Below are 288,358 nucleotides of genomic sequence, written 5' to 3'. Positions count from 1 at the left end.
GTTAAAGATATTATGGTAACAAAATCCCATGTCTTCAATTTTCTAACAAATGTTCCACAACAGCTTTACGAAAACTTGACCTTGATGGTTACTTTCTGATTTTTATTGGTAGCTCATTCCAAGAAGTTTTCAGTTGCCTACATAAGATAAACAAAGTTACTACAATTTTGTCTTTCGAAAACCTCAAGGCCCCAACAATCGAGTCGGGGAGGTGGGGGGGGGGGGGGGGTGCGGCCGTGCGGGGACCGAGCTACATTTTTTTTCTATGTATAGTCTTCATTGTAAGAGCGTTTTACAAACTTTGAAATCAAACCACAAAATATCAATATTACTATACTTCTTCAAAATTTGAAATAAAAACATTTGATATTCGAAACGATTTTCCTATTATTTTTCTTCTTCTCGGATGCAATGTATACACATTACGTAGGCTATAGGTCTACATTTCTTTAAAAATACATTCACATTTCTGAGTATTATTTTTTCCTATTTTTAATATGAATATTTATAGATCTACAACCAGAAGTGCAAGAAATGTGATAAAGAAAACAAACCTAAATTCGACGAATCAGTGTTTCGAGAAATGGTGCACAAGGCGCTTGAAATGTAAGTATTTCCCATTTCCTAACCGTTCATTTTAATATGGCTGTTTAAAAGTTTTCCTAATGTTATTTTTTCCGGGGGGCAACGTCAACTGAATGTGTTATTCAGAGCTAGCGCCACCAGGGGGGGGGGGGGGTAATGAGGGTGATTGCCCTAATGATTTTTCAAGTAGTTGATTACCCCCCCACCCCCAGAAGAAAAAAATAGGATAACAAAAGAATACAAATCAAAGCAAAAACAAAATAACCGCATAAAACAGAAAAATGTAACTTCATAATATCTCATTATTTCTATAATTCAGAGTTGAGAAAAATATGATAGGCTAATTTTAGATCATCTTGCCTCCTGACCCCTACATATTTATCCAGGCGCTGCCTCTGTTATGTGACTCACTATTGTATTTAATAATATTTGGAAAAAAAATTGTGAAGCGCTTTGAGCAGTCATAGATTGATATCGCGCTAAAAAGCCATTTATTATCATTTGATGATTTTAATTGTTATTATTATTTGTCTGTTTGTTTTATTTTTCACCATGCATTGCAAGAAATAAATTGACAGAATGTAATGTTACATTGGTAGTAATAACACACAGTAGGAACTATAAGCATAAACAAAAAATGTTTGAAGTGCAGAGTCCCTTAAATAACATCGTGTGTAAGTTACTTGTTGAACTAAAACATTGCTCGAAATAAGCATTAATGAAAACCAGAACAAAAATCAAATTAAAACTATAACTAAAATAATGACCCTATAGCCTATCATCATTGTTATTATTATTATTACTATTATTATTACCATTATTATCATTATCATCATTATTATTTCCATTGTCCACAACTTGATGTTCTGTTGGTATATTAAACAGCAACCGGACTTCTTCCAGAAATCTAGGGTTATTGTTCTATATTCTATCAAATGGGTCCTCTTCTCATTGTTCACTTCTCTTTCTAATTCAAGACCTTCCGTAAGATATGAGCTGTTCCAAGCAAGCTTGCCTTCTGTATCGTTTCAAAGGACACCTCAACTCCTAGAACAGCCAGAAAGCTTCTGTGTCTTGTTGTCACTGTTCCTAAGGCTCCGATGACTATTGGTACCACCTTCGTCTTCACCTTCCATATCCTTCTCAGCTCCCATGCCAGATCGTTATACTTCTGTATCTTTTCCTCCTCTTTACGCCAAGCTCTGCAGTCTCCCGGAATCGCAATATCTATGATGAGACATTCCTTTTCCTTCTTCTTTAAGAGAACGATGTCTGGTCGTCTAGCTTCAATGACCTTGTCTGTCTGGATATTAAAATCCCATAAAAGTTTTACATCTTCGTTCTCTACTACAGGCTCTGCCCGATGTTCGTACCATTTTTCCGCATGGGGTAAATGGTACTTCTTGGCCAGACCCCAATGAACTGCAGCTGCTACTCTGTCGTGCCTTCCTTTGTACTCTGTTTGTGCCATTTTGCTGCATTCACTCACCAGATGAGACACCGTTTCGTCTTTGTCATGACACATTCTACATGAGGGAGATGTATGCTCCTTTTCAACTTTGGCTCTTCGGTAATTTGTTCTAATTGCTTGGTCCTGAGCAGCAACTAGCATACTTTCCGTCTCCTTCTTTAAACTTCCTCGTTTCAGCCACTGCCAACTCTCTGGTCCAGCAAACTCCTCTGTCTGTCTTAAATGCTGCCCGTGCATCACCTTCTCTTTCCATCCTTCCAGTCTCATTTTCCTTTGATCAGCCTTCAGCTGTTTCGCTGTCACATCCTTTCCTTTCCTCATCGACTCTTTGACTGCCGTCATGATGGTATCCATCTGGCCTTCAATATAGCAGTATAGGCTTTGTTCCTCATATCTTACAGTCTCCTCTATTCCAGCCAGACCACGTCCTCCCTTCTCTCTTGACACATAAAGTCTATCTACATCAGACTTTGGGTGAAACATCCCATGCATAGTTAGCAACTTCCTTGTCTTCCTGTCCAGGGTTTCGAGTTCAAGCTTGTTCCATTCAACTATGCCAGCAGCATATCTCACTAGGGCTACTGCCCAAGTGTTAACAGCCTTCACCATGTTTCCAGCATTGAGTTTGGATTTGAGCACCTTCCGAATTCTCCTGATATACTCTGCCTCAATCTTCTTCTTCATTTCTTTATGTTTCAACTGATCTGCCTCTAATATTCCGAGATATTTATAGCTACCACCGTCTTCGATTGATCTGATCTCTTCTCCGTTCGGCATCTGGAAGTTGTTGTCATTGGCTGGTTTACCTCTCATGAGACTAATCATTGCACATTTATCCAACCCAAACTGCATACCGATGTCTTCGCTGAAGATCCGCACAGTGTTGATGAGAGACTCCAAGTCACTTTGTGTCTTACCAAACAGCTTCAAATCGTCCATGTATAATAGATGGTTGATTTTTGCCTTGCTCTTGAACTCATATCCTAGCCTGGATCTTCTGAGTACCTTAGTTAATGGTGTCATTGCCATCACAAACAGCAATGGAGATAGACTATCTCCCTGAAAGATTCCTCTCTTGATACCAACTTCTCCAAGCACTTCACCATTACTTTCCAACTTAGTTCTCCATCTCGTCATACTTGTAATGAGGAACCTTCTGATATTGTCTGCTACCCCTAACATTTCCATAGACTCGATGATCCAAGAGTGCGGAACCATGTCGTATGCTTTCTTGTAGTCAATCCATGCCATTGCGAGGTTCGTTTTTCTTTTCTTGCTGTCTTTCATAATTCCTTTGTCGATGCATAGTTGTTCTTTTGTTCCTCTACTTCCTTTTCTACATCCCTTCTGTTCCCATGGTAGTATGTCTTGATCGTCCAGGTGTTGATATATTTCTTCTGATATTATGCCAGTCAGTAACTTCCAGAGAATCGGCAAGCAGGTAATTGGACGGTAGTTTGACGGAATGTTGCCTTTGGTAGGATCCTTTGGGATGAGAACCGTTCTTCCTTTTGTCATCCAATCAGGGGGGTTACCATTCACGACAATCTCGTTCATTTGCATGCTCAGCCTTTCATGAAGATTTGTGAACCTTTTAACCCAGAAAGCTTGCACACCGTCTGGACCGGCAGCTTTCCATGGCGCCATTTTCCGAATGATCTTTTCTAGCTTGCTTTTGTTGATCGTCAGATCATCCTGTGCAACTATAGTTGCACATTCCTCTTTCGTTGTTTTCAACCACATAGCTTCTTGGTTGTGATTGTGTGGTTGGCTCCAAATGTTGCTCCAGAAGGCAATTGCTGCAGCTGGATCTGGTGGTGGAACTTCGTCTTTCATCTTTCCATTTATTTCTTGGTAGAACCTCTTCTGGTTGTTCTCAAACAAGGAATTCTGTCTATACTGTGACACTCGATCGGTGTACCTCTTTACTTTTGCTGTAGTGCTTGTTATTCTTTGTTTTAGTTCCTCCACGACGATCTTCCTTCCTTTCCTTCTAATACTGTACTTCTCCTCAAGGTACTTAAAATCATTGATATCTGCTTTGCCAAGGTTTATCTCTGTCAGTCTTGATAGGTCCGTCCTCCATCCCTTTATCTGATTATCAAGTCTCCTTTTCCATGGTGGTAGGCAGTGCTTCCTTGTGTTCTCCTGTTTTCTTACACCTAACCTCTCTGTTACCAGAACTGCTCCAGCATATATGAGATCATTGGTATCCTCAATACTGTCTGAGCTGATAAACTTCATAACATCGTTGACTTTCTGAGTTTCTATCAGCAGTTTCTCTCTTGGTATTCTCTTCAGATTAGGAGGGGTGGGGCGCTCTCCTTGTGTTAACCCCTCTTTTCTCTCCAATAATATCATCTTTATCTCTTCCTGCTCTTCATCCAATCTGTTAGTGGTTGGATCCAATTCTGATTGAAATTGAGTTGTTGCTTCTGTCTGCTCTTCTCTTCCCGGTCTGAGTACTTCCTCCTGCTCATCTCTCACAGGTTCATACACATTTCGTCTGATCCCCTCCCTCTCAACTTCAGTCAGTAACTCATTCCTTTTGATCACACGTACCTGATCTGCAAGTCTTTGCTCTGATGTTGGAAAAAGACCCTTCTCTTGCCAGATCTTGTACATTCTCTTGATGTAGCCTCTTTCCTGGTCAGGTCTGCTCTCATAATAACATTCCATGACATTCATATTGTCTCTTCTGCTCCATTCTCTTCTTTTTGAAGTTTTTGGTCCAGTAGTAGATTGACGACTGGATCCTGCCTGAGCCTCCACAGAATCCATACCGGGCGCGAGCGAACTATGCAGGCTAGTTCTCTCGTTTTCGCCGTTAACGTTTGTATTCAAATCTGTATTCATCATTTGCATGAGTGATTGTGCCGTATCCCTGGCTCGGGGAAAAGAGTTGGCGTTACCCTGGAACTTTACAATTAAAGTGTAAAAAAGTTTGTTCAGCTAGGCCGTTTATCTCCCAAAGTATCTCAATTCTCCACCATCATAATCATCTCCTTTCATTGTCTACGTCACTCAAAGTAGCGCGTAACAATGGTTGCCATGAAGCCAGCGTAGTATCATCTACTTGTTATCGTGCGCGCTTCTCGAATAACAACTTTCTATGAAATTTCGATAAAAAACATCATGAAACTCATTGATATGTCCTAATTATTCTCCAAACGCTAATCACGGTACTCTATCGGGTTCCTGGTGTTGTATTGCATCTGCTGATATTGCATCTGCTGATTATTATTATTACTATTATTATTACTATTATTATTATTATCATTATTGCTATTATTATTATTATCATCATCATCATCATTATCATTAATCATCGTCGACAGGCATTAAGGAGAGTTAATTGACTATAATATTGACCTGTACGTGCCTCAACAACAAGAATGACCACCCCAGCCTTTAAAATGTTAAGTTTCCCGGCGATTTTCACACCCTCTTTGTCTACTTTTCGTTTTGCCTCATCCCACATGGTCTAATCCTTCTTTTACTAAACAGCTAATTTTGGTTTAATAAGCCAGTTTGTAGTTCCTTTCTGCGCATGATCAAAAGATTCTACGCATGATCAGAGGAAGGTCATTTGTACTAAAGTGACATGGTGGTTTAAAATCTAATGAGATAAGCACCAACTTTGATGTCTTGATTATTCATATATTCTTTTGAATTGTGGTTTTCATTTACATCCACAAAAACAACAATGCGTCCACGAACGACTGGTATTTCACAGTTTGCCAAGTAGGCCTACATTGTGCAGCATGCTATGATATGCATTCAAAGTATATTATAGGAATGCAACAAATACCTTTTATAAAGTGTTCATTGGCAGGGGCGGATCCAGGAGGGGGCCGAGCCGGCCCCGGCCCCCCCTATTTTTTGACAACCTGCAGAATATAGGAAAAACATTAAAGAAAAGTAGGAAAGAGGTATCATACCCAGGATGTGTAATTTACAACCTCGTAACGGCCGGTCCGACCCCGAAAGGAAACAAGAAAAGGGTGAGGGGAAGAATTGGAAAAAGAACTTTATATAAAAAATTTCGCTCGCGCTTCGCGCTCGCATTGCCTGTGCCAATGAATCCCATTCAAGAGGGTTAAATGACACTATATATCCAGATCTGAAATCAATTTGCACACAATATTTTAGCTCGCACATCAAGCTTTAATTATTTTGTTTGTTTTACACAAATTGTTTATATGAATATTTTCAGCTCGCGCTGCGCGCTCGCATTGTTTGATTTGTGAATTACCTATCCTCTTTGGAAATTCTTACCAAAATTTGTCAAAATGCTCCTTTATCATGTCAGTATATAAAAAAATTGAGCTTGTGCTTCGCGCTCGCATTTAATTGTTTGAGACACACAGCTTTTTCTGTATTTAAATAAAAACGCGCTTAGACTGTCCAGTTTTCAGGTCGGAATATAAAAAAATTTGAGCTCGCGCTTCGCACTCTCATTATTTAATTGGTGATACTTGTATCCTCTTCATTAATCACTAAAAACAGTCCTAATTGAGTCCCTTTTCACGTTACTATGATAAAATTTCAGCTCGCACTTCGCGCTCGCATTGTTTAGTTGGATACTTATCTTTTTCATGATTATAAAATCTCCTCAGAACCTTCAGGTCTAAGGACATAAAATATCAAAGAATTTGAGCTCGCGCTCGCATTATATATTAAGACCACATGAGATACCTTATCTTGTTTATAATAATAAAAACTAACATATACTTAAAACTTCAGTCTCTAGTAAGGACTATCCCCTGAACCCCCCCCCAAAAAAAAAAAAAAAATTAAAAAAAAAATTATAGCTGCCAATCGAGAAAAATGTTGATGAAAATATTTTTCGGCCCCCCCTATTGGCGAAAGCTGGATCCGCCCCTGATTGGTGTGCTATTCTAGTCACCTGGTCTATTCAATTTCTTCACCCTGCTATGTAAGGCAAGCTTACATAATATCTTGCTTTGAAATCTGCCTATCATAATGAAAGAAATGAAAGGTCATTTGACCAAAATTGTCCATGAAGTACTATACGAACTGGCCCATTGGCCCATTCACGGTGCACCACCATGTACCTATCCTCCATGGGCATATGTTTGGTCCTCAAAAGGACCGCCTTGTTGGAGTTTTGGCAAATATGTTCTTACCGTCTTTAAGAGAATGGGCAAATTCTTGAAAAGCAGAAAATACTCGATTGGGTGCCGTACGCGATGTAGGGTACATTAAATGATCATTTTCAGGACCAAATAATATACCAACGGAAGGTTATACTGTGAAGCCTATACACATAGATTCATTTTCTGTTATTTCTAGTATATGGATTTACAATGTCTTCTAATATACACTTGGTCTAATGCGGATTAATGAACTGTTGCTGAACTAAGTTATTATTTGGCAAACAGGGCTATAAGAAAAAACAAGAACAATAATACCAATAATCATGAAGACGACAAGAACACACTTGTCGAAACGTCGAGATTGGGTGCGGTTTAGGACCAACACTTGCCCATAAAAGATACATGATGCACCGTGAAACCTACACTCTAAAACATATTGGGTAAAAGTGCTCCATGGGGGTAGTTATTTGTCCAACCAACATAGGACATTTCTTTGGGGCATTTTTTATTTATCCAGTGTGATGAAAATTTTGTCCATTCTAACGAAATTGCTGCTTATTTTTTTTACCTTACTGGACAATATGCTTCCTGCATTGGGTAAAATACTGCCCAGGATTGATTGGACACATAATTACCCTCGTGGTGGAAAAAATTTTACCCAATATTTTTTACAGTGGTATACTACACTCATGACACTACGAATCGGAAATTAGACTAACTTGGCAAGTGAGACTAAGACAAAGTTGGTACAAGTGTAACGCATGTTACAACCGATAATGTCGCAGCGACGCATAATGTCGCAATTGCGACATTATGCGTTGATTGTGACATTACGCGTTGGATGATTTTGGCATAATTCAACGCATAATGTCGTAGCTTAAATTACTAACGCATAACGTCGCAAGTCTTAACGCATAATGTCGCATCGGTATTTTATTCAGGATTCGATATAAGATATGTTTTCACTCAGTAATTTGTTCAAGCTCTGTCATTTGAACATTTTAGTAAGTGTGTTTCGTGGGACAGGCGCGAAAACAGGGGGGGGGGGGCATTATTGAATTCATTATGATGAAAAGTGGTCACTTTTTAAAGAATTAATATTTTATCGTTGTTCATGACATTTTAGAAAGAAATTATATTTCGTATTGTAACTCGGAATGTACCGTATGACAATAATTTTATAAGCGATAGGTCCTATACCAATTTCCTCCGGGGGAGAGGGGAGCACGTGATAAATTAAAAACGCGTTGGTAAGTAGCGTGAGGGGGCAGAATTAATGCCCATCCCCGGAAAAAGTGAAAACCTTTCTTTCTTACTGAAGAGTTTCACAAAATTTAATAAAATGTGCACGAAATCATTAAATATCACTTAAGATTCGTCTTTCACACTCCTCCTCACAGAATAAAATATGCGTATGTATTTCTTTAAAAAAACCGGGCATTACAATGTTTTACATGCATTGAAAACCTATTTTCGTTTCTCTTTTAAATAACAAGAGCCCCTGAGCAGTGGCGGCACCATGATCTTAAAACTGGTGGGTGGCAAAGGAAAAGAGGGGGGGGGGGGACAAAATTTATTTAGCCTGTTTCACAAAATGGAGTGTGAAGCGCGAGTTTAGTGACTAGGGCGCTGGATCCAACTAGTGGGTCCCTGCTGGAGTCCAGGGGCAGAGCACGCATACATACGTGTTTCTAATACAGTATATATATATACAGCGGGATTTCGCCAAAAGGGGGTGAGGCGCAGAATGTTTTCATTCATGTTTTCCCGATCGTCCGCCGCAAGCCATTTCTTGCTGTTGGTTTATAGATCGAGAGAGTAGTCCCAACTAAAGACTGAAGTCTTAAGTACACTTAATTAGCTTTATTCTTACAAACAAGATAGGCTATCTCACATTGCCTAAATAGATAATGAGAGCGCGAAGCGCGAGCTCAACTTTTTGGATATTTGATGCATTTAGACCAAAGCAATGAACATTCTGAGCAGTTTTTGGCAGTATAAGATATGCGAGCGAGAATCGCGCGCTAAATTTGTTAAATATTGATCGCACATTCCGAGTAACTAACAATGCAAAATATAATTTCTTTATCAAAATGTCAAAAACAACATTGAAATGTAATTAAAGTTAGATTTAATTTTCAGTTAGATGACTTTACTCTCTTGTAAAATAAGTTAAATTGCATATATAGCGATGTGCACAGATGATTGGTGGTATGCGTATACTTGCGTTTCACTATTATAGTCCACACATTAACATTTTTCAAAGTCCACCCCCTTCTCCTGACAATGATTTCGATACTGACCCCCTCCCCTGCATCCACACCTGCCCCACCAAACACGCTCTTCAAAAACGTTCAGATGACAGAGCTTGCACAAATAATCAGTGAAAAAATATTTGATGTCTTATATTTAACTCGAGTCCTGAAGCGAAAACCGCTGCGACATTATGCGTTAAGACTTGCGACGTTATGCGTTAGTAGAAAAGCTACGACATTATGCGTTGGACGCTCTTGGCATAATGTCGCAATCTGCGACATTATGCGTTGGTGTGACATTATGCGTTGCTGCGACATTTGGGACCTTTCGCAGTCCTCACGGACGCTAATATTAGGGTCCCCTAACACAAAAGTTAACGCTTAATCATACACTTGATTTTTAAGATTGATTGTGCATTATAGTCAATAGAATCAAACGTAGAAAACTGCTCTACCATCAATGCTAAGCTTTGTGTTACAGGGGGGTTACAGGCCCTACAGATCTGCTTTTCGTGTGCAAAATCCTTTTCCGCGACACCCACCATACATGCATGTATATTACGACTGATGGCTGGAGATATTCGAAATGCAGGACCTAAAATAGATTATGACATGGATAAGAAAGTGGTTTTTCAAACAAATTGAGTACATATTGAGTGAGGAAAAACTTACTGAATGAAGGCTTAGATATAGATCATTACAGTCCATCGAATCGATATTACATTTAATGTGGATTATTGGTGGATCACTGGCAATTGATTTCATGGGTCAGATCAACCTCTCCAGCCGAAAATTTCGCACGCGTTGATATGTGCACAGCATATGCAATACGTTTGAACTCGTTTCTTTTGTTTCTTTGTTTCTTTTGTTTCTTTTGTTTACTCCTTTTACACAAACGATATGCCTCTCGCACACGATGTAATGGGCTTTATGTTTTACTTTCCCCAGAAATGGGGGATTAGATTCAAATTCCGGGGGGACCACTTCCATTGATGAGTGGATACCAGGCACGACCATGAGGTTTCGAAAAGTACCCTAAACAAGGGAAGCAATTCTTTTCCAGATTATGAAAATGCATCTCTTAACAAGTATTTGGCTTGTGAAACCCTACAAGTATTGGATATATATCCCTTTTTTTCAGCATTTTAAACATCGTTTTGACACCCTTATTACGTTACATAGGCCTCTAAGTAACGTACCTGCCCACTCTGTCCCCTTTAACGCGTGTTCGCTCCTGGTATCCACTAATCAATGGAAGTGGGCCCCCCGGGCGGCCTCTCGAGCTCTAGGAGGAGTCAAATGTGGCTTTGGAAAGTCGTCCTCAATCGGATATATCGCTGTTACCAGAGTAGCAACCAGAATTTTGCACACGAAACGCATATTGAATGTTTCCGTCGCAGATGCGAAACGAAACAAATAATCTCATGTCACACAATTTGCATTGCAGGACAGAGTTTTACGACCATGATGACGGGCCCAAAAAGTCTCTTCCAAAATCAACTACCGTCGTAAATAAGCGTGCGCGTCCTCAAACGAAAGGTCGGGATTATCGGTTGTAACAACGCAGACCTATGTGATGTATTAGCTTATCTGGGAAGTCAGGGACCTATCACGGAGGATTAGTCTATTGTTACTGGGGGTGCTTAGCATTGTCACAGCACCACAGTAACAATAGATAATCCTCCGTGGCCAGGTCCATGTTGGAAGTAGCTAGACCATCTGCTCGTAGCCTAATACCTCGGTCACATTTGCTCTACGGCGGCCGTACGGCGAGTCGAAAACAGCTGTTTTAACATTTTTTTTTAACAGCTACATAATTATAGGTGGTTTGAATGAAAATGAATCAAACGGCTGTTTTCTACTCGCCGCACGGCCGCCGTAGAGAAAATGTGACCGAGGTATTAGTGAATCCATCCTTGAAACTATATTGTAGGCCTATTCTTTTTTTTACTGCATGCAGGGAGAAAAAGTTTCGGAATCCTCAAAAGGCATCTTTGAAGCGTCCAGGTTTCTATGGAGATGACGACGGGTATGGAGGACCTCCACACGAGAGCAGTCTCTGTGAGAAATGTGGCTACGGAGCATCCCCCTGTTGGAAAAGATCCAAACGCTTTTAGAACGTCCTACCGCCCCCCCCCCCCCCAAATAAAAAAATGAAGTAGCATTTCCTGTTTTTTTAATTTTATTGTAGTGAATATTGTGTGCACTTGATTATCTTTGTTTTATTCTTTATTTTTCTATTCTAGTGAATCGATAATGCACCATTTCCCCTGCTTGTATAAACTTTGTTATATTGTTCTTTAATTTATTTATATAATATGTAGAAACTATGATATAAAATATACAGATTCATTATCTTATAGCTTTGACGAGAGAGGTTGCACAATTTTATTCTAATTCAAGAGTATATCTGTGTAAATTTTTTAGAAGAGGGAATTCAAGAAATGCCTATTTGAATGATAATATCTCTTGCCAAGTTAGGCATTGGCCTATGTGTGTTTCTTTTCTTTGCTGTCGTAAATTTGTAATTAAGCGGGAATTTGCAGTAACACGTTATCTTTGAAAATCTGAAGGAGATGATTCCCCGTTTATAACTCACTGTTTGAGAATAATTAACATACGATATTGTATTGCATTAAGATTAAAGAAATAAGATGAATGGGGTTTCATTTAACTCCGAGATTTTAGGTACCTATACTTTCAGTCAAATTTAAATATCAGTCAGTTCTCGTTTCAGGTATATATAAACAAAATATATTTATTGTAGATTCATTATTTTAATCAGATATTTGTAATTTACACTAAGAAAATGTATATTTGATTTAAATAAAACAGCATAACTTATGATTGTATATTTGCGTGTCAAGAGTGTTTCTTCCCGAATGAGTGCAGCATTGTTGGATTGGTAGGTATATACCTATATTTATGTGCAAGCTGAGAAGCTGAGATAATCATGTTTGGGCTGGAGCCGGAGTACAAATTAAAAGGTCAAATCCACCCAACGAAAAGTTTATTCGAATACATAGAGAAAAATAAGTCAAGAACATGGAAAATTTAATCAAAATCGAATGTGAGGTGAGAAAGTAATGAAATATTTTTAGCTATATTTAAGTTTTGCGTATAATTTAACACAGTGGGTGGTATATGCCTAGAGAGATGCAAAGTGTTCCCTTTTGGAGGGTATACTGCTATATCGTGTATTTATAAAAGTGCATGTCTTGTGAATTTTTTTAAATCTTATCAAAACCATAAAATTATGTACACTCTTAAAAATGTCGGGCAACATACTGTCCACACAACAATTGGTTAAAATTTTATCAAATTTTGGGTAGTCTTAAACCAATAATGTGTGCTTTGGGTGAAAACTACACATAAGTATTGGTTGAAAACCACCCAGAGTTGGATAAATTTTTTAAACCAATCGTTGTGTGGACAGTATGTTGCCCAATACACATTATTATTGGAGACATTTGAAAAAAAAAATCACTTTTTTGCACCCGGCCCTGAAATCCCCTTTTTATCCCACGGAATATAATATTCTTAAAATGGGGTTGGCACCCCTCATATGGAATCTACTATGAGCACACACATTGAATATTATTGATATCGTTTGAATTTTCAAATATTTTATTTTTCCTCCAATACTCGTGATTCATCATGGATAATGTAAAATCATTATCTTCAAAATCGACAGAAAATTCAATATCATCGACATCTCTAATTTTTTATAGTCAAATACGAGAATCAGTGAGTATGTGAAATCATCGGCCATGATTTGCATATTATACTGAACAGGATGTGCACATTATAACTGTTTTGTTTAATAAAACCTGAAAATTTGACTTTTTTTAAAGTCTATTTTTACATTAATTTTGATGAATTTTCAGTATTATGCTTTTCGGATTTTTTTTTTCATTTCAACTTGTTGTTGTGGTGTACTTGGAGTATAATTGTTAGTGGATTTGAGTTCGATGTATAATCTACATTTTTGCTATTCAAAATTAGTCTCACAAAATTTAGCCCTCCTTTTCAGTGATAATTAGTTTTTTTTATTCAACTCAACTATCCGAGTGAAAAAGCTCCTGTAAAAGACACCTTTTTACCAAATTTCATTTGAAATTCGGTAGACCAAATAAAGTATGGTCTATACTAATTTGGGGCTAGCCTATCTCATATTAAAAGAGAATGAAAATAGAAAAGGCGCTAGTAATCTTTTCATTTCCCATCGAAGTCATGATCGGTTTAAAGCGCTGAGAAGGCATTATCATCATCAAGATCAAGTCCTACCGGAAAAAAAGGAAAAAACCCAAACAAGCATATAACGCTGAAATTTTATGTAAGATGGATTGTGACATCTAAAGTTTTGCTTGTTTTTCACAAAACACACAAAACAGTGATATGCACAATTAAGTGATATGCAAATGAGAGAGCAAATAAAAAGCAGGACAAATTAAAATATTTCAGATTTCAATAATAGAAAACAAAAAGAAATAATGAGTGAGTGATTTAATTTGTTTTTGACTCTCATATAATGCATTAGTTGTGCATTATGTAATCGTTGTGTAAAAATAAGCGAAAACATATCATAACTTTCTTATTTCACATCCGAATTTGATGAATTTTCAGTGTTGTGCTTGTTTGAGTTTCTCTTATATTCGAAAATAAACGTTTTGTTGGGTTCCAACTACAGGTGCCAAGAAGTTGAAAGAGGGGGGTGAAACTCCGCTTCTGCATCCGGTCAGAATTGAAGAAAATTTTGGAGGGTCAAAAGTGCACACTGCTCCCATTTTTCGTATACAACCCTATGGACACCGCCACTGTTTTGGTACACCAGCGAAATGAAGGCGTGGTCACGGAACGTCCTTCGCGCATAGCGTAAAAATATGTAAATTAGTATTTTGTCACTAATTAGCATAATGCGCGACCTGATTAATATCGTTTATGGTGTCTGTCAGTGATTACATCATGTCAGATCATTCGTTTTTTTCCTCCTCAGAGTTTTATTATTCATCTATTTTAATGATCTATTTGTTATTGCTTGATACGATTATTACTGCATCTTTGCTTTGTTTTAGCTGCAAATGGCCAGGATCTTTGCTAAAAAATATTACAGAGGAGGTTCCCAAAGAAAATGTTGCCATATACGATGACATCTCTTTAGGTTTCTGGAGCCCTTTTTTCTTTTTATTGCAGAAAACGAAATGAACCTCTTTTCATAATATAAACAAAGATAATAACAAATCAAATTCTTTTCCATAATTGCATGTAGTCTCCAATATAAGTCCTATTATGAATAGCAGTCCTCGGAGCACTTAATTTTAAATGGCGACTTCTATGTCAAACATCAATAATCATGACCTAGCTTTAGGGGGGAGGGGGTTCTCAAAATTAAATAGGCAAGAGAGCAAACCGATCGTAGGCTATTTCTTTTTTATTTTCAACTGAAAATGAATCTGGTGTAATTTTCATTTGGAAAGAAAAAATACATTTTATATGCAGGTTTCAAAAATTTGGAGAAATAATTAGCCCCCCCCCCCCCCGTGGCCGGCATGAACAGTATGGTCTTATAATTGCTTCTTTCAAAACAAACTGAACTTTCACCCCCCCCCCCATCTCTCTCTTTCTGTCTGTCTCTCTCTCAGAAACTGACATAACTATATGCATACAAGCAAATAATTCTCCTGTCATTTTACTTTCTTTCCCACTCTTATCCTTATTTTTCTTGAATAATATTTTAATTGACTGCTGTTTGATCTCATGTAACAGTGGCATCATCACATTTCAGTACAGTGCAACATCTTGTGACATTTGTGCATAACAGCTCAGAAGCAATACATCATCACAATTAATTGATAAATGAAAATTACCAAGATCAAAAAATTCAATTCAAAATTAACATGTTTATTAAGGAATCCATTTTCTAAAACATTGACATTAACATAAAAATAATCATTCGCATCTACCAATTATTAAATTGTATTTAAAAAAATGAAGGCAATGCATAGCTAAAAAGGGCTGTTACTGAGTAAGGATAGTATGGGGTGGGTATATAAATGTACAAAAATAGGATTAAGTACATTTTTCTACATTGTACAATGTTTGTTAAAATTTCATTCAAGGATCTCGATGAGCCTATAGTTAATATTCCATAAAAGAGCATAAAAACCTTTGATATTCGTTTATTTTCTTCCACAAAAGTTTGTCACTCAAAAAAATTGGTAAATTCCTTTCAAATTTGCTGACAAATAGTCTACTGATGTGAGAGCACTCCTCATAAGGGGGGGGGGGGGGGGTGGGACACAATGCCAGAATCCTAAAGAGTGCCTTCCCCATTCAATACATTAGCGAATCATTAACAAAATTTGATTTGTCTACTGTCACTGTGGTTAGAATTCAATCTATTTTTGAAATATAGTCTATTTATATATTATTGCAGTGGTAGCCCATTTCACATTTTTTAAAAAATGAAGATAACAATAAATGCAACTTAATAACCATACATAATTTATGAAGACTTGCAGTGGCGTACCGTGGGTCACGGCATCGGGGGGGCACCAGCAAATTTTTTTTAGACCGTTTCATATCTCTTCTTGGCACTTATGTTGTGATACCAGTACTTAAACAGCTTAGGAAGTGGGAAACCTGCAGGGTAAAATAGAGAAAAGAACATAATAAGCTGTAAATTATTTTTACTCATCTAGTCCAGTTTAGTAAAAAAAGATGTAAACTCTATTTTATATCTTCAGTGATAAAACAAGTTTGGCACATGCAGTCACTTTCGTCCCACATCCAGATAAATTCATATATCAATATAACTATCTACAGTATGTTTTGAAAATAAAGAGTGCAAATTAATTCAAATATTTATCAGAATTTTGTGATAACTGTTAATATCTTGGGTTTTTTATGCAAATGCATGTATAGACAGGAGATATGGATAATTAGTATGCAGTGTTAGAAATGGAAATACTGGTGAATCTGAATTCAAACAAATATTAACTCACAATGGAACTTTAACATTACATGATATCGCATCATGTTTCAGCACAATTGGCCATAGCCCACCCCCTCCCAAAAAGGGGAAATATTTATTTATTTGGTTTTATTATTTTTTTTTTTTTGGGGGGGGGGTGATGAGCTTAGATACAGCCTGTATATTATCAAAACAGTAAGCATACCTTGCAATTTTTTCCATTCAGATATCCTGTTCCTCATTAGATTGTAACTAACACTTGCTGATCGGCATGGTTCTCAATTTTGTACTTCTGACTAGGTGTGAACTGCTAAGAACTTGGTCCCATTGGATCTGCAATTGACAATTTAAATTTGAGAGTTTTAGAGATAAATAAAATTACTCTTCTTAAACAATATTTTTTAAATTTCCAGCTGCCCATATCCCAGGTCTATGAATGAATATTCCAAACTAGAACAAAAAAGTTATCTGGACCCGAAACTTCATTCTCTATTACATAGAGCCGAGGCATAGGCCTACCTCACTCTGTTTATAAAAGTAAAATGATTCCAACCACATATTTCTACAGCTGTATATAGCTGAATCTGGTCTATGCTGGGCCTGTATAACTTAAGAATCACATCACATTTGAATGAAGTAAACACTAAGAACGTTTTCAAATTACCACCCCAGGCCAGGCCCAGGGTATCCTGTTCAAATAGACTTGATTTAGGTCTAGGGTAGGCTACGCCATTTCATTCAAATCTAAGACTAAGAGTAAGACAAGTAACACTTAACATAACAGATATTAATGCTAAGTCAATCGTATTTCAACACTGATTATTCTGAAGTAAAGCGTTCCTGAATAAAAGAAACTGCTGAGAATTATACTTATTCATATGAAGATGAAATAGAGGGGACGGACTAGGCCTAAACTTCAACTTTCAAGCTTGAAGTTTGGGCCTAGTCCGTCCCCGCTATTTTTATACCCCATGACTACATCGACAATCTCGCTAGCCGGCTAGCACCAGCGATATCAAAGGCCGGATCCCGCTCTGACCATATCCCTACATTGACCTAAATTTGAATAGGCCTAAAATCGACAGTTTGTCGTTACTAAAAAACAGGAGGTCGGAAACAAGTCCACATCTACCCCTGATAATTGTCTAATCACAATAAAACTGAAATAAAGGTTTACTTTGGACCTACATGAAGCATTCCGATGAATGTCTAGATCTACGACAAACTATAGACCCCTAGATATAGTATTTTTTAGAAACTTAATGATCACACTTATTTGGAAGTCAGGCAAAAGAAATATTGAAATTGAGGTTTACATAGTGCGTAATACAGGATGCGATGAGCCCCGAACCCCGGCAAACACATTACAATTTGCAAGTGAGATCAAAACATGAAAATGAGCGTAACTTACTTTTATTCCTATGGAATGTCATTAGAATAGTATTGATGTTCCCTCCATGATTTTCCGCTCCAATGAAGTTCACTCAGAAACCATGATTTCGAACATCAATTCTATAAACAGATAATTAGTCTAGCTATTTCGTTTAAAAAAAAGAAATTCGCAGAGTCCAAAAGAACGACACTTCGCACAGATATCGTAGGGAATTGTGGGACGGAAAAAAATGTTTAATGCATGAGTACATGAATAAAACATTAGCGTTTAATCCAATCATACAAGTGCATTATGCGTATTTTGACGTCATTCTCATGAATAAAACATTGACCCTCCAAAATCATCCTTCAAATTGTCCGCCGGCAGCCATGTTGGCTATGTACAAAACCTATGGGCAATAAAAACGCGCGGAAAGAGTTCCCTCTCTACAGTCAGACTGCAGGTCCCAAGAAAGTGGCTTCTTTCATCCAAGTGATATTCATGACTTGAGATGTTTCGCATATTTAATGAGCTTGATGCGGACCAAAACACCTCTTTTTATTCGGTCATTGCTGCTCTAATTGTGCATCGAATTTCATGAATTTGGTACCATTGTAAAGAAGAAGAATCAATCTTTTAGGTCATGTGTTTGGATTTATTCAAAGATTTTGTAATATAGGTTAAAATTTTGATCTAAAATATGCTACAAAATAAATATTTTCACCTGACAAAAGCTGCTATTTTCACACTTTATTTTTGTTTGAGCCCAAATGATGTTTATATCATGATAAAGCTGAATATATATGCTTTGAAATGATATAGGTTTCAAAATAGGAATTGGTTTAATCGGGTCAAGATCACACTTTTCATTTGCCAAGTACATAAAGCAGTTTGAAAACAAGAATACTGCACTCTGATTGGTCAAAGAGACCACACAATGGCAAATTCCAACGGTCCCAGTGCCTGGGTTCGTGGGAAGGTCACACTTCCCATGTGGTAATCTCCTCAAATACCCCGCGCCTGTTGTTCTGTGAACCTTATCCAGCCAATCAGAACTCTGGATTTCTTGCAAGTACAAAATTTCAGAAATCTCGTCTTGTACCTTGGTGGGAAAAGTGTGATCTTGACCCGATTAAAAGGTGCCGCATATCAAGAGTGGCATTGTGAGAAAGTACAGAAGTTCAGCTTAATGGTGATATAGATATCATTGAGGCTCAAAATAAAAAGTTTTGCACAATTTGCAAAAGAAAACAGAGGAAGAAAATTCAGTTTTGAGGCACATTTTCAGGCCAGAAATTTACTTATTTAACAAAATATTGTATACAAAATAAATGACCAATATGAAAGAGTAACTTTTACTCTATCTGATGGTGCAATAATATCTCATTTAACTTGAGGTTAAAACAGGTAAATTCTTAGAGAAAGAAAATCTCACGAATCACGAGATTTTGCAAGGAGGAGGATTCAGCCGCGAGATGATTTGGATGAATCTGGCCTTTTTGCTCATTAGCATAGGGACCTGCGGTCTGACTGTCTAGCTCCCTTCGGGAGCTTACGTATATACGTAAGATCGTATCTCTGTGAGTAACGAATTGACGCGCGCCCTCTAAGCACGTACGTTTATAAATTATCTAAATAACATCTAAGAAAAAAGGACGAATGGAATGGCTTGTCGTTGCTAAGCCTAAGAAAGAAGCACGAATTAGCCCTTGCAAAGTCTCTCGATTGATGTGATTCCATCTACGATTATAGAAAATATTATGTTATCGTTTTAAGGTAAGATAATTGTATCGAATGCCGGTTTAAGAGATTTTTATGTGATGAAGATTGAGGTCCGAGGATTCGTTCTTCTTCATTGCCCCACATATTTATTTGTGTGTACCGACTACCGGTACTGTTGCAGTTGCGGTGTGTACTTTGAGTTTGAGATACAGACACTCACTGATCTGAATATTCAGATCAGTGGATGCAGATGAGACTGAATTTTGTCTCACATCTAACTAGCCAGCACTTCAATGATGAGACAATAATAATGATAATGAGACAATAATGATAATAATATTGTTGAGACAATAATAATTATTAATAATCCCAGACTCTTCCATGTAGTCCAATACATATTATGGCTAAAATGTAATTTTTTCAAAAAGTTTTTATTTCAAATTATATTTTTCTTTCATGAGGACATAAAACAATATACTACCTGGGTTATATTTAGATTACTGCCCCAGGGGAATGGGTACTTTAGGAGAAAACCACAAATCCCTGATAAATGTTTTTACTCTCTGGCCCAGAGAGTAAAATTAAAAACATTTATCAGGGATTTGTGGTTTTCTCCTAAAGTACCCATTCCCCTGGGGCAGTAATCTAAATATAACCCAGGTAGTATATTGTTTTATGTCCTCATGAAAGAAAAATATAATTTGAAATAAAAACTTTTTGAAAAAATTACATTTTAGCCATAATATGTATTGGAGTACATGGAAGAGTAGTCCTTGCCTTACAATACATCACTATGACATCCCATATGCGGCCAATTTGAAGTCTCCATGGGTATAGTGATTACCAATATTTACAACTTTTAAAAACTCATAACTTTCTTGTTGTTTGCCCAATATTGTTCAAACTTTCACCTATCAACTTGTCTGATTTTTCTTTTCCTTATAAAAACAAGTTTTTATTTGGGTTGGATTCCCCTTTAAACAGTTTTGTAAATCATAGATATTGAGCCTCATTGTGAGCATTTAAAACATGCTGGAAAAGCAAGCAGTGAGACTACGCTCCGAACAAAACGAGGAAATTAAGCAGGGAAAACATTTTGTAAACAAGGCAGAAATTAAAAAAGTAACAAATCCAATTAATAGAATAAACACTCAGAAAGGAAATGCAGTTTCTGATCAAACCGAAATGGAAATCATCTCGGATTCGCAATTTTCTACCAAAACAGAGGTGACAAGTAAAATGTCTGAGAATGTAGGCCAAACGCATAGTAATTTCTTGAAAGGTGCTTCAGACATCACACTTATTTCTTTCTTTATTAGACTAATCAGAATAGTAACAAAGCCTGACTGTAATCCATTTGATGAAATAACACATATTTTGAAAGATGCTCTGGGTTTACATCCCACAGACGTTGATTTACAGTCGATTCGCAGCCTATTCTACTAGTCTGATCACCCTCGTGGCATTCAGCATTCTCCAGTGGAATGCACAGGGTCTTGAATGCCACGGGGATGAGCTAAATAGATTTTTGAATCAACAAAAAAGACCCTTAGAAATTATTTGTGTACAAGAAACTTGGTTAGAAGAGGGGAGGGTCTTACAGATACCAGACTATATATGTGAATATAGGAACAGAAAAGGAGGGTTCCGAGGGGGTTGCGCTATATACGTCCATTCCTCACTAAACTACAAAGGTGTTATCAAACACGATGATCTGGAAATCATATCATTAGAAATTTTATTGGATGATGAGATTTTAAATGTAGTTAATTTCTACAACCCGTGCAGCAAACTTAGCACAGATTCGCTGAATGAACTTTTAAAAAATGTGAGGGGGAAAAACTTTGTAATATTGGGAGACTTTAATGCCCATAATACATTATGGGGCAGTAAAAAAACAGATGCTAATGGCAAAGCAGTGGAAGAATTTGCAAACGAGAGAAATCTTGTTATCTTAAATGATGGAAGTGCCACTAGAGTAGACTACCACACGGATAATTTTTCTTGTTTGGATCTAACATTAGCCCCTCCTTGTACAGCGAACAAAACAACGTGGCAGGTCCTGAACAACAGCTTTGGAAGTGACCATTATCCATTGTTAAGCCAGTTGAACATACTGAAAGGGAATGGTACGCAAACAAAGATCGACCACTCTCAGTCTATCAGTTCAATGTTATCCACAAAGAATGTAAATTGGGATGAATTTAGGCGGCAAACTGATGAGCAGTGGAATACCTTACAGAAAGGAGGCAAGGTCATAGAGTTCGATTCTTTCATGGAATCAATTAAGATTACCCTGGAAAATTTGAAAGGACATCGAGCTACCAAGAATATTAAGAAAAACCCAGTACCATGGTGGAATAAAGAATGTTCCTCTAAAATAAAGGAGAGAAATAGAGTAAGGAGCAAATTGAAAAGTTATGTAATACCCCCTCCAGATTTATTGGAGGATTTTAAGAAGAAAAGATCTATTGCCCAGAAAACTTTAAGGCAAGCCAAAAGAGTTTACTGGGAAAAGTACTGTCAAGACATTGATCGTTTTACCCCTTTATCCGAGATCTGGAATATGATTAAAAGGATCAATAATGATGGTATTTCGCCTAGGAAAAACATTGTTCTCATGAGAGAGAATAGTTCCGTTGTTACTGGCAATGACGTTGCGGATACTTACGCCAACCACTTTAAAAACATAAACGATAGTTTTAAGGGCAAAGTTTTTACCCCTGAACAAATAGATATTGTTAAAAAATATGAGGACATCATATCATCATTTGGTGATGCTAAGGGTAGTAGTGTCCTTAATGAACCCTTTACCATGTACGAATTGAGAATATCTTTAAAAAAATGTAAAGAGTCTTCTCCAGGTAAAGATGGCGTTGGGTATGAAGTATATAAAAATCGCTAGAGGGTATTCATTTGTCTCGCAATCTACTATGGTCAACAAGGAAATTCGTGATCACTCTCGCAAAAAGTGTTCACTGGCTTTCTAGGAAATTCGTGATCACTCTCGCAAAAAGTGTTCACTAGCTTACAATGGAAGGTTTTGAACAGAACGCTTTGCCCAAGTGTCCTTCCACATGCCACCCTCGGGTGTGGAAGAGATACGTCGATGACACTTTCATAATCGTAAATAGATCCGAAACAGACAGCCTACTCTCATACATGAATAGCCAGCAACCGTCCATCCAGTTCACTCTGGAGACTGAGCAAGGAGGGAAATTAGCATTCCTTGACACGCTAGTCCAAAGACACGAGGGCGGGAAACTTTCCACTTCTGTCTACCGCAAGCCCACTCATACAGACCAATACATACCATATGATTCTCATCACGACAAATCGGTCAAGAAGGGTCTTGTTAAATGCCTGTTCGACAGAGCAGCACGTATCATAACTCACCCACCTGAACTCCCGAAAGAAAGAGCACACATACGTGGCGCCTTGTACAGCAACGGCTACCCACGCCATTTTATCAAGAACACTTTCAAGAAAAAACAACCACCAAGGGATCAGAAGGTTTTCAAGACTTGCACAGTCTTGCCATACATAGATGGCCTCTCACAACAACTTAAACGCCGATTAGAAGGTCACGGTATCCGAACGGTTTTCCGCTCGGACACCACCTTACACAAACAGCTTGTACACCCCAAAGACCCTATCCCTGATCACAGACGTGATGGCGTAGTATACAACATTCCTTGCCAGGGATGTGACGGGTCTTACATCGGAGAAACAGCCCGACCGATAGTTGAACGCATTTCTGAACACAAGCGCGATGTTCGGTTACAGCGAACCGACACATCCGCGGTGGCAGAACATGCTTGGGAGAAGCAACACCACCCAGATTGGGAGGGTGTACATTGCATTGCCAAAGAGAGACATTGGTATACACGCAGGATTAAGGAGGCTATTAGTATACGTCTTTGTCCTAACAACTTCAACAGAGACAGCGGGATCGACATCCCCGACTTCTGGATGCGAACCATCCGACAGCACAATACCCCCTTACCTGGCAGTGCACGCCGACCCGATCGTTCCCGGCCCCGAACGAGGGACCGCTCAGCTAGTCAGCCCCCGCCCACGGGAAACTAGCGAGCCCGCCAATTTTGTCTAATTTGCACATTGCCGACCCACGGCGTATTTGCATATACCCCCGGCTTATTTGCATATACGGATTACCGGCCGTACCGCATCCGACGCAACGGATCAATGCCCACCTATTGTTCGTGCGTACGGTCCTGGAGATTAGTATAAATAGAGTACGTCATCAGATAATTTTCGTCACTTGATAAAGAGTTGCAGCGGCACTCGAAAGCTCGTGAACTTGTAAGCTAGTGAACACTTTTTGCGAGAGTGATCACGAATTTCCTAGAAAGCCAGTGAACACTTTTTGCGAGAGTGATCACGAATTTCCTTGTTGACCATAGTAGATTGCGAGACAAATGAATACCCTCTAGAGATTATTTCAATCCGCAACAATGAACCTATTTAGTATTATATAAAAATCTCTCACACAAAGGGAGAGTGATAATGTTAACTATAATTAATAGCATATGGGAAACAGGAATTGTTCCCCTCCAATGTAAGCATTGCGTCATAGTCCCAATATTGAAACCACACAAGGAAGCTACAGACGTTTCTTCCTACAGGCCTATCGCTCTTAATGACTGTTTCATCAAAATAGTTGAGAAAATCATCAAAGAAAGAATGGTTTACGGAAAAACATAGTTTGTTACCATCTTGCCACAGTGCTTTTAGAAAGGCAAGAAGCACAAAAGACAATATAACCCAACTTGAAAATGACATTCAAAAAAGTATTGGGAATAAAGAACATACCCTGGCCGTTTTCTTTGACATGGAGAAGGCTTATGATAGACTATGGAAGGAAGGCTTGATTTATAAACTTAATAAACTTGGTTTCCAAGGCAACATGGTCAAGTTCTTATGGAACTATTTAAGCGGGCGCTCTTTCCAGGTCAGGGCAAATAAGTACCTCTCAGTTATACAGGACATAGAGGAAGGGCTACCGCAGGGTAGTTCCCTAAGTCCCGTCCTTTTCAATTTAATGTTGTCGGACATACCAATGGACGAATCTGTCAATATTTCTATATACGCAGACGACTGTGTTATATGGAAAAGTGGAAAAAACATTGATTTTCTAAAAAGAAAAGTACAAACCTATGTGAATATCCTAAATGAGTGGTTCAACAGATGGGGTTTTACCCTTTCTAAAGAAAAATCTGTTACTTTGCTTTTTAGTAACACTAACAAATGTGTACAGATTGAATTAGATGAGGTCCCCTTACCACAAAAGGACGAACATCTATTTTTAGGAGTAGTACTGGATAGAAAGTTAACATGGAGACCACATATAAATATGATTGTAACAAGAGCAAAAAAGAAAATAAATATAATGAAAAGACTAGTGGGAACTAAGTGGGGAAGTAGTTATAAAAGCCTTTTGACTTTTTATAAAGTGGTCATCAGGCCATTGTTGGATTATGCAGCAGAAGCATATGATTCAGCTCATGATCATGTGAAGAACTTCTTGTTGACTATTCAATACCAGGCTTTAAAATTGTGCACAGGGGCGTTGCCGGGTACCTCCCTGGAATCCTTACAGGTAGATACTGGTGAATTACCACTCGATCTGAGAAGATACATGCTTAGCAAGGTTTACAAAGCAAAAATAAGACAAAACGCCAAACACCCACTCCAATCTTCATTGAAGAACTGTTGGCAATTTGAATACGAAAAAAATAAGAAAGCACGAAAACCTTTTGGTTTGAGAGTTTTGGAAGATGAGATATACTACACAACTGAATCTTTTCAGTCTTATACACCCATGCCTCCTTGGCATCTCTCTCCACCAGAAGTGTCATTGAAGCTGCATGAGCTTGTATCAAAAAGTGATAACGTTTTTTATCAATATAACACAACTGTGGAGTATATTAATACAAATTGGAGAGAGAATCTCCATATTTACACTGATGGTTCTAGAGACCCGGTGCACGGCAATGCCTCTGCTTGTTTTTACGTGCCTGCTATGCGGGTAATCGAATGTAAAAGAATGCAAAATTTTACATCATCGTATAGATCAGAATTGGTCGCCATTGTTCTGGCACTGCAGTGGTTGGAAAATTTGAATGTTTATAATAAAGTGGTAATTTTTACCGATTCTCTGAGTGCTATCGAAGCAGTGAAGGAAAACAACGATGATAATTTCGTTAGAGAAATCATAAATACCGCTACTTGTCTAAAATATAAAGGTATATTGATTTGCTTAGAGTGGATTCCATCTCACTGTGGGGTTAATGGAAACGAAACGGCTGACTTCTATGCAAAGGCAGCCCTAAAACAAGAAATAGAGATAAATAATGGTTTGAATATCCAAGAAACAAAAAAGATTGTAAGAGTCCTTGCAAGAAATGAATGGCAGAAGAGATGGGACAAGTCAACTTCAGAATTAAGAAAATACCAGAAAGTTGTATCAGAAAAAACACCCTTTGATTATCTCTGCACAGACAAAAGTGGTGAAAAAATGATCCACAGATTACGTTTGGGAGGTTTGGGTTTGAATGACTTCCTTTTTAAGACGGGAAGACACACAACTGGAAAGTGTGATTTCTGCAATGAAAGAGAAACGATATACCACTTCTTATATGTTTGCCCTAGATTTATAATTCAACGAGCCCTATTACTTGCTGAATTAAATGTTAACAATATCTCTGATGCGGAACGTAAAGTGGAGAATCTCGCAGTGAAGACCCAAAGTGCACTTATCAGATATTTCAAAAGGACTTATAGATTTCAATTTGGTTTCCAGGATGGCAACCATTACAATAGGGTGTAGTCAAGATCTTCGTGACCATAATACTTTTCTGAGCAAGGTGTATATATAATATTATTCATCTTGGGGGGTAATTGTTTATGATGTAATCGATGATGTTTTCACCTAAATAGTCTATGTGTGCACCTTTCTTGTCACTTTCACTTTATCATATGGCCCTTGAATGTCAGTATTTACTCTACTGTAAATGTTTTTTTTTTTGTTAAAAAGTTATAAAAAAAAATGTTAATATTGATCTGATCGATTTGACATAAATTTTCACCTGCGGAATTTTAAAATGGAGTTCTACGAGGTATCGGATAGAGCGCCACCTGCTCACGTTTGAGAGACATAGGGAGTACAATTTGTTTGTACGCCTGAGACGCCCTCGAAATGTACCTCGAGCGGGCTTGTCAGGATAACGTACTAATACAGGGCAGGAGAGGTGGTCTTGCACGATTTCCTAAGAACTTTTCTTTCCTATCTTTCCTTTACTTTTTTTTTAACTGATATAGATTGAACAAAGAAATCATTCTTTTTTGAAAAAAAAAGGGAAAGCAAATTTACAAGGCAACAATAGTCAAAACTGACTAGTTTGCCTATTTAAAATAACAACAACAACATTTCCTACCACTACACTTCACTAACGCTACCCTCCACTACACCGAGTTCTTTTCTCTTAAAAAAAAAAAGAGAAAGAGATCGGCATAATGGAAAAGTAGACCCTACATTCATACACTTGTTCACTGCAACCACCCTGCCTGTGGGGAATCTACAGGTTGGACTATGGCATGCCAATGCTGTACAGAGCATACACTTTAAAAAATCATTGAAATATCACTTTTATGACCAAAATTACTAATTTCCATACAGTTGCAATTTATTTTTCATTAGTAACTTGGGAATAATTTTTGTATTCACTAGAGCGCTCAAAAACTTGAATTTTTGGCATATTTTGTGTACGCCCTCTATTGGTGGAAAATAATATGGCAAGAAAATTTTCATTTTTTATCTCTATTTTTAATTAAGAAAAAAATAATTTAAAGAATCAAATTTACTTAAGGGCCAAGTTGTATGACGAATAGGTGTAACGGAAACTGTTAGTGTAAAAAAATCAAGCATTTGTCCCAAAGAAAAAGAGAAAATAAGCCAAACATTGCCATCCTTATTTTGCCACACATGGAGATATAACTGAGAACAAGGTTATATCATAACCTTGTTCATTGAATGAGTGCATTCATACAGGTACTGATGCGCGTGCAAGAGAAACAAAAGTTTTTTGTTTGTATACGCATGACGTAGAGATGGGTGTTTTCAGGGCCCTGGAAATTTTTTTTTTTAAGTGGGGGTGATGATGTACCGGTAATTGTAAATTTGAAAAGCAAAACAAAAAAAGAGTGTTCACTACAAAATGAAAGTCGAATTAGTCCCGAGAAATTTGAAAAGCAAAAAAAAAAAAGGGTTTCACTTCAAAATCAAGGTCATTTTGGTTACATTTATAAAGTTTTACACATCTTTGCATTTATATTTGTTGTTGTTTGTATATATATATATCCAAAGGAACTGTTGCTGGGCTAGCGCCATTTGTGTCTCTGGACGGTGTGTGCTCTCAATACGATATCACAATTATTATCTTCCAGAATACATGGAAGTTGTTGCCTATGGAAAATAATACACACAGCACCCCCATGGAATTTTTTTGGGGCACTACACCCATGGCTTCCCAGGGCCAAGGGTGTATTCCCTTCGTTTGAGCTCTGTGTAAGGAAGCACACTCGAGCAATCACAATGCCTTTTTACCCACAATCATTTTTTTTAGTGTAGTAGGTTTCACGGTACACCATGTACATGTATCTTTCTTGGGCAAGTGTTGGTCCTGAAAAGGACCACCCAATCTCGACGTTTCGACAAGTGTGTTCTTGTCGTCCTCGGGAGAATGAGCAAAATTTGTAAAAGCAGGCCTTATATACTCCGTCGAAGTGCCGTATGCACGGTACCTAGCAGGGTACATGTCTCTGATTGGCTAAATAAGTAAGACCAACACTTGCCCAAGAAAGATATATGGTGTACCGTGAAACCTACTACACTATTCTTCCTCGCCATGGAAACCTTCAGAAGTTAAATCATTTTTTTCAAACAATTTTAATTTCAATACTAAATAGGTTCATTATTGCGGACTGAAATAATTCCTAGAGGGTATTCATTTGTCTCGCAATCTACTATGGTCAACAAGGAAATTCGTGATCACTCTCGCAAAAAGTGTTCAATAGCTTTCTAGGAAATTCGTGATCACTTTTTGCGAGAGTGATCACAAATTTCCTTGTTGACCATAGTAGATTGCGAGACAAATGAATACCCTCTAGCGATTAATTTTAATTTTGTTAGATACTTTTGGGAAATCAGAGTGACACCATGAGTTCAGACGATTCTTTTTTCTCTGATGGAAGTCGATCTGACCGAAGCCCTCTATCGGACGATGAAGATAAGCCGGACATCGGAGGTCTAGGACTGAAGGTTGTGGATATACCAACAGGAAGTCAAAGCTCTCAGAGATCTCACCAAAGTACATCGGGGTAAGACAAATTTAGCCATTAGGACAGGTTTTAATATCTAGTATCTGTACGCAATCTAAGATAAACTCGTATTTTGTATAAGTAGGCCTATGTGAATCAAGAATGACATGACTTCATTGATGACCAGTAGGTCTACAGGATTATCTCACTCTGGTATACCAGATGTTGATATCGCAATGCTGTGCTTATTTATAACTATGTCAGTGCATTAAATACACCTATATGGATGACTATACGTATTTTGATTTATTGCCCCTCCCCCCCAAAAAAAAGTGGGCAAAGAGTTCATGATTTCATTTGCCTATATACATCTACATCTGTTGTCTATTAGCATCTGCTCTCTCTCTCTCCTGTGGTATTATTATTATGATTATGTTGTGGTTTCAGGAGCCCAGTCGTTGAAAGTCTGATGACTTACTTTGGCTCCTCCATATTCTTATTTAAACTTCCTTTTTGTACCTTTATACAGTTAATTGACTATTTTAATTTATATTGTATGTTTTTAATGAGATTTGAAATGGATTGAATAAAAAATAAAATAAAATAAAATGAAAAAGCCTGTGATTACTTTGAAATCATTGCACAATCATTCCATAATGAATTCCAGATCAGATGACTTCTCTGATGATTCCCCACGCCGGTCAGCTCAGCGCAGCACCAGGGAGACGCCCTCGCCGAGGAGGAGGAGGAGAAGAAAGAAACATGCTGTTGTGACCCTCAAAGACGGTTCTGTCCTTGACCTCACTCCCCCCGAAGAGTTGCTACCTCAGTGTGAACGCAAGGCACGTTACTACACAAGCAAGAAAGAGGTGAGTATCTTCCTCATCATAGGTCTTTAGCCGATTTCCATCATATCTTGGCATTAATTTGATAAAATATTTCTGAAATGACTCAAATTTGGCATTTAGATCGTGCACTAAAGCTATAAGAAAAGATAATATTTTCCCAATCACTAATTTTTAAAGCAGGGTTTTGTCATGTCTGATCACTGTGAAAAATGTTTTGGAGCCTTGTTGTATCATGTCTAAACTATGCTTGAGAAGTGCTAGCAGCATCATGGATATTGTTTTGTTCTCAAGGTTGAACGTCCAAGGGTTATAGGTCAATTTATGTTTGATTATTTGTAGGAAATATTTATGATATTCCCTTTTGGCATTTTCAGAGACTGACAAAGCAATCAGGTAGTTGTCTCGCTACACTGGTTTAGTGTTTGGAATTTTTGGTCATGAGGTCAAAGTTCCATGGTCAAAGGTCAATTGAACTGTGGTTATATCAGGAGAAAACTATTTTGTGATGATAATAATAATGATAGTACTTGGTTCTTTTATAATGCATTGAACATAGGAGATTGCATATCCCTATGTGCTCAAGAAGTAAGAGAGTATATGTAAAGTAAGATTAGAATAGTTTTTTTTTTACTTTTGGCCTTTTCAAAGACTGATAAAGCAATCAAGGAGTGGTCTCGCTACACTGCACTTTGTCGACTGGTTCATGGTTTAGAACACTGGAAGCTCGCCGAGGGATACGTTTTCCTGGCTCATGCCTATCTCACTCTGAGAGGTAACTATCTTTTTTTTTCTCAAGTAATGCTAATATTAGTAGTTTTATGCATGCATTCTGATGCTTTGATCAGGCTTTTTATAAGAAAGTACAATGATGAGTAGAAATTTGTCATTATGTCCGTCTTTGACCTTTTCCATCTCTTTATCAATTCTTTCCTAAGTCAAATGGGTGAGAGTTTTCACACGTTTCTTTGAGTTTTTGTGTATCCAAAATGTATGGAAGGATGTACTGTTCACCATATTTAGCCTATTAGAGGGGGGGGGGGCTTCCTTAGTCTCCCCCTTGGCGGTTTTTTAAAATTAATCTTTAATGCTAAATTATTGCACCGGGATGTTTCGTTACTTTTTAATTCAAGTCTTGCGCAACTTTCAAGACCACCAAATTTGTTACCTTACAGTTTGTAAGTGCATGTCAGGCCCAAAACTGCTATAAAAACTACATGATTTCATTTAAAAATCCAATAGTAGGCTCTGTATGTAGCAAAATTCAAAAATATTTCATTACTTTTACTTTTTTTGATTAAAAACAATTGTTTTAATGTTACTTATGATCGAAATAATGTTTCCAATGATATCAATTGACTTAAAAAGAACAGTAAAAAAAAAGAAATATATACCGTATGTAAAGACAATTATAAGAAACCAATAAAAATGCAAAATAGGGACAATTGATACTGCTATTGTTCAATTTTACAGTTGATAGGAGTCCTTAAAAGTGTATCCCGACCAAAATTTATTAGTTAGCTCCCTAGCTTAATTAAAAAGTTTTGCAGTTAAATTTCTGATTAATTTTGGATTAATCAGCATAATTAATTGATTAAAAATGAATTTGAATAACTTTGGTAAAATCTTATTTTGGAGATTCTGTTGAGGATGAAGTGCATGCTGATTTTGGTTGCGAACATGTAAACAACAGCCAACATCCGAAGGGGGGGGGGGCAAAGTTTAAAAACGAACATTTCTAATAATGTATGCTAAGTATTTATTTTGTCATTTTGTCTTCAAGCTGTGCGCACCGGAATCGGTAGACTAGCTTAGCCAGGGTAATATAGGAGCGCCTTGAGCACCTAGCAAGGTGGATACGTGCGCTATAAAAATCCTATATTATATTTATTATTTCAAATCCAGGGTTACCGGCACAAGCACAGGCCCATTCTGAGACAGCTAGGACTATCATGCTTAATGGTCTTCATACGTCGGAATCAGACGAATCCAAGAGTCAACTGATGGGAAAGCTTCTGCTCATGTACTATGTACTCGGAAGAGCCCTCACATTACTCAAGAAATATCCTTTACAATCGAACAGTGTGTGACATAATTTAACACATAATGGTATATAATGATACATTTCAGTGCATTTGACATGATACATTAAGACACATGACACTTTTTCACACTTTTTTGAAACAAAGTATAACATGTTATGAATGACGGTCACACTTTGCATTGCATATTTGTTTTAAATTTAGACTATTTGTGTAATATTTGTGTAATTTAAGCTATTAATTCCCAACATGTTTTCATGAATCTTGCTACCTAGCTGTTTGATGGACAAGACAACAATATTTTGAATTTTACTCATTTTGAGGCAAATAGTTGTAACCATATTGTCGGTAGATTTAAGATATAGATCTAGTATGTTTCTTTAACCTAATTCGGTGAAATCTCAGCCTAAAATCAAGCACACCGAAGATCACAAACACAGATGCGCACATGTGCGACTAAAGTGTTATTATTTTGCCCAGGTAAAGACCCTTCACTGGCAGGATATGCATTCTTATTTTGCTAATTTCTCAGCAATTACACATTTTCTATCAGGATCATTTGGCACATGATTGTTATTATATATGCATACAGACACTTGGTTGGTCATGCTAGTGGATACTGTTTAAAGCTAAATTACAGTAGTTGCAGTAAAACACTAATTTCGTGAGAAAGTCTGTAAAACCAAGGTTAAGTATGACTTTATCATCGTGGATCTAGATCTGGTACAGTTACATAAACTGAACTTTGTGAAATCATAAAATCTAAGCTGAAATACGATCACACTGAAGATCGCCAACACAGATAGGCGCACGTGGGACAGTGTATTATTATTGCTGGAATAAAGACCCGACGGAAGTGACCGAATCCGCGCTTATTTTGCTTATTTCTCAGCAATTACACAATTTCTTCCAGAATCCTTTGGCACATATTTTTTATTCATACAAACAGACACTTGGGTGGTCATTATATTAGATTCTGTAAAAAGTCATTTTGAGATCGTTACCAGAACTGGAAGTTACCTTTAATAGCACTCATTTTCAAATCATTTTCTCGACTGGCCTTTATGTTTCTTTAACAAGATTCTTACATATCAGGAGGCAGAGCAGAACCTGGTGAAAGCCGAGAGGGTTTCACAAGAACTCTCCAAACTGACCGGAGAGAGGGAGTCTTCAAGAAGAATTCAGTTGGATATTGACATTGCGATAGCTTTAGCCAAGTTAGTCATTCATATAAGCAAACAATGAAATAGAAAATAGATTATAGATTAAAAAATATATATATAAAGTAACATGAAGAGGTTTAGTGAAATTAAGCTAGATAGAACCATTTTTTACCATCATGCAAATTTTTGTGGCAGAGATCTTGGGGAGGGGTAGCAAGATCCCCTCCCCCCATTGACAAGTATGAAAATACTATTTTGGTTGAAAATGGGACCTCTTTCGTGACACATAAAAAAAAAAGAAAGATAGGTTCTTATAGTCATCTTATCATTTACAATCAAGGTAATGACATTATATCCACCCAACTTTTAAAGGTCTGCTTATGATAGCAGGCCTCTGTATTTAGCTTTTTGTTGAATCTTATTTACTTTTTAATCAATATGATTGAAAATATATATTCATTTTGTAAATCTAACTATCAAAATTGAGTTTACAATAGAAATATACATTTTTGTACTAGATTGTCTCAATAATGATTATAATTGATGATAGGCATTTATATAGCTCGCTCTGTCTAGAAATAATTTATTTTGAGGTGCACTACCGCTATTACCCCTGCTTTAGCTAAAAAAATGGAGAAAATTGTGCTTAAACAGAGGTGTTGTGGCTCAGTGGATATGAGTCCGGACTTTGAACCACAAGGTCCGGGGTTCAAATCCCACCGCAGCACTCGTGTCCTTTGGCAAGGCGTTTATCTACATTTGCCACTCTCCACCCAGGTGTAGTAAATGGGTACCCGGTAGGAAGAAATTCCTTGAATGCTCGAGTGTCTGATCAGGATAGCCGTTCTAAAGCCAGGATAATCGCATGCAGCGCTTAGAAACATTTGTATAAAGCGCTATATATATGTTGCATACTATTATTATTATTAAAATAATCTAACAGTAACTCGATATCAAATACCATTCTGTGTACTTTATATTTTTTTCAGATTGTATGCTAAACAGCAGAAGTTTGCACTTGGGTCCGGCTTCTACGAGAAAGCAATCCGACTTACAGAGGAACAGTACGGGAATGACAGTCCGGATCTGATACCCATCTATCAAGACATGGGAAGAATATCCTTTGTTCATACGCTGGATTTTAACGTTACAGGGTCCTGGGGAGCATTACACGACAGGACTTGTCAGATATGTTATCCGACAAGTCCAGTTTTATACGACAGTGCTTCTCAGCCAATCAAAATCAGGGAAAGTTTTCAGATCTGACAGCTTGTTGGAAGAAAATGTTGATGAAACGCTCCCCTGATCAGTCTAAGACTCCAAGGGTGGGCTCGTTGATCGGCTTACCGAGTTTCAAGGAGTTGCTTGATGTTCAACAGGGAATAATTCCCCTGGTATGGCATCGCGATTTGCTCCTCACTTTTCAAAGACTGCACAACAAAGAGTCTTTTGTGTCGTAGATTCCTACAAAGGATTGTCCAGAATTTAGTTGAGAGAACATTTCTCTTATGGCCCAAAATGCTAATAAAATTTGGGAGGCAAAATTCCCTGTGCAATTGCTGCTATTCAAGTACAAAAAATTACTCTTATGAGTTTGAATGTGATTTAGTGCATTAGATATTCATCGCTGCAACTTATTATATTATAAGGGAGACATACTATACCCTCATGTATGAAAATATGAATTTTTTATGAATCGATGTAATAACATAAGAAAAAGGAAAATGGAGACATGACATGATCAGCCCAGCTAATGAATATTCATGATGACATGCATATAACTATTTTTGCTAGACTTTGAAATTCAATAACTTCCTTATTTAGCAGATTTTGATGAAATTTTCAGCATTTTGCTTGGTCAATTTTACTTTATTTATTTAGATATAATTATTTTTAGCCTGAAGTACCCCATTAGAGTAAAAATATTGTTAATGCATCTTATTCAGATGAAGATTCCTTGACTTTTGAAATCACTTAGAACAGAGCAAGAAAGAGCATGCAAACCAAGACAAGGCAACGGAACACTTCTTGCAGGCGCATTCCATTGCTGTGGCAAGGTACGCACACTTGATGATCATCTTTCATTATCAAACTTTCAGAATCGGTTGGACAGTGTTTGTGGTTTAAAGGGGAATGAAACCTTTGAAACAAGTAGGTTTGTGTGGAAACAGAAAAATCAACGAATGAGATCAAAGAAAGTTTGAGAAAAATCGGACAAATAATGAGAAAGTCATGAGCATTTGAATATCGCGATCACTAATGCCATGGAGATCTTCCAATTGGCAATGCGACAAATATGTGGGATGTCACATGTGAACAACTTTCCCTGTGATGGACTATAAAATGCCCCCCAAATGTCTCTTTTTGCTCTTTCTTATTGTGATACAAACTCTTTATCCATAAAGTATTCTTTCAAACTCTGTATTACATGCCCTCCTATAGAAAGAATGTCATGATCTACTGATAAAAGAGGCAGTGTAAGTGAAATATATAGAAAAGTAATGGCGAAGTTGTTCACATGTGACATCACACATCTTTGCCGCATTGCCAATGGAAAGATCTACATTACAATAATGATCTAAAGTTCAAATGTTTATAACTCACTCAATTTTTCTCAAAATTTCATTTATCTGTTTCTTTGATATTTCTGTTTTTGCACAAGCTACATGTATCTTGTTCCAAAGGTTTCATTTTCCTTTGACTTTAAATTTAAGTACATGTAGTTGCAGCAGAAAATGATTTCATGAGACAAAGTCAAGATTAAGTGTCATCATATCGTTGTAGATCTAGAACTGATAGGTGTTTCATTAAGCTGTTCGTAAGTTACGAGTGACTTTACGAATTATTGGTGATCCTTTCTTAGGCACTATAAAATCAGCATCCATGAAAATGTGGTTTATATCATTTACCCACACGAAAGGATCACCAGTCGTTCGTAAAGTCACTCGTAACTTGCGAATAGCTTTATGAATTGCCCATCTGGTTCATTTTCATTTACCAAAGAGCATCAAACAGAAGCATCTTGCATTTACAAACCTTGGTAAGGAATATGAAAATCGATCACGCGGAAGATAATCAACACATAAGCACATCATGGACAGAGTAATTTCATTACTTGGAAAAGCCACGACGGCTGTATCTGAGTGAGGCTCTGCATGTAGCACATATTGAACTCTTGCAGTGTCATGAACAAAAATATTTTAGCTAAATATTTTTGCTATGTAAAACATTGCTCTATTAAGCTTAGGAGTCATTCCATGAAGCCGATTGTAAGCAAGGCACAACAATGCTCGACTGGTTAAATGTCCTCCTATTAACTAGGTACCCCATTTTCCCCCCTGTTTCTGTTTATGGCAGTGAGTCAACCTTATTCCAATAAAATAAGAAACTTTGCATTGAGATGCTTCTTAACAAGAAAGGGTACACATAATTTTTTGTGTGTGACTATTTATCCGAAATGGGGTGCCAATTCTGTACTTTTTTTTTCCAAATGGGACGGCGGAGTCTGGATGTTGTGTGAAGAACCTAAATTGACCTTTCTTTTGATCGTTTCTCTACATCATGCAGGTACAGTGGGCAGAGTGAAGAGGTTGCCGAGACAGCTCACGCCCTTGCCCTAGCTTATTCAGAATCGGCCACGGCGGAGGCAGAAAGTAAGCATCTTTGTTCATTGGTGAAATTGTAATACAGAACTATGATATCAATAATATTAGATGTGTATATCAGTCATGTATTTATTACCAAAGTTGGTGCAGGAGTACTTTTCATACTAGGTGCTAAGTAGGTACATCCGAACACACTGACCCGAACTCACAAAGGTGGATTTGAAAACCACCGGTTGAACCCATGGTTTATGCAGATTTTCTGTATGAGTTACGCTTTTAATTTTACCGCGTATACTGAAAAGTATCCAATACTGATGCACGCTTTTTTCACATTGTGCCTAATTGATGCCTGGTGCCATCGTTAAACTTGCTATTTTATTCATGAGTCCACTGTTTTGAAGTGTGGACTTATGTATTAATTTAAAACAATGGACTCATGAATAAAATAGCGCGGATAAACGTGGCTACAGGCGTCAATTTGGCGCACTGACAAAAGCGCGCATCAGCATTGGATATGTTGTCATATTTGCGCTAAAACTTATACAGGGAATCTGCATAAGCCATGGGTTCAAACGATGGTTTTCGAAACCACCTCTGTGAATTCGAGCCAGTGGTCCTGACCATTTCTGTCGGTACCCAGTTCGAATTTATTACAACCAGGGCACTCAAATTATTATTTGCCAGAGGTGTGCTAGCTGGAAAAAAAAATAGATAAAAAGGAAATGAATGAAAAAATCTAATATATTTCACTGTTCATTTAAACTGTTACACGGTATTACAAACTTTATGAACCCTGGAAAGATGATGTGCATGCTTGACTTCTTAATTTTCCTCCCTTGAAATTAATAGCCTCTCATGTTACAATATGATACGTTCTGTTTGGTGCCACCATTTTGTTTAAAACTTTACTCCTCATCCCCAGAGGGCTCTATATCATCATCATCATCACCATCATCATCATTCATCATCATGATCATCATCATCATCATGATCATCATCATCTTCATCATCATCTTCATCACCATCTTCATCATCATCTTCATCATCATCACCATCATCATCATCATCATTATCATTGTCCCCGCCAGTGAACGGGGCTGGCCGGATTCATCTCACACTCGCGGAATTGCCCTTACCCTCTCCCTCCTTTTTGCCCGATTCGGTCATCACCATCCTCACCCCGAACCTCCTATCGTTCTCCACTTGCCTCTTTCATGTCTTCATTGGCTTTCCCCTCCTCGAACCCAAAAGCCTTTCTTAAAACATGCCTGTCATTCCTCCTCAGCACGAACCCCATTCGCCTTCATCAACAGGTCCACTGCTTTTTCTAAACCGAACATCAGTCAGTTGTCAATGGGTTAATTGTTTTTTTTTTTATTCCTTCCTGTAGCTGCTGCTGAACAGTATCTGAACGAGAGTCTCGGGATCAGACAGGTTCTTTTTGGTCCTCATCATGCTAAGACGATATCAACCCAGGACGATCTGTGTCGGCTTCTCATCCGCACAGACAGGACAGATGTAAGTTCTTATATCCAGGGCTTGTTATAATAAAAAAAACAATATAGGATTTGTATAGCGCACGTATCCACCATGCTAGGTGCTCAAGGCGCTCCTGTATTACCCCGGCTAAGCTAGTCTACCGTTTCCGGTGCGCACAGCTTTTTAAGGAATTATTTCCTGCCGGTAGCCTTTTACCTAACCTGGGTTGGGTGCAGCACAATGTAGGTGAATTTCTTGCTGAAGGAAAACACGCCATGGCTTGGAATCAAACCCATGTCCTTCAGATTGAAAGACGAGAGTCTTAACCACTCGACCATGATGCCCCCATAAAGACTGTTTCATAAGGACTACAAATTATAGGTTTACTTATACGCTTAGACAGGACAGATGTAAGTTATCATATCTGTGGCTATTTTTCATTAGATATACATACTATGATAACTGTTCGCTCTTCCTTCCATTTCTACCGAAAATGGTGGGCATTCATTTGCCAATGCAGCTATGGAATGCACTTTTTAATTATAAGAGAAATAAACATGATTTAGGTAAGTTCAAGACTTCCCAAAGAGTGTTTATGACTTGGTGCCCAACACTCTGGACTAACTTTCCAATTTTGTATCGTGATAAGTACTTAATTATGTTTCATAAAATTCACAAAGGGATGTGCTAAGTTACTTGTATGTGGAATGCGCTATAAAAACTGAATGTCATTATTATTTCATTATTGATATTATTGTTGTTGTCATTGTTGTGGTTATTATTATTAATGCTGTTTTGGCTTTCACTTTTTACCATCACACTTACTTGATCTTTGTTTTCTTTCATATTAGGAAGCAGTTTCTCTGTTGCGGACCTTAATAACCTCAAAGAGCGCCACCTTTGGTGACCTCAGTGCCGAGGTCGGAGAGGCTTACAAGCTCTACGGATCAATACTCATGTCGCAGGGGCAGCTTGAGAAGGCTCTCAAGTTCTTCAAGAAGGTCAGAATTTCATTTTCATCCCGCTTTCATGTCAGAAGCGAAACACAGGCACCGCAAAAAAAGGAAATGTTTGATATTTCATTGTCATGAATTAGTCGACAACTACCACTATCGGTATATTGAATTAGGGAATGCAGGTGAGACATTCCGGAGATGTTCCATTTGTTGAATTTGGGGGTTTTTAAGAATTTTTTTAAATATGAATTTCCTTACATCTACATGCTAAGTATCCCCTGTAAATGTGACTGATGGTGGAGTTCGTATGGTGAGAACTTGGCGGCAAAAATATATATAGACTGGGACTGAGGGCTAAATATCCTCTGAAAGTTGCAAATAAGCCTTTGTGTATTACTATTTGATAAAAAAAGGCTAGTTGGAATAAGTAGAAGCATGAAAATAGCCCTCGTACACAAATATGGTAACGTGACATTTGCTCTTATGACAGTTGCTCCTCTGCTAATTTTTCCGAAGACATAAAGTGTGGGTTAGTGTTGTGATAGTGTTTTTGGTTCAGAGTCTGGTGATTAATAGGAGTAAGGTTGGAAGCTTGGGGTTTATGTTTTGTTTAATGTGTGGATTTTTCATTAGGAGCAATTGTCGAAACTATACCCTCCTCCTCTTTGGGTAAGGGGACAAAATCACCCTGATTGAATGTCAGGGTGATCAAAGAAATAAAAGTAAGTTCTTTTAAAAACTCTACATAAACTACGACGGACAAAAACATTCTCATTGAAACCGTGATCATTAAGAATCAACATCAAACACAAGGGATTTCTGACTCGTCCTTTATGCAGAAATAAATGTAAGTTCTTTTAAAAACTCTACATAAACTACGACGGACAAAAACATTCTCATTGAAATCGTGATCATTAAGAATCAACATCGAACAAAAGGGATTTCTGACTAGTCATTCAGTCTTTTATAAAGAAGAGCGTTTGCTCTCGAAATTCAGACCTTATTGCTCCAAGAGAATTACTTGTGATTTACAACGATGGCGGTTCTGCATTTTTTTTTCTACTCAGAGCTACAACATCGAGAGTACAGTGTATGGACCCGGTCATAAGAAAGCCAAAGCCACTCAACAAACTATTGATATGCTCCTGCAGTAAGTGAATCCCACTTTATCTCATTTTCTGTCTGCCCCTCTTGGACTTTCCTATCCATAAACATCTTCACTCTCTCTTTTCCTCTTTTTTTTATCCCTCTCTTCCATTGGTTGCTCTCATCTCCTTCAGTATATCTTTCTTGGCTACTTGTTTCTTTTGTTAAAATGTTGTTCCATTTGTTGCCCTTTTCTCCATTTATTTTGTGTTTTGTAATCTGTATCATCTTTATTCTATCCTTTCCTTTACATTTTATCTTATCGTCTTTTGCTTTTTGCCTTTCACTTCGTTTATTTCTCTTATTTGTTGACTTACTTGTTTGTATCTTTGTTTCTTGTTCTTGACCATTTTGTTCATCACTTATGAACTTTTTTTGTATACATACAGTATCTGAGAAAAACATTCTCATGAGACAAACACGAAAATTGACATGTTATTTGTGTATCATGATTTTACAGGTCTCCGATGCTGGCTGCCAAGGAAGGCCAGACCAGGGCGGGGCAACTCAAGAGCCGACCGAGATTCAACGCTACGGTAGGGAAGACTGCTCCTTCAGGGAATGTCAAGTCTGCCTGGGATTGATAAACACACCAATTATTCATAATTTGATTTTTATTCATAAACCATATTTACCTATTGCCAACTTTTTTTTTTTTTTGGGGGGGGGGGGAGAGCGGATTTGATCAGATCAATTGCTACTTTGGTAGATTTTTCTGGACAATTCATCCCTGGTTTTTGGTTTGAATTACATCAGTTTGAAATCAGCTTTCGTTTGCATTTGACTGGGGGTGGGATTGTCATCACAAGGTATAGATATTATGTTCTTGCAAAATCTTGTAAAAAGTGTTTTTTCATGGTTGGGTGATTGATGTACATGCATAAGGTGTCACTTACTTTTTACAAAAGCTTTAAAAAAAGTTCTTCAGGAGCTGTTGTGTCTGCCCTTATGGAAATCAGGGATTAAGTGGCTTCGTAAACTGTAGCCCTTGTAGTGTCTACTGGTGCCTCATAACGATCAAATTAAATATCAGCCCATTTCATGTACACAATTGTTTAGAAATCTTTGATATGAGTTCTTTTGATTTCTTCAACTGTACAACAAAAAGACGAACTGTAAAAGGAATACTGAAAATAAATATAGATGATAAAATGTACAACTGGATTGATTATGTTCCAATGAATATCATATTGTATCAGATATTATTGGGTTTTTCCTACTACTGTATTCATAGAAATGTGCAATCCCTTTATTATGAATTGTAAATTTATTAGTGTAATGTTGCTGAATGTAAATTAGTGATAATTACTTGTAGATACTTGCTTTGCTCTATTAGTGTCTGTATCTGCATTGTGGAATATTTTGAATTAAATTTGTCAAATTACTGTCAGTTGTATAGATTTGATAATTTCTTGTTTATGACTTCCTGTTTGTATATGTATTTATTGTAATTCTATTTATAACTTCCTTCGCCTCTTTTTATCATGTTGTGGAATGTTCTGATTGTAGATATGAATGAAAAAAATGTAATAGTGTTGAACTATGATTGAAACCATGAAAGAGTCTCACAAAGAGTCACAAAAAGATGTCTATACACACCTTGTTTGATGAAATTCAACTTATACACTGGGCCAAACACGGTTGAGAGGATAAAACTTTCCAAACACTGCAAATGGCGTGATATATCTGGGAAGCATTTCAACAAGTTTTCAGCAAGTTCCTTTGAGCCCAGTCAATTCACTACTCTCTGGAGCAAATACGGCAATTGTAACCCCAAAATTCTTCTTAGATTTGTTGCATTGTCTCCATTATCATTCATTATATATCACCACTCTGTGACACCAGGGCCCGTCTTACGAAGCGTTTCAATTGATCCGATCAACCACAACTATGGACGGCCAGCGCCGTCAACATCTAAAATGCAAATTTGTTCAAAATATTTTCTAGATATGATTGTATATTCATACATTCACCGTTCTCTTGAAGATTCAGTGTGATTCTTTTTGTTTACTAAGGAGATTGTATGGATGGGTTTCTTCCATACAGTTGAGATTGATTGGATCAATTGTAACTCTTTGTAAGACAGGGACCTGAGCTCCAAAGCTTATTGTCCCATTTGTTGTCGCTGTTAAGCAACATCATTAAGAGAAATTGCGTATGTACAGTCATATCAAAATTATCTTATGTAAAAGTGAAATAACCTCCGAGATTGATGCAGTTTTCCATAGCAGAACCAGAAAACTTGTATTATGTATTGTTTACCTTTTCTATAAGGTCAAATCTATTCAAAGTCCAACATCAGGCAGGATCCAGTTACACCAAGGTTAGCGATTGATCGTATGCTTGATTTTTACAATTGATTGTACATTGTATTCAATGTAATCAATCGTAGAAAAATGTTCTACGGTCATTGCTACGCTTTGTGTTACGGGCCCCTGGTCCTATTAGATACTAACATTGAGTAAAATCCTCCAGAGTACTCTTAAATATACATGTACATATTTGTATTAAAAATTAATCTTGTCTATATATAAATATTGTATATAAAGCCATGAGAATACCGTTTGTCTTTCAATATCTGTAGAATCTTGTGCAACTCTTTTGTGACCATGTTTTCGTAGCAATAAAATCTTACAAATTCAATTTTTTTGTCGCAGCCGTTTTTGTTTAATTGATAAACTTGATTTGGTGAAAGTGAAAGTATGAATAGCCATGTATACCGTAGACCATATGCATATGAAGTCATCGCATAGCGCCCTCTTCCAGAGGATATGGTAATGCACATAAATGGAGTTATCAGAGATGCATTACCTACAGATAACCAATGCATGCCAGGCAGCGGTGTCATCCTCTAAAATGGAGGCGTAATGATGTCAATGCACAATGTCTATGGATTGATCCTCAAAATAAGATTCAATCCAATTCAATCCATAAACATAGTTACACTAATGATGGACAGTTGGTGGTATTGGTGATGTTCTTTATTGAAATGAATTCAATTCAGCAATTCTGCTTTAGTTAAACTTGTGCAGAAGACCATCACTTTGGTCGGTCTATCGCAAACTTGATGTAGATTTAGTATCTAGGATTTCAGAAGAAAATGAAGTTTAAATGCTAACAAGGGACTTGCAGATTCTCACGTTGACAGTGGTGTTTTGGTCAAATCTTGTCCATGAAGATTGAGGATGCATGCATGGAATCAACAATCTATTAAGTCGCTCTGAATTTGTATGTTATATGTGCAACCGCGTTTGAAGTTGTGAAAACGGCCTGTAGCAAGGCTTGCATATTAAAATCCCTTTATCACCTCCGCATGCTGTGTTCCGAAAGTCGCGAGTGGAAACATGCTAGACTTGTTCTATAAGAACAGTGATCACGACAGTTTTGAAGTTGTACAGATACAATCAATCCTTACTGGAAGGAATTGTTCAAGCGACATTGACACAGAGGCATTGTAATTTTTAAATTATTGATAGAATAAATGCCATTGTCACCCATTTAAAAAAGGTTAAACTATTTAGGGTGCAGTTAATGTATTTTTTTAGTTACCAACCTTGTGCGACCAAGAAAAAAAAAATGGAATCAATGGCAGAAAAGAGTTTCCCAGGAAAAAGAAAGACATGACGAAAACCTCCATTTGAGAACACTATACCCCAGTTTCCCTTCTCATCAATTCTCTTCTCCAAGTACAACAAACCCTAACTGCCCCAAGCAAGCAATTTAAGTATCAAAACACCTGTTTCTTGACCTCGGTCCGAAGATAACACAACAGCTTGGTATATACAGTCACAGCAGGGGGCCACACACGATGCATTGCAATGTGTGTAGTTCTGGTGAGTGTCTAAGAGCCTGCTATGGAGTTCCGTGTATACACGTGAAAATGCAACTTTTTTCTTCTTTCTTTCTTTCTATTTCTTTCTGTCTGGCTGTCTTATTTTTTTTTCTTTCAAGGCCTATTTTTCTTCATCCACCCCCTTTTTACAGTACGTTTGCGATTAAAAAAATAGTTACAGTTATAGTTTGTATTTAAATTAAGAATAAGACTTTGGGGGGAAAAAGAATAATGATTTCTTATTTGTTTGCATATCAGCTGCATGATTATTCTACTGTGTATGTTGGTATGCCATTACTTCTTTTTTTCGAACGTTAGGACTGTATCAATGCGCGAGTGAACGGCATGCATCCCATATTTTCTTGCTGGACAGAAACTATGGGATATATAATGCATGCGCAGCGCTGAGCGCGGTCCCTGCAAAGCATGCTGTCATTTTTATTCGCTTACTTTCCTTATTTCGAGGTCGATTTTCTTTGTTCGAAATTGAAAATGGACTAACATTGGATTACTGAATACAATATGCCTTTGAAAACGTGATTAAATATCGAATACAATTATTTCATTCCGAAGGTCCTACTACAGGCAGAGAAGTCTTACGTAATAGCACAGCTGTTGTTTATCTTTTCGTCCTTTGCTCAATGCTCATATACTGGCCTGTGGAGGTGAAATTGAGACAGCAGGGATTACCCCAGGATTATCTGGCCAAGCACGGTTGATAAGGGCTTGGAAATTATTTTTGGGATTTCCAAATGGAAAATGGGGTATAAAACCACAGTTTGTAATCTGAACTGCGGTCTTTCTCCAAACGGGGGTTTGACGTAATGAAAAAATCCAACATGACCCTTAACCAATCTCTCTGGGAATGACAAACTGAATTCAGTGATTCTCAAAACTGTATTTTGAAATATTGACCCACAAATGACCTCTCGTCTATTACATTCATCCAATTAACCTAAACTGGTCCAAGTTTTATGAATTAGATTTTCTATTAAAAAAAAAATTTTATGAAGAAAAAAAAATGCCATAATTTGGTTGCAAAAACGGTATCAAATAATTACGTCAACGTAATAATGGTTGGCAACTCTGGTATTTCTACACATAGTCGGCAGCAGCGGGTGGTGGGGGTCCTGTCCCCCTTAAATTTGAGGTGTGGGGGACGATCCCCCCCCTAAATTTTTTGTTGATAACTTTTTTTTTCTTGCTTGTCAAATTTTTTACCTGTGTCCATCCCAAAATTTAAGGTGGACCCCCCTAAATTTGTTGGCTTTCGCCGCCAATGTTTCTACATATTTCTATCCAGCGTTGCTACAGGTGACTTGCCTACAGCTACTATCATATGTAAGAAATATTTTCCTCTAGGACCCATCACATCAATGTCTAAAAAAAGTATCTATACAAAATAGGGCTAGGAGTGTTTCATAAAACTATTTGTGCTTCCAAGCAATACTAGATCACATCCACTATATTTTTTTGTTAAAGGAAACCAAAACCCAAGTAGAGAAGCAATCTTAATTGGAAAGAGGAACAAATAAGAGGAACAATTTAAAACAAGTTTCATCAAAATTGGTTGTGAAATAAGCAAGTTATGGACGTTTAAAAAGTCTTGTACTTTCAATGTGGATCCTCAAATTGGCAAACATGCTTCAAAATGGCTGATTTTGTGGACAACTCTCCATTTGTTTTGTACACAATTTTTCAGATTGTCCCTATTATCTTTAAAATTGCATATTGCCTCATTCTGAGCATAACATGTCATGGGAAAATATAATTCACACCACATATGTCAAGGTCAGGAGATGTGAAATGAGTAAAATACAGGGGAAAATCTGAAAATTTGTATACAAAACAAATGGGAGGGTTGTCCACAAAATCAGCCATTTTGAAGCATGTTTGCCAATTTGAGGATCACCATAGAACGTAAAAGACTTTTTAAACATCCATAACTTGCCTATTTCATAACCGATTTTGATGAAAGAATAAATTGTTCTTATTGTTTTACTCTTTCCAATAAGATTGCTTCCCTTCTTGGGTTTTTGTTTCCTTTAAATATCTTTGGCCACAATATAAATTGATTGAAATTTACCAGTGACAATCATAACTCTATATAAATCCTTTACATTTCACTATCCTCACAGAAGCATTGATGCTTAATATGAATCAAAATGGACACGAAACCTATCGTTTATGATTGATTATGGGCAATTCCATGGTAACGGAATTACAAATCAGAGAAATTTGGCTGTTATTTTTGCTCACAGCATCCAGATATCTCAATATTTTCCCATTTTCTGAACTTGATACTATGCATGGCCACTTGTGCTATATTCTGAACCAAGATTTTTAGAAAAACCCTCACACGTTCAGATGAGAATGACGGATATGTGCAATGGTAACGGAATTACCAGAGAAATGAGTCACTTTGCAACACAAAGTTTAGTAAAAGTTTCTCTGAAATCTACAACACACTAGCTCCAAGTTAATGTCTGATTCAATTCATTATAATGTCAACTTTATTTTGAAAGTAATTTATTCACAAATATCATCAACAAATTTTCATGATTGGTCTTTCTTTTGGGGAAATACATGGTAACGGAATTACACATAATGGTAACGGAATTACTCCTCTGACATTTGTGAAGGAAAATAATATTTTCAGGCATTTATGACTGAAGAAATGCCTCAATAAAGCTTGTTTATATATTCTTCTCTAATACTTAACACAAACTAAGTACTTCACTTCTATAATATCAAATAAAATACAAGTATATAGTATGTTATAAGTGGCTCTACCATGAATAAACATAATTTTACAAAATATTAGGGATCAGTGGTAATCAAATTTTAGTTCATTTTCAACTTCAGGGGTATTAGGACTTACTAGCCACATTTTGCCTCCTGTACTGATGAAAAGAATTATGCAAAGGCCAAAAATCATCACTAATACTCATGGTAACGGAATTACATGGACTACAGTCATACATATACACATCAGGAATTTTACAAAAACTGAGGACAGCATGTGATCAGATCTGCATATTTAGTCAAAAATTTGTGTAGATGATAGTTTAAGATATTCTTAAGTCTTTGAATACTCAAAAGAAACATAGTTTCACATACAATTGGCATCTTAAAACAGTTAAACTGAAAATTTTCAATTTGATTGTTCAATAAATGTACTGAAAACGAGAAACAATGCTAAAACCACATGATAATAGTTTTGACATTTACATTTTGAAAGAATGTTGTGGACAACTAAGCAATAAATTGGTTCTTAATTAGTGCACCAATTAATCTAATTCTTTTTAAAGATAAGGATTCATTTTCTGTCTATATGTGGCTCACTGAGGACTGCAATTATAGCAGATCTGAGTATAAAGTCAATATCATTATCAGACATCTTCCTGACAGATGTATTTCCCAAATGTGCTCCTAAGAAACTGCAGTGATTTGATGATCATATTTCATATTCATGACCTGAGTTGGTTTTCTTAGGTGATGATTTTTTTATTTTATCTCTATTAAATTTTTTTATCTTTCATATAAAATATGAAAATTTATCCGAGATGAATTTTTATCTTCTGTATCTAAAGATATGTGACAAAGCAGTGCCTAGGATGTAGACATGTTCATCGCGTATCCAACCATTGCATCACAGATGATGTGCCTGTGCCAATATTCCTCTGAAGAAAAAAAATGAACTTCTAATTGGGTGGAGGCTATTCTCTCTATCCATTTTCAATTTAAGCAATATTTCTAGGTCAATTCGCTCAAAACTTTGAAATAAAAATAAAGGAAAAATAATAAATTATTTAATCATGAGAGTACTACTCTAACATTATTCTTTATAGATAAAGAAATATTTCAAATAATTTTATTGACTAATATTGTCTATGAAATGAAATGAGGTAGGAAATGATGTGATATTGACTTCTAAAATAAAGTATTGTTCATTTTTTTCAATTAAATCTCTGTAAGCACAGAATTTGATTTGATGCAATCTCACTCATTTGCCGAAACTCATGGCAGAAAGGCTTTCATTGGTTGAATGAGATGAGTGCTATAAAAAACGGCCTTTCTCATTGGAAATTGCTTCATAAATAGGTACGTGTCACAGAGATAAAACGAAGACAAAATGGTTATTAGAATACCATTTCGGAACGAGTTTTAGGTGATTTTATATCACTTATATTAATAGAGATAAAGTATTTTATTTTATCTCAGACAAATGTATCTCAGAATACTACCACTGTCTCTTTGCATTTCTTTCACAGCAGAATGCTGTACATTTCTACCCATTTCCAATTGAGTTTGTCTTCTGTTATAAATGTTGCTGTTCTCAGATGTTTTGTTATTGATGACACTGTTGGTCATTATCACCATCCTCTCCTTAGAGGAGTGTTCATTCTGTGTATCATCCTCACAAGTTTGAAGGGTCATCGTTGTTACTCACTTACTCCATCCCTGAAGCACTGACTATTGGATGATGCTGACTTTGCATGTTTCTGAACATCCATTGCATACGGGTGGAGAACAGTATTGGTTTGGTGCTAAATAAGACATCTTGAATATATTTGTCAAAATCCACCATACTTTTTTTGTTTTTGGCATGTGACTCTTGCAACATCTGCAAATTATGGATCTCTCTTCAACCATTTCCACTCATTACTTTTTACTGCTCGCTACACTGTTCGCTAATGCCAGTCTGGTCCCTCACAATGGCTTGTTGCAAAGAATTTCCAATCTTCCGATGCAAGGAGAGTTACACAGAAGATATCGCTTATATTATTATGCAGTACCATCTAAAAAATATAACAACTTCTTTGAAGCATAGAACTACTGCCAGCCATCCCAGAATTTTTTTACTGAAAAGTTCACTACAGACTGTTGAGGGTGAGTTGATCAGAGGCAATTACAAAATAATGAATGCCATTCTTTTCCAAGGCACACACAGTGAACATGGTCACTTCGTGATTGTGCATCCAGTATTTTGGATCTCATTAGAACTGGTTCTTGGCAGTGACATTTTTTGCAAAATCAATCTGGATGACAATTTTGTTTAGATCATCCTGCATAATCATTCTTCTACTCCTCCCCAAGAAGTGATTGCCCATTAATCCTTTGTAAGGCATTCACCTACATTGTATGCTCCATCAATATACTTTATTATTAACGCCAATGTACATTATCTTGCCTTTTTTTCTGAATATTATACTGAATGGGAGCTTGCTGTCAAGTAATTGTATAATCTCATCCTGATTTGGAGTGTAATTACTAAATCAGAAGGCTTTAATGTTTATAACTATGATCTACAGCTAAGATATCAACATGCCAATGGAACAAAATGGGCTAACGCACACCCCTTCAAAGATATGATAATGGTAATTCCGTTACCATGTAATTCCGTTACCACAGTTACAGCAGAATTAGAAATGATATTTCAAAAAAATGTTGCTAACTCATTAGTAAGTCACATGAAATCAGAGAATTCAGAATTATATAAAATTCAAGTAAGTATTTAGTTCATAGGAAAAACTTTTTCAGTTTTATGGTAACGGAATTACATCCGTTTTGTAGTAGATTGCAAAATTTTCTCTGAGAAATTTGAAAATACCCATGATAAAGACATTTGCTACTGGTAATTATTACACCTTCACACACAACATTAGATGATTTTGAACCAAAAGAGTAAAACATTTTTTAGTTATCAAATTTATCAAAATTAATGTAAAATATATGTTCTCTATTTGAAAAGGGTCATCAAATTCAAAAGATCGTTCAGCAAAAACCTTTAAAGATATTTGAAAAAGGTTTTCAGTTCCTTGAAATATAAGGTTTTGTGTAAAAAGGACATTCACATTCAGATGCACATTATTAATTTTGAAATTTACTGTTTTTACCCTCTCCCATGTGGAATTGCCCTTTAAATACTACAATTTAATAATATGTACATTCATAGAGCGCAGTTACATATACTAAACTGCGCTTTGATACTCAGTATCTGTAGCTGAGCCACCATATTAATAGGCGCTAAAGCGTTCAAGGAAAAATCCTACCAGGTACCCATTCACCTCACCTGGGTCGAGTGCAGCACAATGTGGATAAATTTCTTGCCAAAGGAAATTACGCCATGGCTGGGATTCGAACCCACGACCCACTGTTTCAAAGTCCGGAGACTAATCCACTGGGCCACAGCGCTCCGCGTACTATATACATTGCAATAGAAATAATTATAACTTTTAAAAGGGGAGGCACTTTGTATAACATATGAAACACACCACAAATACCAGAGTTAAAAATCATGTATAAATAAATGATTTATTTGAAACAAATGCATGTATTTACAAAGTTTTCTCTTCTTTTTGTGAGATGGCATAAAATAACATTTGTATATACAACAAAATACAAAAAACTTCGAAAGGTTATTTGAAACAGAATAACATAGGAAGTTGCATAAACACAAGTACTGACTCTTACGTGAAATGCTAATCGAATCTAGAGAGCTGAAATTTGTCTTTACCCCAAGATACATGTATTTTCATATAGAGTATAAGTATTTTCATTTTAAAAACATATTAAGTGCCATAAAATGAAGAAATAGGACTTTCCATTTGGTACATCATCTCCACAGAACAGGAAGCTTTGTAACACTCTATCAGTGAAGAGGGTTGGTTCTATGAATTGCAGTTTCAGGGGATGGACAAGGGCCCCCCTGTCTTACAAAGAGTTGCGATTGATCCAATCAATCGCAACTATGGATGGCCCACAATGTCAACATCTATTATGCATATTTGTTCAAAATATTTTGTAACTATGATGTATATTCATGCATTCATTGTTTTCTTGAAAATTCACTGTCTTTGTTTACAAAAGACCTCATGCAAATTTCATGAAGAAAAAATTATGACACTGACGGATTTCCATAGAGTTACGATGGATTGGATCAATCGTAACCCTTTGTAAGACGGGGCCCAGTTCTCAGACACCTTCCTCTAGCAACAGAAATTGTTAACAGACCAACAGAAAACAACTTGATGCTAAAAAAAACATAACAAATGAGAGAAAATTCAAATGACTTAGGTCGCACTTAAATGCCGACGCGTACGTGATATGCAACGCGCAATCTTATTGATCAATACGCAGTAGTACGCGGCCTTTTGGCATGATCTGACCAATACTGTCGTGCCTTTTCTGTAGCAATAAACTGTTAATGCAACTTTGTTGTACGATGAAACGGACCCCTGGACCTATAGAGCATACCATTGAAATAAATGTTATGCTATAGATAATCCTTTCATCTTATTAGCCGAGAGCAACTTTGTTAGTGAAAGTCACTGACAAGGCTTTTCATGAAATGCTCCTTGATGTACAAAGACGCCTCCGTGCAATCACTCGGTCGGGTACATGCACAAATTAAAATCCATACTTAAACTCGTACCAATCATTGATCACACAATGTGACATCTTTTCAAACTGAAAAGCTCCATTACGAGCACCCTATCAACTCCTTTTTTTTAAATTATATTTTGGGGCTTATCTCAGATGAATTATTCATGTACTTCTTCTTTTTGTCCACTGGTTACAAGAATTTCTAATTATGTTTCTGAACAAGTCTTTGCTGAAATACCTGAAAATTCTTGGACGTTGGGAGTTCCTACCAGTGTACCCTGGGGATTGTTTCATCAAGCATTTCTTCAGGACTATGAGAGAATGGTTATGTTCCTGTGCTAAACAAGACCAGGAAATCTTCAAAGGGCTTTTTGATAACGGTGGAACTGAATTTCCTACAACCCCAATCATATCCTGATAATAAACTTTGCATTGAGAAATGCTTTTAAACAGCAAGAATTTTAATTTACAAAGATCGTAATTCAACTTCACATGATGCCAATTAGAAATCTGATCCAAGCACAAGAATAGAATCTTGCCGTTTGGAAAGTGATGGGTAACTGAAGAACAGCTTTATGAAACCGGAAAAGGTTGCACTTGTGGATCATTCTGCTTTAGTGGCTCGTTAGGGTAGAAAGAATGTGCTTCGCATTTTGTGAGCACAGTGATGATAATCTTAATATCATGTCACATCATAATCTTATATCTAGCACACACACTGACGGATTTCTTTTTGTGTTCGTGCACCAAACCATATCTACACCAACGTAACAGCGCTTTGTAAAGATATCCTATATGTTGATCATAAAAGCAAAACATACATCTTGAGCCTCAAATCACAGACGGGCTCAACAAAAGTTCTTCAATTTCTCCAAAGGCTTGTCCCTAAAAGTGACAATAGTTTACATAAAAGATCACCCTCAGCCAAGACTTGCACAAGCAATGGCTCTGAGAAGGTCCCCTGGAGATTATCCATGATAAGACATCAAAACCAAAAACACCGGAGAATGTCTTTCAGAGAAGCACTTTGTCAACTTTCAACAGAAGACCTCGGAGTAGTATTGCTGCTGTGTGTCGTTCAAGTGCCATCCGCTCGCTCTAAGTTCAATGACCTCTAGGAGGAGAAGACGGGAGAAGTGGGAAGACTTGGGACCTAGCAGTTTCTCCTTCATGATGTTGACCAAGGTGTCCATTTGCCCAGACTTCAGGTCATCCAGAGTGGGTCCAAGCGACTTGAGCTACATGTAAGATAAGAATGGCAAAGAAACAAAAGTTTCATTATCTGGGTAGTGTTACATACAGCTGTTCATAATTATAATGACTTTATGTATGGCTTCATAATTATAGCTGGATTTGTAAAGTGCTTTTTGCCGGAGGAAACAAAGTGCTGCTATTATTACCTAGCTTTACTCGCGCTGCGTTCAATGAATTTCTTCTTGCCAGGTACCAATTCACTTCACCTGGTTCGAATGCAGCACAATGTGTGTAAATTTCTTGCTGAAGGAAAACATGCCATGGCTGGAAATCAAACCCATGTCCCTCAGATTGAAAGACAAGAGTCTTGACCACTAGACCGCAATGCCCCCACTATGGAAATGTCAAGCCAATAGGACTAAAAAATAATTTTTCAAATAGCTAAGAATTTAGTTATTTAGATGCAGAAACAAATTATTCAGAACAAAGCATTTCAATTAATAGGGTATTTTCCTCACAATTCAGTTGAAATTGTAGGAAACTTCTTTTGACTCTTTACCTCAACACCCCCAATATAATCAAATCATTCAAACTGATCTGTCAAGTGGTTTTTAGTCTCGACAACAGGAACACGACAGATGGAATAGAAAACCCGATAACATAATGCCTTCAGCAACACCAACGGTGGGCGGAAGCATAAAATGATAGAATGGTCAATATTTTGTTACTAAGGCTCACCTGATTGCACCCGCATTTCATTTCTTCATCACTGGAATCATCAGTTATTAGCTGTAGTGTAGGAAAAAAGATGAAGATACTTAATAAACCTTATTCAAAGTGTTGAAATATTTGAGTGGTCAATTCAAGGCTTGAAATTTCTGGAAAATAGCATGTTTTCTGAACCAGGTTGCAAAACATACTTCCTAGTGTAATGGGAATATTACAGACAGGATGGGAAGTGATGCTCACTGAAACAATTTACCAGCCAACCCTTAAGATTATACCTTGATCAGATACAAATCAATAAACTAACTTTACAGCGTTAAAGCTTTATCGATATATCCTTTAGTGAAACTGCCTGGTGTAATTAAAAAATGTTTACCAGCGGGCAGATCAACTTACTGTGTCAAGGCATGTATAAACAGGCTCCACCAAGGCGTTGATGTAGTTATCTCCAATCCTGAGATGCTTGAAGAGACAGCAAAGATAGCAAGTAAAGGCAAGCCATCGGCTCGGATCTTGGTCTTTCCACGTGGCACGGGATGTAAAATCGTCCTTCAAATGAGAATATTAATACGTGTTTTGATTAAATGCACCGATAGCTAAAATATAATACATAGCACATATCGCCACCTAGAGCTAAAATATAATACATAGCACATATCGCTAATGTTATTTGCTACAAGTATCTATTTATTATGTTAAACTAAAACAAGGTTGCCCCATCAAAAATCATAGCATTTTTTTTCCAAGGGGAGTATATTACACGAGTACGAAAAGTTGAATTTCTGATAAGAACTTTGCCTTTATTCAACATACCACCTTTGAACAGTGGCTTTTGTAATAGAGGGCCTATTCAGATTTCCCCCAATAGATGCATCCCTTTAGTTTGCTTTATGGTCAACCAAACTATTGTTAAGGTTTGCCATTCCCATTCATTACTTTGATCTTTTTAAGGATTAAGATGTGTTAAGCTGTCATGGGAAATTCGAAACCTAAAACGCATGGTGAATGATCTTGTGTATCCTCGATCGGGAGACCTTTGAGTACACAATATTTGCTTTTGCTATGAGTTTAAGAGCATTTTTCTTTGCAGTCCCTGCTGTAAAGCGATAAAAAAAGGTTTACCTGAAGTTCTTTTAGCAGAGGGCTTCTAAACTTGAGCCCCTCCGCCTCTAAAGAAGCTAGCCTGGAGCACAGTTTGGCCATCACTTCCGCATTCTTTTCATTTTCCATTCCAAGGTGGTACATGAGAAGGGCAAATGATCTCATCTGGGAATCCTTACTGATGTATCCTTCTGCGTCATTGTAGATCCCATCTGCAATGTCCCACAGGGACGATTCATTGCTACTCCTTGCTGCCTGCTGCACCAACACCATCGTCCTGTTGTAGAAATGCTGTGTTGAGAATCAAAAGGGAATAAGCGAAACACATCACTAACTTTGTATAACTGCGATACTAAGGTTCTCTAGTGAGAATAAATTAACTGTGCACTTCATTTTGGTCATCTTAACACTGCTCAAGAAAGTCTTAGAAATGCCTGAAGAATTGATGTTTCTAGTTAGTAAGCTCTTCCACGATGTCTGATTTTGGATTTTGAAATGAGAATGGAGCTCAGGGGCTTTCAAAACCATTCCGTCGCCCATGAAGCTAAAAAAGTTTGATAACGTTTTTGTCAGGCCCATTCTGAATTCAGGAATGTACAGGTTACAGAGACTGTCTCAGTTTTCAAAGATTCAATCTCCACACAAGAAATCCTGGAAAGTTTATTCACCCATCAATTGCCAACACTAATCAAGTCAATGTAAACATATATTTTTTAACAATATTATTTGAAGACGGGAAGTAATAAAAAAAAAGATGGTGAATTTTGGGATTCGAGTTAACTGAATCTAGTTTTAGCACTCTCAATTGCTGTCTATGTCCTGCAGGGGGGGGGGGGGAGTGAAAAAAAAAACTGTTCTCATAAACAAGGACAAAGACAATCTCAATTTTTCAAGACTACTTGGATCTAGATCTATCCTTATTTTCCAGGGTAATCCCAATTTTTGGACCAGCCCCTCTTCTGAGCATGAAATGTCTTCAAAGTTAAACAATAGATGCAGAGCCAATATGGCAGACTAATATGGGAGACAATTTCCCATATATGAAAGTCTAGTTTTTCCAAATGAAAACGAAACACCAAAAAGAACAGAATTTTTCCACCATAATTTTTGTCTCACTGTCATGTCAGAAGCCCATTTGTTTTGAATATGGACAACAAAAATCCTTGTGAAAACGGTGATTTTTAAAGCAGACAGTAAAACGGTAATTTTTCATGAGGAATCTACTTATCACATTTCCATTTGCTGCAAAATTATCCTTTTGCAGCAAATGTAAACAAAGGAAATTGGTCTCCCAAACTGGAGACTGTCTCTAAGTCTAACTAAGTCTAACCCAGATAACACAGGCTAGATCCTCACACTCACAGGCATTATTTTAATGCGATGTCATGTTATTCAAGTGGGGGTACCGGTTAGTTATACCCCCTTCCCCCCCTCTCCCAAACACTAAACGATTGCATGGTTATCTGCTCCAAGTCCAATCTAGACGTTTTCCGTACCTCGCCCAGTACCAGCACGTGTTCTTCTTTCATGTACGGGATATCACTTGATCTATCGCCAGAACTCCCGGGGAGCGATGCAATCCCACGATCGTTTGGCTGCTGCTGTTTCAACTTTTGACGACAGGCAGCCGATTTTAAGCCACCACTTATCTGTCGAGCAGATGCCATCACGATAAACAAGAGATAAACTATGAGGCTTCTCACAGAAACAGACAGAAAAGTTTGATTCTTGAATAATTGCGTCTTTTGGGCATCCGAAACGAAAGAGATTGATACCGAATTAGAGTTAGGTTAAAACTTAAACAAATCCTGTGCACAGGATGCGTAGCGTTTATTCAGGCGTCTGGTGCTGTACGTTCGCTGGATTTCGATTCGATATATATGGTGGCTTGGGGCTTGACGCTACACAGATTGTGATATTACAAAATTTAAGAGAATAAACTTCAATACTCTTAATTATCTTTTATGACTATTTTTGTTGGGTATTTTCATTTTACATTGTTCCCATATCCGTCAATTCTTGCCAATGTTGTAACTTGTATGTAGTTTAATGTAAGTTACTTGATGTAGACTAGCATCGAAGCACTGTGGGCACGATAAACCACTGATGCCGATGGATCATCACAACAATAATATTTTGTCCAAGAAAACTTGATCTTTTTGCGGAATGGACAGATATTTGATGTATTGAAGCTCACTGGTGAGTACCTTATTTCGTGTTGTATTTGTAGAATGGCGATTAAAAACTTGTTTTTTGTCCATTGAAAATATTTTGCCTTCGCTGTTTTGCAAGTGTTGTCTGTTGAAGTTCGGCCTTTTCGACTCCATTCCAAAGGTAAAGCCAAGGCGGACAAGCAGCTACTAGTGTTACACCGCGACACTGGCGCTGGCGTACACTACACTCTACGGAGGGGAGGGCTCTTGCTCCCCCCCCCAAAAAAAAAAATCATGACAAAGAAAAAAGGTAAGAATCGGAAAGAGATAAGAGTGAAATATGATTATTTTCTGATATTATTGTCAAAATCAATCACAAATTTGTCTTGTGACTTGGAAATTTGTAAAAAAAAAAATGTTGAAATTTTTGCTCGCTCGCTTTTTTTATTTACAGTTACACGATACGCCATATTGAGCACCCTCAAAACTTTTTGCTCTGAAGGCGAGCAGCAATAGACATTCTTCTTTGATCGATGAACAGGCTTAGTCCTACAACGTACAACATCGTTGGAGTAAACTAAACTAGGCCTAACTAAACTATGTATTGGGCCTACACCACAGTTGTCACTGCCTGACAGGGACTACAGTGTATTGTTACCATATTAATGCGCATGTGCAGATAAAATGGGATGTTGGCCTAGCCTACACAATTTAAAAACTTTGGCTGTGTTACATGTTTGCTGCATAACTGTCATACAGGTGGGAGGTTTGGGGTCCATGGACTCCCTAAATTTTTAATGACAAAGAAAACAAATAGAGAAAATGGGTTCTAATGGGTTTTAGTCTGAGCTCAAAGTCCGTTGACACTGCATTAGCTGCATGTAACTGCAGAGTGTGAGAGTTACATAATGCTGTGACCCATAGACATACACAACTTTCTCTCGCTCCATTGAGCGAGATGTCTACTGGATGGCACCAAAATACACTGAAATTTGGAAGGGCTCGTTTCATCGACTATTACCTTTCTACATTGATTCAGGCTTTAATGTTTTTTGATTGATTCCCCATACTATCAGCTACAAGAATAGGCCTACATGTATGTAAAAATAAACAGCCTCTTTGTAGCTTTTCTAATTTCGGAGAGAGAGCCCAAATAAGATTTCTGGACCCAAATTTGAGAGGATACTTTTCAATAAGCTACATGCTGATTGATAAGAATGAATTCATATTCAATCTGTCTAGATTATAAAAATGTCCAAAATATTGAAATTGATTATCCAACCGTAGGAAAGTGATTTTTGTGCACCATTGCTGAGCCTCAAACTGAACAAACTTTTCCTCTCGTGTTTTGATGTCGACGAGTTGATTCATTGACGGGGGTATCTTGAGGGGAATTTTGTGTGCTAGTCAACATTTTAAGACAGAAATAACACTTTTTCTTGTGAAAGAAAGAAATATTTATTGGTTCAAATCAGATATGAAAATTTTGAAATTCTGAGATCGTTTTGTGAATTAAATTTGAATAGAAAATGAATGCTCGTTCACGGAAAATTGACTTAATTGTCTCCTAACTTGTACTTTTCTAGTGTTGATTTTTAACTGCAATACGGAGGGTTTTGATGTAAAAATCAGTCATTTTGACCAAGGTTTTCCTTTCAGAAGTAAGCTCGTAGTGGCTTTGCATCATTCATTATATCAAAAGTCCTGAGCAAGAAAAGTGAGCAAGTCAAATTTTGAGGGTTTTTTTTTGTAATAGATTGTGATATATTAAAAAAAAAATAACATATCCTACCCCTTTTCTTTTCCTCTTTTTTTTCTTTCTTGTTCATGCAAATTTTTTTGGACATGCCCCCCAAGCCCCCCCCCCCCCTCAACTGGCACTATTGACCCTTGCTGTAATAATGATATACATTTTGGAATATATTGGGTCTACAGGTACAGCAGATCTGTTCGATGATTGAGTAGTTTTTAGACCTATTCATTATTTTTCATAATTTTTAATCACCATTATTTGCTGAAGTCAAGTTTGGGATGAAGGGGGGGGGGGGGCTCCACACCCCTTTTTTTTTTACAGATCCAACCTGTTCATGTCAGACGAGTAGATACCCAGATTTTCCATTTTTTAGTGGTCCAAACCTAAAATTTGCTGGTCCCCAAAGTTGAAAAATCAAGAAAAATATGAAAAATTCTTTTGCTGTCTTTTCTTGCCCCACCCCCTCCAGAAAAAAGACATGCAAACACACACACAACATAATACATGAGAGCCATTTCTCAGTTTTTAGAGAACCATTTTTTAAGACGCCAGAGTCTTTTTTTATAATTTAAAAAAAAAGGAGAAAATATCATTTGTATCACTTTGATATATTTTCAACTAGTCATGTTAGATCAGTAAATCTGGCTATTCTGAAAAGTTACTGGCCAGACAGCAATTTTTACTGGTCTAGGACTGTTGGACCAGTGCCAGTGTCACGCGCTGGGTAAGCGTGTTGGAAGGAATTTCGAATGCAAAGTGCTCAAGTATCGAGTAAAATAGTATCTAAGATAACACAGAAGCCCAGCAATTAGCACAGCATTGCAAAAATACTGGAAAACAAGCATATTTAATGATGAGAGCACTGCTTTATGCTTCATTTTCTTTTATTTTCTTTGTTAAAAAAATGACATACTTTGTAATCCATCATTTTGTATATTTTGTAAAAGTCAACACCCTGCCCCAACTTTTGATTATCACCAGGCGTTATAGTTTATAGCTTTGCAGCTTTCATGAAATTCATATGGAGGTTGGAAGAAATTACTGTCTTTCTGTCACATATAGACTTTATGGCACTTTATTCTTTACATTTGCATAAATTGCACTGTATCGATTGGGGAATTTTGTAGTTCTCTGAAATAGTTTTGTTTGAATTGTTCCCTCTAATCAAATCTATGTGTTTGCAGAGCCATATACTGCAATTTTAGATGAACTTTGACCAAAAGCCCTTTATTTATAAATATGATTTGAATGGCGGCCTTGGTTGTGAGTGTGAAATACAATTTAAAGGAGAATGAAACTCTTGGAGCAAGTTAGCTTTTGTGAAAGCAGCAAAATCAAAGAATAAGATCAACAAAACTTTGAGTAAAATAGGACTAGCAATAAAAGAGTTATGAGCATTTGAATGTCGAGATCACTAATGCTATGGAGATCCTCCCATTGGCAATGCGACCAAGATCTGTGATGTCACACACGTACAACTCTCCCATTTGGACACTGAAAATATACCCCAAAACATCTCTTTTTGCTCATTCTAATCATATGACAAACGATTCATCAATGATATAATGTTGTGAAACCTCTGTACTTGTCATCTCATAAAGAAAACACCTCACCTTGTGATAGACTCTATAAAAGTGAGAATATAAGTGAAATAAGTACTAAAGTAATGAGGGAGTTGTACGTGTGTGATATCACAGATCTTGGTCGCATTGCCGTTGGGAGGATCTACATGGCACTAGTGATCTCAATATTCGAATGCTCATAACTTTCTTATTATTCATTCAATCTTCCTCAAACTTTCAACAATATGTTTCTTTGATTTTTCTCTTTGATATGGATTCAGCTGGTTTCAAGGGTTTCATTCTCCTTTAATAATCTAAGGAGCGTTTCCATTTTACGATTCTTTTCTAAGATTCAAGTTCCTACATGTTTACTGAAAATGGTCATTGTTTTCTTCTAAATTTCTTCTACGATGTTATTTTGAATATTAATGGTTAATTTCTTTACATTAAAAAGAAGTGTCTGCTGTTTTATTTCATATTGTGTCTTTAGCGTGCAATGCCGTGTACCATATGCTCACTCAGTGCAAATGAAGTGTAGGACTATTATTTTTTGACGTTTGATTTGCTTTTATATATATATATTTTAGTTATTTGCAGTTCCAGATTCGGTATTTTGTTTACATTCTTGATGCTTCCGTTGTCATACATTTCCACTTTACTTTCAACCTGCTCCTCTCGTCATTTTTTTCCTATTCATTTCAGACGTGTTCATTCATTACATTCACACATCTGAGTTCCCCAAATCAGAAGATTCTGTTTCATAAGGGATGTTTTTGCAACCACAACGCAGACCTGTGCTTTCTGGAATATTAAGAACCAAAATTGTCAAAAGCCCTTCATGACCAATCAGTCTGTGTAAAAAAATTGGTGAATCAAAACAGACAAACGACATATATATTTGCAATTTTTCTTCAGCTCGGAATCTTAGGACGATCTGCTCTCCTGGTTCACCAATTTTTTACAAAGACCTCTAAGCTGTTAATTGTGATTTGACGGGCATTTACTATGTTCTAGAATCCATCCCCGCTGCAATTGTGAAAATTTGATCTTTGATTATATCAAATTTCATTTGAAGGAAATGGCATCAGCTACTGCATCCCACATCCACTGCCCCATCGGTCCATGGAAAACGTCCAGGCTCTAGCGTTTCTCAAGATTGTTCATTGATGTAAAGGAAGCCAGGTGCCGCCATGGCTTCACCCGTAACTCCGGAAGACGAGCGCATGCAGAAGAGCTTGCTCGACGAGCTGCTCCGTTTGAAGCTGCAGTTTGATCCATCAAGGCTCAGCGAGATCTTGTTGAAAATATCTGTACTCTGCGAACAAGGTAAGAATTAATTCATTTTAATATGTTAACTAAGAAAATGTTTTAAACATATTAGGTTTTCATGTGGTGTAGAGACAGAGAGATAAAGAGAGAGAGATAGCAAAAAAAATTAGAGAGAGAGAGAGAGGGAAGGGGGGGCAGAGTGGTGGGGAGTGAGGGAGAGAGAGTGAGTAGAAAATGGAATGAGGGAGAGAGGAGGGATTTAGCGGAGCATGTTATCTGTGATTTTGACTGAAACACTGTGTCTGATTTTGTTTATGAAAATTCACTGATCATACAGTATGCTCCAAGAAACACCTCCCAGGGTAAACAATATGAATGATTTGATATTATACTCCAGAAGATTAATACATGAACTAGAATTTAATTTGTTTGGTAATGTCTTTTAAGATGATGCGGCCTTTCCTAAAATACCACTTGCTCAAGTTCTAGCATAGAGCAAGGGAACTACAGTCAAAGTATGCTACCTGTTCCCAGACTTCAAACTGTACAAGTAGAGTAAACTCTAGTATTATAATCGTAGTCATTTATTAAACATGTGAAGTTGTTAATGATCAGAAATTTCATAGAGCTTCAATGACTTCATAAAGATGAAATGTATGTGATGGATTTACATGTGCAGCGGTGTATTTTTGATTAACTTTGCTCGCTCAACATCACCAAAACTTCATAAACATGTATCATGAATATATAGCAACCAATGGGGTGTTGAATAAAGGTTGTTGTTTCTGAAGTAAAATATTGGCCTACATGTACATGCAGTTTCTTTTTCAGATGGAATTTTGAGAAGACCAATAAAGCCCAAGCATGTAAATATATAGATGACATTACTTTTGCTGTGGGTGTAACTGTACATTCACTTTCACTTTTACTCTATTCTGAGTAAAATAGATTCACTCCCTCTACTGTTTGAAATATGTTTTTTTTATCAATTAATACAACAGAGCATCTGATGGTGTATATTCAAATATGTAGGAATAATGAAGTATCTTTGTTAGTGGGGGGGGGGGGGGGTTGGTTGACGCCTGGGGCAACATCAGTGGGAATTTTCAAAGGTCGAAAGGAATTAAAATACCCAATTGAGATTTGAACATGCACTGTTACATTTTTATCTAGCAGGCAAATAATAATTATTTTTTAATATTTTTGGTGGCTGATTTTTGCAGCCTACTGCCTAAATCGGCAACATTGGGCAAGCTTTAACATTGCAATGAATAAGAATATCCAGAGCTCCCTCTTTTTTCTCGGGCTTTGAGCATTTTGGGGGCTAAATTGCCCCCAGCCCCCATGTAATATTATTCCCGGTTATCCAGACAATTATATGAGAGAAAAATATACTGTACATGACAGTTGTCAGCATTATTCAGCATTTTTATTGCTCATTGGAAAAAGACACGTCTGTATTTGGCTTATTACCAAGTTGACTTTGTTCCCTGTGATCATAGTGAATGACATTTTGTCATTTTTATTATTATGCCAGTCAGGGGCGGATCCAGGATTTTCCAAAAGGGGGGGGGGCACTGTCCCGGGCACATACTTCCGAGGAAAAATTTGACAAGAAAAAAAAAAAAAAAAAAAATAGGCTATTGCGTCCCGAAAAAAATTAACAAGCAAAAAAAGAAGAAAAAAGGTCTTCACTTTCAAAAGGGGGGCACACTTCTGTTTTAACGACATTTTTACACTACAAATTTTAATTTTGCTTCTCTAAAGGGCGGAGGGGGGGGGGGGCGGCTGTGCCCCCCACCTGGATCCGCCAGTGATTGCAGTACAAACATGGACCTATTACAAATGGTACAAATAAGCAGTTTTTATAATGGACCTTCCCCACACTTATTGACGTTTATATTGACAGACCCAGATTTTATTTTTTGTTCATGATGTATACGTGTGGCTTTTCCTAAAATATGGTGCTCAATATCGTTTTCTTTTGTAAAATTTTGAATAATTATGTCACTATGACACATATAGTTTATACATGGACATTGTAATTTGTAAGTAAGATTACAACCACTGATTCCATTTCCTATAGGTAATATTAATATTTTTATTTTATTTTTTGTCATTGAATTTTCAAATTATGCTTCATTCTTTAAAGGGAATCCACCCTTGGTCGTAAAATGTTGTGATGGAAAGGAGAAAAATACATAAAACAGAATGGTGACAGTTTGAAAGAAATTGGACAAGCAATAAGAGAGTTATGGTTGCTTTTAAATTGAGATCCCTCAGACTACCGGTACATGTATGTACATTTAAAGGTCAAGTCCACCCCAGAAAAATGTTGAATTGAATAAATAAAGAAAAATCAAACTAGCATATTGCTGAAAATTTCATCAAATCTGATGTAAAATAAGAAAGTTATGAGATTTTTAAGTTTCGCTTATTTTCCGCAAAACAGTTATATGCACAACTCAGTGACATGCAAATGAGACAGTCGATGATGTCCCTCACTCACTATTTCTTTTGTTTTTTATTGTTTGAATTACACAATATCTCATTTTTTACAGATTTGAAAATAAGGACCAACTTGACTGAACCATATAGTATGTTAATTCCACATTTTCAGGGAGAAACTAATCTTTGTTTCACTTGACAATGAGGAGAAAATATCATATTTCATATAATAAAATACAAAAGAAATAGTGAGTGGATGACGTCATCAGTCTCCTCATTTGCATACTGACCAGGATGTGCATATAACTGTTTGGTGAAATTAAGTGAAACTTAAAAATGTCATAACTTTGTTATTTTACATCCGATTTTGATGAAATTTTCAGTGTTATGCTTCTTGGATTTTTCTCTTTTTATTCAAATCACCTTTTTGTTGGGGTGGACTTGTCCTTTAAAACTGGCAACAGCGTAAATAGATTATGACAAGGGGCAAGGACAACTTTCCTACAGGACATGGGAGGTACTTTAATTGGATGGTTTTGTCTTTCCTCCTAAGTACCCATTCCCCTGGGGCAGTAATCTAAATAATATAATGTCCTCATGAAAGAGAAATCTAATGTGAAGTAAAACTTTTGAGAAAATGACATTTTAGCCATTACATGGAAGAGTAGTCCTTGCCTTACATCATTATGACATCACATACATGTATGCGACCAATTTAAAATCTCCAATTCATAACTTTCTTATTGTTTGTTCAATATTGTTCAAACTTTCACCGATCAATCTGTCCAATTTCTTTTTTTCCTCTTTAACCAAGTTTTTATTTGGGTTGGATTCCTCTTTATTAAGTGAAACATTGCCAAGTTGATCACCAAAATACTTCCAAAACTTGCTGACTTTACTTTTATATTTTAGTGGTCCCAGTATGGTTGTTTGCCAATGCCAGTGTCTGCCAATTTCTCTTTAAATGAGTCATCAAAAGTACTTGAACTTTGAATGGATATCTCCAAGGTCGCAGGGATTAGATAGTGTAAAAACTAAAAAGCAAATTATTATAACTCTTGAAATGAAATAGGCAAGAATAATAATAATAATAGTCAGTTCTTGTACATAACACATGAATAACGTCTCTATGCGCTTCCAAAGGACTTGGATATTATTACCCCGGCTGTAGCTCAAGCAGCCTTTCCAGCGCTCGGCATTTCAAGGAATAAATTCCTGCCATTCACCTCACCTAGGTTGAGTGCAGCACTATGTGGATAAATTTCTTGCTGAAGGAAGCTACGCCATGGCTGGGATTTGAACCCACGACCCTCTGTTTCAAATACCCGGGAGGGGGGTAGTCAAATATATTGCTGTACACATGCGTGACCCAAAAACGTGTTTAAAGGGGTGTTTTTTCAGTTTTCAGATTTTCAAGAAAAAGGGTGGTTTTAAAAGACTGGTCACTGGTCACTCGCGGGGTCAAATGTATCTAGGGTATGTTTTTTTCCAAAGCTTTATATGCGAGGTCATATTCTGGCGATAACTTGTTTAGGGGCCAAATTGTGTAAATAAAGCCCGCAAAAAACTTGTTTAGGGGGTTATTTTGCACACAGAGAAAAAACTCGTTTAGGGGTGATTGGAAATAATTTGGTCACGCATGTATACAGCAATGCATTTGACTGTCCCCCCCCCCCCCCCCCCGGCAAGGATACCAATTTTATTTGGGAATTTTTGCTAACTCCGAACTATGAGATTTTTTTCTGGAAACAGGCAAGTGTTGAGCTACTGAGCTACTGTACAATATATTGTTAAAATATAATTGCTAAAATATCTTTAACGCTAGATTGCCATTTAGTCCCATCTATCGTACAGGGTTATTAAAGCTTAAAGGACAAGTCCATCCCAACAAAAAATTGATTTGAATAAAAAGAGAAAAATCCAACAAGCATAACACTGAAAATTTCATCAAAATCGGATTTTATTATATGAAATATGAAATATTCTCATTATTCCTCATTGTCAAGTGAAACAACAATTAATTTCTCCCTGAACATGTGGAATAAGCATTATTTAATACTATATGGTTCAGTCAAGTTGGTCCTTATTGCCAAATCAGCAAAAAATGAAATATTGTATAAATCAAACAATAAAAAACAAAGGAAATAGTGAGTGAGGGACATCATCGACTGTCTCATTCGCATGCCACTGAGTTGTGCATATCACTGTTTTGTGAAAAATAAGGGAAACTTTAAAATGTCATAACTTTCTTATTTTATATCCGATTTTGATGAAATTTTCAGCGTTATGCTAGTTTGATTTTCTCTATTTATTCAAATCATTATTTTTCTGGGGTGGACTTGACCTTTAATAGCCCATTTTCTTTTCACACAGCATTTTTGCAAAGTGGGCTAAATCTAATAAAAAAATAAATAAAGTACAGTTTGGCACTGTAAAAAAGCAGGGTTAGCCAACCAATCTTGGTGCTAGGAGTAATAGTCCGGGGTTAAGAGTCGCTTGTATAAAAAGAAACCTGGCTAAGCCAAGGATGTTGCTCGATATATGCCCTGGAACTCTGGAAGCAACAGAGCCATCGCTGTTGTCCAGTCGGAGACAAGCGCTGATGAATGGCTACCATTACTGAATTTTGTGTGATAAGATCAAGCATTTCCTTAGCCGGGGATAGGCATAAACCTTGGCCTGTGTAAAACGGAAAAAAATTAGTACACGTGATTAAGGATAGTATGGGGTAAGCTATAGTATGGTTTTAAGAAAATGTGGTGTAAAAATCCTACCTGACAATATTAAAGTTAATTTGAATAAAAGTAGAAATTTTAGAGAAAAATGTTGGTGAATGTTTGTTGAAATTTTGTGAGAGAATAAAATAGCTATGAATTATTAAAATGTTGAGTTTGCGTCATCACGAATGGGCTGCTCATCCATATGTTGTGCGTTACAAATACCCTAAATGTCATTCTCTATAAAAAGAGAATGGTTATATTTGTGTGGGGTAGATACATGTACCATCAGACTCATCATTTCATGTTCCCTAATAGAACTATATTAAAATAAATATATTTCTATTCATCTTATTCCATTAAAACAATTAATTTATGTAATCATGTGTGGGAGAGCAGCATTTATGTTCCAGTTGAAAAGCTTTAAAATTTGTGACTCTCATATTCCTCGGTGGATTTTCATCAAACCTTCAATATTTTTGTATACTTTCCTGCTACATATATTATGAAAACCGACTTTTTGGTGAATTTATAGGGTTCACTAATCATAACAAAAAATGTTTCGATAAATTGGTGACAGTTCCATGGAAAATAAACTTCATGATTGTTCAGAACACCAAGACTTAATGTGCTTCGTTCTAGATACAAGTGACTTCCGTTCATGTAGATCATCAAAAAGGCCCTTGCAGGTGTTCAACAGTTCTTTTTATGAAATATTGCTGAATAGTAAACGATGAAATATTGTGAAAGTCGTGTGCAGAGAAGAAAGTAAAGGAAGGAAGGAAAAGCTATCACCGCGGTGAGGATTTAGGAGTGTTTCCTTTCACACCTACACTGTAGATTATTAGAGTCTGAGTAAAAAGTAGCGGTTGGTGTAACACGATAGCGTTCTGCTTTTGTCTACCTGTAAGCTTCAAGGATGTTAGAAATGGGATTTTCTCACAGTTTTGGGGGCTTATGTAGCAGTGTTGGTTTAATACCTCTTTAGGCAGTTGAGTAAACTTTGACATGTGCTCTAGAACTCATTCCTGATGGATGGGAAATACTTGGTGTCCATACAGCCAGCCACCAGAGAAACGTGTCTGTTTGATTTCATGCGCGTTTCCCTCAGAGCAGCCTCGCCGTTATTAAGCAGGATTTATTCCGCACAGGATGAGGGATTTATTCTATACTTTGATTCTTTTCCTGTTTTTAATCCTTGGTCGATGTATGTTGTGTCGAGAATACCAGGCAGAGTATGTACTCCGATTGAAGCCTTGTCATCATGTGGGACCTCATAGTTCAAGGATCCAATGATTCTTCTCGTGCTGTGAAGTGAAACACTTTGAAAGAAATTGTTGGACAACATGGACAATTGATCACATGTTTACCAATATGAGATGACATTCTTTTGTAAACATCATCACGTTATTTTACACTCTGAAACGCTTGATAGTCTTCTATGGTTGTTGTTGTTGTATGCTGCTGTAGGAGGACATGAAGGGCTCTGAACCTTATTCTTTTGTCCTGTGGATTTTATCTTCCATAGGGTTTTATCATCCAACCATGGTGCTGTGAACACACCATTTCATTTCAATGAGTTTACCAGTGGTGCGAAAAAATTATCAGCTGTGGAAAATTGGTGAATGACTATTTGCTTCGGACTCTGACTTAAACAATCGTTCTATCGGCGTCCATTGAATATAACAAAACATATGAGCTCATGACCACATCAGACTCTGCACTTTTAGGTCGACTTTCCATAAGTCGAACAACGTTTCACTCGAAGCATTCTTACTTCAGACCAAACATGCAAAGCATGTGGTATTAACATCTTACGAGTTACACATTTTCAAATTCGAAAGAATTTCTGTGGCTTTTAGAGATTCGACTTAGGCAGCGTCACCTGTTGATTGAATTCTAGGCAATATGCATTAAACCTTTGATACCATCATCTTGTCTCAGCGGGTGTATAATTTACTTTACCTTCCTCAAACGTTACCATTGCGTTGATAGTATGTCTACTCTATTTACGATGGATTTTGCTACTTTATCAACCGAAATCCCTCCAGATGCTGTGGCGTCGACCCTGCAGGAGTACCATGCCCATGCCCAGGTACTGCAAGTGATGGATCAGCACACATACAATGCAGATATACAAGAGGTAAGCTTGAATATTTTCTTGTTTAAAGTCCATCCCAACAAAAAGTTGATTTGAATAATCTGTAAAAAAATCTGTAAAAAATGAAATATTGTACAATTCAAACAATAAAAAACAAAATAAATAGTGAGTGAGGGACATCATCGACTGTCTCATTTGCATGTCACTGAGTTGTGCATATATCACTGTTTTGTGAAAAATAAGTGAAACTTTAAAATGTCATAACTTTCTTATTTTACATCCGATATTGATGAAATTTTTAGCATTAATGCTAGTTTGATTTTTCTCTGTTTATTCAAATCAACATTTTTCTGGGGTGGACTTGACCTTTAATAATGTAACAGTTAAAGATTAAGTGATGATCAATGTAATTGTTTTCTTCTTCCTCTGTTTCCCCTCCACCTTATCTTTATCAAGTTATAGAACTACTTCTTCTTTGTTGTTGTCATCATCATCATGATCACTGCCACTTCATGCCATCATCTTTTTCTTCATAGAGGCCATTTTTTTTAAATGTATGAATTTAGATTTGTAGTGCCTGGCAGTAACAACTGGTGGTTTAAAACCTCGATCACAAGAATCCGTATTAAAAATTACAATAACTTAACAGGCTCTAAAATACCTAATTATTATTTTCACACCACCCCAAAAGGTACCCTTCAGGGGAAAGTTCTCAAAGTTACTAGCATGTGCACTATGGTGTCATAAGCAGGCAAGACGCAAGATTAAAAATCGCTAGCTCACCAGTTAACAGCCACCTGGCGCCCGCACCCAGCTTCACGCTGGGCCAAGAAAGTTCCTGTAATTTGCTCTCACACTGCCGAAATACCTGCGAACTTGGAAAAAATCCCAGGAAAATTTTGACAAGTATCTACTATATTTTCTTTCGGGGATATTATGCGTGATTTGCTTTCACACTGCCAAAATTACCTGGTATTTTCTGATCGGGGTAGATCAGGGCAAATTCCCCAATCTGAAAATACCTGGAACTAAAAAAAATTGAGATGTCTGAAATCACCTTGGCATATTGATTTGTACACCATTTGAAGTCCATCTAGTTTATTTCTATTTTCATATTTCTTATGAAAAATAACGACTATAAACAATTTGTCACCATATCATACAATAATTTCATTGGGGGGGGGGGAATGAAAGCTAGGATTCTGCCATTATGATAACTTTAGAGCAATAAAACCTGCAGGTGCATCCAGGGCCCCGTCTTACGAAGAGTTAAGATTGATTCATTCAATTGTAACTCTATGAAAATCCATCAGTGTCATAATTTTTTCTACAGGAAATTTGCAAAATGTCCTTTGTAAACAAAGGAGATCACACCAAATTGTCAAGAAATCAATGAATTTATGGATATACATTCATATCTAGATTTTTTAAAAACAAACATGCATTTTAAATGTTGACTTTGCTGGCTGTCCATAGTTGCGATTGATTGGATCAATCGCCACTCTTTGTAAGACAGGCCCCTTGAATGTGATTTGAAGATAGTGAATTCCAGTTTGTAATATTCTACCAATACTTCCTTATGCAACTTCATCATATTACAGTTTTCAGGGCAATATTGTGAGATACATGCATATTTGATGTTTCATTCTGAGCGATGTTCAGCCGTAGCAAGGGCTCAGTCTTAGCAAGTTTTTCTTTCCTTTTCAGCAGGAAATTCCATGGCAGTCCAAACTTGTGTGTAATTTGCAGAGTCTTTCCTAAATTAATTGCAACCATGTGTTTAAATCGTCAGCCAGACCAGTCAAGGAAGTACTCATGTGTTAGGAAGGAAGTTCGCTTGAACTTCTAGCTTATGCTTTACGTACGGTACTTGATCCACAAACTAAGTTTACAGTTTTAATCTTTTATACCTTAAAAGTACTTCGTGCATGTATCATTAGTTTTAATATGGAGTTTGCTTGTTGCTTGGTGTTGTTTCTAGAACCGATGTTCCCCAACCTCTTTTCTCCAATTGAATTCTGATTTCTTTTCCTACAAAAAATGTTAAAACACGGGTAACTGTTAACTAAAATAAAACTGGATTTCTTTAAGAGATCTTTGATACAGAACCTGTAAGTTAAATGATCAAGTTGCTCCTTTAAACCACTGAGCTGCACATTTTTAATAATTTGAGGGCATGGATGGTCAACCAGCCCTGAAGGCTTTCGAGGTTGCATCTCATCTGGAGGCCTGGCATGACAGGTTTAATAAAGGTTTACATCATCGTAAGGGACTCCACCCTTCTCAAGCCATACTTCACCTCCATTTGCTGGACAACACACAGGGGCAGTGTGGCTGCAAATGCCTTGTGTCTTGTTGCTATGTCAGGGAAATACTGATATACTTTTATTGAGCTTGCTGGGATTACCTCCATTGCTTTGTGGATGTTGATACACCGAGGCCATCATCTACCATGTTTGGACTGCAATATTCATGGATGTACATGTGTTGCTGTTGGTGGTCTTGAAGAAGTTGTAGGTGTATTGCTGCCTCGTGTTTGAGGATTAATTCCGTTCGTAGCCATGAAGTTATTTTTGTGTCTGATAGAGATAAGTCAAATAGCCTTATAAGTATAGGAAAAAAGAGAGCAATTTAGACTTGATGTTTTAAATGTTTGAATATCATGCCCAATTTAACAATCCAGAATTCAGAAACTTTGAGAAAGTGATTAAAACATTATTTGAAAAATACCAAAATATCAAAATTTAGTATAAAGTGCACTTGAATATTGTGGATTCATCAAGTGCTTCAATTGATTTTTAAAATGAATAGATGTTAGATTTCAATTTGATATGGATATCTGTATCAAAAATGATATGACACTTGTACAATAAAGTACTCAGATTAATATCAAGGCCTCGAATAAAGGGGGAAATATTGGATTTTTTTGAAATTACATTTTTGTTTTTTTTTCCTCTACCAGGCTGGTTGTACTGCTCTAGCAGCTATGATGCAAGTTAGTGATAAACTCAAGGATCTTGTCCACAAGAAAAACATCCACAGGTATGAGTACAGACATACATGTATGCATGGTCAAAATGGGAACTCATATTGTAGGAGTGAAAATGTTACAATTATTGTCATATTTCACAGTATTTCATCTAATCTATGGGGATAATATTCTTTAATATATAAAAAAAAACATTCTGCCAAGGATTGCTGTTCAGATACTACAAGTGTATACTGTGACAAAAATAGCACAAATTGTTGGGCTGAATGTTCATGCCACCTTGCTCATGCATTTCTGTGAGCAGTGTATGCGAGTCTTGGCAGAATCTAGTCAATATCATAACATTTTGTTGATTCCAAAGTCTTACAATCGATATTTCATTGCATTTAATACCAAAAGTCCAGTATTATGAAATTGTGGTAATGTTTTAATGAAATTTTGCTGAAAACACTTGACGACGGCCAATATTGTTTAGGGTAAACTTTAAATTCACCTGTTAGTATTTGGTGGAAAACTCAATTAATCTGCATCATATTAAACTCAACATGCGATAATGCATTGATGTATTTGTACAGCTGACGTTAGACACTACACCTGCACTTGATGTGAGAGATTATAGAAGCTACTTGAACACATTTATGGTTTCCATTTCACATTAACTTGAGAGCCTGTATTAAAAGCGATAGGCCTATACTGTCGTAAAACAACAGTCACGTAATGTGTAATTGCTGAGATATGTTTTTATGGTTAACCACATTTCCTTGATAGCCTTTACTAGAAATTCATCGGTGTGTGGAAAGTGATATTAAACTACAATTGCTCAGAATTTATCCAGATTTAACTTATCTTACATGTATGTTTGTTTATGTATGTAATTATTATAAATCATCTTGTATCTTTGTGGTCCAGATTTTCTTTTGAAATCATGATACAGACCATACCACTTAATGTGTAAATTGCATCAAAATTTCATATTACATGCTTATTTTATTCTCCTTTTTTTATGTCATTCCATCGATCACCTCCCTTAATTTCTCTTTTAAAAATTCCTCTCTATTATTTTTCTGGCATTCTTATGTACCCTTTCCATGTTTCTTTCTGCATCAAATTCCTTATAATTCCACTGTTTAAATCATTCTCTATATTTTGGGATCTTCTTTTCCCTCTGTTTTCCCCTTGTTTAATTTGGTTTTCCTTCCCTCTTCTTTCTCTTCTTTTGCTTTCTTGTATTTCTTTGATCTCTGGCTCCTCTCCTTTCTTTTCCTTTTTTTTTTGTTCTGTGTTCAAACTGCATACATATCGTTCTGCCATTGCCCCTTATCTTTATACTCTTCATATCCCCCTCTCCCCCTTTCTCTCTCTTTGTCTTTATGTTTGTGTTCCTGTTTCTCGCTTTCTCTGTTGTGTTCCTGTTTCTGTTTCTGTTTCTCGCTTTCTCTGTTTCTGTCTGTGTCTTTGGCTCTGTCTCTCTTTGACTGTCTTTTTGTCTTGTCTTTCTTTCTGTTGATCTGTATGTCTGCTTCTCTCTGTTATGTTTCTGTTTGTGTCTTTATATATATGTCTCTCTCTGACTGTCTTTTTTGTCTTGTCTTTCTTTCTGTTGATCTGTCTTCTGCTTATTTCTGTCTCTGTTTCTGTGTGTGTCTTTGTCTCCGTCTCTCTTTGACTGTTTTTTTGTCTTGTCTTTCTTTCTGTTGATCTGTCTGTCTGTTTCTCTCTGTCTCTGTTTCTGTCTGTGTATTTGTATATATGTGTCTCTCTGACTGTCTTTTTGTCTTGTCTTTCTTTCTGCTAATATGTCTGTCTGTTTCTCTTTGTCTCTGTTTCTGTCTTTGTCTATGTCTCTCTCCGACTGTCTGTTTGTCTTGTCTTTCTTTCTTTTGATCTGTCTGTTTCTGTTTTTGTCTCTGTTTTTGTCTGTGCCTTTGTCTATGTCTCTCTCTGACTGTCTTTTTGTCTTGTCTTTCTTTCTGCTGATTGTCTGCCTGTGTATCTCTGGATCTGCCTTTCTGTGTCTCTTTGTCTCTCTCTCTCTCTCATTCTATCTTTGTCATCATACAGCCAAGTGTTAGATATCATGGGTCAGCACAAGGACGATCCCAAGGTCCAAGCATCTGCTATGAAAACCATTGCCTTTTTGGCCATGGCAGGTAGGTAGAATCAAGATCCATTCACTTCAATACATATTATACTGATCCAGGTTACATAAAACTTAGCAATCAATCGTTGGACTTAGTTTTATGATCGATTCAACAGAATTGTCAATGCTATCATCGCAGATATCAGTCCCACAACCAGTCGCTAACCATTATGTTTCAGAGCTCTTGAAATGCAGAAATATTTGTGGTACAGGTAACTAATTTTTTTTTTCGATTTTGCGGAAAACAAAATTTTTCAAACTTGCAAAAAATATTTGCAGTTTCTTGTTTTTTATTAGTGAACTTGAACTTTAACTAAGGTTCTTCACAGAGAAATTGTTCTCAATATTAATAGTTCTTTATTATTTTGCTTGTTAACCCTATTTTTTTTTATAGAAGACACATGCATGGCCATGTTGGAAGAGGATGTGATAGGAGCCATTTTAGAAGCCATGAAAGTGTTCCCAGGTGACGCTCCGGTTCAGAAGAATGCTTGTAATGCCCTCAAGCAGTTGCTCACAGATGGTAAGTTACTGTGCAGGGAGTGGAATAGGTGTATGCATTGTGTGTGTGGGGGGGTGGGATGCAAGCCTGATTGGACCTGATAATGTGATTGATAAGATGTCTTTGATAAGTAATGATATTAAAGTACATTATCAGTGTCTTTAATGTTCTTGTTTATGGATGGTAAGCTAATCACAGGGAGTGGTGAATGTGTATGCATTGTGTCTTTGCAAGCTTGATTGAACCTTATGATGTGTTATACTGAGGTTCTTTAGGCCGCTGAAACTCGATGTTGAGTTTCCCGTCGCCCGCCCGCGTTATTAAATTTGGCCCACGGTTGAAAATCAAATTCTGAAAATAATTCATTATTTTACTATTTTGACATAGATCTAGATTCAAAACTAATATAAAACATTTAATTATATAAGATTTTCAGTCACACAATTACTTGTATATCTTGTAAATACCTGTAAATCTTTTCTTTCTTTCTTTTTTCTTGTGAATGGAATGACGCTGCATGCTCAACCATAGTCAAACTTGTAGAATCAACCCAGCCATGGCCATGCAACAATGCGCCCGCGCTCCAGCAAGTATGCACGAAGATTTATGTGGCCAGTGTTTTGAACAAATCACGCATGCAACAGCGATAGTACGCATGTACGTACATGTACAGTACGTGTACGGTGCAGGCAGAATCTCAATATGATCTGATCGCCGAGCAAGGACACGGACAAGGCCAAGGGCCTTGGATTTTTAATATTTGACGATGTTCTTGTCAGTGACTATTCAAAATCATCAAAATGGCAACACCCTGTTGCCATACACGATCACCTTAACATTGGTCAGACGGAAACTTTTTGTGACATTTTTAGGGCGATCCTCGCGAAGGAAAACTCATGTAGATGAGAATGCAAAAATGAATCGGTGTTATGTGTTAATATGTGACGTATCCCCTACCACTACCAAGCCACCTTGGATCTACAATTATGAAACAGAAATACAATCCACTCCATTTCAAACATAACTCAAATAAAGATACAATTTATAAACAGTGTATATGTTGAGATATTACATATTTATTGAGTGTATTGCAGAAAATGTCCAAATTAACAAATAAAAGTGCGTTAAAAGGTTACAAAAGGTCAAACTTTCATCTTCTGGAAAATAATGAATAATGAAATCGGTTACTCATTATGAGCTGGAAAAAATGGGACGGGAAACTCAACATCGAGTTTCATTGGCCTTATCAGTGCCTTCAGTGTTATTGGTTATATAAGCTCATCCCAGGGAGTGGTGAATGTGTTTGCATTGTGTGTGTGTGGGTGTGTGTGCAAGCCTGATTGGACCTTATGATGTGTTATACTGAGGTTCATTATCAGTGCCTTCAGTGTTATTGGTTATAGATGGTAAGCTTATCCCATGGAGTGGTGAATGTGTTTGCATTGTGTGTGTGTGGGTGTGTGTGCAAGCCTGATTGGACCTTATGATGTGTTATACTGAGGTTCATTATCAGTGCCTTTAGTGTTATTGGTTATAGATGGTAAGCTTATCCCAGGGAGTGGTGAATGTGCATGCATTGTGTGTGTGTTCAAGCTTGATTGAACCCAATCATATTGATATATCACTGTATTAAAGTGATTGAGGGAACAAAATAAATGTCTTCAGTGTTCTGCCATAATTAATGCTTTGATGATACAGTTCTTACCATGGAGTGGAGAAGTGTTTGCATTGTATGTGTGCAAGCCTAATTGAACCTGATGATACATGTAAAGTGATTTTACTGTAGGTACATAATCAAAATCTTACAGTGTTATGCAATTATGCAATAATGTAGACACATAGAAACTTTCTCCCAGGGAGTGAAAAGTTTATGAGGCTTAAGACGGTAAGATAAAAAAATGAATTATTCTGGATATTATTGTAGATGTAATTGCTATAAAACACTTGCATTTAACTCTGATAGTCAAAATTAAAGTTTTAGAGGATAAGAAGAATTACATTTTGGTCCTATATCATTCAGCCTTTACAAGAGAGTGTAAAAGTGGTGTCAGATCACAGCATGGAGTTTTATTGTTATATTTAACCACAGTTTGACATTCTCATTGTAAATCTATTTGGGCCTGTAAATTTCTCTTTTGTATTAATTTGGGGGTGAGTGATTTAATACTTGTAGCTGCATTCGTTAATTGAATGGTTTGCATGCACTTTTATGCAAAAGGAAGACCTTGTAGTGATGTCACAATAAAATAGTTGAAAAGAAAACATGATTATAGAAATTGTGCTATTTTCCTGTCTACTTTGTTACTTATTGGCTTTAAGTAGTACACTGTCATTATGATACATGTAGATGGCACGGTGTGTATGTATTGTATTATTAAACTTTCAAAGACTTTGTAATAGTTTTGATCATGACAATTGAAATAGATCATAAAAATATAAGCTATAATTTCATTTTTAGGTGCACTTGTTGAAGGCTATCCTTCTCATCCTCCCTGATCAAGTCTCATTTTCACTATCAGAGTTAAATGACAATGTTTCAGAACTATCATATCTTCTACAATATCCATATATTCTTTATTTTTATCTTGCCCTCTTACCTTTTAACTGTTCACTCCTTGGAGAGAAACTTATATATCATCTGTGTGAATTATTGCATAACACTTAAGATGTTCATTATGCTTTGTAATGCTGATTAAGAATAAAATGAAAATGAAATAAAATATTTCATGAAGGACTAGTTCCGTTCCAATAAAAACATTTTTGTGCCCAATTTCCTTCTTGGTCTAATTTTGGCATCAAACTTTTCATTGCCGACAAATCAGTCAAAGTACATGTACATGTAATTGCAGTATTTATAGATTTTCAAGTGTCATTTTCAACAGTAATTGTCCTGTGAATTGTTATTAGGGATTAGGAAATGTCAAGAAGTTTTTAACTGACCTTGGACTTTGGAGCAATGTGGGAGTGTGTTTGGAGAAAATTGTTTTTGAGCGACCTTGTTTCTGTCGTCGCAATCAGTGGCGTACCTAGGATTTTCCACAGGGGGGGCAAAACCGTCCGCCAAAAAATTTGACAAGCAAAAAAAAAAAAAAAAAAAAAAAAAAAAGGTCTTCAGGCTCTTCAGGGGGGGGGGGCAATAAAGGTCTTCAAAGCTTGTCAGGGGGGGGGGGGCAAAAAAGGTATTTCAAGCTCGTCAGGGGGGGCAGGGATACTTCCTTTGCATGGGTTGTGGCTCGTCAGGGGGGGCAGATTCATAAAACTTATTGTAATAACACATTTGTAATATGCTACTGAAATCCTTCAATCTGATTGGCTGATAGTAAAACTAGTAGAGAAATTGTGCATTTATTATCATAACAAATCTTTATAAGACGGGACCGTTGTAGTATTGAAATAATCATGCCGAAGCCATTTTGAATAGCATCAGCTTCTGTCCTAAACCATACAATTTGTGCATGTGCATTTATTTTTATTTATATCCAATAGAATGATACCAAATTTGCCACTTTCTCATAATGTTTGTTTCACAAACTTGTTGCAAAGAACCAAAGGGATTCCAGTATCCATCCAAATTCCCCCCCGCCCCAATTTTATGTTAATACTCATAGTCAGAATATATTTTCTAGTTATTTTATCTAAAGGTACACTTTATGTGTGTATTAAAGACAATTGTGCAGCACATGTAATGTACCTATTACAGACCCCTTCTGAGACTATACATCTTGAATGACCAATTCACATTTCATGTACTTTTAAAGTATAAAATACAAATTGCATGAACACGTCCTGTCTGTGCATGCAGTGTGGTGAATTTCCTCTTTTTTTTATCCCACTTTGTTCAGAACTTTATCTGGGGTCTATTTTTGGTTCCATGACATTTGCTCCGGCGACAATTGCTCAACTGTAAATTCCACACACTAACGGAATTACCAACTGCAACCCTTGATCTATTACACACTATACCCTACTAGTATCCTAAACCTAACATAAAACCCTATTGCAATCCTAACCCTATATCTTAGACGAAACAAAGCCCAGAGCAATTGTCGCTGGAGCAATTGTTGTGTCACCCCATTTTCCCACCGTTACCAATATTCCACTCCTGTCTCTTTCTTTCATTCCTTTGCCCTCATTCTTTCTGTCTCTTACCTGCTCCTCTTGCTTTCTCTCCTCACGTGTGAGTATTTGTTTCTCTCTATCTCTATCTCTGTCTGTCTGTTTCTCTCTCTTTCTCAGTAATTTTGTCACTGTCTCTCAGTACATCACATAATTCCATTTCTTGAGAAAACCTGGTTCCGTACTCTCTCTCAATGCTACATACTGTATATTACATGTACATGTAGATCAAGCTCATTCCCCTAGAGGTATGACGTATTGCAACCCTGGACTCGTCGAGGCGTGCTGTCTTTAGATCTTGTCATATGTCACTTGTTCGTTAAACCGTATTATGATCTCATAACCAATATTAAAGGAAGAAACCAGGGGTCCCGTTTCATAAAGGACTTGCAGTGATGGTGACTTTGCCATCATGGTAACTACCTTGGTAACAGGTCTCAGCAGCCAATCAGAATCAACCTATGATGTTTTACTATAATGTCAAAGATAACATAATTGTTAATAGTCTTTATGAACTGTGCCCTTGAGATCATATGCAGCATAGACGTTACCTTGTGTATTCCTTCATGAATTGAGAATAATTATCTCACATTGGGGATGGTTTTATTACCATCATATGTTTGTTGATTAGATGAGATAATGTAAAATCTATTTATTTAGATTTTTTTTTTAATTGTGAAACAAGGTACATGTATATAAGGTTGTACGATGAATTGGTGTATAGAGTCCAATTGTCAATTTCTACATGTGAAGATATGTACATGTATTGTTATTTATCATGTTACATTGTAACCTTGTTATTAATGATAAACATATTCTATCAACTCCTTTCAATTCAGAATAGAATTTAATATGTGATTAATACTTATTTATTTTTAATTTTTCTTTCTTAGAATTTGATCGTCAGGTTGAGTTTGTTGACAAGGGCAAGCATAGATTGATAACGGCAGCCGTCCATTTCCATTGCGAAAACCATGTAGTACTGGAGGAGGCATTCTGGCTCCTTGCTATACTAGCCATCCCTGGTGAGGACGAATTGGATTGTTCTAGAATTTTATTATTACATGTATTTTTCACATATAAAGATTTAAAGCCAATATGCAGTAGCCATTTTGAACAGAACCAGTTTAAAGACCTACATGTACATAAAACTACTCATCGCGTTCCTGGGTTTCTACATGTATGTAGGCTATTATTTGCCCATGGGATGAAATGATTGAAATTTTTCAGGTATTACAAAAAAATGTATGTGATGTGTTTTTGAAATCATAATTCCTGTATTTATTTTCCCTGCCCATTATACAGGGTATAATATTATTATAATAATATATAATATGTATATTATGTAATTTTTAAATGTTGTGCAGACAGGTGGCTTATCATTGTTATCACCGTCTCCATTATCATCATCATCCTAATCATCATTGTCGTCGCCATCATCATCATCATTATCTCCATAATCATCACCATCATCATCATCATCGTCGTCATCATCCCCCCATCATCATCATCATCATCATCATCATCATCACCATCACCATTATCATCATCGCCCCCACCATTAAATAATTATTACCATCAATATCACCACCATCATCGTGTCGGTCCGAGCAATAGAAAATGGTGCTAGCTACTAAACAGCGCACTCAAACTCTCATCATCATTATCACCGTCACATTTGTGTACATACCACAATATTTGCCAGAAAGCAAAATGGATACATTATGGTTCCAACCATTCTTTCTTTTTTTGTTTAATAAAGATCCAATGGCCATTTTCATTTTTACAACTAAAAATGGCCATGTATTTCTGGTTGGTTGTTGGAAAGATTATGTATCCTACATGTTGATCATCATCATCATCATCATCATCATCATCGTCGTCATTCATCACCGTCGTTATTCATCTTGGAACAGTAGTGTACGCAGGATTTTTGAAAGGGGGGGTTTCTGGTTGAATGAAAATTTTGACAAGCAAAAAAAAAGAAGAAAAAAAAGGGTTTTCACGGTTTCAAAAAAAATCTGAGGGGGGGTTTGAACCCCTGTAACCCCCTCCCCCTGCGTACGCGCCTGTCTTGACATGTATTTGAAATACCCTCTGTTAATTCTATCTGTGTGCATTATCTTGTAAATTGCCCTTGTTGAAATCCAGAATAAAATGATAATGATGATAAATATCACGTCATCATTGCATAAATTATGACTGCTATCATCATTATCTCATTTACCAACAGTCACTATCAGCATCATTACGTGATTATCTCACTTAAGTCCCTTTTTGTCTTCTTCATAGAGGAGTGCTATGATGTCCTACTCCAAGAGACCCATAAGGATATCATAGCGGCCATTAAGAGGTTCCCAGATGCCGTAGGAGTGCAGACGGCTTGCTGTGCCCTCATTGAGGCTTTAGCTCAAACAGGTAGAGTATTATTTATTTATTTATTTATTATCAATTCGGCAATTACAATAAACAATAAAATTTCAACAAAATATGAATAAAAGCAGAGCCGTAGATGGGTACATGTAGCTTAGCTGCCTGGGTATGGGAAAAGCTAACTTGATAACTGTGACCCGAGGGTCTCCCTCCCCGACCAAGCTACATGTACCCAGAATTGGTCTGTAATAATAATAATTGATAGAACATTAAAAGGAAGATAAACAACTAATTAATTTAAAGCAGAGAAAATAAATATAGACATGATTGATAGTGTGGGTTGTGTAAATTGGTGGTATACCTGGTGAGAACCAAAGGTTAATTATTCTGCAGAAAATGTTATGTTAAGGATACCATAGCAGCCATTAACGTTTCCTAATACACTGTAGGAGTACAGACAGCTTGTTGTCCTTTCATTGAGATATATATGGCTCAAACAAGTAGGGTATTATGTAATCAGTGAGTATCAAACGGGGGCCCTATTGCATAAAAGTTTATGGTAACTTTGCCGTCCAATGGTAACTACCATGGTAACCATGATCAACAGCCAATCAAAATGAAGGATTCCATGCAAGTTACCAATACCATTATGGTAACTTTTGTGCAATGGGCCATAGGGCAAGGGTGTTGAATTTGCAGAAAATGTTGTGTTAAGGATACCATAGCTGCCACTAAGAGGTTCTTACATGAAGTCATTATGTATACCTTTCACCTTTGACCTTTTTCAACCAACAGAGGACAGCCAGCAGCTCTTTGTGCTGAACGATGTCTCGGATCTCCTCATTGATGCCTTACGAAGGTTCTCGGAGAACGCCCGGTACCTGACGATATGCCTTAGTGTCATGGACAGACTAGGTAAGGATGCAGTCATGATGAAGAAGTGATGGATGAAAATCTGATCACAATCCTGTTTTCTCGAAACAATGCTATCATAAACTTCCATTCGGATTGGATAACTGTTGCATGCGCATTTTGTTTATAACACCAGGAACCAATAAGAGTGATTGTTCTATATTTGCAATTTATCGCAAGCCTTTATGTTACAGGGGTCCTGACTGGTCTTTGGAATCCGCCTGCTTTCCTATCTAGACTTGCTTTGTGGTTTCATTGTGTTAGTCTGTTTTTAGAGGGGAATGAAACCTTTGGAACAAATAGGCTTGTGCGGAAACAGAAAAATCAAAGAATAATGAGAAAGTTACGAGCATTTGAATATTGCAATCACTAATGCTATGGAGATCCTCCCATTGGCAATGCGACAAAGGTGTGTGATGACACATGTGAACAACTTTCCCTCTGATGGACTATAAAACACTCCCAAAATTCCTACTTTTTGCTCTTTGTTATATTGATACAATCTTTTTTTCCATAATTTATTCTCAGAAAATCTGGATTACAAGCCCTCCTATAAAAAGAATACATGATCTACTGAAAAAATGTGATAAAAGAGGTAGTTTATGTGGAAATATATACAAAAGTAAATGAGAAAGTTGTTCACATGTGACATCACACATCTTTGTCACATTGCTAATGAGAGGATCTACTGTACATTAAAATAAATGTAATGATCTGAACTTCAAATGCTCATAGCTTTCTTATTATTTATTCAATTTTTCTCACACTTTTGTTGATATGTTTCTTTGATTTTTATATTTTCGCACAAGCTACAGGGTTCCCAGCCCATCAGGGAAATCATGGAAAATTATTTTACTTTTTTCCAGTCATGGAAAAATCAGGGAATTCGATAAAAAATACCTCAAATCAGGGGGAAATGCCTCAAATGAGGGACAAAATCAGGGAATTTTGATCAAACCAAAAGCCGAAAGCACGGTGTAGTCAGTCACACTCTGTTATATTTTGTTGCATATCAAAACCAAATCCATTGAATGACTTGTTATGGTGGTACTAATTAGTGTTACATTATATTTTTATACTGAAAATACATGTAATTCACTGAAACAACTTAGAAAACATGCAAAACTGGGAATGGGTTTAAATAATTATCAGGGGATTTTTAAACTTCATCAGGGAAAAATCAGGGAAATATCAGGGAATTTTGTTTTTTTGAAAAGCTGGGAACCCTGAGTTATCTTGTTCCAAATGTTTCATTTGCCTTTAAGCTATTATTGATTCTCTTTTTTCATCTCTTGAACAGCGGAGGCCATCTTCACAGCCCCAAAGTGGTTAGATAGGATGCTGAATGATAACTGGATGAATGAAACTTTTATGGCGCTGACTAAACATCAGGATTCACCACCTTGCCTGGTGAGTTGATAACAATTGTGAAATTGATGGTGATAATGGTGATGATTGATGATGATGGTGGTGGTGATAATGGTGATGATGATGATGATGATGATGATGATGATGATGATGATTGATGATGATGATGATGATGATAATGATGATGATGGTGATAATGGTGATGATGATGATGATGATTGTGGTGGGTATGATGATGATAATGGTGATGATGATGATGATGGTGGTGATGGTGATGATGATGATGATGGTGGTGATGGTGATGATGATGATGGTGATGATGATGGTGGTGATGATGATGATGGTGGTGATGGTGATGATGATGATGATAATGATGGTGATAGTGATGATTGTATTGGGAAGATGATATTGATAAAAGTCCAACTACATGTATTATTTGAGTAAAAAACATATCACATTACATTCAAATGTTCTTTGTTTCCATGTTAGCATTTACCCTTTTTTTTCTTATTGTTCATTAATTTTTGTAGGAAAATGCTCTGAGGGCATTGACAACTCTGGTCAGTTATAGACCCGGCATGCTTGTCGAAATGATCACAGAAGAAAGGTGAGTGTGATAGTTCTGTTGTTGAATTCATGCAAGAGATTACTTAAAGAATGAGGCAAAATTGATTCATACACTGGTAATCTGAATGACCTTTTCCCCCTTCATTTCAGAACCATCATTTTGGAATCTTTATCTACTCTCATTTAGAGATTTAGTGGAAGAAACATTGCAAAGATCATTAAAAAAAAATGCTAACGAGCCATCCCTTTCTTATGCAAGGATGTCGTATCTTGACCGAATCCTGACAAATTTTTTTCTGCTGATTTTTCTTCTAATCTATACATGAACTGTCATATTTTATAGTTGAAATAACGAAGAAAACTTAATTTTTATTATCATGTATTTGAATTTAATTGATTTTATTTAGACAAGCAAGAAAAAAAAATTATCGGGAAAGACAATAGAGGATAAAGCAACCTGTAGGCCCTACAAGGGTGCTTCCCATAATTAAAACTAAACAGAATAAATGTAATATATATATTACTAAACTTAAAACCTGTACATGTGCCTGATTGGCTTGAAAAATATCAGAAAATTTAGCATATATTATTAGAGGCACAGAGGCATTCTGCACTACTTGAGTATTATGTTAGTTAGATATCATGATTTATTTTTTTTGGGGGGAATGGCACTACAGATTGATACATGTAGTTCTGTATTATGTAATTCTTTTTTTGTGTGGATTTTCTTTCAGTGCAAGTATGGCTGTAGATAGCGCAGTACTGATGAGTCTTAGACTTCATTCCAAGAACAGTAAAATCATCTTTGAGATGGCCTGTGATGCCATCCAAGCACTTGCTGAAAACTCGGGTAATATATTTACTTTTACTTGGATGGGACATAATAAGAGGGATAAATGCAACCCCACACCTCATTGTTACTGTCCATTCCCTTTTATTTCACCACATATTTTTTAGGAAGGAGCTGCCAAAGCTGTTGTACATTCGAGTTCTCACTTTAGTATAATTTCTTCTGTACATGTCCTGTATCCAAGCACATGCTTTGATCCAGCTGAGGCTTGGCAGCTTGTCATTGTTCAAAACTCATCTGCACCCGACAAAGGAAATTTGATTGGTGGGGTCAAAAATCTGTTTATCACTTGGCGGGGTTGGGCTCAATTACATTCCAAATACATTTCTAATTCCAATGAAAAGTTATTGTCAAGTTGATTATAATCTTGTCTTTTGCTGGCTTAAGCAGGTTTTTTTTAATATTAATTAGAAGCTGGTAAGTAGCTGGATCATCTCTGGAATTTTATTAGGAATGTATTTGGAATGTAATTGAGCCCAACCCTGTCTGTTGGTCGGTTGGATTGGTTCGCCCAAGCCACTAACTTGTCTCTATGGTGTAGTGGTTACGGCACCGGCTTTCTATGCTCGGGGCCTCACCAAAGTTTTTAAAAAGGAGGATAGCTCTGGGCAACCTTGATAAAAGCCACACCTTCCATTCTCCATTCCCATTTTAATATTTCACAATGTATTTTCAAAATAAATATTTACATATGTACATCAGACACCTGATATTAGATGATATATTGTTATAATTTATCTTATCAGATACCATGCAAAGGAGTCTGGTTGAGAAGGGAGTTCTGATTGATATTAAGTCAGGAATGCTGACGTATTCTCGGAGCCATGAATGTCAAGCTGCTGCCAGCAGAGCCATCCGAGGACTATGTCTTATTGTGTAAGTTTGATATACCTTTAACAGGGCTCGACATTAGCAGTGGCCCGGGCAACCAAACAGAGTTTGGCCACCAACATTCTGTAAAAGAAAACACTTGGTGGCTCGGTTGGGCTACCACAGTTTTGATAAATTGTAATATTTTCTTTTGTCCAGGGCCACTAAATTTGCTTTGCGGGCCACCCAATATATGAAATGGACGATTTTGGTGGACCGATTGGGCCACCAAGAAAAAATTTTAGTGTGGAGCCTTGCCTTTGATCATCCTAATGATAAATGTCAATCTAAGAAAAGTTCTAAGGAATAGTTCAAGTACATGTAAGCCATGACATATGGGAGTTTTAAAACCAGGCATGTTGACATATTAAAGAAGTCATGAAAAATGATAGTGATGATAATGATAATGATGAAAGCCCTGTATGTGTAAACTTAACGTTGATTGTAAAATATCCTTTTTTCTATTAAGAATAAGTTCTATGACATTTATTTCAATTCAATTCGATTTGCATTTATTTCATTTTCCCTTAAACTATGCATAACACAAGCACAGGTAAAAATGAAAATGACACTGGGAACTGCACGAATAAAGCCAAGAGGCCTTGTACAAGTGCAGTTCCCACAATATTGACCAAAACTTACTCTACGTGTTTAACATATAAAGTAATCATCAATGATGACATTGAAATTTGTTAAAATTCTGCACCCAGCGAGGACCGAGACGATTCCATTCACGTAGAGAACAAACAGGCTGTGACTGAAGCAGGAATACATACCTTACTCTTTGATGCTATTAGGGGATGCTCGGACAATGCAGACGTGCTCCTGGACATCGTCAACACCATCACATGTCTTGCTGATATGGGTCAGTACTAAATTGAAATAACATTTCTGGTATCCCAATGGAGAAATTCCATCGGATATAGTTATTATGATCTTATGATTATTATTCATCAGCCCATGCAATATGGCATGTTATACAACACATGGATAGATCCTTGACAGCTGATTGGATGAAAGCGTGTCACATGACAATTCAGAGGAATCAGCTATAGCACGCTAAGATATGCTAGCCGTGCTATAGTCGACTATTGCACGCTCATGCTATAGTCGACTATAGCACGCTGAAGTAAATGAGCCAGCACTGCAAGATCCCTGGGCACACTGAACCCATGGACATGCCCCGTACACGTTAAGTGAATTAGCGGCATACGCGCGTAATCACGTTTTCGTATCTCTGACTGATGTACATGTAAGTAGCACTGCACATACACGTTGCTAAGCTGAACACAATGCGCGTACGTACGTTGCTAAGCAAATTATTCCCAGGGTACGGCTTCGTACCTTCTGGATTTCCTTCTGGGTTTTATGGACTTCGTTCACAAATTGGACTTCATGGATCTATCTATGACTTTATGGATCTATGTTGAAAGTACTTGACTCTCCTGGGATTACTGGAGTAAATCTACTCGACGCTCATTTTTATAGTGTTTAGAGATATCTGATAAAGTGTAGATGTTACGCACTATTTATTCATATATTGGAGTGCACAGCTAAATATTGACCAGAAGTACATACATACATACATGTACTGATGAGGTCAATTGACAAATTCATGAATTACAATGTAATTACAATGTAAATAATGAAAAATTTAATTACAATATTTTATAGAATATATTCAAGTATAATTTTATTATTATCGTTTCGCCTTAATTTGCAGATGTTGTGAAGCATCAGTGTATGGTCGAAGGCATCCATGAGGTCATCCTAGAAGGAATGGAACAATACCAAGACGACCCTAACATCCAGGAACTCTTCCTAGAAACAATGGTAGTCCTCTCTTCAGCAGGTAAATCTTTTGGAGCATAAAATTGAAATGAGAGTATGAAAACTTGGTTTAAGAATGATTTCCTGTGAGTTTGGATTGACTAATGCGTAAATGGTAATGATAATAATAAAATAACATTTTTCTGAGACACTTTATATGGATGTGTGGAAGCATGCAGGTGGGCTAACCAACCTAAAAAAAAAAACCCACAACAAATCAAATCGTAGTAAAAATAAAAAATAGGTGTACTCTACATTTGTCACCCAAACTACTTGGCCTGAATTCACAAAGGTTTTTTTTTAAACCATCGGTTGAACCAATTGTTTATACAGATTTCCTGTATAAATTACGCTTATATACTCCGTCTATTAAAAAATGTCCAATGTTAATGCCCGCTTTTATCCATGCTATTTTATTCATGAGTCCACTGTTTGAATTAATGAGTCCACTCTTCAAACAGTGGACTCATGAATAAAATAGCGTACTTAACCACGGCAACAGGCGTCAATTTCGGGCAGTGTGACAAAAGCGTGCATCAACATTGGACAGTTTTTAATATACATGTACACAGTAAATGAGCGTAATTTATGCAGGATATCTGCATAAACAATGGGTTCAACCGATGGGTTTTAAAACCACCTTTGTGAATTCGGGCCCTTAACTCTAGCATTGAGCATAAGTCTCATATTACTTTTTGTCAGAAAGACAGTTTTCACATGTCATAGAAAAGTACAATATTCTTAAATGATGTGCATACCAAAATCATACAGCTTGCAGTGCTCACATTATGTTGGGGCTCCCTCAAACAGTGTTAAAAGTTGTAATTGGCACTGTTCTCCAGTATTCCTACATTGCTCCTACCATAAACTAACCCCATGTGTTAATTTTCTGCCCAACTTTCAGAGGGAATGATTGACATTCTTGTTGATGCTGGGATTCTCTCGCTCACTGTTGAAGTGATGGAGAAGTACAGTCAAATTGAAGGTAAGTTTCGTGTTGACCTATAGGTTTTAATGTGGAGGAGGCGTGGTCTAGTAGTATACAAGTAGCGAATAGGCATGAGTGCGATGGTGCGAGATTTCGCATGAGGTGAAAGGAAGATGCTCTATTCATCGAGGCGTTAGCACGAATAAGAATATTCGCTATTTGTGTTGTACAATGCCTCAGGGTTTAGCGAAAATATGAAAAACAAGTTTTTCCTTGCAGTAATCTATGTAAAGGGAGCAAAAATATTGAAAGCGAAAAGCAAAATCCCACAAGTGCACATGACCTTGGGCAGCATTGTGCATTTATCCAGCAGGCTTATACGCGTATTGCACCTTAATTATTACTGAGCGCAATGAATTAAATCGTATTGTGACGTCATCTCCTAAAGCCGTGCAACGGTACATTTTGGATGGTACCTCTTGTTTGCAACGGTACAAATGTTTGACATTCAGTCTCCCAATCGCTTGCGTACAACAAGCTAAGTAGGCGTTGTACAATTCTGACTCTTGCCTTGTAAACAGAGGGTCGTGCGTTCGAATCCAACCGCGGTCTGGCGTCCTTTGGCAAGACGTTAATCCACACTGCCACTCTCAACCCAGGTGCTAAATGGGTACCCGGTAGGTTGTGGAAGTCATTGTAGCTTGTCCAGTACTGTGTGCGCCTTACACGGCGACTGACTGGAATACTCCCCAGAATGCGGGAATGACTGATTGAATCCAATGACTGGGGTAATAATATATCTGTAAAGCGCTTAGCCACGTCTTTCCGATGTATTAAGCGCTATACAAAAGCGGATTATTATTATTATAATTATTATTAATTAATACCATAATTGAGTTACTATGCAATACATGTGAAATGGGATCAAAATGAAACTGATCAAACTTTTGTAAGGGCACTTCAGCATTGCACCAAACTTAAAATGCAGCTGGTACGGGGACAATTAATTTCACTCGGTGTTTAGATGTCAATAATTTGATCTGGATATTTTTTATAAACTCAGAATAGGTTTTGGAGCGAGGGAAGGCCTCGAACACCAATCACTAGCAGTGTGGGAGACCAGCTTCTTAGCTGATTTCAGCTATTTTCTCTAATTTTAAATCTTAATTTCAGCTTTTTGTGTACATGTACTTTGTACGTACAAATCTAAGTTTCTGTGATTTCGTTTTTTTTTTTTTTTCATGTTATTTTTGGTCAATCTCATACTCAAAATACAAGTGTGAATAGTGATCTGAGATTGTTTATATGAATGATTTTTGATAGATTGTTTTAAATTCATAAAGAATGGACCTTGCATGCAACACTGCATGCAAAGTTTTGGCGCCCTCTATGTTCATTTGGAAATGCTTTACGGATGGGAAGCTGATGAGTTTAGAAAAGAGTCATATCTCTATATTGCCCTGATGCATTAAATAAAAAAATTCATTTCATAGCTATCCAAGAGAATGGCACCATCTTGCTACAGACCATTGTGAACAAGAAGAAGTCTATTTGTGATGACAGGCTAGCCGAGAAGATTGCCAAGGCCATCATTAGCTCAATGAAGAAGTTCAGAAAAGCTCCTTCAATTCTGGCAGAGGTAAGACGGCTAGTTCCTATATATAGGCTATGCATTGCTTCAGATTTTAGTAATTCTTAAAATATAGACTATTATCATAAATCGTTTATGATAATACACTCAACATTGCATAAGTCAAATAATTGTCTGTGATGACCATTTTTTTTCAAATCATCTTCTCATATTGTACTATTTTTAACCCCTCATATGTCAAAGTCTTAGCTTACTTCTCGAGTCCCAACCGATTCAACTTTTGCAAGGTTGATTGTACTTCAAAATGTGATATAATTTGCTTGGTTTGATCTATATGTTTTTTTTATTGTTTGCAGAGTTGTGTTGCCATGCAGTTCTTAGCAGACATCTCTCAAGAGGTCACAAAGACTCTGGTCAATTACAATGCACACGAAGAGCTCTTCCATATCTTAGAGGCTTACAAAGATGACGATAGTAAGATATTAGTCTGTCTCATGCGCTTTTTATTTTTACATGGTATAGGCAACCTCCAATTGTATATTAAGTACTACATGTATTTGAACTTCTACATTTTAGTGATTGGTAATTAATTACTAGAATTGGGTCTATTTTGTTTTGCCAATAAAAATTAGATATTTATTGAGAACATTTTTATTTGTAATTTCAAATTTCTCCCTCCACTACTTTTACTGTCTGCCCTGTATAATGATTACAAAGCATTGTATAATTATCTAATCAGTGATTTCTTAAGCAACTGTGTTAATTCATCAATATCCTTGCATTGTTTTATTGAGAGCAAATTTTGTTAACGAAAAATCACAGAAAAGATATCTGATGAAATTGATAATAACAAAACTACTGTTAATGATATAGGTTATTTACATTACACACATATCCACCATGTTAGGTGCTCAAGGCACTTCTGTGTTGCCCCGACTACGCTCTGCTACCGATTCTGGTGCTAACAGCTATTTGAGCAATTACATACATGTATTCAGGGCATGCTTACTATTGGGGCTACTTTGAGCTTTCAATAACAAATTACATCATATGGGAGGTGTATGAGCCAGTGGCAATTGGCGACAGCGGCACGAATAGATGATTTTTTATTATTTTTTTTTTGTCATCTACACAGCTCTTGTGAACCTGGTTTGTGAGTGTCTGTATATCCTATGCTGCAAGTGGGAGTTCACAGATCAGATGCTACTCTGGGCATGCAAGAAAAATCTCATGAAGGTTAGCAGATAGAAAAGATTTTACACAATTACATAATGTGCTGTAGGGATGTAAACTGAAAAAAAAATGAAATCCATATTTTATTGTTCGAAATGAATCTGAAATAGAAATATTCATTTTGCCCAATCGATTGTAGGCCCGGCAGGCACTGTGCAGTGAAAGATCGACGTTGCTATATCCCTTAAATCGTTTGAACGCCAAACAGGGTAGCAGCAACTCCCATCTTTTAATGTCTTTCGGTCTGACGTGGCCGTGGCTTGAACTCCCGATTTCCCGGTTGTGAGGTTTCCCAGGTAGGACATTAAGTGGAGGCAAGATTAGAGGAGAGTCACCACCTTTGCACGTTAAGAACCCACTGCACTATTCGTATAAGAGTAGGGGGAAACCCCGGTGTAGTGGTCCACCTGCACTCCCCCAATCAGTTATATCGGGAGGAGAGACCTGCGGGTCACAGTGAGTCAGTTCGCTTTTCACCTCCCAGGCACAGGTGACGGCGAATGAATAACAATGATAATACTAATAGATATAAAAAACAAGTACCGGGTAGTTAATGGGTTAATTACCATGTAGATGTAGTACTCCTTTATGAATACATGTCTTTGGAGCGTTTTGGCCCAGTGGATTAGTCTCTGGACTCTGAAACAGAGGGTCGTGGGTTCAAATCCCATTTATCCACATTGTGCTGCACTCAACCCAGGTGAGGTGAATGGGTACCTGGCATGAATTTATTCCTTAAAATGAACTGAGTGCTTGAAGGCTGCTTGAGCTACAGCCAGGGTAAATAATATCCAATTCCTTCTGAAGCACATAGAGACGTTATTCATAATGTGATATGTGCTATACAAGAACTGTCTATTATTATTTATTTGTCTTTTTCTTCTTATAGGGAGTAGAGGTTCTGGTTGAGTTAGGTGCTGATGTCAACGCTGGTGAGGGTTATGAAACACCTATGTGCTTTGCTTGTGAGAACAACAATGTAGATATGGTCAAGCAATTACTCAAACAGGTAAGATTTCTATTTTTTATCATTGGCCTATATTTATTCATTTATTTATTGCTTATTTATTTATTTATTTATCTGTCTATCTATCTATCTATCTATCTATCTATCTATCTATCTATCTATCTATCTATCTATCTATCTATCTATCTATCTATCTATCTATCTATCTATCTATCTATCTATCTATCTATCTATCTATCTATCTATCTATCTATCTATCTATCTATCTATCTATTTATCTTATCTTATCTTTCTATCTATCTATTTATCTATCTATCTATTCATCCATCCGTCCATCCATCCATCTATCTATCTATTCATCCATCCATCCATCTATCTATCTATTTATTTGGTATTTATTCATTCATTCATTCATTTGTTTATTCACCTATTTCATTATTATTTTATTTATTTATTTATTTATCATTATTTTTATTTATTTATTTATTTATTATTATTTTTTTTTTGGGGGGTGTTGTCTTTATCTTTATGGCTGCACAATTTCCATATTTGGATACATACTAGTCAATGCTTGTAATTTGTAGATTTTGTTTTATACATGTACATGTATGTTTGTAGCTTGTTTACATACTGTTCAAGAAAACAGTGGTTAAATAAAGTGACCATATTTTATAGACCATACATGTATGGTGTAATCGTTTTCTTTTTCCTGTTTTCCACAGGGCATCAGCGACTTGCACACACCACTCAGTCTTAGCTTGAAGTTGAAACACCATCACATTATCGGACTGCTTCTCTATCAGATGGGATATGATAGACAAGGTATTTTATATATATATATATACAGTATATACCAAATTTTGAAAAAGTATAGCAGGGAAATATTTATCCAAGTTGGATAGGAAATTATTACTTTATCCAGGGGCAAAGTCTTCAAGGGGGGAAAGTACTGTAGTATTGCCAGTTCAACCGAGGATGAATAAATCCCTTTACAAAATAGGTTTAAGGATGTAGCCTATAATGAGTGTGTACATGCAAGTCACCTGTTCATGCCTTAATCCTACGCAACCTCCCAGCCCTGCCTTTTCTGTGCAGCACTATGCATTTTTGAAGTATCATCTCCCCCAGAGCACGTACAAAACTGGAGACACCATCTGAAGTATGCTTTCTATTTTCAGCTGGATCCTTGACCTGGAGTAGTCTTGGCCTAGCGAGTTTGAACCCTGAGTGGCTGTACAAAGTTTTCCTCGATGAGGAACCTCCAGACCCCGACAGTGCAAATGGTGAGCATCAACTCAAAATCTCTATTCGCTATACGCTGTTTCCATTAAGCCCCTTTCACAATTGGTGGTGCGACTGCTTACAACCGTTGCGATTCTGTGCAACATATATTGTGACCAAATGATCGCAAACGATCGCACAAGCAATTGTGAAAGCCCCTTTACATGTATGTACTACATGGAAAAAGTTTTGATACTTTATGCTGTGTTGAATCGGTCATTTGGAGCTTTTATCTTGCATGTGAAACTGAAATGAATAAAATAAAAACCTGGACCCTGCAACAACACCAACCAAAGCAATGCCTAACAATAGGACTGACTGATTTTATGATCACTTGCTAAATTATTGTATGGGGATAATTACTTTTGTCTACCTTCGATTTGATCCAGTCCATGTTCTCTTGTTCCTTCGAATAAAACTCATATTCTCCATTTGATCCACCTTTTCTCTTCTATCATGATCATCATCATCATCACCGCCATCATCATCATCACCATTGCCACCACCACCACCATCATTATCATCCTCATCATCATTATCATCATCATCATCATTATCCTCATCATCCTCTTCATCATTATCATTGTCACCATCACCACCACCACCACCACTATCATCATCATCATCCACAGTCTCCGGCCTCACCGAGGCGGACAGCGGCAACAGCTCCATCATCGCCAGCAGGATCCTGATGAAGCGGGAGACGCGACAGCAGCGGCTCAAGATCAAGGAGCAGCTGGCCAAGAACGACTTCACCAAGGTGTTGAAGTGGACGTTCTCAACCGCTTCGCTGCCCAGTCCTGGTGGGCCGCGCAACCCCCCTCCTCCAGTCCCAGTCAGGAGGATTCAGAGTAAAGTCCAGCAGCCCCCACCGTCTGGTAAAAAACACCTCATTGAAATTATTTCTTTTTTTGTGCCACTCCGCCAGTCCTCTCTTATGTGATGGTTAAAGCCTGTCTAAAGTTTTGGTGAAAATTCAGTCATGCGATTTAAGTTAGACTTTTACTGATCTGAAATCCGAGTTGTGACTCTGAATGTGGCTGTATCATGAAACTAACATCCTTGTCCTTTTTCCAAAAAATTATCTTATAGATTTCGTCAATATGCATCACCAAGCTGTGTACAACGATTTTGACCTTAAAATTTTGGTACCATCCCCTGCGTGAGAAGTGGTTTTATAGCCCCCCCCAAAAAAAAAAAGAAAAAAAAGAAAAAGGAGAGCTGAAAAGTCATCACGAATGAACCCAATTTTTTTAAATTATACATTTCCATTGTACCCACCCCAACAAACTAATAACAAATATTTATGGTCCCAATTTTTGTATTAAATTAGACTATCAGTTGTAAATTTTACCTGTTTTTCTTTTCCTCAGATTTTATGTCTCATTTTTTAACACTGCATCCATTTTATCTGGCAATGAGAACTCAAACTTTGAAAATTACGCACATGTATCTTTACCAAAACTTAATACTGGCCTTAAACACAATCTGCACATTCCCTTTTATTCCATCGCTGTTTGCTTCAAACTTTACTACCCCTATTACCTTTACATGACTGTACTCCCGCCCCCATTTTAATGTTTAGAAAATGCAATTCATAGTCCCTTTTGACTCCAGATCCAAAGACCCCTATTTATCATTCATTCACCCTTTATCTGTACATTGTGTTGTTGTACCTGCCTAATAGTTTATTAACCCTTGAAGGAAACCAAAAACCCCTTTCCCCCTTAATTTTACATATTTCACATAATCTCCTCCTGACGTTGACATGTGTGGTGTGAATTAGATTTTCCCATTACATATGTTGCGCTCAGAAGGAGGCAAGATGCAATTTGAAAGAAAATGAGGAAAATCTGAAAATTTGTGTACAAAACAAATGGAGAGTTGTCCACAAAATCAGCCATTTTGAAGCACGTTTGCCAATTTGAGGATCCCCAGAGAAAGTACAACAAGACTTTTTAAACATCCATAACTTGCTTATTTCATAACTGATTTTGATGAAACTTTTTTTTAAATTGTTCCTCTTCTTGCTTCTCTTCTTGGGTTTTGGTTTCCATTAAGTACTCCCATTAACATATCGTAAACAATGTTTGATTGATTGATTTTACCGTTGTGAGGGTATCGGTTTGTCTAATAAACATATGATACATTCACATGTGCTAACTATCAAATAACATTTTTAACATATGTGTGAATTAACCAATTAATAACTTATACAGCCCTATTTTCCGCACATTTGTTTGAAATAATCACAACACTTAAGAATCTGATTGATGTCATTTTCTCACAGATAGCTATTACAGTAATAGATATCAGAGGTTTGCTCCTGGGTAATAAGTCCATCATACGAAGAATACAAAATCATTATTCAATTTAGTTTACAAATACTAATTCAACACTGGACTTTTCAGGGCAATTAGCAATGCATGCATGCATCGTAAATGTGGATAACTTGAAACTAATGTGTTTTTGTATTGTGTTTTGTATATTCACACTCTGTACACCACACGCTATGCATTCTTACTTGACCCATAGAGGCAGTGGCCCGTATTCTGAAGTTGGGTTTAACTTAAACTCAGGTTTAAAGTTGTGGTTTAAGTATGGATAGCCAATTGTTACATAAATCACTAACAATAGAGGTATCATATTTCAGCTCATTCGGCTCTCAAATCATTCATAATTGTCAAGGAAGTATAAATAGATGATTGTCTTCACCATCGATGACTTAGAAAAGAGTACAGTAAACATAAGAAAAATATAACTTAATACAAATTTTGACACTTTTGGCTTCCCATACTTAAACCACAACTTTAAACCTGAGTTTAAGTTAAACCTGACTTCAGAAAATGGGCCAGTGTCTCTCTTTAGAAACACTTGGCAGTTTCTCTTTATCCTTTATGGTAGGGATCACACATTTCATACCATTTAATAGAAAGAGAACAAATGTACTTAATAATACAAGTCACATTGCAATGTGTCGAGCCTTTTCTACATAAAGGTTATTTTACCTCGGCTTTGTCATTACACACTGATTACACATAGGCAATGCATCGAAAACATCAAAATCACAAATACTTTTTAAAATATTAATACTGTTTGAAAATGAAAATCAGTAACTTGTTTCCAATATTTTGATTTGTTCATATATTTTAACTGCTATATTCATATTCATGTTTTATTTTTCAAAATGAAAATGAGTAGACAATAAATGGTTGTGGCCAATTTGAGGATCAGAACTACATGAATTTTGACCTTACAAAAGCCGAATACCTCTATGGGGTAAATGCACACTCACCATAGTTGCTAATTTTCCTCCCTCCCTATCGATTATTAGTCATCATTTCGGCTGCACAGTCGCGACCAAACTCAATGATTGAGACCACAGGACTTAGCCTATTGGAAAGAAGAGGTAAATACACTTTTTGTTTTACAGAATCATTCATCCATAACAACAATTAATATTTGATGTACATGTATTTAGTAATTATTAATTGAGGTGTCGGTTATGTTTTTTCTTGATGTTATTGTGAAGCATCAAACTTTGTCACACATTTATTAATATTTTTTATTATATTTTATACCTGATTCATGCCCCAAAATAATGGACATATTATGTTTGATATGTTAGGAAAAATGTATTTTATGAATGAATGCAGAAGAAAACAAAACAAATCAAATCAATTGAATTTGCAAAACAAATATGGAAAAAATATGAACAAATGCATGAAATTATGGAGTTATTGTTATTTAAATTTTTATTCTGAAAGCAACAACCAGCCACCTATATCATTGCTTTATTTTTGCGCATAATTCAAACATGTTAAATGATGATACCTTTGATAGTCGGAATGCAGTTCTATTCATGAAACTTCATGACAATCTGTCTTCATGTAATAGATTCTGTTGCATCTTTTAGATCATTCGTACTCTTTCTTGAGCAACATATTTACAAAATCAAATCAATTCTGAGATTTTTTATTTTTATTTTACTGTTCTTGCCTCAATTACTTAAAAAAAAATATCCTCATTTCCCTATGAACATTGCTCTCTGATTTCAAATTTTACTTTTGGCACAAACCCATGAAAACTTTCCTCTTGCCTCAAATTCTCAGAAACGACCACAATGATTGAATGCAACTTTTCTTAACAAATTTCTTGCCTTGCTATTGTTTATTTGTCTGTTCGAACATTATGTACTCTAATACATATTTGGGGAGCATGTCTGGATTAATATTGTGTGTTTATGTTCATGAATGTGTGTACTATGTTTCCGTATTTAGCAAGCGACATTAATCCTCCAAGGTTGCTCGTGGAGTCTGCCAAATTGGAAGGTTTTCTTCGTCGAGGTACGATGCTAAAGTTATCTGTGCGGCACAACTTATTGCTTTCAGTTATTCATTGTACTATTAAGCAGTTGAAATCTGCTCTTGTGCTATATGTATTGAAAGGTATGCCAAAATGTTCTCAACAGACAAAATCAAAATGGTTCCATGATTTTCGAAAATATTATGAATGATAAAACTATAAAAAAAAGTCTAGATAACAAAGGAGATATTTTATTGTCTGTCTTTAGATACAGTGTTTTTGTCAATACTAAAGGCATTTAGATGTTGATTATTATTAATTCATTTTAACTTATTAACTTTCACAGATTATTGTACATATATAGAACTCTTCATGATGCATATACACACACACCGTGTTGCACGAATCTCCCTCTTGCATCTCTTTGTGTCTAAATTATATAAAAATATATACATGTACTATGGATGTGTCTATTCTACTTTATCACATAATCTAATTTACCTTTCTATGTCATGCAAACCAACCTCGGCCTTCTGCTTGATATTCACAGTATATCGGTGAAAAATACACAGATCAAGCGTGATTCTTCCATCAATTTTGAAAATAATCATGCATATGTGACCAGTCACCCCCAAAACCACAAAAGATCGCCAGGGGAAGGTTATCTGGAAATAGCCAATATAGTAATTTGGTCTTCAAAAAGCAAAATAAATAAATGATAATAATAACCTATTTGAAAATATAATTATTCTCCTCATACCATCAAAATGTTAAGTTGTAAAACAAGATACAGGGCGATTCCATGCTAGAAAAATCAGCCATTTTCGCAAAAGTTTTCAAGCTACTGTCCAAACAAACGAGGAACTTCAATTTTGTTTTGTGGTAATAATAAAGTACTACTGGATAGTCACGTAAAAAAAAATTGACAACCAACAAAAATATGTTGTTCATGGGTGAATTAGAGGTGAAAATGTTGCGTGTCGTACGGGACATATCTGAGTCCCGTACAACACTTTCACCTTTAATTCACTCGTAATCGAAAATTTTTTGTTGGTAATCAGTTTTTCACATGACTACCCCCTTTAGCTTTATTATTGACCCAAAATGAATTTTTATTGCTCAATCAGAAATTGTTGTAGAAATGTCCCGTACGACACGTATGGAATCACCCAACAAGAGTTTTTTTTTACACAAGTGTTTGCAGAATGCTAAGAAGAGTCATTGAGATCACACAGTGTGCACATCTCATGCTTGAGTGAACCCTGGGCCCCGTCTTACAAAGAGTTACTTACGATTGATCCGATCAATTGTAACTCTATGGAAATCCATCATTGTCATGATTTCTTTCTACGAAAAACTTGCACAATGTCCTCTGTATGCAAAGAGAAGCGCAGTGAATTTTCAAGAAAACAATGAATGCATGAATATACATCATAGCTAGAAAATATTTTTAATAAACATGCATAATAGATGTTGACATTACTGGCCGTCCATAGTTACGATTGATCGGATCAATGGTAACTCTTTGTAAGACGGGGCTCTGAACTTCAAACATTATTTTCTCCTTAATTTTGTTGAAGCTCTTGCATAGTTTCTTCTGCATTCAGTCCAGTACTTGTGGAGGATACTGTTGATCAATTTTGACAAGCTGTATATCCTTTTGAAAAGCTTATGACTATCTATCAAACTGAATAAAAATCTGAAAAATCATTATGGGCGACTTTGGTTGGTTTTGGGGTGAATGGTCACATATAATCATGAAATGGCATGTTGGTGTACATACTTATTTATCCTCATAAATGTATATATCCATGTGTATATACAGTGCGTCCCAGAAACAACGAAACCGAGATTTATCGATGATTTATCATAACTTAATCACAAATACAATAGACAAGTGACCTACTATTGTAAAGCTTAGAATCTCCTCTTTCATCTGAAATTACTTAGATTAATCTTCATTCATGCATGAGTGAGCAAAAACAATTTGGAGAAAGGATACCAAAAACTCATGTGGCGGGGGTATCTGAATTTCTAAAAGAAAATCACATGCCTAAAAAGTTCAATATCTGCTCTTTTATTTGATACCTTAATCGTAGAAAATGGTCAAGAAGTAAAAAAGTTCTGTTCCCTCGAAACAATGCTTGTTTTTCCATAATTTCATTAAATAAACGTGTTTTCACCGGTTTCCCACAGAATATATCGCACGGTTAACAAAAGACTTAATGCATGGCTGATCGTCAACAAAACGGAGTGTCGAGTGACTCAGAACGCTAGCCTGTAAAACCTCTTCATTTTATGAAAATATTGGAATTCAAGCTTTATTTCAAATAACCAGAACTTTGCTATTTTTTGAACATTTTCTGTAATTGAGGTATCAAATTAAAGAGCAGATATTGAACTTTTTTAAAATGTGGTTTTCTATTTGAAACCCAGATACAGCCCGCCAAGTGACTTTTTGGTATCCCCTCTTCAAATTGTTTTTGCTCACTTATGTGTGAATGAGAAATAATCTAAGTAATTTCAGATGAAAGAGGAGATTCTAAGCTTTACAATGGTAGGTCACTTGTCTATTGTATTTGTGATTAAATTATGATAAATCATCGATAAATCTCGGTTTCGTTTTTTCTGGGACGCACTGTATAACAGCACCCATTCGTTCTCTTGCTATCTCTTCCTATAACTGATTGCCTTTATTATCCTTCTTCCTAATGCAACCCATCTAAAATAGCTAGCGCAGATTGTACTGCTGTTCCCATTCCCGAAGAACTTTTTGAAGAAATTTTTGAAGGTAACCATATATCTATCTATTCATTCATATTAACCAATGTTATATATTCTTTTTTTATATAGAGTACGTGTAGGATGCTTCAGGGGTAACAAAACCTCATCTCTCAATTAGAGGGAAAATTTCAGGAGGGGGGGGGGGGGGCTGTTTCACTGATTTCATTTTGATTCTAAAATTGCATTTGAATTCCAAACTTCATGCAGTACGTAATGCGTTTGAAATCAGAGGCTACACGTTCTGAAAATTCGCAGCTTGTGCTCTTACTGGATGCAAGCTGGACTGCTCACCAAACTAGATGAAGCCGATTAATTGCACCGAACACCTAGCCTACATGTAGCTACATATAGCTAGCTAGCCTGCCGCGTGGGCCGGAAGCCGGGGGCCAGGACGCCGTAGGGTATATCGTGTTCATGCATGCTGCAATTATGCGAGTGTTGACAGACTGAGTGAGGTGAATTCAAGCAAAGACAGCAGAATGCGGCAATAATGGATTCGTTAGGCCAGGACGCCGTAGGGTATATCGTGTTCATGCATGCTGCAATTATGCGAGTGTTGACAGACTGAGTGAGGTGAATTCAAGCAAAGACAGCAGAATGCGGCCATAATGGATTCGTTAGAGGCCGAAAAAAGGACAATAGTGCAAGGAAATAGATATGTCTTCTCAATGCTTACGAAGAGTGGGTCAGACAAAGGGACAGCTTTCATAAATCGCGGCCTAGAAGCAGGCTTGGGCGATTGCCCTCCGCCTTCTCCATCGCCATGGCTTGCAGGCCCACGGTTCCGGTGGCGATAGCTTGCACGCAGCTGCGTACGTGTTGCAGCGAATCGAATAGCCGAGCTATCCCATTTTCATTTAGTTTTCAATTTCGCTGGTCCTAAATATGAAGGTTATAATGCCCGCAGTCCAAAGAAAGCAAATTGCTCGCAAATACATGAATTACCTCTGGCTGGTCGCTTTAACTTTAAGTGAAACAGTCTTGATGCGGTGGAAAAGAAAAAATGGGTGCCATTACACTATATCCAATGGGAATTCCTTTCCTTTATGTTGGCATAATGCCTTCATTTATTTATTAATTCATTTATTTATTTGTTTTTATGTTTGTTTGTTTGTATGTAGGTTTATTTATGTATGTTTTCTTTTAAATAGAGAGCTTGGATGTAACCATAGCATCAATTTATATTTATGTACAGTATGACAGCTGCATTTATAATGTGTTTACAAAAACCCAAGTCACTTATATACATTTAACATAATAATAATTTCCTTACTGATAATAATATAGTGATGATTATGATAATAATAATAATATTATTAATAATAATGATAACAATAATGATGATGATAATAATAATAATTTTAATGACATACTTTGACATTAGGATATATATTTTTCACCTTATGTGCAATGAAAATACAGTCAGAAAGTGTTTACAAAGAACAGGGAGCCTTTTAGAATGGATGATAATACACACTTCCCAGGGGTAAATTGTCTAATCACATCTCTGATTACGATGATGATAACCTATGTATTTGATTCTTACAATCCTTTTAGGCAGCGACCAAGGTGGAGGCACTGCAACGCTGATGCCGTGTGGTGCCTCCACGCCTCAACGCCAGCGCCGTCCCCTCTCCGTCCCCGTCGGCTCCACAGCCGCCACCAGCGACACCGACGATGAGCTTGCCGAATACTGGAGAGATCAGCCGTCGCCATCGTTGGGGAGGCTTCCTTCCTTGGAGTCTCGATCGTCCCAGGGGCTGGATTGCAGGTACGCTCAGATACCGGACGGGCGGCGCTCGCCGTTACCGGATGGACGGCAGTCACCGCTGGCGGTGGAGACCCTACTGAGGAACAGTACTCGTTCCGCCTCGGTCTCGTCCTTCTTCGAGTCCTTTGACGAGACAGGTTGGTACACCCAAGTTTGATTTTTTTTTTCAATTAAAACAAATGAATGGCAGTCATTGTTGGCGGTTGAGACACAGCTGAAAACAGAGCCTCATCTTTGTTAGATATGGTGATTGCAATTTGTCAAAATTTTCCTTGTAAATCTATATATATTTCAAAAGGCTTGGTTTGTTTGTCTTTTTTCTGAAGATCAAAATAAGATTAATGATAGGCATTTACAATACAACTATAAACATGCCTAATCTTTATTACCCTAGATGTAGATGAAACAACAAGGAGGAAAAGACTTAGCTCAGGGTCTGAGCTCCCTCCAAGGACAGGTCGCCTGCGTAAGAGATCATTAAGTAGCGCCCAACTTCCTTTCTTGATGGACGATCCAAGGTGGACGATGCATTTAGAACAAAGTAAGTATTCAATATCCACAGCAAATACCTGTAATGTTCAAACCATGGTTGCATTCATTGGTTGATTCTTTAGTTGTAAAAGTAACCCCAAAGATTTTATTAGTTCATGAAGAATTCTTTTAAAAAAGTGATAATGATAATAATAATAATAATAGTAATAATGATGATGATAATGATGATGATTTACCCACGGTAGCCCCTTCAGTTCCCCAAAATTGTTCTCCCAGTCGGCCCTGCTACATGTATTATTATTAACCTGTCTTTAGATCTTCAGTCTAACACTCTCCCAACTGAGCTATTTTAGCAGATAGCTGGGCTGCATACATGTAGGTACTCAAGCATTCAATGAAATTTATTCCTACCTGGTACCCATTCACCTCACCTGGGTTGAGTGCAGGACAATGTGGGTTAATTTTTTGCTGAATGAAAACAGGACATGGCTTGATGTCGAACCCACGTCTCTCAGATTGAAAGATGAGAGAGGTAACCACTAGACCACAATGCCCCCAGGTCATTCAACTAAGAACAGAATGAAGGGATCGAAGGTCATCTAGGAGTCAAAAGATCATATTGCATACTTTGATTGTGAAATCAGACGAGACTCAACGTTTCGTGAACTACATGTACCTTACGGGTCATATAGATATCACCTTGTCTGTTGCTCTCTCTGTCTCTCCATATCTTTCTTTCTTCTCCCTCTCTGCTCTACCTACCTCTCATATCCAGATCTAGGCAGCAGCATCGAGCTATCCGGGTCGGAGTCATCTATTGCCATTGTTCCATCTAAACCAGTGCTTTCCAAGAGAGAAAGTATTATATCTATTGCTTCCACGGCTGATAGTTCTAGTATGTACCTTGCTGATGAAAGTTTAGCGGGACAGGTAGGTACTACTTAAGATAATTCATTATTTGAAGTCTATTACATTGGCTAGCTGTATATGCCATTGAACTCAATGTCAACCCTTGTTCATGTTGGTATATAATTTGTGTGTAAAAGTATGACATTGTTTTCTTCCCTTCACCCTTCACCTCCTTTGTCATAATTTACAAAAGTTTTTTCCCCCCTCAGTTTACATTGAAATCAATCAACATAATACATATCCCAATATTTATATATAGCATTATCCCCTTGATTATATTTCTGTAATGTGTAGAACCTCGAGTGCAATATTTAATCTTACTATTATGTTCTTATTATATTTTGTTAATTCGTAGGTATATAATTTAATGTATTTTTCCTTTTTTTCTGTTAACTTTGTATGTGTCAGTCTTCGGACTGTTTTACAATGTCTTTCATAATAAACCGAATTGAATTGAATTGAATTGAATTATAAGTTTACCAATAAAGCATGTACACCTTGCAGATATAAGTGTATCAGACCAAGGGGGGGTGTTTCACAAAGATTTAAATGTGACTTTTGGGGCGTTGCAAGAAACTTGCAATCAATTGCAAGTCTATTTTCGGCCTCTTAATGAATCATATGTCTTGGAATTGATTAAAAATTTGCGATTGATTGCTAATCTGCTTCTTGGAGTGTAATCTGATTTGCTACAGCTAAAATTGATCTATCAATTGTGAAATTACAACAGAATATTTGTAATTGATTGCAAATATTTTCTTGCAACACCTCTTGAGAATCATGGTTAAACACCAACGCACACATGTAATTTAACACATAATCTGACCAGTGCGGTGATGCGTTGTATACCGCACTCTAAGGCCCGTATTATGAACTTGGGTTTGAATTAAACTTTGGTTTAAAGTTAGGGTTTAACTAAGGATAACCGATTGTAGCACAGATCACTTTTAGTAAATATTTAATTTATCAAATCATTGACAATCAAATCATTCATAACTTGCTGAGAATGAAAAGTGAAGTATTTTTCTTCATCATGAAAGCAATGGGAAGCAAAATAGTAGGCATAAGAAATATATGATATGAAAAGAATTTCTGATATTTTGGCTTTACATAGTTTTAGCACAGAGTAAGACCGTGGTCTAATTTAAGCTGGGGTTTAGAATACGGGCCAAAGTCACAACTAAATCTTTGTGAAACACCCTCCAGGTTGGTACTATTTGGGATAATTCATAATTTGAAGTCTTTGTTTAAGTCAGCTTTCATTCCTTAAATTATCAATAATAGTATTTTCTTTTCTTGCTGCATTGTTACATGTATTTTCAATCTTTGTGAACCCAAAATTTTATTTCCTCCATGCTGCCATTACCAAAATGAAAAGTAACTCAGTTTATGTGAATTTCATATTTATTTTGTATTTTATAAACTGAATTATTTTTAAGGGCTTTGTATCAAATGTTATTTGATTAAATGACAAAATGTTGCTCTGTCCTGGATTGAGCTTGCCTTTTGGGATTCTGTTAGGAACAAATGTCTGTATTGAAAGAAAAAAAATCTTTGTAATGGAACAATTTTTCATTTTTTATTTTAGAACCTGGATGCCAGCAGTCAAGAAGAAAGAAGATTATCTGGACTCCCTCCTGGGAAATTCTTTCAGTTTACGAGTAAGTCATAATTGCCTATTGTGTTGCCCTTAAGGACGTACATGTAGGTTGATAGTACAAAAAGGTCTTATATACAATTTTTAAAATCCTGAACATTGATATGAAATTTTATTTTCAAAATTAATAGTAAAAATAACATAGAAAATCTTCATTTCATTTGAATTTATTGTTTTCAAATCTTTTTATGCTCGACTTTTGACTCCAATTTAATTGGTATACCAAATTCGATGACTTTTTTCGATTCTAAATTTGATTTTAAGTATTTGATGTAAAAATTTTTGATGACATTGATTCAAAGCATATAATCTCACAAAAAACATGCTTCCTCTAGGTTTTTCGTCCGATCAGTATGACAGCAGTACTGCAGATGATTTCTCTGATGCGGGCATGATTGCTTCTAATGTTCCTGATATAGTATCCCAGATTGGTGGCCAGAAACCTCAACGTAAGTTCAGGAAACAATTGATTTATACTGAAGCGCCATGGTGGAGCGGTTCTGACTCTCGCCTTATGATCAGAGGGTCGTGTGTTCTAATCCCACCATGGCCTAGCGTCCTTTGGCAAGGCGTTAATCCACACTTTGCCACTCTCGACCCAGGTGCTAAATGGGTACCCGGTAGGATGCGAAAGCCTATGTAGTATGCCTAGCAATTGAGTCTTGGAACTCTTGTTGGAATGCTCCCAAGGGAGTGGAGAAGATGCATACATTGTATGCGGGCATGCAAGGATCCGATGACCGGGGTAATAATATATCTGTAAAGCGCTTAGAGACGTCGTTCCGATGTGTTAAGCGCTATATAAATGCGGAATATTATTATTATTATTATTATACGGATATTCACACAAAAAGTGTAATTCATTATTTCATTCATTTGGCATTTTGGCAGCTGACTCAAGTGGTCTTACGTGTATGTATGAATCATAAAACATAGATAAATCATTCTTACATGTAAATTGTCTGTTATTCAAAGATTGTTCAAATCTCAGACTTATTCATGGAATTGGGTGAATTCAATACAGAATTGATATTCTTAAACTTTCTATCTGCACTTCAAGTGTCATTATAGGTATACTTATGCACTTTAAATCTTGAATTATATATTCTGACGTCAAGTTTTTAACATTAGGATTTACAGTGAGTGTTTGTTTATGGAGTAAAAAAAAAATAAGTGCTTTTCAAAAAAGTCTCCACCTTAGCTTAAAAAAAAGCATTTTTCAAGGGTACAACTGTGATCCAAACTGTTCCCTTTTTTGCATTATTTCCATTTTAAAAATAAAAATACTGCAGGTTTTATGACAAATACTTTTTTCTTCTCAAATCATATTATACACACTTGTCTTTTGAAAAAAGTTGGAAAACTCTTTTTTTGTACATTAAAAAATTCTTTTTTTTTCATCCATCAAAATATTGCAATTTCTTTTTTTGGGAAGGCATCCTTGGTATAATACGCATGCTCCTTTTATTATTTCCTTCTTTGATCCTAATTTTGTGTTATATAAAATTTGTGAGTAACATACAATTTTTGCAGAATCAAATGCAAGATACTCTAGGTTTGTTTTTTGTATTTACATTTTATCTCTTCTATCTATTTATCTATTTCTACTCTGAATGTTTTTGCAGGTATGTATCGTAACACTCCACAGCGGCAAAAGAGGCGATCATTGACAGCACCATCGGGCATGCATGATTTGCCAGAAGGGCCAGATGTCTGTATAAAGTTCGTTGACCTCTCCGCCAACAATGTCTCCGACCTGACCCCGTTGGCCAGAGCGCCTCACCGACTCCTCCAGGAGTTTCGGTTCCTCGAGAAGCTGGACCTCAGCGACAATGGTCTTACCGAGTTTCCTAGAGAGCTCACCGATGTAAGTGATTATTCTATTGATTTATTAGACTACAGGGCCCCGTCTTACAAAGAGTTACGATTGATGCAATCAACCTCAACTCTATGGAAATCTATCAACGCCATCATTTTTTCGACCGGAAAACAAAGAATGTATGAATGTGTAACATATCTAGAAAATATTTTGAACGAACATTCATTTTATATGTTGATGTTGCTGGCTTTCCATAGTTGCGATTGATCAGATCAATCACAACTCTTTGTAAGACGGGGGCCTGGTGTGTAATCTGAATTGACGGTTCTAAATACTGTTGCAGCAATACTACAGTTTATTTAATACTCTCCTGCTGTTAGTATAATTTCATATGATTTTGGATTTGAATTGTTTTGTTGATATTTAATGTAAATTCTATTGATATGTGGAATTGGGAAGAATAAACTTAATTGAATCGAATAAAATGTGTTTGCTCTTTAATCGTATACATGTACAGTGCATGCCAGAGCTGCAGGAATTGAATCTAAGATGCAACGGCATCACCGAGCTACCCACCCATCTGCTTAGCCTCAGCAAACTGACCTTACTTGACCTCTCCCACAACCAAGTGAGTTCTACTATCCTACTTCAAATAATGATAATAATAATAATGTGCAATATTTGTTGCGCTTAATACGATGTTTCTAGCGCTGCATACTATTACCCTGGCTTTAGCATGGCTACCCATTTTCGGGGGCTCGAGCATTCAAGGAATTTCTTCCTACCAGGTGCCCATTTACTACACCTGGGTGGAGAGTGGCAAATGTAGATAAACGCCTTATTGAAGGACTTGAGTGCTGCGGTGGGATTTGAACCCCAGACTTTGTGGTTCAAAGTCTAGAGACTTGTCCCCTGAGCCACAACACCTCTGCAAATGATCTTCAGCCATTTTGGTCAGATTCTTGGTCTGCCTGCTACCACTGTGGCTGAAAGCCTAGCTTTAGTAGTTGCAGCACATGATGATTTCATTTCTTTTTTAAATTAATGTCAAATTCTTAACATATTAGAGATCTAGTTCTAGTTCAACTTTCCATAAATCTGATGTTGACATTTTTGTGTAATAGACAACATGCGTATAATCATTTTTACGCAATCAGGAATTTAAAGTGTGACCTTAAAAAGGACAAGTCCACCCCGATTTTAATAAAAAGAGAAAAATCCAACAAGCATAACACTGAAAATTTCATCAAAATCGGATGAAAAGTAAGAAAGTTATGACATTTTAAAGTTTTGCTTAATTTCACAAAACAGTTATATGCACATCCTGGTGGATATGCAAATGAGGAGACTGATGACGTCATCCACTCACTTTTTCTTTTGTATTTTAGTATATGAAATAGAGAATATTCTATTTTTCTCTTCATTGTCAAGTGACAACGATTAATTTATCTCTGAACATGTGGAATGAGCATTGTTTAATACTATATGATTCACTCAAGTTGGTCCTTGTTGTCAAATCTAAAAAAAATGAAGTATTGTATAATTCAAACAATAAAAAATAAAAGAAAATAGTGAGTGAGGGACATCATCGACTGTCTCACTTGAGTCGTGCATATCACTGTTTTGTGAAAAATAAGCAAAACTTTAAAATGTCATAACTTTCTTATTTTACATCCGATTTCAATGAAATTTTGAGTGTTATGCTTGTTGGATTTTTCTCTATTTATTCAAATCAACATTTATCTGGGGTGGACTTGACCTTAAGTCCAGCTTATGGCAATTCTATGTAAAACTACCCCAGGTCCCATCTTACAAAGAGTTACAATTGATCCAATCAACCACAACTATGGAAAGCCAGCAACATCCACATCGAAAACACGTTTCTTCAAAATATTTTCTAGATATGATGTATATTCATACATTCATAGTTTTTTTTTAAAAGGACATTGTGCAAATTTCCTGAAGAAAAAAATTATCACGTTGATGGATTTCCATATACTTGATGTTGATCGGATCAATCGTAACTCTTTGTAATTCGGGGCCCTGATGACCCGTATGAATAAGGGCAATTGCATAAAATATTTACATCCTTCTTTTAGTATTAGTGTCTGTATTCAAATTCTCTATCAAGTAATTATAACTTGGGGAGTTCATGAAGTATTGTGAGAATGGTGAAAGAATGGGGTTCGGAGAGTTTGCACAATAAGATATGTGGTTTTAATTTTGCGTTTAGATCAAGGATCTGAACAAGACCAGGCCGGGAGACACTGCCTTCAAGCTTGCCGAATTGGATCTATCCCACAATGCCACAGTGCGGTTCCCGTCCTGGCTCAGTATGTTTGTGCCTTCGCTGCAGAAGCTCACACTAGCCAGGTATCTCTCCTCTTGCGCAACAATGTTGATTTCTGTCGTCAATGTCTTGGGATCTTATCCCACAGTTCCACATCGCGATTTCCGTAATGGCTCAGTTTGTTCGTGCCTTCGCGACAGAAGCTCACATTAGAGTGGTAGATGTACATGTACTCCCATGGGAAATTGTGTTTTTTTTGCCTGTAGTTCTCATCTGAAGTATTTTCATGTCATTACACAAAGGCGAGAGACAAAATGCATTGTCGTAAATGTATGTAAAATAGATTAGCTAATGGAAATTATATGGTATATAAGAATGTGGAACTGAAATGCATAAACATAATTATTCCACAATGTACTAAAATCGGAATGACAGTACCAATTTAGCATGTTATCTAAGAATCTAACTTTGTAATTTTAAGAACCTGGAGACCTTCTAATCTTAACTAAAGACCTATCTTTTCCAGCAACTGTGAATAATTGTGTGACATATTGTTTGAGCCAGCATCTTTGAATGTTTTTAGCAGATGAATGGTGCTATACAAATGCTGTCCATTATCATTATCATCATTTTATTGCTGTCAAATTGTTTTTCTTTCCTGTTTTGTTGAATGTAGCAACAAGATCGAGACTATTCCCAACAAACCTCTCAACCTTCAACTGTTGAAGAGCCTGGATCTATCAAACAACAAGCTCACGACGTTGACCCCCGTCTTCCTTCATGGTTGCCTGTCGTTGGAGCAGCTCAGCGCCACAAACAACCAGTTAGGTCAGTAGAAGGTTTAACAGTTTGGAGATGGTTTCAAACTGTAGTTGGAAACCATGGTTTATAAAGATCTCATTTATTATTGTGCTTAATTAAGGAGGGATCAACTCACTCCCATTCTAATTGTTTGTAAACACATGTATACCTTTGCAAGCTGGGATCAACTCAAATTCCAACTGCTTGTAAAAATTCATTCATCACTTTACAAATAGGGATCTACTCAAATTCCAATTGCTTGTAAAATTCATGCATACCTTTACAAATGGGGATCAACTCAAATTTCAAATTGTTTGTAAAGTTATGTATACCTTTACAAGCAGAGATCAACTCAAATTTCAATTGATTGTAAATTCATGTACCGTAAGTAACGGTGTATTAACCGCACCTTTTTCTCGGCGGGATATAAGCAAAAGTCTGGGGTGCGGTTTATCCACGGTGACAGGTCTGAGCCCGCCCGCGTAACCCCTCCCGAACATGTAAGAAGTCTGCCAGTTCACAACACATCGAGTGGCCGGGCGTAGCCGCCCAGGGCAATGTCGTTTAGAGGGGTATGAGCCGCGGGTAATGGGAAGCGATTATTACGATCTTAATCAAATAGTGTCCATAACAAATGCACCCACCTTCATGACACTAATTTCGACTTTATTCTCGATTCAAAGCAGCGAAGTTCCCTGGCTAAGTTCAAAGAGACGCCAAGCATTCTCGGTAATAATTGTCACAGCTGAGCAAGTGCCGAGAGCTAGCTTGCGTTGTATTGTGGTTTTAGTGCGACTTAAGCTGGCGCTATTCATTTTAACCCCTCAAAGTCCCGTTTCGCGCCAGCTTATTTTTTTCTTTCCTGTTTGCTTTTCATAAGATACCATGTACACCGTGCACCACGTATGAGAGAGACGGCACGAAGCCGTAAAACAACTGGAAAAAATGCCAATTTCTTTCTTTCTTGCTAACATTTGTAGATGAATTGATCAAGAACAGCAGATTTCCGCAAACCGGTAATCTTTTTGAATACTTTGAAATCTTGAACTTAGTTTTTGTTTCTTCGTACCTCAAATATGCATGTAAATGTGAGAAGGATTTTTTTTTTTAGTCCAAATTTGGGGGTGCGGTTAATACACGGGTGCGGTTAATACACCGTTACTTACGGTATACCTTTACGAGCAGGGATCAACTCCAATTCCAATTGGTTGTAGAATTCATGCATCCCTTTACAAATAGGGATCAACTAAATTTTCCAATTGTTTATAAAGTCATGTAAACCTTTGCAAGCAGGGATCAACTCAAATTTCCAATTGTTTGTAAAGTCATGTATACCTTTACAAGCAGGGATCAACTCATATTCCACTTGTTTGTAAAATCATATCGGATCAACTCAAATTTTGTGAAGCTATGTATACCTTTACTAATAGTGATAAACTCAAATTTCCAATTGTTTGTAGAATCATGTACATCTTTACAAGCAGGGATCAACTCAAATTCCAACTGCTTGTAAAAATTCATTCATTACTTTACAAATAGGGATCGACTCAAATTCCAATTGCTTGTAAAATTCATGCATACCTTTACAAATAGGGATCAACTCAAATTTCAAATTGTTTGTAAAGTCATGTATATCTTTACAAGCAGGGATCAACTCAAATTTCAATTTATTGTAAATTCATGTATATACCCTTACGAGCAGGGATCAACTCTTCCAAATGGTTGGAGAATTCATGCATCCCATTACAAATAGGGATCAACTCAATTTTCCAATTGTTTATAAAGTCATGTAAACCTTTGCAAGCAGGGATCAACTCAAATTTCCAATTGTTTGTAAAGTCATGTATACCTTTACAAGCAGGGATCAACTCAAATTCCAACTGCTTGTAAAAATTCATTCATAACTTTACAAATAGGGATCGACTCAAATTCCAATTGCTTGTAAAATTCATGCATACCTTTACAAATAGGGATCAACTCAAATTTCAAATTGTTTGTAAAGTCATGTATACTTTACAAGCAGGGATCAACTCAAATTCCACTTGTTTGTAAAATCATATCGGATCAACTCAAATTTTGTGAAGCAATGTATACCTTTACTAATAGTGATAAACTCAAATTTCCAATTGTTTGTAGAATCATGTACATCTTTACAAGCAGGGATCAACTCAAATTCCAACTGCTTGTAAAAATTCATTCATAACTTTACAAATAGGGATCGACTCAAATTCCAATTGCTTGTAAAATTCATGCATACCTTTACAAATAGGGATCAACTCAAATTTCAAATTGTTTGTAAAGTCATGTATACCTTTACAAGCAGGGATCAACTCAAATTTCAATTTATTGTAAATTCATGTATACCTTTACGAGCAGGGATCAACTCAAATTCCAATTGGTTGGAGAATTCATGCATCCCTTTACAAATAGGGATCAACTCGATTTTCCAATTGTTTATAAAGTCATGTAAACCTTTGCAAGCAGGGATCAACTCATATTCCAATTGTTTGTAAAGTCATGTATACTTTACAAGCAGGGATCAACTCAAATTCCACTTGTTTGTAAAATCATATGGGATCAACTCAAATTTTGTGAAGCTATGTATACCTTTACTAATAGTGATAAACTCAAATTTCCAATTGTTTGTAGAATCATGTACATCTTTACAAGCAGGGATCAACTCAAATTCCAACTGCTTGTAAAAATTCATTCATAACTTTACAAATAGGGATCGACTCAAATTCCAATTGCTGTAAAATTCATGTATACCTTTACAAATAGGGATCAACTCAAATTTCAAATTGTTTGTAAAGTCATGTATACCTTTACAAGCAGGGATCAACCCAAATTCCAATTGCTTGTAAAATTTATGCATGCCTTTACAATTAAGGATAAACTCAAATTTCCAATTGTTTGTATTACAATTTATATCTTTACAAGCTGGGATCAACCCAAATTCCAAATGGTTGTAGAATTCATGTATACTTTAATAAGCAGGAATCAACTCAAATTTTAGTTGTATGTAAATTCATGCATACCTGTACTTAAAGGGATCAACTCAAATCCTGAATTTCAAGTCTTAGTAAACTGCCTATCTAATTCATAAAGCCGCACACCGATCCCTTTACAAACAGGGATCAACTCGTAGTACATCATGTCTTTATTAAAGATCAAGCATAACAAAAACCAGGCCCGGCAACCTATCAGGTTGGCCGGCAGGTTGAATTTACATTATTACATGATACATAAATCAGATTACATTATACATTACGATCATAATACATTATTATTACTGTTTGATACAGTAATATAACGATTATAACATTAAATATCTAAAATACAATACAAATAAATTCAAACAACGATGAATGCATTCACATGGTACACAGTAATATAGAGAGATAGAGAAAAAAGAAGGGAAAAGAAGTAAGGGAGGGGAAGAGTGAGAGAAAGAAACAAAAAGGGCATTAGATAGATGGGATCGAGGAAGAGAGAGGGGGAGAAGGGGAGGGAGTGGAAGAAATAGAAGAAAAAGCGGTAAAGGGAAAGAGAAGAGAGATCGGAATAATATATCATTTACTGATCAGTACAATATATAACATTGTCATGAAATGGCAAAAATATGTGGATGTAGATTCAAACGGTCGTAACAATAAAGATTCAAACACGTGGCACTGGGGAGGTAGCATAAAGAGAAATCGGGAGGGGGAGAGAGATAGAGAGGGAGGGAAAGAGAGAGAGACTGAGTTTGGGTAGAAGTAAGGGGGGGGGGGGTAGAAAATGGAACAATACTACCGTAACTTGTATACAAACATGATGGTATGTTGGATTGAATGACAGATTTAAATATGCGTTAATATAATCAGATTGGCAAATTAAGGAACAGTAGATATATATTTAACTTTAACTTACATAAAAATCTATTATACTTTCATGTATTGGTCAATCTGCCATGTTGGCTCACGCCTGCCTTGAAATATTACGTAAGAATTAAAAAGAACAGTCTTGACTATTTGGTCCCTAAAATCTGGATATCTTTCTGAGTGGGTTCTGAGATTGAGTATTTCTTTCATTCTATATTTATTTTGGGGGGTTATTAGACCACGTGAACCAATTTCAATGCATATGAGATTGCTCTTCCAACCTGTTGCCGTGATGTCGTGTACGAGTCCTGCGTATCTGTCTTGTTTACGTTGATGTGCGTTTTCAATATTTGTTTCGAATGGTACAGTAAGTTCGATGATGGTGATGGTTTTATTATTGTTGTCAATGTAGCAAATATCAGGTTTTTGTTGGGTTGGTATTATGTGTGGTGGTACGGTGCCCCCGTTGATACTTCCCCCTTCGATGTCTGCATAAACTCTGTTGGTATTGCTTGTGGTGGGTTTTATGTTCTTTAGTATGATGTGTATTATGTTGTTATGGCGCCAGGTATATCGGTCGAGCATCTTTTCACAATTGTTGAGAACATGGTGTGAAGTACCAGTAGAGTTACAAAGATTACATTTGTCTGAGATTCTTTTCCCCCAACGGTACAGATTATTGTTTGTAGGGAGACTATCAATTGCTGCATTAACCATGAATTTCATAACACCCTGTGGTACATTATAGATAATCGATTTCCATGTCACATTGGTATTTTCCATGTGAACTACCTTCATGAATTCTCCCTGTACCAGAAGTGGTTCGATCAACTTTATCCACTTTTCTCTACAGTCTTCTCTAATTGATTTTTTTATATGAGTCTTTGCCTGGTTCCAATTCAAAGAGTCCGATACTTTAAGGTGAGTTTCATGTGCATCTACCGTGAAGGACATTTGCCTTGACCATTCACTTTCCCTCTCTAGTCTGCGGTCAATTGTTTGTAAAGTCATGCTCTTTACAAGCAGGGATCAACTAAAATTCCAATTCATGCATACCTTTATGGAAAGGGATGAACTCAATCCCCAAATATCAAGTCTTTGTAAACTACTAATCCAATTATTCATAAAGTCACGCATCCCTTTACAAACAGGGATCGACTCAAATTAAAAATGCTTGTGAAAGTAATGAATGCATTTTATTATCTATCTTTCAATCTCCCTACAGACTCTCTTCCTGGAGACCTGGACAACATCCTGGGCAAACTGAAGGTTCTGAAGCTTGCCAAGAATCATCTTGGCATTCCCGAGTCGCCCTTCATCCCCAAATTCATCCTCCATCTTCCAGTGTGAGTCAAAGGGAATTGTTGATCATTCAAGGCATTTCGAGAGTGAAATAACCTACTTCATCTACTTATATGAAAGTGTGATCAGACTCTCTGCATGCTTAACAGGGGGGGAGGCATTATTGTTTCTCATTGACTGTGTGCTATAAATAAACTAGTCTTAAAGTATGTCTTTTGAGATAATTATCAATAATACAGAGAAAAAAATAGCTTGTATTTGTATAGAGATACTAAAATCTTTAGAGAGGTAAACTACTTATTTTATTTTGCTACTTCAGATGACAGGCATATTCTTGTTTTCATTTCAGTTCCAGAATGTTGATAAAGCCCTTGAATTGTACACTGTTCCGTTAATATCAACCAGAGATATTTTCATCAGGGCCACCTTTCATAAAAAAGTTACTATTATAGTAACTTTGCCATCCAATAGTTACTACCATGGTTACAATGTTCAGCAGCCAAGCAAGAATAACAAATTTCAGTCAATTTTATTGGATGGCAAAGTTACTATAATAGCAAGACCTTATAAGTGGGCCCAGATTAAGGAACAAAAAAGATGACTTTGTTGATTGCAAGTTTATTATGTCACTTTTATTTTGATTTTTAGACTCCGAGATATTGATCTGAGTGACAATGGTATCATCGAATTCCCCCCTCCATCAGAATGGAAGAGTCAGACATTGAGGGAGATCATCATCTCACACAACAAGATCAAGAAGGTAAAAGTATCCCTGAACATCCTGTGCAAGTTTTAGGTCACATGACCAAGGTCAAAGGTCATGTAGGGTCAACAAACTTTGATAATGTTGGGGGTATTTTTGGAATTGTCATCATAACTTTAAAAGTTTATAGATCCAGTTCATGAAACTTGGGACATGTAAGAGTAACCATGTATATATCTTGAATATCCATGAATATCTTGTGCATGTTTCAGGTCACATGACCAAAATCATAGGTTATTTAGGGTCAATGAACTTTGGCAGTGTTGGGGGTATTTGTTGAATTGGCATCATAACTTAGAAAGTTTATGGATCTACACATGTAGTTCATGAAATATAGATATAAGGGTAATCAAGTATGAATGATTGTTTTGCACCTGCCTTAGGTCACATGATCATGGTCAAAGGTCATGTTGGGTCAATGGACATAGTATTCTATTATTATATGAGTGTTTTCTTTTGTGAATAATTATTTAATAGCTGTTTTCAAAGCCAGCACTGCTGCTATATCGATTCGTGTAATACAGGCGAGACTGCCAGAGGCGTACCACTTGTTTGATATATGCCATCATTTTCATAAGTTTAAGACCACCTGAAAATTTGTGTGTATAGCACATGTATGTAATCGTAATATACCGTAATGGTTTCATTGAAACTGGCCTATGAATTATCTATTAGTGTTGATTCCGTGTTTGATTTGAATGTTTGTTTAAAAAAATATATTGAAGTAAAAATAATTTTGAAAACATAATTAGTCAAGCTATTTGACAGTTCTTAATTCCCCTTTAGAACTAATTCCCCTTAGAACTAATTCCCCATTCATATCAAACACAGAATCAACACCTATAAAATAAATTAGGCCAGTTTTTAATGAAACTTACAGTTTATTTACAATTATTACATGTACTTTACACAACACTCGGGTGGTCTTAAAGTTTTGCAAATGATGTTACTTTTTTTTTTAGTGAAGTAAATACTGAGTCAGACAGTTCAAAACACATTTGCCCGAATTCACAAGAAAATATTTAAATAAGGAGAGGGTGCAAAACTCCTTCCTAGTTTCTTTGCACTAATATAAGTTCAAATAAGTACACATTGGCCAAGAGTGCAGCTACAGCTGCTGTATGATTTGATCCGTTCATTGTGCGTAAAAAAAGACGTAGGTTGGGTTTCCACCTGATGGGTTTTTATAAATACTAATGAATTCAGATTTTTCTGAAATATCTTTATATCTTTCCAAAGTCTTGAAGCTTATGATAGATTTTTAAAATGAAATATTTATCTCGATTTCATTTAAACTATTAGATGTTTCAAATCTGTGCTTTCATACAGTGCCTCAGGTACTCAGTAATGTCCTTTATTAATTTCTTTTTCTTTGTTATATTCTTTCATTCATTTATTGCTACATGTAAGTGTTCTTAAACATCTGCATGCACATACATGTACGAATATCAATGTCTGAAAAAAATCAATTCTACTCATTTTATGTGTTTTCTTTCTCTTCACTTCTAACTGCAGCTAACACTTGGTGATAACCTAAGGAGCTGGTCAAAGCTCGAGAGACTTATCCTAAGCCACAATAAACTTACCAAGGTATCGTTACCATTATTGTATAATCATGCTCTTTAGAAATTGAACAGATTTGTAGGGAACGTTTAACATGATTTCTTTTTAAATTTCTCGCAACGGTTTCATTTCGCTGTGTAATATGTTTTTTTTTGTAACGGATTATCAGTTTGTAAATGTAAATGAAAGCAGATATATGTAGTTTTCTCCTTTTTTCAAATATTTTTTTTAAAATGAAAATATATTGAATCTTTAATTTTTGTAAAAAGTTTAATAAAAAAAATGGAATTCAACTCACTGTTGCGACATTTCGCCAATTATCAATTGGCTTCTATGGGCAAATGACGATCCCAATGAAGGGGAGGCCCTTAAAATGTTTGAGATTGTGCAGATACAGTGCGCAATAAACTACATGTATATCCAGCGCGTGAAAGAATCTGAAGACTTCCAAGTCGTCTTTCGCGTGTTGGACATAGTTGGTGCGCACCGTATCTGCGCAATCTCAAACATGATAAAGGCCTCCCCTTCATCGGGATTGTCAATCGCCCGAAGAAGGCAATTGATAATTGGGGAAACGTCGCAACAGTGAGTTGATTTCCAGTTCTTTTAATATATTGATCACGACTACAGTAGATGAATGAGAAGAATTTACATTAGTTTATTCTTTTATCTTTGCTTTAACCTTTTGTTCAATTTCAGTCATACAGAAAAAAATCTAGAGGGGGAGGGGGATAACATTACAAATATAGTAAGACAAAGTTGCTCTCAGCCAATCAGATGCCAGGATTTTCAGTAGCTTATAACATCTGTCGGTGTCGGTGAAAATCACTGACAAATCTTATTGGTGAAAGGCTCCCTTGATTTGATACCCAAGAACATGTTCTAGTTATTTGCAAAGACACACTTCATTTTACAAACAGTTTTGTGAAACTGTCCCCAGCGAAATTATTTTGTGTTTTGTCTTTTCTCGTAACAGGTTCCAAAGGAGCTTGGTCAGCTGACATTATTGGCATCTCTTGATCTGAGCCATAACAAGTCTATCACCACCATTCCCGATGAATTAGGTCAACTCAACAAACTCTGGGAGGTATTGATGATTTTGAGTTTAATACATTTTTGTTTGTTTGTTATTGAACAAAAAGCAATGAAGGAATGGTAAAGATACAACAAGATAGATACAAAGAGAGGCCAGGACACAGCCTTGTTACTGGCTCAAGCAGGCAGACAAACATAAACATAAAGTAACAGTAATAATAATAATATTGTCATATTGTAACCAGGGTAGCCACTTAAGTTCTGAAAAACTGTTCTCCCAGCGGGCCATGCTTGTTAACATGATCACGTTATTATTACCCCGGTTTTAGCACGGCTACCTTGATCGGGTGCTCGAGCATTCAAGGAATTTCTTCCTACCGGGTACTCATTCACCGCATCTGGTAACATAAGTACCAAAAGAGTTACCAAGATAAAAATATAATAATACCCAATTAATGATAATGATAATAATATGCAACATTTATCTAGCGCTTATACCAATGTTTCTAAGCGCTGCATACTATTACCCCGGCTTTAGCACGGCTTTCTTGTTCGGACGCTCGAGCATTCAAGGAATTCCTTCCTACCGGGTACCCATTTACTACACCTGGTTGTAGAGTGGCAAATGTAGATAAACGCCTTGCCAGAGGATGCGAGTGCTGCGTTGGTTCAAAGTCCGGAAACTAAATTAAAGTAACTCATATCCTGCCTCACCTTACGGTCTAAATTGTATGGATCTAAAATAAATCCTGACTGACTGCAACTTGGAACCAATCGAATTCAGTGTCTAATTCGAATCCCAAAGAGATATTTAATCTTTGTTATATAAATGGTTCAGTTTTCTAATATACAACATGTTTCAGTTTATAAATCACTTCCTGAAGATGGTCTTACATGTTTGTTAAAGATGAAAATTGAAAAATATATAGCCATCAGTCTCGTCCTTGGCCTTGAGGTGTCTTAATGTCAGTTCTTTCAATGCCTTGGCCATGGAATATTGAGTATTCCTTAGCCTCGGGTGCTGGCACTTCAAGTCTTACTTAACTCATTGTGAAAACATCCACAAGTGTGCCTCCTTCATGATGTACACGTATGGTAAATGTAATTATTCTTTTATTTCCTTGTTCAATTTTATTTTTGTTAGTTTCCCTTGGATGGCCTAAAGTTAGACCTGGACCCGGCCATACTGAGAGGAAGAACCAAAGACATCATTGGTTTCCTCAACCAGAAGTTCAAGCGGGTGAGAAGAGATTACCTCTGTGTTTAATACAAAAAATATGTTCCAAACATATGAACATGAAGGGTAAACTGTTAAAAAAAATCTGAGCTTGTAATTTATAGTTTCCATATGAATAACAATATAAGTATTGTCAATTTGTTTTGTTTTAATATCAATATGTTACAAAGGGAGAAAAGAAATTTACCTTAAAGAAAGAGAGAGAAACAGGAAAAAAATAGATGAGGGTGGACTAACAATAGTTTAGAAGGAACATTATTAAGGAGTCCAGGGATTATCATTCAGATATGCATTTAAAATATAAGTTTTCAATTTGCATCTAAAATAATATATGGAACTGGAAGTCGGTTTGGAGATCATTCCAAAATAATGGACCTGTGACAAGAATTGTTTTACATGATAAAGCAGTACGAGTACGTGGAAGATGTTGATAATGACTTCGACTTTGACCTCTGTGTTTACTGTAAAGCATTCCAGAAACTTACAGTTCTCTGTGATTTATGTAGTTTTTGTCTCGCCTGCATAGCAGAGCGAGACTATAGGCGCCGCTTTTCTGACGGCGGCGGCGGCGGCGTCAACATCAAATCTTAACCTAAGGTTAAGTTTTTGAAATGACATCATAACTTAGAAAATTTATGGATCTAGTCCATGAAACTTGGGCATAAGGTTAATCAAGTATTAGTAAATATCCTGCCTGAGTTTCAGGTCACATGACCAAGGTCAAAGGTCATTTAGGGTCAATGAACTTTGGCCAAGTTGGGGGTATTTGTTGAATTACCATCATAACTTTGAAAATTTATGGATCTAGTTCATGAAACTTGGACATTAGGTTAATCAAGTACCACTGAATATCCTGTGCGAGTTTCAGGTCACATGACCATGGTCAATGGTCATTTAAGGTCAATGAACTTTGGCCGTGTTGGGGGTATTTGTCAAATTACCATCCTAACTCTGAAAACTTTGGTCAAGTTGGGGGTATTTGTTGAATTACTATCATAACTTTGAAAATTTATGGATCTAGTATATGAAACTTGGACATTAGGTTAATCAAGTACCACTGAATATCCTGTGTGAGTTTCAGGTCACATGATCATGGTCAATGGTCATTTAAGGTCAATGAACTTTGGCCGTGTTGGGGTATTTGTTAAATTACCATCCTAACTCTGAAAGTTTATGGATCTAGTTCATAAAACTTGGACATAAGAGTAATCAAGTATCACTGAACATCCTGTACGAGTCTCAGGTCACATGACCATGGTCAAAGGTCATTAAAGGTCAATGAACTTTGGCCGTGTTGGGGGTATTTGTTGAATTACCATCCTAACTCTGAAAGTTTATGGATCTAGTTCATAAAACTTGGGATATACATGTAAGAGTAATCAAGCATCACTGAACATCCCCTGTGAGTTTCAGGTCACAAAACCAAGTCAAAGGTCAGTTAAGGTCAATAAACTTAGGCCATGTTGGGGTAATTGTTGAACTGCCATCATAACTTTGAAAGTTTATGGATAGAGTGAATGAAATGTGGACATGGGTGTAGTTGAGAGTCTTAAGTCTCCGTTCAAATGTCATTTATGGTCAATGAACGTGGTATTATGTCATTATATGAATGGTGTTTTTGTGAATGATTATTTTATAGTAGTTTTCAAAGTTAGCACTGCTGCTATATTAAATTGCGTAATGCAGACGAGACTGCCAGAGGCGTTCCACTTGTTTTATAACCTCTTTATTATCCTGAAACTGATTCACGATCAGAAAGTAAATACCTGGGCCCATCTTAAAAAAGCTTTGATTGGTCTGATAAATATACACTATGGAAATCCACAAATTTAATGTCGTTAATCTTTATCTAGGAAATGTATAAAAGTATAATTATTTGTCTTGTTATGAGCTTTTGTAATAGGGTATACTGAAATATCGTATTTGACTAGCAGAGTAAATACTTGCTATGAACTTCTGAGTTCGGATTGTAAAAATAATTTCATCAAATTTGACTGGATGAGAAAAAAACTTGACATAACATCGTGTCTTTTGTAAAATATTCTCCCAAATTTTTCCCAGAACTTTACTCACAATTGAAGGCATATTCTCCATCATTTCATGTACTAGTATGTTTTTTTCTGTTATAATTTATGTAGATTTCATCATTGCGGTATGTCTATTAAAATCCATGCAGCATATTGTCTCTGGTTATGTTTTGCACGATTACATGTGAAAGATGCTAGTTTCCATTTCATGGATAAAATGTAAACACAAGTTTGATTGAATAGGCTTGTTGCACCCTCTTGTCTACAGGCTGAAGCGTACAATCGTATGAAGCTGATGGTTGTGGGTTACGGGGGTCGCGGGAAATCTACCCTCTTGGCTCGGCTTCAGGGACAGAAGTTTGAAAAGAAGGGTGACAACGTTGCCACAGTTGGGGTCGTCGTCAAAGAGTGGGTGTAAGTAAAAAAGATTACTCTACTTCTATAATAATAATAATAATAATATAGGATTTGTATAGCGCACGTATCCACCTTGCTAGGTGCTCAAGGCGCTCCTATATTACCCCGGCTAAGCTAGTCTACCGATTCTGGTGCGCACAGCTTTTTGAGGAATTACTTCCTGCCGGTACCCATTTACCTCACCTGGGTCGAGTGCAGCATAGTGTGGATAAATTTCTTGCTGAAGGAAAACACGCAATGGCTAGGATTCGAACCCACGACCCTCTGTTTGAAAGGCGAGAGTCAGAACCACTAGACCACGACGCGCCCACTATAGTAGTATCAAAGATTTTTCCTAAGAAATAATACAGTTTTTTTTTAACCCTTGCAGGGATAATTGTAGAGAAATTTTGATGGCAAGAATCTCTTCTTCTTTTTTTTGGCTGTCTCTTCACATGAAGCAAACTAAAATGATGTATTGTGTGAACATGAATATTGCTTATTATTTTATATTCATAAAATTATTATCATTAGACATAATCATTTACCTGATTTAATATATGAATGTGCTTGATGAATGAAAGATAAGGCGAAAATGGGGATCTTTATAAGTAAATTTGTGATGAAAATAAGGATAATGATATTCCACGTTTATTTATCAGCATGATGTCTCTGATAAAGTGCTCGACAGATATTCTGCATTGTATGTGTGGATTTGTAATTATACTGCATGTATACACCTGATTTGTATAACATGTATCTTATCTGAGGGGAATGAAATCAATCTTGAATCTTGACCTAAATGATCAAAATTGTCTTTTGCTTGTATTTTCTACATTTCTTGCAGCATCCAGATTCGTAAGAAGGACTTCTGTCTTAGTACCTGGGACTTTGCTGGCCAGGAAGATTTTTACAGCACTCATCCATGCTTCTTGACAGGCAGAGCGCTCTTCTTGGTAAGTCACACATTAATGATCAAATTCATTCATTTCATTTATTCTACCCTCGTGTAAAAACAAGAAAAATACATGTTTACAATATATACATTTAAATTGATCATTGATACATACATACTCTGCTGGTAAAATAAAGCACCGAGCCTATCACTAGAGGCCCAAACGGGGCATAAAAATCTATATAAATTAAGCAAGTACCGTATTTTCCGGTGTATTAACCGCACCTTTTTCCGTCGGGGAAAACCTCGAAAATGGGGGGTGCGGTTTATACACGAACACAGAGAAATCAGACCTCAGAAACTTGATTGACTTGACGAAAATTTAGCATATATAATGAATGTGTGACATGTTTGAAACGTGGACTTGTAAAAAGAATGAAATAAAACTCACTTTACATCATCTCTGTCTTTCTCTTTTCATAATTTAATGATTTTTGTCGTGGCGTTCGCGGGACGGCCAATCCATGTTCGCTGAGCGCTCCTCGGTAGCGCCTGCTGGCATGGCTGGCCGGCGCTGGGCGCACCGCAGCCTAGCGACATACAGGGAAACTGAAGGTGGAGCGTCGCGCAGTGCCGTAGACGTAGTTAAGATTTTTCCCTCATCTGTTTGACCGATCTGCTAGTGTAATTGACAGCTAATGTCATACCTCTAATACTGGACAGTAGGGCACTAAATTTTGAAGTTGCCTACTATCGCTTTTCAAAACCAAAAATAAGAAAAATCACAGAAAGATACAGAAATCTTGCTCGAGGCCTTTCTAATGTGCAGCTAACTAAACTTGAAGACTGTACGTGTTGAAGCGCCATCTACCGGTATTGATTGCATTTGCAGCAATGGAGAACGTCGCCAATGAAGTCAAGGAAGCAATGATTTTAGGCCTTATCTGCAGTTGATAAGATTTATATTTTCTTCGTGCATTAATGAAAATATAATTTTACATTGAATTTGAGTGATTTTTTAATTTGAAGTATCGTTAAAATATTGATTTCATATGAACAACGTCGACTCGAATTGGATATAGAAATAATTGAGAACAATTATATTATTATTATTATTGCTAGCATAAACTGGTATATGTAATAATTCGAGCATAAATAATATGTCATTTACATTTTTATCACAAATGTAAGAGTGCATTGATGAAAATATCAATTTTGTAATGAATTTGAGTTTTTGGCAAAAAGAAGCTGCTGAAAACTGCTTATCTAATAAAAGAGAGCCAATGGAGTAAATTATAAAGTCAAAAAGGGGCCTAAGCTTTCGATCCTAGCAGAATCTTCGTCGGAGGCAAAATGACAAACATATAAAGTGGAACAACCATAATATAGACCACAAACAAGCTACAGCAACACTAGAAACAAGGAGACAAAAGGGGCATTAGTGAGTAGAGAAGACCAATCAGGTTAGTGAAGGGGATGAAAGAAAAGGAGTAGGCAGACACAAAGGGAAGTTAGTGTAAGTAAGGACAGTAAAAGACCTCAAGCCAAGAGGGATTAAAATAATGAGGCAGGCAACATCAAACAGGATCTGGAACAAAACAGTGATAATGGGATGAAAAACAAGAGAATTAGTGAGAGGTGGGTCAAACAGGTTACAAAGAAAGGCTTAATAAACTGGTGCATAAGAGTGGGAAAAAAAAAAAAAAAAAAAAAAAAAAGGAAGAAAAAGAATGGGGAACAACTGATAATGTGCAAAAGACATATAAGTATATATGATAAAGCATTAAACAAACTAAGAGAAGAAGGTAAGTGTAAATATGTATCTATAAGTGATATGTATATAAATATATCCAAAAAAGAAATGTATATGAAAAAATATATAAATATATACACATATGTTGTAACTGATATGGTAATCCGCTAGGTGTGACGTAAGACTATAAAGTAGGAAAGAAAGAAAGAAAAAAAAAAAAAAAAAAAAAAAAAAAAAAAAAAAAAAACAACTGTATATGTGAAAAAGAGGAAGCAAATTGCCTAAAAAGGTAAAAGCAAATATAGAAGAGAGGGGGTGTATTATGAAGAAACCATAGTATACATGTAAATAAGCAAATGTGGTAAATCTAAAAGAGGTGAGTGGAGAAAAAACAAATATATATATATATATATAATAATTATTATATCGCCTGAATAAGGAAGGAAAAATTGGAGCTGAGCTTGTATGAGATATGGGAGGAAAGTAGAGTAAGAAACTATAATGTAACTATTTAAAAGAGCTGAGGGGAAAAATTATATGTATATATAAATTGAAGGTGGATAGGAAAGAAAAATCAGTCGTTCCCCTCTTGGATGTTCAGGCCATGAGGTTGGGTGGTGCGAAGTCGTCTCATCCAGAGCTTCTCCCTGCTAGTACGGACTGAGTCAGGACGGGTACCTAAAGATTCGATGCCCTGTAGCATCATGTCAGTGATGGAGTGGTTGGGGAGGTTAAAATGGCGGCCAACTGGAGTGTCCAGCTTTGCTGTGTTGACGGTGGATCTGTGCCAACTGGCAATTAACAAAGTTCGTTCTCTCCCCAGATCTGAAGTTCTCAAACCAAAAAGTGACAAGGAGACCACCGACAGAATACCGCTTGTGACCACCTTCCATCCCAATCTACCCCCTCTCCGCAAAATCCTGTTTGATAACCACCACATTTTACACACTTCTGATCGTCTCCAACAGGCCGTTCCCGATACTCCCCTTCTAGCATACCGACGCCCACCGAATCTCAGGGACCTCATTGTTCGTGCTGAAGTGCCCTCCCTCACTAACCATTCTTCTCCCATACAGCATGGCACCTTCAAATGCACCAGCAACAGGTGCATCATATGTGAAATACACCTTCACGAGGGCGATACTTTCACCAGCAACTCTACCAGCCTGTCTCACCAAATCAAGGGAAACATCACATGCACTACCACTAATGTTGTATATCTCATCACTTGCAGAGTTTGTAGGGTACAATACATAGGGGAAACCAAAACCACACTCAAGAAACGATTCTACGGGCACAGATCCACCGTCAACACAGCAAAGCTGGACACTCCAGTTGGCCGCCATTTTAACCTCCCCAACCACTCCATCACTGACATGATGCTACAGGGCATCGAATCTTTAGGTACCCGTCCTGACTCAGTCCGTACTAGCAGGGAGAAGCTCTGGATGAGACGACTTTGCACCACCCAACCTCATGGCCTGAACATCCAAGAGGGGAACGACTGATTTTTCTTTCCTATCCACCTTCAATTTATATATACATATAATTTTTCCCCTCAGCTCTTTTAAATAGTTACATTATAGTTTCTTACTCTACTTTCCTCCCATTTTTCCTTCCTTATTCAGGCGATATAATAATTATTATATATATATATATATATTTGTTTTTTCTCCACTCACCTCTTTTAGATTTACCACATTTGCTTATTTACATGTATACTATGGTTTCTTCATAATACACCCCCTCTCTTCTATATTTGCTTTTACCTTTTTAGGCAATTTGCTTCCTCTTTTTCACATATACAGTTGTTGTTTTTTTTTTTTTTTTTTTTTTTTTTTTTTTTTTTTTTTTTTTTTCTTTCTTTCTTTCCTACTTTATAGTCTTACGTCACACCTAGCGGATTACCATATCAGTTACAACATATGTGTATATATTTATATATTTTTTCATATACATTTCTTTTTTGGATATATTTATATACATATCACTTATAGATACATATTTACACTTACCTTCTTCTCTTAGTTTGTTTAATGCTTTATCATATATACTTATATGTCTTTTGCACATTATCAGTTGTTCCCCATTCTTTTTCTTCCTTTTTTTTTTTTTTTTTTTTTTTTTTCCCACTCTTATGCACCAGTTTATTAAGCCTTTCTTTGTAACCTGTTTGACCCACCTCTCACTAATTCTCTTGTTTTTCATCCCATTATCACTGTTTTGTTCCAGATCCTGTTTGATGTTGCCTGCCTCATTATTTTAATCCCTCTTGGCTTGAGGTCTTTTACTGTCCTTACTTACACTAACTTCCCTTTGTGTCTGCCTACTCCTTTTCTTTCATCCCCTTCACTAACCTGATTGGTCTTCTCTACTCACTAATGCCCCTTTTGTCTCCTTGTTTCTAGTGTTGCTGTAGCTTGTTTGTGGTCTATATTATGGTTGTTCCACTTTATATGTTTGTCATTTTGCCTCCGACGAAGATTCTGCTAGGATCGAAAGCTTAGGCCCCTTTTTGACTTTATAATTTACTCCATTGGCTCTCTTTTATTAGATAAGCAGTTTTCAGCAGCTTCTTTTTGCCAAAAACTCAAATTCATTACAAAATTGATATTTTCATCAATGCACTCTTACATTACTTACAAAGGCTATATCTGCCAGTAATGAGATTACGTAACATTACGCAACTTGGTAAACAACCTCATTACTGAACAATGGCCGTCCTAATCTAGAAGTAATGAGATTACGTAACATGACGTCACACCGTTATAGATTAATAACTTTAATGAAAGGAGTATCTCTGCTAATCCGGGTACGTCTTTTGTCTATTAATTATCTTCTGTTAATGAGTTATGATACTTCAAATGTATAAAAAAGAGACAGTTTGAGATGAAGGCAACCATTCGTTCTATCTAGTTCGAGGTATCCACATCGTATCAGAGTCTGCTATCTTCAACTTCAACGTCGATCAAAATCATCATCATGCCTAGAAGAGCATTTACCGCCGCCTTCAAGCTCTCTGTCTGCAGGTTCGCTGAGGAGTTTGGCAATCGAGCAGCTGGTCGTCACTTCGGAGTCGACGAATCTGTGATTCGAAGATGGAAAACCAACAAGCCTACCATCGAGTCCATGCCAAAGAAGAAGAAAGCTATGAGGGGCAAGTCGGCGCAGTGGCCAGAGTTGGAAGAAAGGCTGCTCGGTTTTGTGCGAGAGAAGAGGATGGCGGGCCTTGCGGTATCAACACTAACACTCCGCATTGAAGCAAAGAAGATTGCCCAGACCATCGGAGCCAGAGACTTCACCTCCAGCACTTCCTGGGCCTATCGTTTCATGCGACGTCACAACTTGTCAGTTAGGCGGCGCACCCACATCGCCCAGAAGCTTCCTGGTGAAATCGAGGAGAAGACGGAGAATTTCCAACGCGATGACGCCGGTGACTCCGAGTCCTCCAGCGATGATGATGCCGACCTCATTTACAACGACGAGAGGTTGCTTGACATCTTCAACGCTTCTTCATCCGACGAGGAGTTCCTAGGATTTTAAATCCTCTTGCCCATTTATATGGGCGGGCCCTTTTTAGGGCCACCAATTCTCCAAGAAAGAATAATCTTAATACCCCATATGAAATAAATATATGTAAATATTCAATGTTCCTTACAAAATAATAATATACGATATCATTAACAAAACTATATCAAGAAGACAACAAAACAATTAAAAAAAATATATTTCATCCACATCACATCATTTTTCTCATTAAAAAAAACCAACTAAATATCACTGCAAGATGCAATGCCCGATCGTCCCTTGAAATAAATATATGTAAATATTCAATGTTCCTTACAAAATAATAATATACGATATCATTAACAAAACTATATCAAGAAGACAACAAAACATTTAAAAAAATTGTATTTCATCCACATCACATCATTTTTCTCATTAAAAAAACAACAACTAAATATCAATGCAAGATGCAATGCCCGATCGTCCCTTCCCACCCCCCCCCCCCCTGGCTGCGGCGACTCCTCACGAGCGAGGTGGCGTCAGGATATAACGCAACGCGCATGCGCACCCTCCATGTATGCTCAGGAAAAAAAAAGTTAAAAGCCGACGTGACTGCTCGTCTCGCTCGGCCAACAGTCCGTTCTCAAATTATTTAGTCATGTGATGGTGTTGAGTTACTTAAGTAAACACAATCCCAATTCGTCGTCAACAGGTAATAAGTCTGTTTTATGAGTATTTATGCAAAATTCATACGTCAGGACGAATCACTTTGGACGCACCAGAGGCAGAGCTCGGGGAAGCCGCCGGGGCAGCCGGCAGCAGCCTGTAGTCTAGACTCGGCACCACGCACAGGCATTATCGCTGTGTATTGCATGAGCGAGATAATTGCGTCAAAATTGTCGAAGTGAAAACACTTTGCATCGAACAAATAATATCTTTTCGTATATTTTATTGCTTCAGTATCACGGAGAATGCATGAAGATATTCCTTCAAATATATAGAATATTACACAGATTTCACTATTTCTGGTTTCCTCAATTTTTTTTTTTTTTCCAAGAGTCAAAAATTGGGGGTGCGGTTTATACACGGCCGCGGTTTATATACCGGAAAATACGGTAAACATACAATGAGAAATAATTACATTGTATATGAAATCAATATTTTGTACAACTTATACAACATGGGCTAAATCACAAGACAATTACCAGTTAAACAAATAACAAACAATTAACTGTAATATTACAAGGAGGAACCGCTTAAGGTTAAATTTTTATATTTATGAATATGTAAATCTCATAGTTTTCTTTTAAATTGGGTAGCTGTTGAGCATTCTTTAAGGTCTTCAGAAAGAGTTGCGTTTAAACACAAGTAAAAAAATCAATCGCAAGTCCCAAATGCGCGCTGTTGATTGGTTGAAAATCAAGTTGCGCATGATTTTTAGAGTTGCGTTTGATTGCAACTCTTTCTGCAACGGGCCCCTGTTATGGTATTCCATATACATGTATGTGGGCCGTTGAATTGTAGGGAGTGGTGTGATGTGGTTGTACGTGCTAAAAACGAGTGATCACCTAAACTCATTCTAGCAAAAAGTTTGAATTTCATGTTGATCGTTGAGAGACCAGTCTTCTTCTCGGGTCACTACACAAGTTGTAGTAGAAATTGTGCAATGTGGTTGAAGGATGCCCAGAATGAAATCCTGACGGGGACTGCAACGAGATGAACGCTTCTTTCGTGGCCCCAAGATACTCTCTTTTTTTCGTAAGAATCGCTAGAGGCGCCTCGAGGTGTCGGATGGTCGATGTCTGCTTGATCCGCTCGGTTGGTAGTACCGTCGGCTGAAGCAGGTGAGCCTGGGAGTAATAACCCGCAGTGCTCGAAGGCGCTCTGAAGCAAGTTAAGTAGTTGTGAGGCCTGGCCATCAGCAGAAGAATTAGAAGGCGGACCGCCCGGTGGAACGGGGCTTACGGCCACGGATTTCTTCTTCTTCTTAAGCGGCTCCAACGGTGGAGCAGAAGAAGGAACAAGAGACTGGGCGGGCCTTTTTTTATTAAAGATTTTGTTGCTTCAAAATCAAATCACAATATACATAAATAATAGTAGCAATATGATAAATCATATACATTAGTAGAAAATGTGTAATGATTTAGCAAGAACATCTTGAGACTTGTTCAATGGATTCCATTTATCAAGGTGAACTAAAGGTTTGCCTTGTGTTTACTGCGATTGCTCGCTCTACTTTTTCTAAAGAAATATCATTTTGAAAGTGTTTGAAGACCAGCAGTTTTTCATTATATTTTTGTTTATAAATAAAGAATTTTGCATAAAATATTACTGTATTGATAAGACTATTTTTTCTTTTGACTCCAAAACAAGTATCCAAAACAGAAAACGGCAAAGTAAGAATGTTTAAATTGACTAACCATTTGTTACTTCATTCCACAATATTTCAACAACTGGACAACAGAAAAAACAGGTGGATAAGATCTTGTCTTTCGTACTGACAAAAATTACATCTAGGTGAATTTTTAACACCAATGCGGAACAAAAAATCATTGGTTGCAATTCTTCTATGAATGAACTTAAATTTGAAATGAACGTATCTTGTTACTAGTAGGTGGTAATTAGTGTTGAGTTTCTTGAGATATGTCTTGAGACAGTGATAGTGTGTCTCGTCATCGTCTCGGCTGATTCTGGGCACGAGTGTCTCTCTATCGCTCTCTGACATGTGTTGCATTGTTTCTGTCTCGGTATTGGTGTCTTGTCGTGTCTCATTTGAGACCCAAAATTACTGGATCCTTGATTGTACTACATGTATTTACCCATTTCTCATTCTTTGCGTGTAAATTGGTACTGTACGATTTGTACTCATTATTATTAATAATAGTTACATTTATATAGTGCTTAATACCTTACGTTTATATTCTAGGATTTCCCCGTCTAGTTTCATCAGAGTTGCACTTAAATGTCTTTTGATGAAAAAGTGTTCCTGTTCTTTCTATCATTCATAATAATGATAATCACGTCATATTTTACCCAGGGTAGCCACTTCAGTTCCGAAAACTGTTTTCCCAGCAGGCCCTGGTTAACATGATTATGTGACGAGCCAGAGACCATGACATGTACATCTGGGAGTGGTTGTACCATTGCGTACACTTTCCTGGTGAAATGGCAACAAGGTTCTGGAGAGCAGCCTCTCTTTGGATATCACAACGCCATTGCTGGAGGTTTACCCCTGCATCCTGAGCTGCCTGCCTGTCCCAGAAACGGAGCTTCCTCGCTGGCTGAGCCAGGGTCCTCTTTTACAGCAGCCTTGAAGGCAGAATGAGCCATTTCCGTCATGTTGAGGAAAGGAGAATAGGGAGGGAGAAGCCTCGTCTGGATGATGGGGTCGGTTCCTTCGGATAGCTTGATGCGGACATGAGGTCTTGCGTAGTCATAGATCAGATAGACAAGTTTGTTACCCGGAAGAAGCTGGTCATATCCAGCGATGTTCTCGGCGAGGAGTTCCTCAAGGTTCTCTCTTTTCAATGTTCTGAATGCGGTCCTGTGGTGGACGAGGCCAAGAGCAGAAAATGTGAAGGTGACCTTACAACTAGCCATGAACCATACTCCTAGCCATAGCTCTTCCTGAAGCTCTCCCACGTTTATGTCTGGTCCAGATAATGATGCCTGTTTCAGATATTGTACCCGGTTTAATCAATAAAAACGCAGTTTCCTACAATGCCATGGTCAAGAAACCACCTAGCATATTCCTGTTTCTGGTCAGAAACACAAGGGGTGTTTCTAGCATCTGGGATATCCTCTGCCATCTCACTTGTCAGTAGTACCCTAGCTACAGATGATGCATAGACTTGTCAGGGAGGTTGCACTCAAGAATCTCCTTCGTTTGGTGAAGGGTTAAGAGTGGGTTATGGTCTACGATGTTCTCTTTTTTACACAACAGCATCATCATCATTATTGGTTTTAATAAATTATGATATACTCTCCAACTGTATGATAATTGATCACAGCAATTAGAAATACGTTTTCTCGAAGTTATTGCTCTCTTCAATTACTTGGTTTTTTTTTAAACATGTGATGTATGACATATTGTACAACTGTATGATAATATCCATTATTTATTTATTGTTTAAAAAAGAAATCTGAAACAGAAATACATTAAAAATTTGTTTTGCCAAAATGATCATGGCCCCGGCGGCCACTGGACAGTGCTAGAATGACGTAGCTGTATCCCTTAAACCAAACAGAGTAGCAGCAACTCCCATCGTTTAACGTCTTTAAAAGATGGGAGTAATAATAGTATTTAATATTTCACCTTGATTTAAAAGAATCTCTCCCGGAATTATTTCTCTCTGCAACGACTGGGTTTTTGTTTCAATAGGTGGTGTACGACATAAGCAGAGGACCCGACGAGATAACGACCCTGCGTCCGTGGTTACTGACCATCCAGGCCCTAGCCCCATCATGTCCAGTTATTGTAGTGGGTACACACAAAGACAAGATCCCTAAAGGTATTTTATACAGTGTCTTCCCCCCCAAAAAAAAAAAGAAAACCAAAGTTTAGCCCTAATTTTTCCATTATCTTGAACCATTTAATAAAAAAAGACTTGAAAATTTGCAAATGGTATTTGTTAGCCTATGTGGTGCGGCTCTGTCTCACCATGTTGGATTGTACACCCAAATTTGAACCTCTATTTGCGAATTTATAAGCACATGTGGTGTGGTGTCTCACCATGTACATGTATGAGCACCATGAAAAGAATTGCTTTATAGCATCATATCTCAATTCAATTCAATTCAATTCAATATCTGAATGAGACTTGGCATTTCTTTCTCCATGGAACTTTGAAGTATTTTTAAGTCTGGTGATTGTTCTCAGGGTTCCCAGCCCTTCAGGGAAATCAGGGAAACTTATTTTTACTTTTTTCCAGTCAGGGCAAAATCAGGGAATTTGATTTAAAAATACCTCAAATCAGGGGAAAATGCCTCAAATGAGGGAAAAATCAGAGAATTTTGATCAGCCCAAAAGTCGAAAGCACGGTAGTCAGTCAGACTCTGTTCTATTTTGTTGCATATCAAAACAACATCCATTGAATGACTGCTTATGGTGGTTCTAATTAGTTTTACATGTACATTATTGTTTTTATACTGAAAATGCATGTAGTTCACTGCAACAACTAAGAAAACATGCGAAACTGGGAATGGGTTTAAATAATTATCAGGGAATTCTTAAACATTAAACTTCGTCAGGGAAAAATCAGGAAATTTGTTTTCTTGAAAACCTTGGAACCCTGGTTTTCTACACTGTTATGTGTGTTTTTGTTTTTATCATCAGACCATGCAGAAGACTTCATCACCGATATGCAGATGAGAGTCTTAGACGTGTGCAGGTCACCTGGCTTTCCTGCCATCAAGGGTTACATCGATCTCTCTGCCGTGACTGAGACGGGCGACATCCAAAGACTCAAGGGGATGATTGAAGACGTCATCCTGAAGTAAGTTCATGGGCAATTTCTCATGGGCCGTTTGATTCTGTTATCAAGAACATACAGTTGAGGCCAAAAGTTTGCATACACCCATGGAATTCAGTGAAATTTGTTCTCTTGCCAAACATCGTAAAATTTACTATATCTTCAAAAATATATATACTACCATGACAAATTTGGTATCAAATCAAAGAGCATATTTCACATAATCTCTCTTTCACATAACTGGGATGCCGTTTGGATTAAAGTATATTTCTGGTGGTATTTTCTTTGAAGAAAAAAGAGTAATATTCGTGCCAAATGTATTCTATTGCTTGTTGATATATTTTCAAACATCGTTTCATAGAAATATATGAATGTCAAATCTTTGATTTATATTACATTTTCTATCATGATATACATGTACCTGTATCACCACTGAACAAAAAAGTGTAATCTGAAATGTCTGTGTTGAGAAGTAATTAGCACAAATGCGAAATGTTTTGTCAAGTTTTTAGTTTTAATTTGTCTAAAATATAAAGATTTTTCGAAGAACAAATGACACCTAAATATTTTTCAGCTCCTGATGACAAAGCAATGTGATGAAGGGGCATGACATACTCATTTGTTTAATATCAACTTTGTCAAGATAGCACAAATATTTTATAGGATGTAGTAAATTTTATGATGCTTGGCAAGTGTCAACTTTTCTTTAAATTTCCTGGGTGTATGTAAACTTCTAGCCTCAACTGAATGTGACCTGCCACCCAATAAACAACAGTCACTGAAAATGAATTTTGAGATTTTTGTTGAGCTTGAACAAGCGCATCCTAAGCTGTAACGGTGAAGGGAGCAGCAAGCAGGAGGGCACCAGGCCTCACCAGGATGTATCTAGGAATTCCGGTGGGTGATGCAAAACTGTACTTGAAGTAACTTAAGATCTCTTTTGTTGACTTCATTTACATTTATGTTTGTAGTTGTTTATATGTATATAATATGTATCCGAATTAACTGTCGCTGGGCTAGCGCCATGAGTGTCTCTGGATGGTGTGTGCTCTCAATAAGACCTCACCATTATTATTATTATTATTTATTATTAAAATAATATACATGTATAACTTGTCAAAATTGATCAATAATGTATAGTATCTACATCTAAGTGAACGTAGAAGAAATTTGGTTAGAGCTTCAAGGAGATAACAAGGTTCGAAGTTCAGGGTTCACTTAAGCATTATATGTGCACACTGTGCAATCTCAGCTAAACTTCCAAGCAGTCAGTAGAAAAAGGGGTGTAAGAAGTAATAATCTTGTAACTCATCTTATATTCAAATGACATTTCAAAATTTGACTGTATGAATAAGAATTATTCTTTCAGAAAAGCTCATTTTACTTATGGAAGACCAAATTACTGTTTGGGCTATTTCCAGAGAACCTTCCCTGGCAATTTATCGTTGGTTTGGGATTAGCAGGTCTCATTTTATTGCCGAGTTGCTTCGAAGCAAGAATGATCTTTTCCACAACAATATTCTTTGGTCAACCATCACTTAGCCGTATAATATTCACTGATTTGAAAGCATGAAATTTCAGTGATTTTTTTTTCCTTGATTTTTTGTTATCATTACCAGTTGGGTGTTTCATAAAGCTGTTCGTAAGTCAATCTGAGCAACTTTAACAACAACTGATGTTCCTTTCTTGTAGTAAATGGTATACACCAAAATGATCATTGACAACGATTGAGCGCGTAAGAAAGGTTCACCACCCGTTGCAGAAAACTTTTTACCTGAGAAAACTCAGGTTGTTTTTACCGGAGTCTTTGCCCTGTGTTAAAGTGAATGGCAGAAATCAGACTAACCTTAGTTTTCAGTTTTACCAGAGTTTTCTCAGGTAAAAAGTTTTATGCAACAGGCCCAAGTCGTTCTTAAAGTCGCTCTTAACAAACAGCTTTGTGAAACGGCTCCCCGGCCCCTTTCACACTAAACTATTAAAAAAAAAAAAAAAAGATTACCACCTGACTACTACAAGTACTTGTCAAATTTGACTGAATGTTATAGGAGCTGGATTATACTTCATGTCATATTAAAAACTGTTGTAATTTCCTCTACTACATGTATTTTGATTGATATCAGTCATTACTTTTCTTTTTTATGTGCATTTTCTTGCTCTTAACAGTGAGAAGATCAAAGGTCAACCCATATTTGGTCAGATGATCCCGTATAGTTATTTGGTAAGTATAATGTGATATGAAGTCTTTTTGCAAATCAGAATATAAAGTGTGGAAGTTAATTGATTGATGTACATTGTTCTGAGTATGGTGTTGTAATCCTGATATTGAAGAAATATTTTTAGAAACCTTACAAAATGGAATCATTATATTATAAATGTAAATAATGATAAAAATTTATTGAAATAAGATATAGTATGATGTAAAGTATTTTAGTGAAAATCATTCAAGAAGGAGATTTTTTTGTAATGCTTGAAAGGTACATGTACATGTGTTTGGAAACTATATTTAGAGGCCAGTTTATTGATATTTATGATTATAAATGCCTTTGATTCACTCACAGAGACTTGAGCAGCTCCTGCAGGAGCAGGTGAAGCGTTTGAAGGGTGAAGGGATGCCTCCTGTGATGCTGCATAAACAGGTTATCAAGATGATCCGAGAGAATGATCTACAGCTGGATGATAATGAACTCTCGCAGGTAGGTGACATACATGTAGAGGAATGGCCAGCTCCGTTCGTGGCCCCGTTGCATAAAAGTAACTATTATGGTAACTTTGCCATCCAATTGTAACTACAATGTACCATGGTAACGCTGATCAACAGCCAATCAAAATCAAGGATTCCATGCAAGTTACCATTGGATGGCAAAGTTACCATAATGGTGAGATTTATACAACGGGACCCTAGACGGGTCCAGAGATTTATAGTTGTTCCATATTCTTGGCCGTTTTACTCTGTTCTTTCGCTTACTCTCTCTGTCTTGTTCCTTCTATTATCATGTTTTGTTTTTCAGCAGCAATGTCATAATCATTATAATTATCACAATAACCATCATCTGTTGTCATCATCACCAATTTTGTTATCATCCTCATCAACAATATCATTATGCTCATCCTCTTCATCATCACTATCATCACAATCATCATCATCATTATCATGATCATCACCACAATCTGCGTCATCATCATCATCCTCATCATCATCATCATCACCATCATCCTCATCATCATCTTCATCATCATCATCACCATCATCACCACCACCATCATCATCAATCATCATCATCATCTTCATCATCATCATCATCACCATCATCACCACCACCATCATCATCATCACCATCATCCTCATCATCATCTTCATCATCATCATCACCATCACCACCACCACCATCATCATCATCACCATCATCCTCATCATCATCTTCATCATCATCATCACCATCATCACCACCACCATCATCATCAATCATCATCATTATCATCATCATCATCATCATCACCATCATCATCATCACCATTATCATCATCAAGAGTCATGAATAATTTAATCTTATGTAAAATCTTCAATCAAATTTCTTTTCTTATCTGTATTGCCAACATACATGTAGTGCATCCGACCCTCACCCATCCTCATCCAATATTTCATTCTCGTTTCTGTGTACAGGCGGTAAGGTTCCTCCACGAGACCGGCGTCCTGCTCCACTACGATGACCCCTCCCAGCAGCTAAGGAACGTCTACTTCATCGAGCCTCAGTGGCTATGTAAGGTCATGGCTCGGGTCATCACCGTCAGGGAGATCAATCCACTCGTCAGCAAAGAAGGGGTAAATATTTTTCAATTTTTTTTCTTTCTTGTGGGATAAAATTTCTTGTTTGTTGTTGGTACGTGTATAGCACATGACCAATGAGGGATCTGCTCTTATGTGAAATTATGAAATAAAAACTTTAACAATCTAGAAGTCTGCTGTGTTTATTGAAAGTTGTCAGCACTGACTAAATTGTCGGTGCTGACAATTTCAGTGAAATCCTTGGTTTTGATTGGCTGTGAGGCACTTGCCTCTGACTGTTACTACGGTAACTGTCAGAGAAAACCAACTTGTGAGTGCTGACAACTTTCTTGAAATGCTCCCCAGATCTTTGGCTTTATCCCAAATTTTCAGCACTAATTATTTTTCTGCTTTTATTGAACCCAAACTTCATGCCAGGATAAACCTCCCCTTCTCCGAGTTCTTGCCTTTGGATCAAATCATCAAGTCTTGACACTGTTCTATTTTATTTTTCTTGCTATCAGATCATGAAAGTGAAAGACATTTCATTGCTGTTCAATGATGGAGATATACCCAAGGAACTCATTCCTCAATATCTCAAATTATTAGAAAGGTGAGTCATTTTCATGTCTCTTTTAATAGTAATGATTGGTTTATTTGATTAAGTGATTTGATTTGATTGAAGGTTTTTATTGATTATGTCTATCCTCGCAGTCGAAAGACTGAATCGCAATGGTTACAGATACAAAATCAATGGTGCAAATTACAGTTAAATGTGTGGTTCAAGTAATAAATAGTAGATAAGATAGTGACATATATACATAATTACATAGAATTCAATATTACAATCTTTTAAAGAGAATGTTTGTATCTTATGATAATAATAGTAATCATAATAATAGTAATATATTATTATTTTTTTATGCATTATATATTTTATGTAGTTCTGAATACATCAGAATGGCATTTCTAATTGCTTTTATAGAGATATATCATTACCCTGGTCATTATATTATAGAGACCTTTTATCTCTCTCTTTACCATTTTCTATTTCTATTGCATTCTTTTCCCCCAATTTATTTTATTTTTTACTGGTTTCATGCTCAAGTTGTCATTTTGTGTGTGTTAAAAAAAAAAACTATTTACAAGAATATTTTTATTAGGAGGCTGCACCCTACAAGCTCCGCTTTTAGCAGCCTCCTCCATTTCCAACCTGCTAGAATGATAATCGTAACCATAATTTTTGTACGTTATAAATGCTATGTTCTGTATTATAATGATTATTGTACGAAAAAAAATGTGATTGTTGGAAATGGAAATAAATGAAATGAAATAGGTCCAGCATTACAGATTCAGATTGTCATCTCATTTGTTAATCAAATCATGATAACTGAATCAATTTTCATCTCTATTATAACATGATGAAAGAGCACATAGATCATAAAAAACATGTAATTTTAACAATGATGATTTTGGCTCCTCATAATTTATGTTAGATCATGGCCTAATTTAACCCGATATAGCCTGGGCTTTTTAAAAATTGCGTAGCTGATTTAGCATGAGGGGGGGGGGTAGGTAAGCCCCCTCCCCCTTCACCATTTACATGTAGGGTTAAACCGAATTTCAGAAAATAATAATAATCTGTTTTATTCGATATTTTGGATCTGAGATTGTTTTATTTGATGTTTTAGGTTTGAGGTGTCTCTGCCGGTGAGTGATGATAAGATACTCTTACCCTGCAAGGTTCCCATCCAGAAACCAAATATAGCACTACCGATATCAGATGCCAGGCAAGGTAAGTTTGAACAAGCTGGGATGGATTAGTGGTTGTGATTGGTCAGTTTGAGGGAAGAATGTCTGTGATTGGTTGGTTGATTTATCAATCTAATGGATGAAGGTTTCAAGGTTCCCATCCAGAAACCAAATATAGCACTACCAATATCAGATGCCAGGCAAGGTTAATTTTCATACATGTGGGACTGATGAATAATAAAGGTTTGTGATTGGTCAGTTTGAAGGATGGATGTCTGTGATTGGTTGGTTGATCAATCTCATGGTTGAAGGCTGCAAGGTTCCCATTCAGAAACCAAACATAGCACTACCGATATCAGATGCCAGGCAAGGTAAGTTTGAACAAGCTGGGATGGATAAGTGGCTGTGGTTGGTCAGTTTAAAGGATGGATGACTGTGATTGGTTGGTTGATAAATCTGACGGATGAAGGTTGGAAACAGGCCTGGTGGGTGTTTCATAAAGCTGTTCGTATAAAGTTAAGAGCAACTCTAAGAACAACTGGTGAACCTTTCATATGGTAAATGGTATATTCATCGGCGATGGTTTAGCATGTAAAAAAGGTTCACCAGTCGTTCTTAAAGTCGCTCTTAACTTATGAACAGCTTCATGAAACAGCCCCCTGGATGGATAAGTGGTTGTGATTGGTCAGTTTCAGGGATTGGTTGATACGACTGATGTGTTTGAACAGGGTTGGATGTATAAATGGTTGTGATTGGTCAGTTTGAGGGATGGGTGTCTGTGATTGGTAGGATGATTAGACTGATGGATCTGAAGGTATGAAACAGGCACGGAAGGATAAGTGGTTGTAATTGGTCAGTTTGAACAATGGATTTCTGTCATTGGTTGGTTGATGATATCGATGGATGAAGTTTGAAACGGCAAGGATGGATAAGCGATGTGGAGCGTTGTGGCCCAGTGGATTAGTCTTCGGACTGTGAAACAGAGGGTCGTGGGTTCGAATCCCAGCCATGGCGTAATTTCCTTCAGCAAGAAACTGATCCACAGTGTGCTGCACTCAACCCAGGTGAGGTAAATGGGTACCGGTAGGAAGTAATTCCTTAAAAAGCTGTGTGCGCTATGAACGCCTAGCTTAGCCAGGTAATATAGGAGCGCCTTGAGCACCTGACAAGGTGGATACATGTATGTGCGCAATATCAATACCCTATATTATTATTATTATTAGTATAAGTGTACCGTATGTGATTGGTCAGTATGAGGGATGGATGTACATGAATAGGATTGGTTGGTAGATCAGTTTGTTCCAGTTTGTCATTTTTTCAGATCTACTTGCAGAATGCGACTTGAATGTGTAAATTTGTTGTCAAAGAGGTGGATTGGTAATCCATATTTATTTGGGTTAACTTTGTAATTTGTCATTTAGAGGGGTGGACAATTTGATGTGCGGATAGATTTACTTCATATTTGACTACCATACCTGCCTGGCTGGCTGACAGGTCGAGTTCATCGATTGAATTTAGAATAGATTTGAATGTGAATGCAAATGTGAATGCAAATGTGAATGTGAATGATCATTTTAGTGAAGAGATGCATTCATTTTATCAGTATGGTATATGTAGCTTCTTTTTTATGCCTTTTCTCTTACTATTTTGTTCTTGAGCCTTCTGTAATCCTTGTGTACTTTGTTATGTGATCCCTTTTTTTTCTTCTGTCTTTATGAAACTTCCCCCCTAGATATTTTGGTGCGTCTTTATTCCATGCACTATATCCCTATGGACCTATGGATGAGACTGAATCACAGTCTGCTTCTATACACCAAGTATATGTTGCCGAGAACGCCAAGAGTGAGAACCGAAAACCCCAAATTCTCGTTTAAATTTACTAACTTCTTTTTTTGTAATCTCAAGTGGTTAAACGTGATTAAACCATCATTATAACCCGTTTATTCAGATAACAAGTTGCGTTTGCATGCTTGTCTTGCAAAGGTATTGTACTTGATGTGTGTTCATGATGTTATGCAAACTAAATGGCCTAAACCATGTGCTATGTTGCTTCTTTTAACAAGGTTTCAAATTTGTCGATAATTTTATTTTATATATTTGATCGCTAACTTCAGCATGATGCATGATATGCATGAAACTTCTGTAAACATGTTTTTTTGTTTTTGTTTTTACTTGTTTTGGGAATGGAGCAATGTGAATTAAAATTTACTTTAGTATTTACATGTATGTACTTCACTTTCTAAGCGATCCTCTTTTCCCCCTTTTTTTTTGGGAAGTATTCAATAAACTCTCTCCTCTCCTCAATTACATCTTTTTTGTTTCACCAGTAAATGGCATTGACTTGACACAATCAATGTGATTTGATATTCCTGCATGTAATAATAGAGGGGGGTTCATTTTCAGTATCATACGTTATTTCTTTCAGGATAGAGGGAATCTTGTTGTGATGTCATGATTGCGGTAAATCTATAGATGGTGTGGTGATATTGAAGAATGAAAATGGCAATGAAATCAATACATCATGATATGATTTTTGGAAGTGGTCTTTTTGTTATATTTTTATGTTTCTGGTGTGTTTGGCCGTTTCATTTGAATTCATCATTATATTTTCTTAAAAATGGATTTTAACATTAATGTGAGAATTGATATGAAGAGAGGAAGAAATATCTGAACCATTTTAAATAAAAAGTTTAATATTATCAGCATTATCTGGCATAAATAATGTACATATAAATGTGTGGATTCATTATAATATTTCTCATTTGGTAAAAGAAATACATGTATCATTTATACAAAATGTGAAATAACAATTCATTTTGTTTCCCAATGTTTGTGATTTTCTTCAGATTTTGAAATAAAGAAAATTCTCTGATCAATAACAGTTTTAAATCATTAAAACTTGAGATTGAAATAATATTAGTAATATGATTTGTACAAAAACACATATCAACGTATATGTATATTTATAGTTCCTTGGTTTTTATTACATACTTTGTGATTTCTGAAACAGATGTTCTTCTGCGCTACTATGACATGCCGTACATCCCTCTCGGCCTGTGGTCAAGGATGGTCCTACGTCTTTTACTCTTCTCAAAACACATGATGAACGGAGTGAGACATTTTACTTAAAACTTGAAAGCAAACCCGATCGTCTGGTGATAATCAATAATATCATTGTTAAAGGACAATTCCACGACAACAAAAAGTTGATTTGAATAAAAAGAGAAAAATCCAACAAACAATAACACTTAAAATTTCATCATAATCGGATGTAAAATAAGAAAGTTATGACATTTTAAAATTTTGCTTAATTTCACAAAATAGTTTTATGCTCATCCTGGTCGGTATGCAAATGAGGAGACTGATGACGTCGTCCACCCACTATTTCTTTGTATTTTATTTCATGTATGTGAAATATGAAATATTCTAAGTTTCTCCCCATTGTCAAGTGAAACAAATATTAATTCCTCCCTGAGTGTGTGGAATTAGCAATGTTTAATATATACATGTATGGTTCAGTCAAGATGATCCTTATTGTCAAATCTGTAAAAAAAAATGAAATATTGTATAATTCAAACAATAAAAAACAAAAGAAATAGTGAGTGAGGGGCATCATCAACTGTCTCATTTGCATGTCACTGAGTTGTGGATATCACTGTTTTGTGAAAAATAAATGAAAATTTAAAATGTCATAACTTTCTTATTTTACATCCGATTTTGATGAAATTTTCAGCGTTCTTTTAAATTTTCTCTATTTATTCAAATCTCCATTTTTCTGGGATGGACTTGACCTTTAATTGAATAGATTAAGATAATGATAGTGATCATAGTGGTAATTCATCACTTTGTTTATTACCAAACAATTGCTAAATGATAATGATATTAATTCGATAATAATACTGATCATAATGATATTTATAATTATAACCAAATAATTATAGAATGGCCATGATATTGATAATGATTGTAAAAGTGTTCATGATAAAATTGATAAGTATATGAATAGCGATAATGAGAATGATATTCTTATGATTTATATAAAAATGACTATAATAATGTAATAAGACTCGGTATCTACCAAATCATATGAAGCTCTCTGAAAAAAAAATGCAATTCAAATATTCATGGGTATACTGCTGCTTGTATGAAGAGAAAGATTGATATCTAGAAGAAATTATTTATCTAGAAGAAGTTGTGAAAGTTGTTAGGTTCATTTTGATGAAAGCTTTAGGGTTTGAATATAGTTCCCTCAATTCTTCAGAAAGCAGTAAATATATGAATAAATATATATAAATCAAATAAATAAATTATGAAAAACCTAGAAGAATGAATAAATGAAAAAATAATAATCAAATAAAAAGAATAATAAATGAATGTAAAAAATAAATAAAGTAAAAACTGTGATAATATTTCAATTTTGATCACACCAAGTATTTTTTTATTGCTCTGATTAAATTCATATATCTATTCAATAATAAAAGATCCAGTTGATAGTATTTTATTCAGACGATCAGTTGCTTTCAAGTTTTCAAGAAATTTACATTTTTGAAGTGTTGTGATATATTTGCTGTGAATCAATTAATGGGCTAACTCAGTTTGTGTGCCTTTTTGATAGATTTTTGACAGAGGAATTTAAAAAAAAATAGAATTCACATTCTTTTTAGCTTTTCTTCCCCTTTTTAGTACCTGCTATTTTCCCCATTTTAGCATAGAATTCAAACCCTTTGTTTTTTTCCTTTATTCTGTTATATGTGCAAGGGTACTTCTTGCATAATATGAGCTTCACCACTCCTGGTGGGTGTTTCATAAAGCTGTTCGTAAGTTAAGAGCGACTTTAAGAACGACTGGTGAACATTTCTTACGTGCTAAGTAATCACCAATGAACATATTTACCACAAGAAAAGATCACCAGTCGGTCTTAAAGACGCTCTTAACTTACAAACAGCTTTATGAAACGGCCCCCTGAATGAACTTTCTTTGGATTCTTGATTGAAAAACAATCTTAGGAGTGAATCTGTCATCCATTTTATCGTTTAAAAGAAATCCCAAAACTTATTTTCTTCCTCTACTAGTCCACCCAATAGTAAATTCTGTCTGTTTTGTAGAATATGCAAATGATCCAAGTCTGACTTACATTCTATACTCTCTCTAATAATTATCATTCATGCTAACATTTCCTGCATGCCTTTAGAGCCTTTCTTGCTCTCCAACCATATCACTAACTGCTTTATTCTTCTAACCGCTAGGAGGAGGATCATGCGGAGACCATTCCCATTTGGCACATGCCTGTCTTGAACACACAGGGATCTGTCACATCTCACCAACAGGTTAGCTTACATGTATGTAGGGCCCTGTTGCAAAAAATGATGTGATTAATCACAACTTAAATTTAAAATAGAAATAATTCCTGTATGGCACATGTCTGTTCTGAAACTCAGGGATCCACGACATCCCAGCGGCAGGTTAGCTGTCTGGAGCCCTGTTGCAAAGTCTGTTGTGATTAATCGCAAAAAAAGAGAAATCATTCCTATATGGCACATGCCTGTCTTGAACACCCAGGGATCTGTCACATCTCACCAACAGGTTAGCTATGTAGGGCCCTGTTGCAAAAAATGATGTGATTAATCACAACTGAAAAAAAGAATAATTCCTGTATGGCACATGCCTGTTCTGAAACTCAGGGATCCACGACATCCCAGCGGCAGGTTAGCTGTCTGGAGCCCTGTTGCAAAGTCTGCTGTGATTAATCGCAAAAAAGAGAAATCATTCCTATATGGCACATGCCTGTTCTGAACACCCAGGGATCATCTGTCACATCCCACCAACAGGTTAGCTATCTGGGGCCCTGTTGAAAAAACTGCTGTGATTAATCGCAACTTAAAATAAAAATCATTGGTATATGGCAAGTGTCTGTCTGGTATACTGTAAAGGGATCTGTCACATCCTACCAACAGGTTAACTACCTGGGGCCCTGTTGCAAAAAAAAATTGTGATTAATCGCATCTTAAAAAAAAAAAGAAACCATTCCTACATGGAACATGCCTGTTCTGCACACCCAGGGATCTGTCACATCCTACCAACAGGGTTAGTTATCTGGGGCCCGGTTGCAAAAACTGCTGGTAAAGGTTGTAATCACAACCTTTACATAAATCAAACACAAGTTCCAATATTGGAGTGCCACCATCACTGTTGGAGCTTTCATCATTGGTTTATTAGTTTGAGGCCCTTTTCCAAGCTGGGAAACTTCATCATTTCATAATATTTGGTTTACTTGTATGACATCAGAACACAATAGATCTACATGTACATGTAAGCTAAGAATTAAACTTGATCGTAAAGACTTTCTATTCGGATTATTGCTCTTAGTCGTGTTTGGATTTTAAACACAATCACTAAAGTCGAGTGAGATAAGTTTTGATTGTAGAATAAACTTTTCTATTAATTAGCTGACAAGTGAGGAAATCAAATTAAAACAGAGATTTTGAAAATAGAGTAATAAACATTCAACTGTTCAGTGCTTACATACAGTAGGCTGATACTGTAATTCACAATTAAACTTGAAAATTCCCTTTTTTATAGTCTTAAAATAGCATTAAAACAGACATACTGAAGACATTCGACATGCACTCATCGGAGTGTGTGTTTTCATAAAAAAATACTAATGCTATTAGCCTGTAGTAGATTCAGCCTGCCTATACATGTATGCTGGCTGGATCTATGGAAAATGTGTGCTATATTTTAATTAGTAATTTTCGAATGGGTTTTATTTATTTCATTTTTATTTCATTTATTTATTCCAAATTCTCATTAAAAAACATACAACATACAAATCAAAGAATACACTATATACAAATAAAGATACAAAAAATAGAAATACATTTAACAAGAGAATAAATGAGAATATGAGGGAGCCAGCATAGGCCAATGGCCTTTCTAAGGCTGGGCTTCCGAGACCATAATATAATCATAATAATCATAGAAGAGAGAGAGAAAGTACTGTAAACATAATTATATGGGTGGATGATATAAGGCAATACAACTTATTTTCAAATTTATTTATAGGCATCAATAAGGAATTTTTTTATATCTGTTTTTGAAAGAGGCAAGAGATTGGCATCTTTTTATTTCTTTAGGTATTTTGTTCCATAAAATAACTCCAGCATATTTTACAGAATTTCTAGAAGATTCATAATTCAACAAAGGTAAATATAAATCACTGGATTGTCTTGTTGAATATGAATGGACATTTGAAGTCAATTTAAAGTATTTTGTGAATATAGGAGGAAGCAACTGGTGCTCAAACATGTACATAAAAGATGCTATTTGTAAATTGTAAATATCAAATATTTTAAGAACTTTAAACTTATAGAATAAAGGTCCAGATGGTGTTCTAGGGTTGGAGTTATTAATTGCTCTTAATGCTCTCTTCTGTAAGACAAAGACTCTGTTTAAATGTGTTTGAGCACAGCTACCCCAAGTCATTGTGCAGTAAGATAAATGTGGTAAAATGGTTGCATTATAAATGTATAATAGAATTTGACGTGGTATGAAATGTCTTATTCTAAATATAACACCAATAGCACAAGATATTTTTTGTAAAATTACATTTACATGAGAAGACCATGACAGGTTTTCATCAAGAGTGATTCCAAGAAAATTAATTGTAGAAACTTGTAATATGTTTTTATCGTTTAAGTAGATATCACTAAGATTGTCAAAAAGTTTCTTATTTTTTGTTTTGAATATCATATAATTTGTCTTAGAAGAGTTAATAACCAACTTATTTACAAGAAACCACTCTTCGATCCTACATGTAGGTATTTCTACATTCAGGATAGAATTTAAATCAACAATACTTTTACCTGACAAAAAAAAACTTGTATCATCTGCAAAAATAATAGGGCACAGTTGGTGACTAACATATTGGACATCATTGATATATAATAAAAATAACAAGGGGCCGAGGATTGAACCTTGCGGCACACCTGTGTTTATTTGCAGTAATGGAGAATTTATACCATTGATGGATACAAACTGTTGTCTGTTACTCAAATAACTCTTAAACCATTCTAAAAAAGTACCTCTTATACCATAATGATGAAGTTTATATAATAGAATTTTGTGATTTATTGAGTCAAAAGCTTTTGACAAGTCCAGAAATATACCTAATCCAATGTTTTTGTTTTCAAATGCAGTATTGAGATTTTCAATAAATTCCAACAGAGCCATGCATGTAGAATGTCCGGATCGAAATCCAAATTGTTTATTGTATAATATATTACTGTATGTTTGTTTATGAAGGACATTAGTTTGTTATAAACTAATTTTTCAAATACCTTTGAGAAAATAGATAAAAGTGAAACTGGACGATAGTTTGTACACAAATGTTTATCTCCTTTTTTAAATAAAGGCAAGACTTTGGCTATTTTCAAAGATTTTCAAAGCTTTTAATCTTTGTGTAATTGTTTTCTACTAATTCTTGTTTCATTGTGCAGTGTGAATGTATAGTGGGGCAGGTCCAGAATACTGAAATACAATTGTATTTGCAATGCTAATTATATACTATATGCAATTCTGCTCTAACCAACTTACATTTTACTGCTGGCTTTGGGAATTGTTGTTTAATGGTTTTCTAACATTAATCAAAACTAATAATCCTTTCTTAAGGCTTTTTGTAATTGTTCTCTAAACTTGCAAGTCAGAATTAGTAAATTATTGTACAGTGTATGCTGTTGTATTATTTCATTGCTGCTATTCAGCAGTTTTCCTGTCCATTCTTAAAAAACCTAACATAGTATTTTAGTATTTATGTATCTATATATCCAATGCTCATATGCGATTGCGACTTGTTAATAGTATAAGCTGTAAATATATTTAATCAGTTCAATAATTGAAAGCGTCTCTTTGATGTACGTTCAAAAGTAAGAATAATCCCCAAATGTACGGCAAAAATTTAAACGTATCGATTGGATGTAGATAGAAAAAAGTTCTGACATGTATTCATTATAGAGTAAATTTCTGTATGGATTAAATGCAACATGTTAATATTTCCCTTTTACCTTAATCCTTTATAGGACATTCCACAGTTTACCGTAAGCCATTTCTGTGATTATCCATACCATTACCACCATGCGAACCTTCAAACATCATTTGTTGATATTTGTTTTGTACATTCATTAAAATGGAACTTTGAACTTTTTTTCCATTATCCTTCAAAATCATGATTTTGAGTATATTTCATCTAGCTATCTTGGATGAATTACTTTCAATTAATTGAAAGTAATTTATGAAATATGTGAGAGAAGGAGTTAATTCTTAAATTTTTGGGAGGTTTAGGGGAGTGTTACATAAAACAAATAATCAGAATTTTTCACTGACCTTTGCATCTGATTGGCTCAGAGCAAGTTTGTCGGTGAAATCCCTTACTTTTCTTTTCATGTAATGCTTAACCCAGATCAATATTTTTACTCCCCCACCCCACAGAATTTAAGAGAATTACATGTACATTTATACTAGATTATCTATGTTACATGTATATTCTCTTGTTGTTTCTGCATGTTTAATTCTCAGTTTCGCATGAGATCACACGAGGAGCCTGAGACTGTGTTCTGGAGGGAAGGTATATATGTCTGCTGGTCGGAGGTGAGGAATGTTAATTACAGCAATGAATAAATATGATTAGACTGATAAATCTTAAAGGCTTAAATTATATGGTATGGTATAGGGCCAATTTCATAAAGAGTTACAACTATGCCATTATTGCAACTAATAATAATAATAATATACAGTTCATGTATAGCGCATATCACATAATGAATAACGTCTCTATGCGCTTCCAAAGGACTTGGATATTATTACCCCAGCTGTAGCTTGGCAGCCGTAATTACTAAGATTACAGATTACAGAATAAATTCCTGCCAGGTACCCATTCACCTCACCTGGGTTGAGTGCAGCACAATGTGGATGAATTTTTTGCTGAAGGAAATTACGCCATGGCTGGGATTCGAACCCACGACCCTCTGTTTCATTGTCAGAAGACTAATCCACTGGGCCACAACTACCATTGAAACCTTTATTGTGATATTGAAGCTGCTGATAGCAGTTGCCATATTGGGAAAGTTGCCATTCATGCAGTCGTAACTCTTTGTGAAATGGACCCCGAAATTAGGAGCCTATAACAGCAGCATAAGATTTGAATTTGAAAATGAATTTGATGCACCTTATAGAGTGGATATTCGTTGTTGAATGGAAGTCTAGAAGGTAGTTATTAACTCTTTTTTTGTTGTTGGTTTTTTTATGATATTTAATTTTTAGGAAGCCTTCTTCTTAATAGAGCCATTGAAGAAAGGAGCGGATACTCTCAAGATTACAGTTCCCAAGACGAAGCAAGGGTACAGGTACACAAACCAATTAAACTGATTGTATGATTGAATGTTATGATTGATTTGTGTATTGTGGTCAGTAGAATCAATCGTAAATAATTGCTCTATGATCAATAGCTGAGCTTTGTGTAATGGAGCCCTTGTCCCAAATATGAATTGTGAATGAAACCAACTGAAGGGGCCCGTAACACAAAGCTTAGCAATGATCATAGAACATTTTTCTACGATTGATTCCATGGAATACAATGTACAATCAATCATAAAAATCAAGCGTATGATTAATCGCTATAACCTTTGTGTTACGGGACCCAGGTTATTTTGGAAGAAGTTATTATAATGCTACTACTGGTATTCAGATATTTGAAGCGAGTTTTATTGAAATTACCAAAATGATAACTTTGACACAATTCTGCCTAGAGTTGGAGGCACTAAGTACGGAAATGTCTGCGTGTGAGCCATGTAGTTGTGAATATTCACAAGTTTGTTTCTGTTTATAATCTGCATTCAAGTACAGTGGTGCTCAAAAGTTAGTGAACCCCACCAGAAAATGATCATATTAAAAGTGTTCAAGTTGTGCCATGTTTTAGATATGTAATTGTGAAGTCATTACTTGTACATTCAATAAAGTTTGTTTCTCTGGGTTTGCCAAGCATTGTAGTGTGGTTGTCTACATTTATCACTCAGCATGAAGGAGTTCACAGACTTTTGAGCACAACTGTATATTTTTCTTCGAGTATATTCCCCCTTATTCGGCTTGGGGGCAATACATGTACCATAAAGATATCAGTCTTTTTTGTACGTCTGACCCCCATTTTTGTCTCACCTGCATAGCAGAGTGAGACTATAGGCGCCGCTTTTCCGACGGCGACGACGGCGGCGGCGGCGTCAACACCAAATCTTAACCTGAGGTTAAGTTTTTGAAATGACAGCATAACTTAGAAAGTATATGGACCTAGTTCATGAAACTTGGCCATAAGGTTAATCAAGTATTACTGAACATCCTGCCTGAGTTTCTTGTCACATGACCAAGGTCAAAGGTCATTTAGGGTCAATGAACTTAGACCATGTTGGGGGAATCAACATCAAAATCTTAACCTAAGGTTAAGTTTTTGAAATGTCATCATAACTTAGAAAATATATGGACCTAGTTCATGAAACTTATACATAAGGTTAATCAAGTATCACTGAACATCCTGCTTGAGTTTCACATCACATGACCAAGGTCAAAGGTCATTTAGGGTCAATGAACTTTGGCCGAATTGGGGGTATCTGTTGATTACCATCATAACTTTGAAAGTTTATGGATCTGATTCATGAAACTTGGACATAATAGTAATCAAGTATTACTGAACATCCTGTGCAAGTTTCAGGTCACATGATCAAGGTCAAAGGTCATTTAGGGTCAATGAACTTTGGCCAAATTGGGGTATTTGTTGAATTACAGCCATAAATTTAAAAGTGTGTTGGTCTAGTTCATAAAACTTGGACATAATAGTAATCAAGTATCACTGAACATCCTGTGCGAGTTTCAGGTCACATGATCAAGGTCAAAGGTCATGTAAGGTCAAAGAACTTTGGCCACGTTGGGGGTATTTGTTGAATTGCCATCATACATGTATCTCTATAAGTGTATTGGTCTAGTTCATAAAACGTGGAAATAAGAGTAACCAAGTATCACTGAACATCTTGTGCGAGTTATAGTAGTTTTCAAAATCAGCACTGCTGCTATATTGAATCGCGTGATGCAGGTGAGACGGCCAGAGGCATTCCACTTGTTCTCTATTCTAACGTCACTTCACTTCTCAAGCCATGATGATTTGCGAGCATTACATTTATTTGTATGACCTCAAGAGAAGCAAAGACAAATATCATGAGGAAGTCAGACAACACATTCATGGAATTTTCCTTGCATAATTCCTTACCATTGTCCCATCTACTTCTTTCCTTGTAGGTGTTTTGTAAATCTGTTTGTACGTCACGAGCAACCTTACGAGCGACTGGTGACCCTTTCTTAGGAGCTGAATTAACGCCAGTGGAAATCTAGTGCCCGTTTCCTGAAAGAGTCACAACTGTTGTAACTTTGCCATTATGGCAACTACCATGGCAACATGGCTCAGCAGCCAATCAAAATCAAGGTTACCATGGTACTTACCATAATGGCAAAGTTACAACAGTTGCAACTTTTTATGAAACGGGCCCCTGGTGTGTATTACTTATCACAAGAAAGGATCACCAGTCATCCGTGAAGTCACTTGTAACTTACGAACAGCTTCAAGAAACACCCTCCTTGTCTCCCTTGATCTCCTCCCAGACTCCTAGGCCTGGTCAGTGATCACCTTGATGACTTGATAGAGGAATGGTTCCCTGGTCTATGTGAGCTAGATCCTAGACTAGGGAGACCCTTGGTCCAGAGGCTTGTACCTTGCATAATGTGTGAAGGTAAGAAAGAGATATATCTTAGTATACTCTAAACAGCCCAGTTTTTTGCTTTCAAAATGCAAATTCTGTTTTCTCCGGTGCTCTTAATATCACATATTCATGTTGTTTCTCGTTAAACATATGATAAAGCAATTGTAAAATCTTAGAAAAACACAAGTTTCCATGTTCAGATGTAGCTTGGCAAACACATGCTCAACTCTGCAAATGGGTTTGATGGGCAGAATTTTCACTTATTCTCAGTTTTATTGAATTTTTCTTTGATTTTCACTGTATAATGTTTTCCCTGAATTCCATTTTTTTTAATGGAATGGAATACTTGGGACTCTAGTACACTCCTGTGTTTGATGCTCTGATACCAAAAAAGTGATTTTAGTTCATAAATGTCTACATCTGATTACAATTATTGATTAAGATCAATGATTACAATTCATCATTACTATCAATGATTACAATTGTTGATTACGATAAGTTGTATTTTTTTTTACATGGTTAGCAATAGACTAAATATAGTTGCAGTTACTTGTTAGTTGATTGAATTGATTGAATCTTCAATGTTCTTTGGTCATGGTCATTATTTTTAGATAATGCAGCACCCCCTTTACACTTATGTACTCATCTACTTTAATTCTCTTCCCAGGCCGTCCACATCTTCATGATTTAAGCGATCTGTTGGAACTTTCTGAGAAGAGTGATACCATAACATGCCCCAACCATCCAACTAGGAAGGTTCCCCTACAGATTCTGGTGAGTTAACATCATCGATATTAATAGCTGGATAGAGCTACATGTACAGTACAACGCTCTCCTTTGAGGCCATTAACCCTTTGAACCCTACATTATTTGGGGCGGACGTGACCCATACCCTGATTTAGTTGCAAGTATTGACCACATTCACATGCTTCCATGATTCGAGCCCCAACAGCATCTTGTCCCTGCTAGTACCCGGCCTGGCCCGGCCGAGCTTAAGTTGTTAAGCTGCTTGTAGACTTGTAGACCTAGTCTACAAGCAGAAATATCAACTTAATTGTTTGTTTTAGGCTCAAAACCACTGTTTTGACTAAAGTCAGATCTATCAAGAGCTTCCCCGTAGTCATCACGTGCCTCACCGTGCATTACACCATGTATCACCGCACATGCCACACGAGCCACTACAGTAGAGTAGCATATTTTGGCCATTTTTTATGCTAAAGCCTTCCAAAATCTCAATACCAATCTTGACTGAAATTATCAACTAAATATCTATACGCATACTAGAAAGATGACGTCAATTTCTAAAGATCACCTGACATTTAGAACCCATGTTTTTGAAGTCACATGGCTTCAGGCAGGTATTCCGGCCCATCGGGTATTTGCGCGTTCACTGGTAGGCTGGTATTCCAGCCTATCGGGTTCAAAGGGTTAAAAGTACTCCTAAAGGTCAACAGAGCACACTCTTTTCTATTGCGTGTGGGTTGAGCTGGCATGGAGTATGGTCCCATGTACTGTTAAATGTGTGATGGATTACTTTTCCTTTGCCCCAAGGTTGTGCATGCATGCTCCATCCAGCTTATGGATATCAATGGTTAACAACAGTATTCCTCTAGGCTCAGAGAGTTGAGATGGGTCCAATCAATCGTAATTATAGATAGTCATTGATTTCACACTGTTTCAGCCGATATTTTAGTGTACCAATATTCTTGTCTTTAAAAAAAATTATCTGCAGATATTCATAATTTATTTAATGATTTCAGGGGGGGGGGGGTACTTGAATACCAATATTTGACAATTGAAATCAGCAGAAGTTTCCCCTCGTTATGTACAGTATTTCATCAATATTAGTGTTTGCAGTGCCATTCCTTTTAAATCCATTCAGGGCTATGTATAATTTGTGACACTTTTTGATCAGCTTTTGTTTTCAAATTGGCAACATTCCTATTTCTCTTTTCATTGCTGTATATTTCCTTTTTATGCAGATATTTTTTTAATGAAAGTGCTGTAAAATTTCAAATAAACAATGGCAGTGTCAAGGTGTTTAACATTTGACCAATCCAACTTGGTGATAATCAAGTTGTCATAGAGATTGTATTGATTTGAAGTTGTGCAATAGTGGATAGAGCGATTGATGTAATGATCAAAATTTCTTGTCTCTATCAGGCTCCTGATGTGACCCTTGCAGACTTGGAGGATAAGTTTCTTCTTGATCCTAGAAAACTCAACTTCATTCAGAGGTCAGAAAATGACAAAATATCATTCCATTTTATGATAATATAATTTCATGATGATATAATAGAACTACTTGTAGTAGTATTTATGATTTTTTTCTTGTTGATAATCTGGTTGTGTTTTAGGAGCTACAGTGTCTAGGTTCTCAGACATTATAAAAAAAAAAACTATTTGAAGTTAGTGTAATTTGTTAAAAAATACAAGCAGTTGTATAGAATGTACATGTATAACGATCTGTAGCATTCAAAATATGGTTGCTATGACACTAGATTAACTTCATATTTGGAACTCATTTTTAAATGAAAGAAATATGCACAAGGTGGAGATATATATTATATCAGAGTTCAGCCCACTTAAAATAGTCACTCGTATCTCTCCATAGGTTATGTGTAAAGATAGCATGACTACTTTTACAGGAAAATTTAATGGAACACAAGATACATGTGCAAAATCATATGGATGAAGAATCTGAATGAGTCTATCATGTATACTTTCCTTAGGTCAGAGAATTTACTAGGAGATGGAAGCTTTGGTTCGGTGTATAAAGCAACATACAGAGACAAGGTATGGAGTATGTTTCTTGAAGTGTTTATTTTCATCCACGATTATTTAGTCTTAGGGGGCATCACAAGAAACTTGCGATCAATTGCAGGTCTATTTTCGGTCCCTAAGTCAATCATATGTCTTAAAATTTATTGTGAATTTTGCGATTGATTGCTGATTTGCTTCCTGCATCAAGGAGTATAATCTGGGCCCAGTCTTACAAAGAGTTCCGATTGATCCGATCAACCACAAATATGGAAAGCCAGCAACATTAACATCTAAAATGCATGTTTATTCAAATTAATTTCTAGATATGATGTATATTCATACTGTACATTCATTGTTTTCTGGATGATTTAGTGTGCTTCTCTTTGTTCACAAAGTACACTGTGCGATTCTTCTGAAGAAAAAAATTATGACATTGATGGATTTCAATATAGTTGACGTTGATTGGATCAATCGTAACTCTTTGTAAGATGGGGCCCTGATGCGCTACAGCTAAATTGATCTGCATGTATCAATTGTTAAATTACAACAGAATATTTTCAATTGATTGCAATTTTTTGTGCAACACCTCCTTAGACTATTCTTTCTACCCGTGGCTTCATTTGCTAGGGTTGTCAGCATAATTTTGTTGATCATTTGTCCCAAAAAAATTAGAAAAAAAAAAAAAATTCACTGTATTCAGTCATATTATATTTCTCATATAAGATGTATTCACCATTTGATTTGGAAACAAAATAAAATGAGGCAAGTCTGTTGCAGTCTTTTCAAATTTGATTTTATAATGGATATAAACTGCAGACCTATTTAAATAATGGAGAATTGTTTGTATTCAGTATACTGCAGATTTGATATGTAGTAGATAATTGCTGTGCATATTCATTCTAAATCCAGTAAAATGGCTTGATGTACATGTAGGCGGGTGCTGTCAAGCTGTGTAATTGAATTATTTGCGTCTTTCTTGTGTCTTGATGCAGTCTGTCGCAGTCAAGGTATTCAGCAAGGGCGGGGAGAGTCATCCACATAGACTGCTGCGTCAGGAGGTAAATCGATTGTGTTTTTCATAATTCATGCATGCAAGTTAAGCTCTTATCACCCATTCACACACCTCAGTTGGGCTGTCAATATAACGTTTTCCCTCAGGGCTGCGTCCCTAAAGGGAAGATGGTAATTGCCAGACCAACCTCAGATAAATATTTCCCATTATATCCCAGTAGTTTAAATCCTGTATAGTGATTGGTTCAAATAGCATCATGTGGCCAAATAGATGTTGAAACAAATCACCCATGAAGAAAATTGGCTGTGATGTTGAAACAACTATGATGTTGAAACAAATCGCCCGTGAAGAAAATTGGCTATGCCATGATGTCAATGATAGAATAGTCCATCATCGACGTCACAGATCATGCAATCTCTCGGATGCACAGGTTGAGAGTGAGGCACCTCAGATAAATATGTCCCATTATACACTGTACATTCACAAAGCCCTTATACATGTATATTAAACAAATACTGACGGCACTTTTTTTTGGGCAGTAGTAAACCCCATTACACCTCATTTATATTGAGACTATAGGCCTTCTGTTTTCAATCTTCATTATCAGGGAAAAACACAAGGCCTTCAGTCTCAAGATCATTTTGGGGCATTAATTTTTACCGTCGCCCTCGTGAGCAGTCAATATTTGTATACAAGTAAATGAACAAGATTGCACGTTGTTGCTCGTTCTTTAGGTTACCGTTCTAAGACATCTGCAGCATCCGAGCCTGGTCTCGATGGAAGGGGTAGGCCTGAACCCCAGGATCCTGGTCATGGAGCTGGCTACTTTGGGATCTCTCAATACTCTGTTAGCCAGCGGAAGGGTCAAGAACAGGAACCTACAGCATCGTATAGCGATGCAGGTGAGATGGAGAGAGGTGATGGTGGAGATGATGATGATGATGGTGGATGTGGTGGGGAGAGTGTTGGTAGAGGATGTGTTGAGGATGCTGATTGTGGTATTAGTTGTGGTGGTGATGGTGGTGGTGATGATGATGTTGATGAGGATGATGATAATGAAGAAGACGATGGTAGTGGTGGAGGTTGTGGTATTATATAAGTGATAATGATGATGGTGATGATGATGATGCTGATGGTGAGGATAATGATGATGATGATGGTGGTGATGATAATGATGATGATGCTGATGATGATGATGATGATACTGATGATAGAGTGATGATGATGGTAGTGGTGGTGGTTGTGGTATTATATTCAATGATGATGGTGATGATGATGATTACGATGGTGATGATGATGATGGTGATGATTATGATATTGATGATGGTGGTGGTAGTGGTGGTGGTGGTGGTTTTTGTTATTATTGCTATTATTATTATTAATAATGTTATTATTATTGATATTATTATTATTACATTGTTTTATTATTATCATTGGAAGTAGTACATGTAGTACTATAATTGTTATTATTTGTATTGCTGTTATCCATCTTATGCTGTGTAGTTAAGTACAGTAGTTGGATTTTTTGTGAAAAAAATTATCTCCTAACAAAAGATGATGATGGTTATGATAATTGTCATAGGGATGATGATGTTTAATGGCCACTCGATATTAACTGAAAAAATTAAAATGAATATTATGATTTTTCTACATGTATTTTCATTAAGATTCTGTTGTATCAATATAAAAAGGAAGGAAGTAACTGCAATGAATTGTATTTTTAATCCAAACCAATATTGATCACAAGATACATGTACATGTACATTTATCTTCTCGTTTCTTCTTGTTTCATGCCAGGTTGCTGAGGGATTGGCCTTTCTCCATAAGAACAGGATAGTGTATCGGGATCTGAAACCAGATAATGTCCTCATCTTCTCTCTCGCTCTCGGCACCCTGGTAAGATATATATATATATATGTGTGTATATATATATATATATACATGTATATATAGACGCAAAAGAATTCAGGCTGCGGTTCATTTTCCACTGTTGAATGGTCCCGAGTGCCTGCATTTAGTAATGAGCTCTGATCTTTTGTTGAGTGTGTGTTTGTTCGTGAAGATGAAGTTAATTTTCCTCAAGGCAAAGATTACAAATGCCACTCTTCCTTTTAGCTACGTTTGATTTTTTTACTACCTCCCATTTGGGTTTGTAGCCTGTTTTCTCACTTTTTAATTTCCAAATGTACTTCGAGAATTTTGTTTCATTTCATTTCATTTTTTCATTTATTTCCACAAAATTAAAATATATACAAAGCAATATAAAAATACATTTTGAAATAGTGGTGGACCAAATTAAAGCTCATCAGGCTTGTTTGGATGGCCCAAAATAAGATTCATAAGCGCATACATAATACATAAAACATAATACATACATAATCATAAAAATACATTCATATGGCATAAGACAGGACAGGAAAGAAGGAGGAAAGAAACAGAGAGGCTATGATTATTTGTCAAGAGAAAGGGGTTGGTCAGTGTAAAGTAAGTGTCGTTTGTAGTTAAAGTTGAAAAGTTTACATGTCTTAGCTGTCTGAAGATTAACCCTCAATCACCCGGGGTATTTTGATTCTTGTCATTCCCGGGGGGGGGGGGGGGCCATTATGGCCCCCCCTTAAGATCTCGGCCGCTGATCGCTCGAGCGACGCAAAAATTTGCATGCTGGTTGTGTGCGATGTAATCTACAAGGCTGTATGGTAAAATTTTCCAAAATAATGAGATTTTATTTTATATGAATTAATTATGCTAATTTATGCATAAATCATACTTTTTGCTCTAATTCACTAAATGAAGCTCCTAGAATGCTAATTTTTGGTTAAAATATTCTTTGTAGCATTCTTAACAACCGCAATTAAAAAAAACTTCGGTTTGGAAATCAATTTCTTATCTATTTTATTGTTTTATGAATTTCTTATGTATTTCGTTGTTTTTTTTACTTTTTGTTTTTTATTGTTTTTTCAATGGAAATCGTTCCAGACTTAATTCTGATCATAAGCAAGGCAAAATTAATTAAATTCAATCAGTAAAAGTAGAAATAATGAGACATTTATGAATTTTGGCTAAATACACAATTTGCATTGGATTTGTACATGAAATCACGTTTATGAGCAATTTTGGGTCTGACATGCAATTACATAATGTTGCGTAATGTCGTAACCGCGTATCCGGGCGTCACAAATTTGGTCTCAAAATTTGCGCGAGACTTGAAAGTAAAAAGTCAGTGAGCGGCGAGGTCAAAAAATTTTGCGCAGCGGATATATCGCGAAAATTGTCGAGGGGGGGGCCATTATGGCCCCCCCCCCCCCCGGGAGAATTAGGGTTAACAGAGAGATTGTTCCACAGTATAGGGCCCTGATAAAAAATGGTTGATTTGGCTAGCTCTGTGCGACACAGAGGAGGATGAAATTTACACCTATTTCGTGTATTATGGGAATGAATGGATCGATTCAATATAAAATAATTCAAAAGTGACGGTGGTATATTACCATGATAACAGTTATTCATGAATGAACCAGTTTGTAAAGAAATAATACTATGAATTGAAAGAATATTCATTTGTATATCTCTCGTGGCTGAATGATTTCTTATGATTGGCCCCACCGGTTGATCCGTAGTATTCTTTTTGCCCTGGCTCTAACGTGACAGAGGCTTTGTAAACTACCGCTTTGAGGAGACAGTTGGACTGAAGTTGGCATGCCGCCCTCTGTCGGCAATTGCAATTACATTTTTCGGCCGACTTACTGCTTTCCTTGTATTTCCTAATGATTCTGTCGTTTTTTTAAAATTTTTTTATGACAGTGTTGATATTCCTCATGCAACTGTAGCTTACTTTAATCGTGTTGTTTTTATTAAACATTTGGTGCAGTTTGTGGGCGACGGGGAAGTGCTTGGAGACATGGGTTAGGAATTCTTTCCCCACGTTTGATTTCACATTTGCACTATAAGGCGGGTTGAATTATGTGATACTCCTACTGCGGTTTCTCTTTTTCTTTCCATTTCCCTTCTTTCTCGTTATTCTCCTTGTATTTTATCTTGAAGTCGTGCCCGCTATTCTTTTAGGGCCTCGTTGTACGGGGTAGCCACATTTCTGAATGCGTCCTCGTTTGAAGAGAGTGAAGATATGCGCGGTTCTACAGTGATGGGTATTTGCTTATATATATAAGTGTGATCAATCTTGGCGATGTACGTGTACGGGTCTCCTTCATAATTATATTTGAGATCAAGAGTATGGAGAGGGCCGTAGCAAGGTCAATACCAGTCCTCATCAAGCTTTAGTAGGCCTATATTGTACATTGTATTTTATATATTGGTTTAGCTCCTGATGAAGGGCATGTGCCCGAAAGCTTGATGAAGACTGGTATTGACCTTGCTACGGCCCTCTCCATACTCTTGATCTCAAATATATATATATATATATATATATATATATCAGCCAGTTATAGCAATGTCTGTCTGAGGATGTGCCCTTTAATTATGATTGATCTGATCATTGTCATTTACTCCCGAAGATAAAGGAAGGCTCGTCGAAAATTGGAGGCTTACAATAAACATTTAATTGGCAAAAGCATTAACTGGATTCGATTTGTTTTGTTTTATATATTGAAGAAAATATGCAATTCGCCAGTATAGTGAGGAAAAAAAAATCCAAAACAAAAACGGGAAACACGGACGTACTGAAGCTATTTCACATGCCCTCATCAAAGTAAAATTGCATGAATGATATTGTTATGTACTTTCTTGCCTTCTGTTCATTCATTCATTCATGCATGTCGACAATTTTCAGTATGCCTGTGGAATGCCAGTAGCTGTCCCACTCATGAAGTACAAATTATTTGAATTGTGTGGAAAAAAAGTTGTCCAAAGTATGAATGATGCTGTGTTACATTTTATCTGGTATGAAATTGGAAGAAACGAGATCAAACCCTGCATTCTGTGGAAGTGTGGACTGAAATTCTTTATTTGTCTCAAGTCTGAAGCCCTCTGCTGAGGTCACTTCGTCCAATTGGTGCAAGAACACCCTTACGTCATTCACTTTATATGCGTGCTGCTAAAGGCATTTTTGCTCATACGCTGTGCGCGAAAGTGTGGTGTTAAGGGCGTTCTTACACCAGCATGACAACAACTTGGGCTCTTTCTTGAAAAATGTACAAGTATCTTCTACTGACTTTATGTCATGTCGTCAGTGTGTCAAAACTTGCTACTGAGGTACACATTTGGATTTTCAAGGATACCATAATGGATGAAATTTAAAAGGACATTATATGAACTTATGTAGAAGATCTACATGTACATGTATCTCCTGTCTCTCTCTTGCAGCAAAATGCAAAGATCTCAGACTACGGCATCTCTAGGTTTGCCACCCCCTACGGGCTGAAATCATCGGAAGGAACCCCAGGCTACAGAGCTCCAGAGGTCATCAGGGGTACTAGCAACTATAACACGGAGGTATATCTACTCTCTTCATTCTTAAATGCCACCACACACCTTACGACTGTTGCAATCCGATTATGGAACAAATCACATTTTGCTTATTTTCTGAAAATGTGAATGGAACATGACAGTTTATTTGAGGTTAAAATTAATTGAAAGAATACTAATATAAACATTTTGTAAGATTGTAAGCCTTTATTTTGGAGTAAAGGCCAAATTAGTTTCAAATCGTAGCCAATCGTACGACTGCTATGACGTCATTACAACTAGATACTAAATTTGCTTTTATTCTAAGAAGGATTATATCATAGTCACATATTTGAACATAGGGATTCCTACGATGATTTTGAATATTACACAGTAAGATATTCCAAGTCTCAATATTAGCATCAAATTCTACTATGCTTTATTCCAAAAATGAGTCGCAGACCAATCGCAAGGTGTGCGGTCGCCTTAAACATTTCAGTTTCAAGTTTTACCATGATTTTAGCTTTGTTTTAAGTTTATTAGAAAGGGTATTTAATTTTGCAAGGCAAATTCTTTGACTCGTTTGTTTTGCAAAAAGTGTTGCTATGTGCATTTGCCAGAAGCTAACTTTCAATTCTTAAAGCATCACCTTATTTCACACACAACAGTTATCTAAACAATATGCCTTATTCTCCTGAGCTATGTTGAGTTAGAAACCAATTGTCTTGTAGTAAATAATGTCATTCTAATTGGTAGCTAATACACTTTGGTATCACTTATCTAAAATGAAGTATATTCTTAATTGGATTTGAAAATATTAAATAAAGTAAAGAGGGAAATGTATTTCATGACCATTTTTTTTTAGGTTGATATATACTCATTTGGCATCCTTCTCTACGAGCTGGTCTCTGAGGGGCGTCGGCCATTTGAAGAGATGGAGTTTAGAACAGAGATTGATGAGGCAGTCATCAAGGTAATTATCATGTGTTTCAGTTTTCAGCTTTCATGTTTTCTCATTTCCAACAAAAATAAGTACAAAGTTTATACAAGTATTAAAAAAATATATATAAAGGAGGATAAATACAATACAAATTCTTTATTGATTGGAAATAAAATTTATAAATGATAATTGCAGTTGAATATTATTAATGTTAAGCTGGAAAGGAGGAGGTCCACTTAATAGAAAATAGAATTCATCTAAAAGTACATACAAGGGGAGGCGCGATAGCTCAGTCAATAGAGCGGGGGTTTCGGATTCCGGTGACCCGGGTTCGATTCCCAAGTGGTGCGCTAGTGCCCTTTGGTAAGGCATTTATCCTCATTACCAGGTCCCTCGGAGAGGACCTTAAGCCGTTGGTCCCCTGGTTGCTTGCTCACAGGCATTCGTGCTTTCTTAGCAGTCGGGTAAAAAAACCTCGGTATAAGTAAAAAGGGTATGATTTTTATTTGATTCATTTATATCCAGAACTCTGTATAAGCTTAGTGATTTATAATGAAGTTGAATTTTATGATTGATCGTACATGATAATCAATCAAAGAGGTAAAAGATAGTAGTTGCAGCAAACAATTATTTCATGAGATAGCTTTTTAAAATCAAGGTTAATTGCCACAATATTATCATAGATCTGGATCTGGAACATTGGAATCAACTCATCTTTGTGATAACTAACACAAAAAGGCATATGTGGGACAGTGTATTAATATTGCTTGGAAAAATGCCAGATATTTTATGGAATTCCATTCTTATTTTGCTCATTTCTCAGCAATTACATATTTTTTGTTTCCAGAGCCAATTGGCACATATTTTTTATTTATACATATGAACACTTGGGTTGTCATTGTATTGGATTCTGTTAACTAATTTTCAATAATAAAAAAAAAATCATGTATAATTATAACTTAATTAAGATACTGATATATATGTATATGTTATTCATTGTGTATTTGCTTATTTTTAGGTCATGCTGAAAAAAATAATTATACTTGTATACAGTATACTTATGTTGTTTGGAATGTGGAAATCAAATCACATCAAATCAAATCATAGTTTGGTAGAAGACTCATATTGCCCTCATCTGTTCTCTGTTTCCATGGTAGGGACAGCATCTTCCCCCCATAAGTCAAGGAGGAGTAGCCCCGTGGCCAGATCTACAAGAGCTCATCGATCACTGCACAGAGCATATACCAGAAAGCCGACCAACCGTAAGTAGCCTATATAATAGTAGACAGAATAATCTGTCTGTTTTTGAAGATTTAACATTTTTTTAAATGTTTTTTTTCCTCATACGCAGATAGAAGATGATGATTTTTTAATGTGCTGCTCGTTGACGATTTACTTTCAAGTCTTGCGCATCATTTGAGACCAATTGTGCGACATTCGGGTACGCCGTTCTGAAATTAAGCAATATTTTTTTAGTCATGTCAGACCCAAAATTACTAAAAAACGTGATTTCGTGTACAAAGTCAATGCAAATTGTGTGTTCAATCAAAAATCATAAGTGATTGATTATTTTTACTTTTGCTGGTCTAAATAGATTTATTTTATGCTGTTTATGGTCTCAAAAGAGTCCCTTAGAAAGTTCATTGAAAAAAAAACTAAAAAAGGTCGAAAAAAACGAAATACATAAGAAATTGCAAAAAACATTTTGATACATAAGAAATTGATCTGATATCACAATTTCTTACACGTACATTTGTTAAGAACACCACAAAGCCTTTCTGCACCAAAAATTAGGACATTTAAAACTGTATTTTAAAAGTGAGTTACAGGAAAAAGTTTTAAAAGTATTAATTGAGATTTTGAACCTGTATTTTTCTAGGCACAAGAGGCTTTTGAGAAGCTCAGTTCAGCGGAGATGCTATGCCTAAAACAAGCATCTGCCCTTCTGAGTGGAGTCAATGTGGAATGCCAAGCTGTCAGGGTGAGTGACGCATAAGTTTCATTTTAAAAGATATTTCATAGCTAGGAACGAAAATAATCTGTAACGTGATGATGTGAAATACTTTTATGCAGTGTCATGTTTGTATAATGTGATATTAGACACACTTTGAGGATGAAAGGGGAAGTTCTTTGAAAGTGGAGGCTGCATCATGGATTCAATTCAATGGTTTATTCCGTATAAAAATCACTACATGTGTCATACAGGTGATGCAGGTGAGGTAATTCTCGCTACCCCAAATAGGAACAATCATCTCATAATGCGCGAGACGAGATCATTTTCACTCCGTCGGGTCGTCATCACCACTTCCGGTTTAGATTCATGCTCGCGCGAGGTTCGCGATACTGTGTCCACCACGCTGAAATCGATGCCAATCAGCGTAATATGTACAGATTATAATACTTTTTATCTAATTTGGTCAGTTTTGATTCCATTAGAATTATAAATAAAAAATATATTTCACGTGAAAATGTGAAAGAGAAGGTTGTGATCACGAACTTTCCGAGCGAAAGCCACGTTGTGTTGTTGTGCATGACGGCACTGTTGATCTGAATGGCAAAACAGTGCATTGGACTTCCGATCAGGAAATTGTAATACCGAAAAGCTATCCCATAATGCAATGCGTGTTACAGGGATTTTAACGGATCTCGGCGAAATCGCTACTTGGGGTAGCGAGAATTGGATACCTGGCAGGATTTTAGTCCTTGAAATGCATGAGCGCATAAAAGCTGCCCTCAAAAGCATTGTGCATGATTGTAGAGCCCTTAAAGGGATGGTCCGGGCTGAAAGTATTTATAGCTTAATAAATAGGGTAGAATTCACTGAGCAAAATGCCGAAAATTTCATCAAAATCGGATAACAAATAACAAAGTTATTGAATTTTAAAGTTAAGCAATATTTTGTGAAAACAGTCGTCATGAATATTCATTAGGTGGGCTGATGATGTCACATCCCCACTTGTTCTTTTGTATTTTATTATATGAAATTAGGTTTATTCAAAATTTTTCCTCCAAGAACTAGAAAAATTGGATTGACAACTGATTCAGTGCATTAGATATTTATTGCTGCATTATAAGTGAGACATATTATTCACACAAGTATGAAATAATGAAAAAATTATGATTTTATGTAATAACATAAGAAAACGGAAAGTGGAGATGTGACAAAAGTAAGTGTTAGTGTTAGTGTTATACATGTATAAGCAAGTGATGATGATGACGACGACGACGACTCAATGAAGGAATAAAATTGTAAATGAATGTGCTCTTCTTCCTGTAGACCTATCAGAAGGATGATGAGGAGAGGACCGAGGTTTGGTTGGCCGGGGGAGAGAAGAACTCCACCATGTTCTCTTGTTTCACCATCAGAAATTCAGAACAAGATGCATCGGTGCAGGTTTGTTCCACTCATGAATGCCCATGCTGCAAGGTTGCACATTCGTACTATTGAATTCAACGATTGTAATAATTAGCTTTCTCACATACCTTTATACTGGAGAAGCTAATAGTTTCCCACTTCATGTTCATTTTTGTGCCTTTTTTTTTTTTTTAATCTTACTATCTATCTTTTTTTAAAATACTTTTTTGGTTTTTGTTATTGTTCTTATATGCTTAATGTATTTTAATGGACATGAATAAATCAATAAATGAAAAAAAATGAAAAAATTGCCATAGTTCTAAGGTATTATCTATACAATAATTATGTATCTATGGTACAATATGGATTTAAAGAAAATACTATTGATACCTTTGTCATTGTTTCCCCCCCTGAATTAATTCAGCATGCAAAGAATATCAGAGCATTATGTCTCCTATGTGCAAGAAGAGGGATGTATTTTGAACTAGTCTTTTATTAGGACTGAGCCATGTAACATTAAGCTTTGCGATTGATCTTTGATTTGATTATAATGTCTGAAAAAAGTGCAGTTTTATCATTTTCATTGGGTTGAAATGTTAAAATCTTGAAATATTTTGATAAAGAAATTATATGCTTGATTCTAAAGCTTTGGTATTGGTTCAATGATCAGAATGTTTTTTACTTTCATTTGTATATTCCAATTTTACCCAGTGATAATATATGTTGTATAACTATCTTTTTTTCCTGTGAATTTGGCTGTTGATTAGATTTAGTACCCACCCTCTGTAGTGTTGCAGGCTTGCAGCCCTGTGGAAAGTTATGTTTTACATTAAGTTTATCTTGTATGAAGAAGCTATATTTAAGATTGTATTTTTGTCATATTTGTGCTTCAGAAGAGTTTTTTACAAAAAGAAGAATGAGTAAAAATTTGGGATCCCCAACATTTTAAATACAATACAATTTTAGATCACATTTCAATACATGTTATTTATGATATACTCTTTATATCAGACAATGAAATCAAGTTTCAAAATGTGTTTTTCTTGGATAATATAAAAAAATAGATTGATACAGTTGCCTCCTAAAATTGGATGGTCCCAGTACAGAGCCCATAGGACACTGAGAATGCAGGGTCCCGTCTTACAAAGAGTTACGATTGATCCGACCAATAGCAACTATGGACGGCCAGCAACGTCAACATGTATTATGCATGTTTGTATAAAATATTTCCCAACTATGATGTATATTCATGCATTTATTGTTTTCTTGAAAATTCACTGTGCTTCTCTTTGTTTACAAAGGACATTGCGCCAATTTCCTATAGAAACATTTATGACAGTGATGGATTTCCATAGAGTTACGATTGATTGGATCAATTTTATCTCTTTGTAAGACGGGGCCCTGAAGTGGAGGGGCTAAATTGTTTCATCATCCCGTCTCTTTCCTACAGGGGATGATCATTCAGAAGGGACGAGCCTTGTGCATGGTGGCCATTGGTCCAAACACCATGCTGGTAGGGACCCAGTCCTGTGAGCTGGTCCTCATCGATCTCACCTCGAGCCCGTACCAAGTCAAACATACCTTGCCGCAGCTTTCCGATGCTGTCCTCAGCCTCTCTTGGCAAGCGAAGTAAGTTTGAAACGCTGTTAGTCCCTGTAAATGTCACTCAATTGACTTATTGTAGGCTATTGTTTGGACCGGGGTAATGGTCCAGAGCCATTGATCCAACTTCTGCTTTCGGGACCCAGGGGATGATCATTCAGAAGGGACGAGCCTTGTGCATGGTGGTCATTGGTCCAAACACCATGCTTGTAGGGACCCAGTCCTGTGAGTTGGTCCTCATCGATCTCACCTCGAGCCCGTACCAAGTCAAACATACCTTGCCGCAGCTTTCCGATGCTGTCCTCAGCCTCTCTTGGCAAGCGAAGTAAGTTTGAAACGCTGTTAGTCCCTGTAAATGTCACTCGATTGACTTATCGTAGGCTATCGTTTAAATTTGACTTGGACCGGGGCAATGGTCCAGAGCCATTGATCCAACTTCTGCTTTCGGGACCCAGGGGATGATCATTCAGAAGGGACGAGCCTTGTGCATGGTGGTCATTGGTCCAAACACCATGCTTGTAGGGACCCAGTCCTGTGAGTTGGTCCTCATCGATCTCACCTCGAGCCCGTACCAAGTCAAACATACCTTGCCGCAGCTTTCCGATGCTGTCCTCAGCCTCTCTTGGCAAGCGAAGTAAGTTTGAAACGCTGTTAGTCCCTGTAAATGTCACTCGATTGACTTATCGTAGGCTATCGTTTAAATTTGACTTGGACCGGGGCAATGGTCCAGAGCCATTGATCCAACTTCTGCTTTCGGGACCCAGGGGATGATCATTCAGAAGGGACGAGCCTTGTACATGGTGGTCATTGGTCCATACACCATGCTTGTAGGGACCCATTCCTGTGAGCTGTGGTCCTCATCGATCTCATCTCAAGCCCAAGTCAAATATACCTTGCTGCAGCTTTCTGATGCTGTCCGTAGCCTTTCATGACAAACTAAGTGAGTTGAATGCATACTAGAGCCCACTCTCTCCTAACTTCCACCCAATCGACTGATTGAAGGCTGTTATTTATTTGTAATGATGGTTTGGATTAGTTTTCCTAGGAGCAAAGCCACTGATCCAAACTCTATGCTTGTGGGAGCCCAGTCATGTGAGCTGGTCCTAATCGATCTCACCTCAAGCCCATACCAAGTTGAACATTTTGCTCTAAGCCAATCAGATGGAAAGATTTCAGTAGCTTAAAACAGTTGTCAGTGGCAATCACTTACTTTTTGTTCATGAAGTGATCCTGGAACTGAAATTTACATTATGTCCACCTTTTGTGAGTTGGAATATGCATGGTTGGTTGTCGATCCTTAATAAATTTTCCTTTGTTTTCTTCTCTTTTTTTTTATCAGACGTAGAGAAGATGGCAAAGTCTTTGCCGGTCTTGCCAATGGTACTATTGCTGTATTCTCTGCAAAGAAAATCAGATCAGTGAGTACTCACTTTGTTAATTATCCTCTACAGTAACTGCCTTTGTCTAAACTTGTACCCACATGTACCAGTGTTTACTGACAACATGAATATAATTTATTCTTACACTTAACTTAAACTTATGAGCAAAGTAATGAATTTATATTTTATGATATTCTGATATTCTGGTGCTTGTACCTGATGAATGGGAGGGTATGGGTTGGAGATCGGAGACAGGATGGAGGCCATTATTGAATATTTTCCCCGTCATTCACTAGCACTGATCTTTTACATCTACTATTAACCCTGATAGTCCGGGGAGGGGGGATATCATGACCCCCTTGACATTTTCAGGATAAATCTGTAACGTGAGAGGTTCGCGCTATACATCAAATTACTCCAGGACTGTAAGGGTTAAACTCAAAAGAAATTTATATATAAGCTTATCATACATCGAAACTTCACTTAAAGTACACTTAACAATACTTACAATCACATTCCCACTCATATTTGAGATTAATCTTACACCTAACAGACACTTATAATGATACACTTTAATCCAACACCTTTAAACTTGATTACCTGTACACTTACATTGTACATACACACTTATACATTCCTTGTACATACACCAACCCTTCCAATACTTACACCTATTCTATATGACGATTTTCCTGTCAGGATAAGGACTGCAAACCTGATCAATACATTACGGTTGGAACGTACCACGAACCGGTCAAGTGCTCCTACCTGACCAACAGCAGACTCTGGGTCGGTGTAAGAGACAGGGTCGAGGCCATCACGCTCAAAACTCTTAAATCGGAGGTCAAGCTGGAACACGATAAAAAAGAAACATCCAAGGATCCCAGGTGAGGAGGGGAAATTGTTGCCATGGAAACAGATGTTTTTTTTTTCCCTCAATAGGTAGAAAGTGAAGGGGACATTTTGTTGTTGTTGGTGGTTTTATTTTAGTAAATGGTCCCGCCATACCATAAAGAAGGCATTTTGACAGTGCTTTACATGTTGTTGCACTATTTCCTGTGATTTTCTATAAATGCTTTTCACAGGAAACTTGTGGTCTTTGAAGACAAGCGGTCCTTCTAGACAGGTGGTCACTATAGGTTGGACTTTATCAAGACTACTGCCCCAGTGTAGGAGCTTTTCTACGGGTACACTATTAAGGGGAGCATTGTGGCACAGTGGATTTAATAGTCTTCTGACTTTGAAACAGAGGGTCGTGGGTTCAAATCCATGCCATGGAGTTATTTGCTCCAGCAAGAAATTTTTCCATGTTGTGCTGCACTCGACCCAGGTGAGGTAAATGGGTACCTGGCAGGACTTCATGCCTCCGTCTGTAAAAGGCTGTGGGGCTAAAGCCAGGTTTATAATATCCAAGTTCTTTGGAAGTACATTGGGACATTATATCATGATGTGATATGCACTATACAGGAACTGCATTATTATTATTAAGAAATGAGTCCACCCTTAAGTTTGATATAGTGGTCTTCAATATCCTTCGTAATCACAGGAAACTTGGTCTGGTGAAGAGTGTGGCGCTTGACAAATGCCTGTGGTTGTGTCGTCATAACAGCAGTGTGATTGAAGTATGGAACACGGGCAAACAGCAGCTGAAGACAACCATCGACATCAAGGACTTGATAGGGTAAGAAACACAACAGTTTGAAAGGACTCTGACATTATGGCCTGGGTCCACAGAGTTGGTTTTGAAACCATGGTTTGTGCGGATTTCAGTAGCGTGGACATTTTAAGTTTTTGCCCGCCACAGACATAATCCCTCCTATGACACATTCATTTATGGTTGCAACCTGAAGAGGGGTTTTGCATGGACTAAGCTAATTCAACTCCCTCCATTTTCTCAGAAGTTTATTTTATAATGTTTATGATATTTTGCTTATATATAATACTCTGTTTTTTTTTACTTATAGAAAAATATCATATATTGCACATGCCTCAATTTATATTGTCTCTATAAGTTCATTGTAATTATTTCGACCATTTTACATGTACTTCGTTCTGTTGAAAATGAAATAAATTGAAATTGATTTTTTTTTTGAAAACTCACAAAAGCTTTTGATTGGTTTATTGTAATGAAAAGCCGTGTGTGAACACTGTACAATGTGATACACATGTCACTATTGTGTGTGTGTGTAGACTTGGATGTAATACACTCTGTGTCTATTGTGAATGAAACAGGACATGAGTCAAAATTAGCAGCCACTTATATGTCACTCTAGTTGTACAAAGGGGGCAAAGAGTTACAGCGCCAAATAATGAATGATTGCTTTTATCATCGCGTTTGACCTTTTTCTTCTTTGTAAGAATTGATGCTTGTTACTAACTAAAGGTTACAGCATACATGAAACCCACTGTCCACCGTTTATGTTGATTAGTGAAACAGTATCGTCACAACCATGTTGATTTATCTGTTTGCGACTCTCAGTCACTCCACTGCACAATTGCAGCGGAGAAACTTAAAGTGGTAAACTGAACTAAATGGCAGCGCCCATTCAACAGGTCGATAAAGTCAAGCTAGAAAATTGAGAAATAGTTCTTGGTACTCCTAGTTATACACATGTAGCTCTACTTGCTTGATTAAATGTTTGAATATGCTATCATGTGAAAGATTTGATACATGTATATGAATCTAGATGCAATACAGTAGGTCTGAAAATGGTCAATGTTCTTAGTCTTTTATGACACTGTAATTTGAAATTTCTTTACTTAAGCGGTATCTGGAGGAAGTTAGTTGCGTTGGTGACCGGCAGTGTTGGTCGGTCACCAGTGGACCCCCCGCTCCCACTATTAGTCCATATAAATGGTAATTACACTTACAAGGAAACTGAAAGAAAAGCTCAAGACAAGAAAAAAATGGAAATGATGGACTCATTCTGTACTGAACATGTCACACTGAATGAACACTATGGATGATGAATCCATGTCATCCTCTAATAAAGGCAAAGGAAACATTTCTTTTTTGGGGCTTTCCTGTAGTCCTTGTGAATCCTCACTCTTCTAAGTTGCCTTTATCTTTGTGATACACCTTTTCATCATTGCCTGTCCAAAGCAGAAACAAACAAAAAAACTTTTTCGTTCTGCTTATCTACCTGACAGTGATCAATTCCCGGGTGCCAGAATATCGGAGTTTGACGTCAAGTCCATGATGCTCCAGTCACGCACTGCATTGTGGGTAGGTACAGCAGCCGGTAAGCTGGTGTTGATCGACGTGCATACCTACCAGCTGATCACGGTCATCGGAAGGCACGTCTCTGGTCTCCGCTCCATCCTTGCTGTCAGCAAAGGTGTCGGTAAGGGTAAGCCCGTCCCGGTTTGGTAATTTTTCAGTAAAAATAACAACACACAACATTTGGATGGTGCTTATAGGTTAGCGTAATATATATCATGTGATTCTCCAAAATGCCATTTAAAAAAAAAGTGACTAAGAGTTTCTTTAATTTTTTTTTTTTTTTTGCTTTTGTTAAAACCTACTTCTCGTCGGGGTGAACTTCTCCTTTATCGCAATGTTTCTAAGCGCTGAATACTAGAAGTTTCAAATGTTGGTTTTGTGATGTCACATCAGCTTTTCCATGTATCATGTGATATAAGTTCCCCATAATGCCATTTTCTAACAAAATTCACCAATATCTTCCTCTTCTTTTTCTTTTATTAAAACCTACTAACATGTATCGTCAGGGGGAACTTCCCCTTTAAACAAATTTTCTAATCGCTGCATACTGTTACCCTGGCTTTTAGCACGGCTTCCCTGATCGAGCGTTTAAGCATTTAAGGATTTCCTTCGTACTGGGTACCCATTTACTACATCTGGGTGGAGAGTGGCAAAATTAATGTAAATAAATGCCTTGCCAAAGGACCCAAGTGCTGCTGTGAGATTTGACTCCTGGACCTTGTTCAAAGTCCAGAGACTTGCCCACTAGGCCACAACAGCTTGTTGTTTCAAAGAATCTGATAAGCTTACCACATAATAGATTTCAGAAACCTGAAAATTCATTGGGATTCTTTTTATTTCTCTCAATATTGTTTTAAAATAATTTTGCAAGTATATTTTTGTTTTTAACAGAATTCCAGTTTTTCATGGCAAAGTAACGTCTAACAAGTTATGAATAGTTTGTGTGCAGTGTGATTCATTTTGGTAATTGTCAGGCTGTCTGAGCAATTCCAGCATCACAAAATAATTGTTTAATTGATATTAAATTCGATAAGTTTAAAATCTCAAATTGACTGTGATTGACTTCCCTTTAGTTTTTTTTTATTGAATATATGCTTGTTACGAATATGTCAAATTACTTGTATTGAGATCTTGATTGTGTATGATTTTTTTTTTTTTTTTTTCTAGGTGGTGGGAAGAATGAGTCGGTGGTTGTGACAGCGGGAATGGGTTTTGTGCCGAGACCTGGTGTACCCCATTTAACAGGTAAGAAAGCAAAAAATTCTCCCTCTGGCCTTTCATTTTCAGCATTTGTCTCTGTTTTTTTTAAATAATTTATTGGATGATTTTAAAATCTGTAGGCGTTTTCTGTGAATTGTATGCTCCTAGGTTGTATTCGTTACAATTTTCTCATGATGTCATAGAATTTGAGACTTTGGTTTAGCCATATCGTCTGACTTGAGACAAATGTCTTAAAGCTTATAGAATATTGTAAGGGAAGATTTATATGACAAGCAAAATGCTAAGACAATTTGCTCAAACTTAAAAAGCAAAAAGCTGATCTCGTTTATGGAATACGGGCCCAGTCCTTTACCCTCTTCCATGGAGTGGGTGGAGTGGACAAATTTGAGTTATGGTGTGATATACTGATACTCGCATGCCTACCAATGTGCACTCATCATCAATGTCACCAACATCATCGTCATCATCATCATCATTGCCATTCTCACTACTGTCGTCTTTTTTTTATCATGACATTCATCATCACCATTGTCATCATTACCATCATCTTCATCATCATCATCACTATTGTCATCTTCGGCTTCATTGTCATTGTCATCATTGTCGTCATCATCATCTATCACATGTTCATCACCATTATCACCTTCCTCTCTATCATCAATATCACCATCATCTAATTCTCTATAATCATTACAATAATCATCATTATCATCATTATCATCATCATCACCATCACCATCATCACCATCATCATTATCATCATCGTCATCATCATCATCATAACCAACATCATCAGCAGCAGCATCATCACCATCATCATCACCATCATCATCACCATCATCATCATCATCATCAGCAGCAGCATCATCATCATCATTATCATCTTCATCATCATCACCATCATCAGAATCATCACCGTCGTCGTCGTTGTCATCACCATCATCATCACCATCATCATTATCACCATCATCATCATTATTACCATCATCACCATCATCATCACCATCATCACCATTATCATCACCGTCATCACCAGCATCAGCAGCATCATCATCATCATCACCACCTACATAACCATCATTATTCTGTTTAAAACTTTCAGTCATCACAAACCTAGGTGATGTCGAGCATCCCACATTTTCTTAAGTATTACCCTTTTCCATTCTTCCAACTTATCTTGATCAGAGACCAACTACAGCTATGCCCTGGTGTGGGATGCTGAACTCAAGAATCAGGTCCGCTACCTCCAAGCCGATGCAGAGAGGCGGAAGAAGACCACCGAAGGCAACACTAAAGGCTGGCATAAGGTGCAGGCAGCCATTCTTGCTAAGGCCTTCAAAAAGTAGCTATGATATAATGCATGCCTGAGAATGTGTAATAGAACTTGCATTGCCTGAAACAGTAAATATAACCTATTGTAACATTCCTCGATGGAACCAACGAAGGCAACACTAAATGCTGGCCTATGGCGCAGGCAGCAGTTGTTGCTAATGCCTTCAAACGGTAGCTCTGATCTGATATGAATGTGTGAGAATGTGTGTTGATAGTATTTGCATTAGTGAATTGCCTGAAACAGTAAATATAATGTAAGGTATCATTCCTCTATTGACCTACCGAACGTTTTGCCCGAGATAACTCAGGAGAGGATCTGAGGAGAATGAAAATCTATGTGTATTCAGTAAATATTTGGTAGTACTTCGGATGTGGGACAAGATAGGTTGTACCTCCTCCCCCCCCCCCAAAAAAAAAAGCAAACATACAGAGAAAACATATATGCTAACCACTTAAGTATGTGAAGGACAATAAAAATGATAGTGTTATTCCCATAATACATATAAATACTAATCTCTAATATATAAAGACCATATGTGCTTGTTCTTCGTTTCATTTTCACTTCAAAATAAAAAAATAATAATCGTGCTTTCATATCATTTTACAAACAAAGAAGGTAATAGATAATATCTTTGGTCGTAGTATCAAGCACATATATAGCTTGTAGGAAATGAGGATACAAAAACTATTTTTAAAAATAGATTAAAATGATTTAAAAAATGGAAATAGGATTATAGTGTATAAAATATACAGACTATATAAACAAAATAAGTAAGGAAGAGAAATTGAAAGTTATGAACAAAGTCGACACTGAAACAAATCACTTAATGGAAGATGAGCATGATATTTCGGTTACACTTCGTAATTCCGAAGGTTCTTTATTCCGAAGGTTCGTAATTCCGAAACACGTAAATTGCCTATACCTCGATGTTCGTTAATCCGAAAACGTAAAAGGGTCCGTTAATCCGAACATTTGTGGCGTTATTCCGAAGGTTCGATAATCCGAAAACGAAATAAGGTTCGTTAATCATTTCGTTTTCGGACTAACGAACCTTCGGAATTACGAACCTCATTTCGTTTTCGGATTAACGAACCTTCGGAATTACGAAACTTCGGAAATACGAACCTTCGGAATAACCGAACCTTCGGAATAACGAAGCTTCGGAATTACGAATGTATGCGGATAATTCATGGTTATTCACTCTTATTCAGGAGTGGGGGCATGGGTTCAGCGTTGAAAAACAAGAGTAAAGGACCACTGATGAGGAAAGTTGATATTGAAACTTTATAAATTATAGGATTTAAAAGAAATAGACTAGATCCCTGAGTCCTGTTGCATAAAAGTTACGATTATAGTAACTCTGTCATCTAATGGTAGCTTCCCTGAAATCCTGGATTCTGATTGGCTGTTAAGCATTGTTACCATGTCAGTTGCCAATGGATGGCAAAGTTACCATAAAAATAGTAACTTTTATGCAACAGGCTCCAAGGTCCCGTAACACAAAGGTTAGCGATTGATTGTACGCTTGATTTTCACGATTGATTGTACATTGTAGTCAATGGAATCAATCGTAGAAAAATGTTGTACGATCATTGCTAAGCTTTGTGTTACGGGCCCCTGGTCGCCCTAAAGTGGAAGAAAATGGAACATGCTAGCTCAACATTTTATGGAATTTCGTGAGGGAAATTATTATTCTCTTGAGTTCCAAGTTACTTGTGTTAAATTGTATCCATGCAAGACAACAATCTTTAAGGGCCTTTTCACACGTGAATCTTGAATCATCATTGTAATGATGATTGCTATTGTAACCATGTCTGTGATTAGCGTTCGAGATTCTAATTATGTTCTAGTTTGGTTTCACACGTGCTAAATATTCGTCATTAGCCTAATTTTTTCACTGGAACCATCATTGAAATTACAATTTTTTTTACCGTGTGAAAGGGCGGTTAGTCAAAATTAGTGTCGGTTGTTCGAGCCAAACACAGCTCTTGATATGATTATAAAAGAAGTGCCCGTAGTGAGACTCTGCACATTGAAAAATATACCAAAGATGGAATGGCCTGATAATTAGAATCATGAAAATGAATATAAAATTGTATATTATAGTCAACTAGCTCCTTTTGATCAGAAGATATGGATGCATTTGATGATACACTTATTTACAAAACAATTTCATAGAGGATCAAATCGAAATAGGGTTTCAAGTGTTGTTTTTTATTCTATTAGAATAAACATCTTTCAAAATCTACTACTAGTACATGAAATGCAAAAACAGTGCATTTTGAAAACTTAAGCTACCCTGCAGAACTGGTGGAATAAAAATCCATCACAAGTGGAATATGATCAGAAAGAGACAACAAATTTTATCTAAAAATTGATATCATTCCAAGTGCAGTATGTGGGGCCGATTCAGCTTAAAAGTTGTTTAACTTGAGCTTATCATTATACACACTCTAAATTGGGAACACAATGAAAAAAAGTAAATAGAATAAAAATGCAAATTGGTTACGTCTTGATGTTACTACTATTTTATCATCAAGTTTTAATCATGTTGTATCCATATTTATTTTTTTCAAGGTATGAAAATGAGTAGAAAATTGATGACTATTGCCAATTTTAGGAGCTAAACATTTTAATGAAAATATAATGTACAAACAAAAGAGTACTACCCCCACTATTTTATCCATTTTAAAGAGGCATATTCATATTTATATATAACTTTGATGTCTGTATGAGTGTTATTAATATAGTTCGCTTGCTTTCCTAATCTTGTCTTTCATCTCGTGCTGCATGTAATTTTTTTTTCTATATGTGCAAGTTGCATGAATCAGAGAAAATATATATTATGAGTTCAGTTTTACATGATGACATAATGTCATTTAACTCTTTGTGCGCTGGGCCGTGAGCCCCTCTGTACTGAATTATTTTCAGGTAGGGAAACAATGGATTGTTTGTTTGAGCGTGAAATGCGGAGTTCTCGCTGCACCGAGTTGGCATTGGTGAAGAAGTACACGTGGAAAGGGTTTATTTCTTATTGCATTACATGTAGAACGTTGTGGCATGAAATTTGCATGGTTTCTTTAGTGTAGCTTTAGCTTTAACTTTACAATGGTTTCATTTTAATTGATGCTCATTTGACTAATTATCAACTTTATAAAGAGAGAAAAAAAATGTTTTTCATCTTCTCTTATTTGATCCTCAACCACTACAATCATTAATTGTTACAATGTGTTTCATTGTGTGAATGTTCATGTTGGGAATTTCCTTTTATTTCAACGAGTATATTGTATTGATCTAAATTATAATAATAATAAAAATATTTGAAATTTATATAGCGCATATTAGTCAAAAGACTCTCTATGCGCCTTACAAAATATATTTAATTACTAAATTATACATTAAACCTTATCTAAGTTATACAATAAACCTAAACCTTAAACCTAAATCAATACATAAAAGTTAGAAACTAATGAAATGAATACTTACAATATATGACAACATAATGTATTGAACATTATAAATATTATTTTGAAAATTAGTGAGTTTTGAGCAGTACAGGGCAGATAAAGAAAGGGCTCTTTGACCATATGTATAATTTTGTGGAGGGAACAGTGAGGAGATGTTGTTTACATTAAATATCCTAAGATACAATGTACTTGTGTTGGTAGAAAAGGCACAAAGTGTACTAAAATATAGAAAATCTGAAAAGACGGTGTAAGAAACAGCGAATATAGATCTTTCAAGGAAGAAATTGTAAAAATAATGGACGATGAGGAAAAACTCTCATGATATAGAAATGGAATTATCCATAATACACATACGTGTGTATAGGGATTTCTGCCATTCTTAGGCAAAAGGAAGCACGTTACGAAAGTATCATGTGTTGTAAATGATCGATGTGTGTTCGCCATTTACATAGGCATCAGTGCAATTTAACAGCATATTTTCTTCAATATCTCTCCATAGAACGGTCATTTCTTCCCCAAATTTTGCCTGAACGTGCAACATAAAAAGGGAGTTTCAGAAACAACAATAACTAAAATTTGACTGATGTGTCTTTTGCTTCCTTTTGCCAAATTTGGGCAGAGATTTGTAAACTGCCTTGATTTTATCATGCCCGATGTACTTTAAAATACATGTATATTAAGCTAAACTGGAAAAATGATTTTGCTGTTTAAGTTGCATATAGATAGTATGTCTGTGTAAAATGACCAAGATATTATAAGATCTTAGAAGATTCTATGCATATAAAGGAAGAAACTGAACAGAACACTGAAGGAGATATAAAAAAGTAAATAATTTAGAATGTATTTATTACACAAGATGTTCACTGATACACAGATATTAGTACTATACTGGTTGTAGTGTATATTGTATATTTGTAGATATGAAAATGATTTGTATATTTGAGGTTTTTAAAAATATAATTGATCATATTTTAATCATGTATACCATGTGCAATCAACGATAAACAGTTTTTAATGTGATACCTCAATCGTATGAAAATCAGGCAGTCAGCTCGCATCATCTATGAATATCATTTTGACATTGTATTTTCCAATCTCAATTTGTAAGCATATTGTCCTCTGTATGTATATGGCCATTTCCAAAGGATTGTCTCATATCAATTGTTAAAGAACTAATTAATATACTCCCCCCCCACAACATCAGTGGGTAAGGGGGTTCTCTTTTTGTTATTGTGGTTTCATTATAACTGATTAAGTTTGGTATTGTACATCTTTAAAGATTCCTTGAAATAAGATGACCATATTTCTAATATTACTTCATCTAACAAAAACAAAATCACACACCCAGATAGTGTTTTTTGTAATGATTATGTTTTATGTAACCTATAGTATAGTACATTTAAAAAGAATCTTTCATTTTGGCTTTACATGTAATTAAAAGCATTTATAAAATTATGTATAACTATATGTATAAATACCTAGCCCATACCTGGTGGGTGTTTCATAAAGCTGTTCCTATAAAGTTAAGAGAGACTTTACGAACGACTGGTGATCCTTTCTTTTGGTAAGTGATACGCACCAAATTTCCATTGGCATTGATTTAGTTCCCAAGAAAGGATCACCAGTCGTTCTTAAAGTCACTCTTAACTTACAAACAGCTTTATGAAACGCCCCCCCCCCCTCGGGGGTATTTTATCAAGCTATTTGTAAAGTTACGGATGACAGTAGATTTGACTTGCATATGACAAGCCACATTGGTTGCTCAATCTGTGACATGGTTTTTTTTTTTCAATGTATTCTGTTATCATTTCTGACTTTGACCAAAGTTTACTTCAGCTGAAATTTAAATGACATGAGTTTGTCATATCTTCATATTTAACAGTATGTTACAAAAATTACTCCAAAAAATTACACAAATATAGCTTCATAAAGCTTCATAATCCACTCATTTGCATAGTTGCTTGTAACTTTATAATAATATCCATTATGGAACACCCTCTTTTCTGTTATTATGGTGCATGTTTCTTTTAAAACCAGTTCAGTAACGTTTCTTTTGTGTTTCAAGTTTCTATTGTTTCTTCTGTTTCATTTGTGTTGGTGTATTTTTTTTCTATTTAATTCGTTGGCAATCACTTGTTGAAATGATTAATGCACTGAATGTTTTTAATGCACTGGATGGTTTTTAATGTTAGATTAAGAGTTACCATATTTAATTTTTTTTTACCGTAGTATTATTTTTTTCTTCAAATGATTAATTGATTTGACATTGATTTTTAGAAAAGGTGACATTTCAGTGACCCTATGCAAAACTTGAATAATGGTTCTATGCTTTTGGTGCTGATATTTTAAAACAAGAATACAAAATGAAAATCATTAGTATTATAATTGTATAGTTTTTGTAATTTGGGTAGAAAGTGCTGACAAGTCGAATGCATGATTTTATGATTTTTAACAAGAATAATATTTGTCATCAGATTAATTTATTCAATCACTTTCTAATTTTACTGAACAACTTTGTAATCCAGGGACCGCGGAAGGGGGGGGGGGGCTGGGGGGGCTTCAGCCCCCCACTTTTTTGCAAAACTGTACAAAAACGTAAAAATGACCATATGATTGTGATTTTTTGCATGGGTCAGCCCCCCCACCTTTGGCTCAGCCCCCCACTTTGAAAACCGTTCGGCGGCCCCTGTAATCAAATACTTGCCTTGACTGCAAAGCAATTATTTTATTCTGATAACATTGGCAGATCAACGTTATAGGAATTTCATAGCATATTTCGTTGTTATTTGCATTATCGCAAACATTATTTTGACGTCCTTGTCGAAATGAATAATCTTTCTTGCTGAAAATGACAATAAAGAGCCTAATTGTTCCATCTGAATGTTTTTCGTTGCTACATCTTTTATTTGCATGATTATTTGATGTTGTGTTCAGTGAATTCTGTCTTGTGTGTATGTGGCTGTAATCTTTGTTTCATTCACTGGTCAACTATGGGTAGCCAAGTGTGACATAAACAAATTTGATTTTTTTTTCTTCAATTTTTAGCATTTTGGGCTTGTTCTCAAAAATGTTTCAGTAAATGACAGTGTCTTGCTGTTTCAAAAGCGTATCCCATTATTGATCTATTCAGGGCAGTTGGCAATTTCTGAGCACCGTTTGGCCAATGATCATGGATGTGAGGACTTCAAAATCTTTGTGAAAACACCCCTCAAACTTACAAAATCATAAAGATCTTTGATGTAGGCAGACGTGTTTGTTACAATTGGCTACCCATCCACCTTTGTGAATAATTATTATAGTGATCTTGTGTTTGTGACATTCTATTGTTTGCCTTGACTCTTGATTGATATTATAAGAATTGTTGCTTTTTATGTATAATGTATGAATGAAGAATTTATCTTTCACAATCAAAATTCTCTGATGAACTGCCATTATCCATTCTACTGTGGCTGGGTTCTTTTCCCTTGTTATACATTGTTTCATTACTTACTTGCCTTCCCCCTTTCTCACCTGTTTTGTCTTCCCTCTCACTTTTCTTATCTTGCCTCAATTCTATCACTATTCTAACTTTTCCATCTCTCTCTCTCTTCATTTCCCCTTTCTTCCCTCACTTTCTCTCTCCTCCCTCTCATCTTTCCTTTCCTCATCCCCTAATTCATCAATCTCTCCATTGTTCTCTGTTCCTTACCTTATTATCTCTCCTCCCATCTTTCCCATTCCTTCCCCCATCCTCCTCTCTTCCTTTCCATTCCATTTTCTTCTCTCATTTCCTCTTGTCTCTGCCCTCTATCTTTCTTTTCCTCACCCCCTTATTCATCATTCTCTCAAACTTTCTCTTTTCCATACCTTATCATCTCCGTACCTCCCGTCATATATTTCCCATTCATTCCCTTCTCCCCCCTTCCATTCCATTTTCCTTTAACTTTCCCTTCATTTAATCATCCTCCCTCTTCCCTTATTCGTCATCCTCTTTCCCTACTCTCCCCTTCCCCCATTCATCCCCCCCCCCCCCCCGGTATTTTTGATCATCCAAATGCACCCCACTCCCCACAATGATCTGCATACAAACATTGACTGCATTGCTGTGTGACTGCCTATAGAGTTCCAAGTCCATAGTTTCTCCTACCCACATAGTCTCTCCGTCACACTCTCTCTCACCGTCTTGCACCGATCCCGGAAGCCCAATGTTTGGTATCGACGTCCTTCACAGACTCCAATCTCAGGTACACTTTATCAACTGATAATAATTATAATGATGGCAATAAATAATTCATTTTGAAAATTCTTTTAAATCGGTTTATTACAAGGTATCGTTAGTGGTCAATAGCCAAATTGCAGAACACTTTGCATAAAATCTTCAATATGCAACAAAAAACACAAAATGTCAACAAATTCTACTTCTATTCTGAAGAATCAATAACAAATTAATGTTGTTTATCATGGTGGAGATGCACATGTTAAATAATGACAAGCATGTCCATCACCATAATAATAATAATGGTGTTGTTTTGTAAAACGCACACACCGTTCAAAGACGCTCGGGTGCTGGCTCAGGGAACGTTCTCTTTAATAGCTACAAATATAAACAAATCCCTGGAATTATCAGCTTCTTCCTGATGGGCCTGGTGCCCTATAAGAATAACCACAATATGCTCATTTTCTATGTCAATTTTCAATAGTTTCTGATATTTTTTTCCCATTCTCTACTCATTTACCCAAAAGTACATCTCTGTTGGGGGGATATAGAAAGGGTCACGAGGAGGTGTTGGGCTTAAATTTACATAATGATGTATCTAATGATATTTCCAGGAAGGGGTTTTATGCCAACAAGGAAAACAAAGAAAGAGGGACTTTTGAGAAACTGCCACTTAAATTCTAATTTCTTTCTCTCTGGTGAAAGATGGGGAGTTTGGGTTCACCAATACTTCATGGTGACATATGCCTTTAACCCCCCCCCCCCCTCTCTTACCAACCATTATAACTTTGTTTCATCATCATATTGCAATGCAATCACATGTTGATCCTCGAAGTTAGTATGATGGATGGATGCAGTTTGTACCATTTATACATGTATTAATGCGACTGAAAAAGTAAATGCAACATCTTAAATGTTTGGAGCCGTTGTGAATATGCCCAGTGATTATGATGCATTTTGTTACCCTGATGTGTTTTCCCTCATTAATGTATTTCTCACTTTTGAAAAAAAATTACTACTGACATGTTTTCTCTCAATTTGATGTTTACAGACCACCATAATTTTCTACTACACTATAATAGTAGACTTGATTCTTTTAACTTATTGCATCCTTTTTTCTCTTCATCTCTTTCTTCTATCCTATCAGATATCAGAAACATACATGTAGGCATGTTCCGCCTTCTCTTGGTTGTGGAGGCCTCCTCATTCATCCTTGCATGTGATTTGAGGTCCTCGTAAACTACACAAGCCCATGTATGTATTGTATCTTCTGAAGGTTTCCATGGCGATGAATGAATCGGTTCAGAGGCTACACGCGGTGCCAAGAAAAGTATACACGGTGTACCATGAAGCCTCTATTCTGATATATTAGAGTTTATACATTTAATATATATATACATGGTATGATGGGATAATTTATTGAAATTATGAATATGAAAATATATATGTTTATATAATTACACTCTAATCCCGTCTGTATTTTATCACACACGCTCCCACGGATAGGTATGCGTTCATGACCCACCTATGGTAAGTCACAGTATACAAAAGTGGAAAGGATCAGGGGTGCTGTTTCACAAAGCAACTTGCCAGTGATTTTCACTGGAAAAATTGCTCTGAGCCAATCAGATGCAAGGATCTCAGTAGCTTATAACAATCATGAACTACTAATTGTTTCATGAAATGCCCCCAATTCTGTTCCTTTCAACCAATTACAACTCGTTACAAAAAAAAATTACTATGAAATTTACAAAGATATTTACTTGCGTACAAAGAAATTTCCTTGAACTTCATGACATTTTAATTTTAATCACCTACATAATTATGTCTTCATTATATAGGTGAGTGTCTAAGGAATACCCAATATCATATATCCTGACCATTTATATCATAATGTTAATTTGGGAGCCTTAATTATAAGCTTTTAAATGTGCAATTATGATGTTCTCCTCAAGGCATTTACATATAAGGCACATATATATTTCAATTGGGTTCCACTATATAGGCCCGGAATTTAGCTCAAAACAGTAGTACTACATGTACTTTGGAATATATTTGATACAGCTGCACAGGGGTTTTGTTCAGTCAAACCATGTTGACTGCATTAAAATGGACCCATGAAAGTATTACAGAGGCTCATTCGTAATATACAGGGGTTGTACATGTATTTTCCCTTTTTGATAGGGAACCCCCTGCTCTTGCATACATGTAAAAGGGAATACGTTTATCCCTGTTCAGATATTTGGCTTTATACATCAATTTTGTGTTTAGAGTATTCAACCATGCATAGAAATGTATTTTAATTATCTCCCCCCCAAAAAAAAAAAAAAAAATGAATAAAAAAAAGAAAAGAATAGTCATAATGGATTGGTCTTCTGACTTTGAAACAGAGGGTCGTGGGTTCAAATCCCAGCCATGGCGTAGTTTCCTTCAGCAAGAAATTTATCCACATTGTGCTGCGCTCAACCCAGGTGAGGTGAATGGGTACCTGGCAGGAATTTATTCCTTGAAATGCCGAGCGCTGGAAAGGCTGCTTGAGCTACAGCCGGGGTAATAATATCCAAGTCCTTTGGAAGCGCATAGAGACGTTATTCATGTGTTATGTGCTATACAAGAACTGACTATTATTATTATGTTTCAAATGTCCAACGTGTTCACAATATTTTTCCCATTTGCCCCTTTTTTCAATCAACAGGTACATGAAGCTGTGGTTGTGGAGAGGAAATGAAAACCAAGCCGGTATTGATCTCAACCTTATAACTATCTGCTCTTTTATCCTGCATTCAAATAAATGGAAATGCTATACACATTATTGGTAACGAGGTGTGCACTTGGTAAAAAAAAAACATCACCAGAATATGCTGAACATTGTCGCATTAAAATCATAATCCTTGCTCATATGTATTCAAATCTTCAAAGCTTTATTTCAAAGACACAGAACTTTGCTATTTCTTGCCCATTTCTGCGATTGAGGTATCAATTTCAAGAACAGATGTTGACACCTTTAGACTTGTGATTTTCTTCTGGAAGTTTAGGTACCACTTGCCAAATGACTTTTTTTGTATCCATCCTTCCTTCAAATTGTTTTACTCACTCATGCGTGAATGATGAATTAGAATGTTTATAGCAGATAAAAGAGGAGACTCTTAAGCTTTACAATGATTTGCCATTTGTCTATTTTATTTCTGAATAAGTTATGTCATCAAGAATTCTAGGATTCATTTTTTTGAGAGACGCACTTTATAAATCACAGTAAGATTTTAGTAGTTTGTAGTGATAAAAGGCGACATAAACAGGACTGTGGGTGCAATATAACTCCAAAAGCAAGCAAAGTCAGCTATGTATATGTATTTGATCAAATATACAGTCACTGGCGGATCCAGGGGGGGGGGCACAGCCAGCCTGTGCCCCCCCCCCCCCTTGAGAGGCACAATTAAATTTTTTAATTGTAAATATGCCCTTAAAATGCAAGTGAAAGTAAGGACCTTATTTTTTTTTTTGCTTGTCAAACTTTCCTTGGGAAAATGTGCCCCCCCCCCCTTGGAAAATCCTGGATCTGCCGCTGTATACAGTGGTGCTAAAATTTGAACTCCATAAAAAAATGCACTACTTCATGCTGAGTGTTGAACTTGAATGTAGACAACAACACTACAATATCTGGTGAGCCCAGAGAAACAGGCATTATTGAATGTTATATTTTTATCACCTGACTTCACAATTAACTGTCTAAAACATGGTTAAACTTGAACATTTTATATATGTTCATTTTCTGGTGGGGTTCACTAACTTTTTAGCACCACTGCATGTAAGATTTCATAATCTACATAAATACATATACCGCATTTGCATAATGAATTTAACACCTCTACAAAGAGAAGAAATGCTTTTTCCCCCTCCTTCACTTGTATGATAAATATATAATATAGGGTGGAATTAATAGGATTACTGATGCAAGGCGAGTTTGTAACATCTAAAATCCAAGATAGTTTCCCCCGGTTTAGATAAGAAATACCTACAGAAGGATTATCCTGTTTCAAAACATTCCTTTGTGACCATGTTTTTACGAATTCAAAATAAAAATAAATTAAAATTAATAAAAATATATTGTTATTTTTTCTCTTATCTCTCTCTCTCTTAACTCTTTCTCCCTCCTCTTACCTCTTTCTCCCTCCTCTTACCTCTCTCTCTCTCTCCCTCCCCCTTCCTCTGTTTTTTTTTTCTCTCTCTCTCTAACTTCCTCTCTTTTGAAATACTTTCTTAGTAAACTTTAATGTGCAATTTGTTATAAGCAAGTTAGGTAAAAATGTATACATGTTTGAAAATGATATATATAATATTGATTTGAATGTATGGGCGTCTATGAAATACTGTTACAAAACTTTGAAGTATTCATTTAGCACACATTATGTAACCAACTTACTGTAAGAATTAATGTACATAATGTAGCAAATATTCAATGTACATGGTGCACACTGAAGCATACGTAAGCACAAATAAATCTGTTCCACTTATTTATCCATCTCTTAAATAAGGAATGTAAACATTTTATTTTTGTAATGCCACTTGCTCTAAACGCCTTGGAAAAAGCCAAAGAATGATGTGTATTAATCATTTCCAGTCACAATTTACTTTTATAGATACATAGATACATGTAGTTACATACCATATTTATATTTCACATGGCAATAAAATATATTATGCTGAGTACTAATAAGCTGTGATGCTTTTGAATTATTTGATATGCTGAAATATGGTTAAGCAATCTTGATGAAAATAAATGGCTATATTGTTGACTGCAACATATCAGCATTTGTTGTGGTCTTTTGTTCATTCTGCAATAAATGACTACTTACTGATCTACAGTGTAAACACTGTGATATATTATACAAATATACCGAGTTTGAGAAAGTATAGTGGAAATATTCTATCTCAGGTTGGTTTGGCAATTACTATATTTCCCCGAGCCTCAGGGGAAAATATAAATGTTGCCGGGCCAAGTGAGGATGAATACTTCCACCATACTTTCAAAAGAAATGCCCAGTATTTTGTTTGATATCCCTTCCATATAAAAGTTTGAACAAAAAATATTTGTAACTTATTCCTTATTGACCCACCTCCATGATCTGGACAAAATCTAGATTGGCTTAGCTCAAATTTATGTGCGATTGGTTCATCATCCAAGCTAGCCGGTTCTTCGGTAGACATGCGCGCGGCAGCTACATGTACCTGCCGGCGCCGACCCCAAAGCAACACTTTGGGTGGTTTGGTGTTGCGCGGCGGTTGTGATCGTTGTGAACTAACCCTGCTAAACTAAAATCAATCAGTCGAACCTTTCGATGATCGAATGATGGCTATTTCATTTTCAGCAAACAAGATTAATTATAAACAAGCAAGATGCGATTTCACATTGACATTTAGTTATCGGAAGGTTTGTGATTCAACTAGCATTGCACTTTTATCTGCTGATTGCACTGTGCTCAGCGGAGCCTGACAAAACGTCTGCGCCATTGCATCACTAGACTTGCCCGGTGGAGGTAGCCCGTTGTGTGTTTTGTACAAGTGATTGCATGGTTTTTAGTCGGACGCAAAACAGTTAAAAAACAATTCTCCTCTGATGTCACAAACTATTTTAATCTCAATGAATTTCATTTTTCTGGTGAAATTATGATTAGTCACGTGAAAGGCTCTTGACCAATCAAATAGCAACAAATTTTCAGTAAGGGATATAATGTACTATAGCATTCCAAATTGCATAATTATTTCAATCACATAGTAAATTAATTTAAAGGGCAAGTCCAACCCCCCAAAAAAGTTTAATTGAACAAAAAGAGGAAAATTTAAACAAGCATAATATTAAAAATATCAGCAAAATCTGATGTAAAATAAGTTTCATTCTGAATTTCCCTATATTTTTCACAAAACAGTTGTATGCACAACAGAGGTAATATACAGATCACAATAATAATGGTAATTTCACATGTTCAGGGAGAAGTCAAACTTTGTTTCCCATTAAATGAGAAAAAATGATTTAATATTTCAAAAAATAAAATATGTGTAACAAACGTGAGTGCACTGATATCTTCTGTTCTATCATTTTCATACTGACAAGAAAATATCTTTTGTGAAATAAAGCGAAACTTAACAGTCAAAACTTTAACATCAAATTTTGATGGAATTTCCAGCACTATGCTTGAAATGTTTGATTTTTTTCTTATTTAAATCTACTTTTTGTTGGGGTAAACCTCTAAATGCTGCTACATTGCAATGCGTACCATTGATGGGAATGTTTAGAAAATATTTCCTACTATTCATGACAATTTGAACCCCTGACGGAAATAACAATTGATGTTATTGATGGCGATTTAGGATGAAAAGCAATTGATATCTGACTATTATATAATTATTAATAACAATGTGTATCTGATTTATTATTACTTTGTATTATGTTTGTATGGAAATAAAATAAAGAATTTTATTGATATTGGTGGCAATTGGGTATGATCACTTAAAAGTTTTTTCAAAGTCAGTACTGCTGTTTGTATTGAATCGCGTAACAGTCTGGCCTGCATTACGCAATTCAATACAGCAAAACTATTGAATAATTATTCACAAAAAATACCATTCATATGATAATAAAATATGAATATCATTGACCCTGAATGACCTTTATCATGTGACACTCATGCAAGACCATCAGTGATAGTTATTACCCTTAATACATCAGTGACATCAAACTTAAGGCATTACTCGGACTGCAATCTGGTTGAAATAAGTCATGTACAAGTGAATGATTTTTCTTGAGTTTCAACAGAAGTAGCATCATACAATAAAATCCTGACTCCTGAGGACATTATATTCACTTTGTAGAACCTATGGCATATACATGTATCTCTAATATCAGGGCCCGTCTTACAAAGTTTTGATTGATCCAATCAATCTCAATTATGGAAAATCCATCCACACCATAATTTTTCTACAGGAAATTTGCACAATCTCCTCAGTAAAAAAAAAAGAAGATAATCACACAGAATTTTCAAGAGAACAATGAATGAAAATACATCATATCCAGGAAATATTTTGAACGAATGTGCATTTTAGATGTTGACGTTGCAGTCCATAAGTGTGGTTGATCGGATCAATCGCAACTCTTTGTAAGACAGGACCCTAGAGTCTTCGTTTGGACAAACAAAATATCTCAAAGACCATAATGTAAGCTATCAGTGAGCTGTTCAATCCGCTTCAGATTAACTTCCTGGGCGGATTTCAGTTTCTTGATCTCAGACATCAAAGACTTCTCTTTGATTGCAAGCCTGTTGTTGCTCATCTGTATCTGCTTCATTTTCTTCGTCATCTGAGTCAGCTGACTGTGGATGACGTCCATTTTTTCCTTCACGTTCGTGGAGTTGAAGCTTACACTGTATGTGTGGTCATGTGTGAATATATTTTCCTTAATGTTCTTTGACTGTGATGATGGAGAAGCACTGGTAGGCGTGCCGTCAAATAAACTGGCGCTGCTGGGTAAAAAATCGGCATGTATAGTACTAGCGGTACCCACGGACCATGAAGGTCTGCTGCTTGCAAAGTCTGCTCCATCGTCACTGGTAGGCGTGACAGTCGTAGGCATGGCGCGGCTGGGTAAAGAAGCGGTATGCATAGTACTAATGGTACCCAAGGACCCTGTAGGCCTGGAAATTGCCGTTTGGGGTCTGTTCCTTTGAAAGTCTCCTCCGTCGTCACCATGTAAGAACATATGATTTGCGGGAAGCTCAGCGATCTCTGAAGCTTTAGCCAGGTATGAGATAGTCCCAGACTTGGGAGTATCTGTCACTTCTCCATCCTGAAATAAGATTTTAAAAAAGGGGTTGTTGCTTAGCAAAATTACAGTACCGTATTTTCCGGAAAATAATCCACATCCCCAAAATTGGGAAGTTCAAAAAAAAATGGCAGACCAAAAGTTGATGATTTGGATTAGCGAATAATTTTTGCACTATTAAAAATAGTTATTTCATTTTCTTTTTTGTAGAATAAAGAAAAAATTACAATGAAATGGTAATATTAAATATCAAAGTTATAGTTTAAAAAAAGGAAAAAGTATTTTAAACAAGTGGAATGCCTCTGGCCGTCTCACCTGCATCACGCGATTCAATATAGCAGCAGTGCTGATTTTGAAAACTACTATAACTCGCACAAGATGTTCAGTGATACTTGGTTACTCTTATTTCCACGTTTTATGAACTAGACCAATACACTTGATGGCAATTCAACAAATACCCCCAACGTGGCCAAAGTTCTTTGACCTTACATGACCTTTGACCTTGATCATGTGACCTGAAACTCGCACAGGATGTTCAGTGATACTTGATTACTATTATGTCCAAGTTTTATGAACTAGACCAACACACTTTCAAATTTATGGCTGTAATTCAACAAATACCCCAATTTGGCCAAAGTTCATTGACCCTAAATTACCTTTGACCTTGATCATGTGACCTGAAACTTGCACAGGATGTTTAGTAATACTTGATTACTATTATGTCCACGTTTCATGAATCAGATCCATAAACTTTCAAAGTTATGATGGTAATTCAACAGATACCCCCAATTCGGCCAAAGTTCATTGACCCTAAATGACCTTTGACCTTGGTCATGTGATGTGAAACTCATGCAGGATGTTCAGTGATACTTGATTAACCTTATGTATAAGTTTCATGAACTAGGTCCATATATTTTCTAAGTTATGATGACATTTCAAAAACTTAACCTTAGGTTAAGATTTTGATGTTGATTCCCCCAACATGGTCTAAGTTCATTGACCCTAAATGACCTTTGACCTTGGTCATGTGACATGAAACTCAGGCAGGATGTTCAGTAATACTTGATTAACCTTATGGCCAAGTTTCATGAACTAGGTCCATGTACTTTCTAAGTTATGCTGTCATTTCAAAAACTTAACCTCAGGTTAAGATTTGGTGTTGACGCCGCCGCCGCCGTCGGAAAAGCGGCGCCTATAGTCTCACTATGCTATGCAGGTGAGACAAAAATTGAGAGAAAAAGGAGGAAAATAAATGAAGAAAAAAGGACATTTATTGATTGCCTTTTTACTTTTTATGACCGATTACATGCATATAGTGGAGCATTTTCCAATAGCTGTAAAAAAAAATCATCATGCACAAACATCAAGGTTTTTTTTTATAGAAAAACATTGTTAAATTATAGTTATTTTGCTGATCACATAAAACAACCTTTATAAAGAAGATTTTTAATCAAAACTTTGCAAAATATCGTTGTTTTTATTAACCAACAAATATTTATATTAAATATTCATGTTTGTTGGGAATTCCTACACTGTTAATAACAATGAAACTTGGTCATCTTACTGATAGCAATTTAATGTTTCTTTGTATAAACCCCACCCAACTTTTCAAGTTTATATTACACAGAGGGGAAAAAAAGATATGGTTTATTTACCAGAAAATATGATAAGTATATAAGTGTAGTATGACATCCAGGGGGGGGGGGGGGCACTCACATATATTGGTGGTGAGGGGACGTGCCGCTTTGGTGACCCCCTTTTTCAGACCTAATTTTCAGTTCTCCAGATACTCCGAATGACAAAAGTTCCGTTCAGAAGCCGCCCCACCCCACTCGCAAGACCCCCTTTATGAAACAATGAAACGGCTTCACAACTCCCTCCATGAGTAGCTGCTACCAGCTCCATGCACGGCTAGTGCCCACATGCATGCACTGTACCGTGATCCCGTTCCGTAGACCATTTCTCACATCGCCAGGTATATTTATAGTTCCCAAGACCCCGTATTTTACCCATGTAGTAAGTTCCTTAGACCCCCATTTCAGGGTTTTGTGAGGCACACCGCTATCAAAATATAATTTGAGTGCCCCCCCCCCCCCCCCCCGGTATTATGGTAATTTTCTTTCAATTTTAAAGAAGGCTTTTTACATGGAAAACAATAATTTTTGACTGTATGAGAATACAGCAACAAAATACGCACAGCAGTCATACAGGTACATGTAAAACTCCTTTCTTTTCTTTCTATGTTTTTTAATTACCTCGGAAATAGTGAAAGCGAAGATGGTGGGTATCGCATTATGACGTAATCTTGTGATTTGCCCTGTACGATCAAAACACCTTTCATGGAAGTGAGCTGAGCAGAGAACAGCCTTCGATGACGGGATCCAATCTTTTCCTTTGCCTATTCTCTTTAGCCATTCCTTCAGTACATCAGGACGCCGCACAGGAAATCTATTTTTTTTTTTTTTAAAGAGAGAACTGTTTCAATTAAGGGTAAAATATTGAAAATATTCACAAATGCTTTACCTAACACAAATCCAGATTGCAGCGTGTCCATTGTAAAATTTGCCCTTGCTGTTCCTAAAGCACTTTAGGGCTAGCATTTCCCCCCCCCCCCAAGAAAAAAGTATCAAATTTGAACTAATCTTAACAAAACATTCAGAATTATAACATTCTTACGAGTTTACCGTAATCTATCTCACTCAAATGCCGATATATATCTAGATAAAAATTACAATATTCCTGCTAGTTAAGACTAAGTCCAGTTAGGAAGGTAGACTACATGCATAATTTTAATTGATTTTTTTCTAGATTTTACAATTTATTTTTTCTAGATTCTTTATTGTTCTTTTCTTTTGTATTCCTTTTCTTTTCTCCTGTTTTCATTATTTATTTCTACAATAGTAGGATGGGAGATCGGGTGTCCGGACACTTTATATTTTTGAAGCCTTCTTTTTTTGTCTTTGGATTACACTAAAAAAAGAATTCAATAGTTGTAATCATCTTCTATTTCGTTCTCTACAATATTTCCTAACATTTTGTACTAAAATATGATGAAACGTCGCCTGTAAATTTTTCCAAATGACTTTTTAAAATTTATCGTCCGGACACAAAACCTGTCCGGACACACAACAACTGGGTATACAAGTTATTCTTTTCATTTCATCTTTTTGGTTTCTATTATACCCTTTTTCATACACACTAGCAGTTAAACTGTGCACAAAATAAAAGTGCAATGCCCCTTGATTTTGTTGTGATGGTACTAAAATTCCTTTCTGAGGTCACAATTATCTTGCTGGAGCAAGATCATCTAACGTTAGATGATTGCACACAAAAATTACATGTGCACTAGCAAGCATATCGACTCTTGATTTCTGTTTTACATTCCTTGTTGTAGTTGTACTTGTAGAGGGTAGTCATGGCCTAGGTTTTACTTTTAGGGGACTGAATTATTTGCACAAAAAAGTGGTCGCTCACTTTACCCAACTCAACTCATCCCATCATATCAATGTAAAATAATTGATTAATACTAATAGCCCTCCCCATTTCCGTGAGTGCTGCCAGTGCCACCCCTACCCTTCCTCTCCGAGTATGAAGGTGAGGTCGGGGAGCTCGGGCCATCATAGACCAAAAGCTTCAGTCTCTGTTAAATTGGTTGTTCCGTTGGCTCCACTCACCAAATACAGAGACCGAAGTTCTAACTCGATCTGCACAGGGACTCAATGGCCATATGTTTACGTATTAAGTTCGGACAAACCAAGGAAGTGGGAGTTGTGCGACAGCCGAAGTAAATCACTGTTTTTGTTCCTTCAAGTCTATTTTCCCCCTGTTTTGGTGCAATCCAGGCCAAAATGGAATAATAATCTTTATTTTGGTCCTGTTCTTATTATATATTTTTATGAAATAAAGACAAAAATCGATGAGCCCCGTCAGGGGGACTTTGCATTGTTAACCCCCTAATGGCAGCTGCAAGATTGCGAGCAGTCTGTGTACGAGGAGAAATTTAAAAAAATTTAAAATGTTTAAAAAATCCTCGAAACAGACAGCTGCCAGCTGTCTAGTGCTATACCATAACCCAGGACTCGTCCGTGTAATACTACTAGGTAGACATGTCATGGGTATTCTCCAAAATGGGGTCGCAAATAGCACTCCCAAATAAATTGGGGAAAAATAAATTACCCGGTATGCACTTACAGTTACATGTAGTACCTCGATTTATTGTAGGTCTATTGTGACACAGAATCCTGACATCGAGGCACAAACTGGATGCAAAAAAGAGGAAAAGTTTGACCTCCATGTCGCGTTCGTTCTCGGTATCGATCAGCCATTTTGGTTTCAATTTTGAAAGAAGGAGAACGAACGTGACAGAACTTTTTCCTTTTTTTTACTTTGAGGGTCCAGTTTAATTTGTGCCTCGATGTCATTCAGGATTCGATTCTGTGTCACGATACGATAGACCTTCATCCATATAATCGAGGTAAGTTCATAATTTGTATTTTCCCCTTTTATTTGGGGGGCTATTGCGACCCCATTTTGGAGAGTACCCGCTGCCTAATAATATTACACGGACGAGTCGAGTCCTGGCCTGGGCTCCGGCCCGCGAAGCGGGCCGGAGCTCCCTGGGGCTGGGTTATCATCAATACCGTACCCGGTAACGTACCGTACCGGTAATTCCAGACTAACGTTAAGTACCGTACCATACCATTCAACATGCTTACCTATGAAATGTTTTCTTTGAAGCTTTACCTGCTCGATTTTTACATCTGTGTGCAGCACACAACGGCATTTTCAAATAAATTAGAATGTATTCAATCAAATTTCAGGCGATGCCGATGGTTTTCCTGCTCCAGTGCAGTTTGGCGACCATCAACGAACGTAGAGGGCATCGTGCAACTCACAAAAAAGGCCCGATCTGAGGAGCTAGCTCCAGGCATATCACATCACATCGATTCCAAATCACATCCTGGACAACATCACCGTACATTTTCAGATCATCAAATTGACCTGTAATTGTATTTTGGATAGAGAAACTAGTGTTTAGAGAGGAAAAGTAATTGTTTTGGTTTTTGGTAACATAATTATTGAGGTATAAATGTATTGAGTAGTTAATTAGCATGTTAACACGCGGGGGGGGGGGGGCATGCAGTCCGCCACTTGCTGCATGTACACATCAGTGGCTGCGGAACGGTTTTCAAAGTGGGGGGCTGAGCAAAAAGTGGGGGGGGGGGCTGACCATGCAAAAAATCACAAACATATTGTCATTTTTACGTTTTTGTACACGGTTTTGGAAAAAGTGGGGGCTGAAGGGCTGAAGCCCACCTAGCCCCCCCCCCCCCCCCGCTTCCGCGGCCCCTGCACATGCGTGACCAAACTATTTCCAAACACTCCCTAAACGTATACGTAAGATCGTATCTCTGTGTCACAAAAAAGGCCCGATCTGAGAGCTAGCTCGAGGCATATCACATCACATCGATTCCAAATCACATCCCGGACAACATCACCGTACATTTTCAGATCATCAAATTGACCTGTAATTGTATTTTGGATAGAGAAACTAGTGTTTAGAGAGGAAAAGTAATTGTTTTCGTTTTTGGTAACATAATTATTGCGGTATAAATGTATTGAGTAGTTAATTAGCATGTTAACACGCGGGGGGGGGGGGGGGGGCATGCAGTCCGCCACTCCGGGCCGCCACTTGCTGTACACATCAGTGGCCGCGGAACGGTTTTCAAAGTGGGGGGGGGGGGCTGACCATGCAAAAAATCACAAACCTATGGTCATTTTTACGTGTTTGTACCGGTTTTGGAAAAAGTGGGGGGCTGAAGGGCTGAAGCCCACCTAGCCCCCCCCCCCCCCCGCTTCCGCGGCCCCTGCACATGCGTGACCAAACTATTTCCAAACACTCCCTAAACGTATACGTAAGATCGTATCTCTGTGTCACAAAAAAGGCCCGATCTGAGAGCTAGCTCGAGGCATATCACATCACATCGATTCCAAATCACATCCCGGACAACATCACCGTACATTTTCAGATCATCAAATTGACCTGTAATTGTATTTTGGATAGAGAAACTAGTGTTTAGAGAGGAAAAGTAATTGTTTTCGTTTTTGGTAACATAATTATTGCGGTATAAATGTATTGAGTAGTTAATTAGCATGTTAACACGCGGGGGGGGGGGGGGGGGGGGGGCATGCAGTCCGCCACTCCGGGCCGCCACTTGCTGTACACATCAGTGGCCGCGGAACGGTTTTCAAAGTGGGGGGGGGGGGGGGCTGAGCAAAAAGTGGGGGGGGGGGGGCTGACCATGCAAAAAATCACAAACCTATGGTCATTTTTACGTGTTTGTACACGGTTTTGGAAAAAGTGGGGGGCTGAAGGGCTAAAGCCAGTGGCGTAACAGGCGGGGGGGGGCAAGCTGCCCCCCCCCCCTTGCGGATCACCGGGAAAAAAAAAACGGGAAAAAAAAAAGGGGGGAAAGAAAGGGAAAGTGAAAGGAAAGAAAAAAGGGGAAAGGGGAAAGGAAAAGGGAAAAGAAAACTAAAAAAAACGTAAAAAAGGGAAAACGGAAAGATAACGGGAAAAGGAAGGAAAAAAGAACAAGTGAGAAAGAACAATTCGCCCCGATATACAAATACATTAGCATGATTAGTAAGACAGGGAAATAAATTAAAGATGACAAAAAGGCAAACAAAAGCGGGAAATAATGGCAGAATGGAATTAGCCAAAATCTAAATTGGAAAATAAAGAATAGGGACAAGATAACGTACACTACCGGGCTGCCGAGGATTGAGATAACGAGCGGGAAGAAAAATGGATGGTATATAGCATAATGTCTTATGAAAGTCTAGCATAAACTTGCTAAACCTCCAAAGGCTCTGACCAAGAGTCAAGACCCCGTGCAGTGGGGGCTCTTCATCTGTAACCTTTAATGGGTTCTATAACGGGCCCCTATATGGACCCTTCCTGCATTTAGCTTTACGTTGAAGCACTGGCGTACCGGGGGGTGTTTCCACAGCCAAGGGGAAATAAAAGAAAATAAAGGAGGCAGCGAAATGAGATGAATGAAAAAAAATATATGTCATGATATTTGCTATAATGATGTAAAAATCTATCACATAATTAGAATTTCATTTTAACAGGCCATTTTTTTTTCTGGCTCACTTCGCTCGCTGGCGACTTTTTACAAATTTTCCCACATTTGCTATGGTGTGCCCCTCACAATATTTGGATGATTACGATACACAACTGCATTGAATTTATGTGTTGTGTTAAAGCTATATAAATATACACGCAATTTGATTAAAATAAATGGCCATCTGTAAGGTTTAAAATGGCTTTGATATCAAGAGGTTCCGGGGCTCTGCCCTGGACCCCACCCATAAAGCACTGTTATATCGATGAGTTTGGACCATGGCCCCCAAAAGTTCTACAACCAAACAAAAAATGAGGAAAGAAAGGAAAGTGTATTATATTTTTCTGAATATAACGTTTAAATCTATCTTCATGTTAGATTCTCATGAAAAGGTGATTTTTTTATCTCGCTCGCTTCGCTCGCTCGGAACCTATATTAAGCTACTTCTAGCCAGAAGCGCCATACTCGGCCCCCTCGAGCATATAGAGCTTCGCCCTGATGCTCACAATCATAACAAAAATCCTGTTCACCGTGGCGTACAAAAAAAGAGAGAAAAAAGGAAAGAGAGGAGGGTGAAATATGATATCATCTTTTTAACATTATGTCAAAATCTATCACAAAATTGGATTTTTGCAATAAAAATGTCAAAAATTATTGCTCGCTCGCTTTGCTCTCTCGCTTATATATATATTTGCCTGATACGCCATATCGCCCCCTCAAAATTTTTGCCTTATGACGCCATTGCCTGTTCCATGATATGACCGGGAAATTTTTGGCTCTTGCCCCCCCCTGGCCACCGACCCCAGTTACGCCGCTGGCTGAAGCACCCCTAGCCCCCCCCCGCTTCCGCGGCCCCTGCACATGCGTGACCAAACTATTTCCAAACACTCCCTAAACGAGTTTTTTCTCCTTATGCTAAACAAGTTTTTTTAGGGCTTTATTTGCACAGTTTGGCCCCTAAACAAGTTGTCGCCAGAAAAAGAAAAAGAAACATAAAAAAAAAGAACATACCCCGGACAGGGGCGGAAATCTCTCCCAAAAGGTAGGGGGGACAAGGGGCTGGAAAATTTGACAAGTAAAAAAAAAAAAAGGGTTATCACCTCAAATTTCAGGTCATTTCGACAAAAATAAATTTGACAAGCAAAAAAAAAAAAAAAAAAAAAGGTTATCATCCAAAGATTAATTAAGGTCATCTCGTCCTAAAATACATGTTTTATTTCGATTTTGAATGATAAATTTCTTACCATCATAAAAGACCAGAAATAGTAGGGGGGACATTTGATATTGTGTCCCCCCCCCCTTCTATTTTGAGTAGGGGGGACAAGTCCCCCCTGTCCCCCCTGGGATTTCCGCCCATGACCCCGGAACATATCCACTCACGTTTGGCTAGTCTTTGAAAAAGAGCTTTGGAAAAAAAACATACCCTAAATACGTTCGAGCCCGCTATTGACCATTGACATCTTTCAAAATCACCCTTTTTCTTGAAAATCGGTGTATTTTACACGCGCGGCCCATAATGGTTAGTCGCGTGCATTTAATAGTTCTGCAACTTACTGCCTTAGCACTTGTGAAGCAAATGATATAGGTTTTGCTCTATCATCTATGTGTTTGGCCATTAAAGCTTATACCCGTCTCGGCGGCTGTCAAAGTCACCCCACTCCTTTCGCATAAGTTTGCATTATTGCCTTAAAAAATTGAAAATTCATGCACCATTTTGGAGCCCCCATTGAGGCAAGAAGGCGTTTCTTCTGCCAGTTTTACTGCCTTAATTACCACTTGTAGAGGAAATGATATAGGTTTTGCTCTATATCAGCTACATAATATAAAGATGTGTTTTGGCCATTGAAGCTTACCCCTCTCGGCGGCTGTGAGTCATCCCACCCCTTTTTGTATTATTGCCTATTTATTTTGCTCTACCAGCTCCATAAGTGCTGGCAAATAAAAGCCTTCCCCCCTCCGGGGGCTGTCAAAACCACACCACCCCTTTTGCATATATTGCATATTTCATTGGCCCACCATCTTGTAGCTGATAGAACAAAGCCTACTCTTTCCTCTGCAAGTCATTGTAAGAAAATAAAATTGGCAGTATAGTAGAAACGCCCTTTTGCCTCAATGGGTGATCCAAAATGGTGAATTTTCCAAAATAGAGGCAATATACATAATAATATGGGGGACTTTGACAGCTCCCTGAAGGGGATATAGGCTTCGATGGGCCAGCGCTTCTTTATGTAGCTGGCAGGGGCCGCGGAACGGTTTTCACAGGGGGGGGGGGCTGAGCCAAAAGTGGGGGGGCTGACCATGCTAAAAATCACAATCATATGGTCATTTTTACATTTTTGTACACGGTTTTGGAAAAAAGTGGGGGGCTGAACGCCCCCCCAGCCCCCCCCCCCCCGGTTCCGCGGCCCCTGGCTGGTAGAACAAGGTCTATATTACTCTTTCCTCTCTAAGTGGTTTCAAATCAATAAAAAAGAGTGCATTTACAAACGTTTTTTTTTCTGCCTCAATGTTGGGTCCAAAATTGTAAACAAATTGGCATTATGATGATATAAATCGAAAGGGATCGGTGACTTTGAAAGCCCCCTGAAAGGGGTAAGCTTCGATGTCCCACTTTATCGATGTAGCTGGTAGAACAAAGCCTACTCTTCCTCTCCAAGTGGTTTCAGAGCAGTTAAAGTGGCTGTATAGCAGGGTGATGCCTTTTGCCTCAATGGGTGCTCCAAAATAGTGATTTTTCCGATAAATAGGCAATAGCCAAGGGAGGGGGGGGGGGTGACTTCGAGAGCCCCCCCCCCCCGAGAGGGGTACGCCTCGATGTGCCATTCCTTAAAGCTTTCTCTTAACCACCAAGTGATTAAAAGCGTAGATAATTGCATTTATTTTTAACTATACATTATTATACATATTAGTCTACAGAATGCATACAAAAAGAGACATTTCTGAAATTTGAGTATTCAAGTTTGATACATTATAAATTTGCTAAAAAGAATGATACAGACTTGGAATTTCATCCACATCGTATCAATAAAGTTTTCTGGAACATTTATTTTTGGGGAAAAATACAAAATATGCAGTTTTATACTTAAAATCGCAGTCGAATGACCTATTATCCCCTATAAATAGTACCAAATTGTAGGAAATTTATTTGTCTTTCATATGATTTTGTAGCAAATGAATATTATGTCAAAATCTATGTTCGAAAACTCAAATGTTTTGAAAATTGTGCGGCGATTTTGAAAAAAGCAACCTCACGGATTAATTATCTTGATACAGCCTGGTTACCTCATATATTCATATTCAGTCGGTTTAGGAGCACTAGGCCTATATGAAAATTTATCATTTTCCGTGTGGCACCTTAATCATTATAAAGAGGCCATATCATCGAATGTCATGTACGGTACTTTGTATTTTTTGTTTGTTGCCTTGAAGACATCGTCCGGAGGTTTTTTTTTTGCGGAATTGTCGGATTCACCAAGAAGATAATATACTAACGTTGCGTTAGGCCAAGAGAATGAAAGTTTTAGATTTGCGTCCACCGCCCGCATGCTCCAAAACCGCCCGCATGAAAATGTCATTATTTCAAAAAAATTTCATTATTTAATAAAAAAATTCATTACTTTACGAAATTACGAGTTCCAAATCATCGCAGGGCAGTAAAGGTTGATTCACGCACTTTCTGACGTGCATACGGTATACCTGCATATCATGCAGTGCACCTTCGATCTTCGCACAGCTACAGCTGTGGTTAATGCCATAGACTGTGTACAACGGATAGACCGTCTCGGCTCAGCGAATCGGAGATCGCTGATTGGCCAATCGCGCAGATCACGTCATGACTACGTGTCGCCAAAATAATTCCTTCGGACTGCGTGCGAAAGTATCGATAGCGATAACGATATCCGGTCACATTGTCTACGCGGGAAATGGTCTTGGTTCGTGATCGGATCGCTCCAGTATTGATCGAAAATTATCGAGAGTCCGCAATTTCATGCATATTCACGCGACGCTCCGAAACCCGGAAATCAATTGACTTTGTACACGTTGCGATAGACTCTACAAACTCCAACGAACACGATGCCATATCGACGCTAATTCGTAAGATTTTGACCGAAAGCAAGAAGTAATCGAAATTCACTTACCTGTGCGGTATCGGTCAGAAAATAGATCCTCCGAGAATACCTTTCATAATTCATATAAAATATAGGAAAGTGAAATTCTAGTTCGATTTTGGTACGATGTGATAGAGAATTGCACACTTGTTTTGGTGGAATAATGTGTGCAGTGGGGCTATGGAAGGCTTGCAATGCGCATGCTTACTATATTTTCATTCATAAATTGGCTCTCGGCAGTAGCTGGATGACGTCATGTAAATAATGAATAATGAATAATGAAAAAAAGCCTCATGTCATTTGAAAAAATTTCGGACGCAAATCTTATACCTTACTTCTCATGGCCTTAGGCCTAATTAATTAATAATCAAGGACTGAAGGACAAGCCAGTCAAGTAAGTATACCGGTACAGTTTATTAATGTAATAAAGAATCTAAAAGAATAACTTAGTTTCAATTTCTCGATTCGTTTGGTTAACTCGCATGAGTCGCATCGTTTGCCATTGTCATTGATTATGCTTAAGTTGTTGAATGTTGTTAGTACGGCAGCCCACCGGTCACCCAGCCGGGGTCGGCGGGTGAAGGGGGCCGGGGTCCGCTCGTCGGCCCGTCCTGGCCTGGCCGGCCACTGGGAAAAACGATTTTGGCGACTCGCTGCAATCAGGTACCGGTGGCGGTACTCACTCCTGCCCATGGGCGGAAATCCCAGGGGGGACGTGTCCCCCCTACTCACAGTAGGGGGGACACAATATCAAATGTCCCCCCTACTATTTTTGGTCTTTTATGATGGTAAGAAATACATCATTCTAAATCGAAATAAAACATGTATTTTGGGACGAGATGACCTTACTTTTGGGATGATAACCTTTTTTTGCTTGTCAAATTTTCCCGCCCCTTGTCCCCGTTGGCGGACCAGGGGGCCGAGGGGCCCACCCCCCCCCCCCTCTTGGCGGAGAAAAAGAAAGGAGGAATAGAGGGAAAAGAGAGGAGAAAAAGAAGAGAAGGACGACGAGTGCATAAAATAAAATGAGAGGAAGACTTGGAAAATAAAAATAATCTTTCGTGCCACTATATAAAATTTTCGCTGGCGCTTCGCGCTCGCATTGCCTATTAGATGACTTACATATCTTGTTCAATATGGAGCTCGAATGTCAAGTTTAGAAGTCAATATACAAAACATATTTCACCTCGGAAATCAAACTTTCATCATTTTGTGTGATTTACAAATTGATTTTTAAAAAGTGCTCTGTAAAATCTCAGTTTTATGGTCTGAATATTAACATTTGTTGCTTGCGCTGTGTGCTCGCAAATTTTGATTTATCAGGTACCTATTATTTTTCATGAAGTTTTCAAAATATCCCTTTTCAGGTCTGATTGTTGAGACGTATCAGCTAGCGCGCTGCACGCTCGCATTTTGATTGGCGAGTTATAATTTATATATGTTTCAATATTGATGATACAACAAACTACTTAAAATCCCCTTTTCATGACAGTTTATCAAAGATTTTAGCTCGCGATTTGCGCTCGCATTAATGGTTAAAAATATATTAACTGATGCATCTTATTCATAATTACAAAAGTAAAATGTCCAGTTTTTATGCCATAATATCAGATTTTGCGCCCTCATTAGGCATTAATAAATATGATATTACATGTAATTTAATAATCAAATTGTCCCTTTTGTTTCATCTCGCTTAGCAAGAGGAATAGGAAGATAGAAGATGATGACATGTCGTAAGGATGTCCCGGTCCTATGGCTATGTCAAAGCTCAGAGTAATAATAATGAAAATATCAGCACTTTTTAAAGTGCGATCCATATCCACCTTACAATTTTTCTACAAAGTGCTTGAAATATAAAGCTGAAATTTATTCTTTTTCAGATCGGAATATCAAAGTTTCATGATTTTCATGATTAAAGATGTAGTTAGAATGCATGCCTAGATTCTAGGTCTAAATATGAAACACGCGCGCGCATGTTTATTCAGATACTCAACTTGTTCTCTATTTAAATCATTATCCAGTTTCAGATCGCAATATCAAAATTGTTCTGCTCGCGCTTTTGCTCGCATTATTAATGTAGGAAGACCCCATATTACTCATCCTTTTCATGATTTACAAAACATGAACAGAGTGGCCCATTTTTAGGTCTAAATCTCAATTTTTTTCTGCTCGCGCTTCCCGCTCTCATCAATTATTAAATTATATAGCTATCCTGTTCACGATTACAAAAACTGATTAAAATTTTCCATTCTTTCTTTAGAAAGTTCAAAAATTTTCAGCTCGCGCTTCGCACTCGCACTTTTCTATTGTTGAAATATGTAACGCCTTCATGGCTAAGTGCAAGCAGTCCTTAACAGTTACCTTTTCAACAGGCACAGTTCAAAACGTATATAAAAATTTTGTGCTCGCGCTTTGCGCTAGCATTATTAATACTCATCCTTTTCATGATTTACAAAACATGAATAGAGTGTCTCATTCAGTAAATATTATAGGACTAAATCTCGAAATTTTCCGCTCGCGCTTCTCGCTCGCATCAATTGTTTACTTAAATACCTATTCTGCTTGAGTTACAAAAAGTGCTTAGAATTTCCATTCTTTAGGTGAAAAAGTATTTTTTTTAATTGCTTGCGCTTCGCGCTCGCATTATTTGATAGTTAAATGCTACTTTAACAGGTATTTTTTCCATCAGTTCATTTGTGCTCGCGCTTTGCGTTCGTAGTAATTATTAAGTTGCATACACATCTTTTTCAGGATAACAAACATTGCCCAGAATGTTCAAATTTTAGGAAAAAATGCAAATCATATAAATAAGGATTATGATATTATATATTAATTTATAAGAATAAAGCTAAGAAGTGACTAATGAGGACTACCCCTTCAAAGAAAAAAAAAATCATCTTCGAGCTGCCGATCGGGGAAATTATGGCTGAAACAAATTTCCGCCGCCCCCCCCCCTATTGGCAAAGGCTGGATCCGCCCCTGTGTCCCCCCTACCTTTTGGGAGAGATTTCCGCCCCTGCTCCTGCCTGGGTATGAACTATGATGGGCAGTGGCGGACTGTGACCCGGAGGAGACAAAGCATTGGAGGGGCACAGCATTGTTCACAAACAATTCAGTTGACATAAAAAATGGAAAATATTAAAAGTAGACATGGTACTTGGTAGAGGAGCGTTTAATCAGTCTGTTATTGTCGCCATTTTTGTAATCGTAGCCTAGCTACAAGACGCGTATAGAGGGCGACAATATCATTAGCAGTGCTAACTTAGATAAAAAAATACCTGCATTGGCCGATAAATATCACGATTCGTACCTTAAATTTTAGGTAAGATTCGTGATATATATCGGCCGATGCAAGTATAAAAAAGGGAAAACGCCAATTATGATTTTGTTCTTGTTGTTTAAGGCCTGTAGGGGTCTTCTAAGATAAAAACTTAACATTTTATATAGTCCCAAGGCTGAACAAGATGTCTTTTGTCTCAAATTTGACAACATATATCTCAATTTTTCTTCTTCTCTAGTTCTACGAAAAGATACAACGTGACTAGACAGGAATAACCGTCGTTTCTGGGGATTTCCTTAACAATTTCTGACATTTCACTATAATCCCCATTCACCGATGGTAGTTCGTTAGTGTGAGCTCGCATGTGTTATCACTTCCGCCTATTCGCTGATTAACTGTCCAGACTTTAATATTCTTTTTTAAATCGAATTTACAGTCTAAGGATTTAGAAACTACCTAACTAACTATCTTGAATATATAACAAATAACGACATATGCAAAAATCGATCAAAAGGTATGAAAATGGTACTTCACCGATGTTTACTTGTCTTGGTCTCGAGAATCACCCCCAAAATGGCAGCCAAAATATGAAATATTTATCAACGAACGGAGAGGGCGTCAACAATTTACGAATGTGATATCGATATTGCTTTCGATATACGATCTGCTCCATATGCGAGCTAAACCGCTACAATCACAGGTAGCAGACGACATTCGATATATCGAGACATTGAAAAGTTAATAAGGATAATGACGTCATTCAAGATGGCGACTTGCAAGAAAAACCGTCAGCTTAGGTGAAAATGTATTAGATGAAAGATTTCTCAATCATCCAGAGGATTTTTTTTCAATAACTCCGGTCCAAGGTACACAATTACTTAAGTTATTTATATTTCCCTGATAATGGAAACCATGAAACTAAATTTCGCTTAAAAACAGTTTTAAATCGCGACCTACTAAACGTTACTTCTTAATACGTTGTCTGTAGCCACGGGCCAACAACTCTTCAGTCTATGTATTGGTGAGTGGAGCCAACGTAGTTCAGCGGAACAACCAAAATACAGAGACTGAAGCTTTTGGTCTACGACGTGACAAGAGTACATGAATTTCTTGTCAGCAAACAAGGAAGGATTAGAATAAAAATCAAATTTGAAGTTTTTTTTCTTGCAAATTGTTTACATAGGCCGGTATTCTGAAGTCGGGTTTAACTTAGACCACGGTCTAAATCTGTGCTAAAGTTATGGGAAGCCAAAAGTGTCAAAATTTTATTAAGTTGTATGTTTCTTATGTTTACTGTGCTCTTTCCTGATTCATCGATGGTGAAGACGATCATTTATGTATACTTCCTACACAATTATGAAAGATTTTAGAGCCAAATGAGCTGAAATATTATATCTCTACTGTAAGTGATTTATGTAACAATTGGCTGTCCATACTTAAACCACAACTCTAAACCTAAGTTTAAGTTAAACCCGACTTCAGAATACGGGCCCTAAAGTTCATGTGTTTTTTGGTTGGAAAGGTTAACTGTCTCTTCATTACGCACTCTCTGTATCACCACCTGCTTTCCTTTATTTCAATTTCCAACAACCATGATGCTAATGATTCTCTTAAAGACCTGATGCTATCTGAAGACCTGCCATTCAGTACGTTTTCGGCATATTTAGTTTTTTTGTTTTTTTTTACGAAATCGTAATTTATTGAGAAAAATCATCTCTATATGTCTCTATTTCATAAAACTTACACAAATATGGTTATTAGATCAATGTAATTACAGGTAACTTTTTTTTTCCAATCATTTTGTTAAAACCAGGGTGAGATATACACACGTTTCAATGTTTGTTTTTTTCATCTGCAAGAGCAGTGGGCACTTTAGCTTGCATGCAGCTTGAGCGCCGCGATGAGCGAGTGCTACGCATTTTATTATGAAATACACTTTTTTGGGGAAAATACAGTTTTTTTATCACAGTATACAGTTTTTCATTCCCAGAGGTTGGCAGGTCTGTATCTTTTGTCTTTCAACAGGATTGTCATTTGGACACGGTGATTTCAACAATGGGTTGCCATGGATACAGATGGTGGTGATCCCATTACAGAAAATGGCCCGACACCCGTTTCTTCGCCTGTCCTGGAGAGCCAGGAGAGTGTTATTCCTGTAGGCTCCGATGAAAAGACAATTACGTACTTGTTGGTAGGACTCAGGATGGCTGTGGAGGATCTGTATGCTTCGGAAGTTCTGGAGGTGAGGTTGTGCTTTTGGTTGGTCTGCTGTTTGGTGATCCTCTGGTTGTGCATCATCCTGGCCTGGAAGACCTATGGACGTGAGATCATGACAGTGCTTGCCGGACAGGACAAGCTGAACAGGAGTGGCTCAATATCAAGAGAATCTAGCAGACAGAAGTAAGTTACACTTTGACATGCCAAGGTGCGTGTTCATAAAGCTGTTCGTAAGTTGCAAATGACTTTACGCACAACTGCTGATCTTTTCTTGTGATAAATGATAAGCCTACATTATATCCCTACTCCCTGGATAATTAGCACCGCAGAGCATGTTTCAGTCATGCACAATTTTGTGTGTAAGTCTTGAATAAAGTTGCGGATAAATTTGTGCCTAACTTCACAAAAGGCTTTATGAAACACACCAGGGGGGGGGGGGGGGAGGTGTTGCACAGAGATTTAAGTGTGACTTCAGAGTTGCACTTCACTCCCCAGTTGTTGCATGTGGTATACAATGCATCACCATATTGGTCAGATCATGCGCACTTTCGCGTATCCATCAGATTACGTGTTAAATAAAATGAGCGCGTTGCCATTTAAACATGGCTGTAAGTCACTCCTAATACTTTTTAAAACACCCTTCTTGGTTTCATGACATGGTATTTTCTTCCATGACAGTTGCTCCAAACAAAAAATCAACACATTTATAAAGCCAAAATGATAAAACATTTACCTCGAACCTAACCCTATATCCGACTGAAAAGAACACATTGTCACTGTGTGTTTATGTACAAGCTAGTAGACTTTGTGATGGTGTGCTTCACACGGTTGAAATACTCACATTCGACAGCGACAACCTCTACAGTGTGAATGTTCACAAGTTGACTATCTGGAAATGTGATTCACTTTGTTAAGGCCACCGCACACCTTACGACCCGACTGGTCAGCAACTGAGTCAGCAACTGGTCAGCATATTTGGCTGCTATTACTCAAGCATTTATTTTGCTTATATAGTTTGCCACTGCATTTGTTTTTCACTACTTTGTCATATCCTTAAATTGTATTTATGTCTAAATTTTGTTATGACACTACTATAAATTTGTCACATTACAATGTACTTTCATGTCATACTATGATTATGTTTATGTATTGTAAATTTATTTTGACTTTACAATAAATGCAGAAACTCCTGCAAAAAAAAAAAAAGGGGGGAATGTGACGTCACAGCTGTTGTCGGCTTGAAAGTCGCAGACCGGTCAGAGACAAATCGCAAGGATTTGACATGTCCATCCGTACAACTTGATCACAACCTCATTCCAACATCCAGCCAATCAGACAGCAGATTCGTGACGCGTACATGATATGCAACACGCATACGCAGTAGTAAGCATCATTTTCGCAGTTGCTCTGGCAAAAAGCGCATGTGTGAGTTGCAGACAATAGGTTAGCCGGATCGCAAGGTGTGCAGTGTCGAGGCTTATGACTACTTTTGTGATTCATCTCCCCATACTCTGTAGCAGACCAGTCATATACCAGTCGGGTCGTAGCGTGTGCGATGCCCTTTAAAATACTCACATAAAAACAGAGAAGACCTCCGCAGTGTGAATGTTCACAGTGTGTTCATAAAGTCGACTATGTGAAAATGTTATTCACACTACTAAAATATTTCAAATCTAACAGTGTGAAGGGGATGATATCATACTGTGAACACCTGTGGGGCACTGTCTTTCCACCAGGGTTATTATATCCTCACAGTATTGTGGGCTTTAAAACCCCTCTTCACAACTCCGACCCTGTTTTCTTGGAAAGTTAAAACCTGAGCTATTTGTAGAAAGAGTAAATGTCTTGTCACTTCTCCCTAATTTAGTATTTCTGAGTATTGTACGAGAACAAGTTGGTATTTGTTGTGGTGAGGGCAAGTCTACACTGTACACGTCTGAAAATCTACTATACAAAGTTATTGTAATAAAGTCAAACAAGTTTTATTAGTTTAAATGACTGTGTATTATGAAAATCAGAGTAAGCCTGGATCAGGGGGGCGTTTCATGAAAGGACTTGTCGGACGTTTTATCCGACAAGTCCCATTTTATCTGACAGTTACCATAGTAACAGTACCTCTCAGCCAATCAACATCAGAGAAAGATGTCAGATCTGACAACTGGTCGGATGAAAATGTTGATGAAACACTCCCCAGAACAGATGGCACACACTAGAATCCTTCCAATGTGATCGGATTCCGGTATTGATTTTTTTCCCCATTCCGGTGTTGTGATGAAACATGACAAATGACATTCTTTTTATTTTTGCTTTCTCACAATATTGACATTCAAATTCAAACCTTACATGAAGGAAGTAAAAATATGGAAGCGTGATAGGCATGTCGTATTTCTATCTTTTTTGTACGGATTCATCAATGTCGCCTTTAGGGAACGATGGTCGCCGATACTTTTTTTTTTGCCGTAGCGCAGCAGGCGCAAGCTATTTCTGTGCAGTTGCTTATCTTATCTGTGCGTCTGGAGAGATTTCTCTTTGTACACAGAGTGAGTCCATAGTGACATGAATTCAATCTTACAAAAGTGCCCTCTGAGCTGATAGATAATGCATGATATCTAGCAACCTCTTAATTGCAAGAAACAATACAGGATGGTGATTTTTGGATAGGTAAGTTAGGAGGTATGACATGCTAATCCTGCTTCTGATTTCTTTGATTACGGCTGAAAATCAATTTTGTTGTATATTTAAAAGATATATGTATGTACAGCATTTGATTTCTTGGGAGTATGAATATCCTTGATTTTTTTTTTTTGGTGTGAATCTTCTATCAGGATAGCAGATTCTGATCAGCACAACACCGTATGTTTCAGGAACAAGAAAGTTCTGACATGACCCAAGCCTTAATTCGGGTTTAAAAAACTCTTATTATTCTGTAGCCTAATCAAAAACAAATTTAGTTTCAAATTCTGGTTTACTTTAAATGAATTGTGATGTGGGTATCCTATTGTCATGAATTTTATTTGTTTCTCCTCATACAGTTCAGCCGAAGATGCATCGATAGTGACCGAACCCCCAGTGAGCAAGAGCGAGAGATGGCCAGAACATGGAAAACCCCTGGAATCTTCAGTCTCTGCCCCTCACCATCCAAAAACAGATTGAGACCCGGGGCCTGTAACACAAAGCTTTATAGCAATCATCGTAGAACATCTTTGACGATTGATTGCATCAAATGCAATGTACAAATAATTGTGAAAATCAAGCTTACAATTTATCGCCAACCTTTGTATTACGGGACCTTGATTGAGAAATCTAAACCAAAATTCTTCAAGGGTGTGAGATGGTAGGGGCACATGGAAGACAGTGAATCATTGGCCTTGGCTCATCGATATCCCAAAAAGGTTGAGAACTTATAGGGAAATTTCAAAAAAAAATTCTTCAAGGGCTTGAGATGGCAGGAGCACGTGAGAGAGATTGAATCATTGGCCATGGATCATCGATATCAAAAAACAGACAGACCAGATTGAGAAATTGAAAACCAAAATTCTTAAGAGTGGGAGATGGTAGGGGCACATGAGAGAGATTGAATCATCGGCCTTGGTTCATCGATATCCAAAAAAAGATTGAGACCTTCTTGGAGAAAATTTAAAATCAAAATTCTTCAAGAGCCGGAGATGGCAGGGGCATGTTACAGACATTGGAGCCCCATTTTTATTATTTTTGGGAAAGTCAAAATATCTCGATCCAAACTTTTTACCAAGTTATACAAAATTAAGAAAAAAGAATGAAAATGTTTTGCATGAGTTTGCAACAGTAGTGATATCACAACACTGCCCAGTACATCAATGGGTTTGATTCAGCTTGCTTTATCTCAATTCGATTTTAAGAATTGAATTACTTTTTTTAAGAAAGTGAGATATTGAGAGTAAAATACTTGGAATTGAATTTTCTATCAGCATGGGAACTTGATTATAGGAAAAAAACACTCTAGGTGGATGCAAAAAAAGAGTTACAAGTTGAATAGTTTGATGATTTTATACTTTTAAAAAATTATTCGGAAGAGACCAAATAGATCTTTACCAAATGTTCAGTCATTGTTTAATGTACATATATTTTATTAGTCTTGTGGGTTTTTTTCAATCCCAAATCTTTGTGGAGTTGAAAATTATGGATTGAAAATGAAATTGTATTAAAAGAAGCTGAAATAATGCCTGTTTGAACTGGAATTTATCAGTATAAAACTTGCTTGACCCTTCCCAATCACTTTAATGGATGCGATCAAGGGAAAAGTTGTTATTAAAAAAAAATCAGTTTTGCAAAAGAGAATGCTTTGTGGGAAGATGAAAAGTTTATTAGCTTTTGAAAGTTCTTTTTATAATATTTAAGAAGAATACATGGAATCTTCATGTAATCCATAAGCTGTTGACATTGATATTTTTTTGTCAATAATCATAAGGAAAGTATTTAATTTTTTTTTTCATATTGGGGTAAAGGTACATTGAGTATTATGGAATATACTTAGCTTGAATTCTAACACTGCTTGGTCAAAGTTCACATCTCATTATACATTGGAGTTGGTTTTCATGCAATAATTTGAGTCATAATATTTCTAATAACTGGACAGATTTTCGTTATTTCAGTAAGTCAGGTACAACACGCAGTTTAAAAATCCAAGGGTGCCAGTAAAAGTTCAAAGGTCAGAGATCATTATATATGCATGAATTAGGTTTCCATAGCATAACTCGAGTAAAATTAGATTTCCATAATTCCTTGAGTGAAGGTAGAACATAATTAGCTAGAGGTCAAGTTTCGAATCCAAGAAGACACGTAATATTTCAAAGGTCAGATATTATTATGTATGCTAAATTGGTTTCCAGGTGTCGGCACGAAGAGGACGTTAGGGGGACCTCCATGTCCTATAGATTCATAAAGTGTCTATTTTTCATATTTAAACAATAAATATGAACAGAAAGCAACAGAGTGCATGTAGGGGACAATTTTTCAGTTTTAAATGACAAATCCACTTCAGTAATAGTTCATTTGAAAATTGTGCATGCATGTACACGTAGTTTCATAAAATAGTGATGTACATAACACAGGCACTATGCAAATGAGGTGGTCACCGATGTCACACATTATCTGTTCCTTATTTTTTCATATCATGAAACATGAAAACTGTCATACAATTACTTTTATTCTATGGAAAGCTACTTCATTATCATCTATAGAAATTGGAATATTTCACACTTCAATTAAGTGGATGAGAAGGAGTGTGACTCAAGATTTCTGTGACCTGATCATTTGAATAATGGATGACTATTCAGAATTGACATTGCAGCTGAATTTATATCTTTGCTATTTTTGGACATTCTGAAATATTGAATTCTTCTAGTACTTGGGTTCTGAAACTTTACATAATCTTGTCAAAAAAAAGTTGTGAGAGTGCAATAAATTGATGTTCTTGCCGGAACCGCCGTCGAGAAGCACACAAATTTTTAAACAAATTATACAATCTGAAATTTGGGTGCATTAAAGCACATAGGACATGTATTTATTGGAACCTTTGGAGTTGTAAACATAACCTTGTTATGACTGACAAGTGCTTTGTAAAACTGTTCAGAAGTTTGTATTACATTTTGAAAGGCTTGAATACCGCAACCCATAGTAATGATAATAATACTAGCTAGTTTTTATATAGCGCTTTTCCCAGAACGGCTCAAAGCGCTTTATAGCATATCATTACCCCGGTCATTGGATTCATTCCAATCCCACACGAAAACTGCACAATTTCCACTCCCTGGGGAGCATTCCCTTCTTTTTTTCGCAGCCTCGTAATGGCGCTGGCAAATTCATACATACAATAAATAACTTTTGCATCATACCAGGTACCCAATTAGCACCTGGGTCGAGAATGGCAAAGTGTAGATTAACACCTTGCCAAAGCACGCTTGATCACGATGGGATTCAAACGCACAACCCTCTGTTTACAAAGCAAGAGTCAGAACCACTACACCACGGCTCTTCCACATTGTACTGTATGATCGAGAATTTATCATTGTATCTACTATTAAATTTTTGTATACAGTTGTAAGGTGAGAAAGGTATAGATACACTCTGACAGAACAAAAACTTGGGGTGTGCCTTTTGATGCTTTGTCATTTGATTAAGCCATTGAATTTTAGTCCTGTAATTCCATAGGCTTTCTACAGGGATTGATTAAGTTCTAGTAGGCAATGTGAATTGGTTAAGTAATTTAGACTTCATAAACAGCTCCCTCTACTACTCTTAATGTCAATGTTCTAAGAGTTTTTAGCCTGCTAAGTGTTAAGTACAGTGAAAACTTTACATGTATGACGGACTCTTTACTACTCTTTAGTGTAAATGTTTTCAGTAAAACTTTATAAATGTAGCTTTATGAAGAGCTTCTACTATTTAGTGTAAATGTTTGCTATACAAAAGTGTTCTTAGCCTGCTAACTGGTTAATTACAGTGAAATATCTGTATGAAGAGCGTCCTCTTCTGTTTAGTGTCAATGTTTTCAACATGCAAAATTGTTCTTAGCCTGCTAAGTGCTTGCCCAATAAAACAAGATTTATATGCAAAGTGGATAATCACAGTTTTCCCAGGAGGGTGTAAATACCAGCTGCCAAACATGGAAATATTTTTATTTGATATGTTTCAATGTGGGAATTGGTCAATATGTTATTGAACTCCCTTTTTTCAGTGAAATATTTAGATGGGGAGTATACATATTGGGGTGAAAATACACAAAGAAATAAGAAAAATATCAAGTTTATGTGATGCCAGGAATGAAAGTTATTCTTTTTTCTTCCAATGATTTTGTAATGTATTCATTTTCTTTCTTTTCTTATACAGGATACATACTAACAAAGCATGTGTTCTTTCGTTCAGAAGAAGGACATATATGTTTAACCTATGAAAACAAAACATTGTTATGAATATTCAGTAGTATTTTTGTTTTAGATATATGGATAAGTTACATGTAATACTCTCCCTGTAATTACTGATTCCTCAGGGATATTTTATTTGTTGTGGTATTGACTTACACCTTTTTTTTTTTTTCGTTTTACATATTGTTGCATCATTGATGAATTTTGTAAATGTAACATAGTATCTGGACATAAACTTTTATTTGTTTGATATATATGTTGCCTTTATACTGTGTGAGTAAAAAAAGATGACATCTCATAAATCCCCAATTTAAGGACAAAACATGTCATGAACACATAATTATCATATATGATCTGAAAGAGTATCTTCTCCTAAATAGTTTGATACCATATTTATGTGTTATGTCTTCACGTTTGGATTATCAGGAGGTATTTTCCACTGCATTGAATGAATCCAGATGACAAAGATATCATGATGATCCTACATGAGTCAGTAAACATACTTCAAAATCCCTTTTCAGTGAATGATACTAAACAGTATTAAACCATTCTAATGTTGAATTGATACTATAAAGTTTTAAACCATTCTAATGTTAATTATTGAAAATGTGTTTTGCAATTGTTTTTAATGCAACCCTTGTAGGATTATGATATTGACGTCTAGATTCATTAATTACAGTCATGCCCTTCTTTGGTGCAAATCAAAATTTCCATTACTGCAAAGAATACCTATTGATTATCCAAGCGTGAAGACATAACCCATAAATATGGTACCAAATTATTTGGGAAGAGATACTTTTTTCTGGCCATATATAATGATTATGTGTATATACCATATATTCTCCTTAAATTGGGGATTTGTGAGGTGTCAAGTTTTTATTTACTCACACGGTACATGTAGAGTTATGATGAACTTGCGTTTATTAGGTACATGGACTGTATATATACACCCATGTAAGGTGTGGTACAGAACGGAAGCTTGAACGTAAAATATATATCTATTACAAAATAGAGCATTTTAACGTGAAGAAGACTGACTTATTAATGCCATTTTTAAAAATGGAACAAAAACTGATAAAATGACCACCAAAATAAAACATATTTTGCAGAAGACCTGTTAAAAATTGCCAATGGCTGAGCCAATTGACATGACAAGCATGCCCTGTATACTTTTACAAAGTAAAAATAAAATGCAACCCTGGGATGATAATTTTTTTTCTTTCAATTTTGAATTTTTTCTTTAGTATTATCTCCTTAAAACTTTAATGCCTGTGTATTTCAGGTTCCCAAACATGCTAAAGGCCTTTTAACAATCATGTATGTAAACACAAATTCAATTAAAATGACAACATTGGAACTAAATAATTCACTTATCACTGCCAGTTCGGGATCTGTATAGATTTAGAAGGAAAAAAACATTTGAAATATTTTTAAATAATGTTATGTATATTCTATTTGAAATTTGTATCTTTTTTGTGCTTCCATTCAAAGGAATTTATTTCAAGGGTTTAGATTGTGCTAAGGTCACATGTTTGTGCATACAGCTGTCTATTTGTACGCTCTACATGTATGTACATGTATGCAGCCATACCCAACAACACATTAATCACCCTATTTTGAATCTAGCTCATAGTATGTAAATGAATTGAACGGCATGATTAATTTATTCACGGCAGCTCCCGCAGCCACTAACAGTGTGCGAGCTAAAGCGTAACCGTGTATCAGGGCTGCTAGGTCTCCTTGATTTCATGGAGACTCCTTGGAAATTGAACGATTTTCGAGTGGAAAACTGCAGATTTTCAACATCTCCCTGACTCATACATTCTTTCCTATCATTGGATTTTGTGTAATTCAGAAAGATCTCCCTTCTTCCTCTGTAAATTCTCCCTGAAGGGTGAATAATAAAGTTGCCACCACTGCACGTAGCAGACACGCGAAGCACAAGCTTTAGCAACAAGCTATAAAAAGAGGCAATTTTTTGTATCTTCTAATTCATTGCAATAGTTAAACAAATATTGAAACTAACAAGCGAATAGACCGTAAAATCAGTCTATTTCAGTCAGGATGTGCTCTGCTGAGACTTAAGTCTGGCTTTGCAGCATCCCTTTCCCCTCCATATGTGTAGGAGAACTAAGAAAAATCTGAAAATGTTAAACTCCTCCAAAACAGCGGACTTTTCAGTCTAGTAGTAGCACTGGCCTACACAAAGTACTTTACTATGTTAGCATATTTCAATGAGATTTATCGTGTAGTTGAGTGCATTGTATGTTGCATTTGAGCAATACGCCTGCTCACCATCTACAAACTGAATGTGCTAAGGTATGATTAGCATTTCCATTTTTTTATTGGTCTAATGCCAATTCGCCCAATTACCAACTCATCTTGTATCAATTTGTCCACTGTCCACATGGTCTACTAGCCATTTCGTCCACTCACCATTTCGTCTAATAGTCACATGGTCCAATACCCATTTAGTCCATATACCATTTGGTCTAATTGGACTTACATGTAGTGTTAACTTAGGTGAAATGAATGAAAATAAAATGGATAACTGGTTATAACATGACATGGTCATAGAATGTACACTAACTGGTGATTAGACGAAGTGATGATTGGACCAAATGGTTGGTAGGCGAAGTGTTGATCGACAGAATGGCATGTGAGTGGACGAGTTGGCGGTAGACGGATTGGCAATTTACCGCATTTCCTTTTTATAACTGAATTATATTGATACCATTGACACAATAAAGAACAAATGATACATGCAAGGTGAATAAGATTTCAAATAAATGTATTTCAAGAAAATTTCAGTGCTGTCAATTGTTTTTTTTTTCTTTATTTACCTTTCACATTAATGCATGATTGTTTATTGCAATAATTCCCATTTGAATCAACAGATGATCAAAACTATAGATAATACATACATTACATGTAAATGTTTACACTGTACTGGATCAGTAGTCTCTGCTTGACAATAATTATAAAATATTGACTGGCCTTGAGCGAACTTCAAATATATTGCCCGCAACAGAGTGATATTGGCCCAAGTTTTAGACGATGGCAATATGGTTCTTTAAATTCTTTTGAGGGCAATATATTTGATGTTCCCTGATAGAAGAGCCAGTCAATATTTTCATTATCATTCAAATCAGACATCTACAGCAAAAATCATGAAAATAGGGTTCTAACTTCTATTGTGTCATTTATAATCAGGGGCTATCGAGGCTCTGCACTTTACCGTTATAACGTACTTGTAATTATAACATCAGGTCCCTAGGGATGCATATCCAGCATCCGTCTTCAGCGTCGTCTTTATTTTGACGTATATTGTTGCTGCGCGGATCATTATGAAGCGTATCTTTTTCTCTGCATCCTCAAATGCCCGGATGTGAGACCAGGGAAAATACCAAGGTACATTTGCATCATCTCTGCATGCAAAGTCAGTACGCGTATAGATACCAAGAAAAAATACAAATACTACCCTTCTCAATATTCAGAAAATCTAGGCAACATGGTTGCGTAAATGACCAGCTCAGACGGGTAATAATGCAAAATAATTTCCCTGAATTTAGCAGAGAGGGTGTTACACACAATACACAATTTCAATGCATAAATTCCTTTTGAATTACCACTGATTATTACACATACAACTATACAAGCAACCTTTTCGATAAAATAAATCCTTGCATTAACTATCCTTCCAGATGTTTGGTTGCCTGCATGCGATATTATTAATATATTGCCTATCTAATGTAGGATTCATTAATTACCCGTATCAATGGAGGAAAATAAAAATGAATGTATTGCTGCATTATGAAAATAGTTTTTACATATAGTCATATACCAATATTGATATTGGAATTCTTTTGTGGTATATGAGATATATTGCATTCATTACCATGAATATTGAACTTTAACCTGTGCAATATATACCTCTCAAGTGCATACAATGTTAGATCATTATTCACATTCTTTATGGGGATTTAGACAATATACAAACTTACATTTTCTTGTCATGAAAACAATTTCTTCCAAACATGAAATATATATAATTTTGGAAAGTAGTTTAGCAGTAGAAAAGTTCCCTGATATGTTTTGTTGCTGAATGGTCCAATGAATGGGTAGGATTTCAAGTTTGGTGGTGGTATTGAGAGTGTGAAAAGGACTTCTGACCTTTGATGAAACAGCAAATTAAGTTCAGAAAGATGAAACCAATTACATCATCAACAGCTCAACATTGAGTGATGATGTTAGGTCTCTGCATGACTGTCTCAACGTCACACACAAACGTCGAGACCAAGATGCAAAATCCGAGAGATATTTCATTTAAATTTCACTGTGCCAAAATCAAAATATTGAATCACATCTCGAAATCTGAAAGAGTCAATATTTTTACTCCTAAGAAGTAATAAAGCTCTGTACTGACCTCACAGAAACATTGTTAGTGCTAACAGAGGCCCTGTTGCAATGGGTAATGTGGCAGCGATGAATTTCATCTTAATTTCACCTGTTAAGCCTTATCAAAGCCATCCATGAACATTTAACATGGTACATTGCAGACATTGAACAAAGTGTATTAAAGGTACCTGTATTACATTGACCTTGGTAATATCAGAGAGACCTATGGGGTGGATAGACAAGGAGTATTTGGATGTCCATTACATTTGTCCCAGTCAAACCAGTCATCACCAGGTTACGTCCTTGGTCGAATGTTCTGTAGAATGTATAAGAATCATTGTTGTCCAGGTACCTTGCAGGATCTAAACCTGATTCACAGGCTCTGGTGACTAGACTAAGGTCAGCAATGGCTCCTGCAGCATCTGTAGGTCCATCCTGTCCATCTGTCCCAGCGGAGAGGAGGGCCACACGGAACCCATCTTTGTTGTAAGTCTGCAAGGCTGAGGATTCTTTCATTGCGATTCCTGCAGCCAAAGCTAGTTCCTGGTTCCTACCACCCTTTCCCTTCCCTTTGACAGTCACAGTAGTTTCTCCTGCACTAATTAAACAAACTGGCTTGTTTCCTTGGACAGCCACCTCTAAAGTATCCTCAAGTTCTTGAACCTTGTCTTTGGTAACCCTGAAGCATTCTGCAAATGCCTTTCCACCGGTAGATCCTGCTGTATATCTATCACAAACATACTTGGCTAAATCAGCAAACAAGGCTGCAACGTGCCTTGCTTCGCCATCCATTGCATTTGATATGTTCACTGTCTCAAAACCGATGGCTTCTGCCTTCTTCTTTGCTGCAGCTACTGCGATTGAGTTACTTCCAATGATCACATTATTAGCATGAGAAAAGGCACTTAACGGTTCAGAGTTTGAATGATTGTCTGGCCTATCAAGGACTTCCAGAACTGAAGAAGGTATCTCAACTCTAGGGATTGAAAACTCTTGGAAGATCTTCAAACAGTCTTGAGTTGTTGAAGAGTCTGGTACAGTCGGTCCACTTGCAATCAAATCTTTGGGGTCTCCGATGATGTCGGATAGAATCAAGCTAATAACCTGTAATGAATTATGTGAATATCAACTTGTAAGTTATTCTTATCACAGTACATCATTAAGTTAGAAACGTTTGATACCCATTTGTCTTTATTCTCATCTTTAAATCTATAAATGTTTAGATTTTCATTCTGCATATAGATTGCAATATACTCATTTTGTGATTCAATTAACTAGAAAAAGTGGAGACAATTTGCTCACGAATATTGCTCATATGTCCATCCTATCATATCATAAAAATAAGCAAAATTTAAAAAAAATGTTCTTTATAAATCTGTAAACAAAGAAACATAAATCGGTTTGCCTAAGCTACAGAAAATCACTGAAACTTTGGGTGGTGTTTAATACAAAGCTGTGTGTGTGAGTTAGGCATGTTTTTTCAAAACCCTGGAACACGTTTTTAGGTGATAGGTTAGCTACATAGCAGGGGCGGATCCAGCCTTCGCCAATAGGGGGGCCCGGAATTTTTTTCAGCCATATTTTCCCTGATCGGCCGCTCGAAGTTGATTTTTGACATAGGGATATACAAGAAAATATCACCAGCCATGGGTAAAGTCATATGTAACCCATGAACAGTGTCATTATATGGTTCCCAGGTTTCTTTTCTTCTGGAACACACTGCACATCAAATCTGTGCCTAAAGAACTAACCTTCGTTGATAATTTTTTCTGGGACGCACTATATATCATATTATGACTAAAAATAATGTTTGCTGGTCTTTTTTTATGAGACACACTGTACATCACATGGTACCTGACGAAATGACTATTTTGCTGGACTTTTTGTCAAGGCCACATCTTACGTCATATTGTGTCTGAAGAAATAATTTTGCTGGTCAATTTTTTCCCCAAGGCACACTTTACATCACATTTTGCCTAAAGAAATATTTGTTTCACTGGCCTTTTTTCTGGGACACACTGTACATCATATTGCACCTAAAAAACTAACCTTTGCAGGTCTTGCAATGGTGGCTAGCCTTCCACCCTTGAGTGTTGAGAGATTCTTTCTCACTGTATTGAGTTGTTCAATTGTGGCTCCTCTCCTTGCTAGTAGGTTGATGACGTTTAGTTTCTCAGCCAGAGTAATGGGCGGGATGGGTGACGGAAGCAGAGCAGATCCTCCACCTATATGTACCCCAAAAAAGGTCAAAAGAGGTAAGCCAATTTGAATCTTGATTAAATAATGAACAGGCAATTTCATTCATTAATCACGTGGCTTACAGTGACCTCTAGTATGCTGAATTATTTGACACTTGAAGCACAAAAACAATGGGTTCGATGGGCAGTCAACCATAGGTGCAGATCCGAGGGGGAGGGGGTGAGAGGGCCTTTGATGATTAACTTTTCCACCTAAAAAAATTTATCTGACTTAAAAGTTGGATCTCTTGGGACTAAAGATATCTATTCGACTTAGGCAAAATCCAATTTTGAAGATGAACTGTATACATATGACACTTGCTTTGCACAATTTGGAATAATATTAAAATAGCTTCACCTAGGCATAGGTGATTATTCAGAAGGTCGACTTTGCAGACTGTAATGTACTGTACGCTATCAAAATAATCCAGCAACTCACACAATAAAAAAATTACCTATTAACCTGCTGAACGAAAAGTCTAAACAAAATACTGTGCTGAAAATGTAGAAGATATGACCAAAGTCATGGTGTCACTTGCTTGAAATAATAACATTTCAATTTAAAAACAAAATTATACACATTCCAGTAAAACCTGCTGACTATAAAGCTGAAATCATACATACTTCACTGGGGAATGGCAGGAAGGTGATACGACCTAATTCATAGGTTTACTTGGAGCGTTGTGGACTAGTGGATTAGTGGGTTCGAATCCCAGCCATGGCGTAATTTATCCACATTGTGCTGCACTCAACCCCAGGTGAGGTGAATGGGTACCCGGCAGGATTAATTCATTGAATGCATGAGCGCTGAAAGGCAGCTCAAGCTAAAGCCAGGGTAATAATAATAACAACGCGCCTCAGAATAGAATATTTCTAGATAGATGGCGCTATATAAATGCCTATCATTATTATTACTTGCCTGAAATCATTACTAAGAGGATATCACGTTCAGTTAGCTTGTTGGCCAGTCTCGAGATTTCTTCAGCAGCTCGTAATGAATCTGAATCTGGAAGATTGTCCTTTGCACCTTCTATCATCTTGACCTTTGAATCTGACCTCGGCAGGAGAGCTCTGTAAAAGTTAACAGCAGAATACATAAACTCCAGTGATAACATTTTTGTGATTTTGACGGTCTATATATTTTGCTGAACTCTAAAATATAATACACAAGCATTTAGGAAATTTGGAATCAGCACAAAAATGCACACATTGACATTGACAAGGATTATCACGTAGGGTACTTGGGATACTGCTCACACTCATTCTATGCTACTATATAACTTTGCACAATGAACGCGGATTAAGCTTTGCTGAGACAAGTCTGTGTAGGTTGATAGATTTACAACGAGGGCTATGTATTGCTCAGGGGCATCAAGCGCCGTGGCTGGGTTTCGAACCCAATACTTGAATGCATCCAGTGGGACACCTTGGACCACTTCTATGTGACATGCATGCATAAGATCCCTAATGTACAGGGCTCTCAGGAATCAGGAAGCCATTACCAGTATATACTTACACAATTTGCAATGCAAGATAGTGTAAATGCAATTCAGGGACTTTCAAGCACAGGTAGAAATCCATAAATAGAGGATAACATTGAGTATTTGAATATTAGAACAGCCCATGTCCATGATAGATAATTTTGAGTAAATCAAGGAAAACAAAATGATGTGTTGGTATCCATAATCTCCCATGGGGACTTTAATCAGTTTTTCATTCACTTTGGGCAGTTTTGGGTGGAGGAATTCCAGATATAAACTGCACACAAGATTGGCTCATGTATAAGCAATTATTCACCATGTTAAACTCAAGCTGACCAAAAGATGGACTCTAGTCATTCTTACAAGAAGGCCTACAGTATATTCATACATTACACTCGATTGTTACATTTCATTCAAAATTATACATACTCTTTGTTGTGACCTATCAGAGTCTTCTGAATTCCAAATGGTACACTTGCAATGCCATCAACCACCTCATCACCTAGGATATCTTCAGCTGCTCTCACCATCCCAGCCACTGCTTTACCAAAGGCAGCGATGTGAACATTCTTATTGACCGCATACTCTTGTCCATTAACGCACAGTCTACTGCCTTCAAAACACAGAGCATCTGAAACAATTAAAACATGTGTAGCCGAGTTAATGATGGATCCCAGAATACTTTTCCTCAGGCTTGCAAGTGCTTTTTGATATGTTTACCTCCAGAAAGTTGTTTTAGTACCGGAGGATTAACAATAATTTCTAGAATTCTGTTTAGTGTTAGCATAATGACCAGTGATGAGGATGTTGATGATTATATTAAAATAATGACAACGATGATGATAAATGATGATTATAATGATGTTAATTATGATGACAATGATAATAATGATGTTGCTTAATTCATAATGATGATCAGACAATGATGAATTGTGACAATGTTAGTCATGAATTGATGATGATGACATTGTAATCATCCACTTTCTCACTCTCCTGACATAATGCCTTGACATTTTTTTTAAATCAACACTTGCGGTGTTTAAATTAATTCAAAGCCCTAAATGAATGGCCTAAAATGGCTTAATTTTTTTTATTTGTGTTGAAGATCTCATACAAAAACATGCCCTATATAAAAGTGCCCTAAAATATCAAAAGTTAAGTATTTAAGTATTGAATAAAACAATAACTGGGAATAGACAGAAAATGTGGGGAAATTAACTTACTCAAAAAAGCATTTAATTTTTTTTTTTTTTTATCTTTGCAGTTTTTATTTGTCACAAAAACAATCAAAATATACAAAATATTTGTTGCACAGCCCCAATACATGAAGAATTACAGAACACATCAACTTAACCCCTGAAAATCATAAGATTTTACCATCTGACTTAGGAAATTATGAATACTGAATGGAAGAACATCATTCTTTAATTCCACCCCCCCCCCTCCCCGAGATTCGTCCGTCACCTTTGACCATCTGACTTGGAAGAACGGCTTCCACTCCAGCTTCAAATATTTCTTGCGCACTCTGTCGTAAATAATGTTGGCAGTCATCTCTTGCTTTTGATGATGAGCGATTTGCGGTATCAGGGGTTGACATCCTCATCCGTCCACGAATCGTACCAGTAACAGTAGCACGGAGTGATGTAGGGTGGTTATAATGTAAGCATGCTGCTCTAATCAACTTCAGCATTGCTTCAACCTGTGCAGAAAGAGACATACATTTTTCAGAATTTACAAAGAGTGTAATGAGCTGTAAATATATATTTTTGTAATATATCATGAATCACAGGCTCAAGGCAGGCAAGGAGTTAGATGCGATTAAATGTAATTTCTGGGGATTAATTCTTTATTAGCATTGTTATCATAGACATTGCTCAAAACCTCCCTCAAAATTTCCTAAATAGTGAAAAATAAGGCTAAATACTAGATAAAATGTGCCTGGAAATGCATGTAGCATATTGGCCCATCCCCATAGGCTACACTATGTGGGCTAGTGGCTAAAGGAGTAAGATTTTATTTAGGCCGGACTTGTGATTTAGTATCACTATCAGGTGATGAAAATTTTGGAAAAATCAAATTCAATTTTCACTTCCCACATAATAAAATAAAAAGTAGACCTAGACCATAGACCATAAGACAGGCGCAGGCAGAAATAAGTTAAGCCTAGTGAACCCATGCTGACTCAAGACTCAATGAAAGCACCTGAGAGAGCACCTCAATTTACTAATTAGTGTGCATGCATGTGGGGGAATAATGCAGCGGTCTGCGTGGCCACATCAAACCAATTGCTCCCCCTACGATTCGGCGCAAAGTTCGCTCAAATACCGTACTATCGCCTGACACGCAGCAACAGCAGCTGAGGAGCTGAATGCAATTGCAATGTTAACCAGCAACATGCAAATTTAACATCAGAAAACATCTTCGATCAAACTTTGAATGAATAACAGTGTATTCGATTTCTGTAAATATGCTCACCGAAACAAAGAGGTCCTATATGGCATGGAAACCTAATAATTGTGTGAAATATATTGATCGTCTGAACTCCGAAATCGAAAAGAGGCGGATCTCGGCTCGCATGAGTTTGTTTACATACCACGCCCACATGATCAAGACTACCGGTAATTAACCTACGATTCAGGAAAACTATTTTTTTACCTACACGGTATTTACAAAACCGTGAAGCCGGTGCTCGGGTGCTCGAGGCTAATTTTAGGGATAAATTCTATAACAAAGCGTAAATAGATGGACTAATTCACAAGTATTACAGAATAAGAGAAGTTGGAAAGAAACAGAAACATTCATTGGGGGGGGGGGGGGTCGGATGCAATAATCTGGCGCCGGGGGGTCACTGCCCCCGTAAGGAAAACATTTGGAAACTTGGGTGATGGAAAGAACAACTAAAAAGAAAAAAAAGAAGAAAAATAAAAAAAGAGTTTCAAGAAGAAGGGTTTGGGTCATATACTACCGCCTGACGTCTCATCTTACTTTTGTCTTGCCCACGGCCACAGGGCCGTAGCCAGAAGCATTTTGTTGGGGGGGGGGGGTGTACCAGCTAAATTTGCCAACTAAATTTGGCGTGACAGCGCCAACGTGAGCACAGGTGGAATCTGATGGGGGATATGCCCCCCCCCCTACAATAATCACATGCTAAAAGGTTTTGAATTTTTAGAATTGAATTAGTGGCATTTGGTGAACACTTTAAGGTAAATTATACAAAGATATTTGCACTGTAAAAATAAACATTTTGGATCAAAATAGAAAGGCTAGTGTGCCGTAGTTGCTAACTTGCAGTATAATGATATATATGCATTAAAGGAGAATGAAACTCTTGGAGCAAGTTAGCTTTTGTGAATGCAGAAAAATCAAAGAATAAGATCAACAAAAGTTTGAGTAAAATAGGACTAGCAATAGAAGAGTTATGAGCATTTGAATGTCGAGATCACTAATGCTATGGAGATCCTCCTATTGGCAATGCGACCAAGATCTATGATGTCACAGATGAACAACTCTCCCCTTTTGGACACTGAAAATATACCCCAAAATATCTCTTTTTGCTCATTCTAATCATATGACAAACGATTCATCAATGATTTAATGTTGTGAAACCTCTGTAATTGTCCTCTCATAAAGAGAACACCTCACCTTGTGATAGACTCTATAAAAGTGAGAATATAAGTGAAATAAGTACTACAGTAATGAGGGAGTTGTACGTGTGTGACATCACAGATCTTGGTCGCATTGCCAATGGGAGGATCTACATGGCATTAGTGATCTCAATATTCAAATGCTCATAACTTTCTTATTATTCATTCAGTCTTCCTCAAACTTTCAACAATATGTTTCTTTGATTTTTCTCTTTGATATGGATTCAGCTGGTTTCAAGGGTTTCATTCTCCTTTAATAATATCAAAATCAAAGATTTGTTAATTTTTAATTGACCTTCTGTGCAAGATGTCTCAACTAAAAATGTTACAGAAATTATTAAAGTTATATTTATCTTGTATGTTATTCTATATCATATTTAACGTCTTGGTTTTGATGACCAAGTTGTTAGCAAGCAATTTAAGTCGGCAGTATCTGTAAGGTCCTTTTCACAGTTCAGGAGTAGCAGGTTGTCCAGTCGCCGGTCTCCCATGGTTGATCTATAAAAGTTCTTAATAAACTTCATATGGCTGAAGGTGCGTTCATCCTTGCAACACTTATTGGTGCTGTCATGAGAAGCTTGTAAGCATTCCAAGTGAGAGAAAGAATAGACTTCTTGTCAAATGCCAAAGTGGCTGCATCAGCAACACTTTGCAGATCTCTTGCCACTGCCACGTCATGGAAGCATTCTAGTTCCACTTTCAATGCCTCGTGATCAACTTCTTTTGGAAAGAGTTTACAAAAGTCAACAACATCTGCCATAGTTGGAGTTGCTGGCGTTGGAGGCAAGAGCAAACGAGACATTGGCTTCACTTTGTCAAGTGTTGGCTGCATTTTCTCCTTGAATTGCAGTATCAGTGTATCCAATACGCTCTTGAACTCTTTCCTGTAGAATGCATGGAGTGATAATGCTGCTGCAGTGTGAGGAGCGTAATCAAGCCTTGCTGGTGGGCGTCTAACGCGATGGTGCCTCTGGTAGTCCTGCTGCTCTGGATCAATGTCCAATTTCCTGACATAGGTGCATGCAGCCTGAATTTGAGCATCCATGGCATTGGTGTCACCATTGATTCAACCCCAACCTGCCCCCACTCCCACCCATCGATCCCCACCCCAAGCACATTCTGACACCATAAATAAAAAAAATCTTCGGCGACAGAATTTAGTAAAAATAACTTAGAACATTTTTGTGTTTTTTGCCAACTGCAAACTTGTAGACAAGTCTACAAGTTGTAGACTTGTCATCATGTATTTGCCAACTGCAGAGTTACCAGTTTTTTAAGTCTTGTGTTGACACCACTGGCGTAAATCCGTGTTGATGGGTGGGGGGGATGACTGAAATATTTTGGCATTTTTTTGCAATCATGTTTTTAGATATGCAAGGAATTGTCATTGATATGTCCACAGTGGCGACCGTGGGTCACGGCATTGGGGGGGGGGGGGGCACCAGCAAAATTTTTGAATGACTGAGTGAGTTACCTAATAGAGACATTTTAAGGACAATGTCATTAAACGGATATGTATCTCACTGATCAAATAATGCGAGCGCGAAGCGCGAGCTGATTTTTTTTATATTCACACCTAAAAAGGGACATTATAATCAAATTTGTGTAATCATGATAGGTACCTGTCTCGCTTAACAATACGAGCGCAAAGCGCGAGCTGAAAACTTAGATAATTTAGACCTGAAGTGGGGCATTCTAAGGTTTCTTTGTAGGAATTAACTAGGACCATACGTATTTCATTAACCAAATGATGCGAGCGCGAAGCGCGAGCTGAAAATTTTTGATATTCAGATCAGAAGAAGGGATATTTTAAGGACTGATTTTAGGAATTCATGAAGAGCAGACATATCTCACCAATCCACTAATGCGAACGTAATCACGGACAGGAAATGTTTCATATATACGAAGACCTTAACATGGGGCAATCACTTTTGAGTCATGAAAAAGAAGCATATGTCACTACATAAAACAATGATAACTCAAGTGCTAGGAAATATATTTGGTTTATATTGACTTGAAAACGGGATGTTTTAGTACAACAGGATTATATATCTCGTTAAACAGACAATGCGAGCACCAGGAACAATGAAGACGTAGGCCCTGGGCAAATTATGTTTCATAAAGTTATGATAAAAATGTTTCTTATGTAATGTAACTTAACATAGTTATAATATAATATAACATTCTAATGAATAATATTTTCTTCTTTCCCACTACGTTTCTCTTCCTTTCTCCCTCTTTTCTCCTTTTCCCCCTTTCCCCGTTTTTTTGGGTCAGCCGATGGGGGGGGGGGGGGGATGTGCCCCCCATGTCCCCCGTAGTTACGACACTGTATGTCCATATGGCAAATACCCCTCCAATATTATTATCTTTTTACCCCATGATGGTTTAATGGTTTTATTAGAGATTACATTCAACAAATTTTTTACATTCCATCTTAATCCCTTCCCAAAGACCCCAACATTGATGAATTGGAAGAAACGGGGGTTTCTCTTCAATGTTATAATAAGGACATAAGTATTTCGTTTAGAAATGGTAAACTGGCTCTTTATTTGCATTTTATGATTCAATAATATTATTTTATTTGTTAAGCGGTATTTTTGGAAGAATTTTCACCAATAAAACAATTATCTCTTGTGATTTTTTTCAATTTCTTTCGTAAAAAGTGGGGGGGGGGATGTTTGTACAGGCCACCCCCCCCCTCCTCGAAAAGTGGGGGGGATATATCCCCCCCATCCCCCCCCCCCGGGATTTACGCCAGTGTAAAAAAATGTGTTCTGTTCTATTCAGATCTGAAACGGTGCAGTACTTTTACATCACTTTGCTGACTGGTAGAGCGTATAGTGTTCTGCCACTTTAACAGGCCCACTTTATAATTTGCCAACTATACTTTGGCTTTGATTATTCAACTTAAACCTTGGAAATTCATCCCACCCCATATTTCTTTACCTAGTCTTGCCTCTAATTTTACAAAACTAATGTGTTTGTTAAATCATCAATAATTGTGGTATAATTTGCAAACTCACAAGCTTGTTTATATTGGGGGAGGACCGGGGGCTTACTTTGTGTGTTATTATATAGCTCCATCTGTTTTGTCCTTTGTATTTTGCTGACTAGTAGTGCTCTAAGCCTGGCTACATGGACTTGGATTTGCCAACTGGTTATCTTTACTCTATAAGTCGTAACCTTCTTCGAAGTCAGTACCCCTATTTTTCTTTCCTTTTTTTTCTTTCTTTCTTTCTCTCTTTATTTCTTTCTTTCTTTCTTTCTCTCCCCTCTCTCCTTTCTTTTTTCTCTTCCTTTCTTTCCCTCTTTCTTTTTCTCCCCTATCCTCCATTTTGCCAACTGGTACATGATTTTGCCGACTGCCATGAATGTTGGGGGGTGTCACACCCCCATACCCCCCCCCCCTCTAGCTACGGCCCTGTTTGCCCAACCCCTGTCAAACAAATTGCTGCAAATGAGACAATGAAATATATAAATTGTTTTTTAAAAGGAAGCACATACCGTATATAGTGAAACGTCGAGCAGAATGTGCCAATAACTGAAGATCGCCGCGATTGCCCGTGATCACAAAGGAGGGCTTTCTTCTTCTCCCCCCCCCCGTTTTTTTTAATACAACGTTTTATCTACATCATAAAATGGTCCAATATAGAGCATTAGACAAAATTTGTATCGGTATTAATTTATCAATTTGATTTGATTTGTGTATTTGATTCTTTGTTTCCTCTTTATCGGTCTTTTCATATACTAGGCAAGATTTACGAATTTCATTTACCTCGTTTCAGAACTTTATTGGCAAAGAGTATATTTATGATCGATGGCCCTAGATTTTGGAACTCCCTCGGCAATAACATAAACAGCCCTTCCCTAAAGAGGTCTTTAAAAGAAAACTAAAAAACTCAATACTTGAATCATATACAGAGATCTTCATAACTAATTCCCGTTCTTTATTTTCTACTCTCAGACATCAATTATTTTAATTTGTATTTATCATAATGTAATGTTTTATTCTCTTTCGGTCGCAATTCGTCCTGTCTCTAGTTATGTTTATTTCTCCTTTTTGTCGTCCAGTTTTTTTTCTTCTTTAATTCGTTTTATTTAAATCTTATTTAGTTTTGTCTTGTTCTGTGTGTTATCTTGTTCTTTTTATCTGTTCAGTAAGTCTCCGTACACTGTTAGAAAATTTATCCTTAAAATAAAAGAAGCTCCTGCACCAGAGTCTCGAGAACACCTGTAATCTTACCAGATTGCGTAATCTTACAGGAAATTGGTATTTGGTGTATGGAACCTTACAAATTTCCTTAAATAAAACACCCTTTTCCCCTTTTTAAACAGACCTGTTCTGTTAAATTGCAGAAAAATTCCTGTTTCATGAATTTACAGAATGATTCTGTTATTTCTGCAAAATCTTCCTTTTTTCTGTAAAATCAGTGATTTTTTTAACAGTGTAGGCATAAAGCAACTATTGTGTCTCCCCCCTCTCTCGCTCTCTCCTATTTTCTCTTATACAAGCTATGCTTTTGAGTGAATCTTCTATTTCCACAGATACCAAAACCGTCCTTCAAGGAGTGTGTATTGGGAAAATGCAGCGAGTGAGCGTAGTGAGCGAGTCTCGAAAAAGTTGCTTCAGTCGTTTAAAATGATGTGCATATTACAGAGGATGATAAAGGCAAATTATCAATATAAATTATTTAACATTAGAAGAAAAGGAAAACGAAAATAAAGAGTTTTGTTCAATGAAAACTCATTTGCTCATTGGTTAAAGATGAGATAAGAATGAAAATAAATGGGATCATAATTATCGGGAATATGGGTGCATAATATGAAATGATTACAGGCCATCACAGGACACAATATAAACTTCCAAAGCGTGGAAATACCACATAATGCAAATTAAAGAACAATTTTGCAGAAAGGGAAGATTTTGAATATTCTCTAAGATTATTGGCAGATTATTTTGGGAGATGCGACGTTCAAAATTTTGATCAAAATTCATATTTGAAATATTTATTAGATTGTTATGGAATTAATGTGATTTAAAATCTATAAACGGGTGAAATTGTAAAGTGTGAGGGAAATATTGCTGTGATAACTTGCCTTTGATAATTATGTTTCAATAACGACATTGATGTGGTCAATGTCATCAGTAACTCATCACACTATATGCCTATATTTTTGTACAAAATTATCCCCCGCTTCCACAAATATGCAAGGATACTGCCCCCGCCCCCATTCACGCCAGTTTATTCTAATTGTGTTTTTTCTTGGTTTGTGATCACAGTTATAACCATATTTAAAAGTAATTGGTATCATCCAATTCATAAATGGACTAATCATACTCTCACAATGCAGGGGAAATAACATTTGCAATAAAGCTAAACATGGGGATTTGTCATGACCAAAGTCCCCGGCCAAAATCATGTAAGATTATAGTTTGCGAGAAATTTCGCATTTTAGAATGCAAAATTGGGCAATTTTAATCACATTTAAAATGAATCCACGCATTATCAGTAGTATCAATCATCATTTTTGATGATTAAAAATATCGTTTCTACCTTGAAAAGTGTGTGGGGGGCGTCGATCCATTTTTCAGATTGGGGGGGCAAAATCATGAATCAACGTTCCAAAGGCGCTCGATCACACAAAACGAACAAACTCACCCACACACACCCCTACAAACATAGATTTATATTATATATGCATATATATATGTATATTTATTTATATACATATACATATATATATATATATATGACTTATGAGAAAGGGACATATATCTCCCCCTCACCAACAATTTTTTTAGTACACTGACATGAAAACAGGAAAAAGGTTCCTGTTTAGGACTGTTGCACAGATAATGTGAGTGCCGAGAGCGAGCTGAAATTTCTTTATATTCTGACCTGAAAGCTTGTTATTCTAAGCATTTTGGGTACCATGATTAAGATGGGTATCTAGAAGAACAATAGATGCGAGCGCGAAGCGCGAGCTGAAAATTTTGATATTTCGATCTGAAAAAATGACAGTTTAATGGACGATTTTTAATAAAGAACAAGATATATATCCAACAAAAGATTATTGCAAATCGAAGCGGGAGTTCTTTTGAGGTTTAGAACTGAAAATGGGACATTCTATTCACCTATTTAATCATTAAAGTATGTGTTTTTGCTTCAGAAATGATGCGAGCGCGAAGTGCGAGCTGAAAATTTTTATATTCCAATCTGAAAAACGGACATTTTGAGCACGATTTTAAATAAAGAACTAGTTGGTATCTCGATCTCGCTTGCTAATTTCCGTGTAACATTACAATCTTATTTTATTTTTAGTTGCACATGCGGAATTATTGGGGGGGGGGGGGGCAAAATGATATGTTTGCCCCCCCCCCCCAATATTTTCATTGGAGGGGCGATCGCCCCCCTGCCCCCCCAGGATCGACGCCTCTGGTGGGGGGTGATTATACATGCCGTCACCACTCTCCGAAAAGTGGGGGATGTATCCCCCATCCCCCTCCGGATTTAGGTCCGTAAATCATATTATGATGGTAGATTTTTGTGCCGTTCATTCCGTTCAATCAGTTGGTCAAAGGTATAACCCATTAGATTCTAACGGAAAAAAAAAATCTAAATATCTAGCTTGCAAGGTTTTTGTCTTCAACCCTCAAGAAAAGTTTAACCAAAGAACCTTAGAAATGATCATGTTATTGATTTGAATGCCTTTTCATTTGAACTATTAATAGTGAACACAGAATGCTCATAATAATATAAAATGTCCATAATAAAGAGCACGATTGATGCCTTGATCGGGGCATATAGGTGCCCTGACCGGGGATCAAACCCCGGAATTTAGTGTCTTATATCAGGTGCCTTAGACCAATCGGCCATGGTAACTCCTGTTTGATTTTTTTTTCTTTAACTATTCTAGGGGGTTCACATTATCGACCTACTTACATGCCAGTATTGTTGAACTTACCCGATGACCAGGGTTGAGTCGATCCCTTTGACACTACAGACAAAACATAAAATGAGTAGCTTCACGGCTGTGCAGGATACAGAAAATAAGTCATGTGAGGGTTAAGTGTAGTAGCATTAGTATATACTTCGATAACGAGCCAAACATGTAAAAGTTCGGTCTTCTTACCCCTACGTTCAGTTAGGGTCAATAATAACAATAATTGACAATCGATCAGTGCGAGCAACGAAAGCGCTTAAAATTTAAGTCAACATATAGGCCTAATTAATGCATGTAGATTTTCACCTCCCGCATATATCCATACTATTCACGATCACACGATGTGTTAAAAATGTCCCGTTTTTAGGTCAGTATATCCTGTTCATTATTTCTTACAAAGATTCCGTGCATGAGACGTCCCGTTTTAAGTCGGTATATTAACACATTCTAGCTACCGCTTCGCGCTAACATTATTTGCTGTTACCACCGTTCATGATGAATGAAGTGCTGTCCCGTTTTCAAGTCGACCTGAATAATGATTCGGTAATTTTTACGATTATTATTTTTTTTTATTATACCCTATTTAATTTGCCGATAGTTTTAGTTTTACTTGAAATTTCGTAATAATTTTTGCATTATATTGGATATCTATATAGTAATATAGCCTATGTAATAATATATTACATAATATGATGTACTCCTTCAATATTTGAAATTAAATAGTAATCGTAAAAATTACCCCTAAGTCCCTTGCGGGAAGCCCACGTATCGGAAGAATGACAGCACATATCCATGTAAAAAAACCCACAGTGATGGTGAATAGAGAATTGCTTTTAGTCATATCCTGGATCGGCAATTCTATCATGTCCATGTCAATGGCATTAAAGAGATGACAAATTCTCTTCTGCACAGTGGCGTAATATAACGAGTAAAAAAAAATGGACATTACATTTATATGCCTGGCGAACTTGGGAAACATTGGCTCTTTAAACATGACAAATAATTTTGTGATAAAAATTAATGTTGGCATTAATTGTATTCAACAAAATATTATATTCCAAGCCTCTTCCCTTTCCTGTTCAAAAATCATTTTCAATTTTCTGAGAAAAATACACTTTATTGATTTTTACCTTACGATGTGTTATTTTAATAACTTTTTTACTCTTTGATGGATTTTTCTCGATCCTTCGGCAATATTTTTCGATTATTTTTTTACTCATCTTACATGAACTTTTTCTCAGGGTGAACTTTCCCTTTAATAACTCTATCTGTCATTTGCACAAACATTTTTTTGAACACCTAGAAATATGTGAATATGAATCTCCCTAAAGGCGACCGCACACCTTAATTACAATTGGTCTGCGACTCAATTTTGGAATAAAACATGGTAGAATTTGATGCTAATATTGAGACTTGGAATATCTTACTGTGTAATGTTCGAAATCATCGTACCAATGCCTATGTTCAAATCTGTGACTATGCTATCATCCTTCTTAGAAAAAAAGCAAGTTTAATATCTAGTCGAAATGACGTCATAGCAGTCTTACGATTGGCTACGATTTGAAACTAATTTGGCATTTACTCCAAAATAAAGACTTGCAATCTTTCAAAATGGTTATAGTATTCTTTCAATTAATTGTAACCTCAAATAAAATGATATGTTCCTTTCACATTTTCAGAAAATTAGCAAAATGCGATTTGTTCCAAAGTCGGATCGCGAACAGTCGTGATCGGTGTGCGGTGGCCTTAAAATACTGGTGGCTCGGCGAAAATGCATGGGCATAACTCTCCTGTAATTCCTCTGGTTGCTTTTCATGCTTTCTTAGCAATCAGGTAAAAAATCACTACAATTTAATTTATTTATATGTTTATTAATTCATTTGTTTATATATATATATAGGCAGATTTTTATTTAAAACCGAACAAAATAATCAGCAAAAGCTTGTTTGATGACTCCAATATTTCTTGCCAGTTTTGCAAATATTGTTGATCCATGTAAGTTTGTTATCAATATCAACAAAAAAGACACTTTGTCGTTTGCATGTATGGTGTGGTGACCACGCGGCTGAAGTCTACTTTCCGCCCTTTCACATGGTAAAAGAATCATTATTTGAATGATGATTCCAGTGAAAAATAAGGCTAATGACGAATATTTAGCGCGTGTGAAACCATACCAGAGCATGATTATAGAATCACGAACGCTAATCTTAGTCACGATTACAATAGCAATCATTATTACATTGATGATTCAAGATTCACGTGTGAAAAGGCCCATACAAGGTATCACAGGCCTAATTCAATCCCCATAGACTCGTGTGTTAAAGTGGTACCTAAAAATAATTCCTTAAAAATAAGGAGGAAATTCGAGGGTTGAATGTTTACTATCAGTGGATAGGATAAATGTCTGACATTCCATATCTGACCAGAAAAGGGTACCTCGACCGGCTCATTTTAAAAATAAATCAGCATTTATGAAGACTACACCTGACGGGATCAAATTCATCACTTGAGAGAGTCAAATGGCCCTAATTCTTCCGCCAGTAAAAATTTAGTTCCATAGTGGTGATATATCTTTCCAATTTGGAAAAAAGAAGTTCAGTAGGTACCCTCCCTAGCATCAGTGTTAGATTGTAAATCATATTCATTCATTTTTGTCAATCAGCATATCAAATTTAAAAATTTAGAATGGGTTGGCTCGAATGAATATTTTTTGCCTGCCAGTTGTAATTAGGCCCGTGTGACCACAAAGCTCAGTTGATAACTTTTCCATTGCGTAATCACATGCCCTCACAACCATTCAGATCAACATGATTACCTCTCTTAATGAAATAACAGATCCTTTTCTGTACATGCTAAGAGAATTTTACATTATAACAGCTTGTGTACTGACTTTGTGACGTGCAAACATAAAAGAGGCCCAATAGTGACACCCGCATATAAGCGGATCTAGTAGGGGCTGAAAGGGTCGTGCCCCCCCCCCCCCCCCGTTGACGGGGGAAAAGGAGAAAAAGTGGGGGGCGAAAAAGAAGGAGAGGAGAAAAGGAGAAGGTAGAAAAGTTAATGAATAAGTGGAGGGGAATAATTGGAAAATAAAAAAGTTCAGGTCAATATAAACTTTTTAAAAAATCGCTCGCGCTTTGCGTTTGCATTGCCTTGGGTGAGATAATAATTTGCTCAATATAATGGTGCTTAAAATGTTACATTCCAATGTCAATATTCAGAAAGTATTCTGCTCGTGATTCGAGTTTTCATTATTTTGTTTCACAGAGATACGCATCCTGTTCATTTAAAAAGGGCTCAGTATCAGAAATTTTCAGCTCGCACTTCGCACTCGCATCATTTGTTTAGGAAAATGGAAAATACGAATTATTTTCAAGATTACAAAAATGAAAAGAAGTTTATATTGTAGGCATAAATCTTTAAAACAAAAAACTAGCCCGCGGTTCCGTTCGTATTATTTTTTTTATTGAGATAAATATTATTTTTTTTATTTTAAACGTGTTGGAACTGCAGTTTTCGGTCGGGATATCAAAAAATTTTATCTCGCGCTACGCGCTTGCACCGTTTGTTTAGTTAGTCACCAATCGTCATGGATATAAAAAGTGTTTAGAATGTCAAGATAATATGTCGGAACATCACCCTTTTTTCAGCTCGAGCTTCGCGCACGGATTATTTGATTGGTGAGATATGTAACCTCATAATGAGTCACTGCAAATAGTCATGAACACCGATCCCTTTCAGGTTGCATCAGTTGTTTGGTGAGCTACCCATCCTGTTAAAAAAATATATCAAGTTTTTCATCTCGCACTTCGCGCTTTACATTACTTTATTGGTGAGATGCACATCCTCTTCATAATCAATGCAAACAGTCCTAAACATGTTCTATCCTTTTAATCCATTCAGATCAGTATATCCAAATTTCAGCCTCGCTTTTATTTGGTAGGCCTAAGTCTGATACGAATCTTGATTATGGTTATAAAAAGTCTTAGAATATTAAATTTTCAGGTTTGAATACATGAAATACAAAAACAAAATTAGATCGCCTTTCGCGCTCGCATTATTTATTGGCTTTATGACAATCATATCTATCTTGTTTGTAAAAATAAAGTCAAGATGTACTTAAAACTTCAGGCTTTGTAGGATCGACTACCCCTAATAAACCAACAAAAATCAGTTTATAGTGGCCCGGATCGGGGGAAATATGAATGAATTTTTTTCCGCCCCCCCCCCCTCCCCCCTATTGGCGAAAGCTGGATCCGCCTCTGCACCCGGAACATGCTGGAATTCGATCGCGCAAACAATAGAACACAATTGCCGTGTTTACACCTGATCGGCTTTTGGTTCTGAACCAAAAGCCGATCAAGTGTAAACACGGTAAATGTTGTTTACCTCAATCCATGGTAAGATCGAGCGCGCGACTGTTGTGCATTTTAAACTCACATTGTCACATTACGAAAATTAATACTGTGGGTTGTGCTTCGCCTCACGATGTCGGAAGAGCGTAGTCGAGTTATTTTGTGGACGACACCCCGAGGTTCATCCACGGTGTTTGCCTTGTCGATGAGTCACGTACCCGAGATCGAAATGTGGATGGAGCCTTTCGGGTATGCCGGCATCGCTGCACTCAACGCGAAGATCGAAGAAAGGACGGTTCTTCCCATGGACCATAAAGGCAACGAACAGCTCTTCGAGAAAGTTGCCCGACATGTCAGCGTGGCAATGGACAGACCCTTCGTCCCCGCGACGCTCTCGTAAGTATTACAATATCCAGTCTCGTTCTCAGATCGAGGGGGGGGGGGGGGTGGTTGATGGGTAGGCCTGGGGGGGGGGGCACTGATAGCATGTATCCCTTACTCGTATATGGATGTTCCTATTCAAACTGGACAAATCATCCTCTATATCTATTCCTGATTGTTGATCTTAATCAAATTACGGGGCCGGGTTGAAAAGAGCTTGCTTTTCTTTCTCCGGTCTCCCGGTCCGCTCTTTTCCCTTTTCTTCCTATTTCCCCCTTTTCACTTCTTGAAAAATCAAAGTAAACGAAGTAGGGCCTACAGTCCCTGAATGCAATTTGAAAAACGCTGCCATGTTTTTATATAACCAACACTATTCTAAACAATAACAGAAAATATACGAAAGTGGCATAGCGAATTTGATTGTGGGATCACATTTATTATTTTCACTAATATGCATGCATGCTGTACGGATACAATATGAATGTCTGATATGCGATATAACAACTACGGGTGGCTTCGAGGTATTTTGATAGGGGAGGGTGGCCTGAATAAAATGTGGTGTAACGTTTTTTTATTATTATTATTATTTCACAAACCAGAGGGGTGCCTCTCAGACATTGTGTTTGGAATAGAATACACAGTTATTATGGAAGTTAGCGAGACATGCATCACTAAATTATTTAATACAAATTGCATGTTTATCGTCAGTACTTTTTTTGAAAAATATCCGAGTATTGTTTGGGTTCACTCTCTGGTCGCAAGGGAAAAATAAAAGCTAACGGTCTGAAGTTCATCGATGAATTTAGCTCACCAAAGAGCTTGACTGGACTTTAATAAGCATGACGCTGAACAGTAATCGAAATCGCATGTACATGGAGAAAGAAAGAGGGGCGGGTGGGAGGGAGACAGTGCGAGTTGTGAAGTTTAATATTTTAGTAGAAACACTGTTTATTTTTATTGCGGCTTTCCTTTTATTCGTTTACAAAACAAACTTTATTGATTTCTGCTCCCATGCATACAGGTACCAGAGCGTTAAAGAACGGCTCGAACGGACAACTGCAAAACACGTCTTTGTCAAGGATATGGCCTACGGGATGCCTGATGGCGACGTTACTCGGTATATACCAAGCGGCTACAGGCACTCGTTCCTTATTCGTAGCCCCCATCTGGTATATCCTGGCGTCCACAAGATGTATTACCCCCATTTCAAAGCCATTAACCGGTTACTCCCTGACGAAAAGGACGAAGCTAGCTTTGACGTCAGGAACCACAACGAGCTAGGAATACACGAAAATTACTTTAAGGAGTTGCATGACCTGTGGCGCTATATCCTCATAGAGGTTGACCCGAAGGCAGTTGTCCTTGACTCGTCCGACCTGCTCAACGATCCGGGTCGCGTTCTTCCCCGATGGTGTGAGGCAGTGGGGCTGCCTTTCAATGCTTCAATGCTATCATGGCCGAAACCAGAGGTGCAAGAAATTGGGAAGTGGAACTGGGGATGCACCTGGACTGCAGAACAGGTCTCTTTAAATGCATTTTATGGAGGTGTTCTGAGAAGCACCTGTTTCAACCCTCCAAAGGTACTACCGCCAAGAGAACACCTTACCGACGATGTCATAGAAATGGCGGAAGCATCAATGCCTTTCTATAACGAAATGCATCAACACCGTATGCGTGTCGACGAAGATACTCTATCTTAACATATTTTTTACCATTCCACACGGTTCCTTCATTGAAAATCGACATAACACATATTTTCTTTTCACAGTATATAATTGAATAATCAACACAATATATATGTAACGAAATAACATATACAATATTCCATGATATTGTCATATCATTTGTTAAGAAAACACATTTTCAAAGTGTAACAAAAATGTACTTTTCCATATCATAATATTAAGATATTATTTCAGACATAATATGATTATGTTTTGCATTCTTATCTTTGATATATTCCAATAACAATGTGACAATGCAATCAGACCCGTCAGAGCACTCCCAACTTTCCTTGATGAAAGTAGTCACAGGAAATACCGTCAATAGTGAGTATAGGCCTATACAAATTCTTCTGCAGTGATGTAAAAGTTGGCGCCATTTACATAGCGCATATGCCTATAGACTCCTTTTCCTCGGACAATGTTCTACTATTTGGTGCTTTAATGAAACTAATGATAATAATAGCTGTATATTTACCCAGGGTAGCCACTTCAGTTCCGGTTCAGTTTCGAAAACTGTTCTCCCAGCGGGCCCTGCTATTATTATTACCCCGGCTAAAAATCTGAATCAGTATTTTCTAATGTTAATAGATAACTCATATTGATTTCCGGAGGATTTTTTAAATCAAATATTTAACGAAAATAAAAAGTGAGATGTTTAACTCTCAGTCAAAAAGAAAAAAACATGATTAATGTCTTCTTCATTCAATATTACAATTTAAGCACAAATTACTATTGATTATTTTCCACTTATGAAGTTTTTTTCCGAAGTAAATTATATAGTAATTTGAAAAATTAATTCACGAATATCGTCAATCTCTCTCTCTAAAAAAGTTTGAAAACATGTGACCTAACAATATCGACACTGAAGCTGCTAACCCGGCAAATTGACAGTGTACATTTACATCTATTGCACAACAAAATAATTTTGTGATATTGTGTATTGCTTAAATCGTGATATAAAACGTTTAAAAATCCTCGATTGCAAGTTTTTGTGGTACACTGTAAAAACTGTGGTGTTAAAGCTGACACCAGTTGGTGTTAATATAGGACCACACCCTGAGGTGTTAAAATTAGACCCTAGAGATTGAACATAACACCAAAGAGTGTAAATGTAACAACAATAGGTGTTGTAATAACACCTATAGGTGTTAAACTAACACCTATAGGTGTTAAACTAACACTGTCAATTTAACACCGGTGTAAAATAACTGGTGTGGTCCTCTATGTACACCGGTTAACACCACAATAGTTGCTGTGTAGGAGTAAATTTTGTGTATATTGATCGGACTATTATACCGTATGAGTAAAAAAAATAAAACCTCACAAATCTCCAATTTAAGGAATAAATATATCATGAACACATAATTCTTATATATGGCCTGAAAGAGTATGTTCTCCATAATAGTTTGTTTATCGAGAACAATTTTTCCAAACCATTGGAAAAAGTCTAAAGTCCTTCCTATTTATAAATCCGGTATTAAACAGAAAATCTCCAAATAACTTCCGTCCTGTTTCAATTCTACCCACTGTATCAAAACTACTTGAAAGATATTCGCTCAGCGGCAATTGATTGCATTTTTAGAAAATGACAAACTCTTATCTGAAGTTCAGTTTTGGTTTAGGAGTAAACACCCCACCTTAACTTCTTTAGTTAAAATTACAGATCAGTAGATGTACGCTGCAGATCAGGGGAATACTGGGACAGTGTTTATTGACTTTTAAAAAGCATTCGATTGCGTTGACCCCCCTCTGTGCTTTAAGTATGGGAAACAGAAAATATCAACATATTGTTTACATCGTATGTTTCTTTTTTATTATGTTCTTTCCCCATGTTTTTACGATTAAGAAAACTATTTCACCTAGAATTTATTTGTACATAAATTCAACTGATCCAGAGAAATTGTTAGTAAAGAATTCATCTATGCAATATGAACAGTATTCAATCTCTTGTTTTCAAGTGTACTCGTTCGTAAATTCTGTACGTTCGAAAAAGCCTCTGCGGAGGTGTTGCGAAAACGCCCAATCATGTAGATCCAGATGATCGAGTTGACTAATCTGTGCCGTTTGCTCTTTTTTCATAGCGCCATCCATCGACGAGATTATGTACACACTCCTGTAAATAAAAAAAATCCCCATGCAGGATGAGAATAAAATGTACTTATTAAGTACATTTTATTTCTTTAAATTAATACAACATGCCTTTAATGACCAAGGAAGTTGTAGTCTTAGCATCCAGTGTCCAAGATGATTGTAATCGCAAACTATACTCTCGAAATGCAAAGGAGCTAATCTGGTCCCTATTTACACTCCTCTCAGAGTGACATGGGGGACCAGTCCTGATGGAATGAAATTTCAATTTTTCAAGAGTGAATTTCTATCTTTTTGGAGTGAAAGTGCGCATCCTTTCTTACACTTTCACTCCAAAAAAAGTAAAAATTCACTCTTAAAAGATTGAAATCTCATTCCATCAGGACTGGCCCCTCATCTCACTCTTGAGAGGAGTGCATGTGATTAGGGACCAGATTAGCTCCTTTGCATTTAGAAAGTAGGTCGCAGCAATCTTTTTGGTTTGGATGCTCTTGATATAGGGTCTCCTTAAAAATCTAATCGGACTATTTGCTTATTGGACTGAATCGAACCAGTATTTTGCGCTTGTAATGCAAACACGGAGATTATATTCCAAGTACGAATTCCAAGTTCAAGGTCATTGAATCATTTTACAATTATTATAGAGGCATGCATTACCAACCTAGAGGGCTAAGGTCCATTGGGAGGCCATCCACGAAAATGAGTAAACAAGAAGACACATAAAGATGAGTAAACAAAAAAAGAGAAAACTGCCTAGTTTATTTATGAAGTTTACGTGTGGGTGGGGGTGTCATTGTGCCCTTTAAGTAGTAGAGTGCATCAAATTACCTAGCTAAGGGAGTTTTTGGAATGAATCCACTTGCTTATTTTTTACAATTATTGGAAATTTGGAAATGTTCCTTTTTCAATTTTATTCTGGGGGGATATGAAATCCCCTCCCCCCAAAAAAAATGTAATCGCATTCTGTATTTCAGACAAAAAAAAGAAATCACTATCAGAAAAGGACGGGGGGTCCCCAACTCCGTAAATATCAATTCTCTTTTAATTAGCTCCCTATTCACTCCCACTTTACAGTTGCCTGTGATACATCCTGCCAAAATTATAAGAGCACCCCCCCCCCCCATCTACCGACCGGATGAACCGGTTCAAAAACCGGTTGAAAATATTAACGATCAGCAGGTAAATAGCATTATTATTGCGCACATTGCCTGAGATGCAGTTTACAACTGGTGGCTGTGCATTCGCCTACGTCCTACAGATAAACTTACCCTCAGATCTCTGATTAACAATGGAAAATGAATTTTCATCTACCGAAAATGGGGTAGATTTTTTACATGGAAAGCTTCTGTCGAAGACAAGCAATGGAGAATGTGAAAAACAACCTCTTTTAGTCTCAGACAAAGGTGAGTTAACTGAAATAGATGGTTTCAACTATATTAAATATTTTGTCGGCTTGTACAGGAGATTATGTGCGTTGATAATAATAATAATAATGATAATAATGATAATGATGATGATAATAATAATAATAATAATAATAATGAGACTTATAAAGCGCCAAATCCACTCTGTAGAGTGCTCAAGGCGCATAAGGAGCTAAGAGTTCAATAAAAAAGTTTTTAGAAGATTTTTGAAGGTCTCGACAGAGGTACATTTTTTATGTCTTCAGGAAGGCTGGTCCATAAAGTGGGACATGCGAAAGCCAATGATCTTTCCCCCAAGTTTTTTTAACTTTGGGAATAACAAGGTAGTCAGAAGTGGATGAGCGCAAATTAGACCTACTTGGTCTGTAGTAATTGATAAATGAAAGACTGTATTGTGGTGCTGATCCAAGAATACTATGAAAAGCAAGCAACATAATCCGATCGGTTAGTCTAAAGCTAAATGATAAAAATTACATTTTCCATGGACTAATCCGAATACAAATAGTGGAAGAAATTGATCCTTTACTCCAGTATATTATCCGATTATAAACCAGTTACGATGTCCCAAACAGCCTATAAGATTCATGTCACCTCTTGCTACTCATATATTTCAGTAACATAATCAATTTATTTCGTATATCCTGATTAAAGACGAATTCCAATTATCAATTTAGTTTGTCGTATAAAAAATCGATCATTCATTATTATTTTCAATCAGTATTGATTCTTAAATATCCATGTAATCTGCATACTTGTTTATCAAATTGAATATGCCACAAAATATTTCACCAAGTTAATGTCATGCCATAGGCCCCCAAAAATGTTAACGACCAAAAAAAAAAAGGGGGAGAAAAAAAAGAAACGGAATGGAAAATTGGTGACGAAGTTGTTTTGGGGGCATTATGTCTAAATCAATTTAAAATTTATTTTTGAAAAGTTCAAGTTTTTGCCAACTCGCCTCGCTCGCAGCTTTTTTTTGGTCATTATCCCAAACGCTATGTCTGGCTCCCTCAAATTGAAATATGAAGTCTAAATGAAAATATTTAAAAAAAAATGCCCATTACCCAACTTATGTATTATTATATTGCCGCAATCTCAAATTAGCTGCTATTATCATGAATTAAAATGAGAAACCATAATGGATCACTTTGTACCTTGTTCCCCAACAAAATATTTACTATTTTCGATCTCAACCCCAAATTATGCGCAGTCACATCACACTCCCCATATTTCATAAAGTATTTTATTCTTAAAGGAAGCCTGTGAATTTCATTTAATACAATTCGCATTTCAGGGATAGTTGGAAGGGGAAACAAGGATGGATCAATCGAGTATACTTGAGACCATGGATGACAGTCCTATGGGACAGTGGGGGGGGGGGGCGTACCTCCTTCGATTTTAGGGTTGTCTCGTAAAATATGCCCCATGTTTTCTGTTTCTTTTAGGTATTATTTTTTTTCTCTCTCTCTTTCTTTTTTTTTCCTTTGGTAACATCCGGGGGTAACATATTGATATTAAAACAAATTGACAATACTTTATTTAAGTTTAAGTTATTAAGTAAGTAATAAATTGTAATTGGGCAACCCCCGACAATAAGGAAACTATAAATTACAAGCTCTGCTTTTTTAACAGTTTACCCTTCGTATCCTCATCTTATTGATTATCTGTTTCCAATCCATGTTATAACCATTGTCATAGTTATATTGAATTATTGTGACGTATTCAATTATTAATATTAATGACTTGTTGTTTTTTATGGACGTTACATTCCATTCAATATTTTGTGAGATATGAAAATGAACCAGAACTGAACTGAAACTAAAGGGAATGAAAAATCGCACGAAATCCTCGTGCTTTCCGGAGACTAAAAATTATGTATTCATATTGATGCGCAAGAATAGATATTTGTGTGAAATAACCGAAAAGCCTATGTTATTTTTCAGATCCTGGCAGAAAACCAAGATGGTCTACCAGATACTTTGTGGCTGTGATGGCATGCATTGGATTCGGCTGTTCCTACGGAATGAGGGTTAACATGAGTGTCGCTATAATCGCAATGGCCAACAGTAGTTATAGCACCGATTATAACCTCAACTCATCAACAGAACTTTGCCCACAACATGGTGATTACTATGGCAACGAAACAAGTGGCGAAAGCAAGGTAGATCTATAAGCGTCTCTATTCCTAATGACAATGGTGTCACCTTACGATAAGTGTCGTAAGTCCTTTCTTTTTTTTCAATTTCTTTGCATCCATGACGTCATTGTGAACTCCACTTCTGTATTAATATTTGACGTAAGGGTAATCTTCTATTAATGAAAAAAAAAAAATTCACATTCAGCGATGAAGTCTGACGTTTGAAAAAACAAAAAACAAGCAAATGTTCCCAGAGAATTAAGTATTCATGCTAATGACTTTGCTGACGAGTGAGCCCGGCGAGAGAGTGGTTTCCCATACGGCGGCCGTACGGCGTGTCGAAAACACCCGTTTTATTCATTTGTATACAAACCATCTATACTATATTTTGTAGCTGGTACAAAAAATGTAAAAAAAAAAAAAAAAAACCGGCTGTTTTCGACTCGCCGCGTACGGCCGCCGTAAGGTAAATATGACTGAGGTATAGGGATGAGGGTAGCAATCGGCCTTTTCACACATGAATCTTGAATCATCATTGTAATGATGATTGTAATTCGTCTTTAGAATCATCGGACCTTAGATTTAGTACCGTAATTTGAGTGAAACTTAACTGGAATTCACCTCCGGAGTAGAATTTTAAATCGTGATTGTGATTAGCGTTCGTGATTCTAGTTTGGTTTCACACGTGCTAAAATTCGTCATTAGCCTTATTATTCACTGGTATCATAATTCAAATTACGATATTTTTTTCACCGTGTGAAAGGGCGGAATGTAAAGGCAGATCGCTCCAAATGAATCATCCTTCATTCTTCTCTTGTCTGAACGCTACTCGTTATCTCGCATGGTTTTTATGACATTATGAAAGCATAATAATGTGTGAACGGGGCGATACCAACCAAATGAAGTGGATAATTTCCTATCTATGAGAAACATTCAGACTGTAATTAAGGCATTCGAGCTCATTTGTTTTTCTTTGTTCTCATGAAGATTCTTGGTCATAAAGGTTTCCATCTTTATCGTAAAATCCTTTTAGACGTTGTAAATTTTCATGTTTTTTTCCCCGGCAATTCTTTTTAAAACAAGCTAATCTGAACTGCATGCACAAGAAGTTTCATAGCACCAATGTTCCCCAAAACACTGCATTATCGGAATGAACTATATTAGTAAAAGGCGAGAATTATTTATATTAAAATCACGTATTAAAAAAAAAGTATCGCACACATCTAAATATCATTATAATCTATGGTTCATATAAACAAAAACTTCAACCAATAAATTTAACGGTCCACGAAATTACATAAAACCCTTGTAACTATCGGATAATCGTAGACTAATTATTGAGTTAGAAAACTTGCTCTCAAAAGAAGTAACTAATTATTTTTTTATGATTGAACAATGGACCATTATCTGTTCGCTTGTTTTTATGAAGCGCCGTTTGTACCAATATTATATAGATCAATTATTTGTTATATAATCATTATTTATTAAATAATAACAATTATTTATATATAATTTACATTTTATTTGTAAATAATTACTATTATATAAAATAACCTTTCTAATTATTTATATATAATTCCAAGTCATACTTCATTATTTGTAAATAATAATATTTCGACATTCCATTATTCATAAATAATGAAAATCAAATAATCATTAATTAAATGGAATGTCGAACTATTATTATTTACAAATAACGAAGCATGACTTGGAATTATATATAAATAATTAGAAATGTTATTTTATATAATAGTAATTATTTACAAATAAAATGTAAATCATATATAAATAATTTTTATTGTTTAATAAATAATGATTATATAACATATAATTGTTCTATATAATATTGGTACAAACGGCGTCTCATAAGTTTTACTGACTTCGAATTTAACAGGAGGGCGAGTTTCCTTGGGATGCCCATACACAGGAGCTCATTCTGGCGGCTTATTTTTACGGTTTCGTTCTTCTTCAAGTACCCGCGGGTATCCTATCCGACAAATACCCAAAGTCCTGCCCCTGGATATACGGCGTTGGAATATTCATATCGGCCATCGGTTCCTTGCTTACACCGCTGGCTGCCTATCACAGTGTGACTGCGATATTCGTCACCCGGTTCATATGCGGATTGGCTGAGGTATGTTCAAACCGGATAATCGGGGAGGGGGGGGGGGGTAGGAACGACCACCCGTCCGTAGTCTGCAGACGTATAGGCATACCCTTGGTTTTCGCATTGTGCATAATGCAGATTGTGAAGTAGTGAGACTAGATTTTTTTCTCCAAAATCCTTCTGATTCCTATTGAAATCCTTCATTCATATTAATATTCATATATCAAAAGAGGAAGACCATAATATTTCGATATAAAAGTATACCAAAACATCATTATCATAACAAAGTATTGACCTCATGAATACAATATCTGTTCGTGTACTACATTGTAATTACAATGCTCCATTGTAGAATTTCGAAAATTGGAATGCACTCTTAATTTTTATGATAAGAAATTCATTTCTTATCTATTTTTAGATAACAAATTCATTTTTTTTCTATTTGTGATTAGATCGGATATCATAACTCTCTTATTTTGCTTTACACCTTTTGACTCTTTAAATAACATTTGGAGGATGTTACCATCTCCTCCTCTTCTCCTGCAATGAGTTATCGACTTTATTTTAAATTCGCGGGTTCACACAATCAAAGGATATCGTTGTGGACTGAACTTGACTTCATAAGATGTTTGAATCTCTTAAAGATTTAGAATCTGAACGCTATGGAAGTGCATTTCAAATCATTTATAGTAATCAAAGCGCCGATTTTAATGGTAATTGATATTATGGGGTATACAAACGTATCATGTTAATGAAATGTGTGAAATCTAAGGTACTATTAAAAGTAATTAAGGAATCTTGCCCCTTTTGAATAACGTTCTCAGGTACCCGACATAATGGTATATATTCATGTTTATACCCCTCTTATGAATATTAATGAGTATTCTAGATAAACGATTGGTCAATTCGTGATCATGTGATAAAAAACACACCTTTATATCGTTAAGTCTATAGTTCCATACAAACCAGATATCATTATTATTGACAAGGTTTGATGAGTTCAGTTCATTCACAGTGTATGAGTCATTTTTTATGTAGATAATTGGGAGTAATAAGTGCATTTTTAGTACGTTTGTATAAATTAGATTTTCATATTTATTCAAATAAACCTTTATATTGTATATAGAGTGGATCCTATCCATCGATGTACTCGTTTATGTCGCGCTGGTCTCCTTCTGCCGATCGAAGCATTCTCCTTGCGATAACTTACTCAGGTAAAGGAATAATGGAAAATCTGGGGGCCGTCTTACCAAGAGTTGCGATTGATCCGATCAACTGGCAACTGCAACTATGGAAAGCCAACAAAGTCAATATCGAAATTGCTCGTCTGTTTCAGATAGATTCTAGATTCTAGGTATGATGTACACTCATACTGCCACTGATGTTTTGACAATTCAGTGTGCTTCTCTTTGTTTAAAAATGGACATTGTGAAAATTTCCTGCAAAAAAATATGATGTGGATGGATTTCCATATTATAGTTGAGGTTGATCGGATCAATCCTATAACTCTTTGTAAGACTAGGTCCTGGAATCGTGTCAACCTGTCAGGCCGGGGTAGTCTGCAGGCACAGACCCTATAAAACTTTGAATAAGTTGGCCTCAACCCGCAAGAAGAGCACAAATTTCAATGACCTTCTGTACGCAAGTCATCGCCGGGCATTTTTAGGCGCCATATCCAGACCATTTATACCTAGAGTTAAGGAAGGGGTGGGGTGCACATCAAACTATAGGGGTGAAAAGGTGGACTCGGATAATTTCTGGGAATAACAATATAAAAAAAAATGAAAATGGGGTATTGCATAGTTTAATACACAACAAAGCAATTTCTTCCCTTTCTTTTTTTCTTCCTGTTCTGTCGCCGTTCCCCCTTTTTTTTTTCCAGTTCGTCACTTTGACAAAATGAAGTATACAAATATCACAGGAGAACGATATAATCAAATTACCTTGAATAAAGTCCTGTTGAAGTACATCCCTTGTTTGGAGTATTTTATGAGATTTATCATCAGATTTGTAGAATGGAAAAACAAAAGCAGCAATTTTTAACGGTCTATGCCTTAAAATGTGTTGAAAATTACTTTATTTGCTTCCTCTTGGGTTGTTGGCCTTGCATCGAGATGTAACCGATATCGGGCCAGGGCTGAGGCAAAGATCTTAACCCTGGACTTCGTTTTGTTATTATTTCCGATTTTCAGCAATGCCATGAGCCAACAGATCTCGTCAGGTTAATAAATGATCTTAACTTTTGTTTTTATTTTGTTTTTATTTGATTTTATTTTATTTCTGCATTCACATCATTATCAGAATTTCAAAATATACAATATGAAAAGGTATCATATAAAAAAAAACTATAGTAATGGAGGTAAAATAAGCTGCGGAAATATCGTTATCAATTCTCCTTCTGCTTGCATCAAAATAGTTTTGACGTTACAACTTTATATAACCTTGAATTATTCTCAAGTAGTCTGCTTCGCGTCCAGATTCAACCGATCTTGCAAAGTTAATGATAAATTATATTAACACTCTAAGTTTGGCCTTATTCCGTTTCGATATAATTCAGATCTTCTGCCTGCATAAAAATCGCATTGAAGTTGGACTATATATTTTGAATTATTTGTAAGTTTTATGTATTGCAACATGTTTCAACCGATCTCGTAGAGGAAATAGATGATCTTAGAACTTTATATTTGATTTATTTGATCTATCTGATTTGATCTTACTGATAAAATCTCAAGTTATAGTATAATTTGCATTATTTTTCTAGGTTTTCTGATTTGCTCCAATTTCACCCGATCTCGCAAAGTTGATAAATAAAATTCAAGCTTAAAGCTTGACCTGACTCTGTTTATTATCGGTAAACCTGCTTGCCTCAAAATTGAATTTTAAGTTTTAATTAGACTTTATTTCCATTTTCAGAACATTTTTTTTCTGATTCACCTTCTAATTCAAATAATCAAAAATTATTTGGCAAAGAAGGAAATTAATGTTCTCGCGGTGTCGATGCTCAATCTCACGATCTCCATAATTTTACTTAAAATTTATTTATTCATTTTTAAGGGGGGAGGTTGTTTTTAAATAATTCATGTCCTGAGGATCCATCTCTGAAAGGAAATCAATGCTGAATCAACATAAACTTGGGCTTGCTTTGCTTACCTGTTCAAGGTCTTTCGCTTGACCACAAATTGTGATTAAACCAAACTCCAGAAAGAATGTGTTTTGTTCCATCGTGAACTTTACTGTGTATTTGTTTGTTAAAGATCCCCCAGTCACACAATGATGTGACCCAATTCAAGAAGGAAGTTACTGTCATTGAAACAAGAACTTCACCGTGTTATATGTGTGTTTTCTGTTCAATGTCTACCCACCTGGCCACATTGAACAAAGCTCCAGGAGGAAATGAATGTCACTGGAACACGAACTTGACCCTGTTTTTTTGTTTGTTTCTGTTCAAGGTCTACCACTCGGCAATGTTTTGATTCAACCAATCTCCGGTGTCTTGGCTGAATCGTCGTATGGATGGCCGTCATCTTTTTACCTGATGGGTAAGACATTGAAATCGTGGTCTTAGTCGTGTAGTAATCGTAGTGATCGTATCAGATCGTAGAATGTCAGTCGTGGCAACTGTATTCGCTATCAGCTATGAAAAGCCAATCGTGGCGGTCACAACGGATCGCACGATAATCGTGACAATGGAAACGAGGTTTCAAAGAGCTTAGATCCAAGAATCAAATTTACCACCTTTCGACCGAACTCATAACTATACGTTATAGCACTGAATAAATCGAACACAAAAATGAGAAATACTTATCGAAAAAATATTTGGAAGTAGGCAACATTTCCTCCATATGATTAGAAAAAAACCCAGTGGTGGGAATATATATATATATATATATATATATATATATATATATATATATTATTATTATTATTATTATTTTTATCATCATTATTAATGATGGTACAATGATAATTTCAATAGTTATAAAAATTTATATAAAACAAAAACGATTAAATTACTATACCTTTATGCTATCATATTTAACCTTGTGTATTGTATACTTACGGTCCCGATGAAGATTCACAGAGATCGAAAGCTTGACAACCAATAAAGGAGTACTTTTGAAGCTACGACCGTCTCATAGTTATGTGTGGATGGGTGTGTGTGTGTAAGGATGAGGGTGTGTGTGTGTGTGAGGGTGATAGGGTGGGTGTGTGTGTGTGAAGAGTAGATGATGGTCAAGAATGAAGCAGAGTAATACACTGTTGCAAAGCTTTCGGCCCCGGTCTTCTTTAGTTCTTATTTGCTAAATAAAACAATAGAGCAAATTATAGAATATTAAAGTAACAGAACAAGCATGTTTAACAAATGTGAGAAATCATTCTTGACCATCATCTACTCTTCACACATATATCATAAAAATGGTCAGACCGATTGGTGCAAATATTCACGCCCCTCTCGCTATATATGTGTGTGTATGTATATATAAATTATATAACGGTATGAGTTCTGCCTGTTGCATGACCACATATGCAAAATGCTCGTAATAAGTATGCTACAAAGAATGACTCTGTATTGATATGGAAACTAAAATATTAATATTGGTTTATATAATATAACACATATTTCGTCACAATTCAATCTATATTGGGGCACATATTATGTAACAAGGGTTATTTTCCACCAATCGGGTAATTTAGCCTGACCACTTTAAAATGTTTCTCCACCAATGATTTGTGTTTAGGCCTATAGGAAAAGCTTCAGAGAGATCAATGATTTTTGTTGTCGATAATGATAAACTCATTTCATTGAAACTGACTCGCTTCGTTTAGACTCTTTCTATAAGTCTTGTTTTGATTTTTTTGATAATATTGATGATTAATTTATCAATCTTAATTTATCCCCGATATTTAAGGCGTATTAGGTATCGTATGGTTCATCTTTTGGGCACTTTTCGTCTATGACTCCCCCAATTCCCATCCAAGCATGAACCCGGAAGAGAAAGCATACATCATCCGTGACCTTGAACTTTGGAAAAAGGTATTTCCATCTTTCACCACGTCCACGGGGATAGTTACATGCTTCACAATATCTCTTTTTGTCGAATATCATTATACTTTTTCATCATCAATGGACTTATAGATGGCCTACCGGAAAACATACGACGCAGTCCATTCTGAAAATCTGCCTTTTTCCCAATTTTTGCTATTTGATTAAGAAGCCTTGCACACATAATTGTTTTCATTTCTGTGACGAAACGAAATGTTGGTGAGAAACTTTACACACTTTACCCTTTATCTAATCTAATTTTTGTATCCACATTACCTTCTGAGGAACAGCTCAACTTAAGCGCTCATGTTAGATATTATCAGTTTTTTTATCAAATTATCTTTTGTAAAGATGTTAAAGAAAACGGCTCTTTTAGCGATAAATTTTACCATGCTAAAGAATAATTATATAGCCTTCATCGATGAAAGGCTATTTTTTTTATTCGAAAATGAATGAGACACTTTTTTGAATTCGCCTTTGGCTCACCAACACTTTGATTCAAATCTGATCCATCTTATATCATATATTTCACCAAAGTACCGTATATCTGTTCTTTATCTTACTTCCTCCTTTCTTCTTTTCTTCATCAGACTCGACATAAACTTTGAAAGATATTGATGTGCAAATCTATAGCATTATTCATCACGGTTTCTTTCTCCATTGAAATCAACGGATGATAGTATATATAGGGATCTTATCTTATTGAATTATGAAAAACCCTCATATTTTGAATGTTTTGATTCATTCCTGACACATAAAGCCACCCACCTCGTATCCATGGTTACACATCCTCACCTCACCTCCGGTTGCGGCTGTTCTTGTTGCTGATTTTGCCATCTTGTGGATCCTGCATTCTTTAACAACCAATCTACCGATATTTCTGAGCGAAGCTCTTAGATTTGACGTTATTAAAGTAAGTTCAAGTGGAACCGAGCTCGGAGGCAAGGAGTTCTATAACACACAGATAATCTTGTATGATTGTGTGTGTGTGTCGATTTGATTTGCAGATTCTTTTTTTTTCTGTACCAAAATATGTCAAAATTAAATGTTCATGAACATATATTTGTTTATGTATGTGTATGTGTGCCGGTGTGTTGGCTGTGTGTGTGTGCATGGGTGTATAATGTACTTTTTTTCATTGTATGTACGTGGAATCTTCATGTAAAATGGATTAGGAAACAATTATATTTTTTCTGCAAATGATTCATTATTAATGACATGTATTATTAGGTTACATAGAGGGTGGGGGCCGAGCTCAAAATTATATTTTTAAGGTATTTTATTCCATCATTATTTGCTTCAGTTTTATGGTAAATATTTTTGTATTTTCTTGTTGATTATAAATGAAGATTTGTCAATTTTATTGTATATATCTTGAATTCATTTGAATGAAATCCTTAATAAGAACATGTTGGAAAAAGTGTTGGTGTGAGTGTGAACGTTTTACATTTTACTCGTCAACCGTGGACGTCCCCGGTTCGGTGGGCCTCATGATGTGCACAGGGATATTATAACTTTTACAAATATATCAAAAGTATTTTTTCGAATTTCGGGTTAAGATTCATTTTAACTGGAAATATCTTGATGACTGTTGAGAACAAATTATGTTTTGCTGGGAATCGATTTTAAGACTACAAATCAACCTGTTGAACCTTACATGGTCAAGGATCCGGGACACTATATGTAGTTATAGGGTCTTAAGCTTATGCTGTTCGTGTTAGTCGCATACTGATTTTCATTCTGGATTAATCTATCAACGATGCTAATCATTGTTGCAGTTATAATAATCATGAAACAATGAGAAGAAATTATCCGATCGATTAAAATATTCTAATATGAGAAAAAGCTTTCCTTTTTTAATTAAATAAACATGAGTTCGCACTATTCACACTATCATGAATAAGTATTACCTGTAAAAAAAATACAGAGCGAGCGTATGAACTACGAATAGATTTGCTTTAAAGGTCAAGTCCACCCAAGAAAAATGTTGATTTAATAAATAGAGCAAAAATCAAACTAGTATAACGCTGAAAATTTCATCAATATCGGATGTAAAATAAGAAAGTTATGACATTTTAAAGTTCCGCTTGTTTTTCACAAAACAGTGATATGCACAATATGTTCAGTGTCATGAAAGAGACAGTCGCTGATGTCCTTCGTTAATTTTTTTTTTACTTAAAAAAATATTTCATTTTTACATATTTGACAATAAAGACCAACTTGACTGAACCATACTGTATTAACCGATGCTAGTTCCACAGGTTCAGGGAGGAATTAATTGTTGTTTCACTTGACAATGAGGAGAAAATTAGAATATTTCATATTTCATATAATAAAATACAAAAAAATAGCTAAGCTTGTTTAATTTTTCTCTTTTTATTCGAATCAATAATTGTTTTTTGGAGTGGACTTGTCCTTTGATACCAGCCAAATGTTTCCCGTTATCATGTTGATCGCTGGTGTAATCTTCCAGATAAAAAAAAACCGTGTATTTATTATCTGTATTTATGGCAGCAATGAAAACGTAAGTAGATATTGCATAATCGAATCTATGATATATGGATATCTATAAAAGACGGATATTGTTTTATTGTCAATGGTTTACGGCAATATTCGATAAGATTTTGATCTCAATAAACAGGTGATTGCATTCTGTCAAATAAAATTTATGAGGGGAGTTTCTTCATGCTGTTAGTACGTACATTTATACAATGGAGCTATAAAACACAGATAATAATAATAATAGCTCTACGTTTATACTCTGTAAAATAAGGGTTACCCACACTGCAAAAACTCTGGTGTTGATTTAACACCAGCCCGAAATCTATATATGTCCACACCAGAGAAGTATTGAAACAACACCAGTTTGAAATCAAAGCGATGCTGTTTTAATACTAATTGGTGTTGTACAAACACCTATCTGGTGTTAGACCAAATCTAAACTGGTGTTGTTTAACACTTCGCTGGTGTGGACATATATAGATTCCGGGCTGGTGTTAAATCAACACCAGCGTTTTTGCAGTGTAGTATTGAGTAAATAGAGTGAACATCCCTTTGTGCTGGGTAAAATGACTCCAAACGATGTGCAAAGCTTTACGCAGTGTTGTGTAAAAACACCTATTAAACCGGCTCTTTAACTGTAATTTACACAACAAATATGCATGTCCCCATTTCACACAATATTGTGTAAATTAGTTACTCAACATTGATCAAGAGTGTTAGGAACGTGTTTTACAAGCGATTTGAATATTGCCAACTATAAGTGGGGAATAAATGTAATTCTCAACTGTGTTTAATCGCATCAGCTGATGATGAAGCAATACAGCTATATAGACTTTGTAGAATAAACAAAACAATCTTCAGCGAAAGTATTAAGTACAATCTTAGTTTTTAAATAGAAAATCCTTGCCTCTATTTGGGACAATACATTTCGCTCCCCGTATACCAGGTATAGTTCCCAAGTCGGATTATTCATTCGTTCAGTAACAATTTTCAAGCAAGTTCATGACACCCCCTCGATAACCATGCAGGTCCTATAAAAGGTAAATATTGGCAAAAAATATACCGAGAGATGATTCAATCCATAATAAAATGTACAATTCATGTTTACTAAAATCTATAGTAATCGTGTACTAAGCTTTCTGTATATTTAAATTCAGAGTGCGGGAAGCCACCCCCCACTCACCTCTTGGCGGAGCTTCAGTTGTAACATTTAGGAAAATATCTACCCCGCCCCCAGCATCACTGCCCCTCTCTCGCTCTCCCCATCTATAATTATGCACCATATCCCCCTCCCTAGCCCTCTATATTCCCGTTAACCATTTCTACGATAGCACAACAAATATTTGCTGGCGACTCTCTCCCCCCACCGCTCGATTTTCAATGCCACCTCCTATTTCATTTTCATATTAAACATTCATTTTCAACTACTATAATCGCAAGACTATCACCCCGTCCTGCTTTTTACCAACGCCCCCCCCCCCCCCCGATTCACACACCAAATATGTTCTCATCGTACTTCTTCAAATAAAATATAATAATATTCAAACATTTTGTTACTTGTTCCCTCAATTTGCAGGTTGGGGCCCTTTCAGCATGTCCGTACGTCGCCCTTTTTATTCTCTTGTTAGGAGGCGGTTTTCTAGCTGACTTCTTGATTTCTAAAACCAATCTTTCTAGAACTCTAATCAGAAAACTAATGACCTCTCTAGGTAAAGTTTTTAGTAACATATTAGTACCCAATTTCACGTTATTTTTAGCCCCTTTAAAAAGTGCCCAAACCTTGTTTCGAAAATAGGCTCACGTCTGATTTGTTGCTAAAAGAAATAAGGGATAACGTCACATAGATAGAATCGCGTTTTCTCTCCTTCTCTCTTGCAATGTCACTTCTGTTAAAGAGAGAGAGAATATATAAATATTTTTCAGTGCAAGGCAGCCCCAAACCAAAGCTATTGAATATTCATTGAGAACAAATGATAATACTCTCAAATTGTATTCAAAATAGGAGTATTTCGAAAAAAATGTTTTTTTTTTCTTAAATATCACTCAAATTTTACTTCCTTTTTAGTATGGAGTTTCTAACAAAATTTCAAATTTTGAATGTTTGCAAATGTTTTCCAAGGTCCTAAAACAAATTTTATTTTTCTTTGATAATAGTTTTCAAAGCTCAGTGTGTGAAAAAAATAGTCTGTTGTGACTTCTTGCTTATTATTTTAGATGGAATAACTATTAAAGATTAATTAATTAATTATTATTTAACTTTTACGATTAATTTCAACAGGACTGGTCTCCTCCGCTGTGTTTATGGTGGCATCTGGATACACAGGCTGTAACGGTGCTGCCACCGTGACGACGCTCTCTCTCGGTCTAGCTTCGACAGGATTTGTCTACTCTGGAGCGTCCCTCACGCAGATGGAGTTTGCGGCACCCTACGCTGGAATGGTAACGGCCATCACGAACACTTTTGCGAACACGCCTGGGTTTTTGGCGCCGTTGATCGCGGGTGTTGTCACTGAAAATCAGGTGAGAAGGGAAAGATGGTGCACCTGGGGGCTGGGAAAATAATTTTGGCACGCGAGTGAAACAGAGGGGGGGATAAGGAGGAGTGGGCGTGGCAGAGCAAGAAGCGACAGTAAAATAAAGGGGTAAAGGGGTACGTAGGCCTTGTAACAACCGATAATATCGTTGCGACGCATAATGTAACGTGGCCTATGTCGTTGTGGGGGCGTGGGTATGTGTGGTTCCGATTTTTTCCCTTATTCCAATTTTAATCGCCTAAAATCAACCTTCAGAATATGATGCCTCATACTATACAAATTTACCTCTCTCTTTCCCTCTCTCTGCCCTGCTCACTTTTCTCTTCCATTCCTTATTCTTTATAACCACTTTCCTCTTGTACTCCTTCCCCTTTCTAATTTCGTTTCTTTCTTTAATTTCTTGTCTTTTTCCTTCTCTCCTTCACATTCTTTATTGTTTTTCATTTTTTGTATTCCCTTTGTCTCCTCCTTCTTCATCTCCACATATTCTTTTTTCTTCTTCTTCTTCTTCGTCTTCTCCTGATTCTTCTTCTTTTTCCTCCTCTTCTTTGTCCACTAATCTTCTTTTCTCCTACTCTTCACCTTCTTCTTTCTCCTCCTCGTTCTCCTCTCTTTTTCTTCTACTGGCTTCCTCCTCCTCTTCCTCTTCTTCCATGTCTTCGTCTACTTTCTCCTTCCTCTTCTCTTTCTTCACCCTTTTCTCTTTCTTTCTTCTGCCTTTCTCTTCTTCCCTTTCCTTCATCATACACAGGCCGACATGCTCGGATGGCGCACGATGTATTGGATCGCTTTTGGAATCGCCATCTTTGCCGAGATATTCATTCTTTTCTTCTGCTCCTCCAAACCACAGTCTTGGGCCATGATAGGTGAAGATGGACAGAAAACGAGCGGATACGACGGAATAAAGTGAAATACTGACTTACCTGGCACCCGTAGCTGAAAGAATGGCAACTATTGTAACTTTTACCATTGTTGTTAATTACCATGGAAACGGAAAACTTGACTGTGATTGGCTGCTGAGTCATGTAATACCCCGTTCCCTCCGTCATGTGATCCGTTACGAACGCCACGATTGGGCTTTCGTAACTGACCCATTGTGAAATTTTTCCTACGATATATACGATTGCCTCGACTGATCCGATACGACCTTATACGATCTGATACGATCATTACGAATACCCCAAGATTAAAACCACCGTTTCAATCCGATTTACGACTGGCCTTTCGTAGCTGATCGCGAAAATTTTTGAGTCATTCAAAATATTTTTACGATCAATACGATTGCTACGGTCACCACGATCATGGGCGGAAATCTGTCCCCAAAGGTAGGGGGACCAGGGCCTGGAAAATTTGACAAGCAAAAAAAAAAAAGGTTTTCACCAAAAATGTAAGCTCATTTAATCCAAAATACATGTATTATTTCGATTGTGAAGTGATGTATTTTTCCCCATCATAAAATACCAAAAATAGTAGGGGGACATTTGATATTGTGTCCCCCTGCTATTTTTGGTAGGGGGGACCCCCCTGGGATTTCCGCCCATGAACACGATTACTCTACAATTAAGACCACGGTTTCAATCGTGTCGCGAATTGTGGCAGTGGGAACTAGGTATTAGCCGTCCATTTTATTACAGTCGAAATGATTGCAACGACTGACGTCAAGATCTGATACGATCACTACGCTTACTCTGCGATCTAGACCACGGTTTCCATCATGGCGCGAATCGTGGCAGTGGGAACTAAGTATCACGATGATAGTTGCCATCATGCCAAAGTTGCCACAGTTGAAACAGGCACCTGGGGAGCTTTTTATCAACATTTTCTTTCCACAAAATTTAGTTGTCAGGTCTGACAACTTTCCTTGATTATGATTGGCTGAGAGGCACTGTTACCATAGTAACTGCCGGATAAAACAGTACTTGTCGGATGAAACGTCTGACAGGTCCTTTCATGAAACACTCCCTTTGTGCTGACATGTTACTTTTATTAGGGTATATATCCACTCTTGAATTATCTAAATACATAAATGTAAAAAAAGTAGTGGTTAAAACTATTGCATTGAATTCAAATTCGATGGATTCACTTGTTTATACTATCAATATCAACTCTTATCGAGGCTACATTATGTCGGCCTACTTTTAGATTCCTTTCATGAAAAAACAAATCTTTAATGGGCATATGCTCTAGCGTTTTCTTTTTTTTTATTCATATTCCGGTTGTTTGACCTGGATTTGTTTTTACATCCTGTATTTGTAATATTATTGTTTACCGCCGACGTTCTGAGTGCATTAATGGATTAAAAAGAAGGAGAAGGTAACAATTACGCATCAACATTCAATTCACTTCCCCTGACTGTCAATTATTGCCGCAGCAATCCAAATACTGATTCAAATAATGCATCATTTTGTGTGCTTGGTATAGACATTACGGCATAGGCGGATCCAGAGGGGGGGGCCGAGGGGCCCGGGCCCCCCTATTGGCGGAGCAAAAAAAAGGAAAGAAAGAAAAAAAGGGGGGAAAGGAGGGAAAAGAGAGGAGAAAAAGAAGAGGAGGAAGACGAGTGAATGAAATAAGATGAGAGGAAGACTTGGAAAATAAAAAGAAGCTTTCATGTCACTATATAAAATTTTCGCTTCCCCTTCGCGCTCGCAAATTTTAATTTATCAGGTACCTATTACTTTCGTGTATTCCATAAAGTTTTCGAAATATCCCTTTTCAGGTCCGATTGTCAAAACGTATCAGCTAGCGCTTCACGCTTGCATTTTGATTGGCGAATTATGTATGTCTCAAATAAAAAAATTTGGCTCGCGATTTGCGCTCGCATTAATGGTTAAAATATGTTAACTGATTCATCCTATTTATAATTACAAAAGTGCTTGAAATGTCCAGTTTTCAGGCCATAATATCATCAAATTTCGCGCCCTCATTAGGCATTAATTAATAAGATATTGATTTAAAGTTCAAGTCCACCCCAGAAAAATGTTGATTTGAATCAATAGAGAAAAATCAGCTAATCATAATGCTGAAAATTTCATCAAAATCGGATGTAAAATAAGAAAGTTATGACATTTTAAAGTTTCGCTTATTTTTCAATAAATAGTTATTTGCACAATTTAGTCACCTGCAAATGAGAGAATAGATTTTGTACCTCACTCACTATTTCTTTTGTTTTTAATGTTTGAATTATACAATATTTCAATTTTTACAAATTTGACAAGAAGGACCAACTTGACTGAACCATAAAATGTTGAACAAGGGTAATTCCACATGTTCAGGGAGAAATAAAACTTTGTTTCACAGGACAATGAGGAGAAAATTTGAATATTTCATATTTTATATAATGAAATACAAAATAATAGTAAGTGATGTCATCAGTTCCCCCATTTGCATACCGACCGGAATGTGCATATAACTATTTTCTGAAATCAAGCGAAACTTAAAAATGTCATAACTTTCTTATTTTTCATCCGATTTTGATGAAATTTTCAGTGTTATGCTAGTTGGATTTTTCTCTTTTTATTCAAATCAACTTTTTGTTGAGGTGGACTTGTCCTTTATTAATTAAATTGTCCCTTTTGTTTCATCTTGCGCTTAGCAAGAGGAACAGGAAGATAGTCATCATTTTCATGTGCATGTCCTAAGGACGTCCCGGTCCTATGTTAAAACTCAAAGTAATAATAATGAAAAATATCAGCTCATTACTAAGTGCGATCCATATCCACCTCACAATTTTCCTACAAAGTGCTTGAAATATAGAGCTAAAATTGACTCTTTTTTCAGATCGGAATATCAAATAGTTTAAGCTTGCGTTTCGCGCTCGCTTTGATTTATTTGATAAAAGATGTATTCAGAATGCCTCGATTCTAGTTCTAAATATGAAACACGCGCGCGCATGTTTATTCAGATACTCAGCTTGTTCTATATTTAAATCATTTTCCAGTTTCAGATCACAATATCAAAGATTTTCTGCTCGCGCTTTGTGCTCGCATTATTAATGTAGGAAGATTCTCTATTACTCATTCTTTTCATGGTTTACAAAACATAAATAGAGTGTCCTGTTTTTTAGGTCTAAATCTCGATTTTTTCCCGCTCGTGCTTCGCGCTCGCATCAATTGTTTAGTTATACACCTATCCTGTGAACGATTACAATGATTGATTAAAATTTTACATTCTTTATGTAGAAATGTCAAAATTTTTCAGCTCGCGCTTCGCGCTCGCATTGTTTGATTGTTGAAATATGTAACGTCTTCATGGCTAAGTGCAAGCAGTCCTTAACAGGTACCTTTTCGATCAATTCAAAACGTATATACAAATTTTCTACTCGCGCTCTGCGCTCGCATTGTTAACGTAAGGAAGATCCCCACTTTTCATGATTTACATCCTTTTCATGATTTACAAAACTTGAATAGAGTGTCTCGTTCAGCAGGTCTAAATTTCGAAAATTTTCCGCTCGCGCTTAGCGCTCGCATCAATTGTATAGTTATATACCTATTCTGTTTAAGTTACAAAAAGTGCTTAGAATTTCCATTCCTTAGGTAAAAATGTCAAGTAATTTCAGCTCGCGCTTCGCGCTCGCATTATTTGATTTTTAAAATATGTAACGTCTTCATGGCTAACTGCAAGCAGTCTTTAACCGTACCTTTTCCATCAGTTCATTTCTGCTCGCGCTTCACGTTTGTAGTAATTATTCATTTGCAAACACATCTTTTTGAGGATAACAAACATTGCCCAGAATGTTCAAAATTTAAGGAAAAAACACATAAGATTTTTGAAAAAATTAGCTTTCGCTTCGCGCTCGGATTATATATATATAAGGATTATGATATTATATATTCATGTTTATTCATAAGACTAAAGTTACGAAGTGACTATTAGGACTACCCTTTCACAGAAACCCAAAATCATCTTTGAGCGGCCGATCGGGGAAAATATGGCTGCAAAAAATTCCCCCCCCCCTATTGGCGAAGGCTGGATGCGCCCCTGATTACGGCCCTGCATTCTATAAACTCATGTTTGATTTACATGGGAAGTTAACACCTGGCGATGAGTTGGTTTTAATCAAAGCAGAAATTTGAGAGTAAAATTCTGATGAATTTTGTATGAAAATCCTTCTAAGAATAGTGAAGTTAACAATTGGTGAAGTTTTTTTTTATTTCGTGATATCAAAGACGAGCAAGTACGTCGTGTGATATAGATTTTTAAGAATAAACCATTTTTCAAAAAAGTGAAATCGATCTTATTTGTGCCTGGGATATATCAGACAAAATAATATCGTTTCATATTCCAATGACTTTCGGCTCACCCCCAACACTTTCAAAATCGTTGTGCGACCCGTGCATCCATGAGTTGTTAGTGATAATTGAATCCATTATCTATCATTACATTTTCAAACGTCGTGTTATCAACTGAATGGCTTTTAATGTGTTTGCTGTATAATAACAGATTGATTTATTAAAATACTTTCCTCACTTGCTCAATGGCAATGGTGTCGTTCTGTAATCGAACCCTACCACCAGTAACCTTCTGGGAATGATACCTAGAAATATTATTGTTTTCGTTACCATTAAATCATGGGGAAAGATCCCAGCGAAGATGTAAAACAAAGTTGATTCCTCACTTTACGTGTGGACTATTGTTGTAACCTACTGTGATTCAATCAATGTGTCATTATTGTCAAATTGCTATTAAAAAAATCCAATAATAAAAACAAATTATGGTGAAAGTGTGATGTCATCGACTTATTTTGTTGTCATCCTTGTTGAACATATACCATTATGTGAAAATGACCGAAACTTTGGAATGTCATAACTTTTTATTAATATAGCTTATAAAAAAACATCAGATATTGATAATTTTTATGCGTTATGCTCGCTTGATCCTTTGTCTTCTATCTAAATCAAGTTTCTTTGGTGTGGACTTTCCTTTTGTTTACTCCCTTCAAAAATATGGCGAAGTAATCAAATAAGTATATACAATCAAGATGTCTATAATAATCATATCAGTTTATTAAAGCAATTTCATATGACTGTGTAAGCTACTTACATAATTATACCCTGTAGATTTGTTATTCGTAGCTGCATTTTGCATACGAAGTATTTCTTTATGCACATAAATGAAATACGACTTTGAGATTTGATTTTACATTTTATTTTACTCTGTCACTTCATGCCTACCTTTAATATTTAATATTTTGATTGTTTTAATATTCAACGTATAAGCATGAAGGCACAGTATCCATGGTTTCGGACAAACTAATTATCTCTCCTGAAATGATTGACTTCACTTCATTGGGCAAACAGGCGTATACCACCAGGATATTTGTTTACCGTTTAGCAGTACTGCTGCTTATAGGAACAAGTGAAAAACTTAATTTTCCACAATAGAGTACCGATGTGTGACGTCATCAATTTTCCAAATGTGCATTTCAGCATTTTTGATACAATATTTCGGTAGAGCATGATGGAATACCCCCACTACCAAAATTTGGTGAGAATCGGTCCACAGGGGTCTGAGATATGACCTCATGAATACATAATTAGCCCATTTGAAGTCGATGTACTGACTTTTAGAACCAGGCCAATAACACTTTGACTTCAGTGGGGCTAATTATGTATTCATGAGGTCATATCTCAGGCCCCCAAGAAATGTCATCATGCTCTACCAAAATATGGTATCAAAACTTAAGAAATGCAAAAAAAAAAGTTTTTTGTGACGTCATCACTTCGGTCCACTATGTAGCGAAGTCAACTCTTGCAACTTTAGGATAAATGGTGTTTGCACTCATTTCTTTTTTTATTGCCATTGCTGGAAAGTGACATTCGAAGACGCGAATGAGATTTCCATTCAAAATTCCGGTTATGTTGCTTTAAATATAGGTATACGAAAGCTTTATATCATTAAATGAATGAATATATAAGTAAATAAATAAGTGAGTAAATTATGACTTCGCATTCTTTAAAAACAAGCACTCTGTATCATTGAACCTTCATTAAAGGCATGGTGACACAGGGGGTGGATGGCGACCCCCCCCCCCCTTTTTTTCATGTCATGAAAAAAGGGAAAATATTGGGAAACGGGGGGGGGGGGAATGAAAAAGAAATTTCGGGTCGTATAACTATATTATACCATTTTTTAATGGGGTAGCCTTAATTTTAGGTTGTTTTGTCCAGTATCTAAATATCCTGGCACTGTCCATGTTTTTTATAACAGTGGTGTAGCGGCGGATTCATGATTTTTTTCTTACGAGCTAAGCGAGAACAAAATTTGTGACGACAGTTTTGATACTAAACTCTAATGTTGTGATGGATATTGGCAAAGAAAAAGATACATATTTCACCCTTTTCTCTTTCTTTTTTTTCCTTTTATATATATATATATTTTGGGGGAGTCGTTTTTTTTTAGGGGGATGTCCCCAAGCTCCCCTTCCCATCTGTACGCGAATGGGCCCATGTGAGGCCCAGAAAAGTTGTTCCATTGTCCTTTAGCATTATTCTTTCAGGAGTTTAATGTCATTCTCACATGCAGGAAGCAATTGTAAACATCAGTCTGAAAAGGTTATCGCTGCGATCATTGTTACATATTCATATCCTCTATTTAAAAATCTGACAGGCGAATAGGAGAGAAAAATAGAAAAAGAAATGGATAAATCGGATAAAAATAACAATCCAAGCGCAGGGTCCCATTGTTTTTTTTTTTCATATACATGTGCACGCATAGATCATCCGCATTTATAAAAAAGATGTAGGTCGTTGTAGCGCCGAATCGAATATTTTTCTATAAAAAAGAAAATTAAATATTCGTGATAGCTTGCAGTTCATTTAAGTGTTAAAAAGCGGCCCTTATGATCCTCGGATTATAGAGTTTGATTATTCAGGTTTCATTCCCTATCAATTTTATATGCGTTCGCCTTTTACGGTGACTCCAAAGAAAATCGATCATCGTTGAAAGTAGTATCGGCATATAATCCCATGCTACCCGCATTTGACAACAGTTTGTGGTGTGGAATATCACAGGAGTAAAGGTATTTTTCAAGTAAAAGGTAAAAAAGTAATTTCTTGGAAACCTACGATGACAAAGTGTATGATTTACAGCATTTTTGTAACCTGCGTCTATAAGGGTGTGGCTGCAGGGGTGGTACCCTTGTAGTGAAAAAATCGGAGGGGAAAGAAAAGAAATGGGGAGGCAACGGAAGAAAGAGTATAAAAAAGAGAGGTCTGAGTTGTGCAAAACTTTACCCCCCCCCGTTGTTCATTCATGTTCCCTATCAATCCCGTGGTGCAGGGCCCTGGGAGCGATTTTTGGGCTGGGGGTGCTGATGTGAATTTTAAAAGCCAAAAAAAAAAAAAGAAAGAAAAAAAGTTTTCACTTTACGAAAGGTGGTCAAATTGGTTCAGACAAATTTGAAAAGCAAAAAAAAAAAAAATGAAAATAAAACAAGATTTAAAAGGTTTCACTACAACATGAATATCATTTTGTTACCTTTTTCCAATTTTACACATCTTCCAGAATACCTAGGGTGCTGCCTATGGAAAATAATACACGCAGCAGCACCCCCAATAATTTTTTGGGGGATACTGAAGCACCCCCAAGCACCCCCGCTTCCCAGTGCCATGCCGCGGTGCCGCCTCTGCATCTTTCTTGTATCAACTCTCCATCTTGCACCATCTCGTCATCTCCTGACCTGATTCGTTTTGAAAAGACACATTTCGAGAGGGAAAAGAACATTCTATATTTAGAAATAAGTAGTTACAAGATACATCTACTCTTTATACGACCATCTATAGTTTCTTTACGATGACGATCGACGCTTGGACAAGAACAATAGGATAGGTATCAGCCACGTTTGATGTTGGTAATGATTTTTTTTTCTTTTTTGCGATATTTGCATGCCGTTCGCTTGCTGATTATTTCGTCGTGAACCTGATAAACATGACTTGGAAACGCTATGGTCTGGGGCGTGGTTCTTAACACTGTTGCAGTGTGTTCTCCTCATAATTTATAAAACGACTTCGTGATTGGCAGAATTCTATTTCATAGCAGACACGTCGATGTGATTATTATTAGAGGTACGTCATAAATCTGCGGTTAATCTTGTCCGAATATTCAGATGAGTTGTAAACCTAGCGCAGATCGATATCGTGTGCATGCAGTTTCATTTGCCAGCGTTAAGGTTCGAAAAGAGAGTCCGGCCGGCAACATTAAACTTCAAAATTGGTTTAGCGCCATTGCCTTGTACAATTATCTATCTGTATAATTACTCATATTAGTGACAATATCTCATCCTGGAGACTGGGAGAGTGATCTGTAACTGCCAACATGTCAGATGAAGATCTTCTGATGAACACAACGGATGTGCGCAGCGAAGAGGAATTCGAAGTAGGATACACCCACCGTGTCATTGGTGCTACAGTTTTATGCATCATATCGCTTGTTGGAATCTTTGGTAACAGCCTGGTGATTTTGGCCGTGTCGGTTTCAAGAAAACTACAGACCATCACCAATGTGTTTGTTGTAAGTCTGAGTATAACGGATCTCTTGACGTGTGCCTCATTGCCTTTCCAGAGCCTTGGACTCGTGCACCCTGCGGGATGGCCATTGGATCCAACCTTCTGTCCGGTGATCGGAGCGTCTATCTACATCCTGACGTTGACCAGTGTCTTCACGCTTGCGAACATCGCCTTCAATCGCTACTATCTCATTACACGTCGGCGAGAGGCTTACCAATGGCTGTACAAGCCATCGAAGCTGTGTATGATGCAATCCCTGGCATGGCTACAAGCTATTCTATGCCTAGCCATACCTGAACTGATCAATATAGAGACCTTGGGATACTCCGATGAGCAGCATTGGTGTAGCTGGTTGAGCAAGCCTGAGGATCCTATCGGGATCTACGAGACAATTGCCTTCGTGAATATCTTTCTGGCATTTCTCGTCATCCTCTTCTGCTACGTTAAGATCTTCATGCGTGTCCGGGAACAGCGGAAGGTGATGGCATCAGCCAACGATCACGCGTCCCAGGTCCCCACGGCTGCTTCCGAGACTGATCTCCAACCGGACAACCAACAGAACACCACGAACAAGCCTGACATCCGCAGGAGGGATAGCCAGATCAACAAGAATCTCTTCAGTGTTGTCTGTGCCTTCTTTCTCTGCGTCATGCCCCATACCCTTTGCGTCCTCATCCCCGGTCACGAGATCCCATCCATCTACACCTTCATCCTAATGTCTGCCAACTGTTGCATCAACCCTTTGATTTACGCGGACAAGCATCCGCATTTCAAGCAAGTATTTGGTTGCTTGCTTAGGTGCCAGTATGACAAGATCCCAAATCCAGTTTCGTGGGTGAGGATGTATGTAGAATGACGATAATGCTTCTCTGTTTATTTTATTCTGCATATCAACTTGAGTCGTATTCATTTTTTTGCGGGAAGACTGCCGTAGGTTCGCTCGTACTGTTTTGGGGGTTTATTTCCAATTGGTCCAATGCCAATTCATCCAATTGCCAACTCGTCTATCACTTGGTCTACCATCAGTTCGTCCATTATCCACATGGTTTAATTGTCATTTCGTCCAATCACCATTTCGTCTAATAACCAGTTGGTCCAATATACATTAAGTCCATATACCATCTGGTTTAATTGGACTAAGTGTAAATTGTGCAAAATTAAATGGATATTAGATCAACTGGGCATGAGACGAATTGGTCATAGACAAAATGGTAATTAGACGAAGAGATGATTGGACCAAATGGTTGTTAGGCGAAATGTTGATGGACGGAACGGAATTAGAATAAATGAAAGTAAACCATTTGGTAAGTGGACGAGTTGGCAGTAGACGAATTGGCAATTTACCCTGTATTTGAACAGTTATATACCGTATAATACGAGATATAATAAAATCAGTTGGTCGTATTTTACTAGGAAGTTTTCGCATCTACTATACGGAGACACTCTGCAATGCATCGATTCCTTTGAAAAATGTAATTAAAATCATAATGGAGAGCTGACAGGCTTTTGTCGAAAGCTGGTAAACTGGGACAGCAGATCATCAGAAAATTTTGCATCAGACGAATAATAGCAAATATGTCGATGTCCACAGTCAAGAGATTCCGATGCTGTCCCGGTCTACCAACTTTCGACAAAGGCCTCTCAGCTCTCCATTGTGATTTGACTTGCATTTTCAAAGGAATTGGTGCGTTGTAGAGAGTGTATCCGTAGTAAATGCGAAAAGCACGGACTTTCCTCCCTTCTTTGTTTCGTCACCCCACGTTACGAAGAGTATATTTGCATCATGAATCATGTTTTAACCAGTCGCTCACTGAGCATGTTCTCTTCAATTTGCTGTTTTCCTCATTTTTCCATTTACTTCAAACGAAATTATACCCATTAGTCACTCGATAAGTCTGAATGCATTCTGAGATACAAAGCCAAGAACATCCATTTCACTGTAAGTATAATAATTCAGTGATTTTTTAAATCAATAACTGGGACGTAACTTGACTGAAGGAAGGGTGAAAATTATGCTTTCATTTCCTTAATTTAGCCAGTCTAGCGCGACCGTTTTATTTCTAAAGATGCCCCATTGGTCTGTAGTTTAAAGAAAACCTTACATGATATTTGTGGAGATACAGTTATCAAAATTTCTTTTTATCATTCTATTTCATACATTTAATAAATTACTTCAAATATTAAAGGCATTTTCTCTTTAAACTTCAAAGAATTTTATCAAGACTTTTCTACTTCATGCGATGAAAGTAGTTTCCCGCAAGACAAGTCAGGTACGCCGGGGCAAAACCAAGTATTTGATATATTCATCACTAATACCTCAGGCACATTTCCCCTATACGGCGGCCGTATGGCGAGTCGAAAACAGCCGTTTTATTATTTTTTTATTTAATCCACTTATATTTAGATGGTATAAAAATGTTAAAAGTGCAGTTTTCGACTCTCCATACAGCGTGCCGTATAGGGGAAATGTGACCGAGGTATTATGAAGGTACGAATTATGGAGTGCCAGTTGCGAACCCCTCAATGAAAAAAAAATTGTTTGAAAATTGCACTTGAAAACGTCTGCAAGATCATTAATTTTGTCGGGAATTTTGTAGGGGCGTTGTAGTGATCTAGTGGTTAAGACCTTCGTCTTTCAATCTGAGGGACGTGGGTTCGATTCCAATCAGCCATGGCGTCTTTTCCTTCAGCAAGAAATTTACCCACATTGTGCTGCACTCAACCCAGGTCATGCAGGTAAATGGGTACCGGCAGGAAGTAATTCCTCAAAAAGCTGTGAGCGGCACTGGAATCGGTAGACTAGCTTAGCCGGGGTAATTATAGGAGCGCCTTGAGCACCTAGCAAGGTGGATACGTGCGCTATACAGATCCTATATTATAATTATTATTAATAGGTTTTCCTGGCCAATCTCGACAGGATATCATTCCATTAAATTATTTAGCATTTACATTCCAGCAGATCATGCTCTACCGTTTTTCCTGCGTTTCAATTTAAAATTGTTTGTGTTTGTTTCTTTTTTAACATTGGAAAAAATTAAATTATCATTCAAATTAACTTTCATTCTGATTCGGTTCACTCTAAAACAAATGCTCCATGAGGGTAATATGTGTCCAACCAACATTGGGCATTTTCATTTATCCAGTGTGATGAAAATTTTGCCCATTCTAAAGTACTTGCTGCTTATTTTTTAACCTTACTGAGCAATATGCTTCCCGCATTGGGTAAAATACTGCCCCACTCGGTTGAACACAATAATCACCCTCGTGCAAGTTAAAACTTTACCTTATTTATTTTTTTACAGTGTTTGGCAATAATGGCAACCATCATTCACTTTCGCAAAGTATGAATCGAAAAAGGAATTCTATGTTGAATCACGGTTTCATTTTTCACCTATAGGCAATCAACTTCGCTCTTACGCTGGTCAAATAAAACAAGTGATCTAATTTTCCCCCCTTTATTTAATTTATTTATTTTCTGTAATTTTCACGTATTTTTTTGTATATTTATTATAGGCCTATATCTCTTTTGTGGTCTTTATTTTTTATATTCTGACTCACATATTTTTGTAGACTTTATTTGTATACCTGAGGACGTGTCAGGGGCTGCGGAACGGGATGGGGGGGGGGGCTGGGTAGGGGTCAGCCCCCTCTCCCCCATCCACTTTCAAAAACCACTCTGCGACCCATGCGTGTGTCTCATTTTCATCTCTATTTCATTTTTGCTTAAACATTAATTCTGTTTTGTTTTCTTTATGATGCTTGTCTCTCGCCTGTGTCATCCGTCGATTTCCTGGCCATTCAAACACCCGGGCAAATACGTCGGGGAATCGAGCGTTCACGAGCTGCTTCATCAGCTGGTTTCATATAGAACTTCATAACAGATAACCTTCTCTGACGACTTGCCCATGAGTCCTAGATATTTCAATATAAAGCAAACAGAATTACGTGACGTGGGCGGCAGTCCAGCGGAATGTAATGGTGTGGGTGGGGGGAGGGAGGGGGTAGGGAGGACACGTCGATTTCTCCTTCGAATATCGATTTCGTACAGTATACTCAAGTCTTTGCGTACGTTTTACACAACGATTGTTCTGGACTTTCTCAGAGCTTGAGAGAGGCTACCTGAAATAGAAATGTTTCATACTGGATTCTATGTTTTCAAAGCAAATTACCAGGAAATAAAAAGTCAATTGAATCACTTATAGTTAAATACAATTTTCGACGCTGGAGAAAATATCGCAAAGCACTATCCATTACATCAGCTCACATCGAATAGCGAAATCAATGCATGTTCTTGGATCAATATGTCTTTCCCATTTTTGGACTTCCCTCTCCAGATAAAACGAATCTATAATGCTTAAGGAAAAAAAATCATCTTATTTACCCAGTTTAGCCGTTTCACATGTAATAAAAAAAAGAAATTATAAAAAGAAACATTTATCGATACATTGCATAGAAATGTGAAAAACGTCAAAATAAACCTGAAAGCGTATTGAATTCGTGAAATTGAATATGTAGCTTCCTCCGACTTCAAATATCCAAAGATGGCCTGGAAAACCTATATCATATATAAAAAGTGGGAAAATGTTACGTGAATTAAAAACTTCAAAAAAAATCAAAGAAATATTGTGTTCATTATCTGAGAATTGATAATAAATGAAGCGCACGCTCTAAAAAGGAGGACCCCTGGGGGCCGTTTCATAAAGCTGTTCGTAAAGCCCCTTTCACAATTGACGTACGACCATTTGCGACCTTTTGGTCGTGCGACAGGCTGCAACAGCCATCAATCGCTAGTCATCTCATAAGATCGCACAGAGGCTTTCACAGTTACAACAGCTGTCGTACAGCAAAAACAACCAGTAAACCCCGTTGCACGAGTATGTCGCATATGCTCTTATTGTGCTCGTGCGATCACATGCGCGTGTTGCACGAGGGATTGCGAGTGGAACGGTCGCATACATGCGAATGAAACGGTAGTGCAATGTTGTAAGCCGTTGCGATCGGTCTTGCAACCAGGGCCGTAGCTAGAGGGGGGGTATGGGGGGGTGTGACACCCCCCCAACATTCGTGGCAGTCGGCAAAATCATGTACCAGTTGGCAAAATGGAGGATAGGGGAGAAAAAGAAAGAAAGAAAGAGGGAGAGAGGGGGGAAAGAGAGAAAGAAAGAAAGAAAGAAAGAAAGAAAGAAAGAAAGAAAGAAAGAAAGAAAGAAAGAAAGAAAGAAAGAAAGAAAGAAAGAAAGAAAGAAAGAAAGAAAGAAAGAAAGAAAGAAAGAAAGAAAGAAAGAAAGAAAGAAAGAAAGAAAGAAAGAAAGAGAGAAAGAAAGAAAGAAAAGGAAAGAAAAATAGGGGTACTAACTTCGAAGAGTTTTACGAGACTTTTAGAGTAAAGACAACCATGCAATTGGCAAATCCAAGTCCATGTAGCCAGGCTTAGAGCCCTACTAGTCAGCAAAATACTAAGTACAAAACAGATGGAGCTATAATAACACACAAAGTAAGCCCCCGGTCCTCCCCCAATATGAACAAGCTTGTTAGTTTGCAAATTATACCACAATTATTGACGATTTAACAAACACATTAGTTTTGTAAAATCAGAGGCAAGACTAGCTACATAAATATTGGGTGGGATGAATTTCCAAGGTTTAAGTTGAATAATCAAAGCCAAAGTATAGTTGGCAAATTATAAAGTGGGCCTATTAAAGTGGCAGAACACTATACGCTCTACCAGTCAGCAAAGTGATGTACAAGTACTGCCCCGTTTCAGATCTGAAAAGAACAGAACACATGACTTAAAAAAACTGGTAACTCTGCAGTTGGCAAATTCATGAAGACCAGTCTACAACTTGTAGACTTGTCTACAAGTTTGCAGTTGGCAAAAAACACAAAAATGTTCTAAGTTATTTTTACTAAACTTTTTTTTTTAATTTATGGTGTCAGAAGGTGCTTAGGGTGGGGATGGGGGCAGGTTGGGGTTGCATCATTCCTGGTGCTCGCATTGTCTGACTAATGAGATATATAGTCCTGTTGTATTTTAAGCCCATAAAGATTATGCACCAAACTATCTCCTTGCACTTCAAGTTATCATTGTTTTATGTAGTGACATATGCTTTTTTCATGACTATATACTTAAAGTGATTGCCCCCTTTTAAGGCCTTAATAAAACATTTCTAGTCTGTGCTTACGTTCGCATTAGTGTGGACCGATATAGATACCGGGCTGGTGTTAAATCAACACCGGCGTTTTTGCAGTGCACGAATTCCTAAAGACAGTCCTTAAAATGTCCCTTTTTCTGATCTAATTATAACAAATTTTCAGCTCGCGCTTCGCGCTCGCATCACTTAATTTAGTGAAATAGTAAATTCCTACAAACAAGCCATAGAATGCCCCTCTTCAGGTCTGAATTTCAAAAATTGTCAGCTCGCGCTTCTCGCCCGCAATATTTCATTAGTGAAATACGTATCATGTTCATGATTACAATGACCACAAAAAGTGCTTCATGTGCCAGTGTAATTCTAACAAAATCAGCAAACGCTTGGCGCTCGCATTAGATGACTATGATGAGATAAGTACGCACTTCATAAATTCCCAAAGATAGTCCTGAAAATGTCCCTTTTTAGGGTTAAGTTATACAAAAAATTTCAGCTTCGCGCTCGCATTGTTTGTTTTGTAAGACAGGTACGTATCATGATTACAAAACTTTGCTTATTATGTCCCTTTTTAGGACTGAATATCAAACATTTTCAGCTCGCGCTTCGCGCTCGCATTATTTGATCACTAAGATACATATCCTTTTAATGGCACAGTCCTTAAAATGTCCCTATCAGGTCATTATACCTGGCAATTGAGCGCGCTTCGCGCGCCCCCTTAATGACTTTAAATTTTTGCTGGTGCCCCCCCCCCCCAATGCCGTGACCCACGGTACGCCACTGTTAGCAGTAGCACTCTTGAAATTTTAGTTGAGACATCTTGCACAGAATGTCAATTAAAAATTAAAAAATCTTTGATTTTGATATTATTAATGCATAGGGTATATCTTTATACTGCAAGTTAGCAACTACGGCACACTAGCCTTTCTATTTTGATCCAAAATGTTTATTTTTAAAGTGCAAATATCTTTGTATATCTTTGTATAATTTACCTTAAAGTATTCACCAAATGCCACTAATTCAATTCTAATAATTCAAAATCTTTTAGCATGTGATTATTGTAGGGGGGGGGGCACATCCCCCATCAGACTCCCCTGTACTCACGTTGGCGCTGTCACGCCAAATTTAGTTGGCAAATTTAGCTGGTACACCCCCCCCCAACAAAATGCTTCTGGCTACGGCCCTGCTTGCAACAGCCTTATGGCCAATATTATTATCGCAACCAGTCGCAAGACAGGTCTCTGTACATGTAGGTCGCTAGCACATGTGCAAGTGTTGTACGACCTCCAGTCGAGTAAATGCGACTACTTTGTTGTGCCACCTCTCGCACCAAGTCGTGCAACATTGAACAACACTCCCACGATGATCGCCCGACCGATGGTACGACCCCGGATACGAGCTGATGCGAGTGAATTTTGAACATGTTCAAAGTTCAGATGTGACCAGTCACGACCACCTCGAGTTCGTGCGACCGTCTACAACGACTGCGAATGCTCGCAAGTCACCAAGAGATCGATCGTGCAACAGCAGGAAAAAACTGTTGCAGGCGGTCGTAAACTGGTCGGATGTCAATTGTGAAAGGGGCTGTACGGTCGCATACATGCGAATGCAACGGTAGTGGAATGTTGTAAGCCGTAATTTATATCGGTCTTGCAACAGTCTTATACTATCGCAACCAGTCGCAAGACTGGTCTCTGTAGGTATCTAGCGCATGTGCAAGTGTTGTACGACCTCCAGTCGACTAAATGCGACTATACGTAGTTGTGTCACCTCTCGCACCAAGTCGTACAACGTTGAACAACACTCACACGATGATCGCCCGACCGATGGTACGACCTGATACGACCCCGGATACGAGCTGATGCGAGTAAATCAATCGTATTTGATCGCGTTTGGATTTTGAACATGTTCAAATTCAGATGCGACCAGTCACGACCACCTCCGACCACCTCAAATTCGTGCGTTCGTCTACAACCACTGCGAGTGCTCGCAAGACACCAAGAGATCGATCGTGCAACAACAAGAAAAAACTGTTGCAGGCGGTCGTAAACAGGTCGTACGTCAATTGTGAAAGGGGCTTAAAAGCGACTTTTAAGAACGACTGGTGAACCTTTCTTACGCGCTTAACCTTTCTTACGCGCTTAACCATCGCCAATGAATATACCATTTACCACAAGAAAAGATCACCAGTCGTTCTTAAAGTCGCTCTTAACTTACGAACAGCTTTATGAAACACCCACCAGGTGTAGTGGTTCTGACTCTCGTCTTGTAAACAGAGGGTCGTGTGTTCGAATCCCACCACGGTCTGGCGTCCTTTTGGCAAGGCGTTTAATTCACAGTTTGCCACTCTCGACCCAGGTGCTAAATGGGTACCCGGTAGGATGTGAAAGTCATTGTAGCTTGTCCAGTACTGTGTGCGCCTCACCGGCGACTGACTGGAATACTCCCCAGGGAGTGGAGGATGTGCACACATTGTGTGCGGGAGGAACTGATTGAATCCGATGACCGGGGTAATAATATATCTGTAAAGCGCTTAGGCACGTCGTTCCGATGAATTAAGCGCTATGTAAAAGCGGATTATTATTATCAAAAAATGTTAAATCGTTTTTTTAAAAGGTTGGAGGAATGATATCGTCATGAATATTTATTAGGTTGGCTGATGATGTCATATCCCCACTTGGTCTTTTGTATTTTATTATATGAAATTAGGTTTATTCAAAAATTTTCTACCAAGAACTAAAACAATTGAATTGACAACTGATTAAGTGCCTTAGTTATTTAATGCCGCAACTTATTTCATCGTAATGGAGACACATCATTTACACATGTATGAAAAAATTAAAAAATGATGATTTAATGTAATAACATAAGAAAAAGGAAAGTGGGGATATGACATCATCACCCCACCTAATGAATATTCATGACGATGTGCATATAATTGTTTTCGCAAAATATTAATATACTTAAAAATTTAATAACTTCGTTATTTGTCATCCGATTTGATGAAATTTTCACCATTTTGCTCTGTGAATTTTACTCTATTCATTAAGATATAAATATTTTCAGCCAGGACCATCCCTTTAACATTTAGTTTTTAGACAGAAATATTAGATTGGATAAGAGTTTTTTTCCCCCGTTTTGTGTCTTCTCTGAATCCTCGGTTAGTATGTGAAGAAAGGATTTCTTGAGACCATGAAAATCGATGGACGAGAAGAGAAAAATACTATTTTTCAATATGTTACATTGATTCATCATTCCATATTGATTTTGTTACTATTATTTGTTACGTTCACTACAAAAAAGTTTAAGACGGTTTTTCTTGTCTTCTTTAGATATTAACGTACTACGAAGAATAGCATGGATAAAGGAGGGTACCATACAAATCGGTATATAAATATTGGTATGCCGATTGCATTTCTAAACATGCTCTTAGTTCTAATATCACTCCAAAATCGATACGACCAACAAAAAGATATGGTTACACTTATCTGCATGAAATGGAAGTACATTATCATCTTCTCTCCACTGTTCTTTCTTTGTCCTTCTTATTTTCACTGTGTACACATAAAAGTTCCATTCTCTCCTCTCGCTCAATATAGGCTTTTTATCTCTCTTGTCTCTATCTCCACACTCCATTTTGTCGCCTTCACTCTACCATCACACGTCCTCAATGTACATATAGTCGATTTGACATTTTCCGAACCTAGAAATGTTCTTTCCGATGAAGTTTTTTTCTTGATTTGTGTTCCTATGGGGTCCTAGAACAAATTCAGCTTGGTTGCCCAAAGTTGCCGGTTGGGCAATTTTGCTAATTTGCATAAATCCAAAATGGCCGCCACATGCCATCTTAAAAACCTAACTTTTGATCCCCTTGCCCTAAAATGATGAGGAATGTCTCCTTTTATGGGTTAAGGGGTGTGTAGAATCCATTTCTATAATCATTTTTGCAATATAAGGTCATCTTGAGGTCAAATCCAAGATGGCCGCCAGATGCCATCTTGAAAAATTGAATTTGAACCCCTTGCCCCAGAATGATGAGTAATACCTTTGTTTAGGGCTTTAGGGGTGTGTAAAATCTCTTTCTGTTATCTATTTTGCAATATAAGGTTATCTTTAGGTCAAATCCAAGATGGCCGCCAGATGACGCCATCTTGAAATATTAACTTTTGAACCCTTTGCTCCAGAATCATGAATAATAACTATATTCGTGAGTCATTTGGTATGTTGATTCAATTTCTGATATAATTTTGCAACAAAGAATATTCTTCAGATCAAATCCAAGATGTCCGCCAAGCGCCATCTTGAAAAATTACTTTCCGAGGCTTGTAGTGTAAGAACTTATGTAAGGGGATTTCAGGAAGAATACTATTTTTTTTTATTAATTCTCAATTTTTAGTTCAAGGGGAAGCAGATCTGAGATGTTTTCAGACGTTCGACATTTACTGCTCACCTAAAAGAGAATCTTCTTTATGTTTCGGCTATGATCAATTTTGTATTTGTATTTTTTTTAATGTCCATCCATACTTTTGTACTGAAGAGGCTTTAAAGTCTTATTTGAATTTGAAAGTGTTTTCTCCATATTTTCCCTAAATCAAAGTGTCCAATGATAGGTAGGCATCAGTTCGTCTCAAAAGACGATGGTGTAGCGCGCTAGGTATTACATTTTCGAGAGTGGTTGTAGAGCTCCGCTCTAGAGTGGCAGTCTCTAAAGCAAATTTTGTACAGATGAGGGAGCATGGCGCTGAGACAGGTTCAGATAGAGATGCTGCCCTAGCCTTCTTATTTGGTCTTTGGCCTGCCAATGTATAATTCCGATTATTTTCTGACGTCTTGACCCCTGTACTTAGTAGCTCTCCATAGATGGCGACTATCATCTACATCTTCAAAAGTGTTAGTGTTTATGCCGGCAAGTTTTATGTCACGTTTGCAGGTGTGTTTATAACGGAGGTGATCTATCAGGGGACCAGTCACACAGCTCATCTTACATTGGCGAATCCCTTCAAGGATTTACTAAAGTTTCATCCGGCGAGTCATAAGCTGGGGATGCCAGCATGTTCGTAACGCTGAAGGGCCTTATATTCCGGGCTTGTATTTTTCACTCTGTCCTGCCATTTAATGTGTAGGATACGTCCGAGGCAGCTGGCATGGAAGGTGTTTAGTCGATTTTCTTGATCGGCGTACGTTTTCCAGGACTTATTTCCGTTCAGGGGCTTGGCCATGGCTGTGACAGAGTTTCCTATCCTGGTGCTTATCTCATTGTCCAGTGAAAGGGAACTAGAGACAGATAGTCAATGCAAGGTTGGTAAGGAGTCCACCACAACCAAACGAGTGTGTGGTGTTGATAGAGATACCTGGAGGACAGTCACTGTCTTGAGTCGATCAGGATTTCTGTCTTACAGGCTGATGGGTCATCCAAACTCCTTCCATCATGTAGGGGCCTACATGCAAAAAACAGGCGGCTGTATGACTAGGTCTTGTAGGCCTACTCCAGCTTCTTTATGAAAGGCAGGGGCGACAGCTCACGAATGAGAACCATCCTGACCATTGTTTTGGCACGTAGCCGGTCAATGTTGAAGAGTTTCCCATCTGCTCTGGTACGGATATGTAGATGCATTCTGTGCATTCGCCAAGTGCATACCGGGGAAGCATGGAGAAGAAAATCCAGAGTGTCAGGGCCAGGCGCAGCCTAATTGCTTCACGCGCCACTGCTCACAGGAACTGAGGGAAGTTACAAGATGTTCCAGCATTGTAGCAAACTTTTGACATGGAATGATATGACCATGGATCAGTCTTGGGGAGCCTGTCTTCTACAGGAGGCTAAAAAGTGCACTCGTGCTGACCAAGTCAAAGGCTTTTGTCAGGACGAAAAGTCCAGTGATAATTATAAAGGAAGGTAATAAGTTAAAAAGTGAAAAATACTGAGAAATCACTATTTAGTTAAAAATAATACTTTGAAGTCCTTTCACTAGAAAAATTTGGCTGGACATAAAAAAATAACTATGAGAACTCCCGAAATAGGTCATAGCCCAAACCTTGAATGGTTTCATTCCATGGTGAGCGGTAAATGACAAAATATATCAACCATCTTACCATCTCAGACCTTACTTTATTGACCACTGAAAATTGAGAAATTAAAAGAAATGAATCATTCTTACTGAAATACCCTAACATGAGCTCCTACACATAATAGTAAATCTCTTTAGGACAGCATGTCCGATTTTTGGGAGAGTACTTCTTCAAGGTTCAATAGTCTCGGGGGATAGTTTTCTTTTTTCATATGGCGTTTACCGGCCATCTTTTTTTTCCTTTATCTGAATGATCCTATATTGCAAAATTATTAACAGAAATGGAATCAACATATCGAATAACTCACGAAAAGAGGTATTATTCATGATTCTTGGACAAAGGGTTCCGAAGTAAATTTTTTCAAAATGGTATCATCTGGCGGCCATCTTGGATTTGACCTGAAGATGACATTATATTGCAAAATAGATAGCAGAACACACCCCAAAACTCCTAAACAAAGGTATTACTCGTCATTATGGGGCAAGGGGATCAAAAGTCAATTTTTCAAGATGGCATCTGGCGGCCATCTTTGATTTGACCTGAAGATGACCTTATATTGCCAAAATCATTATAGAAATGGATTCTACACACTCCTAAACCCCTAAAAAGAGTCATTACTCATCATTTTGGGGCAAGGGGTTCAAAAGTTAAGTTTTTAAGATGGCATCTGGCGGCCATTTTGGATTTATGCAAATTAGCAAAATTGCCCAAACGGCAACTTTGGGCAACCAAGCTGAATTTGTTCTAGGACCCCATAGGAACACGAATCAAGAAAAAAACTTCATCGGAAAGAACTTTTCTAGGTTGGTGTATTGAGCCTATGGGACTGTCAAATCGACTAATACATCTCTAACAGTAGAGATTCAATGTATCAGCTCGTTTGATTCCCAAAACATTATCAACTGCCTGGGAAGGATAGGTATGTCTGTTGTCTTCACCATTAAAGAATTAGTAAACAACACAGTAGACATGAGAAGCATTCGCTGTAAACAAACTTTTGAAACGTTTGGCTTCCCATAATTTTAGCACAGAGTCAGACCATGGTCTATGTTAAACCCGACAGAATACGGGCCTAATATATATATTATTATTTTTATTTTACTTCAATTTCTCAACATTTATGCTTTGAAATAAAGGATGAATACAAAAGTGATACGTCGATTTTTCTTTTCAAACCAGACAAAATATATCTTATTGATAACATGATAAGGACGCTGTTATTTTCATTCTATCGTTATAGATATTAATATGATTATGATACTGCGTACCGCAGATACTGATTTAATTATTTTGTGGCGCCACACTGTTAAAAATAATTTAAACAACACTGTTTACTATGTGAATCGCACAGTATTTGCTTAAACATTTTAAAAAAGTGCAAATCTTAAACAACAAAGTTTAAATTCAAATATTAAATTATCAATAATTCAAGCATGGTTGTTTAAGATTTTAAACACTTGTTTAAACTTTTTAAACAACTATACTGTGCGATTCACATGGTAAACAGCCTTGTTTAAATTATTTTTAACAGTGCATAAAGAATATATTGTGTTATCATGTGCATTGATTGGTGTAGTTTTCATATCTTAGTAATTATTTGATTTTTTGCTGAAGATTATGAATCGAAATGAAAATAAACCAAAATTGAAGTCTGCAATTTCAGTCTGGAGGAAAACGGTATTAGCGCACGATAATTGCCTGGTGGCATTTATTAAAAGATGGGAAATTAAATAACATAAGTTATTCCTAAAATGTGTATCCCCTTCTGTTTACTCTGCAGCGCATGTAGAGTTAGACAATCGATACCGAAATGTGATTGCGTGATCGGAATCGTCGCATAATCGAAAAGTAAAAAAATCGAATCTACTGATTAAGGTCTATAGGCTCCGTCTTACACAAAGTTGCGATAGATTGAAATCAGACTCAAACTGCAATTGATCTATAAAAAAAATTGTAGTTATAAGATATCAATTTTAGATCGATCGCGTTTGAGTTATTATGAATCAATCACAACTTTTTTGTGAGACGGTGTCCGGGTATCAGTTAAATTTCCAGGAATTTAAAATAAATCCAGCTGGAATGTAGTTAGAGACCAATCGATTTTGGGATTTACATTTAATCCTTAAACTTTATTTTTAAATCTCAAGGGATTTGAATTGGAATCCTTTGAGATGTAAAAATGAATCGTTAGGATTAAAACTAAATCCCAATTACGATCGGTCCCTATGTACAGTCCACATTAACTTACTTGAAATCAGGGGCGGATCCAGGTTTTTCCAAAAGGGGGGGCCATTTTCCCGAGGAAAAATTTGACAAGCAACAAAGAAGAAGAAAAATATGTCTTCAATTTCAAAAGGGAGGGGGCACACTTCTGTTTTAACGCCATTTTTTACATTACAAATTCTAATTGTGCCCCTCAAAGGGGCGGGGGCACGGGCCGGCTTTGCCCCCCCCCCCTTCTGGATCCACCAGTGCTTGAAATCCCTGCAATCCCTGTATCCGCAACATGAATCCTAAAAAGATCATACCTATTTGAGTTATCAAAGAAAACAGAGGCGGGACCATGATTTTATAAATGGGGGAGGGGCACAAAATATTACTCATAAAGTTTTATTGACAAGCAAAAAAAAGGAAGGAAGATCTTTTTCGGCAAGAAATTACCTAATGACAAAAAAAATAAGCCAAAAAAGAAAGAAAAGAAAAAAGTAATTTCTTCTAATAACTGCACCGTTTTTATATTTTTCTTTCTGCCTCTTTTCTTTTTGGGGTTGATCCTTAAATAAAAATAAATGAAATTCATTTTGACTCTGATGAAGGTAGCAAACATCCGAGTAATTTTAATACTGTTCGTTGTTACACTATTTAATTTCAATCTTACTATACTTGTTAGGTTTGCCTTCATATTAGTTAATCATGCCAAAGGAATAAAGACAGATTATGAGGTTTTACGGTCCATTGGAAATTTAGTGAGTTTATATTTCTTCAGCATATTGGTTTGTTTAATCTTCAGCCAATTTGTGTCCCAATATATATTTTGAATTAATGTACAGTGTATTTGCCCATTAACTTTAACAATGATTTTAATAATACGTGTTAACTGACTCGAGCTCTCATTATTCATGGATGATGAAAGCAAGTTGTTCATAATTTCTTAATTAGAAATCGTGTTCAAATTTTATCGTTATTGCCAATGCCGGTAAAACTGTCAGCGGTTTTTTATGACCTGATTTTAGAAGTCAGAAAAATAAAAAGCTAAACAGTCGAGAACTAAACATGTAAATTTGAAGAAAAAAACTCAATCTTAGTGATACTATTATGACTATATGGACAAATCTTTTTCACGATTAACATAAAAGAGAACGAAACGTGTTTCGATGGTCTAATAAAATCGAGTTTATGTATATTTTATTTTCGTTTTACTTTGTATATATGATTATGGCTTAATAAATGATTTTTGAATCTTTTCCGCGATTGATTTATTGATTAATTTTTGATTGATTGATTGATCGAGGTATTTATTCATTCATTTAATTAATTTCATTTCATTGGGTGCGTCGTGGTCTAGTGGTTCTGACTCTCGCCTTTCAAACAGAGGGTCGTGGGTTCGAATCCTAGCCATGGCGTGTTTTCCTTAAGCAAGTAATTTACCCCGACTGTGCTGCACTCGACCCAGGTGAGGAAAATGGGTACCCGGCATGAATAATTCCTTGAATGCACCAAGTGCCTTTAGCAGCTGGAGCTACAGACGGGGTAATATATAATGCGCCAATGAATAGGCAACTAGATAAATCGGCGCCTCATAAATGCTATATATAATTATTATATAAACTGTTTACATATTTACTTTTTTTTAGTTTGATAAATAAATGGAATTAATTGAACAATGACCCAACTCTTAGGTTCGAACATTGCCATTCAGGAATTAATTATGTGGCTTTTATCACAATTAGGCCAGAAATAAAAGGAGTGTAACACTCTAATACCTCAGTCACATTTGCTCTACGGCGGCCATACGACGAGTCGGAAACAGCCGTTTTATTCATTTTTATTCAAACCATCTATATTTTAGCTAATACAAAAAACATTAAAACGTCAAAAATGTTTTTGACTCGCCATACGGCCGCCGTAGAGCAAATTCGACTGAGGTATTAATACATTCATGAGAGTGCCCTTTTTTTAATCAACTGGCAGCAAGAAAGAAGTCTCTCTCAAATCATGACTGGCATGTGGACATTAGTAAGGTTGAAGGGGAATTACATTCTATACAAGTTTGACAGGAATCTAGAAAATAGGTTATAAATTGTGTTTCTTTCCATCGTAATGGATTTTACCGCATGATACAAATTGAATGAACTGTTTTCTGAATAATTTACCTTTTCACTAGAAGGTATAAATGGTGGGAGGAATATTCAAAGCGAAGTGGGGAAATTGAGGGAAAGACATTTTGAAAGAGATACTGTAGAGGGGGAGAGAGAGAGATCTAGAGGGGGGGGGGGTGGGTGAAGTGGTAACATTCAATGTACCACTGGGTAAGAAAATTGATCCACTATAGTAGGTGAAAGACTTCAATTACTGGATGAAATTTCTGGCAGAAAATATCAATTCAGGAAATTATCATTTTTTGCATGTTACTTGTCGTGAAAAGACTTGGCTAGGTCACCAATCAGGTATTCACTTGGCAACATTCCTTTTATAATAACGTCAGTACTTGCATCTTAGATATACAACAACTTAGCTCTCCAAGTAACTTCTCTGTTTTTAGTATCATGAGCGAGCTAGGGAACACTTTCCTTGTCGAAATACACTTAGAAATTTCATACGTTAATAAAATATCTGTCAAATTGCTTTGATGCTAGAATTGCGTACCTTTAAAGACTTTTCGTATAATATGACGTGCTAGAAACCGTAGCCGAGGTTGAAAATATAAATAGCAAAAAATCATACTATAGGAGTATTATGAAAACCTCGCAAAACAACTAGTGATCTCTTTCTAGAAGAATTTAAATAATTACTCTCATTCATCTATCTGTACAGAGGGTAAAACTGTTCATAATTGTATTAGGGGATTTATAGATTTATTGTCAAACAAGCGAATATCTTGTCAGCTTGCTTGTTGATACTCTATTCGAATTCACTTGAACCACAAACTCATATAGATAAGGCAACTAAAATTACGACACAAACGGTTACCTTCATTAATTACATAATCATTTACGAACATTGATTGTGCAGTCTGATTCAGGCATTCCATTCTAATATCTCAGATCACCCCCCTGCTTTTTTTATACAATCTTTTCTGAAATTAGGCAGCATAATTGCTCGTTTCCCCTGTCGTGCGATCCCGTTACCGACACCACGAATGGCCTTTCGTAACTGATCGCGAAATTTTTTAACCATTCAAACGTTTTCTACGATCAATACGACTGTCTCGACTGTTCTGATACGATCTTATACGTTCTGATACGATCATCACGTGTGCTCCACGATTAAGACCACCGTTTCAATCGTGGCGCGGTTCGTGACAATGGGAATCGGGTATAGCAGGTCAGAAAGGGAAAGAAAGAGATACAAAGATTGGCTTGTAAATATTCTCCTGATAAAATTTCCAACCTTATTTAGATCTTAGTTTAGAAGACTTGGCACAATATTATATCAGAACATACGGAACATGCTTATAATATCTTTATGTTAAGATGTAATTACTACATCGACAAAAGTATCCCGAACTCGATTATATATTTAATTATGTATTTTTCCTTGTTATATGTAGATATCGTTCTCACACTCTGAGAGGTAATGATAATCCTCACATAATTTCTGAATTATTTTGCCGATGACAAATGGTATGTAATACTGACAATGATGTATATAGATGAATAAAATTAATAAATCAAAATCTAATTGATATTAACCTTGTTGTCAATTTAGCCTGTTTTTATTGAATTTTCCGCCGAATAATAATGATTAGTGCTTTACCACGCAGTGTTTTGGGAACCTGATTCCTATACACTGCAAACACGATGTTTAAACGTTCAAACACGTTGATTAAGCCCGTCACTCTAACAACTATTGTTTAAAATTTTTTAACAACTCTTAAAACTTTTTAAACAATTGTTTAAACTTTGTAAACAATTGTTTAAACTTTTTACACAACTGTTTAAACGTTTTAAACAAGTTGTTTGAAAAGTTTAAACAATTACAAAAACGTTTAAGCAACTGGTTGTTAGAGTGACAGGTTTAAGCAATGTGCTATTTTTTTTTACTGCGTATGCTTCTAAGAGGTTTCCTCCACGATATAGCTGTTAATGATCGACTACTTTGACGTTGTTGTATTTCAAATGTAATTTGAAATGTATTTTTCATGATTTTGAGATGTGGAATCTGTATCTAATTCGGTGTCATTGTGTACACAATTTTCATAAACACACTCACACCCACACAATCCCCCACCCACCGTCGCATCCACCCACCCATCCACCAAAACGCACATGCGCTCGCAAGCACACGCACCTTCATCCACCAACACACTTTTTTCAACATGTTTTTATTAAGCCTTTTCATTCAAATGGATTACATAAACTCCAGATAAATACTAAAAATTACAAATCTTCATTTTATATCAACAAAGATATGCAAAAAAATACATACAAATTTACCAAAACCTGAAGCAAATAAGGACGGAATGGAATTCCTTAAAAATATACTTTTATATCTAAAAAAAACTAACTAAACTGAGCCCCCAACCATCTATGTATTTTAATAATAATTAATATTGAATGATTAAATTATTTGCAGGAAAACAGAAATTAACATACATGTATCATCATTGCATCCCATTTTACATCAAGCTTCAACAAAACTTTACATAATTATACACACATACACACACCCACCTTAACACCCACACCCACACCCACACATGCGCTCACGCTCGCACACACGCTCGCATCATACACACCATGATAAACACCCACACATTCACCCATACAGCATGAAATAACGTATTCAAGTTACAGCACCATGGGGCCAAAGCTTGGGGAAAATAGAGATAGGGATAACATTTGAATCACTTTATATCTTGTGTGTCTAGTACTAGTGTACAAAAGACAACCTTGCAGATGCATACAATAATAGTCTACACTGGGAGAGTTTAGTTGAACATATAGTAATTTTCTTTCCATCTGATATTTCTGGCAATTACAATGGAAAATGCGGTATAAAATGAATTTGTGAGACGACATGATGGCAGAAAAAATAATCAATTCGTTGACTTAATAAGTGGAGGTTGCGATATTACGGAGGCAAGACGTTAGATCACGAGTATGTTGGGACTTGTATTGAGGATGTTACATCTAAAGGCAAGCGTATGCCGATGTATGAAGGCCTTGCTAAATTGTCTTCTCTCTCCAATTCATTGATGTTAATCATTGCTATCTTTATTAAAATCTATTGATATAAAAATTACCTTTTGTTGGCGATATGTCGTTAACGGAATGCGGTTCGTGATATCAAGAATAGAATGAATTTGTGAGACGACATGATGGCAGAAAAAATAATTTATTCGTTGACTTAATAAGTGGAGGTTGCGATATTACGGAGGCATAACGTTAGATCACGAGTATGTTGGTACTTGTATTGAGGATGTTACATCTAAAGGCAAGCGTATCTCTTTCCAATTCATTGATGTTAATCATTGCTATCTTTATTAAAATCTATTGATATAAAAATTACCTTTTGTTGGCGATATGTCGTTAACGGAATGCGGTTCGTGATATCAAGAATAGAATGCTTGATATTTAAAAAAAAATGGGGATTGAAATTGAGCAATCGGCTGGTCCCATGTATACGCTGGCTAAAATGTGTAACAGTCCCTTTTATTAGATTTCCTTTTTTATTACGTTGCAGAAAGAGTTGCGTTTAAACGCAAGTCAAAAAATCAATCGCAAGTCCCAAATGCGCGCTGTTGATTGGTTGAAAATCAAGTTGCGCGTGATTTTTAGAGTTGCGATCGATTGCAACTCTTTCTGCAACGGGCCCCAGATTGGTAACGAGAAAAGATGCTGGATGAAAACATAAAAGATGCGAGTTAAGTTGTTGACATTAACCACACCACGACCAAGAATAATTTTCTTTACAAATACATCTGGTGATCTGGGCCCCGTAACACAATGGTTAGCGATTAATCGTACGCTTGATTTTTACGATTAATTGTACATTGTAGTCAATGGAATCAATCGTAGAAAATGTTCTACGATCATTGCTAAGCTTTGTGTTCCGGGCCCCAGAACACTCTATGAAAAAGGAAGAATGAGGGGGGGTTCAATGATTTCTAGCATGAAAATGAATATAGACTGAAAATTGCATTTGTGGGAAAAGTCAGCGGCGTAACAGGGGTCGGTGGCCAGGGGGGGGGGGGGGGGGGGCAAGAGCCAAACATTTCCCGGTCATATCATGGAACAGGCAATGGCGTCATAAGGCAACAATTTTGAGGGGGCGATATGGCGTGTCGGGCAAATATATATATATAAGCAAGCGAGCGAGCAAATTTTTTTGACATTTTTATTGCAAAAATCAAATTTTGTGATAGATTTTGACATAATGTTAAAAAGATGATTATTATTTTACCCTCCTCTCTTTCCTTTTTCTCTCTTTTTTATACGCCACGGTGAACAGGATTTTTGTTATGATTGTGAGCATCAGGGCGAAGCTCTATATGCTCGAGGGGGCCGAGTATGGCGCTTCTGGCAATAAGTAGCTTAATATAGGTCCCGAGCGGGCGAAGCGAGCGAGATTAAAAAAAATCACCTTTTCATGAAGATAGATTTTAACATGATATTCAGAAAAATATAATACACTTTCCTTTCTTTCCTCATTTTTTTTGTTTGGTTGTAGAACTTTTGGGGGCCATGGTCCAAACTCATCCATATAACAGTGCTTTATGGGTGGGGTCCAGGGCAGAGCCCCGGAACCTCTTGACATCAAAGTCATTTTAAACCTTACAGATGGCTACTTATTTTAATCAAATTGCGTGTATATTTATATAGCTTTTACACAACACATAAATTCAATGCAGTTTTGTCTCGTAATCATCCAAATATTGTGAGGGGCACACTATAGCAAATGTGGGAAAATGTGTAAAAAGTCGCCAGCGAGCAAAGCGAGCCAGAAAAAAAAATGGCCTGTTAAAATGAAATTCTAATTATGTGATAGATTTTTACATCATTATAGCAAATATCATGTCATATATTTTTTTTCATTCATCCCATTTCGCTGCCTCCTTTATTTTCTTTTATTTCCCCTTGGCTGTGGAACCACCCCCGGTACGCCAGTGCTTCAACGTAAAGCTTAATGCAGGAAGGGTCCATATAGGGGCCCGTTATATAACCCATTAAAGGTTACAGATGAAGAGCCCCCACTGCACGGGGTCTTGACTCTTGGACAGAGCCTTTGGAGATTTAGCAAGTTCATGATAGACTTTCATACGACATTATGCTATATACCATCAATTTTTCTTCCCGCTCGTTATCTCAATCCTCGGCAGCCCGGTAGTGTACGTTATCTTGTCCCTATTCTTTATTTTCCAATTTAGATTTTGGTTAATTCCATTATGCCTTTATTTCCCGCTTTTGTTTGCCTTTTTGTCATCTTTAATTTATTTCCCTGTCTTACTAATCATGCTAATGTATTTGTATATCGGGGCGAATTGTTCTTTCTCACTTGTTCTTTTTTCCTTCCTTTTCCCGTTATCTTTCCGTTTTCCCTTTCCTTTCCCTTTCCCCTTTCCCCAGTTTTCTTTCCTTTCCCTTTCCCTTTCTTCCCCTTTTTTTCCCCCGTTTTTTTTATTTTCCCGGTGAGCTCCGCCAGGGGGGGGGGGGGCAGCTTGCCCCCCCCCCCGTCTGTTACGCCACTGGGAAAAGTCAGAGGTTACCTTTTTATTTCAATCTTTTAATATACTGTGAAATGACAAACTGAGGTTAAGAATGAGGATAAAGAGGGAGGGAGGAAGAGAGAGAGGGAGAGAGAGAGGGGAGGGGGAGGGGAGAGATTTGAGAGGGGGATTAGTCTGGTTCATGGACGCGCTTGTATGCGAATATGAAATGCTCTTCCAAATATTTTTTAATAATAGAACCTGAAGGCTAGGAGGATTAACAAGGATTTCAAACAAAAATAAATGGAATGCCTCTGGCGGTCTCACCTGCATCACGCGATTCAATATAGCAGCAGTGCTGACTTTGAAAAACAACCTTTTAATAATTATTCATAAAAAACACCATTCATATAATGATACAATACTACGTTCATTGACATTTGACCTTGATAATGTGACCTAAAACTTGTCAGTGATACTTGATTACCCCTATATCCACATTTTATACACTATATCTATAAACTTTGAAAGTTATGACAGCAATCTAATAATTACCTCTAAAATGGCCAAGTTCAATTACCTTAAATGACCTTTGACTTTGGTCATGTTACCTGAAACTCGCACGAGATGTTCAGTTATACTTGATGAC

The 288,358-nt window shown here is 36.8% G+C and overlaps 9 protein-coding genes and 1 long non-coding RNA gene across 20 annotated transcripts; 7 read left to right on the top strand and 3 right to left on the bottom strand.

Moving 5' to 3' along the window:
* Positions 1 to 19,358: 19,358 nt before the first annotated feature.
* On the top strand, positions 19,359 to 42,716 carry LOC129257842 (tetratricopeptide repeat protein 23-like). Of its 2 annotated transcripts, none has more exons than XM_054896254.2 (13): positions 19,359 to 19,552; positions 28,710 to 28,897; positions 29,505 to 29,706; positions 30,334 to 30,457; positions 31,588 to 31,744; positions 32,813 to 32,941; positions 33,877 to 34,003; positions 34,862 to 34,944; positions 36,455 to 36,540; positions 37,883 to 38,010; positions 38,823 to 38,972; positions 39,995 to 40,077; positions 40,534 to 42,716. In XM_054896254.2, the coding sequence occupies exons 2-13, from the start codon at positions 28,737 to 28,739 to the stop codon at positions 40,655 to 40,657; spliced, it is 1,554 nt and encodes a 517-aa protein (XP_054752229.2). In that variant the 5' UTR covers positions 19,359 to 19,552; positions 28,710 to 28,736; the 3' UTR covers positions 40,658 to 42,716. The 2 variants fall into 2 exon arrangements, with proteins under 2 accessions (XP_054752229.2, XP_063952415.1); XM_064096345.1 differs by having other exon boundaries at positions 19,462 to 19,552; positions 31,588 to 31,749; positions 32,818 to 32,941.
* A 7,488-nt stretch (positions 42,717 to 50,204) lies between these two features.
* Positions 50,205 to 56,651, bottom strand: LOC129257843 (MIF4G domain-containing protein B-like). Its single transcript, XM_054896256.2, has 5 exons — positions 55,812 to 56,651; positions 54,337 to 54,606; positions 53,611 to 53,763; positions 53,227 to 53,277; positions 50,205 to 52,532 (listed from the first exon to the last, which is right to left on the bottom strand). Exons 1-5 carry the CDS (start codon positions 55,980 to 55,982, stop codon positions 52,332 to 52,334), a joined length of 846 nt encoding a protein of 281 aa, XP_054752231.2. The 5' UTR covers positions 55,983 to 56,651; the 3' UTR covers positions 50,205 to 52,331.
* On the top strand, positions 56,160 to 182,906 carry LOC129257844 (leucine-rich repeat serine/threonine-protein kinase 2-like). Of its 8 annotated transcripts, XM_064096353.1 has the most exons (74): positions 56,160 to 56,514; positions 60,859 to 61,109; positions 68,269 to 68,360; positions 71,281 to 71,360; positions 73,369 to 73,457; positions 73,842 to 73,970; positions 78,959 to 79,090; positions 80,358 to 80,483; positions 81,234 to 81,353; positions 82,651 to 82,760; positions 83,249 to 83,325; positions 84,020 to 84,135; positions 84,882 to 85,011; positions 85,716 to 85,870; positions 86,729 to 86,857; positions 87,740 to 87,820; positions 89,257 to 89,402; positions 89,711 to 89,828; positions 90,490 to 90,590; positions 91,477 to 91,596; positions 92,277 to 92,376; positions 92,733 to 92,837; positions 93,468 to 93,713; positions 96,170 to 96,244; positions 97,116 to 97,181; positions 99,872 to 99,931; positions 101,482 to 101,832; positions 102,090 to 102,236; positions 102,963 to 103,117; positions 104,685 to 104,757; positions 105,089 to 105,202; positions 106,379 to 106,620; positions 107,090 to 107,200; positions 108,806 to 108,945; positions 109,539 to 109,690; positions 114,752 to 114,872; positions 115,477 to 115,588; positions 117,107 to 117,181; positions 118,131 to 118,241; positions 119,334 to 119,429; positions 121,722 to 121,867; positions 122,697 to 122,805; positions 132,386 to 132,515; positions 133,340 to 133,499; positions 135,639 to 135,693; positions 136,034 to 136,168; positions 137,137 to 137,295; positions 137,763 to 137,851; positions 138,930 to 139,033; positions 142,001 to 142,101; positions 144,237 to 144,317; positions 148,561 to 148,632; positions 149,305 to 149,387; positions 151,684 to 151,811; positions 152,449 to 152,555; positions 153,945 to 154,018; positions 154,514 to 154,577; positions 155,537 to 155,602; positions 156,291 to 156,458; positions 157,354 to 157,452; positions 160,873 to 161,001; positions 161,819 to 161,926; positions 163,051 to 163,155; positions 163,773 to 163,874; positions 165,171 to 165,287; positions 166,699 to 166,877; positions 168,190 to 168,268; positions 168,929 to 169,116; positions 169,776 to 169,910; positions 171,380 to 171,573; positions 172,620 to 172,697; positions 173,859 to 173,980; positions 181,574 to 181,696; positions 182,816 to 182,906. In XM_064096353.1, the coding sequence occupies exons 2-74, from the start codon at positions 60,974 to 60,976 to the stop codon at positions 182,834 to 182,836; spliced, it is 8,649 nt and encodes a 2,882-aa protein (XP_063952423.1). In that variant the 5' UTR covers positions 56,160 to 56,514; positions 60,859 to 60,973; the 3' UTR covers positions 182,837 to 182,906. The 8 variants fall into 8 exon arrangements, with proteins under 8 accessions (XP_063952423.1, XP_063952424.1, XP_063952425.1 ...); XM_064096354.1 differs by lacking the exons at positions 181,574 to 181,696; positions 182,816 to 182,906 and having other exon boundaries at positions 173,859 to 174,410; XM_064096355.1 differs by lacking the exons at positions 142,001 to 142,101; positions 144,237 to 144,317; positions 181,574 to 181,696; positions 182,816 to 182,906 and adding an exon at positions 140,723 to 140,832 and having other exon boundaries at positions 173,859 to 174,410.
* A 219-nt stretch (positions 182,907 to 183,125) lies between these two features.
* On the top strand, positions 183,126 to 186,467 carry LOC135153518 (uncharacterized). The gene is made up of 2 exons (XR_010292910.1): positions 183,126 to 183,198; positions 184,364 to 186,467. It is a non-coding gene; the product is annotated as an uncharacterized LOC135153518 (long non-coding RNA).
* On the bottom strand, positions 185,977 to 200,897 carry LOC129255915 (uncharacterized). Of its 2 annotated transcripts, none has more exons than XM_064096362.1 (4): positions 200,751 to 200,897; positions 194,197 to 194,482; positions 191,737 to 191,929; positions 185,977 to 189,505 (listed from the first exon to the last, which is right to left on the bottom strand). In XM_064096362.1, the coding sequence occupies exons 2-4, from the start codon at positions 194,262 to 194,264 to the stop codon at positions 188,864 to 188,866; spliced, it is 903 nt and encodes a 300-aa protein (XP_063952432.1). In that variant the 5' UTR covers positions 194,265 to 194,482; positions 200,751 to 200,897; the 3' UTR covers positions 185,977 to 188,863. The 2 variants fall into 2 exon arrangements, with proteins under 2 accessions (XP_063952432.1, XP_063952433.1); XM_064096363.1 differs by lacking the exon at positions 200,751 to 200,897 and adding an exon at positions 200,229 to 200,354.
* On the top strand, positions 200,046 to 215,924 carry LOC129257845 (uncharacterized). 2 transcript variants are annotated; one of them, XM_064096364.1, is made up of 4 exons: positions 200,046 to 200,113; positions 201,071 to 201,114; positions 206,026 to 206,400; positions 209,250 to 215,924. In XM_064096364.1, the coding sequence occupies exons 3-4, from the start codon at positions 206,066 to 206,068 to the stop codon at positions 209,368 to 209,370; spliced, it is 456 nt and encodes a 151-aa protein (XP_063952434.1). In that variant the 5' UTR covers positions 200,046 to 200,113; positions 201,071 to 201,114; positions 206,026 to 206,065; the 3' UTR covers positions 209,371 to 215,924. The 2 variants fall into 2 exon arrangements, with proteins under 2 accessions (XP_063952434.1, XP_063952435.1); XM_064096365.1 differs by lacking the exon at positions 200,046 to 200,113 and having other exon boundaries at positions 200,991 to 201,114; positions 206,001 to 206,400; positions 209,250 to 213,389.
* On the bottom strand, positions 215,894 to 223,852 carry LOC129257846 (glycerate kinase-like). The gene is made up of 6 exons (XM_054896266.2): positions 223,711 to 223,852; positions 222,700 to 222,934; positions 221,665 to 221,866; positions 220,674 to 220,825; positions 219,567 to 219,742; positions 215,894 to 218,621 (listed from the first exon to the last, which is right to left on the bottom strand). Exons 2-6 carry the CDS (start codon positions 222,923 to 222,925, stop codon positions 217,731 to 217,733), a joined length of 1,647 nt encoding a protein of 548 aa, XP_054752241.2. The 5' UTR covers positions 222,926 to 222,934; positions 223,711 to 223,852; the 3' UTR covers positions 215,894 to 217,730.
* A 12,241-nt stretch (positions 223,853 to 236,093) lies between these two features.
* On the top strand, positions 236,094 to 240,212 carry LOC129256544 (uncharacterized). Its single transcript, XM_054894721.2, has 2 exons — positions 236,094 to 236,578; positions 237,585 to 240,212. The coding sequence occupies exons 1-2, from the start codon at positions 236,316 to 236,318 to the stop codon at positions 238,261 to 238,263; spliced, it is 942 nt and encodes a 313-aa protein (XP_054750696.2). The 5' UTR covers positions 236,094 to 236,315; the 3' UTR covers positions 238,264 to 240,212.
* A 1,351-nt stretch (positions 240,213 to 241,563) lies between these two features.
* LOC129256545 (sialin-like) lies at positions 241,564 to 258,609 on the top strand. Its single transcript, XM_064096344.1, has 10 exons — positions 241,564 to 241,778; positions 243,743 to 243,960; positions 245,831 to 246,070; positions 247,170 to 247,257; positions 249,493 to 249,582; positions 250,954 to 251,078; positions 251,848 to 252,000; positions 255,166 to 255,298; positions 255,868 to 256,109; positions 256,875 to 258,609. Exons 1-10 carry the CDS (start codon positions 241,664 to 241,666, stop codon positions 257,031 to 257,033), a joined length of 1,563 nt encoding a protein of 520 aa, XP_063952414.1. The 5' UTR covers positions 241,564 to 241,663; the 3' UTR covers positions 257,034 to 258,609.
* Positions 258,610 to 265,438: 6,829 nt separating this feature from the next.
* On the top strand, positions 265,439 to 266,485 carry LOC129255917 (melatonin receptor type 1B-A-like). Its single transcript, XM_054894233.2, has one exon. The coding sequence runs from the start codon at positions 265,439 to 265,441 to the stop codon at positions 266,483 to 266,485; it is 1,047 nt and encodes a 348-aa protein (XP_054750208.2).
* The last annotated feature ends 21,873 nt before the right edge of the window (positions 266,486 to 288,358 follow it).

The sequence above is a fragment of the Lytechinus pictus genome, chromosome 3, assembly GCF_037042905.1.
Source record: "Lytechinus pictus isolate F3 Inbred chromosome 3, Lp3.0, whole genome shotgun sequence".
Taxonomy (NCBI): Eukaryota; Metazoa; Echinodermata; class Echinoidea; order Temnopleuroida; family Toxopneustidae; genus Lytechinus; species Lytechinus pictus.
The sequence above is the reverse complement of the archived record's forward strand: the minus strand, read 5'-3'. Positions and strand labels throughout refer to the sequence as shown.

Excerpts from the sequence above, each read along its gene's own strand:
- LOC129257843 (XM_054896256.2), bottom strand. The coding sequence starts at position 55,982 with ATGGCATCTGCTCGACAGATAAGTGGTGGCTTAAAATCGGCTGCCTGT. Across the intron at positions 54,607-55,811 it reads ACGTGCTGGTACTGGGCGAG|CATTTCTACAACAGGACGAT; the intron begins GTACGGAAAACG and ends TTCTCAACACAG. Across the intron at positions 53,278-53,610 it reads TTTATACATGCCTTGACACA|CTAATAACTGATGATTCCAG; the intron begins GTAAGTTGATCT and ends CCTACACTACAG.
- LOC129257845 (XM_064096364.1), top strand. The coding sequence starts at position 206,066 with ATGGATACAGATGGTGGTGATCCCATTACAGAAAATGGCCCGACACCC. Across the intron at positions 206,401-209,249 it reads AGAGAATCTAGCAGACAGAA|TTCAGCCGAAGATGCATCGA; the intron begins GTAAGTTACACT and ends CTCCTCATACAG.
- LOC129257842 (XM_054896254.2), top strand. The coding sequence starts at position 28,737 with ATGAGTTCAGACGATTCTTTTTTCTCTGATGGAAGTCGATCTGACCGA. Across the intron at positions 28,898-29,504 it reads TCTCACCAAAGTACATCGGG|ATCAGATGACTTCTCTGATG; the intron begins GTAAGACAAATT and ends AATGAATTCCAG. Across the intron at positions 40,078-40,533 it reads ACTATTGATATGCTCCTGCA|GTCTCCGATGCTGGCTGCCA; the intron begins GTAAGTGAATCC and ends ATGATTTTACAG.
- LOC129255917 (XM_054894233.2), top strand. The coding sequence starts at position 265,439 with ATGTCAGATGAAGATCTTCTGATGAACACAACGGATGTGCGCAGCGAA.
- LOC129256545 (XM_064096344.1), top strand. The coding sequence starts at position 241,664 with ATGGAAAATGAATTTTCATCTACCGAAAATGGGGTAGATTTTTTACAT. Across the intron at positions 243,961-245,830 it reads AAACAAGTGGCGAAAGCAAG|GAGGGCGAGTTTCCTTGGGA; the intron begins GTAGATCTATAA and ends CGAATTTAACAG. Across the intron at positions 247,258-249,492 it reads CCTTGCGATAACTTACTCAG|GTCTACCACTCGGCAATGTT; the intron begins GTAAAGGAATAA and ends TTTCTGTTCAAG.
- LOC129256544 (XM_054894721.2), top strand. The coding sequence starts at position 236,316 with ATGTCGGAAGAGCGTAGTCGAGTTATTTTGTGGACGACACCCCGAGGT. Across the intron at positions 236,579-237,584 it reads TTCGTCCCCGCGACGCTCTC|GTACCAGAGCGTTAAAGAAC; the intron begins GTAAGTATTACA and ends CCATGCATACAG.
- LOC129255915 (XM_064096362.1), bottom strand. The coding sequence starts at position 194,264 with ATGCCGTTGTGTGCTGCACACAGATGTAAAAATCGAGCAGGTAAAGCT. Across the intron at positions 191,930-194,196 it reads TCAAAGAAAACATTTCATAG|ATTTCCTGTGCGGCGTCCTG; the intron begins GTAAGCATGTTG and ends AAAAAAAAATAG. Across the intron at positions 189,506-191,736 it reads TCGCTTTCACTATTTCCGAG|GATGGAGAAGTGACAGATAC; the intron begins GTAATTAAAAAA and ends ATCTTATTTCAG.
- LOC129257846 (XM_054896266.2), bottom strand. The coding sequence starts at position 222,925 with ATGCTGAAGTTGATTAGAGCAGCATGCTTACATTATAACCACCCTACA. Across the intron at positions 221,867-222,699 it reads TCCAAGTCAGATGGTCAAAG|ATGCTCTGTGTTTTGAAGGC; the intron begins GTGACGGACGAA and ends TAATTGTTTCAG. Across the intron at positions 219,743-220,673 it reads CCTCTTAGTAATGATTTCAG|GTGGAGGATCTGCTCTGCTT; the intron begins GCAAGTAATAAT and ends GGGTACATATAG.
- LOC129257844 (XM_064096353.1), top strand. The coding sequence starts at position 60,974 with ATGGCTTCACCCGTAACTCCGGAAGACGAGCGCATGCAGAAGAGCTTG. Across the intron at positions 92,377-92,732 it reads GATGGGATATGATAGACAAG|CTGGATCCTTGACCTGGAGT; the intron begins GTATTTTATATA and ends TTCTATTTTCAG. Across the intron at positions 117,182-118,130 it reads GCCACAATAAACTTACCAAG|GTTCCAAAGGAGCTTGGTCA; the intron begins GTATCGTTACCA and ends TTCTCGTAACAG.